Source organism: Dysidea avara, chromosome 15, assembly GCF_963678975.1.
Source record: "Dysidea avara chromosome 15, odDysAvar1.4, whole genome shotgun sequence".
Taxonomy (NCBI): Eukaryota; Metazoa; Porifera; class Demospongiae; order Dictyoceratida; family Dysideidae; genus Dysidea; species Dysidea avara.
In genome coordinates, this window is record NC_089286.1 from 10,380,927 (window position 1) to 10,601,201 (window position 220,275).

Sequence of the window (220,275 nt, forward strand, 5' to 3'; positions counted from 1 at the left end):
TGACAAAAGAATCAAACCATTGGCTACAGAGGAAGCAGGAGTAGAAGGTGAAGCAGTTGTGGACGACTCACCAACAGTACGTTAAAAAGTATTAACTGATTACTTACTGACAGGAGAAGGCATGTTTTGGCTACTGAGTTGAGCGAAATGTCAAATTGTAGAAATTTCCCCAGTTCAATATACAATTTAATGGATAGCAGCAATGGTTTAACAATCACAATAACACAACAAGAATTCAACAGCAATAACCAGACCAGACAGCCAGTACAAAAATAAGTCAAGCAGTAAAGTCACTAGTATTTTTTAAAATTGTTAATTTAAAAATGAAGTAGGGATCTATGCAATAAAAAGTAGTGAAACAAGAGATGAATGATGGTATTACAGTATAGCTTGATGGGAAAGTCCCTACTTTGGCACATTAGCTATATGCTCAATGCCTTTGGGTTATCACAATTTTTTTAAAAACTAGTTTGTGTAGTTTTTTGTTGCAGCACAGCAAGTTACAGTGTAACTTGTGAGCTAGCTATTAAATTCCTGTACAGCTTATTATAGTACATACTGTGCCAAAATTGGAAGCACATACCATAGACTCTGGTCATTAGGCACATGTGCTTATAATTTTCAGAGGAATTATTTGTGAAATTTACTATGCTTGTTAAGCATATGCGCTTATAAATTACGGTAAGGAATTTCTGCTAGGAGGGAAATAGTTGTACCCACTACAGTTTTCAAGTGAACCCAGTTAATAGTTTGCTTCAGTCGTGGAAACAGAAATCCTTAGAAGCCAGGTAGCAGCTACAGCTATCGTTATTACAGACGGCAGTATCTGCTAGACACGGGCCTATCGAGTGTGCTGTGACATGTCTGGTTCGTTCTGACAACAATTCTACTTAGTACGAGGTGGCAGAGGCGATTTCAACCATATGTGCTTAACAAACAGGTGTCTAGCACAAGTCTACCATATGCGCTTAACAGGCAATATGCACTTAATAACCATGTGCACCTAATAACCGGAGTCTACAGTAGGCCCGTAGTAGCGTGCATAGCTTACAGGCCCGTAGTAGCATACATAGTTTACCTTTGATCATAGTAGTAGTGGCACTCAGATCTATGACCTGTCTCAGTATGATGGTCCGTGTTCTATTAACCCAGGCCGGAAGTTGTTCGAATGAACAAGCCCTTTCAGTTGTCTGGAGTTTAGTCTCGACTAACAGGATGAAAGTCTCTACTAACAGGATGAATAATACAATTTCCACTCAAGTACTATCCAATCACTCGCTGATCTCACCATTTGGCACTGAGTGGCTGAGTCAGTGTGTCCAGAGGAACAAGCCGTTGAGTATCAGTCCCTCTATTAAATAACAAATCTCTTTGTCGATTGCAGTCCAGGCATTGGCAAAAGTTGAAGTGACAACTCTGCAGCCTTATTGTATCACATGCAACTCACTTGAAATTATAAGCACCCCATTCTTTCAGCAACATGAGCGCTTTCTGAAATAATTTCGTGGTGTCTACAGAAAAGTGTTGATACAGAAAAGTAATGCCTCAGTATGGTTTCGATGCTTGAAGAAGACAACCAACCTGATTGAAGAGAAAAAGAAAGACAAGGCGCACAGGGCATACTCACTCGGAACCCCAAAAGGCATATTCCACCAGTGAATTTGTTGTTGTGGTGCAAAATGGTGACCGTGCGCTGCTTCGTTTGGGCTCTAGGCTTACAACTGTAGTCAGTGAGTGAGTGAGACGAAATTAAGTTTTGGTGACTTTTTTAAAATTCTATATCCGGTCATCGGTAAGTGTTTTCTTGTTTTTAATGCTGTATTTCACATTATATGGACTAATATTATTCCATAAAGGTGATTTTTGTGGTGTAAGATGTCTCTAGGATAATTTTTAAAGGCGGCGTTTTAGGCGGCACACATCATTTTTGGGGAGATCCCTACTTAAATAGTACTACCCTACTGTTTGATACATATGACTTCTATAATATTCTGGCTTTGTCTACACCTATAATCACATAAAGTGTCTATAAAACCATATACATGACCAGCTGAGTAAAAACCAACCATTTTCAGAAAGTTCTATTTTGCCATAAACCATAATTGAATTACACAGGGTAAAAATAATGTGCGTGTTACATAAAAAAATTATGCATGCTTTAATCGCGTTCGTACGCAGTGAATTAAGTTCAAATCAATAAAACCTATGCACCAATGCATTCGCCTGTTTGTGGAGAGTAAGAAAATCTTTGTTTCGTGTTCGCACAGCAAAGGATACGTGAGTTATGGGTGCTTGTTTACGATCCTGTAAAAACAGCATTCATCGTTGTCATTTCTTAGTTGGAATGACCTTCTTCTTTGTCAACATGGAGAATAGGGAAAGCACTACACCTTGATTGAGATTTACCAGTTCATGGTGCACAGATTGAGCAAAGTGCCATCTTCATAGTCTGGTGACGCCCGCCCCTTCACAAAAGGGGCAGGCGCCGCCAGACTAGCCACCATTTTCAAATTTAACACTGTTCAAAACTGTCAAATGCAAGGGGGTGTCACTCAGGCTCTTGCTGTAGGTCGATCTGCGATCACGGTCAAACTCTAAGTCAACGGTCAAGGCCACAAAATAGCTCTTACAGTGGGTCAAGGGTCAAGACGATACGGAAGGTTCGAAACCCACAATCGAAAACTATACGTAACTATTATCAAGTTTACGGAATTATACGTAACTCGCAAGAGGTAAAGATCTCCGAGAAGATGTTTTAAAGCTCCTACAGGCGTTTCGCCATAATTATAATGATTTTCTCTCCCAGCCGCTGGTAGCACGCACTAAGAAAATATTATACTAGGTTACAAGCGCAGGTGCGTATAGGAAAATAGAGAAATAAGTGGAAGTCAAAACTTCGACAAGAAACGTCCAAGTCACAGGTAAAAGACGATAAACGCTGCAAGTCAAGGGTCAAGGTGAAATTTTCCCTGGTCAAGACTTTGACCGCGGTCACAGATCTATCTACAGCGTGAGCTGACGTGACACCCCCTTGAAATGCTATGACTCCAAGACCATTCATCACAAAAGGCTGAAACTTTGGATGTACACTCTTTCGTTACTATAGATTTTATAGAGATGCAATAAAATGGAATGTGCGAAAATGGCTGGTTTTTTTTCTATGCTGTTACAAAATGTGACCGGATCTGCGAAAACCCGACACAATCGCGCATTTTTCAAATTCCTGTTTATTAAATATTTATAATCTATTTAGCCAAGTGTACCCTCTGGCAAAATTTCAGCCTCATATGCCAATAGCTTTAGGAGTTACAGCCCTACAAAGTAACAACAGAAAAATCGATTTTTACAGTAAGTATAGGGAAAATAAATTACAGGCGCCTACAAAAACGGTTGTAACTTACAAACAAATCGAGGTACGGAGCTACAATTTTCACCATCGTGTTCGCCATGAACAGGGGAATTAATTTCTGGGTAGGTTTTTCCTTTACTCACCCTTCTTCACTGCACACAAAGGCGGAATTCGTGAAGAAAACTCGATCGCTTCGACGTTACGTAAACAAACGCTCATAACTTCCGTATCTTTGAGTCTGCTACAAAGAAACAAAGATTTTCCAACTCCTCTTGAGCAGACGAATAAGATGATATCCAGGGATTTATTGTTAGTCTCTTCCTTCACTAAGAAAGAGGCGTTCAAAAAAATTACGGATTTTTTCAATAATACGCAAGTAACTTATCGATAATAATAATAATAATCATCAATGCTTTGTACAGTAAATTTAGGCTTGCGCGATTGTGTCGGGTTCTCGCAGATCCGGTCACAAATGATCCGCTCATATTCGTACAGTCGTAACCCGCACGTCGGCTCAATACTACAGTATGTATCAGCTATACAACCATGCGTAGATATACTAAAGTTTACAACTATGATACCTACTTCCTTGCCGAGACAATACAAATAGTTTGAACTGTCCCCAGCGTTGGCAACACACCGACACCCTCCTATCACTCCTTGGTAGCTATTTGATGTGGTGACTGATAGGTCCTCGAGACTTAAGAAAAATGCACTTGTAGAATTTTCCAGCAAGGTCGCCTAAAACAACTACACGAGCTAATCACGTGGGGGTGTGGCTAAAACCTCACGAGACTGAATGCTCTACCAGCTATTTAAAAAATTCTTAATAACAGAGGATATACTCAGTGAAAAACACTGATTTTCATCTTGTATATAAACAATATGTACATCATTCATATTAAAATACAAAGTCACACTCAAAAGTATCATCATTCTCAGTGAAGGTTAGTATCTATGGTCACTGTTCAAGCAGGCCACTCATACTCCTGTTCATGCAGAAATTTTTAATTCCACAGCTTAGGATCTATTCAATCTCTTTTGAACTGAACTCTATAAGTGCAGGTCTGTAGCAACTTGTAAGTTCATTTTGAGAGCAAAACTGTTCAGAGAGCTATCACTTCATCACAACGTACATATCTTCTTAGCATGCGATTGTCCTGAATGGAACACTTGATTGTAATTTAGTTATGTCCTCGTTTAATGTACATGTTCATTTGTATGTTGTACTTTTCCTGTGTACATAGTCACATGTATCCAAGGATTTGTAATTGTGTGTTTTACATATCCTAAGGCCATGACAAATTAATATTATGTTTAACAGATGCAGCTGGTCACTACTTTGGCAAACTCAAAAATAAATGTAAATCACATGATCTCTCACCTGTCAAGATCGAGATATCCTAATAGAGCAGTCATGTAAACTCAACAGTCAGGTGCAGCTGAAATTTTTAATTTATTTTTTGACCTGCAGTCACTACTGGTGGGAAAACAATCCATGAAACATGATCAATTTGGTATGGTCTAAATGATTGTTTTTCACTCACCCCCTCCGATCCTATAGCTATATACATTAAATTTGTCTAAAATAACAAGTATAACTCAAATCAATGGACACAAGCTTTGATTATTTTTAACTGTTAGACTCAGCCTGCAGGTGCCTTGTGGCATACTACAATACATATACAATGAACATATTTATTATTGTCCATTTTTTTTTGCTGACAACCAGTGACAGGGAAAGGTGGTGATTTGCATGTAGCAGCTTGTAGTGACTTACCTTGGTGTACTGACTATCTTATTTCATAACAGGAATTATCCATACTTTCCATAGTGACTGACCTGATTGTAGAGGCACTTCTCAAACTGTGACATTTGTAACACCGTGTAACAGGCTTGGCTGATAACAAATGGCCACTTCATTTTCAGTAATGATAGTAGGTTGGGATGAACACATTGCAGATGTGTCTACATTGTTTCTTTAGATGTGAAACACTACAAGTTCACTAGTACTAGTACTACTTTAAAAAGTAACCAAACAAGTACAAAGAAAAATCAGTTTTTATGCATATTCAAATAAGGATCACAGAAATGAAACAAGCAGATATACCGAGATATCTGCAGATATACTAGCCGACATTTAATCCCTACTTCTCTACCACTATATATCCCTATGATCCCTAATTCTAATTTTTCCTTTTACTTGTGGATATACTGTGAAATACAATTAATGCCTTATTAGGTAGGTCTACACCACACAGTTACTGGTAATATCTGATTCCTGTAATGAGACAAGTGAATTATTACCAAACTATAAACTACTCCACTAACTGTTAGGTGTTTTCCTTAGTGATCTTCTCCTGTTAGAGGATGGTAGAATAGGAGGAGTACATCCTCCACTACTGGGAGTGGTGTCCACAAAGAACACTTGACCACCACTAGACAATTTACTACTTGTCTTCCTGCTACTGGTCTGACTGAGTCTCTTTTGTTTTGTTGTCTTCACTTTCTTGTGTCTCTTCTTTACACTTGTTACTCCATCAGTTAGATCTGAAGTGTCTTCTTTAGAGAAGCTACTTGAAAGAATCTGATCTTCACACTCCTGTAGTATGTACTAGTGTATATTTATTGATACAGTGTCCCCTACCACTGGTTCATCCTCACTAGACACTTCTTGTTGTGGGGAGGATGGTGGAGTGGACTGTACCTCCTACACAATAACATTAAACTAGTAACCTGATAGTAACCACATCAATAAATAGTCAATTTACAAATTCCATAGAACATGATATAAATAAAGTGCATCAGCTCTCACAAAGAACGCTTGGCAAGGACAGTAGCTGATAAGACAATAGTACAGTATGTTTTATGTACATCATAGTACAATCTGACATACTTCAAGTTGTGGCTGGTCCCACCCCTAGTCATTAGGATTAGAGAGCATTACAATAGAAAAATGCCACAATTTCAAATAATCACTGGGTCTCAAATTAACACACCTAATATGGTCATAGTCTCTGTGCAATACCATAAACAATGGAACAAAAGTTGTCTTCCTTCTAATTTTGAACACATCAAGGAGGATGCAACACGGAAGAATGAAATAGTACACATTGATAATGGTGTGGTTGATAATATTTGTATCTTGTATTGGGTAAAAGTTGCTTAAAAGAAATACAATTCTCAGTCCACAATTTGAGTACCAGTATGTAGTACCCATCAGTGTAGGCAACCTCCCTTATTGTTTCACTACTTTTATTTCTGTGATCCCTAATTGAACAAAATTTTTGTTTGTTTACCTGTTTTGTAACATTAAAAGAATGGTGCACCCACAAATGCCACATTAGAAGAAAGAATGGTGCCAGGCTAATTGTTCTTAACTGAATATGTGAACCCCATACTGAAATAGTGAAGTGGTCATTACACTTCATTTTCAGCTATGTTCAGCCATTACACAGTGTTACAAATGAAGAAGAGTATGAGAAAGACCTCTGCAATCAGTCCAGTCACAGTGGAAAATTCGGACAATTCCTGTTATGAACATAGGGAAGCCATCATGTCACGCTATTGTGAATTGACTGTCAGCAATGATAAATGGGACACAAAGTACACAGGTAAATCCACAAAGCATGTATTGTACGTGTTGTGGTATGCCAAAGAGTACCTGTCAGGTTGAAGCAATGTCAAACAATGAAAAAAAATCAAACCCTTAGCCTAAGCTGTTATCAAGTCACGCTTCTCTGAAGGAATCAGTCACTCAAGCAGTTAGGCAATCAGTCAGTGAGTATAGAAAATGTCACCAAATAAATCTTTTCTTAAATTGTAATAACAGATCCTACTAAAGGCACTTTTGCACTAGGTTGTACCTAACCATGCACAATAAAGCTATTGTGAGGTAGCTGGTTTCTGCTCGATTTATTTTTGCGAGAAAGTGCAAACCTCCATGATCCCTAATATACAGTACTGCCATACTATATGATACACTATAAGGTCCCATCCTTCACTATCCCACTACAGCCACACCTGATCGACACTATCAGTGGATGATGGAACAATCACAGGATAATCAGTTGTGTCTGTTGTGTCCACTACATCATGATCACCAATAACTTGTAGTGACTGTAGAGTAGAAACAATTAGTGATTACATCACTTGTTAAAGGTCAATTGTGGTCACATGATAAAATTGTATTTGTGGTACATGTTCCTCATGTTTGTGGGTACAGTAATAATAACCACAACACTAACCAACTGCCACACAAATAGATAACTCTTTTGTGTTGTGGAGCTTCCTTTGTTGTGTAACAATAAATCTAATGATCCAATAGAAGTGTTTACAACACAGAGTACTGCAACATGAAACATTCATGAAGCTACAAACTCAAAGTCTGATCACTAGTTATGTTATCTTGTGTTGTGTGTACTTGTGTGATGTGTAGTAACAAAATGGCGGGAAGGAAATTCACAGTACAGATCTTTACACAACACCACTGAGCTGTACAACCAAATACAATCATTCCCTGGTTGGCCAGAGTTCCATCAAGGCATCAGATTGTTTGTACAGTTTACCACTGGGCTCAGATAAAGCAGCCAGCAAAGCAGACCACTGAACCATGACTGTAAAATTTAATAGTGTATACTCACATCCAATAGTTCCTCAATAATGTTCTCTGTAGTATTATATAACATCACCATGGTAACATCACCATCTGAAGATGACTGCTTTAAGTTTAATTTCTTCATCAACCTGTATGTGTGTAATCATAAATACAAAAAATAAATAAATAGAAATACATACAATTTTGTATAAATACATCAAGTTATACAAATACATACAGCAAGAGAACACACGTCACCTTGGGTGAGTGTTGTGTAGCCAGTGTACAAATCCATTAGGAGCAGGTAATAGTTTATCAACCTGTTAACTGACATGTATCACTATACAATGATAACACCAGTCACACCTTAAAGTCACCAATTCCGGTTTGTGTGTGAAGTCTGTTACACATAATACAACAACACAAGTACCTGTAGCAATAAAATACTCTAATAGAACATACACTAAAATGTTCTTACTTGACATAACAATGATAATCCATCTGGAGAACTGATGTCCTGCCTATTACATACCTGTGAACATGGAGGAAGATGATTACAACATGATTACAACATGATTACATTGGTCAATAGTACAATTATATGTACATGTTGTAACAAGTGATCTATTAATAGTAACATGTGATCTATTAACAGTTACATGATTGTTGTGAGCACATAGTACATTGTACACAAAAAGGTACACATAGATACAACAAAACTTTAATACTTGTTGCAAACACACATGCGAGCATGAGCATGCACACACGTACACACACACACACACTCACACACACACATTCACACACACACACTCACACACACACACACTCACACACACCAACATACACACACAAACACGTGGTACTCTCACTTATAAAGTGATAACAATACTGGTAGAGAACACTGAGGTAGTTTATCAGGTGAAATTTGTAGTACCACATTCAAATAATGTACACGAGAGTGTCCTACAATATCAGAAGATCAACATCACATTTGAAACATCAACTACACTATCATACAGTACTACTTGTACACATACTAAATAATTAGAATACACAAAATATCATGTTCTTAACTTTCAATGTCCTGTTGATCTGTTCTACTATACTGACATGTTTTGTATAGTGTTACACTGATATACATATTATCTAATCCAAAACAGCCAAGCTGTAAAAAAAGAGTGCGGCCCTCAAAAAGGCTATGGTGAAAAAAGATGTGAAATCCAAGGTGGCGGCCAAGAAATGGCTGTGATGGTAGGTTAATGGTAAAAATTTTAATAACGACAATTCAGATGAATTTGGTGCCGCTTGGTCTTGGCACAAAATTCACCTGAATTGTTGTTATTAAAATTTTTACCATTAACCTACCATCACAGCCATTTCTTGGCCGCCACCTTGGATTTCACATCTTTTTTCACCATAGCCTTTTTGAGGGCCGCACTCTTTTTTTACAGCTTGGCTGTTTTGGATTAGATTTCACTTCTTTTTGTATTTGTATCTTTGGGGCTTTTTTAACCTATCTTTTTTTCTTTACCACAGGAAGAAGAAAAGATGAAGCAGATGTACTTTAAATATTTCTGATTTTATCAGTAAATGTACAAATTATGTATATAATACCATACCTGTTTCACTGCCCATACAAAAGTCTCAATAGTAGCAGTGAAATTTATCCCGTATTTCACTGGTAGCAGTGAAAAAGTTGTAATTGCAATTTCATTGGCTAGAATTTATGTTAACAATGTAGTGCCAATTAGTGTCGACGCGTGTTTAGTACATAGTGACAAATTGCGTACATAGCAACGCTAATGCACAGCATACGTATATGCAGCGAGTATGGTATTAACTGGGAATAGCATGGGTAGCAGTGAAATTTGGGATAAATACCACTCTTGTTGTATTGGAAATGGTAAATTTCACTCGGCTTCGCCTCGTGAAATTTATCCCCATTTCCAATACAACACTCGTGATATTTATCCCAAATTTCACTGCTACCCATGCTATTACTAGTACTAATACATAATATATTTATTACAGAACTCTCCATGGTGGTTTCTTTGTAACTGAACACTCTACAAGGTGACATCTTCTAGCTGCTCTCTCTACAGGGTGAATTGTTTGTAGCTGAACTCTCTACAAGGCAATTGCTTCTAGCTGATCTCTCTACAGGGTGATTTGTTTGTAGCTAAATTCTGTACAGGTGATTCGTTTGCAGCTGAGCTCTTTACAGAATGGTTTCTTTGTAGCTGAACTCTCTACAAGGTAACTTCTTCTAGCTGAACTCTCTACATGGTGGTTTGTTTGTAGCTGAACTCTCTACAAGGTGACTTCTTCTAGCTGATCTTTCTACAGGGTGATTTGTTTGTAGCTGAACTATCTACAAGGTAACTTCTTCTAGCTGATCTCTCTACAGGGAGATTTGTTTGTAGCTGAATTCTGTACAGGTGATTTGTTTGCAGCTGAACTCTTTACAGAATAGTTTCTTTGTAGCTGAACTCTCTACAAGGTAACTTCTTCTAACTGATCTTTCTACAGGGCAATCTGTTTGTGGCTGAATTTTCTACAGGGTGATTTCTTTGCAGCTGAACTCTCTACATGGTGGTTTCTTTGTAGCTGAACTCTCTACAAGGCAATTTCCTCTAGCTCATTTCTCTACAGGGTGATTTGTTTGTAGCTAAATTCTCTACATGGTGTTTTCTTTGTAACTGAACTCTCTACAAGGTAACTTCTTCTAGCTGATCTTTCTACAGGGTTATTTGTTTGTACCTGAATTTTGTACAGGTGATTTGTTTGCAGCTGAGTTCTTTACAGAATGGTTTCTTTGTAGCTGAACTCTCTACAAGGTAACTTCTTCTAGCTGATGTCTCTACAAGGTATAGTTTATAGCTGAACTCTCTACATGGTGGTTTAGTTGTAACTAAACTCTCTACAAGGTGATTTCTTCTAGCTGATCTTTCTACAGGGTGATTTGTTTGTAGCTGAACTCTCTACAAGGAAACTTCTTCTAGCTGATCTCTCTACAGGGAGATTTGTTTGTAGCTGAACTATCTACAAGATAACTTCTTCTAGCTGATCTCTCTACAGGGTGATTTGTTTGTAGCTGAATTCTGTACAGGTGATTTGTTTGCAGCTGAGCTCTTTACAGAATGGTTTCTTTGTAGCTGAACTCTCTACAAGGCAACTTCTTCTAGCTGAACTCTCTACATGGTGGTTTGTTTGTAGCTGAACTCTCTACAAGGTGACTTCTTCTAGCTGATCTTTCTACAGGGTGATTTGTTTGTAGATGAACTATCTACAAGGTAACATCTTCTAGCTAATCTCTCTACAGGGAGATTTATTTGTAGCTGAACTATCTACAAGATAACTTCTTCTAGCTGATCTCTCTACAGGGTGATTTGTTTGTAGCTGAATTCTGTATATAGGTGATTTGTTTGCAGCTGAGCTCTTTAAAGGATGGTTTCTTGGTAGCTGAACTCTCTACAAGGTAACTTCGTCTGGCTGAACTCTGTACGTGGTGGTTTGTTTGTACCTGAATTCTCTACATGGTGGTTTCTTTGTAACGGAACTCTCTACAAGGTAACTCCTTCTAGCTACAGGGTGATTTGATTGTAGCTGAATTCTGTACAGGTTATTTGTTTGCAGCTGAGCTCTTTACAGAATGGTTTCTTTGTAGCTGAACTCTCTACAAGGTAACTTCTTCTAGCTAAACTCTCTACGTGGTGGTTTGTTTGTAACTTAACTCTCTACAAGGTGACTTCTTCTAGCTGATCTTTCTACAGGGTGGTTTGTTGTTTGTAGCTGAACTATCTACAAGGTAACATCTTCTAGGAGCTCTCTCTACAGGGTGAATTGTTTGTAGCTGAACTCTCTATAGGGTTATCTGTTTGTAATAGAACTCTCTACAGGATGGTGTCTTTGTAGCTGCTCTCTCTATGGGGTGACTTGTTTCTAGCTGATCTCTCTGCAGGATGATCTGTTCGTAGCTGAACTTTCTACAGCATGATTTGTTTGCAGCTGAACTCTTTATACGATGGTTTCTTTGTAGCTAAGCTCTGTACAAGGTAACTTCTTTTAGCTGATCTCTCTATATAGGGTGACTTGTTTGTAGCTGAACTATCTGCAGAGTGATTTGTTTGTAGTTGAACTCTCTACAAAGTGATCCTTCTAGCTGATCTCTCTACAGGATGACTTTTTCTAACTGAATTCTCTACAGGGTGATCTGTTCATAGCTGCACTCTCTACAGGGTGATATGTTTGCAGCTGAACTCTCTACATGGTGGTTCTTTTGTAACTAAACTCTCTATAAGGTGATGACTTGTAGCTGATCTCTCTACTGGATGACTAATTGTTTCTAGCTGATCTCTCTATAGAGTTATAACATGTTTGTATAGCTGAACTCTTTACAGAGTGGTTTTTTTGATTGGTTGCTGAACTCTCCAGCTACACGGTGACTTGTTTGTACTACACAGTGACTTGTTTGTAGCTGAAGTCTCTACAGAGTGACTTACTTGTAACTGAACATTGCATAAAGTAACTTGTTTGTAGCAGATCTAGATGAACTCTCTGCTGGGTAGCTATTTTGTAGCTGAACCCTTTACGCAGTGACTTGCTTGTAGCTGAATTCTCTACAGAGTGACTTGTTGTCTCTACAAGGTGACTTGTTTATAGCTGAATTCTCTTCAGTGTGACTTATAATGTTCTGAATCTCTACAGCAACATATTTGTAGCTGAACTCTCTACAGGGTGACTTGCTTGTAGCTGAATTGTCTATAAGATTAACTGTTTGTGGCTGAACTCCCTACAGAATAACTTGCAATGTCATATAATTCTGTAATGGAGTAAGTTATATACGTAGCTGAATGCTCTATTAGAGTGACTGTTCTATTAGAGTATCTCGATCTTGCATATGCTACACGTAGTTGGCTTTGGAATCATAACTCAGTGGTTTATAATCCGATTCTTCTGTACTACTGCAAGGAATTTCTATGATAATTATTCCAGCTACACACCGATTTTCAGCTCACTGCTCTAAGCGGTTTGCCTGGTAGGAGTGAAAACTAATAGTTTTTTTTCTCATAAAAATCGATCGCGTAATTGTGACACAGGTTGGGTTTTGTGTCATATCTCGATGGCCTTTAACTGAATTCCTTTCAAACCACAAAAAGGCACTCCTACGATAGTTACTCCATCTACATAGCAATTTTCAGCTCATTCCTTCAAGCGGTTTACCTTGTGGGCGTGACAGACCTTCGACCTTATTTTACGCAAATAATTGGTCATAACTCCGTGAATGTTCATCGGATTCCTACCAAACTTGGTACTGAGATTCGCTTTAATGAACCCTTTAAATGTACCAAATTGCGGCCCGATTGGAGCCCGAATTTGTGTTTTATGGCGGATTTTGCAAAGTGTGCGAAAAGAAGAAGTAGAAGAAGAAAAAAACCCAAACTTTGGCCGCTCGTATCTCGGAAATGGCTGGAGCAATTTTCTTCAAATTTGGAATGTGGACTCCCCGACCTAGCCGGCACTTCTGTAGCAACTTTGGTTTCAATCGGATAAGGAATGACGGAGCTACAAAGGTGTGAAAATCGCGTTTACTTTCTTCCTGTAAATATACTCACGGTGTGGCGCGCCGGCTACTTGGGCCGCACAACACACTACCGTGTGTCTTGATCACATTTACCAATACAGATTATTTCCTCATTCTTCTAAGCGATATGCCGATATTATAACCAATATTCTTCAGAACAAGGGAGGGGGTCACCTAAAGTTTGTGTGTACATTGCATTTGTAGTAATTAATTGCATGGGCGGCAGAGTCTACAAGGTCTGCTACAGTTTTTCCACTAGCCTCAAAAGCCAAATAGTTATAAAACAGCTACAAGAGTGTATTCCAGACCCTTTGCAGAAGGAATTGACTAATTGCATGCATGGCGAATAAATATACACAGCCTGCTATATAGCCTTGCAACAATACTTTTCACAGACAAGAAAGCCTAAACAGTTATAAACAGTTACAACAGAATACCACTATGTTCACTGTCACATGTTCATTGCCGTCTTTACTGATTGATTATGGGTTTCGGTTAATAGGGTAATTATTTCTGCTTAATTATCGATATTTGTAAAATTTAGCTAATATTGGCTGTTACCGATTATTCAACCGATTATCGGTGCAACACTAGTTTTGTATCATGTAACAGCAGTTTGCAACTTTTAATAATTTTCTTCTATAAAAATTTATATATTGAACAAGACAAGTCCATGTGTACATGTAATGATATTACACAAGTACTGAAGATATTTCACATGAGCTGAATAGTCTCTGTACAAAATGTAGAGTAAGGAGCATGACAGGCTCAATACATATTTTAGTTCTACTTAGTTTGCAATGGTGTGATTTACATAAATGTTAAAGCATTGCCGCGAGTGCTATGTAAAAAATAAAGTACAAGGCGTGGCCGAGATGCTAATAAAGCACGAGGCGAAGCCGAGTGCTTTATTGGCATCGAAGCCAAGCACCGAGTGCTTTATTTTTCATATAGCACAAACAAGGCAATGCTTTAAATGATTTATGGAACTTTCTAGTCGTGTAGCTTCACCATACACCAGGACTCACAATTAACATGTGTTGCACGAATTATTAGCAGCCTGAATGCACACAAACTAGTTTAACAAAGTAATTCACACGTAGTTCACCATAGGTTGGCATGGTAGACGTTCATTGCGTATTTTGGCAGGTTTTGCTCACATCCCACAATCAATTCTATTGTGACACATGATGAAGTATTTCCGTGATATCTCCAGGACTTGTCCGTTTACATTAACAAACGTAACAGCAACGTTACCTTCTCCCACCCATCATCAAAGCATTTAGGTATGTCTATAAAAGCAATCCAATGGTAAAACTCGTATTGGCTGGGGTGATTGACCACTCAGCGCGTGGGGCTATCAGCCTTCACCGGCTTGGGTGATTGGTCGTACTGGCGTGAGTGCTCACTAAGGCATGTGGGAAACTTGTCTTGTATTGCCTACAAAGAGTGCTTTATTGCACCGCAAAGAGTGTTTTATTGTACGAATAAAGCACTCTTTGTGGTCAATAAACCACTGTTTGCCCTAAAGTGTACTTCATGAAAATTAAAGTACACTTTTCCTTTTGATCTCACCCACGCAAAGTTCTACAATATAGGGAAAAAACACTGTCGTTATGGAGTAATTAATTCTTACAGTAATGATGATGTTTGGCAGTCATGATAGTCAACAGTAACAGTGATCAACAATTATTACATTATGATCATTTTGTACAATACATTACTTTCAACTGGTAGTATGACTACATTTAACAAGTATAAGAAAAAATTAGGAATTTTAAATTAGAGTAGGGACAGTGTATAGTGCTGCAATAAAAAGTACTGAAACAAGCTGGGTCGGAGTAGTACGTAATGTCCAAATGCTGTAAAACAATAACAAGTGAATATCCTTATTGTGCATTGAGTGTAGCACAGTAGGGATATTCACTTCTTATTGTTTTACAGTATTTGGACATTACGTACTACTCTGATCCAGCTTGTTTCAGTACTTTTTATTGCAGCACTATACACTGTCCCTACTCTAATTTAAAATTCCTAATTTTTTCTTATACTTGTTTGTGAAGTTTTTTTTGCAAGCTCATGACCACTAAATAGCCTGCTTTTCACAAAACCAGTCACAATATTTTAAAAGAGTTAATCACAGCATTATTATACTAGATTATGACTCATACAATAACAACTGATCAGTGGGCGTGGCTCTACATAAGCCTTCAGACAATAATGGACGTGGATTTGTGTATACCTACGGACTGATGAATGGGTGTGACTACCATATGTCTACAGACAGTAATTTACGTAAGTGGGCGTGGATTCGTGCATACCTACAGACTGATGAATGGGCGTGGCTACCATATGCCTACAGGCAGTAATTTATGCATGTGGGCGTGGCTACCATATGCCTACAGACAGTAATTTACATATGTGGGCATGGCTCACAAAAGAAGCAGGGCTATGCTATGACGTGTAGTAACACGTCTACTTAGCACGTGGGGTCAGACCCGGGATGACCCGACTCGGTTTAACATCGTTACTAAACAAACTATATTTATTGATGTATACATTGCTATATAGTTCGCCATGAGTTGCTCTCTCTGATCGATATCAACAGCGAGTCACATACGCGTGTGTTCAAATAGTTTGGTGCAACCGGCAACCACATGTATTCGAATAGTTTGATGCAATATACACTGGTAGATGGAAGCTGTACACTGTAGTCTATTAACACTCAGCAGTAGAACCTTGACTGATGGCCATGGAAAAGAAGGATAAAAGGTAAGACAATAGCACAAGCATTGTATATTTATCAATATACCAAAGGTTTTTTCTTAAGCACACTAGAAACGTTTCTGCAAAAGAATTAGGGCTGTAGCTATAACCAGTTTTCCGCTACGTTTGACTGAAGGCGTCAGGCAGGCAGGCAGTAGAAAATTCTGTTGAATAATTAAAAAAAAAAAACCTGTAGCAACTTGACAGAAACATTTCGGGTCGATCTGAAGACACTTTTGGGTTTGGTTTTACACAACCAATACTGTCATGTCGTGAGGAAAAATCGCAGCAGGTTTTTGGGTTATATATCATGGATCGCCCCCACACCTTCAATGTCCCTACTATACAGTACTATTGTACTGTATGATAAAATATTTTGAAAGCATTTCATAGTACACGTGGTCTGCTCCTACCTCCTATGTGTCTTCAATTCAGGTAGTGCTTATAAAGAGTACAAAACTAACTAGTGATGCACGATACCGATACTAGTGTCGGTATCGGCCCTATTGTGGCGGTATCGGACTTGTATCGGTAAAGCTATAAATGCCCGATACCAAAAGTGACGTCATTTAATTACTTATCAAGATGGCGGCATACATAGCACATTGAACGTAGTTGAGCAAAAGCTGATATAAGCCATGAATTCCTAAAAAGAAGCCAGCTACTAGCATTATTAGTACAGTGGAACCACGAAATAAGATTCATTGAAGCCATAAACTCATCTTCGCATGTAATTGATAGCCACAAAACGAGCAAACTGCAGTTGATGGGATTAGCAAATGAGTTTAGTAAGCTAAATCACTAGCTGTTTCTTGTGAGAAATGCCTGTGGGGCAAAGTATCGGTATCGGATCGGTATCGGCCATTTCTGGCCTCAAATGTATCGGTATCGGATCGGCAGTGAAAAAGTGGCATCAGTGCATCACTAAAACTAACCTAGTATAATATGTAATATTGAGATCACATGATCCGGTGTAGTAGTCTGGTGATCCCCACTAATCATCAGGTACTCAGTATACAATGACAAGATGGCTGACAATAACTGCTCCTGACTGGGGGTGGTCTATAGTGGAATAATTGTAAACAAACATACGAAGTATTGAGACAATGTCTTCCTGTATAGTGGAACCTGTCTTTATATAATTATCAACCACCTGCGGCTGCTTAGTCACATCAAGTCAGGTTCCACTGGGACAGAATACACTTCATTTACGTACATGCACCATGTAACTAACCACTCTATATAAACTAGATGAATAAAAAAATTGATTGTTTTTTCAGCAATCCCTATTTATTTATTTTTATTTATTTTCGACTTTACAGCATACAGAATTACAATGATACATGGTTACAACAGATTAGTGGCTACAGGTATGCTGAAGGTCCACTGGCAACCTGTGCCAGTGGCCTAAAATAATTACAATTGATTAGTTATAGTTATATAGTGATTAGTTAGGAAAAAAATTACGTATATTACAAAAGTGATTGTTATTACAAGAGCTACAATGCTTCAAAATTAGGTGGTTTGGGGACTTGTTACAATGGCTACAAAGACATAAAAACAAATATGTACATGCATTATTAGAATCAAAATTAGTTTCAAAATGATTCCATAGGTAGTTAGTAAGTTTTTTCTTTATTGTTATTATACTAAGATCACAATTGATGATGGGTAGTGTATTCCAGATTTGTGGTAGTTGATTGAAGTAAAAGTTGCTAGTTAATACACTAGTGGGGTTTCTATTATGTTGTAATTTGTTACTTGTACCTAGAGGTGTATTTCCTGATGTAAAATTAATAAAGTTAATAATATTAAAGGAATCGTTTGGCAATTTTTTAAACACTTTATCAGAAACATAATGTGTGAGATATCTAGAAAATACATAAGTGGCAAGATCTTAAGAGTCATTAATCGATGTTTATAATCACTAGTATAGTCATTAAGAATATATTTTGTTGCTCTACGTTGAAGTTGTTGGGTTACGGATCTGTTTTTAAGAAAGCTGAATTGAAACGATGTGATATATGAGTTGAGGTGACGTATTATTTTATCATGTAAGAGTTTTTCAAGTACCTTTGAAGTATTGCACAAAAGTGATATGGGCCAGTAGTTTGAGATCCTCTGTCTCCAGATTTAAATACTGGAACAATACAGTGTCCAAATTTCCTTGGCTACATGACACACTATAGCAAACCAGTTAGTGTATAATATGTACTATAAAGTTCCCACAAAGTTTTCACATTATCACAACACATTTCTAAATCCCACAAATTATCCATCACCTTCTTGTTGTCATTAGCATCATCATCAGTTGGTCGACAGTTACAGGTGAAGAGACAAGTCCACATCATCTGTTTCAATTTTCTGTAACTACATTACCAAATATGTAAATGAGTTACTAAATATAGTAACACGCACTAGTCACATGACCTCTTGGTTGGCTTAGCATCCACTGGATTGGTTGGCATGACATCCACAAGATGACTAAAGATCCTACAAACAAGAAATGTAGAAGTAGTTTGTGTTGAACAATTTAGCTCACTTCAAACACAACTTCAACCAATCCACCTTTACTTCCTGAACGAAACCAAAACAAAAATGCATATTAAACTTGTAAATACATGTATACACAGACACATAATAAACTAACCAAGTCATTCACAAGCTGGTCACATCCTAAAGTAACTACTGTTAGAGATGGGTGGTATTGTAGTTTTGAAGAATGATACAAATACCTTGAATACCTTTATACTTACTAAAATTACAAATTGCACTTATACCCACACTCATGTTATTAGTTTTTTAAAGGAACAAAATGAAATGACAATTGAACTAGAAAGTAAAATTGGAAGTACTCCAATAGTAAACAAATCATTGGTGAATACTGCTACATATACCAGCTTTGCTTGTATGCAGGAAATGTCGGGACTTGGCTTCATTATGGTCATGCACTACAAAAAAATTTATTGCTATGTATGTTTAATTCAGTATTTTAGAAAACCACTTTGGTACATGTATTTTGAGAAATATCTTCATTAACTACTAACACCTAAATACCTCCCAATCCTAAGCTTGGTATGTTTTTTTAGCTGTTACAAATCTGTACCATTACTGGCTTCGACTTGCACACGTATAAAGCATTTTAAGTTCGATTAGAGATCATAGAGAAAAAAGTTGTGAAACAAGGGAGGTCACCTACACCAGAAGATATACTAGTGGACATTTAATCCCTAATTCAGTCTATATCCACACTAGTGTATCTTCAAATGTCCCTTGTTTCACTACACGTATGATCCCTAATCGAGCTTAATTGTTTGTTTACTTCGTAACATTATTATCTAATCCAAAACAGCCAAGCTGTAAAAAAAGTGTGCGGCCCTCAGAAAGGCTATGGTGAAAAAAGATGTGAAATCCAAGGTGGTGGCCAAGAAATAGCTGTGATGGTAGGTTAATGGTAAAAATTTTAATAATGACAATTCAGGTGAATTTTGTGAAGCGGCACAAAAATTCACCTGAATTGTCGTTATTAAAATTTTTACCATTGACCTACCATCACAGCTATTTCTTGGCCGCCACCTTGGATTTCACATCTTTTTTCACCATAGCCTTTCTGAGGGCCGCACACTTTTTTTACAGCTTGGCTGTTTTGGATTAGATTTCATTTCTTTTTGTATTCGTATACCCCAAAGCCGGCCTATGGCCAGCTTTGGGACTTTTTTAACCTATGTTGTTTTTCTTTACTACAGGAAGAAGAAAAGATGAAGTAGATGTACTTTAAATATTTTATCAGTAAATGTACAAATTATATATATAATACATTATATTGATTACAGAAATCTCCATGGTGGTTTCTTTGTAACTGAACACTCTACAAGGTGACTTCTTCTAATTGCTCTCTCTACAGGGTGAATTGTTTGTAGCTGAACGATCTACAAGGTAACTTCTTCTAGCTGATCTCTCTACAGGGTGATGTGTTTGTAGCTGAATTCTGTACAGGTGATTTCTTTGCAACTGAGCTCTTTACAGAATGGTTTCTTTGTAGCTGAACTCTCTAAAAGGTAACTTCTTCTAATTGATCTTTCTACAGGGAAATTTGTTTCTGGCAGAATTTTCTACAGGGTGATTTCTTTGCAGCTGAACTCTCTACATGGTGGTTTCTTTGTAGCTGAACTCTCTACAAGGTAATTTTTTCTAGCTGATCTCTCTACAGGGAGATTTGTTTGTAGCTGAACTATCTACAAAGTAACTTCTTATAGCTGATCTCTCTACAGGGTGATTTGTTTGTAGCTGAATTCTGTACAGGTGACTTTTTTGCAGCTGAGCTCTTTACAGAATGGTTTCTTTGTAGCTGAACTCTCTACAGGGTGATTTGTTTGTAGCTGAAATCCCTAAAAGGTAACTTCTTCTAGCTGATCTTTCTACAGGGAGATTTGTTTGTAGCTTAACTCTCTACAGGTGATTTGTTTGCAGCTGAACTCTACATGATGGTTTCTTTGTAGCTGAACTCTCTACAAGGTAACTTCTTCTAGCTGATCTCTCTACAGGACAATTTGTTTGTAGCTGAACTCTCTACAAGTGATTTGTTTGCAGCTGAACTCTACATGATGGTTTCTTTGAAGCTGAACTCTCTACAAGGTGATTTCTTCAAGCTGATCTTTCTACAGGGTGATTTGTTTGTAGCAGAACTCTCTACAAGGAAACTTCTTCTAGCTGATCTCTCTACAGGGAGATTTGTTTGTAGCTGAACTCTCTACACGTGATTTGTTTGTAGCTGAACGATCTACAAGGTAACTTCTTCTAACTGATCTCTCTACAGGGTGATTTGTTTGTAGCTGAACTCTCTACAAGGAAACCTCTTTTAACTGAGCTCTGTACAGGGTGAATTGTTTGTAGCTGAACTATCTACAAGGTAACTTCTTCTAGCTGATCTCTCTACAGGGAGATTTGTTTGTAGCTGAATTCTGTATAGGTGATTTGTTTGCAGCTGAGTTCTTTACAGAATGGTTTCTTTGTAGCTGAACTCTCTACAAGGTAACTTCTTCTAGCTGATGTATCTACAGGGTCTCTAGTTTGTAGCTGAATTCTCTACATGGTGGTTTCTTTGTAACTGAACTATCTACAAGGTGACATCTTCTATCCGATCTTTCAACAGGGTGATTTGTTTGTAACTGAACTCTCTACAAGAAAACTTCTTCTAACTGATGTCTGAACAGGGTGAATTGTTTGTAGCTGAACTCTTTACAGGGTGATTTGTTTGTAGCTGATCTCTATACAGGTTACTTATTTCTAACTGATCTCTTGAATTCTGTTCAGGGTGACTGCTCTATTAGGATGACTGCTCTATTAGAGTATCTCGATCTCGCACTTGCTACACCAAGTTGGATTTCGTGTTATAACTCCGTGGCTTTATGTCTGATTCTTCTACACCATTGAAGAGCCTTTCTAAGATGATTACTCCATCTGTACAGTGAATTTCAAAGTATTACCCCAAGCGGTTTATCTGGTAGGCGTGGCAAGTATTCTTTTATTATTAGCTAATCTCGGTTGCATAATTGTTACACACTGTTGGTTTTGTTGTTATATCTTCCTGGTTTTTAGCTCGATTTCTTTCAAACCACAAAAGGTTTGAGGTTCAATAGTTAACCTATTCACCCACCGATTTTCAACTTCTTCCCATACGCGGTTTACCTTGTAGGCGTGACAACATATTGGTGTTATTTTTCGTGCATAATCGCTCATAACTCTTTGCCTGTTTATGGTATTCCAGCCAAAGTTGGTACCGAGATGCGCCTTTATAGCCCCCTTCTGTGTGCCAAATTTCAAGGCAATCGGATAACGCGTTCGCGTTTTATAGCAGTTTTTGTAAGTGTGCGAAAAGAGGAAGAAAAATAATAAGAAAAAAAAAACAAAGAAACTAAGCCAATTTTTGAAGTCGCATATCTCAGGAATTCCTGAAGCGATTTCGCTCAAATTTGGAATGTGGAGTACTGAAGTTGGAGGGAATGTACACAGCAAAATTCGTCTTGCTTCATCAAGGCAGCACAGAGCTACGGAGGTGCGAAAATTGCGTTTTCTTTCTTCCTGTCAATATACTCATGGGGTTGAGTGCCGGCTTCTTGGCCGCATGACACACTACCGTGTGTCTTGATGCTGAACCCACTACTTCACATTGTCAGCAAAGATAAATGGGGCACAAAGGAGGACACAGGTAAATCCATGAAGCATGTATTGTACATGTTGCGGTATGCCAAAAGGCATCTGTCAGGCTAAAGCAATGTCAAACAGTGAAAAAATCAAGCTTGTATCCTTAGCCGTTACCGAGTTACGTTCATCAGTTAGTCAGTCAGTCAGTCAGGCAGTAGAAAATTCCATAGCAACTTTTTGAAAGCAGTCGTACTGAAATCTGAAGGCACTTTTGAGCTTGACCAATTTGCAATACACCATGTAGATATTGTGAGGTTGGTTTAGGGTGAATTTTTTTTGGCCAGAAAATCCCAAACCTTTATGATTCCCAACATACAGCGCTAGAATACTGTATGAAATACTTACATACAGGGTGTACTCACATATACACTACACTACCACAACACATGATCAACTAAACACACCTGTGATATAATCATGGAACAGTTCATTATGTTGATGGCATCCTCTATAGAAAATTTATTATCCTAAATAATGCACAAAATCATGACATGTTGAGTCAGGAAAAAGACAAAAGAGGTTTCGACAAATACATACAATGTAAAAACAATCATCTTTACACTACAGATAACACATATACAAGGAAGAACTCCATCACATGAAATTGATAAGGAGAAAACATCCTGACCGCTTGGCAGACTCCTGTAAGCATTCAAACATTAATCAGATGGCTGCAGGTTCGAGGCTGCCCAAATCCAGTCATGGATTTTTTCTCCTTTTTCTACCTTTTCAAACACACTTTATGTAATAACTATAAACAGGCTGTAGGACCAGGTATCCTACAGACCTTCAGCACTTGTGCTGTAAAGCCTTATAAATAAAAATAATACAACAACCAAATGTATGGTTTTAAGTCTTAACACAGACACACAGAGACAGGGGACATTATAGTACTGTGAGCTTGTGGGAGGGGAACTAGTGCTGCCATGATATAGAAAACTCTACATCTACAAAAGCTAAACTACAAAAGGAAATGGGTGTGAGGGAGATGACAACTAAGTTAATGAAGATTGGAGGTTTTGAAACACTTTATACTTGGTTTAGACAGTAATGTGAGGATGTGGCTGTAAACAGTAGTTTGCGGCCAAGAGTCAAGCGATTGTATCCAGACACTTCTACTCTTTTTTGTACAAGCAGTGGTTTTAAATGGTGATTTTGCAAACACCATAATCTTCAAAGTATTACCATGTAAGACGAACAGGGAACAGCGGATATTGTCATTGCCTGCGAGTTTCAATGATTTTGAAAAGGTATTGGTTAAGTATTCTACAGAGCAGATATTTGATTGTAAGGCCCTCAGTATTGCTTGTTACCATGAAAGACATTGGTTAGCTTGTTAGAGAAAAGAGCTAAAGGGACGGAAAATGTAAAGATAAAGTGACAATTCGTACATACAAAAATGTAACTGGTACAATTAAGCTTCCACTGCTGTTTAATGGGAAGTCAGCCAGGCCACTTGTTTCACACGCTATGAGTTAAAATAATTTGCCTGTGGTGTATAACTGTATTGTTTTTCTTCCTGGCTCAATGATAAATTTAGTTTCATTTGACTAGGATAAGCTGCAGAATAGTGGCAAAGCACCTAAAGCATTGTTGATCATGGAAAATTGTTCAACCCACCCTGATGAAGAGCTACTGATCTCAACAGATGGGCCAGTAATGTTTATTCTACCAAACATCAGCATCATTAATTCAGCCCATGGACCAGCATGTTCTGGAAGCCTTGAAGTGGTGATAGTGGAAAACACATATAGAGGATATGATGGTGAAGTATCACTACAGTTAGGCATGTACAGTATAGACAAACACTATACACACGACCTACCATATTCCAGTGGCCCAGCCAGTGTTGTAAGATGTTCTGTTTCCAGTTAACATTTGTTGTGTGACTGGTCAATAATAACTGAATATCTGTAGAAGTAACAGTATAGACATTACTAGAGGTGTACCGATAATCGGATCGGCTAAAATATCGGCCATTGATATGGCATTTTTTTACCAATATCGGTATCGGTACAGAACAGTAGGAGGACCGATATCGCTACCGATTTTTAGACAGTAGCAATAGTTTGTACATAAACGGATTATGCATTGGTTTTCTACGTTATCCATGTGGCTGTTTAGTGCCAGTGGCTTATTGTTCTCTCTGAAACAAACGCTACACTACGAGAAGCCATATAAATACACGCGAATCTAGTGTTTGTTGCTGAAAAGCTTATCACAGTCTTTACAAATGAAGCAGCTATAAAGTGCCTTGCAATAAAAGAAGGGTCACAGGATAACCAAGGAAACTTGCTGTACCAGCTTTCTCACAAGCTATTAGAATATAGAGTAATGCAGAAATATCCGTTTAAGGCTTCATGGGAGTATACATAAAAATGTTTGTGAGTGCTTAATTGTCTGGATTGCACAATAGAAACCCAAGCTGTATACCACCACAGGCAGAGTATAGCATGCACATGTTGTTGTAGGGTAGGTAAATGTACACTTTTAACTATAATGCAAATATCGGATCGGCTATCGGTTATCGGCTTCTTCTGGTGGCATCAATATCGGATATCGGTACATGTCAAAAACTCATATCGGTATACCTCTAGACATTACATAATGCTACACGGAGTGGCTACCAGTACGACACAGCCATACAAATATTTATTCATTTAACTGTTGTACAGCAATCATCCATCATAATTCTAGAATCAAACACACTAGTTATGACATTAAGTTTGGTTTTGGTGAGTTTGAGGCGAGTCATAAACTTACCTTCATACAAACAAAGTCATCACTATGCTTAACAAGCAAACCTTAAGTTAGTAGTTGGGCTCAGCTTTGATTTCTTTTTCACCAGGTGATACAGTTAGCTAATATACATGTCTTTTGATGGCTCACATTTGTAAGAGGGAGTGGGTAGCTAATAGTGATGTAATGTAGAACTATAACCTGACGTAAAGCATCCTGGGTTCAATCCTCAAAACTGTTGCACTTTTTTATTAGGGACCCATTAGTATAAGTTATATTATAATTTAACGACTGCTAAATCAACACCAACAAACACAATACTAAAACTGGTACAGGTCATGTTTATGCAACACAAGTATATTCTATATAGTCCAGCAAAGTTGTCACATAGAAGAGATAACAATTGGCAATACCTGTCCTATATCTTTGGGTCATACAACTCATTGTCACCTTTGTTGAGGACATTCAAATATAACAGTGACCACAAACTTTGTTTGGGTATAAGTACACAAATCTGTTTTTGAAATTTCACCTAGAGTAGGGACCATAGCACATTGATAAAAAGTACTGAAACAAGTTGGAGTAGCGCATGATATTAAATCACAGTAAAACAATAAGAAGTGTTATATCCCTACTGTGCATTTCCATTATTATCTTGAGCACAGTAGGGATATAACACTTCTTATTGTTTTACTGTGATTATAAATATCGTGTATTACTCCAGCTTGTTTCAGTACTTTTATTGATGTGCTATGGTCCCTACTCCACTTAAAAATTCCAATTATTTGTGCACTTGTTTGTTAAATTTTTGTAAATTAAAATTATTATGACTGGTGAACCCATGCGTACTGCATCAAAAGTACTGGCGTCGCATGCCCCAGCTACCAATTATTGCCTGAAAGTGAAGTATCTATTACGCTTTGTTGTCAGCTAAGTTCGACTCATTTCACAGCATTACGAATCAAGAGCTGTTCGAAAAGTACCTCTGCAATCAAAGTAGCCACTATGAAAAATACAGATGATTTCCATTATGAAGAGAAGGGAAGTCATTATGCACTACTGCCAAATCAACACCTTTCGCTGTCAACAAAGATGAATGGGACACAAAGAAGAACACTGGTAAGTCCATGAAGAATGCATTGTACGTATTGTGGTATGCCAAGACACCTCTCAGGCCGAAGCAACATCAAACAGTGAAAAATCAAGCCCATAGCCTTAGCCGTCATCAAGTTGCGCTTGTCTTCAGGCATCAGACAGTTAGTCAGTAGAAAATTCCATTAAATAAACATTTTGAAAAATTCCGTAGTAACTTGTTGGAAACATTTCAGGTTGATCTGAAGACTTGTTTGGGCTTAGTTTCACCTAACCAGTACTACCTCATCGTCATCTGGGAATAGTAAGGTTGGCTTTTGGGTGATATTATTTTCATGGGCCACACCTACTCCTTTGTGGTCCCTACTATACAGTACTATCGTACTGTATGATACTTAGTTGCACAAGATATAGGACTGTATGATGTAGTGGACAATTAAAGAAGTGTTTTTTGCCAATCATTTGACACTAAAACACATTACAACACTCCCTCGAATACTGTAATTATTTGAACACTCAATCATCCAAAATAACTGCTCAATTAGAGTATTGTGAGCATTCTTTTAGAGTAACACAACAGGCTCTGTATATAAATGAATGGACTTTTGAATATCTGAGCACATCTTAGTACCAGATAAGGGGCACTCGCCACTGAAGAATAATATACAGAGCAGTATACAGACAGACTAGTATACAGGTCACTAACACTGATGGGTAGGATCCTGACAAGTTCTGATCTCTGCTAGTCGCTGGTCTAACTGTCCTATAATCAGTAGTGGTCTTCTGTCTACTAATGGTGGAATGACCTTCTCTCTCACTATCTTTTTAGATAAGACACTAAAGAAGAAACACACACACAATACTCCATGAATATGTACCCACATAAAGTAAATATCTGAATAGCAAAGAGTTATTGCCACCTGACTGCGGTGTGCAAAATAACAATGGACAATACATTGACCATTCACTTTAAAAATGGGGTCTCTGGATCCCAGATCAACAGATTACAGATCACACACACACGCACGCACACACACCCAGTTCAACTATGAGTATAGCAACTATGAGAGACATCAACAAGAGGGAAATCAAGCTAAAAATCGTCATTTGTGACTAAGACCTGAACTATACATATACAACAGGTACTGGTATAGCTAGTCTATAGCTTGAGCTTTACTGTTTACCTCGCAGCAATATGCAGCAACAACACGTACACATCATGTATTAAGCCACTTCTGTAAACCATTTTTCCTTAGCTGTATTTGCTGCAAGTAACAGAACCTAAGGTGAAAAATCACTACATACACTGTAACCAAGTCCACTTTCTCTGCTTGAAAATTATGATAACAAGCTTGACCAAATCTATTCGAGTCATGGGGATGTATAGTGATACTTGTGCTCTAAATTAGCTTTCATTAGCATTATTAAATCTCGTTGATGAGTGTGCTCTAACTAGGATTTTTTGAGGTGGAATTTTTGGTCCCGCGTGAAATTTTTGGGGCGATCCCTACTTAAACAGTGCTACCGTACTGTTTGATAATTCTAAGTGCTGTTTTCAAGGTAGGTATACATTTCTTATGATATCCACTTGCTGTAGATAGCATTTTTGTTGTGCAGCTATAATCGTGTGAAAAGGCTGCAAGGTGAACAGTATATATTACAGTAGTATAGTTTTCTTGTAAACCATGTACAGCTAGACTAGCTATAGTATACCAATACTGAGCTTCACATCCGTGGCTTTGGTCACTATAGTGACAGTCAGTTTTAGCTTAATTTCCCTCTTGCTGTTGATGTCCTTCCCACACTGGAGAATTCCAAATCTTTGCAATGCCTATAAGCAAATATGTGCTCACATGTTCATCTATCACAAGAAGTTCCTAGTAACACATCATGAGACAAGTATGATAGCTGAGTGAAACACTGACACACATGTGAAATCTGTAAAGAAGAGACTTCGTTGAATCTACCTGGTGTAAAAGTAAAAAATGCTGTCCAAATCAAATATGATCAAATCACCCATCACAGAGAAGGCACCAGCTATAGTAAAGTCAAGTGCCATACATCACTAACAGAAATTCCCACAAGATCTGACTCTTTTCAGGCACACTATCACACATCTCAAAGCTAATCCCACAGGCTGTCACACTTGTAAGACTTTCCTTGTTTACTGGATACCAACAAGGCAAGTATTTTAAAAACCTATTAGCAACATGACCCATATGTACCAAAAAGCAAAGTGGTGTAAACAAGCTCATTTCAACATCTTTTAATATGTTGTTTGCATTTTCATTGTTTATGTATACTATTCAAAGTGATGATACGAAGAGGAAACTTGGGCACCATGGGTGGGGCTCACATCAAAAAAGCCTTCTGATGGCAACTCCCACGGCAGATACCTCAACACATTATTGGTGCCAAATGCAAGCAAGATGCATGTTCACCATCTATTGGCCAAATTGAGTTAGTACAATTATATTAACACACAATTACACTGATTTCAATTACCGTTGAAGCTGCTTGAAATACACAGCAAAGTTAGTGGTTAGTTCGTTCTTTAGCTTCCCCTCCTGCAGTTCTTCCAGGCTAGCCCTAAACACTCGCTGTAGGTCGTCATCCTCAACTGGTGATGGTAATGAAGAATCTAGAGTAGCCCGGGACTATTTAATTTATACGCCTCTACCAAGCGTATGTCCTTACCTTGAACTAACTGCTTGCCGAAAACAACAATAAACCGTCTCGCTAACTTCTTTGCCATCCTGATCTCTCTGTTTCGTTTTACGCGTGAACAGCTCCAATCCTGATCGATGCGCGTTATTTAGAGTCCAACCCCACGTGATCTTGTACTTTATGCTTGTAAAAAATAAATAAGAATACAACTTATACAAGAAACAAAATATATAAATTTTCATGTTACAAAATGCATGCATAAAAACTAGCTAAAAGATTCTGAAAATGCATAGAAAAATTGTAATAGTTTTGCTATATTAAGACACTTCTTTTTCTATGTCATTGGCTAGGTTCTTATATCCAGCACTCCTCAAGCAGCACCGTCTCCCAGGATACATTACCAGATTTCAAGTATTCTCTAATCATTGCACCGTGACAGTCTTCCACATCATAATGATTACTCTTCTCAATTTGATGTGTTTTAGATCCATCGTCATCGTTGAGTAGAAAAGCTGCCAATGTCTGCCAATGTCTTCCAGTCAGCAACTCTCTCAAAATACTTTGTTAGAGTTCGGTTGTTGAGTTCTGTAAAGAGACACTTAATTATTTTGAGGGGGATTCCCAGGGGTTATTTTTTAAGTTGTGACCAGGCTGAAAGTTGATCCCACAATTACATGGACTACCTGAAGTATACTTGTTCAGGTTTTAGCCATACACTTCAGGGACTAGACCAACTAAAATTTTTTTAACAAATGCCAAATGTTTTCCTTTGTACACATAGCACAAGTCTTTATCCTGTATCATGCCCATATATGGCTAAAAAATTTGTGGGGATTCTTTAAGGATGACAGAAAGAATATCACACAATGCAAATTAAAATAACAAGGATAGACATTACTACATGTGGATTAAATCATATACTAGATACATGTTTTTCATTATTTACTCTTGGCATAGGTTATACTGTGTTCAAAAACTGACCTACAAATACAGCTTTCAACCATATAAGAGAGAAGTCCCTTGGGAAACTTTCTTGCTTTGTTTTAATTATTACTAGTTACTGTTGTATATAATGTCTTACTTGTTGAATATCTACTGCTGTCACCAGACATGTCTGTAATGTATCCAATATGTACATAACTACAGCTACACAGGTGAGAATAAATATAATTCTACCTATAACATATAGCCTGAACAGTCAGGAATCATATTATCACCCAGATCACAATTATCACAGTAAATTATGTAAAAGCATGTTTAGAATAAGTGTTCAAACTCGACATCTAAGTGATGCAAGGGGCTTGATATATAGGATAGATCTACAAAAACCCGACATAATGATGGATTTTTTGGTTCTTTATTGTATATTAGGGATCACGGAGATTTGGATTTTCCTAGCCAAAAAATTCACCCAAAAACCAGCTCCACAACTCCATCCTGCCACCTTGACAGTATTGGTTAGATATAACCAAGCCCCAAAAGTGCCTTCAGTATGATCCTAAAGGCTTCCAATATACGAAATTTTAAAATATGTATATATATTCAATGGAATTTTCTACTGACTAACTGCCTGCCTGCCTGCCTGATGCCAAGCGTAACTCCATAACGGCTAAGGCTATGGGCTAAATTTGTTCACTGTTTGACATCACTTCGTCCCGAGACATGCCTTTTGGTGTACCGCAGTACACCCCCTGTACGTACAATGCATGCATCATGGACTTACCTTTGTCCTCCTTTGTGTCCCATTTCTTTTTTGCTGACAGCCGAAGGTGTTGATTCGTGGTAGCACAATGCATGGCTTCCCTACAGTACGTTTGTAAACGGGAATCGTCCATATTTTCCATGGTGAATGGACTGATTGCAGAGATGATTCTAACACTGTCTTTGTTTGTAACACTGTGTAATGGGCTGAACATAGCTGAAAGTGAAGCGTAATGGCCACTGCACTTTCGAAGCAGTTTTTGATAGCTGGGGCACACGTTCAGACAAAAACATTAATTCAGGTGCCATCCTTTCTTTTGATGCTGCATATGTGGGTTCACCAGTCATTACAAAAAAAGTAAGCAAACAAGTTTAAGGAAAATTAGAAAATTTAAGTTTGATTAGGGATCATAGAAAAAAAAGTAAGGAAACAAGGGAGATACTAGAAAATATATTATATTATATATAATATATTATATTATATGTATATATATATTATATTATTTATTATCATTATACATATTGTAGATAGAATCAGGTGTCTCTTGACTCCGGTGATAATAGTTTGCTTTTTTTTTGGTTTTGCCACTATGGAAAAGCTAGGCTAATACACTATGGAAAAGCTAGGCTAATACACTATGGAAAAGCTAGGCTAATACACTATGAAAAAGCTAGGCTAATACACTCTTTCTCTAGCTAAAGTCCATGAAGTGCCAACAGTTTATCGGGTACAGTATTATTACACAACAGAATGCTCAAAATCAAAATCTCTAAAGCACGTGATGGCAGATGAGAAGCAACACCTACGTCTCAGCCATAACAAACACAACTACAATTTGTTACCCGTTTGTCTGCCAACATCAGGGGTTCAGTTTCAGGTCATAGGATTGCACCTTATGCACCTTTATTGAACTATAGGTGAAAAGATGAAAGTGAAAACTGCAGCTACTTATATTTCCATATTGTACATTTTTCAAAGGCCAAAGGTGTGCTGTATTTTCTAACAGTGCTGTATCTACCCAAGAGTGCTGTATTTCCCTTTGATCTATATAATACAGTACAGCCTACACCATAGCCCCAAACAGTAAATAATTGTACCCGCAATATGTAGTAAGCTATGATACCATTCGTTTTTCTAAACCAAGAGTACAAAAAGACCTTTTCTTTCCTAAATCAACAACAGGGTACAGTACAAAACCTGCAAAAATCGTGAAGGTACAATCACTAGCTGTCTATTTAAAACAAAGATTGATAGTACAGTTGCTAAATGTTCCAGAGGTTTGGCTGTGTAATACCACTACTAGGCTGGCAGCAGACGTACATCATATGTAACAACAGGCTTAATTCTCTTCAACAGGATTCTGACCACGAGAGCAATCAGACTGTACTACAGAGATCTTCGTATTATTAGAATTTTTGATTGAACAGTAGACGTAATTATTACACCAGATTACACTCAGACTATACAACAGGCATCTCTTACATATTGTGATCCATCAGTCCTCCGCGTCTCCATTACATATCAGCATAATCACTTGCACAGTAGCTCAGGATCTTGACTTTCTAGTAACTCAGGTGGTACAGAATCATTAGGTATAGTCGCTGATCGATTTGATGCCAATTCCTTAAAATTTTCATAGCCCAGTTTGAATTCGCCCGAGTATTTGCAGGAATTACTCCTTTGCAGTCTTTTCACATTCAGGAGAACTCACTGTCCAGAGCAATAAAACGACTATGATTAAGGCTATACAATCTATCACAGGTGCTGTAGCTGCTTTCTTCTCAGTTTCCTTCCTCTATGTCCGAAGTGGTAATTGTACTTTCTTGGTTACTGAACTATCATTGTTGTGCTCGGCATTGCTCTCACTGCTCAACAACATGTGTGTTCAGCAGTTAGAGATTACATTACAAATGAGGAGTTACATGTTTTGTTCTGTAGATGGTGTTCCTATTTACTGATGGTCATGTTGTTCAAGAAGGTACACAGTATAAACCTGGCTGGTTTGTGCAGTTCACTTCTATCACTTGTAGGATTCCTAGAACTTATCAACAACATGTTGACTAGTGGTATGGTACCTGCTCTGTTTGCTGATGATGAAAAGGATCAGATTATTGGACAAGTAATCAGTCTCATACATGTAACATTTTACGATTACATGTATATGTACAGTACCTTTTGTGTCTAGCAATGAAATAGTGACACACACCAAATACTGACTCAGGATCAAGACACACGATAGTGTGTCGTGCGGACCAAGCAGCCAGCGCGCCACACTGTGGATATATTGACAGGAAGAAAGAAAACATCATTTTCACACCTTTGTATCTCGGTCATATCTTATCCGACTGGAACAAAATTTGCTGCAGAGTTGCCCGCCAGCTAGGGGAGTCCACATTCCAAATTTGAAGGAAATCGCTCAAGCCATTTCCGACTTACGAGCAGCCAAAATTTCGGTTTTTTTCCTTCGTTTTTTTTTTTCCCTTTGTTTTGCACATTTGCAAAAATTGCTATTAAATGCAAACGTGTACTCCGATTGCCTTGAAATTTGGCACACAGAAAGGCAGTCCAAAGGCAAATTCTAGTATCAAATTTGGTGCAAATCCGATGAACGGTTAAGGATTTATACCTCCTCCTACACAATAACATTAAACTAGTGACCTGATAGTAACCACATCAATAAATAGCCAATTTACAAATTCAATAGAACATGATATAAATAAAGTACATCAGCTCTCACAAAGAACACTTGGCAAGGATAGTAGCTGATAAGTCAATGATACAGTACGTTTTATGTAACATCATAGTACAATCTGACATACTGTGTTATGGCTGCTCCCACCCTAATCATTTCAGATTAGAGAGCATTACAACAGAAAAATGCCACAATTTCAAATAATCACTGGGTCTCAAATTAACACACCTAATATGGTCATAGTCTCTGTGCAATACTATAAACAATGAAGCAAAAGATGTCTTCCTTTTAAATTTGAACACATCAAGGAGGATGCAACATGGAGGAATGAAATAGTACACATTGATACTGGTGTGGTATACCTTGTATTGGATAAAAGTTGCTTAAAGAAATACAATTCTCAGTCCACAATTTGAGTACCAGTATGTAGTACCCATCAGTGTAGGCAACCTCCCTTATTGTTTCACTACTTGTATTTGTGTGATCTCTAATTGAACAAAATTTTTGTTACCTGTTTTGTAACATTAAATGAATGGTGCACTCACAAATGCCAGATTAGAAGAAAGAATGGTGCCAGGCTAATTGTTCTTAACTGAATATGTGTACCCCATACTGAAATAGTGAAGTGGTCATTACACTTCATTTTCAGCTATGTTCAGCCATTATACAGTGTTACAAATGAAGAAGGATAGGAGAAAGACCTCTGCAATCAGTCCAGTCACAGTGGAAAACTCGGACAATTCCTGTTACAAACATAGGGAAGCCATCACATCACGCTATTGTGAATTGACTGTCAGCAATGATAAATGGGACACAAAGTACACAGGTAAATCCACAAAGCATGTATTGTATGTGTTGTGGTATGCTAAAGAACACCTGTCAGGTTGAAACAATGTCAAACAATGAAAAAAATTAAGCCCTTAGCCTTAGCTGTTATCAAGTTACGCTTCTCTGAAGGCATCGGTCACTCAGGCAGTTAGGTAATTAGTCAGTGAGTAGAAAATGCCACCAAATAAATCTTTTTCAAAATTGTAACAACAGGTCCTACTAAAGGCACTTTTGCACTAGGTTATACCTAACCATGCACAATGAAGGTATTGTGAGGTAGCTGGTTTCTGGTCAATTTTGTTTGGCGAGAAAGTGCAAGCCTCCATGATCCCTAATATACAGTACTACCATACTGTATGATACACTATAAGGCCATGTCCTTCACTATCCCACTACAGCCACACCTGATCAGCACTATCAGTGGATGATGGAACAATCACAGGATAATCAGTTGTGTCTGTTGTGTCCACTACATCATGATCACCAATAACTTGTAGTGACTGTAGAGTAGAAACAATTAGTGATGACATCACTTGTTAAAAGGTCAATTGTGGTCACATGATAAAATTGTATTTGTGGTGGTACATGTTCCTCATGTTTGTGGGTACAGTAATAATAACTACAACACTAACCAACTGCCACACAAATAGATAACTCTTTTGTTGTTGTGGAGCTTCCTTTGTTGTCTAACAATAAATCTAATGATTCAATAGAAGTGTTTACAACACAGAGTACTGCAATATGAAACATTCATTTAGCTACAAACTCAAAGTCTGATCACTAGTTATGTCAATATCTTGTGTTATGTGTACTTGTGTGATGTGTAGTAACAAAATGGTGGAAGGAAATTCACAGTACAGATCTTTACACAACACCACTGAGCTGTACAACCAAACACAATCATTCCCTGGTTGGCCAGAGTTCCATCAAGGCATCAGATTGTTTGTACAGTTTACCACTGGGCTCAGATAAAGCAGCCAGCAAAGCAGACCACTGAACCATGACTGTAAAATTTAATAGTGTATACTCACATCCAATAGTTCCTCAATAATGTTCCCTGTAGTGTTATATAACATCACTATGGTAACATCACCATCTGAAGATGACTGCTTTAAGTTTAATTTCTTATCAACCTGTATGTGTGTAATTATAAATAGAAATACATACAATTTTGTATAAATACATCAAGTTATACAAATACATGCAGCAAGAGAACACACGTCACCTCGGGTGTGTGTTGTGTAGCCAGTGTACAAATCCTTTAGGAGCAGGTAATAGTTTATCAACCTGTTAACTGACATGTATCACTATACAATGATAACACCAGTCACACCTTAAAGTCACCAACTCCAGTTTGTGTGTGAAGTCTGTTACACATAATACAACAACACAAGTACCTGTAGCAATAAAACACTCTAATAGAACATACACTGAAATGTTCTTACTTGACATAACAATGATAATCCATCTGGAGAACTGATGTCTTGTCTATTACATACCTGTGGACATGGAGGAAGATGATTGCAACATGATTACACTGGTCAATAATACAATTACATATCATGTGTTGTAACAAGTGATCTATTAACAGATACATGATTGTTGTGAGCACATTGTACATTGCACACAAAAAGGTACACATAGATACAACAAAACTTTAATACTTGTTGTTAATACACACATGAGCACAAACACGTACACACACACGCATGCACTCACGCACGCACGCACCCACACACGCACGCACGCACCCACACACTCACACGCACGCACGCACGCACGCACCCTCACACACACACATCCCCACACACACACACACACACACACACACACACACACACACACACACACACACACACACACACACACACACACACACACACACACACACACACACACACACACACACACACACACACACACACATCCACACACACACACATCCACACACACACACACATCCACACACACATACGCACGCACGCACGCACCCACACACACACACACACACACACACAAGCACACACACACACAAGCACGCACGCATGCACGTACACACATGGTACCCTCACCTGTAAAGTAATAACAATACTGGTAGAGAACACTGAGGTAGTTTATCAGGTGAAATTTGTAGTACCACATTCAAATAATGTACACGAGTGTCCTACAATATCAGAAGATCAACATCACATTTGAAACATCAACTACACTATCATACAGTACTACTTGTACACATACTAAATAATTGGAATACACAAAATATCATGTTCTTAACTTTCAATGTTCTGTTGATCTGTTCTACTATACTGACATGTTTTGTATAGTGTTACACTGATATACATATTATCACATTTACCGATACCGACTATTTCCTCATTCTTGTAAGCGATATGCCGATATTATAACCAATAGTCTTCAGGACGTCACCTAAAGTTTGTGTGTACATTGCATTGTAGTAATTAATTGTGCGGGCGGCAGAGTCTACAAGGTCTGCTACAGCTTTTCCACTAGCCTCAAAAGCCAAATAGTTATAAACAGCTAAGCCAAGAGTGTATTCCAGACCCTTTGCAAAGGGAATTGACTAATTACATGGGTGGCCAATAAATATACACAGCCTGCTATAGCCTTGCAACAATACTTTTCACAGACAAGCAAGCCTAAACAGTTATAACACAGTTACAACAGAATACCACTGTGTTCACTGTCACACGTTCATTGCCGTCTTTACTGATTGATTATGGGTTTCAGTTAATCGGGTAATTATTTCTGCTTCATTATCGATATTTGTAAAATTAGCTATTGGCTGTTACCGATTATTCAACCGATTATCGGTGCAACACTAGTTTTGTATCATGTAACAGCAGTTGGCAACTTCTAATAATTTTTTTCTATAAAAATTTGCATGTTGAACAAGACAAGCCCAAGCATACATGTAATGATATTACACAAGTACTGAAGATATTTTATATTTTTATTTACTTATTAAGGCTTTACAGCACAAATGCTAAAGGTCTGTAGGACACTTAACATGAGCCAAATAGTCTCTGTACAAAATGTAGAGTAAGGAGCATGTACAGGCTCAATACATATTTTAGTTCTACTTAGTTTGCAATGGTGTGATTTACATAAATGTTAAAGCATTGCCGCAAGTGCTATATGAAAAATAAAGTACAAGGCGTGGCCGAGTGCTTTATTTTTCATATAGTACAAGCAAGGCTATGCTTTAAATGATTTATGGAACTTTCTAGTCGTGTAGCTTCACCATACACTAGGACTCGTAATTAACAAGCGTTGCACGAACTATTAGCAGCCTGAATGCACACAAACTAGTTTAACAAAGTAACTCACGCGTATTTCACCATAGTTTGGCATAGTAGACGTTCATCGCGTCTTTTGGCAGGTTTTGCTCGCAACCCACAATCGATTCTATTGTGAGTCACATGGTGAAGTATTTCCGTGATATCTCAGGACTTGTCCGTTTACATTAACAAACGTAACAGCAACGTTACCTTCTCCCACCCATCATCAAAGCATTTAGGTATGTCTATAAAAGCAATCCAGTGGTGGAACTCGTATTGGCTGGGGTGATTGATCACTCAGCGCGGCGAGGCTATCAGCCTTCACCGGCTTGGGTGATTAGTCGTACTGGCGAGAGCCCCGTAGGCCATTAGCCTACACTAAGGCACGTGGGAAACTGTGCTTTATTGCCCACAAAGAGTGCTTTATTCGTTCAATAAAGCACTCTTTGCGGTCGATGAAGCAGTTGGCCGGCTGAAAGTGTACCTTATGAAATTTAAAGTACACTTTTTCCTTTGATCTCGCCCACGCAAAGTTCTATAATGTACGAATAAAGCACTCTTTGTGGTCAATAAAGCACTGTTTGCCCTAAAGTGTACTTTATGAAATTTAAAGTACACTTTTCCCTTTGATCTTACCCACACAAAATTGTAATAATATAGGGAAAAAACGCTGCCGTTATGGCAGGGGCGGATCTAGGATTTATAAAAGGGGGGGGGGGGGCTAACTCAAGGTACTAATCTCTTGGGTATAGAGATGTGTGAGGCACACTTCCCAGCATGCAAAGCATGCTGGAACTAGGGGGGTCTGGGAGCATGCCCCCCCAGGAAAATTTTGAAAAATAGATGCTAAAATACTGCAATTTTGAGACATTTCCACATAAAATTCATAATATTCTCTGCCTGTAGATATTTTATATACTGCCTTTAGATTGTAGGTATGGCTCTCTGAAGCATTTTGCTAATGGAAAAGTTTGGTAGGTACAGACAACCAAGTACATGATGCACCCCTCTCACAATTGCACAACACTGAATAGGTGCATGTTAGAATAATAATGTTGAAAGTGGAAAATTTTGAAATTTTAACAATACAAGATTGAATCTGAGAGCATTTTCAATGGAAATTGTGTACCTGAATTAAGTATTGCCATACATATAATCGCTTTAAACAGACCAATGCACTTCATTGTATGTATAGGTGCAGGCAGATTTGGAGAAATTCCATAACAGAATCAACTACATGTTTCCAGTGAATGTTCTATTAGAGTAATTAGCTGACTGCTCTATTAGAGTATCTCGATCTTGTACAACTCTAATGCTGATCCAGGTCCTTATTGCATAAACTTTAGCATAAATCCACTTAGAATACCTTGGAAAGATGTTTATAAGGTGGTTTTATGAGTATTTGTATTATTAGTGATCATATAATTATGCTAAGACAAAATTTCATTATATTGATCAGGTAAAGCCTAAATATGAAGGGGGGGCTTCAGCCCCCCCCCCCCTGGATCCGCCCTTGTATGGAGTAATTAATTCTTACAGTAATGATGATGTGTGGCAGTCACGATAGTCAACAGTAACAGTAATCAATTATGATCATTTTGTACAATACATTACTTTCAACTCGTAGTATGACTATATTTAATAAAATATTTTGTTAGTACTTCATAGTACACGTGGTCTGCTCCTACCTCCTATGTATCTTCAATTCCAGTAGTGCTTATAAAGAGTACAAAACTAACCTAGTATAATATGTAATATTGAGATCACATGATCCGGTGTAGTAGTCTGGTGATCCCCACTAATCATCAGGTACTCAGTATACAATGACAAGATGGCTGACAATAACTGCTCCTGACTGGGAGTGGTCTGTAATGGAATAATTGTAAACAAACATACGAAGTATTGAGACAATGTCTTCCTGTATATAGTGGAACCTATATCTTTATATAATTATCAACCACCTGCTTAGACACATCAAGTCAGGTTCCACTGGGACAGAATACACTTCATTTGTGTACATACACCATGTAACTAACCACTCTATATAAACTACAGTAGATGAATAAAAAAATTGATGGTTTTTTTCAGCAATCCCTATTCTACCTTTACAATTTTCAGTTTTTTTATTCCTCTAGTTTGTGTACTTATTAATCCAGTAAAGGATTTGTTTTATTTATAGTGATTGAATTATACATAGTAATGTAGTCAATGTTTCAGTACACACGTGAAACTGATCAAAGTGCAATGTACATACAGAGTCTCCTAAGATGAGCTAGAATTTACACTACTAATGCCTTTAATAGCTGTCAAATTCAATGCAAGGTTTGTTATCAGATACACTTGACTGCATTATTAGAGTATTTACATGACTGCTCTATTAGAGTATTTTGATATTCGGTAACCCGCCCACGTACAATAATCACGGAGCGAAAAACCACCTTGCAACAAAGTCTTCAGCAAAGATGAAGCTTCCTAGCCTATACTGAGTTTAATCAGAGAACAGATTTTATTAGCAACAAGCAGCGCACACCAGAAAACCTACTCTGAATGTGATCTTGTATGGCTTTGCATGTGTAATGCCATTTTTGGCAAGAAAAAATGGCCCAGTTAGAGGTGTTTCCATCTGAAAACAAAATCAAAAAAGTTCAAGGACTCATGGACACGCCTTGCCCAGTATTCTCCTTGTAAACTTCGCTATGTGTGTTTATGAACTAAACTAAATGTCAGTTTTGTCTGAAATACACTTAATGTTTCCTTTTCACTTGATACTTACTAGTGGACCTATACTCATTGCAAATATAACCACCAGAGTTGTTTTGAGTTAGAGGATGTTTTCCGAGGTGTGCATTTTATTAGAGTTTTTGAAAAAAACATGGGCAATCTCTATTGTGAACTAGGACTGAGGTTTTTTAGTATTCGAGTACTTTCTAGAGTTAATGATCGAGTACTCACAAATACTAACTACTTGTGGTCATATCCATTTGACATGTTTTATACTGACTAAGCATTTTTCAAGTAACAGCAATGATACACACACTGTATTAAAGTACTGATGTTAGTGTTCCTAACGAGAAATTATGTCAATCAAACTCTGTAGCCTTCATAGTGTCACTCCCTGATGGCAAATGCATCATGTGAGCTGGGTCATGTGTCATGTGATCTTAACAAGTACTCAAGTACCAATTTTACTATCCAAGTACCAAAATCCTTAATGAGTAGTTGAGTATTTGCAGTATTAGTTTCAGCCTATTATGAACCCACTATCGTCGGAATAGTTGATCTGATAAAGCCATTCATGTAAAAGTTGGTTGTTTCATGGGCCCAAACAACCCACATTATATTCACTGTTCTATTCTGTTTTGCCGGGCTTAATAATTTGTTTATTTTTGTAGCTACTTTGTTTACCTCTTTGTTAACTAGTGGAACAGAGGCGTAGCCACACCCGGGCTAACCTGGGCTACGCCCTGGTAATTGAGGAATTAGCCCGGGTAACTGAAGATAAAGCCCTAGCAAATTACAGGAAGTATAGTTGTAGCGAGTTGACTTAAATCTAGCTAAACAGCTAAATCATATTCATAGTATAATTGTACAATTAAGTTGATGAACTAAACTATCTATATAGTTACCACAGTCGGTCCCTTTACTAATCCTGTGGTACAACGCTATACACAAGCTTGAAATCACCCACAATCAAATCTATAAACAGTCCGTAATCATGTGAGTTACTAGTTCGATAATTATGTCAAAACAGGAATTCCAACCAGCGTACCCTTCTTGGTTGCCAGAAAGATAAACATCAGTGATGTACTGCAAGGGCTCAATGAATTAGTTTAAAGGGGCTGCCATCCAGTCGTGATAGCTTGGCAGCTGCAACAATTGCAACTAGCTACACCTGAACTTCTTCCATTTAAAGTGTGTATGTATATCAGTACTCCATGCTTCTAATTATATAGTCTACTCTAAGTACAGCTATAGATTATCTTACTCTGACGGGCTCAAAAGTAAAATATTCATACCTATAATAACTACATGCAGCATTAATTAAGCTTGTAAAAAAATTATGCATAGATCAAGGCTTAATGCTGTATAGCTACTTGTATACTCAGGAAATAATTTGAAATTAGCGTAAATGCACCGCACACAGTTGCTAAGTTGCAAATGAAAATTAATGGCTCCTTTTAGCTGCTATACATAGCCACTATGACATCTCAATTTTCCTCAATCATCTACTAACTCCTGCATCCAAAATACCACTTCAAATGAGCAATTTTTGATGCAAATTGTATCTGAGAGCATCTAAAATTTCAAAATTTCCCTGGGGGGCATGCCCCCAGACCCCCCTAGAAGGGCATAGTGTGCTTTGCACACTGTTAAGTGCCTATCAATATACAACAGGGTACCCTATGGTGATGAATTTTACCTGTAGCCCTGGTCAACATAAAAGTCTGGCTATGCCACTGTAGTGGAGTAAAAAAATTAATTAGGAATCGCTATAAAAAGTAACAAAATAGGAAGGGATCGATAGGGTGGAAATTTAAACCACAAATTCCTATTTTGACTCAACTCAAGTTTCCAAGTTTCCTTGGCTACATGACACACTATAGCAAACCAGTTAGTGTATAATATGTACTTCAAAATTCCCACTAAGTTTTCACATATCACAACACATTTCTAAATCCCACACCATTACTACCTGTTGTCATTAACAACATCATCAGTTGAACGACAGCTACAGGCGAAGAGACAAGTTCACATTATCTGTTTCAATTTTCTGTAACTACATTACCAAATATGGAAAATAGGTACTAAATATAGTAACAATCACTTACTAGTCATGTAACCTCTTGGTTGGCTTAGTATCCACTGGATTGGTTGGCATGACATCCACAAGATGACTGAAGATCCTATGAACAAGAAATATAGTGAAGTAGTTTGTGTTGAAGAATTTAGCTCACTTAAAACACAACTTCAACCAATCCACCTTTGCCTCCTGAACGAAAACAAACACAAATGCACAATAAATTTGTAAATACGTGTATACACAGACACACAATAAACTAACCAAGTCATTCACAAGCTGGTCGCATCCTAAAATAACTAGTGTTAGAGATGAGTGGTATTGTAGTTTTGAAAGATGGGATAAGAAAATATTTTGAATACCTTTATACTCACTAAAATTATGATTTGCACTTATACCCCCCACACCTGTGTTATTAGTTTTCTAAGGAACAAATGAAATGACAATTGAACTGGAAAGTAAGATTGGAAGTACTCCAATAGTAAACAAACCATTGGTGAATACTTCTACATACATCGGCTGCGCTTGTATGCAGGAGATGTCTGCACCACATTAAAAAATTTATTATCCTGAATAATGCACACACAGCATGTTGAGTTAGTATAAGGTCAAACAGGTTTTGACAAACACACAACACTGATAATCTTTATACTACAGATAACACATATACAATTAAGCCATCACAACCAAATGCATTAATAGCCTTTAGGTGTCTACTGCTTTCACAACTGGCCAACCAATTGTTGATATCCAATTGTTGATATCCCCTTGTACACCATCACTAAAATATGCTGTTCAAGTGACACAGTCAGACACACGTACATGTAGACATGGGACACAGTAGCATGAGCTTGAGGGAGGGGAGTACACACGTACACGTAAACACACACACACACACACGTACACACGTACACACACACACACACACACACACACACACACACACACACACACACACACACACACACACACACACACAAAGCAAAGCCTAAGTAGGCATGAGGTCAGCAAACATTACTGTTCAGGGAAAACCACACAGCTAAGCTATGTGTTTAGTAGACAAATTCACTTTTAGAAAGACTATAGTAGCCCACTACCAAGTCTCACAAATGAAAGTCAAGGAAAATGAGCACCCACCGTATTCCAGGGTACTGATGAAAGCTGGAATGGAACGGAACGGAATCAATCTGGGCACACGCCAAAACAGATTGTGCACTGTTTCCAACTTTTACACAATACCTAGAATTGTGCTAGAATTGGTTTGTTTCTGCTATAGACATGCTAGAAGTCATTTGCTCGAAAGGTTCTATTTAATGCCCACTGCAAGAATATGTTGTACAATCGTCTAAGCTGAACAACGATCATTTAGCTAAGCTGCTAAACTATTTTTTTGTAAGCACTGTTAATATAACATACTGCAGTTTGCTAACTCTCGTAAATCACTGCCAATAATGGTAGAATTATAGTTGCTTCAGAAACCAGCGACAATTGTACTTAAAAGGCTTGAATACCGCTACAACATGAAAATACTACAGTAGTTTACCTTTTAGAATGGTAAGGAAGTACTTCTACATCAAGATTAACCTAAACTGGATGGATTTTATTCACAAAACTTGCCACGTGGCGGGTATTTAATAGAACTTTCGAGCAAACGATTACTAGCATGCCTATAAACAGAAGCAACCAATTCTAACACAATTCTAGTTATTGTGTGACAGTTGGAGACAGTGCACAATCTGTTTAAAACTTGGCGGGCCCCCGATTGATTCCATTCCGTTCCGGATTTCATCAGTACCCCATATTGCAGTGGTCCAGCCAGTGTTGTAAGATGTTCTGTTGCCAGTTTGTTGTGTGACTAGTCAATAGTAACTGAATATCTGTAGAAGTAACAGTGTGCATAAATGTCTAGGATTACCCAGACAAATCCCTTTGTCCTATTTTGTTCTTTGATATTACAGAATGTCCCAAAACAAATCCTTTCTGTCCTATCAGAGAATGAAGGTCATCCCAACCTATATTCACCCATACTGTATAAACATTACATAATACTAAAACTGGGTAGTATACAGACTAGTATACTAGTACACAAGGTAGTATACAGACTAGTAAACTAATACACAGAGTAGTATACAGACTAGTATACAGGTCACTAACACTGATGGGTAGGATCCTGACAAGTTCTGATCTCTGCTAGTCGCTGGTCTAACTGTCCTAACATCAGTTCAGCTATTTTAGCAGTTCAATCCAATTGAATTCCTTCCATTGAGTACTACAAGTATATGACATATAAACAGTGATCACTTTTTCAGAGATCACTTTATCACAGTGATCACTTTTTTTTTTAAAATTATTGCCTAAACAAGGAAGTCATTAATTACGTATATGGTTTTGTGACTTCCAGTTCAACGTGAAATTTCAGCCAGTCAATACTTGACCATAGAAGCAGATCTATCTACAGTGTGACACTCCCTATAGAGGTTAGCCTCAAGTTGCCAGACTGTATGTTTCTCTTACAAAGAGAAAGTGGTCTAGCCATGTGAGGCTACAAGGGGGTGACATACAGGCACTCACTGTAGGTAGATCTGCAAGCGCAGTCAAAGTCTAATTCAAAGGTCAAGGCCACTAAATCCGTGCCAAGTCAACGGTCAAGGGTAAAACTTTCCAACACACAATCGAAAAGTTCTGAAATACCTTCATTAAGTTACCGGTCAAAGATTGCAAACAACTCTTAGTCATGGGTCAAAGCGAAATTTCAGCCAGTCAAGACTTTGACTGTGGTTGCAGATCTATCTAGAGGCTTCAGTGGCATGCAGCTTTTAGCTGTCAACATGACTCTACTTAGTCTCGCATGGCCAGACCACTTTTTTTCGTGTATTGGGTGGGAAAAAAAGGTCTGGTGCAACTCCAATAGCTGTTTACTTCTGAGCCATCTCCAGACACTGCATAGGACACTAATTGTTGAATACCACTGGCCGCAAAGGAGGCACCAATTATGTCAGTAAGTAAACTCGAGATGGCCTTGATCTGTTTATCCTTTAAATGAATCTTAATTTGCTCCGATGTCTCTTTTATAGTGTCTTGAAAGTTCATCCTCATCGTGTAACAAGACTCACAACCTGTACGAATATTTCCACACCAACATTGGTTTACTGACGTCATAGGCACTCCTTTGTGGCCAATGTTAAATGTTAGTGTTCCCAGTGTCTGCGGACAACTTAGAAGTAAACAGCTATTGGAGTTGCACCAGACCCTTTTCCCCCACCCAATACACGGAAAAAAGCGGTCTGGTCACACGAGACTATATTAACTATATTACATACCAGTGAAGCCCTTAAAATAAGCAAAGTTGGTGGTCAGTTCGTTCTATAGCTTCCCCTCCTGCAGTTCTTCCACGCTAGTCCCAAACACTCGCTGTAGGTTGTCTGCATCTTCAACTGGTGCCTCGACTGGTGCAGTGGTGATGGTATTAACGAACCTAGAAGAGCCTCTACCATGTGTATACTCTAACCTTGAACTAACTGCTTGCCGACTTCTTCACCATCTTAGATTAAATAGCTCGACAGTAAGGGTGCGTTATTTAGAGCTTGGATCCACGTGATCTTGCATTTTTACATTTTACCGTAAAAATTTGAAGCCATTACCAGTACCTGCAAGAAACAGAAGAAAGCTACAGTAAACCAAGTATTGTCTAATCTATGGTCTGATCGAAGCCAGGCATTCGTCAATACTTTCAACATTTGACAGTGAGTAAAATTCGTCTCCCCTGCCATCTAATTAGAATTTTTTTTTTATGTAGCCTATGTAAATTCTTGTAAATTAGAGTGACTTGCGTTTATACATTCCACATGTATTCTGTTGTATACAGGTGAATAAGGTGGTTCAGTTGTATGAGACAATGTTAACACACAAGCTCCTTACTCTAGCCAATGGTGAACGTATCAGACTGCAGAAGCACTGTGCCCTACTAGTGGAGGTACATGCAAGATGTGTATAATTACGAATGTATATGATATGCACATTCAGTACACACATATAGCTATTTGATGATATACACAAATGTACCTATACAGGTTTCAGACTTACAGTATGCTTCACCAGCTACTGTGTCACGTTGTGGTATGGTGTATGTGGACCCCAAGAACCTTGGATATGCTCCATTCTGGGAGAAATGGGTGAACAGTATTCCCAATGAGAATTGATGAAGTTATATGAGAAATATGTACCACAATGTATCTCAATGGTACTGGAGGGTATTGTGGAAGGTCGACAAGGAGATAAACTGAAAACCATTGTGCCACTAACTAATCTGAACATGGTAGGTTGAAGATGCATATACACATAATTGGGACAGTTGCCTCAGGTAATGTATGACAAAATTGTTTGATGATACTCTTCAACACTTGATACATATCCAACAAACTGGGAATAGAAAACAAAAAGGTAAACATGTACATGGTGTATGCATTTAGTTGCAGACATGTGTGTTCAGCAGTTAGAGATTACATTACAAATGAGGTGTTGCATGTTTTGTTCTGTAGATGGTGTTCCTATTTACTGATGGTCATGTGGCTCAAGAAGGTACACAGTATAAACCTGGCTGGTTTGTGTAGTTCACTTCTATCACTTGTAGGATTTCTAGAGCTTATCAACAACATGTTGACTAGTGGTATGGTACCTGCTCTGTTTGCTGATGATGAAAAGGATCAGGTTATTGGACAAGTAATCAGTCTCGTACATGTAACATTACGTACAATATGTTTTGTGTCTAGCAATGAAATAGTGACACACACCCTGGTAGTCTGGTGTAGCCAGACTGCTTTTTTTTTCTTTTGTGTGGGCATCGGGAAAAAAGGGGTCCGGTACACCTACATCAAGAATTCTGTGTAATGTTCCACTGCAGTCAGGGTGAATACAGACAAATACAATATTTTGCAGCAGACTGGTCATAATGACCTGTCATGTGCAGGCTTGATCGTCGTGGTAGAACAAAGTGGGACATTTCAACCAAGAGTTAGATTGTACATGGTTATTAATTCTTGTATCACATCATTCATCACTCCTACTGTAACATTGAATGGGAGTAGGCCTAGTATGTTCATGGCTACCCCCTTGGGTTGTAAGAATGTAGTGTCTCCTAGCAACCAAGTGGTAGTTATGATTAGCAGTACAATAAACCAAACAGATAAACTGTATTACTTAGGCTCCGTCCCTTTTCTTTTGATAGCTGACATTATCTCTGAGCAAACTGAGTTATGGTCAGACACAGGCTATTTGGATGGCAAGTGTCTGGTGATGGACTATTATATTTGTCTCTGGGTGAATGTTGATTGCTGCTGATTGGGGAAGCCCTAAACTTCTTAGACCTGTTAAAAAGTGCAACCTTGTATTGCAGCTGAAGGGCATGCATGACAGGTCTAAGAACTTTAGGGCTTTGCCAATCAGCAGCAATCAACATTCATCCTGGAAGTTACACAGAATTCTTAATATAGGTGTACCAGACTTTTTTTCCGACACCCACACATGTACACCCACACAAAAGAAAAAAATGGTCTGGCCACACGAGACTACACCCTGGTAGGTGAAATACTGACTCAAGATACAGCAGTCACCCTAGTAGAACAGTCACACTTGTATAGCTGTATGCTATAACAACAACAACAAAAAAAACTTGTGAAAATAAAGTAGGGATCCGAGCAATAAAAAGATAGATGAATGATGGTATTACAGCATATGAACAAAATGATTTTGTTATATCATGCCAATGTAAGGATTTTTCCACAAAGCTATGCTGTAATGCATCTCGTGTTTATTGCTTGGATCCTACCGTACACAAGGAAATTTTGACATAAGACGAATAAAATGTTGACGAAAATCAAGAAATTGTATATAGGCAAAACCTGTACTTTTAAGGACGCTTATAAACATTTGACGAATTTAAATTTGACGAATTAAACTGATTCGTCAAATTCGTCAAATTTTTTTGATGTCAAAATTTCCTTGCGTACGGTACTTCATTTTTAAATTAATAATTTTTAGTGTACTAGTATATATACTAGTATATATACTAGTGCAGTTAGTTTAAATGAAGTGTGTAGGTAGAAATTAAGTGAGCTAATCATCTAACAGCAGTGATTCAGTGGTGAAGAGTGGGGAATGGGTGTGGTGGACAATTTTGTTCAATGTTTTTTGTAATTCTCAATGATTGTTCTATTAGAGTATTTCTACCTCGTGATTTTACACCAGATTGGTAACTCTGCAGTTGTCAATGTGATTTGGTTTAACCACAAAAGGTTTGAGCTATGATTGTTAGCTTATGCACAGAACTATATTCCCATAAGTGGTCTACCCTGCAGGTATGACAAAATAGTGAGTTTTAATGCAAATAATCGTCCATAACTCTGAACATCCATCAGATTTGTACCAAACTTAGCGTGTGAATTAGCCTTAATGTGTCCTTGAAGTAAGTCAATTTCAAGGAGAATGAGCTACACATTTGCTTTTGTATGCAACAGTTTTTGCCGAGTGTGTGAATAATAGAAAAATCTATTACCCCCTAAACGGGAAATAAAGATTAAGTTGAACTTTAAGGGCTCATATTTCATGGATTCTTAAGGTGACCTTACTCATATTTTGTATGTGGGATGCCGAAGGTGACGTGGAGGGCATTTGCAGTGTTAAATTTATTCCATTTGGAGAAGGGAGCATGGAACTACGTATGTGTGAAAATCCTGTTCCTTCCTGTTAGCACATCAACTTTCTTGGCTGCACAACACACTAGTTTGTGTCTTGATTTAATAGAGCAGTCAGGTTGTGTACATAAAGTATGTGAGCGGTTCTGAGAAAACTGATCTTGTTGTCCATGATGGCAACTAGCTAGATATAAAGCTACATGAATACACATATTATCATCCATAGAGCAAGTTTTATCATTCAGCATGTAAGTTACATGAATGCACTATTAAATTCACTGAAAATGCTTTTAGCTACCAAGCCCAGTGCTGAACCATACAAAAAGGTTTGTGGTCTTATGCCAATTGGGTGAGGCTGAAACTAGCTTTATAGCTCTGTGGTGTTGGATAAAGATCTGTACTATAAATTACAATCATTTTAGGCAAATTCTTTTTCAATTCATTTTTGAATTGCTGTTGTCCACTTGCAAAATTTTTGCCCACTTGACTGTTGGCTGTTTCTCACTTACAAAGTGGTTCTGGAAGGAATTGTTGTAAAGTTTGTGAAAATTTTGTGCATGTAGCCTCTACCATTGTCATACTATAACACTCTGAATACTTATACCTGGCATTTCTCTTAGTGATAAGGGTAGTTTTCCCAGAGGCAGTCACATGTAGTTGCTAAATCACAACATTTATTGTTTAAAATGTAGTGAGCCCCACTGGATTTGAATATGCACTAAATTTCTCTGCTGACTTGACGGAAATAATATTGGAGACCAAGTACATGGAGCAGCTTGGCTTCCCTGTACCAGAGCTAGCTAGGAGTGTGGCCCTACAGGAAGAGAAGTTCACTAGTTACCAGGCTGGGATGAAGAAGCGTTTACAATGTTACCAAGCTTGTATTGCATCTCTTGAACCAGCAGAGGTCAGTCTGATTTTTGTCAGCCAAACACCTAGTATATATGCACACATTGTACACATATAATATACTGTACATATTGTTTCCATTTCACTATACAATATATAAGAGTACAAAACAAGGATTTTTACAGTATTGTAAACATTTATGAAGCTAAAATGACTTAATCTTTATGAATAGTCTGATTTGCTGGAAGATCACATCAAGTTTTTACGTAGAGTTCTCAAGCCAGGAGTGAAACAATTAAACTGAACTCTTTGGGTATTCATGACTTTATTGTCAAGTGTGAACAGGTATGCGCATCCCTTATGAAAATTTGCACACATGCACACACAAACACACACGTATATTTGCATGCAAATGCATGTAATCAAATGCATGTGTGTGCATGTTAGTATTTGGCCCGATTACACACATGCATTTCCATAGCTGTTGCATGTAAACACTTGCATGTGTGCTATTGCATGCGTGCAACTTGTGAGCAGTTTAGCAGTTGAGCGACTGCATGCATGCAGCTTGCAAACGTTGGCTATTTATTTCATATTTGGATTTCTTTTAAATTTGTAATTCACATCTACAAGAAATGCATGCAATACAATACAAAACTACAAGTCAGTTACAAGCCACAAACTGTCTGTTTGACCTCACTGCACACAATTTTTTCACAAATATGATCTTTAGTTGAGCTTTGTCCAAAAGCAATGTAGAAATTGATACAAGTTCAAATACTCTCGATTCCATTTCTTGTCTGCTTTCAATTGTACATTTCTGTAGTCTTTAAATCAAAGGTTAAAAGTTACACTCCCTCACTTTGTTACAGAAAGCAAAGAAGCCATAATGAACAGTAGCGGTAGTATTTTAGAAATGTTTCTCCACCTGTGACGCACAACTTTCAAGGAGACTCAAGACGCCAACCTCAGCTGTACTTGTAATGTCATGTACTGCTACAACAAGTTTTCTTGTAGAACATCACATCCCACTAACAAAGACTACTTGTTTTCTTTGTACAGGTTGTCAATAGTAGCAAACAGTTTGGGCGCAAATTTCAAACGTTTGTTTGTTTTCATCTGATTTGCTATTTCATACTGTATACTGCATGTAAGCAGAAAGAGAACAGACTGCATGTGTGTAATTTGTGAGCAAACTAACCCCCTAATACAGCTAAACTTATGAAAGCAAACTGCAAGCATGCAGTATGCAAGCAAAAAGAGCACAATGCATTGCTATTGTATGAGAACAAAATGCACACGTGCAATATACAAGTAAAAGGATAGCATGAATAATGCTATTGTAAGAAAGCAAATTACGTATGTGCAATATGATAGCAAAAGAACTCACTGGGTTATTGCTACTGAACTGTATGCATGCAGAGAATATGCAAAGTTGTGCTATTGTTTTGCAACCATCTTAAGAGCACTGCACGCGTGTACTGTAGTTGCAAACCGCATACAAGTTGCACACAAAATTTTCATAAGGGATGATTTTTGATTTGTGAAACCAGATTGACTAACAATATGTGTGTTCTATTAGAGTATTTGTCCATGTGATGACTTGTACATCTTATAGGCACTGAGCAAGTTTGAGTCCCTATCCAGTCAGATACAGAAGAATGCTAGTGATATTGATGAAAGACTGCACACTGTTTGTTCTGCTATGCTGTTTAAGCTGCCCCCACCAAAACCAGGATGTGAACTCCCTGAAGTAAAAGTGTGTGCGCGTGCATGTGTGTGCGTGCGTGTGTGTGCGTGCGTGTGTGCATGCATGAGTGTACGTAAGTATGGCTGTGCGTGTGTATGTGTGCATGTGTGTGTGTGTGTGCGTGCGCATATTCCTGGTACATTTATGTTTAAATAATAGTTGCTAGAAACTTTATTTGTTACAGGAGTTCTTTGAGTTTCAGAGTGCTCATCGTAGTACAATACTTAATGCACTGTCCCGTAAGTATCATGCTATCGGTCCACTACTGATCAAGATGGAGGGTCTTGTGGTGTACACTAACTCTGGCAAGTCTCCCAGACTGAAATCTTACTATGCTCACTGGGAAAAGAAGATATTTGATGCTGTTGTTAAGGTTATTAGTTAGTAGTGCTGGGCGATATACATTTTTCTTATGTCATATGTCATGGCAAAGTTTATTCACGATATAGTGTATTTGATAGCTTACAAGTTACTATATACTTAGTGTTAAGGTTGAATCTGGGATACCTGCATCCTTTGTCATCTATCTATTACAATTGTAATTGCAATGGCTCTTTGAACTACTGTTCTTACTTCCCACTGCATTGCATTGACCTTTGTAAGCATATCTGTGTATTTACCTAACACCTTTCAAAATGGTAGAAAGTATACTAGATTGGATGTACATGTTACCAGAATATCTATTGATATAACTACACTTTCAATGAGGGTGCAGTGCAAGGCTTGGAAAAACTAGAGGCACCATTTTATAAATTTAAATAGTACTGGGTAGGTCACATGAGTTCTATCACGATAATATCACGATAATAATTTCTAGCTATCATATCACGACATAAATAAATATATCACGATACAAAAATATATTCATTATATTGCCCAGCACTATTAGTTAGTATGAACATAACTTTGCAAATACATTTTGTTCATGTCCAAATATGGTAATGTGGGTCAGAATGGTGTAAATTTAAAAAAAAGTCATTTCTTTTCCTACTTTAGATGGTGCTCGGAAATTTGAACTATTTATCTTACCATGTGCTGGGCTCTGAAAAGCCATTGTTCACAGTTGAGACACTACTGTCAGCACCAGAAGTGGTGCTTCATCCACCTGCTAATGAGCTGTGCAAGTTGATGATGCAAGCCATGAGAGATGTAGTGGAAGGGTAAATGAAGTATTCAATATAGTTTATTGATAAATTATATTTGATATTCAGTACCAAGTTGTTCCCACGTTGGAAGAATGGTTCTTGTATAGAGGCACCTCCACAACAAGTACCTGGACAGGATGAGCCAGTGATGTTCACATTCTTCTCAGACATCAGTATGCACCCTGATGTGGTGGATATAGCTGCTATGGTACAACAGAACATTCAGAGAGCTGTTGGGGAAATATTGAAGTACCTGTCAGTGTGGAAGAAGAAGTATAGACCATTGTGGAAGCTGCAACGAGTATGTTGTATACTGTGTATGTTCCAATGATAGCTTCTTATTCTGTGAGTGTAAACAATTATTTTGTATGCTACACTGTTAGGAAGAAAGAGAAATGGGAACCTGCTGGTGTGCCACACCATGGGTATATTATTGACAGGAAGACAGAAAATATGTTTTTCATGTATGCGTAACTCCATGGTCCCTTCTCGGAAAGAACACAATTTTTTGCATTATAGCTTAGGCACCTTACATTCCAAATTCCAGCAAAATCTTCTTTTGCATTTGTGAAATACAAATCTTCAAAGTTAGGCTTATTTTCTTTGTTATTTTTTCTCCATTTTTTTTTTCTGGGGACCTAATTTTTCTGGTGCAAATCTGATCAATATTTATGCAGTTATGGATGATTATTTGTGTTTAAAAAAGACATTTTGTCACACCTGCAGGGTAAACCACCAAAGAAAATTGGTCTATGTATAGGCATAGATAATACACTGTAGGTTAACTATCATAGTTCAACCTTTTGTGGTTTAAAAGGAACTGCAGTGAGTGCTACAGAGTTACAAGAAAAAAACAAAAATCATGGGATTCAAAATATTCTCACCAAGTAGCAAAAAGTGCACAAAAATGTTGACAAAACGTTGTCTAAAGCTTGAACTAGGGATCTCCATACTTAACTCCCAACCGCAAATTTCACAGCAATCGAGGTATAATTTCATGTTTTATACTGGCTTTTGAGAGTGTGTGAAAACTGAAAAGATATAGAAAAATTAGGCCCCTGCAAAACACGAAATAAAATTTTTTTTAGGGCCTGTATTTCACAAACCCATATGTGATTTTTGCATAAATTTGGTATGTGGAATGCCGAAGGTGAAAGGCAGCTATAATGCAAAATCTGATAAAGGACCATGGTGTGATGCATGCATAAAATTACTTTTCTTTCTTCCTGTTGAAGTACCCATAGTGTGGCATACTGGCTTTCTTGGCCACACTGTTTGTCTTGGTCTATATCACTATTGTATTGAAATAAGTAATAGCACAGTGTTTGCTTATTTTTATCCAAGTTTACATGTTCCTACAGGATATAATGTTGGAGAAATTTGCACAGAAGGATCCCTCCTGTACCTCGTATGATGAAAAGCTTCAGTTTTATGATGCATTATCAGAAGAGGTATAGCATATTGTATATTTCAGCATAATTCATTAGTGTACTGTTACAACAGGTGATGACTCAGCCAATGAAGAAGGAGATAGATTGTATTATGTTACATCTGGAGCCACTGGCCCGTACTATCAAGGAGAATGCTAGGACCTGGGTGACATCACTTGGAAAGTTATTAAATGATTCTGCAAAGAGTAGATTAATGCAACTAAAAGATAATTTAGAGGTACGTATTGAAGAACACGGTACTGTATAATGGGTAAATTTTGAATGAGACAATTTCAAAAAACTGTCACCTGTTTACAAAATAAATACATTTTGATGTTGAGTAGCTTAGTCTTTAAGTTTCCTGTGAGTGATTATCCTTACACATAATAATACCTCCACATTGGATGATGTATATAGTCCCTTTTGACATGACCTTTTGCCCCTTCTGATTAAACTATAATTTCATCATGGACAACACGACCTAGTTCATAGTGACAGTGGAATCTCCTTTTCATAAATATTGTCTCACCTACACACATGGTGTGCCCAAATCCATTGAATAGAGAGCATCGTGATACAAGTTTTTGCAATTGAATTCGTCACCTTTGCAATTGACTTCGTCCCGTTTGCAGTAGAGTTCATCGCCTTTGCAGTAGAATTCGTCCAGTTTGCAATTGAATTGGTTGGTTTTGCAATTGATTTTGTCACTTTTGCATTAGAATTCATCGCGTTTACACAAGAATTCGTCTGTAACAAGATTGCTAGCTGCAGAACACGAAAACAAGATGTATCAGCTGCTCCATGAACTTGTTGAAGTACAACTGTTGTAAACAATTCTTCTGGTATGCTGGCGATGGGTGTGGTCACTCGCGGACAAGCTAATTAACTTGACAGACAGCTGTTGGCTTCATGTATAACCAGCTTCAATTACTCTCTAGTGTCTCAAGTGGTATTCTCCATGGCAAGAATGATTCACCTTGTGATGAGCGGCTGGTTTCTTGTAGTCATTGTAATCTAATCAAAAACAGCCAAGCTGTAAAAAAAAGGGTACAGCCTCCAAAAAAGCCAGGGTGAAAAAAGATGTGAAATCCAAGGTGGTGGCCAAAAAATGGCTGTGACGGTTGGTTACTGGAAAAAATTTTAATAACGACAATTCAGGTGAATTTGTGTTGCCTCCTCCACGTTTCACTCAGATTCGGCACCAAGAGAATTGTCAATATTAAAATTTTTGTCATTAACCTACCATCACAGCTGTTTCTTGGCCGCCACCTTGGATTTCACATCTTTTTCACCCTGGCTTTTTTGGAGGCCGCACCCTTTTTTACTGCTTGGCTGCTTTTGATTAGATATCACTTCTTTTTGTAATTTCATACCTAAAGCCAGCCTATGGCCAGTGTTGGGACAGTTACTTAACTCGTTACATATTACATATTATTTACAACTGAACTATTTAGTTACAGTTACGAATTACCCATATAATAAAGTTACTATAGATTATAATATTACATATTATATTACTTTGTGTCCACAGCCTAAAGCTGTCACGTGTGAAACTACCATTTTATCACATGACATAATTACGTTGTTGGACAATGTGCAAATCTTGGTTATAAGCAAGAAGCTGGTGAATGAGCTTCATTCAGTAGGCTTCGGTTACTCCATAGTGGCTAGGCGTTACTCAGTGGATTACTAACGAGATTAGTAACTTTGTTACTTAAAGTAATAATATTATGTAATATAGACTCGTTACAGTAACTTCATTACTTGGGTAACACGTTACATTTGCAAGTAAAGTAGCTTGTGTTATATTACCTGTTTTTACAGCATATTTCGTTATATTACTTCGTTACCACAAAAGTAATAATTATTACATAACGCGTTACTTATGTAATGCATTACCCGCAACACTGCCTATGGTCGGCTTTGTGTATTTCTTTTAACTTGCCTTTTTCTTTTCTATAGGAATGACAATTATTAAGGAGAAAATTACATTGTTTAATTGTTTAGCTATACATGCACATTTAACAATAATTTGTGTTCATTAATCATTAACTCAATGTGAATACTCTACAGGGAAATGTGTATGTAGCTGAAACAGGGAGAATCATAATGTAGCTGTACTCTTAGACTACATGGTGAACAGTGTGTACATAGTTGAACTCGCCACAGAGTGACTTGTAACGTAACTAAACTCTACAGAAAGGATTGCAAGATAGCTGAACTTTATACAGGGTAGTTTTTTTTGTAGGTGAACCCTCTACAGGATGACATGTATCTATCTGTATCATGTATCTGTATCTACATGTATCTATATAGCTGAACTCTTTACAGGGTAACTTAGTTCTATCTGATCCCTCTACAGGGTGATTTGTTTCTAACTTATCTTTCCACAGGGTGATATGATTCGAGCTGACCTTTCTGCAGGATGATTTGAAATGTAGCTGATTTTTCTACATGGTGACTTGTTTTTAGCTAAGCTCTCTACAGGGTAATTAGCTGATCTTTCTACAGGATGATTTGTTTCTAGTTCTTTAGCTGATATCTCTACAGGGTGACTTGTTTCTAACTGATCTCTCTACAGGGTGACTTGTTTCAAGCTGATCTTTCTACAGGGTGATTTGAAATGTAGCTGATCTTTCTACATGCAGGGTGACATGTTTCTAGTTGAATTCTCTTCAGTGTAGCTTGGTTCTATCTGATCTCTCTACAGGGTGAATTGTTTCTAACTGATCCTTCTACAGGGTGATATGTTTCAAGCTGACCTTTCTACAGGGTGATTTGAAATGTAGCTGATTTTTTTACATGGTGACTTGTTTTTAGCTGAGCTCTCTACAGGGTAACTTGTTTCTAGCTGATCTCTCTACAGAGTGATTTATTTCTAGCTCTTTCTACAGGGTAATTGTTTCAAGCCGATATCTCTACAGGGTAACTTGTTTCTAACTGACCTCTCTACGTGGTGATTTGTTTCAAGCTGATCTTTCTACAGGGTGATTTGAAATGTAGCTGATCTTTCTACAAGGTGACATGTTTCTAGCTGAATTTTCTACAGCGTGACTTGATCTCTCTACAGGGTGATTTGTTTCTAACTGATCCTTCCACAGGGTGATATGATTCGAGCTGACCTTTCTGCAGGATGATTTGCTGATTTTTCTACACAGTGACTTGTTTCTAGATGATCTTCTAGCTAGCTGATTTCTCTACAGGGTGACTGGCTCTACAGGGTGACTGGTAGCTGATTTCTCTACAGGGTGACTTCTTTTTTGCTGAACTCTCATTGTGTTTCAAGCTGGTCCCTCTACAGAGTGATTTGTGCCTAGCTAATCTCTCATAACAGAATGTGTTTCTAATGGAATGCTGTACAGGGTGATTTGCTGATCTGCCTACTGAGAGTTTGTCTGTAGCTGAACTCTCCACAGGGTGACCTGAAATGTAGTTGGAATCTCTACAGGGTGATTTAATCAAGCTGATCTCTCCACAAGGTGCCTTGTTTCCAGTTGATCTCATTGGTTTCAAGCTGATCTCTACAGGATAACTTGCTTCTAACTGATGCTTCTATAGGGTGATTTTCTTTCTACAGGATGATTTGAAATGTCTTGTTTCTAGCTAGCTGATCACTACAGGCTGACTTGTTTATGGCTGATTTCTCTATACAGGGTGACTTCTTTCTGGCTGTACTCTCTACAGAGTGACTTGCTTCTACCAGATTTCTCTACAGGGTGATTTGTTTTGATTTGATCTTTCTACTGGTTGATTTGAAATGTAGCTGATCTCTTTACAGGATTACTTGTTTCTAGCTGACCTCTCCACTGGGTGAATTCAAATGTAGCTGAAGCACAAAATGTAGCTGAACTTTCCATAGGGTGACTTTTCTAGCTGATCAATGACTTAATTGTTTCCAGCTGAGCTCTATACAGGGTAACTTGTTTCTTAGCTCATCTCTCTACAGAGTGATTTGTTTCTAGCTCTTTCTACGGGTGGCTTGTTTGTAGCTGAATATTGTACAGGGAGATTTGTTTCTAGCTGATCTTTCTTTATGGTGACTTATTTATATAGATGCATGAACTCTCTAAACATAGTGATTTGATTCTAGCTGATCTCTCTACAAGGTAACTAGTTTCCAGCTGAACTCTCAACAGGGTGACTTGAAATATAGTTGAAGTGACTGGTTTCTAGCTGATGCTTCTACAGGATGACTTGATTTCTCTACAGAGTGACTTGTTTCTAGCTGAATACTCTACAAGGTGATTTGAAATGTGGTTTAACACTTTGCAGGGTGACCTGTTGACTTGTTTCTAGCTGATTTCTCTACAGGATGACCTTTTTGTAGTTAAGCTCCATACAGAGTGGTTTATATTCTCTACAATATATAGATAAATGCTTTAATAGAGAATTTTACTTCTTATAGTTGACTGCTCTATTAGGGTGACGGCTCTATTAGAGTATCTCGATCTCACACTTGCTATACCTTCGTCTGTGGCTTCTAAACCATTGAAGAGCCTTTCTAAGACATATGTACAGCGATTTTCAAAGCATTACTCCAAGCAGTTTTTCTAGTAGGCGTGGCAAGTAATCATTTTTTTCATTAGCTAATCCCGATCGCGTAATTGCTACACACTGTTGGTCTTTTTTTCGTGGTCTTTAGCTTGATTTCTTTCAAACTACAAAAGGTTTGAGGTTCAACAGTTATCCTATCCGCGCACTGATTTTCAGCTTCTTCCCATAAGCAGTTCACCCTGTAGGCGTGACAACATATTGGTGTTATTTTTCGTGAATAATCGATAATAACTCCTTGACTGTTTATCGTATTCATGCCGAACTTGGTACCAAGATACACCTTTATACCTCCTTTCTGTGTTCCAAATTTCATGGCAATCAGCTATGGCGTTCGAGTTTTATGGCAGGTTTTGGAAGTGTGCGAAAAGAAGAAAAAAATAATAGTGAAGAAACTAAGCTAATTTTTATCTTGGAAACTCTTTAAGCGATTTCGCTCAAATTTGGAATGTGGAGTACTGAAGTTGGTGGGCATGTCCACAGCAAAAACGCTTTGTTTTTTAAAGGCAGCACAGAGCTATGGAAGTGCAAAAATCGTGTTTTCTTTCTTCCTGTCAATATACTCACGGTGTTGTGTGGCCTCTTGGCCACATGATACACTACCGTGTGTCTTAATTATGACGAATTCTTGTACAAACGCGACAAATTCTAATGCAAAAGCGACGAATTCAATTGCAAATGGGACGAATTGTACTGCAAAGGCGACGGACTCTATTGCCAACGGGACGAAATTAATTGCAAAGATGACGAATTCAATTGTAAAAACCTGTAAGAAAACTCCATATAGCTAGTGACATGTAACTTCACAGCTTTGGAAGTCTTAATTGTGTCGTCGGCACAGCAGATACTCTGAGATTTTATTTTGAAATGTTTGCAAGTTGACATTTTTAAAAGTTTCCTATTATAATACAATAACTCGTGACAGTAAATTTATTAAGAGTGTTTGTTTTGTGGTATACATTTGATGCATGTCCAAATAAATACTCTAATAAAACATACACTTGTACTGCTTTTGATTGGCCAATACAGTACTTACAATCAGCAAGATTCAATAGCATTTTAATATCTTGTTTTCTTAGGGGCTGTTTGCAGATCTGAAGAGACCACCTGATACTTTGGAAGATCTCAAATTTGTTCTCAGTGTTATTGCCAATATTAGAGCAATTTCTTTAACTGTGGAACTGAAATATCGTGACATTCGTGAGAGATATCGTACTCTAGTGATGTATGATGTACAGGTACTTACACATGTGTAAATATACAGTAATGTTCACCATTATATGTATACCATAGTATTTATGTGTGTACAAGTGTGCCATGTTAATTCATAGTACATTATGCTGTGTTATATATACAGGTTCCTGAAGAGGAGCTTAAGCTGTCTGATGGACTAGAGCAAATGTGGCTGGACTTGTTCAAGGAGGCTAAAATGGTTGACCGTAGTCTAGTGACTGTGAAGAAGAAGTTCACAATAGTCAGTAGTACCACACTACTATATGTAATGATCAAATCACTTCCTCTATTATGTAGATAACTTGTGAACAAGTGAAGGAGTTTACTGGATCAGTTTTTGTCTTCCATGATAAGTTTTCTGAGGAGGGTCCTGGAACTGTAGGTGAAGACTTGGACAATGGTATGTACCTCTGCATGTATTGTATGTGTGTTTATTTCTTTCCTTCTTCATTACAGGTGTTAAGAAGCTGAAGGACTTCCAGGCACAGTTTGCAGAGTTAGAGAAGGAGAGACAAGAGCTAGTGAATGCTGAGAAGCTGTTTGACCTACCAATCACCCTCTACTCTGACCTGATAGAAGTGGACAATCAACTACAGGGAATGGCCAAAGTGTTTGAACTTTATGAAGCACAACGAGTATGTGTGTAATAATATAGAATTGAGTTTCAGTGATGTCATACAGATTGCTCGTGAGGAGTGGTCTGGGACATTGTGGGCTAATCTGGATATTGAACAATTGACTAATGGTATTGATGACTTTATGAGGAGACTGAAGAAATTCCCCAAGAATATCAAATCTCTTCCCATCTGCCGTATACTGGAGGAGAAGATGAAAGAGTTCAAGGAGTCTATTCCTCTGTTTGCTGACCTGAAGAATGATGCTTTAAGAGACCGGTACGTATTTATATTAATAAGTGTTTTAATTTGTTATGTAAACTGCACACTTGGACTAAAACGCACTCATGTAATCAGTATGTGTGTGCGAGTATGTGTCTGTATTAATGTACTTTTGACATAATAGCATACTTGTGTACATGACTATGATTGAATTACAATGCAGACACTGGCAGAAACTTATGGAATCGACTAAACAGAATTTTGACATGAACCCGGAGACATTCACTCTGGAGAATTTGTTTGCAATGCAGCTGCACAACTATGCAGACACCATCTCAGAGATTGTCACATCAGCCAGTAAAGAATTGAGCATTGAAAGAGGCATCAATGAGGTGGTGGAAACATGGCAACAAACTAAGTTTACTATACACAAGTAAGTGTATGCAGAATATATATACACATACCGTATATGGCCGTATTGAAGCCGGGCTCAAATACACGCAGGGGCTCAAATATACGCCGGGTACGGCTAAGGGACTGTCATAATAAACGCCGGGGCTCATTTAAACGCCGGGGTGTTAATGATATGCACTGAAAGGGGTTCTAAACTCGTGTCAGCTGCTAACTATACAGTGATGTCTCGTCACCAGTCTTATGATGTCTTGTCTTGTTCGACTATGCCTTCTCTTCTGGTGATGGCCATAGCGTATTTATCGTGGTCATTGTCATCTTTCCGCTCGACTTCCAATGTTTCACCCAGCGGAGGAGTCCGAATGGGTTTATGTACGTGATGGACTATGGATTTCGTATTTCGTAGGTACTTTTACTGGCACCTGTCATTCTCAATGAGTGGCTAGTAAGAAATAAACGCCCGGGTCCAAATTAACGCCGGTCTTGTTTAAACGCCTGGTCAAAAATGATTTATAGGAAATAAACGCCTGGGCTTCTATACGGTCATATACGGTACATAAATTCTTTTTTTATTGTTCGTATTTCTAGTGTTCATCACACTGTCATAGTCAACATACATACATGGTGCCTATCAATGCAGATGACTAAACTGGAACAATAAAAACAAAGGATTTTTGTTCAAGGAAATAATAGCACTCACTGGGAATTGAACCTTAGACCTCTCATTTACCAAACCAGTACTCAAACCATTTGATTATTTTACACATATTCACAGAACATCCAAACAAATACACTATACAGTCAAGATTCTGACAACTGATATTTACAGGCTTAGCATTATGATATGTATTGGTGTAATGTCCATTTTAACTTTTTTCCCTCATCATATTTAGATACATGAAGGGTACACAAGAGAGAGGTGTCATCCTGGGTTCAGTGGATGAGATAGTGATCACACTTGATGATAATGCAATGAACCTTCAGAGCATGTCAGCATCACGTTTTGTAGGACCATTTGTTGATAAGGTTCAGAAGTGGGAGAAGTCATTATCCCACATCAGTGAAGTGGTGGATGTGAGTATATGAGACAGCCAATACATACAGTGTGTGTGATACAAGTTATTGTAGGTGTGGATGGTAGTACAGAGAAAGTGGATGTACCTTGAGAGTATCTTCATTGGTGGTGACATCAGAGCACAACTACCTGAGGAGGCTAAGAAGTTTGACAATATTGATAAGACCTTCAAAAAGGTACATACCCATATTCAGTTATGTAACATTTTACACCGTGTGCCAATAGATCATGTCTGATACTGCTAAGAACCCAAGAGTATTAGAGGCATGTCACAGTGCTAACAGGCTGCAGGACATACAGATGTTATGTACTGGTTTGGAGAAATGTCAGAAAAGCTTGAATGATTATCTAGACTCCAAGAGAAATGCTTTTCCACGTTTCTTCTTCATCTCTGATGATGAACTGTTATCTATCCTTGGTAGCCATGAGTGTACTTGTGTACAGGAGCACATGATAAAGGTAACCTTGAGAAATTGTGTATGTAGATCTGTACACAGAAAGTACTATTTTTTAGATGTTTGACAACATCTCAAAGTTGAAGTCTGGTCAGGGTCACACAGGAGAGCCCCTAGCACAAGCCATGATATCCAGTGAAGGAGAAGAGATGCAGTTTCGTAGTGCTGTTGCTGCAGAGGGTAGAGTAGAGGACTGGATGACTGCAGTACTGAATGAAATGAGAAGGACAAATCGTCTGATCACTAAAGAATCTATTTTCCGCTACTGTGAAAAGGGTGCACCCCGGTGAGTACCATCAATTCTAAATGTAGTCTTTTTCTTGCATCTATTAAACTAGTATATTTAAAAATTTAAAAATGAAGTAGGGATCCAAGCGATAAAAAGTAGTGAAACAAGAGATCGAATGATGGTATTACAGCATAGCTCTGTGAGAAAATCCAATCTTATAACAATATTTTGTTCATTGCCAAAGTAGGGATTTTCCCACTGAGCTATCCTGTAATACCATATTCATATCCTGTTTCACTACTTTTTATTGCTTAGATCCTTCTTTCATTTTAAAAATATACTAATTTGTTTAGTTTTTTGTTGCAGCATGTGTGACTGTTCTATTAGGGTGACTGCTGCATAAGAGTATCTCAAGTCAGCATCCCGCCTACGAAGTGGAGGTGTGGTCTCCCATTCCATTGTTCTAAATTGTTAAATGGGTGTGGTTTCGAAAGTTACAGGTATTTACCGGGTGTCCAGTACCTTTTACAGTAGCGTAAGTGCCTTAAATAATTTGTGGCATCTAAGTATGCTGCACAAGGGAAGTGTTGGTATGGAAAATTAACACCTTGATACATGAAGAAGACGACAACCAGGTTGATTGAAGATAAAAGGAAAGACAAGGCACAGAGGGCACACACTTGTCAGAACCCCAAAAGGCACATGCCACTGGTGAGTTTGTTATTGTAGCATAAAATGTTGGCCGTACGCTGCTTCATTTGGCATCCAGACAGGCAGGGTACAGTAGTACTGTATAAGTAGGGATCGCCCCTAAAATGATGCGCGCCACCTAAAACATTTCCTTTAAAAAATCATTCTAGAGACATCTTATGTAATGAAAATCACCTTTACGGAATAATATTAGTTCATCAAGCACCAAACGCAGCATTAAAAACAAGAAAGCACTTACAGAGATGACCTAATATAGAATTTCAAATTGCCTGAACTCGAATTTTCGTCTGTGTTTGATTAACAATTATTTTTGTGTATCATTAAATATATGTTCCTTTACTCCTAAAGCACACACAGTTCTATTGTACAGTGTTATTTGTATGGTATAGGGTGGAGTGGATGTACTGGTTCCAAGGTATGGTGATATTAGCTGCTAACCAGGTCTGGTGGACGTGGGAAGTTGAAGACACCTTCATGAAAGTAAAGAAGGGAGATAAGATGGGACTAAAGAACTATTCTAAGAAGCTTCACACTCAAATTGGAGAAGTTGTTGTCAAGGTAGATATAAATGCAATACAGTGGAACTTCTCTATTACGGACATTTTGGGACCCAGAATTTTTGGCCACTTTTTGCTGTAATATAGAGGTTTTCCTCTTTATCAAAGGTAAAAAATGTATTAACCAGACCTGTTGGGACCAAAATTTTTGTCCTTACTATGGAGGTTTTTTCTACTGTGTTCTTAATTCAGGGAGTTTGTTAAGAGAGGTTCCACTGTATATGCATAAATGATATAAAATTTGTCTGAGCATTCCATTGTTTTGTCACATGTGTGTGTGTATTACAGGTTCGGTCTCAGCTAAGCAAGAATGACCGAAAGAAGTTCAACAGTTTACTGATCATTGATGTACATAACAGAGACATTGTGGACAGATTTGTGAGGGACAGGTAACTTTGTATGTTTTGTGTTTGGCAAGGTCAATGTTTTGAAGCAAAGGTTGTTGTACTCTAATAATGTATCTAACAATCTTTTGTACATATTTTGATTGTTTTATACAGCATTATGGATGCAAGAGAGTTTGAGTGGGAGAGTCAGTTGAGGTTCTACTGGCAGATGGAGCCAGATGAGCTGACAATCCAACAATGTACTGGATCATTTGGTTATGGATATGAGTATATGGGACTGAACGGAAGACTAGTTATTACACCATTGACTGACCGTATTTATCTCACCTTAACGCAGGTATAATTTGTTATAACTGTCCATGTTATGTATGTGAATACTGTAACTGTGATGTGTATGGTAGGCACTTTCCATGCATCTTGGAGGAGCTCCAGCAGGACCTGCTGGTACTGGCAAGACAGAAACTACCAAAGATTTGGCTAAAGCTCTTGGTCTACTGTGTGTTGTGACTAACTGTGGAGAGGGTATGGACTACAAGGTGCGATGTTTGAATTTACTGTGCACACAAGTCACCACACACATATACTTGTCTAAATTCTTTTTTATAATGTTGATTTGAATTTAGAAGACTGATTTGAATGTTAGGAAACTGATTTAACATATGTACATGTGTCTGTGTTTATGTAGGCTGTAGGGAAGATATTCTCTGGTTTGGCTCAATGTGGTGCATGGGGATGTTTTGATGAGTTCAACCGAATTGATATTTCAGTATTGTCAGTTATATCCACTCAAATCAAAATCATCCAAAATGCACTCATCAACAACCTCAAGAAGTTTCAAGTAAGTCTTGAACAATTAGTCCTCATTTATCTGAATACCATTGTTCCTAGAGTTACACAAATTATTCAGATAAGTGAATTTGCTAGAGAGTTTCATTCAAGTTCTCTAATAGAACATATGTTACTGTAATAGAGTGTACGCTAGTGACAAATACTCAACAGTTACTTATGACATTCGAATAATTAAGGTGTGAGGTTGGATAATCAGGGATGCACTGTACTGCATTATCTATACCAAAACAGCCGAATTGTGAAAAAAAGTGTACAGCCCCAAAGAGGCCAGGGTAAAAGGTTGTGGAATCAAACATGGTGGCCAAGAAATGACTGAAATGATGATGATCATTGAAATGACTGACATTAGCATCATTGCAACCATTTCTTGGCCACCACCTTCATAGCTGAATGCTCTAATAGAGTGGCTGCAGTATTAGAGTATCTCGATAGCACACTTGCTATATGTGACTGTCTCTGGGAAAACCGGTCTTATTGCCCATTTAAAAGTATCGAGAAACGTCGGTATTAAATATTCAGTGTGCTGTAGCTGGCCAATGGTGGTAGCTCTATGCATACCAAATTTTCACACGTTTTGCAACAATTTCTTATCTTCCTGATCACCAGAGTTTTTGATAAGTATTTTGACTCTGAACCAATCTGGCCCAAACCAGACATTTACTGCTCCACCAGTAGTATACCACTGGGCCAATGTAGCAGTCACAAAGCTGAACTAGTGCTGAAAAAATTTGAGCAGAATTCATGATTTGTGTGGGCCATTTTGTGTTCACACTGGGCCAATGGAGCACCATATTGCCTTATCAAATACCCTGCTGATCACCCAGTGAAAAAGTAGTCAACAGCTAAGTTTCCTGCCATTTTAGATAGTTTTTAAACCGAGGTTGTCTGTATCAGGCGAGCTCCAGAAGGGTGGGAGGCGGGGGCCCTGGAAGGCAGGCAAGATGGTGTTCAAAAATTGAAAAGAAACGTGATGGGATGAATTAGGCCAAGTTATGGGCCATTCAGGGCTCAGAACTGGCTAAAATGAAAGGAAATTTACAGCACAGGTCATTGTCCAACACCACGGAGCTGTACAGCCACACACAGCCATCTCCTGGTTGGCCAGGGCTCCATCAAGACCCCAGACCACTCGTATGGCTCACCACTGTGCTCTAAAAAAGCAGCCAGCAAAAGCAGACCACTTTACTCTGGTCGACTGTGGCAGTGAAACTTGATAGTGCATTCATTAAGCTTTGTGTTTGTGTGAAAAAATCAAACTTCCTGTCTTGGGCGATAAGAACGCTTTTCGTAGATCCAGTCACATATGTAGTTGGTTTCACTATTGTTTTTAAATCAGATTCTTCTACACCACTAAAAAACTGACTACTCTTCCTATATACCAGTTTTGGTTCATTCTGCTAAGCAGTTTGCCTGCGAGGCATAGGCATGGTAAGTTGTAATTTTGTTAGTAGCAGAACTCAATCATGTGATTGTTACACACTGTTGCTTTTCATACTGTATCTTCATGGTGTTTTGCTCAATTTCTTCCAAATCACAAAAGGTTTAAAACAAATTACAGAACCTGCTCTAAACCAAGCAAGGGATAAATAATTTCACCAACTGTGTTGTGGAAGTAATACTATTTGTACTTGTATGTTTTTACTGCTGAATAACAACTGTTCTTGGGTGTGTGGTCCAGGATAGAGCGATGTTTTACAAAAACGCGCTGCCAAAAAACCAGACTAACATGCAGATTACTGAACCCCTATAATTTTGACACAAGTAACTATATCTAGGTCCTGTGGAAGCAATATTTTAAATTACTGTTTGTGAAGACATTTTATTGAACTTTTAGTAGTTTTTTTCTAGTGAAACAAGCTCTTTGATAGCTTGTATCTCTGTCACTGGGAAGAAATATGCCAAAAACGCTTCCACAGGACCTAATAAATTTAATGTACAGTATCACCATGCCCCAGAATTGCCCATAGAGCCTACAGCTTTTGTTGCATTTGGCTGCAGAAAAAAACAAGCTGGGGCTGAGCTACATATGGGCTGGTTTACCTGTCTTGCTACAACAACTTGTAGTGTTCCACCTGCCTCAAACTACACTGTAGCGACATAAAAACATTAAATATGAAGGGCTTTGTGTTCGCTTTAAACCTTTCACGCTGCTAGACTCAGTATACTGGTTTTATGGCCTTCTCAAAAAGTATTGGTAGGCATTCAAAAATTTGAATGATTCCCCGTGACTATACCGTAGCCTTAACCTATCTACGTATGTATTGATTTTCAGCTTCTTCCCATAAGCAGTTTACCTTGTAGGCATGACAACATTTTCAAGTTATTTTTTGTGAAATAGTTGTTAATAACTCTGTGACTGTGTATCATATTTAAACCAAACTTGGTACCAAGTTTCGACTTTAAGCCCCACCCCTATATATGTGTGCCAAATTTCAAGACAATTGGATAACATCTTGGCGGCTTTGTAAGTGTGCAAAAGAAGGAAAAATTTAACTAATATTTGAAAGTTGGAATCTCGGGAACACCTGTGGTGATTACGCTCAAACTTGGTATGTGAAATATTGAAGATGGAGGGCATTTTTATAGCAAAATTTGTCTCGTTTCATAAAGGCAGCACGGAGCCATGTATGTGTGAAAATTTCATTTTTGTTCTTCCTGTCAATGACCCACTGGTGTGGCGCACCAGTCTCTTGAGCGGCATGACCCACTACCGTGTGTCTTGATATTCAAAATTCACAGAAGGGCCTTTGTATGTTTCTATCGTATTCTATTAGTTTGAAGGTGTTGAGATAGCCATGGACAACAGGATGGGTATCTTCATCACGATGAACCCCGGTTATGCTGGTCGTACTGAACTACCAGAGAGTGTGAAGGCATTGTTTAGACCAGTAGTTGTGATTGTACCTGACCTGATGCAGATCTGTGAGATCATGTTGTTTTCTGAAGGATTCCTCATGGCCAAGGTACATAAGGACATGTTTTTATTTATAGTGTATGGTGGTAATTGCATGCATATACATAATTACTACATACACAGACACACATGTTAATGCATATACATGAAGTGTCTATAATCTCAACAGGTTCTAGCTAAGAAGATGACAGTGCTATACAGTTTAGCTAAAGGACAACTCAGCAGACAATACCATTATGACTTTGGATTACGTGCACTAAAGGCTGTACTCGTGATGGCTGGAGAGCTTAAGAGAGGATCACCTGATCTACAAGAGGTGAATAATAATGAATCCTATTCCTTGTTTGCTCACACATATATGTTTGTCCATACATATATGTGTGAGTACATATCAAATGTTTGGTGTGCAAATTTAGCTACGTACATTTAATTATAGGATGTGGTGCTAATGAGAGCCCTACGTGATATGAATTTGCCCAAGTTTGTGTTTGAAGATGTTCCACTGTTCTTGGGGCTGATCTCTGATTTGTTTCCTGGACTGGACTGTCCCAGAGTGAGATATCCTAACTTCAATGATGCTGTAGAACAAGCACTGGTGGACAATAAATACATCCTACTACCACAGCAGGTAGAAATTGATGCACATTCATATTTGTGTAGTTTATTCTCAGTTATGTATCTTAATCTGAAATGTGTTCTATACTTAATTTGAATGTTCCACTCTCTGTACCGGTCAGTGTAGTGAGTGTACTATACGTCATATAGTCCTATTCAGTTTTCGATTTTATTTATGCAATCAAACAAAAAAAAATAGTACAATAGCTGACTTGGTTACATTCCACATTTATTCTGTTGTATACAGGTGGATAAGGTGGTTCAGTTGTATGAGACAATGTTAACACGTCACACTGTGATGGTCGTGGGTCCTACCGGTGGTGGAAAATCAGTTGTCATACACACCTTGTGCAGGGCACAAACCAAGTAAGTTTTAGTGAATACATGTATTTACAACTACTTTGCTTATCACTTTAGGTTGGGATTGGTCACAAAGTTGAATATTCTCAATCCCAAGGCTTGTTCTGTGATAGAACTGTATGGTATTCTGGATCCAATTACTAGGGACTGGACTGATGGACTATTATCAAACATCTTCAGAGAAGTGAACAAACCAACAGAGAAGAATGAGAGAAGGTATATTTTGTTTGATGGTGATGTGGATGCCTTGTGGGTGGAGAACATGAATTCTGTCATGGACGACAACAAACTCCTTACTCTAGCCAATGGTGAACGTATCAGACTGCAGAAGCACTGTGCCCTACTAGTGGAGGTACATGCAAGATCTGTATAATTAGGAATGCATGATATGCTCATGTAGGTAGTTAGTAATACATATATATTGATACAATTAATTGAGTATCACAATACGATACTTCACCTAAACAATATCAATATATACTCTAATAGAACAGTCAGTGAGTGCTCTAGTAGAGCATAAATACTATAATAGGTAATACAGTGATCTCTTTCTACTAATGTACTCTTAGCTGTTTATTCTTTAAAAATTTAAGCATCAAAAAGGATATTGCACAACTCACAGAACATTGAGTGAATTCATCATAGTGGTTAGCTGAAATGGTAGTACCAGTCATAACTAGCCATGACCACTTCATTATAGTATTGCAATACAGTATCGTATCAGTTTATTGATGGTAATACGTGATACACAAAATGCACTGTATTGCAGAACCCTAGTTAACATCCTATGTCAGCTTGGCCCCGATGCACTTCCATCCAAAACATATGCAAGAATATTATTGTGGAATATAGCAAACTTCTGTATGAGCAAACATTGGCAAATACATATAGGAGAGTGTGAATGGAGTACTTGGCAAGCCTGCAAATAACCATAGATAGCGATCCTTATACACACTCCTTAAGTTTGTCAATATAGCACAATGTTATTGTACCCACGGATATTAGTAAAGCACAAAGGAGTATCAACCGTAGCATGGTACGCAATATATGTAATATATTAACCATGGCTACAAGGCGTATTGCACTTATATACACCCCGACTCCGAAGTCAGAGGAAGTTTACTGTTGATAAATACCGAGGCAAAGCTGAGGTGTTTATCAACAGTAAACTTCCAATGACTGAGGAGGAGGGGTGTATATAAGTGCAATACACTGAAGTGAGCCGTGGTTCATATGTGTTTCTAAATTAATCCGCACTACATTACTTACTAACAACCCATATGCACACAACCCCACTTCAAGTATGTACATACACTTAATTCGCCATAGTTTGGCATGGTAGACACACTGGTAGAGTTCCTCTCGCAATTCAGCTTGCTCACAATGAAGAATCGAATTGATTGTGGGACTTAGTAAACATATTTCCGTATATCCCCAGGACTTGTCTGTTCATATCAACAAACGTAGGAGCAACATTACTTGCTGCCACCCATCATCAAAGTCGCGAGGTATGGTTATAAAATGAATTCAGTGGTTGGACTCTTACTGGCTGAGGTGATTGATCGCCTAGCGCGACAAAGGCTATTAGCCTGAGTCATCTGGGTGATCGGTCATGCTAGCGTGGGCGTCGCTCGCCCACCCACGTCGGGATATCAGCCCGTAATCGTGACACAGTAATGTGTCACTTAATGTGTCACTTACTGTGTCACGTGACTTCCCAGGTGAGTATATACGTATATACTCACCTCAGGTAGGTATATACTCACCTGTGGGTTTGGGGTGTATATGCCCTATATGCAACCAGCTACGCCTTTGAAGTTTCACGTGATCATAGTATATATATATTGTCCGTACTTTTGGTAAAAGCATACAGGCTTGCTTCATGCCATTTATATGCACATGTATATTGGCTGCAGCGTGCAAGTATGCATGCAATTCCTACAACCATTTGCAGGCTTGAATATCTGTAACTCAATGTTTATAACCATTGCAGGCTTGCTACATCGCTGCCTTTTGGCTCCAGTTGCAAGTTCACTCAAAAAGCAGCTGCCGTTGAGTTGCAGGCATGTACTATGCAGCGCAACTACATGTGCAGCAGGAATTACTATATCCGAAATACATGCACTATTATCCGTACAGATGTTGATGAGTGAACTTGCAACTGGAGCCAAAAGACAGTGATGTAGCAGGCCTGCAATGGCTATAGACATTGAGTTGCAGGTATGCAGCCGCTAACTGGATGCGCATGGAAATGTAGTGTTTTTATATATTTGAAGGTTGTATGTAATAGTTATACCATGGCTGTGAGGGATTTTGCTGATATATACACCCAAAGCGCGAGGGCCGCAGGCCCAAGGGCTGCGGGTGTATATGTCAGCAAAATCCCAAGCAGCCATGGTACAAGTGATATATATCACTTGGGGCGCACTCACCTAATAGGTGAAAGAACTAATGAGAACTCATCCCATTTATTTTATACAGTAGCATCTGAAGATCGATTGTGGTTTTAATAGCGTGGGCTAATAGCCGTTAAAACGTCATTAATACGTTACTATGCTTCAACATGCAATGTTAGAAAACTTGCGATTGTGGGATGGAGTTTATATTGTTATCATTTTTGTACTAAGTTAAGCCAACTAACTTCGCTATTGGGACAGTAAGTTATTATATTAAGTTAAGTACTTAGAACTGTAAGTTACTAACCTATTTCAACGTAGCAGTAGTAGCTTTGCTGTTCCATGGTCTGTTCCATGGTCTGTTCGAAGGCTGATACGCGGTGGGTAGAAATACGCATCCACAATCGCCCAAACAATTATCTTGTGCCTTCATTATCCTTTAGTAACAACCAACTACTCTATCTTAGCCTATGTACTAAGCTTAGCAACCTCTACAAAACCGAGTCCCACAATACAAAGCTCTATGTCGCTCAATATAACGAGTCAAAGCGCATCGATCCTTTGAACTGGCTGGGTATCAAAGTCATTGGCAAACCGCTTTCCCATGATATTGCCCGGGCAATATCTTGATATTGCCCGGGAAATATGCGAGTTAAACACCGAGCGGCGCCTTTGAACGCCCACGCTAAAGTGGTATATATATATATATACCACACCTGTGGTTGAGATCAAAAGCGCCGCGCTGTGGTATATAACTGATATACCACAGCAAACTGTGGTATATAACTGATATACCACGCTTTGTGGCTATGCTTACCATATATGGTGTAACTTCACACATTCCATGAAATCCTTATCTAAACGGTAAACAAGTCTCTAATAACAAGCACCTAAATCAACCAACAATTATTCACCTAAGGAACTGGAACAAGTTTTGATGAACTCTTGTCTCCTTCATGGATAACTCACTAATTGCGACTATGTGGGCGTGGCACCGTTAAAAGTGTAAACGTCTGATCCATCAAGAATTTCTATTGATTTCCATCTCCAGGAGGTGCTGTTTCACTATAACTTACTATCTATAATCGTTTTCATCTACTAGGCTGTAGAATATAACAGTTATAACACGATTACTCGGGATATGATTAAATATACGCACTCTCACTTGAGCACGCGTTCTCGTGAATCGTGCATATATTTTAGTCATATCCCTCGTAAGCGTGTTATAACTATAATATATATATGGCAATATATATTTATATAGCAATAGCCTATATATATAGCAATAGCCCTGTGCATAAAAACATCACTAGAGGCATAAAGGAAAGTACAACTGGAGCCCAGAGAAACATGTGTAGTAAGCTTGAAAACAGTCACAGATCGCAGTATGCACCTATATGTAATAGCTGATGTGTAGCCGCATGAATAAGCATGCAACTGGAGGCTAACAGCAAGTCTACAAAAATCTATAGCCTTTGAGCAACGACGTATGTGCACCAATACACATGTGGATCACACATATGTAGCGGTTTTTGTATATTGGCTTGTTAACAATACAGACACTACACGACACAACACCCGAATTCCAGCTCTCAGCGAGGCTCAACGCCCGCCCAAATCTTATTATTATATCACGTGTACAACATCAAATAGACGCACACAGTTAATATTAGATATACAGTTTAATGTATTATCACACATATATTCAAAGTTTTTTGAATATAGCAAACCACCGTGCATGTAAAAAAAATTGGCAAATGCATAGAGAGTGCAGCATGGCAAGCTGTGCAAACAACCATAGACAACGACACTTATATACAGCAAGTAACAATACAAACTGGAGGCAGACAGCAAGTTTGCGAATAACTTCAGGTATAATTCCAAATGCATATAATTCAGCTACACCTAATGTGAAATGCACAAGCACACATGCAGTGGCAAATGGTACATCAAATATGTTTGTGGATACAGCAAAGACTTAGTTTGGCAACAACATTAAGTTGCAGGCTACTATGCATGACTACACGCGAGACAGTGAAATTGTTTGTGAATAACTGTAAGGCGGATATCGGTAAGGATACCAAGGAGTGTACAACTGGAATCTGAGAGTGTACAGAGTATGTAAATAACCATAGACTTTGGTTACCCATGATTCGTGCAGCAACTAATAATGAATCAATCATTGCAGGCAATTATCTGCCAATATAACAAGCAAGTATGGTTGCAGATGATGCACAGAGTCATATATACAAGCACATAGAGGTAACACATACAAAAAGCAGAAAAATCTCTGGTACATATGCATCAACAAAAATCATGCATATATCTGCATGCATGGTAGCCAATCTCACAGACACTCTTAAAAAAATAAAGGCAATTATTGACATGCATGCATGTATGGGCCAACACCACATCTTCTGTTTCAATAGTAAAGTGTATAATGAATCATGCAGCAGCACTCGATCTCTCTGTCTATACAAAATTAGTAATAGTATTGCTTATTAAAACAGTTGCTCTCTCTTATCGACTTAATCATACAGTATGATAGTACTGTATATTAGGGATCATGTAGGTTTGGACTTTTTTGGCCAAAAATATCATCCTAAAACCAGCCTCACAATACCTTCATAGCACCTTGGCAGTATTGGTTACAAGCCCAAAAGTGCCTTCAGTATGACCTGAAGCACTTCCAAAAAGTTGCTAAGAAGTTAAAAAAAAAAAATTTTAGTGAATTTCTTTACTGACTGACTGACCGACTGACTCACTGCCTGATGCCTTCATACAAGCATAACTCGATAATTGTTAAGGCTACGGGCATGATTTTTTCACTGTGAAGACATTGCCTCAGCCTGACAGGTGCCTTTTGGCATACCGCAGTACATACAGTGCATGCTTCATGTACTTACCTGTGTCCTCCTTTGTGTCCCACTTACTTTGCTAATAGTGCAAGGTGTTAATTCGCGGTAGCACCACATGATGGCTACCTTGTTTGATGGTGGTCGTCTAAGTTTTCTGTTGTGACTGCAGAGGTCCTTCTCCTAGTGCTCTTTGTTTGTGTAACAGGCTGAAAATAAAGTGTAATAGCCACTTCACTATTTCAGTAATTGATAGCTGGGGCGCACATTCAGATGGAAACAATAAGCCTGGTGCAATCAGTTCTTTTCATTCTAATCCGGTATGTGTGGGTTCACCAGTCAAAAATTTTACAAAAAGTAAACAAACAAGTATAAGGAAGAATTAAGAATTTTAAGTCCGATTAGGGTTCATAGAAATAAAAAGTAGTGAAACAAGGGAGGTCGCCCTCACCTGAAGATATACTAGTGGAAATTAATCCCTATACCCACATTAGGGATTAAATATCCACTAATATATCTTCAGGTGTAGGGGACCTCCCTTGTTTCACTACTTTTATTTCTATGATCTTTAAAACTCTTAATTATTATTTTTCCCTTTATTTGTATTTAAACACCAGCATCAAGAAGTGCCTAACAAATGCAATTAAATATTGGGGGTGGCTGACAAACTTGCCTGGACAAGCGACACACTGTAATCATGTTAAACTTATTAGAAAACATACGTATAAGCGCTGAGCTATAATGAAGTAAGCCAGGACGGCCTTTGGTCCTATCGTGACTGCACAATCAGTTGCCAACAGATTTTAAAAATCTAAATAATGTCCTTCGTCCAACATGGCATACAAGGAACAAGCTAACCGGTTATAATAAGTCATCAGTAATGAATAGTCCATCCCTTTCCTGACCAATTCTGATGCTACTGAAACTATGGCCACAAAAGGATTTCTTATCCATGGTATCTACTGGAGGGGTCTTTGCAGATGTTTTGGCATGTTTGCGGTGGATTCAATTTCTGTGACAGGATTTAGTTCAAGTAATTCTAACTATTACCACGAGCAACGATCATCTGATCAATGTGTACATGTGCAATGGTATTGAATATTATTGGTTGTGGGTTCTATTTTGTTTAATCCTAACCATACACAGGCTTTTTTGTCTGTACCTTACTTACAGTAGTAAATTGTGTTTAGTAATGTTACTACACATGTGATGATATACACAAATGTACCTATACAGGTTTCAGACTTACAGTATGCTTCACCAGCTACTGTGTCACGTTGTGGTATGGTGTATGTGGACCCCAAGAACCTTGGCTATGCTCCGTTTGGGAGAAATGGGTGAACAGTATTCCTAATGAGAATGACAGTAAAGAATTGATGAAGTTATATGAGAAATATGTACCACAATGTATCTCAATGGTACTGGAGGGTATTGTGGAAGGTCGACAAGGAGATAAACTGAAAACCATTGTGCCACTAACTAATCTGAACATGGTAGGTTGAATATACACATAATTGGGACAGGTAATGTATGACAAAATTACTTTCTCTTCCAGGTGACCCAATTAACAGTTATGTTAGGTGCATTGCTCCCTCTTCCCACTGTGGAGCTAGGAGGAAAGGAAGGAGATGGACCAAGCATGGGAATTGGCTCAGAAGTTTTAGAGACTATTTTCATTCAGTGTATAATCTGGTCAATAGGAGCGGGCTTGTTAGAAGAAGGACGAGTCAAGTTTGATGCATACGTAAAAAAACTAGCAGGTCTTACACAGAACAATGGAGAAGGAGCTTGTGCCAAGCAGGGTGAAATCCCAATCAATTTACCAACACTCTATGAGTACATGTTTGATCAACAACAAATGCTGTGGGTACCTTGGGCTGATAAGGTGCCCAACTATGTACACAAGCCAGGAATGAAGTTTAATGAGATCCTTGTACCCACTGTGGATACTGTGAGAAATACTTGGTTGTTACAGCTGATGGTACGAGTGCGGAGACCTGTGGTGTTGGTAGGAGAGACTGGTACCTCCAAAACTGCCACCACACAAAACTTCCTACGAGAACTAGATCCAGAATTCTATGTATATTCATTTTATGTTTTAGTGTGTTTTAATATCTAATCCAAAACAGCCAAGCTGTAAAAAAAGTGTGCGGCCCTCAGAAAGGCTATGGTGAAAAAAGATGTGAAATCCAAGGTGGCGGCCAAGAAATGGCTGTGATGGTAGGTTAATGGTAAAAATTTTAATAATGACAATTCAGGTAAATTTTGTGAAGCGGCACAAAAATTCACCTGAATTGTCGTTATTAAAATTTTTACCATTAACCTACCATCACAGCCATTTCTTGGCCGCCACCTTGGATTTCACATCTTTTTTCACCATAGCCTTTCTGAGGGCCGCACACTTTTTTTACAGCTTGGCTGTTTTGGATTAGATTTCATTTCTTTTTGTATTTGTAGCTATACCCCAAAGCCGGCCTATGGCCAGCTTTGGGACTTTTTTAACCTATGTTTTTTTTCTTTACTACAGGAAGACGAAAAGATGAAGTAGATGTACTTTAAATATTTTATCAGTAAATGTACAAATTATATATATAATACATATGTGATCGGATTTGCGAAAAGGGGTCTTCCACACACATCCAATTTGCCAACTTTGACAATTGATAACTTCAGATTGGAAAGAGCTATTGCCTTGAAATTTGGACAGTGGTGATTTCTTTGCAGCTGAACTCTCTACATGATAGTTTCTTTGTAGCTGAACTCTCTACAAGGTAATTTCTTCTATCTGATCTCTCTACAGGGAGATTTTTTGTAGCTGAACTATCTACAAGGTAACTTCTTCTAGCTGATCTCTCTACAGGGTGATTTGTTTGTAGCTGAATTCTTTACAGGTGATTTGTTTGCAGCTGAGCTCTTTACAGAATGGTTTCTTTGTAGCTGAACTCTCTACAAAGTAACTTCTTCTAACTGATCTTTCTACAGGGTGATTTGTTTGTAGCTGAACTATCTACAAAGTAACTTCTTCTAGCTGATCTCTCTACAGGGAGATTTGTTTGTAGCTGAACTCTCTACAGGTTATTTGTATGTAGCTGAATTCTGTACAGGTGATTTGTTTGTAGCTGAATTCTGTACAGGTGGTTTCTTTGTAGCTGAACTCTCTAAAAGGTAACTTCTTCTAACTGATCTTTCTACAGGGCAATTTGTTTCTGGCAGAATTTTCTACAGGGTGATTTCTTTGCAGCTGAACTCTCTACATGATGGTTTCTTTGTAGCTGAACACTCTACAAGGTAATTTCTTCTAACTGATCTCTCTACAGGGTGATTTGTTTGTAGCTGAACTATCTACAAGGTAACTTCTTCTAGCTGATCTCTCTACAGGATGATTTGTTTGTAGCTGAATTCTTTACAGGTGATTTGTTTGCAGCTGAGCTCTTTACAGAATGGTTTCTTTGTAGCTGAACTCTCTACAAGGTAACTTTTCTAGCTGATGTCTCTACAAGGTAGCTAGTTTGTAGCTGAACTCTCTACATGGTGGTTTCTTTGTAACAGAACTTTCTACAAGGTGACTTCTTCTAGCTGATCTTTCAATAGGGTGATTTGTTTGTAGCTTCACTCTCTACAAGGTAACTTTTTCTAGCTGATCTCTCTACAGGGAGATTTGTTTGTAACTGGAATGATGGTTTCTTTGTAGCTGAACTCTCTACAAGTTAACTTCTTCTAGCTGATCTCTCTGCAGGGTGATTTGTTTGTAGCTGAATTCTGTACAGGTGATTTGTTTGCAGCTGAGCTCTTTACAGAATGGTTTCTTTGTAGCTGAACTCTCTACAAGGTAACTTTTTCTAGCTCATCTTTCTACAGGGTGATTTATTTGTAGCTGAATTCTGTACAGGTGGTTTGTTTGCAGCTGAGCTCTTTAAAGAATGGTTTCTTTGTAGCTGAACTTTCTACAAGGTAACTTCTTCTAGCTGATGTCTCGACAAGGTCACTAGTTTGTAGCTGAGCTCTCTACATGGTGGTTTTTTTGTAACTGAACTCTCTACAAGGTGACCTCTTCTAGCTGATCTTTCTACAGGGTGATTTCTTTGAAGCTGAACTCTCTACAAGGTAACTTCTTCTAGCTGATCTCTCTACAGGGAGATTTGTTTGTAGCTGAACTCTCTATAAGGTGATTTGTTTGTAGTTGATCTCTCTGCAGGTTGATTTGTTTTAGCTGAACTCTCTACAGGCTGATTTGTTTGTAGCCGATCTCTCTACAGGGTAATTTGTTTGTAGCTGATCTCTCTACAGGGTGATTTTTTGTAGCTGACCTCTCTTCAGGGTGATTTGTTTCTAGCTGATTGCTCTACAGGTTGATTTGTTTGTAGATGAACTCTCTACAGGGTAATTTGCTTGTAGCTGAACTCCTTACTTTGTGTCTAGTTTGTAGCTGATCTCTCTACAGGGTGATTTGTTTGTAGCTGAACTCCTTACATTGTGTGTAGTTTCTAGCTGATCTTTCTACAGGGTGATTTGTTTGTAGCTGATCTGTCTACAAGTTGATTTGTGTGTATATAGATGATCTCTCTGCAGGTTGATTTGTTTGTAGCTGATCTCTCTACAGGTAATCTGTTTGTAGCTGAACTCTCTATAAGGTGATTTGTTTGTAGCTGATCTCTCTGCAGGTTGATTTATTTTAGCTGAACTCTCTACAGGGTGATTGCTTGTAGCTGAACTCCTTACATTGTGTCTAGTTTCTAGCTGATGTCTCTACAGGGTGATTTTTTGTAGCTGAACTCTCTTCAGGGTGATTTGTTTCTAGCTGATCTCTCTACAGGTAGATTTGTGTTGATTTGTTCATTGCTGATCGCTCTAAAGGTAATTGATTTGTTGCAGTTGAACACCCTGCAAAGTGTTTTGTTTGTAGCTGATCACTCTAAAGGGTAATTTTTTTGTAGCTGAACTCTCTCCACAGTGACTTGTGTGTAGTAGAATTCTGTGTAACTGAATTCTCTAGAGAGTGACTTAATTGTAGCTGAATTCTCTACACAGTGCATGACTTGTTTATAGCTGAACTTTCTTCAGTGTGACTTGTAATGTTCTGAATCTCTATAGTGGTATATTTGCTTAACTCTCCACATGGTGACTGTCTTCTTGCTGAACTGTCTATAAGATTAACTGTTTGCAGCTGAACTCCCTACAGAATAACTTGTGATGTAATAAAATTCTATAATGGAGTAAATAAATTAGCCGAATGCTCTATTAGGGTGACTGTTCTATTAGAGTATCTCGATCTCGCATTTGCTACACGGAGTTGGCTTTCGAATCATAACTCAGTGGTTTGTAATCCGATTCTTCTGTACTACTGCAAGGACTTTCTACGAAGATTATTCCAGCTATACACCGATTTTCAGCTCATTGCTCTAAGCGGTTTGCCTAGTAGGCGTGAAAACTAATACTTTTTTATTCATAAAAATCAATCGCGTAATTGTGACACAGGTTGGGTTTTGTGTCATATCTCCGTGGTCTTTATCTCGATTCCTTTCAAACCACCAAAAGGCACTCCTACGATGGTTACTCCATCTACATAGCAATTTTCAACTCATTCCATGAAGCGGTTTACCCTGTAGGCGTGACAACAAATCGATCTTGTTTTATGCGAATAATCGGTCATAACTCCTGAACCATTCATCGGATTTGTACCAAAGTTGATGCTAGGATTCGCCTTTGGACTCCCTTTCTGTGTGCCAAATTTCAAGGCGATCGGAGTACGCGTTTGCTTGTTATAGCAATTTTTGCAAGTGTCCGAAAAGACGAAGAAGAAAAAAAAAACGAAGAAAAAAAAACGAAACTTTGGCAGCTCGTATCTCGGAAATGGCTGGAGCGATTTCCTTCAAATTTGGAATGTAGACTCCCTTGGCTGGCGGGCAACTGTGTAGCAAATTTGGTTCCAATCAGATAAGTGATCACCGAGATACAAAGGTGTGAAAATGACGTTTTCGTTCTTCCTGTCAATATACTCACGGTGTGGCGCTCCGGCTTCTTGGGCCGCACGACACACTACCGTGTGTCTTGATATGCTGCAAGAAAACTGTTCATATGAACATGTTCTCACTTTTATACTAGATTGTACCCCACCGTTTTTGAGCATATAATTGTAGATACGTGATTAAGATATTTGAACTATAGAAAACAATATTATTTATTACAACATCACTAACAAATATACTTACTTTTATTTGTCAAACTGTAGTTGTTACTGAACATCAACTTCTCCTCAAGAACTACTTCAATGGATGTACAACGTAACATTGAGGCTAATGTTGAGAAGAGAACAAAGGACACTTATGGACCACCTCCAGGAAAGAGGCTACTCATATTCATTGATGACATGAACATGCCACAAGTGGGAACTACTAATGTATATAAGTCGTATTATTGTATTGCTTGCTTTAGGTTGATGTGTATGGCACACAACAGCCAATAGCATTGCTGAAATTATTGTTAGAGAGAGGAGGAATGTATGATAGAGGTAAAGACCTCAACTGGAAAGCATACAAAGATATTGGCTTCTTAGCAGCTATGGGGAAAGTATGTTACACCATGTACTTCATAAATGTTGGAATGAACTGTTACACTTCCATTGTTTAATTTGAGCTTTCAATTTTATTAGTTGCAGCGAAATGTACATGTTCTGCTCTAATTTCAGGCTGGTGGAGGTCGTAATGAAGTAGATCCACGTTTCATATCATTGTTTAGTGTCTACAACATCACATTTCCATCATCAGAATCACTATTCCTCATATACTCTTCCATTCTACAGGGACATCTGCAACCATTTAAGAAATGTATGTCCTCTGTTAACATTGTGTGTATGTGCATTTGTTTTAACAGTGGTGGATCTAAGTATAGGTTTCTGTAGTTTCAAGAGAAACCCCCTTTTAAATTTAGTTCAGTGGCAGTTTAACTAGTATACTAAGTAGCAAACATGTGATTGCTTTTAACTAGCAAACATGTGATTGCATTTAACTAACATCCTTTATAGCTACTAAACCCTCAGCAACACTTTGCTTTCCACTTCCCACTGCTTTAAAAGCGATCAAGATATTCTATTAGAGCAGTCAAGTGATAGACTCTTTCCAAAAAATATATCACTGCTTAGCAACACCTTTCCGACATTTTGATTGGGGCCACTGTCAATAATCACGATCGCACTGCATAGAAATACGGTGGTGAATACAGCTCGAGCAGAGAAATATTGTTGAAGGACAGGCCATAGAAGTCTTTGAGGTTGCAAATTAGTGTTCTGGTTAGAGGCAGGTGGTTATTAGGGCTGCAAAACATCCACAACACTAATTTCCTTGCCTGCCCATACAAGAAGCTATTATATAGCATTTTTGTATGGGTAATCATTAGTACTGTATTGGTGATAGTAACTGTAACAGGCTGACCTCCCACCTCCCACATGCTATATAATAGCTTCTTGTACTGGCAGACAAGAAAATTAGTGTTGTGGATGTTTCACACCTTGTTCAGCCCTGATAACCACCTGCCTCTAACCAGAACACTAATTTGCAACCTCGAAGATTTCTATGGCCTGTCCTTTAACAATACTACTGATACTACTCTGCTCGAGCTGTTTTCACCACCGTATTTCTATGTAGCGCAATCGTAATTATTGACAGTGGCCCCAATCAAAATGTCGGAAAGGTGTTGCTAAGCAGTGACGTATTTTTGGAAAGAGTCTATTACTCTAATAGAACAATCAAAGCTACACCTTAGCCACAACCTTTGCCCTGCAGTTAGTTTGTTTATTTCATATTTGATTGTTAACTTTAAAAAGGTATTCTAAAATCCTATTTCAGTGCTTCTAAAATCCTGGAAGTGTGTCCTCAGATGCCTTATTGTTTTATTCCTTATCTACGTATAATACACTTTTCATTAAGTTTCAGAAACCCCATTAAAAAATTATATCCACCACTGGTAAATGTTGCCAGACATAATAGTAAAGTATGTAGTTTTGTTTTTGTTTTTGGTCTGTAAGTATGTTACTACTCTATATACCTGTTTTACAGCTATGCATGATTTAAGTAAAAAGATCACCACAGCTACCATGGAGCTCTATCACAGTATTGTAAAAGATCTCCCTCCCACACCATCCAAATTCCACTACATCTTCAACCTCAGAGACTTGTCACGTATATACCATGGTCTGTGTTTGACCACCCCAGACAGGTTTGATAGTGTAGCTAGCTTCATCAGAGTGTGGAGAAATGAGTGCCTGCGTGTGTTCTATGACCGACTGACAAATGACAAGGACAAAGATCTAGTTTCGGTAAGTAATATAGTACTAGTATGAGCATTCACAAGTATGTATGGACATATCTATCTCTTATGTATACAACAGACATTGGTGTACTTATTTTTGATTGATTGTGTAGGAACGTTTAAAGAGTTTGCTTCAAGAGCACTTTTCAGAACATACAGAAACAGCACTGAGGGATCCACTACTGTATGGTGATTATCGTACAGCATTAAACCCTGAAGTGCCAAGGATCTATGAAGACATCCAAGACTATGATGCTGCCAAGGGATTATTTGAAGAAGTGTGTGACTTTGCTATGATTGTTATCATGAGTAGCATTGATGTTCACTTCAGATCCTGGAAGAATACAATGATAGTCACAAGCCGATGAATCTGGTGTTGTTTGATGATGCTCTACAACACTTGACACGTATCCACCGGGTGATCCGTATGGACCAGGGTCACGCCCTATTAGTTGGGGTTGGTGGTAGTGGTAGACAGAGTCTGGCTCGTCTGGCAGCATATGCTGCTGGTTGTGGAGTATTTGAGATCACTCTGAGTAGAGGATATGGTGAGGAAGAGTTCAGAGAGGATCTGAGGTCACTTTACAACAAGCTAGGAATAGAAAACAAAAAGGTAAACATAGCATATATGTACCTTTAGTTACTGACATATGCTTTCACTAGTCAAGATTACATTTGCTTACATGTGAAGGTGTTACATGTTATGTTCTGTAGATGGTGTTCTTATTTACTGATGGTCATGTGGCTCAAGAAGGTACACATTTATGAACCTGTTTAGTTTATGGTTCACTTTAGTGTATTATCACTTGTAGGATTTCTAGAGCTTATCAACAACATGTTGACTAGTGGTATGGTACCTGCTCTGTTTGCTGACGATGAAAAGGATCAGATTATTGGACAAGTAATCTAATTTAGCACTCTCATACGTACATATAACATTTTACAATACACAATATGTACATCATGTTTAGTTTCTACATCTTCCATATACATAAACACATTGTATGTATATGCACACATGTGCACATGAGCTTGCACAATCAAAATATACGGGGCTGAAATGAAGGTCGAATTTTACCCTCTGAAGCTTCTTGAAAGAAAGCCACCCAAGCTTCGAAGCTTTGCTGATTATGCCATGTTAGTAATTAATGATCATATCTGATGGGTGTACACTCATTTGATCTCATGCACACTTTGTTGCAGCTGTTGTACAGGCTCTAGTACAACTGCTCAGATACCATGATTTTGTCTATGATATTTGTAGCTTCCAAGAAGCATATGGCATTTTGACTGATTAGACATGGCAGTATCCATGGCTATGAAGCTTTGGAGGGGGTAAAACCACCTTCAAAGTTTACAAAAGTTTCGAAGCTTCCGAACCTTTGTTCCAGCCATAGTTTGTATATATTAATTATATCTATGAATGTATAATTATTTCATAAATGTACAGATACCTTGCAATGCATTGTTCGTATTTATACACACATATAGGTTCGTGCTGAGGCTCAGAAGGCTGGGTTACCACCCACCAGGGAGAGCACTTGGGGATACTTTGTCAGTAAATGTGCTAACAATCTCCACATTGTGATGGCAATGTCACCAGTTGGTGATACACTAAAGAATAGATGTAGAAACTTTCCTGGTTTAGTCAATAACTCATCCATTGACTGGTTCACTGCTTGGCCTAAACAAGCATTACAAGCAGTAGCCTCTCGATTTCTATCTGAGGTTAGCAACACTGTATGTTGATACAGAATTGCTTCAAAATCTTGTAACAGTATGTACACTCTTGAATAGAAGGTATTGTAGAGTCTGGTTGTTAGGTACATCTGCTTAATAAAGTTTACAAAGAATATTACAATTAACATTTACGTAGTTGTTAAGCACATTTGTTAATAAAAAAACCTCATTGCAAGCAATATGGATTCACTGTCTTGAGGTGTTGTCATTTGCAGTCACCACATGGAGTCTGGTTTTTGTACAAATTCTTTTTGTGGAGTATGTATTTCATACTATAGAAGACCGTTTTGCTTGGTAAGTGTATAGTGAAAGGCAATTAATTGTTGGCCATGTACCACGTGAAATTTTACACCTTGCACAATTGAAAAACCTCTAGCATTTCTTCTCTTGTATAGTGCACTTCAAGTTGGAGCTTCATGTTTGTCCACATGTGCTGATACAAAGATTAAGTACAAGAAATGAATATGTGACCTAATTTTAGAAAACCATTGATATACGCACATTTATCAAAGTTCATTTTATTGGTTCTTTGTTGTCTACAGGGACAGAGAAATGGATTGGCTAAGTTTCAGCTTCATAAGATAAGCAGTGTGGAAAATACAGCAGTAGACACCCTGACGAGTGAATAAATCAATATGTACAGAAGACATCGAGAAAATAATCTACAGGCACTTATATAAACCATCATAACATACCCTTGTGGTCTGGGGGCGAGACTACATAACATACTGATACAACGGTGTACGGAGTTGAATCTTTGCTCATTGCATTCGCCATGAATTTATGAAACCACCAAGGTATATAGTTTTTGCCAAAGGTATTCTTCTGTGATCCGGAAGGAAGGCGAATTCATTGAAGAAAAATCGTCGTAAATTCTTTTGTCACTGCAACATAAATAGACGTCCGTAACTCAGAAACCCACCTGTGTATGAAGATGAAACAAGGATTTTAAAACTCCCTATGAATAGGGGAACACGATGATGCCCAGGATTTATCCACTGGAGTGTCAATTCACTGACCAGAAAGGCGATAAAACTTGCATAAATGTTTTCTGAAGCTTGCATTTTTTACCCATTGTATTTGAATGCGTTTTATTACAAAAGTATTCTTGTGCATAGATCGACGGTTTTCTAAAATTAGGTCACAATTATGTGCTTAACAAATAATATGCACTTAATATATATATATGTGTGTGTGTGTGTGTGTGTGTGTGTGTGTATGCACTTAACAACCAGACTCTACAGTATGTAATGTACGTGTACAGGTTCAGACCAAGTAAAAAATTCAGGGTGCAGCATATGAAAAAAAAATTAAAGAAAAAAAAAGGCAGTAAAATGCAGCTGCAACTACATTTTCTTGTTTTCATCTTTTTGGGGATGGGTGATAAGCACAAGGATTGTGTGGTATAAAATTTCTTCATCACACATTTAGTGCACAGTACATTGTACTACACATTCAGTTGCACATTCAGTGTACAGTACATACATTGTCAAGGACTTGTAAACATTTTTAGAATTGTGAAATACAGTCATATACATATATACATGTAGTCATGTATAGGACCACAAAACATGACCTATAGTGCTTGCTCTGTGTATTCATAGTCTCAAACCAAAAGAATTTCATCTTGAGAACATTTGTGTATTACAGAATGATCAAATCCCAGATGACAAGACCAGTGCAGTAGTGGAACACATTGTATATGTACACTTATCAGTTGCTGACTACAGTAAAAAATTCCTACAGAAATGGCGTAGAGTTAATCATGTCACTCCCAAGAACTACCTTGACTTCATCAACAGTTATACTGACCTACTGAAACAGAAGGATAAATTCTTCCTTGATCAGGTTAGAATGGATATGATGTATTTTCACATGTATAGCAGCTGCTGCACTAAACCTGTATTATTGTATATGTACACTTGTACAGTGTCACAGGCTCAGTGGAGGTCTTACAAAACTTATTGAGGCCTCAGAACAGTTGAGTGTGCTGAATGAAAAACTAGAGGTGCAGAAAGAAGCTGTGACAAAGAAGACAGCTGCTTGTGAGGAACTGTTGAATGATATATCTTCTAAAATAGAACAAGCCAAAGAAAAACAACAAATGGCTCAAGCTAAAAGTATTGAAATTGAGGAACAAAATAAAGTTATTGCTGTTGAAAAGGTAATGTGATTAAATGTGTATTACTATTATAAAACTTACATACACAAGTGTGCATGTGTATTTGTACAGTTGCTTTACAATGATTATTCAAACTTTCTATTTGTGCACTTTCTGTCATCAATTGCACTGTAGGCAGACGCTGAGGAAGCATTAGCTGCTGCTCTTCCAGCTCTGGAGGAGGCTAGAATTGCTCTTAGTGATCTTGACAAGTCTGATGTTACAGAAATCAGGTAGGGATCACAAATCATTGTGTAGTAGTTGTACCATGGCCACAAGGGATTTGCCTTATATACAAAGATTCCAAAACCTGAGGGCTGCAAGTCCTCAGATTGGCATATATCTAGGCAATTCCCAAGAGTATAAATAATATATACCATGTGGACATACTCACCAAATAGGTGGAATGTATTCATTCCGTTAGCTTTATACAAGGTATCTTTATACAAAGATATGTAAAGATTGATTGTGGGTTTGACAGTGTGGGCTATGGTACTTGCAGAACATTGTTCATAGCCTGTACAATGCTGTTGTACAGAAGCTGTAGGTGTTGCATGTTTAGTGATACCATTTCTAGTCTTATAACCCATTAAAGATAAGCTAGGGCATTAGGATAAGTGTAGAGAGTATAGATTTATTGACCTTGAATGTCTTGTCATGCTATTGGAATGCGTTGTGTGGAAAAACAATCCAGTCATTGTCAAAACAGTTATTTAGTGATGTCTAGTTGCTGAACTATACAATACAATGCTTTTTCCTTCAAGAAAACACTTAGTCTAATTAGCCTATTCTAGCTAAACTCAAACCCACAATCTAAAACTTTAAACAGTTCAATATACTATCTCAGCATCAATGGCATTTGTGATCAGGGTTGTACCGCAGAGTTAGCACACATATGTGACCGGATCTGCAAAAACCCGACACAATCACACATTTTTCAAATTCCTGTTTATTAATCTACTTAGCCAAGTGTACCCTCTGGCAAAGTTTCAGCCTCGTATGCCAATAACTTTCAGAGTTACAGCCCTACAAAGTTGCAACAACAGAAAAATCAATTACAGTATAAAGCATTGAATACAATGGGTGAAAATGTTTGCATATTATTGAAAATATTCCGTAAACTTTTTGAATGCCTCTTTCTTAGTGAAGGAAAGGACTAACAATAAAAACCTGGTATTATCTTATTCGCCTACTCAAGAGCAGTTGGAAAATCTTTGTTTCGTTGCAGTAGACCCAAGAGTACACAAGTTATGAGCATTTGTTTACGTCACGTCAAAGCGATCGTACGCAATCAAATTTTCTTCACAAATTTTGCCTTTGTATGCAGTGAAGAAAGTGATAAAAATGCAAGCTTACCCAGTAATAGATTTCCCTATTCATGGCAAACACGATAGTGAAAATTTAAGCTCCATACGTCAATCTGTTCGTAAGTTACAACTAAGAGCATGTAATTTATTTTCCCTATACTTGCTGTATAAAGCTTGCAGGATTGTGTCGGGGTTTCACAAATCCGGTCACACACATATATATTACAATTTCTTATACCAAGTCATGGTTTAGAAGTGCATACACACAAAAGCTCCAACACAAGGTGCAGCTGTGCTAGAAAAAATGTTAGAGGTTTATCAACTGTGCAAGGCTCAAGATTATGTGGTATGTGCCAATAATGTGGATTTCACTATGTTTACCAAGCAAAACAGTGTTCAACAGTACGGTATGGTACTCATGCTCCACATGAAGGATTTTGGACTCCAAATATTGGTATATACAAATCACACCACTCCAAGAGATTGATTCAATAACTCTCACGACAAAATTTCTTTATTAGGCACATATACTTAACAAATTTTGGGAAGAACAACCAGACTCTACAGTATCATGATAAACCACAGGACAATATCATTACATTGCCCTGTGGTCAGGGATATAACTCTGTGGTTTCCTTTGTTCTGAAGTGTCAATGTAGTATATAGCTCCAAGTACTTATCATGATGTGTACTGTGTAATGCAGATCATTTGCTAAGCCTCCCCCACCAGTTCAGACAGTGTGTGAGTGCATAGTCGTGTTGAGAGGCTTCAAAGAAGTCAGCTGGAAAACCGCTAAGGGGATGATGTCTGAAACAAACTTCCTGAACTCCTTAACAACCCTGGATGTGGATGGAATCTATTCAGGACAAGTAAGCTGCACATTTACATACAGTATGTACAGTGTAAATATGTAACACATTTATGCAGGTAAAACAAGTTGAGGCTTTCTTAAAGAAGATGGACATTGAATATGATCGTATGAAAGAAATCAGTAGAGCTGGTGCTGGCTTGTATAAGTTTGTCAAGGCAGTCATGGGCTACTGTACTGTTGCCAGAGAAATTAAACCTAAGAGAGAAAAGGTGTGTATAGGGTATTCATAACATTGTATACACTACAGTAGAACACACAAGTATATGTGCTTACCTCTTGTGCATCTTTCTGTTGGTAATACCATAGGTGGCTAGGTTGGAGAAAAATTATCAAATGAGCAAGCGTGAGCTGGATAAGATCAACAAAGAATTGAGTAGCATTGAGGAAGAGTTGAATGCTCTTAGTAAACAATACGAAGAAGCCATATCAGAAAAGCAAGCATTACAGGCTGAAGCTGAACTTATGGAGAAACGACTGATAGCTGCTGACAAGTTGATATCTGGTTTGGGTTCTGAGAAAGTCAGGTGTGTACATTTGTGTAGTATGAAGTAAAGGCGGGTGAAGTTTATTTGCAAATAGGGGATAATCAGCCCAGTAAATCCTGTGGGTGCACTTGTGTGTAGCTAAATACTCATACAAGCATGTTTGTGAAATTATTATACAGTATGGTAGTACTGTAATGAACTGAGTCAGACTCAGTAACCATAGTATATATATTATGTATGTATGCATTGTATAGTCTTCTTGCGCATTCGCGGGACGCAGGCGGCAGACAGTTAGTTACGAGAATTAAAGAGAAACGTAGCTAAGGAGAAGTGTCCTTGTAGCTGTTGGAACTACGCGTCGTCGTTACATTCGGGGGCTTGTCCGGGGAGAACCTGGGAGTCGTCATGGTGTTCCAGCTGAAAAAAATCTTGTCAGACAGGGAAAAGGAACTTTATCAGGGCTAATGAAAGAAGTTACACAACTGCTAGGAATTCACCAAACAAACACTACAGCGTACCACCCTCAAACAAATGGGTTAGTGGAGCGATTCAATCGCACATTAATCACTATGTTAGCAAAGCTACTCAAAAGGGTGGCCGTGACTGGGATTCTACTTGCTCTATGGTCATGATCCCAGGTTGCCCACTGAAGCTGCACTAACCCCTGCTAAGGCAAGGTCACAAGTTGATTTGCGTGAGTATGGCATCTATTTAACTGAGAAATTAACAGAAGCATGCAGGGGTTAATCTAGGGGGGGGGGGGGGGGGGGGGCACAGGCCCCCTCTGGGTTAGCCATTGCCCCCCCCTAGGTTTATACCTAAAGCCTTGAGAAATGGAAAGGTTTAATTGATCCCAAAGTTGTATAATCCAATGGTCAATATTCAATTGCGTCACAGTAAAATTTCACCAAAATTGAGTATATTTACACCTAAATTTTCAAAATTTTCCTGGGGGAGCATGCCCCCAGACCCCCCTAGAATCCGAAGCAACTTACTTCACCCCCTCTAGGTTTATATTCTGGGTTGAGCCCTGAGCATGGGACCTTGCCAGGACACATATCAAGAGAGCATGGAAGCAGCAGAAACTGGCATATGATCAAGATGCCAGAACACCTAACTTTTCAGTAGGAGATCAAGTGTTTCTATTGAAGCCTGCTGAAAAGACTGGGGAGGGCCGGAAACTAGCTCGAGCTTACCATGGACCCTACAGAGTTGTTAAACTGGCAGACAAAAATGCTCATATCTGAAGAGTGGATAGGCCAGAATCAGATCTACTGTTGGTAGCCATAGATCGTCTCAGAAGGTGCCCTGATGAAATTTTGGACAATCAGTTTGGCCACCAGATAAGTCAAAAAGACCACCTACTGAGACTAAGCCAAGAAGTCAAGCCCACTCATCCCCACCGCCAGTACAGGAGGGATCTTGGACTGGAAGGTTAAGGAAACGTCAGCTAGGGGCAGCAGGCTTAACCAGGGGGGGGGGAAATGTAATGAACTGACTCAGTAACCATAGTATATATATTATGTATGTATGCATTGTATAAGCATGCGTGGGATGCAGGCGGCAGACAGTTAGCTACGAGAATTAAAGAGAAGCGTAGCTAAGGAGAAGTGTCCTTGTAGCCATTGGAACTACGCGTCGTCGTTACATATCATACAGTACGATATAGTAGGGGTTGGTAAAAATCATATGGTTTCATGAATTTTTGCACCTTTAAAAACGGCCCTGCAATAAGTTTTACCGAAAAAAAACCACCTAGAATACATTAGTACTGCTGTAATGATGCTGTACCTTGGTTAAACGAAGCGAAAAATCGAATGTTTCAATGTACAGTGAGTTTTAAAAATTTTGAAATTCACCTGGATTTCATCTGCCTGCCTGCCTGCCTGCCTGCCTGCCTGCCTGCCTGCCTGCCTGCCTGCCTGCCTGCCTGCCTGCCTGCCTGCCTGCCTGCCTGCCTGCCTGCCTGCCTGCCTGCCTGCCTGCCTGCCTGCCTGCCTGCCTGCCTGCCTGCCTGCCTGCCTGCCTGCCTGCCTGCCTGCCTGCCTGCTGTAAGATCTGGTTGCGCTAGGTGTACGGCTCCATAAATTTCAGACAGCTAAGGTAATGACGGCGGATTCACAAATCTGTTGTTCCGATTATGTTCTGTTGACTGCATCATGCTGTTTGCTTTCATCATTCATTTGCTTCTTTTTTCTTCTTGAAGGATAATTAATAATTGCGGCGCTTAATAGTTGTGGCGTGCTCAAACACGTGATTTTAATGAAGTGTGAGTACGTGTGTGTAAGTAGTACCCAAGGAGTTGTCTCTAGTATTTATATATAGTCTTAAATACCAGTTTAGCTTTTTTGTGAGGTAGCTAGCTAATATGTCCTGGAGGGGCGGATCCACCTCAGGATCCAGACTTCTAAAAGCGAGGGTTCCACTCTTAATGGTGGACTATCCAGCGATGCTTTACTGTAAACTCATCAATATTTAGGCCATTAGAAATGCAGCTGAAGCCTTTAACAGTTGCTGTAATAGCTTTAAAAGACAATGCAATAATTATTTTAGAGGCGCTTATTGCATACAAGGGTAAAAGATTGCTGCTTCAACTGATATTTATACTATGTGGAAAACAAAAAGAGTATGTAGCTAGCTAGCTACCTAGACAAATAAGTAAACAAATTAGCTATTTAAAAAATCTAAAATTTTAAAAGGAAGTAGGGATTGGTATAATATACATGCTACAAAAAGTAAGGTAACAAGCTCAAAAATATTACAGCTAAAATGAGAAATGATCCAGCAGTAAAAAGTAAGGAAACAAGATTAGACGGCTGCTTGCTAAAATGAGACTCACTTTAATGCCTACTTTTGGCTAGCTATAACATTTTTGAGCTTGTTTCCTTACTTTTTGTAGCATGTATATTATACCAATCCCTACTTCCTTTGAAAATTTTAGATTTTTTAAATAGCTATATATATCTAATCAAAAACAGCCAAGCTGTAAAAAAAGGTGCGGCCCCCATAAAGGCCATGGTGAAAAAAGATGTGAAATCCAAGGTGGCGGCCAAGAAATGGCTGTGATGGTAGGTTAATGGTTACATTTTAATAACAACAATTCAGGTGAATTTGGTGCCAAGACCAAGCGGCACAAAATTCACCTTAATTGCCGTTATTAAAATGTAACCATTAACCTACCATCACAGCCATTTCTTGGCCGCCACCTTGGATTTCACATCTTTTTTCACCATGGCCTTTATGGGGGCCGCACCTTTTTTTACAGCTTGGCTGTTTTTGATTAGATATCACTTCTTTTTGTATTTGTATACTGCAAAGCCGGCCTATGGCTGGCTTTGGGGCTTTTTTAACCCATGTGTTTTTTTCTTTACCACAGGAAGAAGAAAAGAACTTAAAGAAGAATTTTAGTACTTCAGTTATTTTTGATTTTATTAGTAACTAGCATTGGTACCTGCCCTACATGCAGGACCATCTCCACATTAAACATTTTAATGCCAGGAAGAGGGACCAAGCATTAAACACCAGCACTGCTCATATAGCTATGTAGAGCACATGGTGATGTCACATTTTTTTTTAAAGAGCATGAGATTTCCTTATGTCATTAATGATGTAAAACACTAAAGTTTATTGTTTGTGGTTTTGACAGGAATGTAGTTTAATTATTCAATGCATCTTTCCTACCAGTGACTTCAACGTGCTGTATAGAACAAACGAAACCTTTGCTGCTTTACATGACAACTATTCAGTGCAACAATAATTAATATATTGGGAACCAAGCATAAATATTAGTGTCCTATATTTGCTGTGTAGCATGCATGTCGATAGTGCTTTAAAGTACATGATCCTTATGTAGTACATAATAATTTATAGTGAAATAATGAGCATGCAAGGCTAATTAGTTAAACTGCATGCGAACTAAGGCAATTGTATACAGTATACCCTACATTACATACAGGTTGTGTACACATGGTACAGTTTCAGTTTCTACATTATGATGTTTACCTTACCAACTGTCACAAAGAGAAATGAACTTAGGCATAATTTAAAGCCAACACAATTTGCAGTTATAGTTACTGCATGGCAAGCAAAGGTTCAGAACTTGTCTTATGCTATGCGCTTTCAGTTCTGATGTTGTCATATACCTCTTGCCATACAAAAACCCAGTTTTGAAACACCTGCAGTGTAATTGACCATTAAGGTAATGTATGAATCATTAGAGTGAAAGCATGTAAGCAGGATTATAATGAAACAGTTGTGCCAGGTCTGATGCAGTTCCTCGGTGTAAACTATAGATCTGCATGGTTCCAGTATTATCATTTTTCATATGCACAGTAGTATTTGTCCAATCATGCAAGCTGCCTATTACTACAGCAGTATTGAGGTAAATCTGAACAAACAGTTTTGCATGTCAGTGTACACCTATGTGCTTAAAACAAAGATGTAGATATTCTGGATACTGGTGAAAGAAGCTTTTACCTACTCTAATACAACACACTGGACCAACACACAGATGGACAAATATGTTGGCAATTTGCCTGCCCTATCCCAAAAATGCTATAAGACTCCCTATGATGTGAGGCAGTTAAGTGCCAGTGTTGAAAAACTGAGTATAAGAGTTTGTAGATGAAGACTTGCATGGAACAGATAGAACAAAAAGGTGCATCAAAAAGGTCCCTAAAGTGAAAAAAAAGTTATGTGAACCCTGGCTGGTTATAATAACTTGGGGTTAAGGGAGGTGCACAAATCGCCACAGTTGTTTATCAGTGGTTTTGACATGAATGTAGCTCAACTTTTCAGTGATCCTTCCCTACACCAGTGCCTTCATCGCCCTATAAAGAGCAAACAAAAGCACGTATTGATTTGCTACAACAACACTCGAGTTGCCAGATGATTGGCGTTTAATTTCGCTAAAGTCCCGCGTCGATACGTGCTTTGCATGCCAAGATATGATGAGCTAAAAGTCGTATTTTAAAAAGGTGTTCACAAAAAGGTACTGAGTAGAAACAAAAAAATCTGTCAACATGTGGATTCGAACCCACGACCTCTTACACGCTAGTCAGGCGTTCTACCACTTGAACAGTATGTGCTGTGGTTTTCAAAGGAATGTTGCTCAAGTTTTCTCTACACCTTGGCCTTCTACGCGCTGTAGAGACCGAACGGAAGCACGCGTGAACTCGTGATAACAATCTTAGAGTAGGCGGATGATGAGCGCTTCATTATCAGCACAGACTATGTCGATTCGCGCCAAGTTTGGTGAGTAAGCAGCGTGACCGTCAGACAGACAGACAGACAGACAGCTTTTCAGCTTTATATATATAGATTATACAAATTATATACATATATTTATTACATGCTCATTATTCCCCACAGGATTTTTTTTGCAGCTGATCTCTCTACTGGGTGACTTGAAATGTAGCTGAACTATATACAGGATGGTTTCTTTGTAGCTGAACTCTCTGTAACAGGTGATTTGTTTGCAGCTAAACTCTCTACATGGTGGTGTCTTTATAGCCGAACTCTCTACATGATGGTTTCTTTGTAGCTGAACTCTCTATAAGCTGACTTCGTCTAGCTGAACTCTCTACAGGGTGATTTTTTGTAGCTGAACTCTCTGCAGGGTGATTTGTTTGCAGCTGAACTCTCTACATGATGGTTTCTTTGTAGCTGAACTCTCTACAAGGTGACTTCGTCCAGTTGATCTCTCTACGGGGTGATTTGTTTCTAGCTGAACTCTCTACAGGTGATTTGTTTGCAGCTAAACTCTCTACATGGTGGTTTCTTTGTAGCTGAACTCTCTACAAGGTAACTTCTTCTCTACAGGGTGATTTGTTGTAGTTGAATTCTCTACTAGGTGGTTTGTATGAGGCTGAACTCTCTACATGGCGGTTTCTTTGTAGCTGAACTCTCTACAGAGTGATTTGTTTGCAGCTGAACTCTCTACATGATGGTTTCTTTGTAACTGAACACTCTACAAGGTGACTTCTTCTAGCATGATTTTTCTACAGGATGAATTGTTGTAGCTGAACTATCTACAAGGTAATTTCTTCTAGCTGATCTCTATACAGGGTGATTTGTTTGTAGCTGAACTCTCTGCAGGGTGATTTGTTTGCAGCTGAACTCTCTACATGATGGTTTCTTTGTAGCTGAACTCTCTACAAGGTGACTTCGTCCAGTTGATCTCTCTACGGGGTGATTTGTTTCCAGCTGAACTCTCTACATTTGAATTGTTTGCAGCTAAACTCTCTACATGGTGGTTTCTTTGTAGCTGAACTCTCTACAAGGTAACTTCTTCTCTACAGGGTGATTTGTTGTAGTTGAATTCTCTACTAGGTGGTTTGTATGAGGCTGAACTCTCTACATGGCAGTTTCTTTGTAGCTGAACTCTCTACAGAGTGATTTGTTTGCAGCTGAACTCTCTACATGATGGTTTCTTTGTAACTGAACACTCTACAAGGTGACTTCTTCTAGCATGATTTTTCTACAGGATGAATTGTTGTAGCTGAACTATCTACAAGGTAATTTCTTCTAGCTGATCTCTATACAGGGTGATTTGTTTGTAGTTGAATTCTGTACAGGTGGTTTCTTTGTAGCTGAACTCTGTACATGATGGTTTCTTTGTAGCTAAACTCTTTACAAGGTGACTTCTTCTAGCTGAACTCTCTACGGGGTAATTTCTTTGTAGCTGAACTCTCTATATGATGGTTTCTTTGTAAATGAACTCTCTACAAGGTGAATTCTTCTACCTGATCTCTCTACAGGGTGATTTGTTTGTAACTGAACTCTGTACAAGTGCGTTTTTGTGGGTGATCTCACTGCAGGTTGATTTGTTTGTAGCTGAACTCACTAAAGGGTGATTTTGCTTGTAGCTGAACTCCTTGCATTGTATCTAGTTTCTAGCTGATCTCTCTACAGGGTGATTTGTTTGTAGCTGATCTCTCTACAAGTTGATTTGTGTGTAGCTGATCTCTCTGCAGGTTGATTAATTTGCAGCCGACCTCTCTACAAGGTAATTTGTTTGTAGCTGAACTGTCTATAAAGTGATTTATTTGTAGCTGATCTCTCTGCAGGTTGATTTGTTTTAGCTGAACTCTCTACAGGGTGATTTACTTGTAGCTGAACTCCTTACATTGTGACTAGCTTCTAGCTGATCTCTCTACAGGGTGATTTGTTTGTAGCTGATCTCTCTACAAGTTGATTTGTGTGTAGCTGATCTTTCTACTGGTTGATTTGTTTGTAGCCGATCTCTCTACAGGGTAATTTGTTTGTAGCTGAATTCTGTACAAGGTACTTTTTTGTAGGTGATCTCACTGCAGGTTGATTTGTTTGTAGCTGAACTCTCTATAAGGTGATTTATTTGTAGCTGAACTCCTTACATTGTGTCGAGTTTCTAGCTGATCTCTCTACAGGGTGATTTGTTTGTAATTGATCTCTCTACAAGTTGATTTGTGTGTAGCTGATCTCTCTGTAGGTTGATTTGTTTGTAGTCGATCTCTCTATAGGGTAATTTGTTTGTAGCTGAACTCTCTATAAGGTGATTTGTTTGTAGTTGATCTCTCTGCAGGTTGATTTGTTTTAGCTGAACTCTCTACAGGCTGATTTGTTTGTAGCCGATCTCTCTACAGGGTAATTTGTTTGTAGCTGAACTCTCTACAAGTTGATTTGTGTGAAGCTGATCTCTCTGCAGGTTGATTTGTTTGTAGCCGATCTCTCTACATGGCAATTTGTTTGTAGCTGATCTCTCTACAGGGTGATTTTTTTTGTAGCTGACCTCTCTTCAGGGTGATTTGTTTCTAGCTGATCTCTCTACAGGGTGATTTTTTGTAGCTGACCTCTCTTCAGGGTGATTTGTTTCTAGCTGATTGCTCTACAGGTTGATTTGTTTGTAGATGAACTCTCTACAGGGTAATTTGCTTGTAGCTGAACTCCTTACTTTGTGTCTAGTTTGTAGCTGATCTCTCTACAGGGTGATTTGTTTGTAGCTGAACTCCTTACATTGTGTGTAGTTTCTAGCTGATCTTTCTACAGGGTGATTTGTTTGTAGCTGATCTGTCTACAAGTTGATTTGTGTGTATATAGATGATCTCTCTGCAGGTTGATTTGTTTGTAGCCGATCTCTCTACAGGTAATCTGTTTGTAGCTGAACTCTCTATAAGGTGATTTGTTTGTAGCTGATCTCTCTGCAGGTTGATTTGTTTTAGCTGAACTCTCTACAGGGTGATTGCTTGTAGCTGAACTCCTTACATTGTGTCTAGTTTCTAGCTGATGTCTCTACAGGGTGATTTTTTGTAGCTGAACTCTCTTCAGGGTGATTTGTTTCTAGCTGATCTCTCTACAGGTAGATTTGTGTTGATTTGTTCATTGCTGATCGCTCTAAAGGTAATTGATTTGTTGCAGTTGAACACCCTGCAAAGTGTTTTGTTTGTAGCTGATCACTCTAAAGGGTAATTTGTTTGTAGCTGAACTCTCTCCACAGTGACTTGTGTGTAGCAGAATTCTGTGTAACTGAATTCTCTAGAGAGTGACTTAATTGTAGCTGAATTCTCTACACAGTGCATGACTTGTTTATAGCTGAACTTTCTTCAGTGTGACTTGTAATGTTCTGAATCTCTATAGTGGTATATTTGCTTAACTCTCCACATGGTGACTGTCTTCTTGCTGAACTGTCTATAAGATTAACTGTTTGCAGCTGAACTCCCTACAGAATAACTTGTGATGTAATAAAATTCTATAATGGAGTAAATAAATTAGCCGAATGCTCTATTAGGGTGACTGTTCTATTAGAGTATCTCGATCTCGCATTTGCTACACGGAGTTGGCTTTCGAATCATAACTCAGTGGTTTGTAATCCGATTCTTCTGTACTACTGCAAGGACTTTCTACGAAGATTATTCCAGCTATACACCGATTTTCAGCTCATTGCTCTAAGCGGTTTGCCTAGTAGGCGTGAAAACTAATACTTTTTTATTCATAAAAATCAATCGCGTAATTGTGACACAGGTTGGGTTTTGTGTCATATCTCCGTGGTCTTTATCTCGATTCCTTTCAAACCACCAAAAGGCACTCCTACGATGGTTACTCCATCTACATAGCAATTTTCAACTCATTCCATGAAGCGGTTTACCCTGTAGGCGTGACAACAAATCGATCTTGTTTTACGCGAATAATCGGTCATAACTCCTGAACCATTCATCAGATTTGTACCAAATTTGATGCTAGGATTCGCCTTTGGACTCCCTTTCTGTGTGCCAAATTTCAAGGCGATCGGAGTACGCGTTTGCTTGTTATAGCAATTTTTGCAAGTGTGCGAAAAGACGAAGAAGAAAAAAAAAAACGAAGAAAAAAAAACGAAACTTTGGCAGCTCGTATCTCGGAAATGGCTGGAGCGATTTCCTTCAAATTTGGAATGTAGACTCCCTTGGCTGGCGGGCAAATGTGTAGCAAATTTGGTTCCAATCAGATAAGTGATCACCGAGATACAAAGGTGTGAAAATGACGTTTTCGTTCTTCCTGTCAATATACTCACGGTGTGGCGCTCCGGCTTCTTGGGCCGCACGACACACTACCGTGTGTCTTGATGTAATCATGGATTTTTAAAATAGCTATATATATGTAATCATGGAGATTTGGGTTTTTCTGGCCAAAAAATCACCCAAAAACCAACTTCACAATAAAACCTTCCTGACCCCTTGGTGGTATTGGTTAGTTATAACCAAGCCCAAAAGTGCCTTCAGTACGACCCTAAATACTTCCAATAGATTTTGTTTTTAAAATTTATTTAATGGAAATGTCTACTGACTGACTAACTGCCAGCCTACCTGCCTGATGCCTTCAGACAGCGTAACTCGATAACGGCTAAGACTGCGGGGTTGATTTTTTTACTGTTCGAGATCACTGCCCTTTGTCCTCCTTTGTGTTCCATTCCTTTTTGCTGACAGCCCAAGGTATCGATTTGTGGTAGCCCGATGGCTTCCCTGCATTTGTAAATGGGAATCATCCATATTCTCCTTAGTGACTGGATTGATTGCAAATGTCCTTGATTTGTAACACTGCAAACCAGAGCGGTCTAGGTTTGCCAAATTGCAAACCTAGACCGCTCTTTCTCCTAGTACCTAACATTTTACCACTCACAATTTATATCGCCAATAGCCTAGTTCATTGGCTACAATTTGCACCAAGCATGTTAAAATCCGTTATTCTCTCAAGGAGAAATGAGCTAATTTCTAATGCATGTGCAAACGTTGTACAGAAATGCCCACCCTTACCTTAGCTATAATAGAGATTGAAAGCTAGCAACTGCAGTGAGGACTCATGATGATGCAATCGATTTGCTGTGGAACCAAAGTTTTGATTGTATCATTGCTTCATTGGAGTGTCAGCTTTGAAGTGGTTTATACTTCTGAGTTGGTAATGCAACCATCAGCAAATTATTATTATGTAGCCACAAATGCTATAACCTAAGCAAAGAAAAACATAGATATTAACTTGTAGTATATAGGCAGAAGAATTTGGAGCTAAAAACATTATTGTCATACCTAATTATAAGGTGTTCACTAATAATACTTACACTTAAAGCATAAAGGGCACGTTAGTGCTCCTTCAATATCTAGCTAAACACATTATTGTCAGTCTGAGACCTGTATGCCTGCTAAATTCATCATGGGTCTATCCATGCTTTCATGAGCCCATAAACAGCACGTTGACTTGAAGTGTACATATTGTGTGGTAATATATACATACCTGCAAGGAGGAGTACTTATGTATTTTATTTGATTGGATAGAAACATGCAAGGGTTTCCATAAAGTAGCCATTCTGCTATATCCCAGTTACTGTTCAGGAAGGGGCAGTAAATTCCTGATAAGCCCTTTTCTCGATTATACTGCTGTATTTATGTACTATGTATGCGTTACGATCATAAGAAGGAAAGGTTAAGTATTTAGATATCTGTTGTATTGTATGTACTCTGCATCTTTGCGTGTCTTTACAATTTCACAGATGGAAAGAAGAATTAGAAGAGCTGAAACAAAAACGTGTACGACTATTAGGAGACTGTTTGTTATCGTCCTCATTTCTGAGCTACCTCGGTGCCTTCTCATGGGACTTCCGTTATCAAATGCAAGTGGAGGACTGGCAAGCTGATGTTGTACAACGTGAGATTCCACTCAGTCAACCATTCAAGTTAGAAACATTGTTAACAAATGATGTTGAGATCAGTAAGTGGACATCTGAGTCATTACCACCTGATGAATTATCAATACAAAATGGAATACTCACCACAAATGCTAGCAGATACCCTCTCTGTATTGATCCTCAGCAGCAGGCTTTAAATTGGATCAGAAAGAAAGAAGAAAAGAATAATTTAAAGGTAGTTAGTTACTGTATGATCATTCCATACTTCATATGTACTTCTGTTCATTATTTAGATTTGTACTTTTAATGATCCTGACTTCATCAAGCAACTAGAACTTGCCATCAAGTTTGGTTTTCCATGTCTGTTTAAAGATGTTGATGAGTACATTGATCCAGTCATTGATTCTGTACTGGACAAAAACATTAAAGGTTGTGAATTCGATAAGGTTCTCCTAGTATATTTATACATGCAAACTTAGGTTCTGGTAATCGTCAGACCATCACACTAGGAGACAAGGAGGTGGATTATGATCCAAACTTTAAACTCTACTTGAATACTAAACTAGCCAACCCCAAATACACACCAGCCATATTTGGAAGAACAATGATCATCAACTATACAGTAACACTGAAGGGGTTGGAAGATCAGCTACTCAGTGTGATTGTTGGGTTTGAGAAGAAAGAGTTAGAAGAGCAACGTGAAAGATTGATCCAAGAAACAAGGTAGACTTTTATGTTTTTGTAATGTTATAATGTCAAGGAGCTGTTTAAGTTTATAATTGCATAATAATCATTTGTTTATTTCATATTAGTGATAACAAGCGACTGTTGAAAGATTTAGAGGATACTTTGTTAAGAGAGTTAGCTACCTCTACTGGAAACATGTTGGACAATGAGGAACTGGTACAAACCTTGGAAGAAACTAAAGTTAAAGCTTCAGAGGTACAGAAAACATTATGTATATACATAAAACCTATATGTCTATTCTATGTACATTGCTATATATGTAGGTGTTTGCTAAACTGAAAGAAGCTCAAGTGACATCAGCAGACATCGACAAACTCAGAGATGGTTACAGACCAGCAGCAAGGAGAGGTGCTGTACTCTTCTTCTTACTAGCTGACATGGCAGCCATCAACACAATGTACCAATACTCCCTCAGTTCTTACCTTGAAGTGTTCAACTATTCCCTTAAGAAGAGCCTCCCAGACTCTCACCTACCCAAGAGACTGAAGAATATCATGGACACACTTACACATAATGTATACAATTATGCTTGTACTGGTGAGTGTTAAAGTATTTGCATGAAGTTAGTTGTACTTTGCGTGGGAGGATCAAAGTGCCACCACTTACTGTATTTTCCATACTGTACCAATTAGCTGCATAACTGTACTGTATGAGTCATACAGTTATGCAAGGAATGTTACGAAAACAAACAGCATGTACATGACATTTTAAATAGCTAAAACTAATCCTACAAGTTGGTTCTATGACTAGAAATAGATTACATGAACACTGATCACGGAAAGTCAAAGCAACAACCCCACACAGACAGCACGATGGATCACGTGTGTGACACTGTCAAACGCTAAAACTAGCCAAACTAATGTTACCAGTTCATTCCACGACTACAATAGATTATATAATAACTTACTGATAGTCTGATCACCAAAAATTAAAGCAATTCAGAAAATCGCTTCAAGCAAGATGACCAGGAAGTATGACAAAACACTTAAAGCACCACCTATGTTTGTGTGTATGAAAAATACAGCACGAGGGGGTGTGTTGAGAGGCTAATACAGCACATGAGGTGAAGCTCTTGACACACAACCTTGTGCTATATTTTCCGTACACACGTGCAGTGGTGCTTTAACCTATAACATAATTGTAGCAATGAATTCTTTGCACAACATGTTGTTCAAAGTCACTCTAATTTTTTATCATACCTATTGTTTATCTTACAGGTTTGTTTGAGGTGCACAAGTTATTATTCTCATTTCAAATGACAATTAAAATTCAAGAAGTAGAGGAGAGTATACAACATGAAGAATTAGATTTCTTTATAAAGGGAAATATCTCATTGGAGAAGAGCTCTCGGCTCAAGCCATATAACTGGATTCCAGACCAGGGCTGGGAAGACATTATAAGGCTGAGTGAAATTAGCCCTGATGTGTTTGGTAGCTTACCTGGTGATGTGGAAAAGAGTGAAAAGGCATGGAAAGAAGTGAGCACTTATTGTAGTGTGAAATTTGATTTGCTGCTGTGATAATTATTGCACTTCATCTGCAGAATACTATAATTTATTGCATTGGTTCTTGTTTCTAGTGGTATGATCTGGACACTCCAGAATCTGCTACATTTCCTGAGAAATACTCAAGGAATCTCACTGACTTGCAGCAACTGATGTTGTTGAGATGTTTTAGAGTTGATCGTGTCTACCGAACCATCACCAACTTTGTGACCCAGAGGATGGGAGAGAAATATGTCACACCACCTGTGATCAGTTTTGAGTCTGTGTTTGAACAGTCCAGTCCTCTGTCTCCCATTGTGTTCATATTGAGCCCTGGAGCTGACCCTGCTGGAGACCTAGGGAAACTGGCTGAGAGAATGGGATTTGGAGGGAACAGACTGAAATTCCTAGCCATGGGACAGGGTCAAGAGAAGGTAAATGAATACTTTTTCACACATAGCCAAGAATCCAAGATCACTTTCCCATTAACTTGTCCTAGCTTAAAGAGTTGTGTTAGCCATTATCTTTTAATTTTCCATGTTATTAACAACATAGACACAAATAGAAAGAAACTTCATTTTTTGCCACTTATAGGTAGCCTTGCAACTACTGGAAACTGCTGCTTCAAGGGGTCACTGGCTGATGTTGCAGAATTGTCATTTGTTAGTTCGTTGGCTGAAGGACTTAGAAAAAGCTCTAGAGCTACTGCCCAAACCTCACCCTGATTTTAGACTCTGGCTAACCACTGCTCCTACGCCAGATTTTCCAATTGGTATTTTACAACGATCACTTAAGGTATCATCATGTTTGACTGAGTATTGTGTTACTGTATGTGTGAATGATCATGTCAGGTTGTGACAGAACCTCCCAATGGACTAAAGTTGAACTTACGTAGTACCTATCACAAGATTCCTGCATCAACACTTCGAGATTGTCCACATACAGCTTTCAGACCTCTTGTGTTTACTCTAGCATTCTTCCATGCTGTTGTTCAAGAGAGGAGAAAGTATGGAAAGGTAACATTCACATGTAGAACACATAATAATTTTATACACGTGTAAGTGTTTATTGTCACTGAGTTTTGTATAGCTACATGTGTTGTTGCTACATATTCTGATTTACACAGATTGGATGGAATGTATCATATGACTTCAATGAATCAGATTTCCGGGTGTGTATGGATATACTAAATACTTACCTCACTAAAGCTCATGAAAATGGAGACACCAAAATTCCTTGGGAGTCCCTGAAATATCTCATAGGAGAGGTATACACATAATGTAGTACAGACAATTTGTTAACAACATTAATGTACAGGTTATGTATGGTGGAAGAGCAATTGATGACTTTGATAGAAGAGTACTGAAGACTTATATGGATGAATACATGGGAGACTTCATATTTGACACATTCCAACCTTTTCACTTCTTCAAGAATGTTGATGTGGATTACTGTATCCCTGAAGATGGCAACAAGGACACTTATGTGGAAGCTATTGAGGCACTACCACTGGCAAACACTCCTGAAGTATTTGGGTTACACTCTAATGCAGAAATTGGCTACTTTACTAGAGCAGCTAAAGACATGTGGTCACAACTGATAGAACTGCAGCCTCAAACTGGAGAATCTGGCTCTGGTATTAGTAGGGAAGAGTTTATTGCCAACATTGCTTCTGATATACAGGTGAGAAGACACCATAGCAAATCAGTGACGTTTATCACATTGATCTTGTTACAGTCCAAGTTACCAGAGTTCTACAAACTTGATGTGATCAGAAAGCAGCTTGGTGACGTGCTATCACCCACCACCATTGTATTGCTACAAGAGTTGGAACGTTTTAACAAGTTAATCAAAAGAATGTCAGTGTCTCTGAGCAACCTTCAGAAGGTTAACTCTTCATAAAGACAGTGATGTTTTATGACAACCAAATTGTGTTATATTTGTACACAGACACTGGCAGGAGAGGTTGGAATGAGTGTAGAACTTGATGAGTTATCCAAATCATTATATAATGGTCATCTTCCCTCAATATGGCGTGCATTAGCTCCTGCCACATTGAAATCACTAGGAAATTGGATGCTGCACTTCTTAAGAAGAAATGCCCAATACCAACAATGGGTTTGTATAGTTGTACAATCTACACACATCAACACATAACATATATACATTTAGGTAAAAGAGGGAGAGCCATATGTGATGTGGCTATCAGGTCTACACATTCCAGAGTCTTATCTTACAGCACTAGTACAGGCAACATGTAGGAAGAATGGTTGGCCACTAGATCGGTCCACTTTGTACACTGCAGTCACTGAGGTATGTAGCCATATTGTAGATGAATGTATTAGCTGTGATACAATATGTGTACATTTACTAATCATATTGCTAGTAATATACTGTTATCCTTCTAGTATACTAATGCTGATCAGGTGTCTGAGAGAGCACCGTCAGGTTGTTATATTAGTGGACTGTATTTAGAAGGTGCCATGTGGGACCAGGAGAATCAATGTCTTCAGAAGTCTCTTCCTAAAGTTCTCATTGAAGAACTACCAACATTACAGATAATTCCTATTGAAGCACACCGTCTAAAACTTCAAGTAAGCACACTTTTACGTATAAAAGCCTGTCCATAAATTAGTATACATAGTTTATGTGATAATGTCATATAGACACTGACAGTAGCACCTGATCTCCAGCTGCTAGTGCTACAGCTCTGTCCATTTTACAAACATTGATTACTTAAAATAGCTAGTTATACCATTTACTACTGATACTTTAGACAAGTACCGTATTGCCTTGAATTATGGCCGATCTCGTATAAACGCCTGGTCCCGTTTAGTTGCCAGGGGTATACAATACAGCATCATAACAAAAAATAAACGTCGGGTCTCGAATAAATGCCAGGTCTCAAATAAATGTCTAGTGCAGTCATTATTTTTAACAATTCTGGGCGGTGTTATAAACGATGAAGTGAAGAACGTTTTAGAGTTCCTTTTAAGCTTGAATCTGTGAAATATGCTGAGGGAAACATCAAGGAGAGTCCAGGAGAGTACAACACCAAGGTATGAAGTTGACTCGTGAATGCTGATCAGGTATACAGTGGAGCCTCTTTATTACAGAAATTTTGGGACCCAGAATTTTTGGCCTTTTTGCTGTAATATAGAGGTTTTCTTCTTTCAGGGATAAAAAATGTATTAACCAGACCTGTGGGAGCCAAAATGTTTCTCCTTATTATGGAGTTTTTTTCTATCGTGTCCTTAATTCGGGGAGTTTGTTAAGAGAGGTTCTACTGTATAAGCGCCGACCTTGTATAGTCGCTGGTCTCATTTAGTAGCTGGGGTAAAAAGTTGCTTGAAAGAAATAAACGACCAGGCCGTAATTCGAGACTATACGGTACTATAGTGGCAAATTCTGGTTTCCAAAGGGAAACTGATTTGTGTGTGTGTGTGTGTGTGTGCGTGCGTGCGTGCGTGCGTGCGTGCGTGCGTGCGTGCGTGTGTGTGTGGTGTGTGCATGCTATAGTGGCATAGCAACTATTGAGGTAATCAAGTTAGTAAAAGTTATTTATTTTTATTTATAACTTATGTTTCAGATCAGAAAGTTAGTGTGGGTGAGTTGCTCATTATTCATTACAATTTATATGCACCTGACTGTTTTATTAGTTAGCCGAATGCTCTATTTGACTATCTTGATCTTTTATTAACCGATAAGTGAAAGGGTTAATCCCTTTTCCTGACATTGGGATTGGTCTTCATCCCATCTAACCTTCCTTTCTCTGTGCCTAGGGATGTAAGCAAGTTAGTTTATATCTTCTATATAATCATTAAACATTGAAATGATGAAATAATAGTGAAAACTTCATGATAATGGCCAAATTTAGGTGGTGATACATACAGTAGCAATGCGGGCAGGAAATCTGAACATAAAATTATCAATAAGCCCAAGTGAGGTTCATTGAAGAGAATTCACATCGTAGCACTACCAACCTTCATAGAGTAGTCAAGTGTGCCTTGCTTACAATATTCTTTCTAGCTTGCCCTTGTTCTAATGCAGTTGTGTTTGCGTGTGGATGTTGTGTGTAGATTTTTACAGGAGTGAGGAGCAAGCACACAACTGTCTTGGGGGTGTGCCCAGTTTTAACATTATTTTCCATAATTAATTTATAATAGTAATGTGTGAGTTTTTGCATTTCCTCACTTTAGAACACATTCTGGACACCAGTTTACACCACATCAGATCGTCGTAATGCCATGGGAGTTGGTCTTGTGTTTGAAGCAGATCTTGCTACTAAGGAACATATTTCCCACTGGGTGTTACAAGGTGTGTGTCTACTACTGAACACGGACTGAACGATGACAATCACATGTTTAGCTAGTTATTGTTCCCCATTGTATATAGTAATGGATTGTACCACATGTCACATGAATTATATTTTTATGATGATATTAAATGCAATATTCAACTTGATGTCACTAACCATTCAGTGTAGTCTCACGTGGCCAGACCGCTTTTTCTCGGCATGGCGCTTTTCGATTTTAATTATAAGCACCTTCGAGCAGGCGCTTATAATTAAAGTCGATAAGCACCATGCGGAGAAAGAGACATTCAGTTCTCTTTTGGCTGCTGGTCACACTCACAGCTTAATGGAAGTCGACAAAGTAGTTCCAAGCGTTGAGGTTTGATAGGCGAACAGTGCAGCTTCAAAGCATTTACCATACCCGGGGAGATGATATCCAATGTACCAGACAAGCATGTGCATTCACACGTGCACTGCAGTTACACGTCATTGATTTCATTGCAAGACACTCCGACTGCAAAAGAGATTAAAATGGTACGTAGAGTAGCTGCTCATGGTCATAAACTGTACAAGCAGCCAAAATATCTTCCGAGTGTCTCGTGAAGTTATTATATTTATTACTGTGTAAACTCAAGTACAAACACACAGATATATTAGGTATAATTACATCATTAAATAATCAGCCAATTGCTCTTTTAAAATGTCTAAGGATGATATATGATTGGGTAGATTGTTCCAAAGTTTGATTGTTGGTGGTAGAAAGGAGTGTAGGAATAGGTTAGTTCTGGCTTGTGGAATTCTGTATCATTTGTGGTGTCCCCCTGGTGATTGATGTGAGTGGTAGGGTTGGGATCTCTATAATGCCTTCAACAAGTTTAAAAAACATCACTAGTTTGTTGTAGGTACGACGCTGATCTAGAGTAGGCCATTTGAGATTAGAAAGCATAGTAATAACACTACTATTCCAAGAATAATCATTAAATACATAGAGTGCTGCACTACGTTGGATCTTATCTAATTGTTGAATATCGCATTGTAGGTGTGGTGGCCATACAGGGGATGCGTACTCTAGGATTGGTCTTAAAGGACTTATATATAAGTTACAGAAATACTTGTCCAGAGTGCAGGAAAACGGTCGTGCAGAGAAGTGAAGGATTTGTCAAATAGTTTTGATGAAATGGCAAATAGTTTTATGTGGTGTGTTCTTGTGTAACGACTGCCATGAGTCCCATAGACCCTTTGTAGGTGAGCTGCTGCCATAGCAACATCCGCCATTTTAGAATACAACCCGTTTTTGCAATCCTGATGGTGTTGCTTTCTGTAAGGATAAAACAATACCCGGGAAGTAGAGCTGCTTCTTCTGCATTCTACGGCTAAGGTTAAACCTACGGTCTCTCCTATGCTATCAGGGTTGCACAATGGGTTGTACTCCAAGATGGTGGATGTTGCTATGGCAGCAGTTCATCTACAATGGGTCTATAGCGAGAATATCAAGACCGCCACATGCTGAAGTAGATATGATCTGAGAAGAAAGATGTCAATACGTCCCAATGCTATATGATGAACATGACGTGGAACTGAATTTCTACTGTGAAAAATGTGAACAATTGATGTGTCAATACTGTAGAATAAGATATCGTCTTAAGCTGTGAAGAAAATGGCTAACAAGCAGACAGTAGAATGATGATGGAACCAGTAGAGAAGATAATTGATGGACTAGCTAAAGCACACAAGAAAGTCTCCTCCACCAGGGATAAGATTGGATCTCAGGCAGAGTTGGGGGGTAACTAGGTACTTTTGTAACTAAGTTATGTAACATAATTATTACTTTTAAAGTGACTAAGTAATGTAACTAGTTACGTACACCCTTTGTAACTAGTAACTTGATATCTGTCCAAAAAGTAACTAAGTTACAATAGGTAAAGAAACAATAGTCAAACAAGCCAACATGTTAAACACACAGAGATCTCTATTTGGATTCAATGGATATGGTAGAAACTAAGGAAAAAATAGTACAGTAGTTTCTCCATAAATCAGAGCCATATAAGTACTGAGAATGCTTCTATATAAATGTTTATTTGAGTCCAAATAGAGATCTGTGTGTTTAACATGTTTGCTTGTTTGACTCTTGTTTCTTTGCTTTTTTTCAGCAATCTCTATTCCCATGTTTTAATTTTTTACACTAGTTTGTTTACTTTTTATAAATCCATTTACGGATAACCAACATGATAATAAGAGGTGCTGGTGGTGTTTGATATTACACAGTACTAAACAGTCAGTCATCATGTACAGTAGCTGTATAGTCAGCTAATACTATCAGAGTTAACAAACACCAGTGTATCATTGAATGTACTTTGTACTATACAGCTTTGACATATCCAACAATAGGCAGTGTACACAACGCTCTGGTATGAACTTAATATATGACTTCATATGTTCCAGTGGACCTATACTTCTTCCAAATTAACTTCTAAGGCTTCTTTTGTGAGCTTCCTAAGGTAGTATTTAGGTGTGTGTTCTACTAGGATTTTGGCAAAAAACAGGTGATCTTTATTATGAACCACTACTGTGGTTCATGATATACACTATAATAACTATAGTGATCATGCTTTAAAAGCCAGAACACTTTTAAATTTTTGCACGATACATGCCCCTACCACCACTGTCACAGCTTGTGTACGGTGGGTGCTCTGTTATATCCAAACACCTGTGTATCACAATTGTGTTCAGATGTCCAGATAAGTGAATCCCACTCATTTATCCACTTTGTTCAACCACTCTAATAGAGCATACAATACTCTAATAGAACAAGCAGTATAGTGTAAAACTAATAGAAGAGGCAGTCATTTGTACTGCTCAGATAATCAGGAATTCAGATATTCAAAGTCTAGATAATCAAGGACTGTATTGTCCTTCGTGATTCAGCTTGAGTATAACAGACAAAACAATAGCTGGAACTGCCACGGAATCAGGAAGTACACACATGTTTGATACCAATGGTAGCTATTTAGTACAGTACAGTTCAACAAACTGGTGATGGTGAACTATCTGGTCCAGTAAGTATCACAGTATAGTATTTGTTGCTTAATCACATTCAGTGTTCCAGTATGATGATCAGTTTATCCATGCTATTGTAGAGATGTACCGATAATTGGATCGGTGATCGGATCGGCTGCTGATATGGTTATTTCTGCCATATCAGTATTCGGCACAAATGCTCTGAGAACTGATGGCAAATATGAGTACCAGCAAAGCAGTGGTGTATCTATGGCAGGGCTTTGTAGGGCCTAGGCCCTGCTAAATTTGGCTAGTGCCCTATCAAACTGAAGACTACTAAACCCACAATCACCAACTTTTCATGGGTCATTGCATTATCTAACAAGTGAAACTAGTTATTCTCTACTAACTTACTGACCAATTTATTAGTATTGAGCTGTCACGAAGCCAATAATTACGTAGTCTTGTTGAGTAGGGTCTGGTGACAAACACAAGGGTTTTGGGACCTCAGCTGTAATGCGATTTAATAGGCTAGAACGACAAAGATGGCCAACTGGAATCATGGATACAAATGCATAAGCAATATGGTGGCGGGCCCAAAAACGTAGTGTAAGTCATCAGACCCTACTCACCTACTCAACCACGCAGTGAGTGGGGTCTGGGCACAAGACTAATAATTACGATGATTCTAATTAACACCCATCAATTGAGCACATGACTAAATCATGATAAGGACATGTCTTCCTAGTGTTTTTGTAGTTCATATCTATAGATCCTTGTAAGATGTCATCAGGTATAGGTGTAGTGTTGTCTTGTTCTAATGTTTTTAGTGTTACTGTACAATCTGAACAGGTTATGCACCTATCAATGTATTGCCCCACCACCCCACCCCTTGGGCATAAGTGGGGCTTTACAGGGGGAATTGACACGAAACTGCTGCCCTACTATGGGGCATTTGATGATCGTTATTATGCGCCCAAGTTTTTTTGATGCCGAAGGGGGGTAGTGGGGCAACACATTGATAGGTGCATTAAATTAGGCCACTCCAAGAAATTTCATTGTTTCCAATTTCCCACCCACATTCAGATTTTCCTCCTGCATGGTAATTCATTATTGCTGTCAACTGGACATTTTTTTCATTATTTATCCTGTGATTACATAGCAGTACTAGTTTAGCATTCAAAAGGCCCATTTAGCTGGCTTTTCACTGTTCAGGTTCTTAGTTTAAATATTTCTACTGTATTCTTACTTGTAGCTCTAAGATGTTAGTATTATGGGTCAGGGGGTATTGTGGGTCACATAGCTTAAAATAAATTTAAAAGGTTAAATCATGCAAATTTAAGATGAAAGGAATGTGCTACCACTGAGAAGTGATCATAAGCTAACCACAAATCCAATTAAGATGTTACACAGGACTTTAAACTATGTCACTATAGAAATACCATTCCAGATTAGCTACCTGTACCCCTTACCATGTAGTAAACAGGACAAAGATATGAAGTATACGTACTAAGTTAACTAAGGTGTTTTGACGGTCTTTAGAGTTCCTGCTAATGTTTCCACAACATTTACCATAATTTGACATGAAATGATGACTTTGTGAACATAGTGACTCATAATCCCCCCATAAGACTTGTAATACCAACACTTACATGGCTTCAGTGAAAAGTCAAATGCCCAATACTTGGTATGTAAATTTTAGAAATTTTTGGATAATGTAGCATATGGTTACACCTTTCCCTGCAAGTTTTGTAACTAATGTCTTTGATCAGGCTGTAGGACCTAGAGCTGTACCGATAATCGGATTGGCCAAAATATCGGCTACCGATATGGCAATTTTTACCAATATCGGCATCGGTACAAAACAGTATGAGGACCGATATCGCTACCGATATTTATACAGCAATAGTTTGTACATAAACGGATTATAATATTGGTTTTCTACGTTATCCATGTGGCTGTTCAGTAGCAGTGGCTTACTGTTCACTGTACAGCAAGCGCTACGCTACGAGAAGCCATACAAATGCACGCGATTCTAGTGTTTGTTGCTGGAAAGCTTATCAGTCTTAAATAAATGAAGCTGTTAGCTATACATATATAGTACCTTTGTAATATAAAAGAACAGTCACAGGATAACCAAGAAAACCTACTGTACCAGCTTTCACACAAGCCAATAAAATGCGGAGTAATGCAGAAATATCCGTTTAAGGCTCAATGGGAGTATACATAAAAATGTTTGTGTGTGCCTAATTGTCTGGATTGCACAATAGAAACCCAAGCCACTATTACCACAGGCATAGAGTGAGCAATGAATATATCCATATGTTGTTGTAGAGTAGGTAACTGTACACTTTTGCATAGATTAACTATGACTTTTGTTTGTAATGCAAATATCGGATCGATTATCGGTTATCGGCTTCTTTTGGTGGTATCCATATCGGATATCGGTACATGCTAAAATCCCATATCGGTACAGCTCTAGTAGGACCAGGTGTCCTACAGACCTTCAACACTTGTGCTGTAGAGCTTTAATAAATTTTAAAAAAAAAGGTGTGAAATATTGGGGTCATTGTATTAGGTGATAGTGGTGCTTTTAACTTAAGTGACTCTTAATTACCACAGCCACGTCTATAAACTACTTCATGAAAATCTAAAAGCATGTTTTTGTAGCTGAAATGGCCTCAGATACCATTTTGCAGCTGTTGAAATTCAAATTTTTTCTGGGGGAATTCCCCTGCCTTCAGCAGCATATACAGTGCCCTAACTGTGCCCTACCAATAGCGAAAGTCTAGATACGCCACTGCAGCAAAGCAATGAAAAGCCTTTTTTGCTCACTACAAACAAATAGAAAGTCTCTCTATACTATTTCATTAAAATGCTAAGTTACAAGAAGCCTTATGACTGCACGTGTAAGTACTGCTATTTGTGTTAGAATATTCTTACACAGATCTTCTGAAAACGGTAGCTGTTACACTTTAAGAATAAAGAACTGCATCACAGGAAGCTGAACTGAAAATCTGTGTATAGTAGCCATCTTGAAAACTAATCAAAACACGGAGTAATCCGGACAAGCCGGGGAGCATGTATTATTAAAATATTTGTGGTACCTAATTGTCTGGGTTATGTATTAGAGGCAACACCACCATAGGTGACCTATGCCTTAACAGCCTTATAGTTACATCACTTCTGTTTTCTCTAAAAATCGATGCATCATTCAGTAGCTATACCTGCATGTAGTTCTATTTGGTTTACATTTTACAGAATATACAATAATCAGATTGGTATAATCGGTATCGGCTCTTTTAGGTACAGATTAATAGGATATCGGTTCAACTGAAAAATCCTTATTGGTACACCTCTACACTATTGGATCAATTCAATTGAGTAGTCCCTATGATGTAGCAGTCACCAATAACAATCAGGTACTTGTTACTAACTATGTGATCACTGCATGTCCATCTTTACTCTTGATGGTAACTATGTGGGCAAGATTGGTACACCAGGTAGTAATAGGGGTCAGTTATGTAGTTCATCCAGTGTGATTGTTGACTTGTATGGCCACATAGAAAGTTGTAACAATTGTGTATCAATCTTTTTGACAAAGATGGTGTCAGTAGGTTCGTGGATCATACACTGCTTTGGGTCCAGTGGCTCTATAGTGATAGTCAATTTTCATCTCCTTGTGGAACAAGTCCTAATGGTAGTATTTCTGTCTGTAACCACGATAACAAACGTTTATGAAGCCAAATGACTTAATGATTCTATTTTTTGAATAGTCTGATTTACTAGAAGATCACATCAAATTAATACAGGAGTGAAACAATTAAACTGGAACTCTTTGAGCATTCACAACTTTATTGTCAAGTGTGTATGAATGTGTGAATTTTAATTTGCCAATATAAACCAATGGCGTGTGTGTTCTATTAGAGTATTTGTCCATGCAATGACTTGTACATCTTATAGGCACTGAGCAAGTTTGAGTCCCTATCCAGTCAGATACAGAAGAATGGTAGTGATATTGATGAAAGACTGCACACTGTTTGTTCTGCTCTGTTGTTTAAGCTTCCCCCACCAAAACCAGGATGTGAACTCCCTGAAGCAAAGGTGTTGAGTAACAAGTATTTGTGTGTACATGTGTGTGTTCTTGGCATAAATGTTGCTAGAAACTTGTATGCTTCATTTATTACAGAGTGTCAGAGTGCTCGTTGTACTTGTTGTGGTATACATTAACTCTGGCAAGTCTCCCAGACTGAAATCGTACTATGCTCACTGGGAAAAAAAGATCTTTGATGCTATTTCTAAAGAGTGTTATAGGTCAGATTGGTGTAAATTTTAAGGAATTTGTAGTCCTATTTTTCTATAGATGGTGCTTGGAAGTTTGAACTCTTCATCTTACCATGTGCTGGGCTCTAAAAAGCCATTGTTCATAGATGAGACATTACTGTCAGCACCAGAAGTGGTGCTTCATCTGCCTGCTAATGAGCTGTGCAAGTTGATGATGCAAGCCATGAGGGATGTAGTGGAAGGGTAAATGTAGCATTCAATATAGTCTATTGATAAACTATATTTGATATCTAATGAGCTGTGCAAGTTGATGATGCAAGCCATGAGGGATGTAGTGGAAGGGTAAATGTAGCATTCAATATAGTCTATTGATAAACTATATTTGATATTCAGTACCAAGTTGTTCCCACATTGGAAGAATGGTTCTTGTATAGAGGAAACTCCACAACAAGTACCTGGACAAGATGAGCCAGTGACGTTCACATTCTTCTCAGACATCAGTATGCGCCCTGATGTGGCAGACAAAGCTGCTATGGTACAACAGAACATTCAGGGGAAATATTGAAGTATCTGTCAGTGTGGAAGAAGTATAGACCATTGTGGAAGCTGCAACGAGTATGTTGTATACTGTGTAAAAGTGTGTATGTTCCAATGATGGTTTCTTATTCTGTGAGCATAAACAATTCTTTTGTATGCTACACTGTTAGAAAGAAAGGGAAATAGGAACATGCTGATACGCCACACCATGGGTATCAAGACACATGGTAGTGTATCATGCGGCCCAAGAAGCCGGCGCGCAACACCCGTGAGTATATTGACACGAAGAACGAAAACGCAATTTTCGCACCTCCATAGCTCTGTACTGCCTTGATGAAACAAGACGAGTTTTGCTGTGGACACGCCCTCCAACGTCAGTACTCCACATTCCAAGTTTGAGCAAAATCGCTTCAAACGTTCCCAAGATATGCGACTTCAAAAGTTGGCTTAGATTCTTTGTTTTTTTCTTCTTATTTTTCTTCTTTTTGCACACTTACAAAAACTGCTATAAAACGCAAACGCCATATCCAATTGCCTTGAAATTTGGCACAGAGAAGGGGGGTATAAAGGCGCATCTCGGTACCAACTTTGACTGGAATACAATAAACAGGCAAAGAGTTATTAGCAATTAGTCACGAAAAATAACACCTATATGTTGTCATGCCTACAGGGTAAACCGCTTATGGGAAGAAGCTGAAAATTGGTGGGTGAATAGGTTAACTATTGAACCTCAAACCTTTTGTGGTTTGAAAGAAATCGAGCTAAAAACCAGGAAGATACAACGAAAAAACCAACAGTGTGTAACAATTATGCAATCGAGACTAGCTAATAAAAAACGACAACTTGCCAGGCCTACCAGAAAAACCACTTGGGGTAATGCTTTGTACAGATGGAGTAATCATCTTAGAAAGGCTCTTCAATGGTGTATAAGAATCAGACTTAAAGCCACAGGGTTATAACATGAAATCCAACTTGGTGTAGCAAGTGAGAGATCAAGATACTCTAATAGAGCAGTCATCCTAATAGAACAGTCACCCTGAAGAGAATTCAAGAGATCAGCTACAAATAAATCACCCTGTAGAGAGTTCAGCTACAAACACTTCACCCTGTAGAGAGATCAGCTAGAAGAAGTTACCTTGTAGAGAGTTCAGCTACAAACAAATCACCCTGTAGAAAGATAAGTTAGAAGAAGTCACCTTGTAGAGAGTTCAGTTACAAAGAAGCCACCATGTAGGGAGTTCAGCTACAAACTAGTGACCCTGTAGAGACATCAGCAAGAAGAAGTTACCTTGTAGAGAGTTCAGCTACAAAGAAACCATCATGTAGAGAGTTCAACTACAAACAAGTGACCCTGTAGAGACATCAGCTAGAAGAAGTTACCTTGTAAAGTTAAATAAAAATAAATAAATAAAACCTTGTAGAGAGTTCAGCTGCAAACAAATCACCCTGTAAAGAGATCAGCTGGAAGAAGTCACCTTGTAAAGAGTTCAGTTACAAAGAAACCATTCTGTAAAGAGCTCAGCTGCAAACAAATCACCTGTACAGAATTCAGCTACAAACAAATCACCCTGTAGAGAGATCAGATAGAAGAAGTCACTTTGTAGAGAGTTCAGTTACAAAGAAACCATCTTGTAGAGAGTTCAGCTGCAACCAAATCACCTGTAGAGAGTTCAGCTACAAAAAATCGTCCTGTAGAGAGTTCAGCTACAAGAAGTCACCTTGTAGAGAGTTCAGCTACAAAGAAACCACCATGTAGATAGTTCAGCTGCAAACAAAGCACCCTGTAGAGAATTCAGCTACAAACACATCACCCTGTAGAAAGATCAGCTAGAAGAAGTTACCTTGTAGAGAGTTCAGCTACAAAGAAACCATTTTGTAAAGAGCTCAGCTGCAAACAAATCACCTGTACAGAATTCAGCTACAAGCAAATCACCCTGTAGAGAGATCAGCTGGAAGAAGTTACCTTGTAGATAGTTCAGCTACAAACAAACCATCCTGTAGAGAGACCAGCTAGAAGAAGTTACCTTGTAGATAGTTCAGCTACAAACAAATCACCCTGCAGAGAGATCAGCTAGAAGAAGTTACCTTGTAGATAGTTCAGCTACAAACAATTCACTCTGTAGAGAGATCAACTAGAAGAAGTCATCTTGTAGAGTGTTCAGTTACAAAGAAACCACCATGTAGAGAGTTCTGTAATAAATATATGTATTATATATATAATTTGTACATTTAATGATAAAATTAGAAATATTTAAAGTATTTAACATTTGCTTCATCTTTTTGTCTTCCTGTGGTAAAGAAAAAAGGATAGGTTTAAAAAGCCCCAAAGCCAGCATACAAATACAAAAAGAAGTGAAATCCAATCCAAAACAGCCAAGCTGTAAAAAAAGAGTGCGGCCCTGAGAAAGGCTATGGTGAAAAAAGATGTGAAATCCAAGGTGGCGGCCAAGAAATGGCTGTGATGGTAGGTTAATGGTAAAAATTTAATAACACCAATTCAGGTGAATTTTGTGCCAAGACCAAGCAGCACCAAAATTCACCTGAATTATTGTTAGGCCACTCCAAGTCATACCTTAGTTTCTGGTCACTCCCTAACCAACAAAAGGATGCGGGCGGGCGGATGATCAGGACTTCAGGACTATAGACTCTTACATATACACCAGTAATGTATACTGTGATGACACACTGTATAGTATTATTATTTGCACAATTTAGCAGATTCATGTTGATTTTATATTTAGTCAAGCTTAACAAACAGCATAAGTAGTTATACTTCTGCAAAAATGCACTAGGAAAGTTGTTGATGGATCATGGCTAGCTACACTGCTTTAAAACAACTGAGCACAACAATATATAGCTAAGCACTATAGGAAATGTATTGCCCATGTAGCTTTGCAACTGAAATGCCTCAATAGGTATGTCAGGAAAGTAGCTATATCACTATGATTTATCAGCTAATTTGTTCAAATGATCTAAAATGAAATTACACATCAGAAACTCCTTCATTCAAATGTGAACTCTTGTTGTAAACCTTGAGAAAAGTAACTGTCAAAGTTTTGAGTCATTGGGTGCTCCAGGTTAGTGTTTTTCAGTGATCATGTGGGAAAGTTGATGTTTTAACTAAGGGCTTCTACTTGCCAATCATGGACCATACAATTTTAGTCGTCCAGGGGCAGACCCAGACTTTTAAAAAGGGGGGTTCCACTTTGAAATTGCAACTTTAGCCTAGCTGTGTAAGTTGTCACCTGTTGACAATAGCTGCCACCTCACCAACTATATTTCCTTCCTTATTTATAACTAGATATATAGCTTGCTACACTGCTCCTGAAAAGACTACTGTGACTGCTCTATTAGAGTATCTCGATTTGACTGCTCTATTAGAGTATCTCGAGTGAGAGAGGCTTTTCAAAAGGGGGGTTCCTTGGAACCCCCCTGGATCCGCCCCTGTCGTCCAGTGGAAAAGTTGAAGTTTGAGCGCGCAGAATGTTACCAGCTTTCCGTACCAGTGTTCATTGGTAAGTAAGTCGAAGTTTGGAAGAATCACTAGGCTAATCAACATATGAATTATATTCTTATGTAACTTTTAAAGCTATGGCCTATCTGATGCTATTAAGTTAGTGGTTAATGCTACTCAAGCTACTGGTAACAGAAGCAGCATTAATTACAGCTATATAATCAAGGACAAAACTAGTCAGAAACATTATTTATTAGTGCGGCATATATACCTAACTGTAGTTAAGGGTAGTATGACTACTCTATTAGAATCCCTGACTGCTTTATTAGAATATCTCGATCTTTTGCAGCAAAAAAATCGGTCTCTTGCTGGGTCACGTGCACTTAAGCGTCGTATATTATAATAGTCCTCATAAACTGGGGTTCCAGGTTTTCCATGCGGGCGGGTGACCAGAAACTAAGGTTTGACTTGGTGTGGCCTTATTAAAATTTTTACCATTAACCTACCATCACAGCCCTTTCTTTGCCGCCACCTTGGATTTCACATCTTTTTTCACCATAGCCTTTTTGAGGGCTGCACTCTTTTTTTACAGCTTGGCTGTTTTGGATTAGATCAAGACACACGGTAGTGTGTCGTGCGGCCCCAGAAGCCGGCGCGCCACACCGTGATCAAGACACACGGTAGTGTGTCGTGCGGCCCAAGAAGCCGGCGCGCCACACCGTGAGTATATTGACAGGAAGAACGAAAACGTCATTTTCACGCCTTTGTATCTCGGTGATCACTTATCTGATTGGAACCAAATTTGCTACACAGTTGCCCGCCAGCCAAGGGAGTCTACATTCCAAATTGGAAGGAAATCGCTCCAGCCATTTCCGAGATACGAGCTGCCAAAGTTTCGTTTTTTTTTCTTCGTTTTTTTCTTCTTCTTCGTCTTTTCGCACACTTGCAAAAATTGCTATAACAAGCAAACGCGTACTCCGATCGCCTTGAAATTTGGCACACAGAAGGGAGTCCAAAGGCGAATCCTAGCATCAAATTTGGTACAAATCTGATGAATGGTTCAGGAGTTATGACCGATTATTCGCGTAAAACAAGATCGATTTGTTGTCACGCCTACAGGGTAAACCGCTTCATGGAATGAGTTGAAAATTGCTATGTAGATGGAGTAATCATCGTAGGAGTGCCTTTTGGTGGTTTGAAAGGAATCGAGATAAAGACCACGGAGATATGACACAAAACCCAACCTGTGTCACAATTACGCGATCGATTTTTATGAATAAAAAAGTATTAGTTTTCACGCCTACTAGGCAAACCGCTTAGAGCAATGAGCTGAAAATCGGTGTATAGCTGGAATAATCTTCATAGAAAGTCCTTGCAGTAGTACAGAAGAATCGGATTACAAACCACTGAGTTATGATTCGAAAGCCAACTCCGTGTAGCAAATGCGAGATCGAGATACTCTAATAGAACAGTCACCCTAATAGAGCATTCGGCTAATTTATTTACTCCATTATAGAATTTTATTACATCACAAGTTATTCTGTAGGGAGTTCAGCTACAAACAAATTACTCTTTAGAGTGATCAACTACAAACAAAACACTTTGCAGGGTGTTCAGCTGTAACAAATCAACCTTTAGAGCAATCAGCAATGAACAAATCAACACAAATCTACCTGTAGAAAGATCAGCTAGAAACAAATCACCCTGAAGAGAGTTCAGCTACAAAAAATCACCCTGTAGAGACATCAGCTAGAAACTAGACACAATGTAAGGAGTTCAGCTACAAGCAATCACCCTGTAGAGAGTTCAGCTAAAACAAATCAACCTACAGAAAGATCAGCTACAAACAAATCACCTTATAGAGAGTTCAGCTACAAACAGATTACCTGTAGAGAGATCGGCTTCAAACAAATCAACCTGCAGAGAGATCAGCTACACACAAATCAACTTGTAGAGAGATCAGCTACAAACAAATCACCCTGTAGAGAGATCAGCTAGAAACTACACACAATGTAAGGAGTTCAGCTACAAACAAATCACCCTGTAGAGAGATCAGCTACAAACTAGACACAAAGTAAGGAGTTCAGCTACAAGTAAATTACCCTGTAGAGAGTTCATCTACAAACAAATCAACCTGTAGAGCAATCAGCTAGAAACAAATCACCCTGAAGAGAGGTCAGCTAGAAACTAGACACAATGTAAGGAGTTCAGCTACAAGCAAATCACCCTTTAGTGAGTTCAGCTACAAACAAATCAACCTGCAGTGAGATCACCTACAAAAAAGCACCTTGTACAGAGTTCAGCTACAAACAAATTACCCTGTAGAGAGATCGGCTACAAACAAATCAACCAGTAGAAAGATCAGCTACACACAAATCAACTTGTAGAGAGATCAGCTACAAACAAATCACCCTGTAGAGAGATCAGCTAGAAACTAGACACAATGTAAGGAGTTCAGCTACAAGTAAATCACCCTGTAGAGAGTTCAGCTAAAACAAATCAACCTGCAGAGAGATCAGCTACAAATAAATCACTTTACAGACAGTTCAGCTACAAGCAAATTACCTTGTAGAGAGATCGGCTGCAAATTAATCAACCTGCAGAGAGATCAGCTACACACAAATCAACTTGTAGAGAGATCAGCTACAAACAAATCACCCTGTAGAGAGATCAGCTAGAAACTAGACACAATGTAAGGAGTTCAGCTACAAGTAAATCACCCTGTAGAGAGTTCAGCTAAAACAAATCAACCTGCAGAGAGATCAGCTACAAATAAATCACTTTACAGACAGTTCAGCTACAAGCAAATTACCTTGTAGAGAGATCGGCTGCAAATTAATCAACCTGCAGAGAGATCAGCTACACACAAATCAACTTGTAGAGAGATCAGCTACAAACAAATCACCCTGTAGAGAGATCAGCTAGAAACTAGATACAAAGCAAGGAGTTCAGCTACAAGCAAAATCACCCTTTAGTGAGTTCAGCTACAAACAAATCAACATGCAGTGAGATCACCCACTAAAACGCACTTGTACAGAGTTCAGTTACAAACAAATCACCCTGTAGAGAGATCAGGTAGAAGAATTCACCTTGTAGAGAGTTCAGCAACAAAGAAACCACCATGTAGAGAGTTCAGCTGCAAACAAATCACCCAGTAGAAAGATCAGCTAGAAGAAGTTACCTTGTAGAGAGTTCAGTTACAAAGAAACTATCATATAGAGAGTTCAGCTACAAAGAAATTACCCCGTAGAGAGTTCAGCTAGAAGAAGTCACCTTGTAAAGAGTTCAGCTACAAAGAAACCATCATGTACAGAGTTCAGCTACAAAGAAACCACCTGTATAGAATTCAACTACAAACAAATTACCCTGTATAGAGATCAGCTAGAAGAAGTTACCTTGTAGATAGTTCAGCTACAACAATTCACCCTGTAGAAAGATCAGCTAGAAGAAGTCACCTTGTAGAGTGTTCAGTTACAAAGAAACCATCATGTAGAGAGTTCAGCTGCAAACAAATCACTCTGTAGAGAGTTCAGCTACAAAGAAACTGCCATGTAGAGAGTTCAGCCTCATACAAACCACCTTGTAGAGAATTCAACTACAACAAATCACCCTGTAAAGAAGAAGTTACCTTGTAGAGAGTTCAGCTACAAAGAAACCATCATGTAGGGAGTTCAGCTACAAGAAACCACCATGTAGAGAGTTTAGCTGCAAACAAATCACCTGTAGAGAGTTCAGCTAGAAACAAATCACACCGTAGAGAGATCAGCTGGACGAAGTCACCTTGTAGAAAGTTCAGCTACAAAGAAACCATCATGTAGAGAGTTCAGCTGCAAACTAATCACCCTGCAGAGAGTTCAGCTACAAAAATATCACCCAGTAGAGAGATCAGCTGCAAAAAAATATCCTGTGGGGAATAATGGGCATGTAATAAATATATGTATATAATTTGTATAGTTACTAATAAATTCAAAAATAATTGAAGTACTAAAATTCTTCTTTAAGTTCATTTATTCTTCCTGTAGTAAAGAAAAAAACACATGGGTTAAAAAAGCCCCAAAGCCAGCCATAGGCTGGCTTTGCAGTATACAAATACAAAAAGAAGTGATATCTAATCAAAAACAGCCAAGCTGTAAAAAAAGGTGCGGCCCCCAAAAAGGCCATGGTGAAAAAAGATGTGAAATCCAAGGTGGCGGCCAAGAAATGGCTGTGATGGTAGGTTAATGGTTACATTTTAATAACGACAATTCAGGTGAATTTTGTGCCGCTTGGCCTTGGCACCAAATTCACTTGAATTGTTGTTATTAAAATGTAACCATTAACCTACCATCACAGCCATTTCTTGGCCGCCACCTTGGATTTCACATCTTTTTTCACCATGGCCTTTTTGGGGGCCGCACCTTTTTTTACAGCTTGGCTGTTTTTGATTAGATATTATTAACAGGAAGATAGAAAACATGTTTTTCATGCATGCATCACTCCATGGTCCCTTCTTGGAAAGTACACAATTTTTGTATTATAGCTTAGGCACCTTACATTCAAATTCCAGCAAAATCACTTTATGCATTCATGAACTACAAACCTTCAAAGTTAGGCTTATTTTCTTTGTTATTTTTTCTCCATTTTTTTCTGCATGGGGACCTAATTTTTCTGGTGCAAATCTGATCAGTATTTACGCAGTTATGGATGATTATTTGTATTCAAAAGATTTATTTTGTCACACCTGCAGGGTGAACCACCAAAGAAAATTTGTTTATGTATAGGTTAACTATCATAGTTCAACCTTTTGTAGTTTAAAAGGAACTGCAGTGAGTGCTACAGAGTTACAAAGAAAAAACCAAAAATCATGGGATTCACAATATTCTCACCAAGTAGCAAAAAGTGCACAAAAACGTTGTCAAAAAAGTTGTCTAAAGTTTGAACTAGGGATGTCCATACTTAACTCCACACCGCAAATTTCACAGCAATCGAGGTACAATTTCATGTTTTATACTAGCTTTTGAGAGTGTGTGAAGGCATAGAAAAATTAAGCCCCTGCAAAATGCGAAGAAAAAAAATTTTGAGGGCCTGTATTTCACAAACCCATATGGGATATTGCGTAAATTTGGTATGTGGAGTGCCGAAGGTGGAAGGCAGCTATAATGCAAAACTTAATCAAGGACCATGGAGTGATGCATGTATAAAAGTACTTTTCTTTCTTCCTGTTGAAGTACCCATAGTGTGGCATACTGGCTTTCTTGGCCACACTGTTTGTCTTGATCTATAGCTAATCACTATTGTATTGAAATAGGTAATAGCACAGTGTTTGCTTATTTTTATCCAAATTTACGTGTTCCTACAGGATATAATGTTGGAGAAATTTGCACAGAAGGATCCCTCCTGTACCTCGTATGATGAAAAGCTTCAGTTTTATGATGCATTATCAGAAGAGGTATAACATATTGTATATCTCAGTATAATTCATTAGTGTACTGTTACAACAGGTGATGACTCAGCCAATGAAGAAGGAGATAGATTGTATTATGTTACATCTGGAGCCACTGGCCTGTACTATCAAAGAGAATGCTAGGACCTGGGTGACATCACTTGGTGACATCACTTGGTGACATCACTTGGCAAGTTATTAAATGATTCTGCAAAGAGTAGATTAATGCAACTGGAAGACAATTTAGAGGTACATATTAATATAGTGTGAAGAACATGGTACTGTATATTTGGATAGTGATTACAAAAATTTCAAGAATTGTCATCTGTTGTCAAATAAATACAAATTGAAGCTGAATGGATATATATGTACTAGATAAAGCACCGTCGCGAGTGCTATATGGGAAATGTAGCACGAAAAGAGTGGGTGAGAGACAAATATAGCATGAGACGAAGCCGAGTGCTGTATTTCCCGTATAGCAGAAGTGAAGGCAGTGCTTTATCTGGTATAGAAAACTGTCAACTTGAGGTACACACAAGACACACGAAACAATTAGAAACTCACGGAGTAGTGTTATCATCGGTAGAATAGACATTGCGCCTGTGTTTTGCCTGTGTTGCACTGTGTTGCGCCTTCATTAGTTGTTTTGTGAGTCTAGTCCATCTTCTCAACAACTAAAAGTTTTTGATTGTGGTGCTTTAATAAGCATATTTCTGTGATATTCCTAGGACTCATCCATTTATGTGAATAAAACGTAGTAAGAACGTTCACTGCTGCTGACCACAAGCAACCATCATCAAAATCTTCAAGTGTGTCTATAAATTAAATCCAGTGGTTTTGCTCTTACTGGTTGGGTTGGCTGGTCAACCAGCACAGTCAAGCTATCAGCCTACACTGGCTTGGTTGATTGGTTGTACTGGCCAGAATGAGTGATTATACTCACTCAAAGTAGGCTATCAGCCTGCAAAATAGGCCTGGCAGTTCTATAACTACCTGATATAGAACTGTGGTCTATTAAAGTGTTCTATAACTGCCCATAATACCATACCTGTTTCACTGTCCATTCAAAAGTCTCAATAGTAGCAGTGAAATTTATCCCGTATTTCACTGACAGCAGTGAAAAAGTTGTAATTGTAATTTCATTGGCTAGAATTTATGTTAACAGTGTAGCGCCAATTAGTGTTGACGCATGTTTAGTACATAGTGACAAATTGCATACATAGCAACGCTAATGCACAGCATGCGTATATGTAGGAGTATGGTATTAACTGGGAATAGCATGGGTAGCAGTGAAATTTGGGATAAATACCACGAGAACACTTGTGCTTGTATGGTGAATATAGAACACTTTTTTACTTTGATCCTCCCATGCAAAATTCTTTATACAGCTAAGTTTCCTGCCGACGATTATCCTTGCATACCACTTTGGATGAAAACAGTATGTTGCAATCAGTAGTCCTTTTTGATGTGACCAATTATAGTTTTTAGTTCAATCACAGACAGTGAGCATGCAGATTATGGCTGGCAGATGAGATTCAATACCAAGTTCATGTCATATGGTGACATGTGACTTCATAATAAAAAGAATAGCCTTGTGCTGTCTGCTTTAATTTAGTAGGGAGGCATGCTAGACATTCTTAGATTTTACAACATGTTTGCAAGTTGGCATTTTTCAAAAAGTTAACCATTTGAAAAAATATATAACTCATTATACGATAACAGGAGTTAATTAACTAATGTAAACATTTGTTTGTTTTGTGGTGTACATTAATGGACTGGTATGTCCAAACTCTCTAATAGAACATACACTTGCACTACTTTGATTAGCTAATACAGTTAACAATTATTTTAATATCACATTTTCTTAGGGGTTGTTTGCAGATCTGAAGAGACCACCTGATACTTTAGAAGATCTCAAATTTGTTCTCAGTGTTATTGCCAATATTAGAGCAACTTCTTTAACTGTGGAATTGAAATATCGTGACATTCGTGAGAGATATCGTACTCTAGTGATGTATGATGTACAGGTACTTACACGTGTGTAAATATACAGCAGTGTTCACCATTATATGTATACCATAGTATTTATGCATGTACAAGTGTGCCATGTTAATTCATAGTACATTATTCTGTGTTATATATACAGGTTCCCGAAGAGGAGCTTAAGTTGTCTGATGGACTAGAGCAAATGTGGCTGGACTTGTTCAAGGAGGCTAAAATGGTTGACCATAGTCTAGTGGCTGAAGAAGAAGTTCACAATAGTCAGTAGTACCACACTACTATATGTAATGATCACATCACTTCCTCTATTATGTAGATAACTTGTGAACAAGTGAAGGAGTGGTCTGGGACATTGTGGGCTAATCTGGATATTGAACAACTGACTAATGGTATTGATGAGTTTACAAGAGTATGCCTTTCGAACTTCCTATCTGCCGCATACTGGAGGAGAAGACTAAAGAGTTGATGTTGTTTCTCTATTGAAGAATGATGCTTTAAGGGTGTATGTGTGTACATGCCATTGGTTTGTAAACTGTATAATGATGCAGCTTATAGCAGTGTAATTAAAAAGTAGTAATTAAAAGACAAAGTATATAGGGTTCCAGTGGTAAAAAGTAGTGTTCAAGTTGACAAATGTAAAGACAAACATGTAGAGTTTTTAGTATTGAAACTTAACAGGTGAATAGTGTACTTTAACTTCTAGGGTTGAACTTAAAATTTAGCGGTGCATCACAACATATTAAAGACAGGTCTATATAGACAGTAGACACACCTTGCAATTGGTATATATCAGCAAGCAGGAGTAATCAATGCAGTATGATTGTGCCAGGGAATGATGTTACACCTGTAACAGGTTTGGGCAGTTATATGGAAATCAGCCTTATCAATGTCACATTTTACAACTCAAATATTTATTATTAAAATGAGGCATTCCAAACTACCAATCAGCTTTACAATGATTAGAATCATTAGTCATGATCAGTACCTTGAATTATTACAACAACTTCTATGAAATATTTTAACAGGTACACAAGTGCTATAATGGTGACAGCAAAGTACACATTTCTATACTACTATGACACCTTAGATCAAAGGAAAACCAGTGTGTATATATATCACATATTGCACCATCTCAAAATGTTAATGAGATATATGCACTGTAAACAGTGCATATATCTCATACATTGCACACCTGCAGTATCTCACCCAGAAATCATAAGATTTCTGTTATGTTTCTTCTCTTATATAGGAAACCAAGTAAGCTGTGATTGTGGGATTGAATTTTGCAAAACATTGTGATTGTGGGATGGATAGGCCTGAGTTTATTATGCTTTTAAAATTGCCTATCATCCTTTTGAGCATTGCTCCAATATTTTCCCTATTATGTCCAGTTATGCCCCAAGTATGTTCCTAGAAAATCATATCTTGACTGTTCTATTAGGGTATCTAATGTATCTGTGAACTTTCTATTAGGATACTTCAGCAAGCGGTGACTGTTCTATTAAAGTATATCGATCTTTTGCCACTTTTTCCTTCACAAGGAGCTGCAAATCAGATTTTTTTTACTGTTTTATTTCATGATTCCTTGTGTATCATGCATATTCTGACAAGTGAATGTGTTACATTATAATACTCTCAATAGTACCTTGACATATTATGTCGAATGATTAGCTAACCAACACTGTGAAAAAAGAGGAATATAATATGGTATATCTAATGGCTTAAACTATACAAATAATCTCAGTATAGCCTTGCATTATACTAACTATCTTATACTTTAGTATAAACCCCATCTTATATTATGGGAAACAGATTATACTTTAGTTTAATACACATTCTTTGTATGGCTTTGTTTACTTAACTAAATGTGATAACTTTTTAGCTTCACCATCAGATCTCATTATTGTCTCATTTTTAGCTTCACCATCTCATTAGCTATCACCATCTCATGTGACTTAAGGTTTTTTTTACTGTACCAAACAACGTCATGATGATTTTACAATAAGTAGCTACACTTCTGTTAATCACTATAGCTAGCTAACTATAGCCATAGATAATATATACCTTACCAGGTATATATTATCTATGCTATAGCTATAGCTTCAGTTTGTTGTGATAATTTCATACGCACACATTTTCATACAGCAAAGCATCTAATACCAGTAAAATTAATTATTCAATCTAAGAGCCATACAAATCTAGAGTTTCTTGCACAGTTAGCACAGCTGCAAAAGTTCGTAGTAATGCTTGTTTAAAATTGAAGGGGAGCGCATGCGTATTACTGATGCAATTAAGTCGCCATCTTTGTCGCTATTGTTGTATCAGAGGTTGTAAATGTGAGTGATACGACGGTGTATCTCGCGGAGAGAGTGTACGCGATCGGCGCCATCGTCCAATGAGCCACGATGATAGTTATGGACCACAACTGTACATCCCTCAGCCTGCTGGCTGTAGTGGTGAAGTGGCACGGCCAAGTGGACAATTCCTTCGATGGCAGCAATCAAAAACAGCTCTAGATGAGTAAGTATTAGACTAAAATGATAGCTTGTACGATAGGTTTAGCCGTATTAAATTGTTTATTGTGTATTGTATGACAATGGCCTGCAAATGATTCAACTTTGGTGTTGCTGTGTACGTATTACATGTTTTATATCCTGTTATATCTCAGCTTCTGGCGGATGACGAGTGGACACAGTTCATCAGCCATCAACGGTAAGAGTATGCATGGTCTGCTCTTACGATTTTGTATATTATCTCTTCAGAGGTACAGTTTCTTGTCGAACCTCTTAGTTCTACAGGCTGTCAGTGTATAATATCTGCAGTGTTAGTTTCCTTCAATGGCAGCTGCTTCCTTTAAAGAATCTGGTAGTGACCATATGTGGACAGTTTTGTTCTTTTTTCACGGAGTTGTTCAACGTCATCTTCTAATTAATTACAGCTGTAAGTGCATTAAGCCTGATTGTGTTTTTATTCATTTTCTTTTCAATGGGGTAGGAATTACAGACTTGGTGATTCTTATTGCTAACATCTGTAAGTAAGTACACTGAGAGTGTCCAGTATACAATTTATATTTACCTTCGTTTAGGTTTGTGGAAACTGGTCTCATTTCTTCATGTTTTTCACTACTTTTTATCAACAGCTGACGGCTGCTACCTTGTCTGTCACTGTAAATGAGTTGAGTGCTTTCAAGAACCTGTTCCGTCTTGTTTGTCCTTATTTCACTGACCATGCTCGTATTGCTAACAAAAGTAAGTTCACTGAGAGTATGCAAATTATATTATATTTAGTCTTGTTTCAGTTGTACTTAGTGATTACAAGATTCTTGGACTTGGTTATCAGTGTATCAGATGCTTCTTGTGAGCTTACGTAACACGTTAGCCCAACAAAGTCACATACTAAGTGGCTGTTTTATGTCTGGTTAGACTCACTGATAACACCGGTAAGTACACCAAATAATCCAGAATATGAATTATGTTTGCCTCCATTTAGGGTTGTGAGACCTGGTCTTATCAGACTTGTCTTAGATGTACATGGATTGTCGGTCTCAGTTTTAAAAGATTGTTACAAACTGTAAGTATAATGGTTGTTCAGTATACGCATTATATTTACCATCTTTAATAGAGTTGTGGGATCTAGCCACCATTCTACATGGTAATACTAGGTTCCAGACAAGGTCGTGGTTTTATGAGATTCTTATTGTTACAAACTGTAAGTCCAACGATTATCCAGAATACACATTATATTTACCATCTTTGTATTAGAGCTGTGGGACAGTTCTACCAGACGACTAACAGATTGTCACAGAGTTCTACATAGTGATGATAATACAGGTAATTTGTAATGGAACTTGTGAATTGTATTTACTGCCTTACCTGCTGCAGTTGGATAAAGACTGATAAACGACGAAATTGATTTGATACTGCCATGGCCAAGGAGACATTGATTTACTAGCTGTACCTATTGTGGTTTTAACATATTTACAGAATTAAATTCATTACAAATATAATTATAGAAATTATTTTATTAAGGTAGCCACAGATTATAGGAAAGTAAAAAAGTACAGTAGTATAGTAGCCAATATATGGTTGAAATAGGCTTAGTATAGTCTGATAATACACCGCAGTGTACTAGTGATTTAATCTCTAATATATGACTGTCTTAAATGTATTCAATAAGCTTGTTATAGTAAAGTCCTAATCTAATAATATATGCTGTACTATTTCATTCCAATACTAACATAATAAGACTGTTATAGACCTTATTATTCTGAGCTTTTTTCACAGTGCAATAGAACACTTGTTTGTCAAGGTCCAATCCCTTGACAAAAATTAATCTGGCTGAAATAGTGTTTTATTGGAAGAAAATCTCTTGACAACTAGTGTTACCATAGTGATACATGCCCATAGCAACAACACGGTTGCTAGGTAACTGTTGCTAAGGCAAACATCACTTTGGGACCATAGCAACAGTTGTTAAGTGTGATTGGTCTTTGCAGTGGTAATTTTTTAAATTTCTGTTGCTTAGTAACAGTTGCTATGGTTGTCAGATTATTTTTTAATTTGTAATACCATAAATTTGCTTTATTTTCATGTAAAAATTTTTTGCAATAAAAAATTTTATGTAAATAGTTTTGAATGATTTACATGAATGACTGCTCTATTAGAGTAGTTCAATCTTATGTAAAATTTTTGTGTAAGAAATTTTCATGAAATTAAAGTTTTTAGACATCAGCCTATTATGCTTTTAATTTTGCCTATTATGTTATGCTGCAGTGTAGTGTTGCTCCAGTATTAAGAAATCTGTTAGTATAGTATTGGTATTAGTATTTAACCTTGACTTTCAATGATAGTAAAGTACTCAGTATTACTTTTGGTATGTAAATTTTAAAAGTAAGTATTTTAAAGTATTTACTACCAAAACTTGATTTGTTAAAGCATAGGTTACCAAAAGTTATAGTAAGTAGTCAGTACATCACATAATTATATCTAACCAGTTATATAGTAACAATTAGTCTGAATCTGCCAGTGCAATCTACAGATTTCTTTGAATAAATATTTCTGTTTAAATTTTTGTTTCTCTTTCCACTAGTAGCATCCCACCAGTTGAAATAATGTGCTCTATAGGGGCAGTTGAGGCTGGTACTGCTAAAATATCAGGCCATTAAGGAGCTAATACTGGAAAATGCCTGTTTCTCAACCCAGTAATCTAATGGATCTATTCTATGCTCTTCAATGGTTATACTGGCATGTGATTATTTAATAACTCCCAAATTCCAAACAGTTACAATGACCTCCAACAATTCCAGATACCAAAGCGAACTAAGCAATTAATATACTCTATACTAATGACAGACCAAACAACATGAGCAAAGTAATTATTTGAGCCTAAGCACAAAGAACACTTTTAAGGCTTGCCTACTTGTGGTGGCTTTGAAAAGAAATCTTCAAAAGTTTATATGCTGTAAATAATGTAAGAACTCAGCTGAAATACTGAATAAACGAATCAATCACTTATGAAATACTAACTAAATCTTGATGAAGCAATTATAAGCAAAGAGTAAGTACTTAGTATCTAACCATCCCTTTACTAAAGTATTGAGTATCTCTTTAGTAAATCATCCAACATGTGGTATAGTATTAGTAAGTAATACTAACAGAAAAAGGACTATACTTTTCCCAAAGTAAGTATTAGTAAAAGTATATTGGAACAACACTACTGCAGTGCTAAAATTTTTGCCTATTATGCTCACAATTATTGCCACAGTTCACATGTTTTGTTACTTTCTAATGAATAATGATAAACTTTGGCTTATGAACAACTGGTTAAATGTAAAAAGTACTCATTGTGCAATAAGAATTTTGCTGCATTGGAAACTATAATAACAGTCATGTTAAATAACTACTTAATGCCATATCAGTGGCATCGACTGTTGTAAGACAACCTTTTTCAGTGGCGTGCATTTTTGCATGCAGTATGACAATTATTCTGCCTATTATGCTAGCATTATGCTTGATGTTTTCAGGCACCTATTATGCTCAAAATTAAGCCAGCATAATAGGCTGGTGCCTACAAGCTTTGCATACAAAAATTATTTTACAACAAAAAGTAAATTACGGTAGGATGGCTGGCTGTGGTATTCAGGATTAATAGTTCTTGCATTGTAAATAGGAAGGAAATAGTGCTTGGCTTTGACTCGCATTATCACTGCTTGAAGGTTCTTAGTTTTTAAGCTGTAGTTGTACCAAGTTAGCTATACTGATAGTAAAATATCAGTAACTTTAAGTATATAATATGGAACATATTGTTTTACTAAGTTTTAAACTCTCAGTAAAACATCAGTGAATGCGGGTTTACTGAAAAACTACTAAAATAACAAACAATTAACTGTTCCATATACTAGACACTCTAGTAAACTAAGAAACTTCAAGCAGTGTATTTTACTCCTTCCTGTTTACAATGCTTGCACTATTAATCCCAAACACCACAGCCACCGTCCTATTACATATACAGAGTTTTCAGCTTCTCTGGCAACCAATGCATACAACACTACAAAAATGGATCGGATTTACGTATATTTCCTTGTTTCAGGAAACTCACGGAAAGACGATCTTTCAAAGCCCTCTAACTTTCCATATATTTACATTGTACGGTAAACATATGTAAAAAATTGTTAAGTTTTTAAAATGTATGCAATGGAAGTTATTTAGCTAAGAATTTCATTACTGATGGATACTACTGAATGAGACTACAACGCGCGAGCTAGTTAGACTGCTAGACGATCGCGACAAGCAAGCTTAAGCAGCCATGCAAGGGATTACTGGTACAGGGCGCTCTGAATGGTCACTCTGAGTTAGATCTAGTCTACCTATTCGGCTATTATCACCAGGTAATCTAGTTGAAGTCGTTATCGCCATCGCAGAGTAACCTAGCCTCACCGCAAAAACTTGCAGCAGCGCATCATTGCGCTAATGTTTCTTGGAAATGTTAGTTTATTATAGTTTACGGAAGTTGTAACGAAGCTGCTGACGGTGATGTGTGATAGTTTGGCGTAGTGATGTGCGATATATCGAAAAAATATCGATTTCGCGATAATTTTGTCGATATCGTTATCGTATCGATTTTCGATACTGCTTTAGCAGATTTCGATATTTATCGAAAAGGTAATATTTTGCGAAATATCGAAGAATATTTCGATAAATCTACAGCATTTAGTGTGTGATTGCGCAATCACGCTAGAAATGAAGGTTGGTTCTGTACTATCTAGCCACTTTAAAAACTTGTCTACCAGTTTCCTAGGCTTATTATTAGTTTTATGCAATAGTTTGTGTGTAAAGTGCATTTCAAGCATATTTATAAGTATCGTCCGCCCACGCAATTACACCACCCACACAATTAAAAATTATCGAAAATCGTATCGAAATTTCGATATTTACCCCAATATCGTATCGATAACATATCGAAATAAAAATCCTGATATCGCACACTACTAGTCTGGCGTAGACCCGCGCGCGCACTACGCCAGACTAGATGTGTGATATAGCTAGAGCAGTTAACGCTCAGGCTGAACGATGAAGTGGTGTGATAGTGGCGCGCACGGATGGAGGAGAAAGATTTATTCTTGCCGACCCGAAATTCTGCCACTGCCTTCAAACTATTGTGGCGCCATTACCTTGTACCGACTCTGTTTCCCGACTTTCAGTATCGCTGTGCCGCCTTTTGACACCCAAGTACAATAGAAGCAAGTATTAATTTGCCTGTGTTTGTTATAGTTGACTTTAGTGTAGCTCACGGATCGCGAGATGAGAGTTAGCTAACCGCAGTTTAGTACTGAGCAAATCACTTTGAGGGTAATGCTTGAGGTAAGTTGTATGTATGAGATATTGCACGTACTCACTTTGCATTGATTTTGTAGGGATGGAGATATATACAAGACAAAGAATGGGCTAACCACTGGCATGCCACATGAGAACTTTTAAAGTTTCAGGTTAGTGGTTTTTTATTAATGTGATTATTGGTTGTTAGTGTTGAATGTGAGTGTCTCCTCTAAGTATTGTGTATCTATCTGATAATCCAATTCTTGATCCAAAAAATCTGTAATGACACATACCCATGGCTCAAGTGTAAACACAGGAGGTACAGGTTGTATGAGGTGCTTACCACCAACCAGAGTGTTTATAGAAATATAGTTTAGAAGTTTAGGACGCAGCATAATTGTTTGACATTTCTGATGCTAATGGTTTTGTGTAGCATTCACCATACTGTGACATTCGGCTTGATTGCTTGTAGATACAGTGATGTGAAAATAGCGGCTATCTATATTATCAGGAGCTTATGAGCCGCCGAAGGCAGCGAAGGAGCATGGAACTCGGTGCCATCACAATCCAAATTATGTCACATCATTTGAAATAAATTGGATACGACACACACGAATATTATGTAATTGGCATGCGTCAGAACGCCCCAGCTGCCGTAGCTGAGGTGGAAGTGAAGACCAGTTCGAAATGCTAGAGGGCGCCTAACCAGTGTTGGAGAGGAGTACGCTTCACCGTCGCCATGCGTCACTGCCAGTCGCCTCCCTGTGCTTCTTCTGTGACGCCTTGGTGTTCCCTCATTGTTGAAGCGTGGCACGCTTTGGCGACGTCGACAGTTCAATCATGTACTTAGGCCTCCTCGACAATGAACACCGCCCGCTATGGCTGAGCTTGGGATACTACCGCCCCTTGATATTTTCGTCACTCGCAATTCCGTATACGGCTTCCAATAACAAGATTTTAGTTTCCTTATAAGGAAACTAATTGGCAAACAATTTGGATTGTGATGGCACCCGGCAGGCAGCGTAAGTTTCATGCTCCTTCGCCGCCTTCGGTGGCTCATAAGCTCCTGATATTATAATCTAACAAAATTTTGTAAGGTGGTTTCAGAATCTGAGCTAGTTGCATACACATCATTGTTTACTAAACATCAGATAAAATTATCCTTATTGCCATTAGCCTACACAAAAATGTAGCACTACTGTGGTCCAATGTTAAAAAGGCATATAATTTAGGCTGCATTTGTGTAGTGCTACTGTATGCAGGTCTATGCTTATTTATTCATACTCACTTTATATGTTTTATTGAAATTTTCAATGCAGAGAAAATCAAAAAACTTCAGGAATTGTACGAATTAGGTAGGTTTTCATGAGACAGTTGCATTTACTAGGTCAACTATGGTAGCTAGGTAAACTCTTATTGCTACAACAATATAATATCAAAATACAAGGAGGATTCCTAGTTCATCACTTCATATAGCTATAAAATATTGTGTACTGTTGTATTGTGATGTGTTTTTTTCTATTACCAGCAGTAGTTCACATGCGTATCTTCTTTTCGATAGCATTCTCTGCATTGGACCATTCAGCATGTAATAAATTATTGTTCAGGTATTGATCGCTGCCCAGGACAAGCTGTTGTGGCATCTAGATCGACTATTTACTGGTAAGTTTCTTGAAGGATAATTTTATAGTACAGTAATATAATATTTTTGTTAGGTATGTCTATTAGAAAGATACGACTTTAAGAGGTGGAATGTTGTTTGGAGAAAGATACAATACTAACAGGTATTTAATTATACTGTACGATGTTTTGGCATTACATCTATTCTTTCCATTTACAGTGCACAGAAAACGTTTGGGCAAGGAATCTGCGATTTGTCAAGATCAACGACTTTATTGATGAAGACCAATGACAGACATTTTTATACTTTGACTGGTGTACTTTGTGTATGGATGGATGACTTTTGTTGATTTTGCATTTAAACCAACTTATACAGAATATAGGGGTGTGATGGGGGTAAAAAAATGTGACATTAATTGTGACATTTCCTTACATTTACTGTTGGGAAAAATGACCTTTCCTAGCCTTTAAGTGGTAAGGAAAGATACAAAAGACGGCTGAATCTTTTCAGGAAAGTTGTGGAAATATGATCATTCCTGACAAAAGGAAAGGTAAGGTAATATTGTGGAGATCTGACATTTCTATAGTCTCTTAAAGGTAAGGAAATCAATTCTGTTTTTGTAGTGCAAATTGTGCCTATTATGCTCAATGCTTTTGCCTACCTATTATGCTCCAAATTATGCTGGTATAATTGGTGCAGGCCTAGGGATGGAATTTAGTAACATGCATTAAGTTAGTTGTTATGTATATCCGTAATGTAGGTGTTGATTAATCAATTAAATCATGTTTTTTTATTACTGTATTAATTTTGCAATAAACTAGCTACTGTTGGTGCAGTAAAATTCCATCCCACAATCAGTCAATCACATCTTGTTTAGCAAAATTCAATCTCACAATCCAAGCTTACTTGGTTTCCTATATAAGAGAAGATACTGCAAACCCATTAGGTGTGCAATGGCTGAGTGTGTCAAAGTAGAACATACTGCAGCCTGAGGGCAAGTGCATAATATCAGACAAACAGGGCCGCCCACAGGGGGGGGGGGGGGGGCAACTGGGGCATTTTAGGGGCCCATGAAGGGCCCCCTGAATACCTGTTTAAAAGATCGATATACTCTAATAGAGCAGTCAGATCTAAATACTCTAATAGAGCAGTCACAGTATTCTTCAGAGTAGCAGTGTAGCAAGCTTATAGATAAGGAGATATGGTTGGTGATGGGTAGTTATTGTCATTGCCAGCAGGTTGTGACCTTTTTTTTTTTTTTTTTGGTCTTCACCTTACAACTTGGGTCAAGGGCCCCACTTTAACTCTTTGCCCTGGGCCCCTTAATTTCTCTGGGCGGCCCTGCAGACAAAGCATGAGTGACAGTGGAATAACTATTACATGTATTTCTCATTTGTGACCGGATCTTGGAAAACCTACCTTTTGGGCACAAGCAAACTTTTTGGGAAAACTCAATTGAAAATTTCAACATTTTTTTCAATATTAATTTTTTTTGCACATTTGGATAAAGCAACTATTAAACCTTCTTGCTGTGAAGTTTCACACCCATAGCTTCTTTTTCTTAGGAGATATGGATGATTATATCAGACCATGTAGTAATTTCACATGCGTGGGACAACAATTAACTTACAAATTAGGTGATTTGTTCAGGTGCTGGAATGGCTAAAACTTAGTCTTAGACAATAATACATGGCATTTAATTGCATAAATGTACCAAGAATACTTCATTAAACTATCAGAAATGTCTTTTAAAGTATTCTAGATAGTAATAACGGAATTATTGGTAAAAAAAGTGGTTTGTCACCATTTGTCACCCTTAATCACTCACAGAACTCAATACATTACCATAAAAGTTAGTTTGTAATGTACAGGAGAGAAAATTGGCCATATCTCAGGAATGCTTAAAGATATTAAGTTGAAATTTTGACACAAGATAGATAAGCACCCAGTACCTTATTTAAGCTATAAAACAGAAAATTTACCAATGTGCCAAAAAGGTAGGTTTTCCAAGATCAGGTCACATTTGACATTAAAACTGATTTTCCAAAATCCGGTTACATAATTATACATGTAGCTAATACTACCCATATTATTTAAACTAGGCTAGCTGTGTAAGGGCACCTGGGACCATCCTGATTATCAAGGGATCTCTAATTCTCTATATACATGCCAGCTAAGGAATACTTTGGCAAGTGTCCAGATTATATCATCTCCCAGCATCTATTTTCCCATACATTTTTACATCTAATTGAAATAGTTTTTGTAGCTGGTTGGAAAGTGTTTTGTCTAATTGATCAGTTCAGTAACTTCTTAGCATAAGCTATAAAAATATGAATTTCCATATAAGGTTCATACAAAACAACACATTGCCATTTGTAGTCCTATTGTCATGCACCAATGAATAATTTTATTCCCGTCATAAAATTGTCTGCTTGTAGCTATATCATGGTTACCCAAAGAAGCACCAAAGATTGCCAATAACTCTACCTACTATACTTTCAGAATTTCTTTACATTTAAATCTATCGATATCACAATCTTTAGTAGTGGATTATTCACACCAATGTTCTATGGACAGTAGAGAGCTAGTCCTGAAACTTTCATCATGATTGCTTAATGCATGTAGGAGATATAAAGCAATATGTGGAGTAGTACAAGCACAATAATAGGGAGATTAAAGGTTAAACAGGGATCTTCACTTTCGGTGTCCTGATTAACAGGTTCCACTGTAGTGATACAACTGTTATGCTCTGACTACCAGATAAGTACAAGTGTAGACTGAATTTTGACTGTCTTAAATTATAAAGGGTTGTGTTTAGTTTTAGCATAGGTTATATATTTTTCACCATTTACAAAGTTCAAGTGTGACATGTTTTGATATGAAAATTGTTGGTTCATCCAATAGGAGTACAACAATAAAAACTACCAATGGTTACAGGTAATCCACTACTATTATACAATATTTTATTTATGCAGTAAGAACATCAGATATTGGGATATTTCATATCGGTACAGCCCTAACCAGCAACATGTAATACTTTTTAAAGTGCCTTATGGTTAGTCCAAATAATGCAGTCCACATTTTAATTCCAAAAGGTTTTTATTTACCCTGTGTTTCACCTTGAACATAGTCATAATAGCTTTTACCATCAATATACTAACTCCTCCAATTTTTATCACAATTGATGGGTTTTAAATGTGAACACTGTAGTTGTAAAAATGGCAGATGATGTTTCCAAGACAAGCTCAAGCTACTCTGCTACATATAATTGTTCAATAGTGTTATTTCTACAAGCAAGATATGAATGTCTCTGAATAGTACTTCAGCAATACCCATGCATTGAAACATGTTGCTCTACATTATAAAACACCAATAATAACAGTTTAATTTTAATAGTATGGCTACCAAAACTAATAAAAGAAAATGTAAAAGTGCCTTACAATAATTCACGAGTACAGCAATAGCATAACAGCAAAAGGGCCGGGTCAAATATAGTGGGTAAATATTTGTGTGCACAGTTGTAGGTTAAAATAAATGTGTTCAAAGTTGCAGCTATGCAGAAGGTTAATCATCATTTCCTTGTAATATTCCTTCTTTTGTCAGTTCATCTATAATTTTTTCTGTTGTTGCAGTGAGGGACCTTATTTCTTTGAGAGCACCTATTAATCCTGACCAGGTTTTTGTAGAAATCCCTCTGTCACTGGTCAACCAATCTTCTAAGAGTGCTACACAACATTCCATAGGATCATCATGACCTTGCTTCTTTATCACTTGTTTGTACTCCAGCTCATAGTCTAAAGCATCAGCTACTCGGCTCCAGACAGCTGCTATTCTAGGAATCACTACCTTATGCAGTACCTTCATTGTAGGTCCTTATAAGATATAACAAATATACAGCTATCATAATTATGTATACCACATAGAAGATGGGCAAATGTTTCAAGATGATTAATGAAAATAAAGCTTTATAATGCAACCTTTTTTGGAAATTGGATGGTTTTATACAGATTACTCAAATAAGCATGATTGACCTCTAACTATAAATACACACAATTCGTAAGCCAGAGTAGGGATTTCTCATGTATAATCGTGTCTCTTCACTACTGCATGAGTAAATGGATTAGTACTGTTAATACATGCCACAAGTAAGTTTCTTAAAATGGTGGCTACATGACACATTATATTAATTTGAGGTGTAAAAGTAGTACTTATATTTACTGGACATAATAATAATGGCTATTAGCATTTAAGTATTGCACATGTAGTTTTTTCTTCTTACCACTATCACCTAAAGATTTTTTTGCTTAACTGTCTCATACCACATTCCAGCATATATTGCCAACTAACTTGATTTGGCTCTTGTATCTTGCTTCGGGTAGCTCTTGGGTAGTGAAGATGCGTTTAAATCAACCTGTATACAAATAAACAATTGCAGTATTACAAATAATGCACAATGTTTATTATTAGTTAACAAAAAGGGCAATTGGAACTGAACAAGGATTTTACTCTAGGGTACATTTATATGACAATTTGACCATTTCAGTTTTCTATTTCAACTGTTTCAAATTGCCTGCATACAAAATCATGTAACATGAAAGTCATGTACAGTGGAACCTCAAGTATTCAAACACCTGATAACTGATTAGTTTGTGAAACTTCATAGTTACAATTGATGAAGTCCTGACCAACATGAATAAAATTAATGAAGTTGGTACAAGTTAATTTACATCAGTCAAAAGAAAGAAGAAAGTATAATTCATCATTGTAAAGATGAGTGAAGTAAACTAATAAGTTGAAAGGATATTCATTGCTCTAATGGAACATCCAACAAACTTGCAGTCTTTAATAATAACAATACCTGCTCATGTTTGGACAGCTGAGGTCCATGAATATACAATGAGTGCAAAGCAGTATAACATATGGGAATAGGGTCAGCTCAAATGATTTGCTATGGAGACCAACACATCACATATAAACAATTACCTGTGATTGTGTTAACCAGACAGTTTGTTCTACTGTCAATTGAGATATTTCATAGTCACACTTTATCAACTTAGTTGTACTATCAAACTGTTTCGGTAACATAGCCAAGTGCTTCTCATCAGTTTCCCCACACTGACAATAAAATCCCAACAAAAGCTGTTCATTTTGTAGTTGAAGATGATCACATGCTTTGTTTAGTGCTTCAATAAGTATTGTTTGTACTTCATAATGAATAGCTGGTGAGGTGACTTTATGTCTTATTTGAACTTCAATGTATCCCACTTTGTCAAGTAGACAAACAGCATGGACCGTGTCTGTAGTGTGAAAAGTTATCAGGTTACTGTATGTGTGACGTCTTTTCTTTGTAGAGTGTAGCGGCAGTTCCCAATTCATTGGTAAGTTTTGAAATATCTCCACAATAAAGCAGCAGAAGAATCCTTGTGGTAGAGGACACTGTGAAAATTGAACCAACAGTTCACTGTACTGAAGACTGCCATAAACCTCAAGAATGTTGTGACTAGAAGTGTAAGTTGGTAACACACATGGCATAAAGTAACTATCTTCAGTGAGTGGAGCAACTATTTTTAAACAGGTTAGCAACTGAAAAAAATGTTCAGGTGGGATATCTGTATTTAGTTTTATTTGATGAATTAATGACTTTTGTAGTATACCTTCATGTTTAAATTCTTCAATGGCTTTTTTATCAAAACCAGCTCTTTTGAATGTAATCTTAGCAATACTAGTCAGTTTATCAAACAACCACTGGTGGTCAGTGATCACATACTGGGACATTCCAGGAACGTCATGATAGTAGAGTAGGATTCCCATCATGTGGAAGAACAACAAAGCACTTTGTATTTCTCTTTCATTTTTACTAAGACCTCCTTGTTGGGAGATTTCAATTACACTTTCATATAAAAAAAACTTGAGATTTTGTTCAAGGGTATTTTTTTGTATTTGTAGCAACAATATAAACCATGTAATAGGCACATCATAAATATCTCGTTTTTCTACTAGTTCATGCACACGACTACGAATCAGTTCAGCAATGGGATCTTCTTTGTCACTACCTGCTGTTGTGTTATCAACTGGAAACAATATGGAATTGTTCTCATGTTCCCATAAGAATTTCTCACACTTAAATTCATGTGCAACAATTTCTAATTTCTTTTCTATGCTTTCTTTATCTTTTTTACTAGCTTTGTCTGCATGTGTACCTACATAACACTGATATGAGTTGTTTCCTTCAATACCTTCAGTTTTGTTAGGTAGTATTGGGGGATTGATTTTAACACTGGAATCTTTCGAGGATACCATAAGAAGTTTAACAAGATCTAAGTTTGTCATACTCAAATGATAAGGATCATATGACTGCTCCCCATCCTCACTATGAACAACCAATACTGGCTCATCCAGACTCTTTGCTCCTCCTTTCATATTGAGGATAATGAAAGTAAGAGCAACTGAACTCTTGATAGCTGGAAAAAGACTGATAAACTCCGGCTGACCACCAGTGTCCAACAGGTTGATCATGTTCCACACTTCTCCTAGTAATGGTGTGCCACGAGAAGTAAGAGATGCTGCAATATCATTTTCCACTGCAACCTTTGGCTTTGACTTTAACTTAAATAATCGCAATCCCATTTGGGTTTCAGATGAAGAAGACATCTTTTCAATGGATGACAAATAACTGTTAAGTTGCGCCAGCATTGTGTCATGGTTCATCTCAATCCACTGAGATTCCTTTCCTGATCCAAGTACACCAGCTTGTTTTACACTAATAATGTTTTCTGATGTTGCCACTCCTGTGCTATTGTGATATGGCACAAATTTCTTTTTATAAAGCAAGTTAAGAAAGTTTGTTTTTCCAGCTCCAGCTGATCCAGTGAAACTAATAGTTGTGTATGATAATCTTAAAGTTAAACCACTAGATTTTGCTTCTTGAATTCTATCCATTATTTCTTGTTCCACTGTTAAAATAAATATGTATTAGCTACCATACACAAACAGGAAAAGATATAGCAAATAGAATCATCAAATATCAAGACTGGGTTTGAACATGACACAAAACACATTCAATAATTGGCTGGCTACAATGAAAACTAAACCAGAGTCCAGCATATTTTTTGAAAGCTTTGCGCTTACTTAGTTAGAGCACAAATTATTTTGTCAAAATCTTCATTGGATCAGAGACGTGTCTTTTCTGTAGAATGTCTGTGTCATAGACAATTCTGGGGAGAGTGGGAAGGGTACTGGCCTTTCCAAACTGTCATGAAGTTTATGTGATATTTCAGGTCAAGAAACCCCAACCCTACTAATAGTACTATACTGTACTAGATGATTTATGAATTTCAGATACTATAGTGAGTACTTAGCACATTACTAAGAACTCCATCTTTCAATTTCCTCAGCTTCTTTGCTCTCAGCATAAACCCACCATTGAGTTTTCCATATTAAAGCTGTTTGTCATAATTCTTACATCATTATCCACTTAATAGCCCAATTAAATACACTTTGCAGTTTTCCACATGTACGGGTGATTTTACCAAATGGCACATATTAGCTATAGCATGCTTTGCCTTATGTATACTAGGGGGGCAAAAAATTGTAAATTTAAACAAGTAGAATAGGGATCGAAGTTGTGATTCTGTAAAAAAAAACTGCGTAAAAAAGAAGCAATAGGGATGGTGATTCACAATACTGCTTAATACATCAATACAAGCCAAGCAGCTTGATTTGTGTGCATTGAATTTAAGATTCCTATCTCAACTGTTAAAATAAAAAGCCAAAATAGGAATCTTAAATTCAATGTACACAAATCAAGCTGCTTGGCTTGTATTGATGTATTAAGCAGTATTGTGAATCACCATCCCTATTACTTCTTGTTTACACATTTTTTTCAGAATCACAACTTCAATCCTTATTCTACTTGTTTAAATTTACAATTTTTTGCCCCCTAGTTTCTGAAATTTTTTCATGTTCATGCACATGGACAACACAATTTTATGGCTGGTGTGCACTGATGCAGTAATATAGTATTGAAGTAATATAGTATATGAAGGCTTGCTCCATGATGCTCAAGCATCTGTCTACTAGCTACAAGTAGAGTGTGTACTCATGATCAGTCTTATGGAATAGCTATAGACTCTGAAATGGCATGATCATGCAACAGGCTGTATGTTAAATACTTTGATCCATAACAATAAAGGCATTGATGGCATTGAAAGTATATACCGTATAGTAAAAAAACTTTGACGATAAAAAAGTGTGATGAAACCCCTCTGTTGAAAAAATTGGCGGAAAAAACTTTGATGATTGAAATAATATTCGCCAAAGTTTTTACTGTACGGTATGTAAGGATATTACGACAAGGTGTCAGCTCATCAGTAAAGTAGTGTAGTAAGTGTATAGGTAGCTAGCATTGTTGTAGTAGCAGTACTTTTGTAGCTACTGATCTAACAACGTGCTAGCTAAGGTGTGCTTTGCTATCTCCTGCGATGCTGAGAGTGACCGTATTTACTTTCTCAGTGAACTCTAGTAGCAGAGATTATCACATATATTTACGTATTTGGCCAAATCCATTGTGAGATGATGAACTAGCTGACGTGCGAACGGGAAGCCAGTTGGAAATGCTATCCCAAGGAGTGCTTACAACTGTGGGACAAGATCTCCAAAGTCAGCTCGATCTTTATTGCTTGGTGGTACGAGCTGACCTTCATCTCAAGTTCTAGTTACTCAATGTGCTCGTGTGATCATCTAAAATAATTGGTGAAATTTTTTTTGCCGAATTGAATGCTATTCGCCAAAATTTTTTACTATACGGTAGCTGGAAAACCCTACCAATCTGTAAAAAGTAATAAATATCTGTAGCTACTATTTAGTCTTCTCTCATGCAGATCCTTAAGGCAAGTGCTCTCAATATTTCGATCATGTACGAAGGAGACACGCCCTTTTTTTAATTCTGTTTTTTATGATGGGAGTTTTTTTTTGTTTAATATAAAAGATGATCAAGACACACGGTAGTGTGTCGTGTGGCCCAGGAAGCCGGCGCACTACACCGTGAGTATATTGACACGAAGAACGAAAAAACAATTTTCGCACCTCTGTAGCTCTGTGCTGCCTTGATTAAACAAAAGGATTTTTGCTGTGGACACACCCTTCAACTTCAGTACTCCACATACCAAATTTGAGCGAAATCGCTTCAGGCGTTCCCGAGATATGCGACTTCACAAATCGGCTTAGTTTCTTCATTTTTTTTCTTATTTTTTTCTCGTACACTTACAAAAACTGCTATAAAACGCGAACACCCTATCCGATTGCTTTAACATTTGGCACAGAGAAGGGGAGTATAAAGGCGCATCTTGGTACGGAATACAATAAACAGGCAAAGAGTTATGAGCGATTATTCACGAAAAATAACACCAATATGTTGTCACTCCTACAGGGTAAACCGCGTATGGGAAGAACCTGAAAATCGGTAGGTAAATAGGTTAACTATTGAACCTCAAACCTTTTGTGATTTGAAAGAAATCAAGCTAAGATACAACGAAAAAACCAACAGTGTGTAACAATCATGAAATCGAGATTAGCTAATAAAAAATGACTACTTGCCACGCCTACCAGATAAGCCGCTTGGAGTAATGCTTTGAAAATCGCTGTACAGACGGAGTAATCATCTTAGAAAGGCTCTTCAATGGTGTAGAAGAATCAGATTTAAAGCCACGGAGTTATAACACGAAATCCAAAAAAAAAAATAAATAAATAAATAAATAAAAAATTTGCGGTTCGCGTGTGGATGATTCCTTTTCGCTCCGTACGTCCTCTTCATTTGGGGCTTGTTTTAGACTTCAAGTGTCTGCTATTGCTCCCACTGGATATTGACAAGGTCTCCCGCGTAGTGAGTACGCATTTCCTGAAGTGGAGTATCCTGAAGCAACCCCTGAAGCGACCCAGTTGTGGTACCGTGGCTGTGCTTCTTCCTTAACGGTACACTTAACAGGCCAGTCGGTTTTATCCATTTAATTGCAGTCAACTTTGACGCATTTTTTATTTTTCATTGGCAGGTGGGCTTTAATTAGAGTTTTCTAGTCTTAATACACTGAAATGGCTGATAATGCTGGAAGCAAGAAGAGAAAAGCTGGACTTGATGATTCACCAGATAAGTGCCACTATGTGTTAAATAAGCAATTAGATGTATGTGGGAAATGTAATAAGAAATGTGAGGAAGATGACGATGCCATACAATGTGATTTATGTCGCATGTGGGTACATGCTAATTGTGATAATGTTTCTCAAGAACAGTACAAAGCAATTAACACTATCTGAAATCAACAACTGTGTGTACTACTGCAATATTAATGATTGTCTAACTCGTCTCAAAAGTATCATTAATGATTGGATGATCCACCAGGCTGGGCTACCCCAACCAGATCTAACTGTCTCAACCTTATCAGCAGATCTTGAGCAACTGGCTTCAGCACACTGCAAAATCGAAAAGGCTGTGTCCGATTTGTCTAATAAAATAGAAACCTTGCAGTTGCAGGAGACAAAGCTGGTTGACCAAATCCAAACAACTTCAAATGCCCTTGATAGACATACAGCCAATCCTACTCAACAAGTGCCTGATCGCAAATCCAATGTTGTTTTGTATGGTATCGATGAATGCTCTTCAAGAACATCTAGACACGAAAGACAACAGAATGATGTTAAAGCCGTTTTAGAGACCCTTAGTAGTATAAAGGTTCAGATAAACCCTGATCACATAATCGACTGCTTTCGTCTTGGGAAATTCAAACAGAATCAATCTAGGCCACGGCCCATCTTAACTAAACTCCAACGTACCATGGACGTAAATACAATTTTAGCAAACAAAAGTTCCTTACCTTCCCCATTGATTATCAAACCTGATATGTCACCACAAGAAAGAGCAATAGAGTCAGTTTTACTAAAGGAAAGGTGGTCCCTAATCAAGGCTGGTCATAACCGTAAACAAATCAAACTTAGCAACAATCGTATTTTTGTCAACAACCAACTTCATGGAGAGGTTATTAATGCAGTTTTTAAATACTCTTCATCTACAGCTTCGAATTCGTCAGCTCAACCAATGGACATAACACACACGAAACAACCGCGCTCACAGGAGCAGTCTTCCTGATGACTGCTCAGCTACAAGTAGTTACAATGCTTTAAATTTCCAAAATCCCAATCATACTAAACTAAAAATCTTGAGTCTAAATTGTTGTAGTTTACGCAGTTCCGGAAAAAGAGCTCATTTCCAAGCCTTAATTGATGAACACAACCCTCACATTATTTGTGGCTGTGAATCACATCTTGATAGTTCTTATTACAATGCTGAAATTTTTCCTCCTACATATACTGTATTAAGAAAGGATCGAGTAGAGGGTGCTGGAGGTGTATTCTTATGCATTAAGGAAGGCCTAGATGTATCTGAAGAACCTGATTTGGATGTAAATGCTGAAATCATTTGGGCAAAAGTGACTCCTTCTAAAAGGGCCCCCATTTATGTTTGCTCATTTTATCGTCCACCAGACCTATCCATTGACCCCATACTGCAATTGGGATTATTTTTGAACACTCTTACACGTAGGTTTACTGAACTACCTAATATAATAGTAATGGGTGATTTCAACCTTCCAGGTATTAATTGGTTAGATGGAAGTGGTCAGGTTATCTCTAATCCTAGCTATGGAGTAGAACTAAATAATGTATTTCTTGATCAACTTAATGATATTGGCCTTAATCAATTTGTCAATACTCCGACTAGAAACAACAACATACTTGATCTTGTACTTTCTACATCATCTACCATATTGGACTTAACTACTGCACCAGGAATGTCGGATCATGAGGCCGTTGTCTTCCATCATAATATAGATAACACAAATATTAATACTAAATCTGAACACAAAGTTGCTTTATACCACCGAGCCAATCTTGAGAATATTAAAAGAGACCTACTTGAATTTCAAACTTATTTTCTTGGGAATGATCCTTACTGTAAAACTGTCGAACAAAACTGGACTGATCTAAAAGGTGTAATCAATGACAGTGTTGCAAAGCACGTGCCATACAAAACTATACGTTCCAACTCCAAATTACCATGGATAAACAGAGAAATAAAGAGGGATATGAAGAGACGCAAACAATTATACAACATAGCTAAGAGAACCAAATCTAGTAATGACTGGAATGCCTATCGCAAGATTAAAAACTCTATAAATAGCAAGATTAAAGTAGCACACAATAATTATTTTAATAGAATGTTTGACAACTCATTTAATGGAAATCGTAGACAATTTTGGAAGTATATTAGAGCAAAACGTAAGGACTACCATAATATCTCCACCCTAATTGTAGATGGTGAATCTATCTCAGATACAAAGAGTAAAGCCAATGCATTAAACAACTATTTTGAGTCAGTCTTCACTAAAGAAAACTTATCTAATATCCCTTCCATGAATGGTTGCAACAACCCTGTGAATGCTCTGCCTACTATGCCAAGTATTACATTTTCAGTGGCTGGTATCCAACATCAATTATCCCTATTAGATACCAACAAAGCCAGTGGGCCAGACAACATTCATCCATATATCTTGAAGAATTGTGCAAACGAAATATCTCCTATACTGCAAGTTATATTCACTCAATCACTAGACACAGGTATACTACCTTCCGATTGGCTCATGGCCAATGTATGTCCAGTTTTTAAGAAAGGAAACCGTACTAGTACCGCAAACTACTGACCAATATCATTGACTTCTGTATGCTCCAAAACTATGGAACATATTATATATCATTCCGTAATGAATCATTTAAACTCTAATAGCATTCTCATTGATACCCAGCATGGCTTTAGATCCCAGCACTCTTGTGTTACCCAACTTATTTCACTGATAGAAGACTTGTCACATGCTCTAGACCAACAGAAACAAACCGATGTCATTCTCCTTGACTTTGCTAAAGCGTTTGATAGTGTCCCACATCAAAGACTATTAGTTAAATTAAGACACTATGGTATCAACGATCACATCTGTCAGTGGGTCAATACTTGGCTGACCAGAAGGTCACAGCAAGTAGCTTTGGACGGTACTTTTTCTGACTCGATAGCTGTTCACTCAGGAGTCCCTCAAGGGACGGTCCTCGGCCCTTTGATGTTTCTTCTATACATTAATGACATAACAGAACATGTAAATTCGCCACTACGGTTATTTGCTGATGACTGTTTACTTTACAGAATTATCACCACCAAGGAGGATGCCATTCAACTTCAGCATGATCTTGATCAACTACACGAATGGGCAACTAAGTGGCAATTAAGATTCAATGTAACCAAATGTACTATTATGCGGTTTACCAGATCATTATCACCAATCATTTTCAACTACAAGCTAAACAATCACAACTTGGGTATGTCAAACCAACACTCCTACCTTGGTGTTATATTGGACAACAAACTATCATGGTCTCCACATATTAGTAATATAGCTGCTAAGGCCAATAGAACATTAAACTTTTTGAAACGCAATCTGAGTTGCTGCTCATCTAACATCAAAGCAACAGCCTACCTTACGATAGTACGACCGTCAATGGAATACGCTGCAGTCATCTGGGACCCATACCACCATAACAATATTCAACAGCTAGAGAAAGTACAGCGTAGGGCAGCTAGATGGGTCCTAAATGATTTCAATCGATTCAGCTCAGTCACAGCTATGTTACAGCATCTTTCTTGGCCAAGCCTTCAGCTGAGACGTAAAATATCCAGATTACAAGCACTTTTTAAAATTATACATCAAGATTATTCACTGTCAATTCCTCTTCATTTTATTTCAATGACAAGATCCACCAGACTATATCACCCACATCGTTTTATTCTACCAAATTCATCTACCCATTCGTACCAACAGAGCTTTTTCTCCAGATCAATTAAGGATTGGAACAACTTACCATCTTCCATCATTGAGAGCAACAATATTGACTCTTTTTCAGCGGAACTGCAAACATTGTATGGAACTCTATAACTGTAATCTTTGTAACTACGTAGCTAAATTCATTTTATGATTGCTTTTTTTTCCTGAGCATATCAGCTGTGCTGTCTGCTCAGTAACAATAATAATAATAATAATAATAATCCAACTTGGTGTAGCAAGTGTGAGATCGAGATACTCTAATAGAGCAGTCACCCTGAAAAGAATTCAAGAGATCAGCTAGAAACAAGTAACCTGTATAGAGATCAGCTACAAACAAATCACTCTGTAGAGAGTTCAACTACAAACAATTCACCCTGTAGAGAGATCAGCTAGAAGAAATCACCTTGTAGAGTGTTCAGTTACAAAGAAACCACCATGGAGAGTTCTGTAATAAATATATGTATTACATATATAATTTGTACATTTACTGATAAAATCAGAAATATTTAAAGTATTTAACATTTGAATCATCTTTTCTTCTTCCTGTGGTAAAGAAAAAAAGATAGGTTAAAAAAGCCTCAAAGCTGGCCTATTTGGGGTATACAAATACAAAAAGTGAAATCTAATCCAAAATAGCCAAGCTGTAAAAAAAGTAGTCTTGGCACAAAATTCACCTGAATTGTCGTTATTAAAATTTTTACCATTAACCTACCATCACAGCCATTTCTTGGCCACCACCTTGGATTTCACACCTTTTTTCACCATAGCCTTATACTGTTTTCTTACGCAAATTCTTTCCCCCATAGCCTTAGAGCTGCCCTTAATTTTCAATTGTGTACAAAGGGGACACACCCCTTTTAGATTCGAAGGGTTACACTATTTCTGATAGCTTGTTACATCGATTCTTGACTGATAAATGGCTATAGCAGCCCTTAGGAAGGTGCCCGGAATGCGGTTTCAGTGATGGGCTATGGGCCACACCCCCTTCACTGACGCAAGTTGAAGAACTCTAAAACATTCAGAAACAAATTTCAGTGAGTAGCATTTATGTGTAATGTTTAGTTTAATACATCTTGATGTGTTTTAGTCCCATGCGTTGCTTCAAATGACATTTCTTAAACTGCTGTACTTTTGCTTTTATGGCTTCGTGAGTGAATAGCATCTCAAAGTCATGACTCTTGCTCTATATCTCGCAATCACCTTAGAAAGCAAAGATTTTAATATCACACAGACCTGGGTAGGAATGATTTTAAAATACACCATACATTTTTAGTGCTGATATCTACTTCCTGTGGGCTGTAGACGCGTGAAATAAGAATAAGAAGATAGAGATTTGGGACGATTTTGTAAATTTTTAAAAACTCCCAAAACCACTTCCCTTGTGTTTTATACTTCCAGGTCAGTCTTCACAACACTAGAGGAAGGTCTGGAAGGTTTTTGAAATATATCCAAAGCCTGGATGGCTGCTTTTGGCGTGTGTTCTATTAGAGAGTTTTTGAAAAATTTTGCCCCGATCCCTATTATGAACCACTATCATGGTTCATGATACACTGCTTTGCCTCAATCACTTTCTCACACAACAAATATTGACCAGAAATCAGACTTACAATACCTTCATGGGCACATGGCAGTATTGGTTAGGTACAATCAAGCCCAAAAGTTTCAATACAACCCAAAATGCTTCCAATAAGTTGCTATATATGAAATTTCAATGGGTAATGCATCAAAGGCTTCTTGTGCTATGATGGAAAAATCATCCATTGATTACAGAGGCACTTCTATTACTGTTCTGTGTTTGTCACACTGCATAGCGGGCATAACATAGCTGAAAACAAAGTATAGTGTTGCACCGATATGGGAATTTGCCGATATCCTGATAACCGCACACTAAATCAAACCAATAATTTAAACTGATCCGATATAATCCCACATTGTTATCTAGAAAAATAATCTTGTATACACACAGATACACATACTAAGTTACAAGGAATAGTATTATTGATTATTGTCAGTCATTGGTAAATTTTTATGCATTATTTAAATTCATATGTTTACCTAACCAAGCAGAAGTTGCTCTGTATAAATAATAACTCCTCAGAAAGGTGAGGTAGTAACCTATTTCTCTTCTCATCATATAGGTCACCAGCAGCTGAAAATAATTGTTCAGATGGGACTGAAGTGGCTGGAGCACTCAAGAAATGCCTGGCCAGAATTGATAGTGTAGGAAATTCCTTATTGTGCTGTCCCCATCAATTGTATGGGTCCCCAGTCTTGTAATTAATTAGTGAATCATTAAGGTATTTGTCAAGTTCACTGGCTGTACTGGAATTTGGGTTTTGATCACTGGAGTCAGCTATAATTTCTGTGAAAACATCTAACAGTACAGGGTTATTCAAAGGGCACATCCTTTTGGGGGCAGCAGACTCTTGTGGCTCTGCTTTAGTGGCAACCTTCATCAATTCATCTAACAACAATTCCTTTACAGTAGCCTTTATAATATTCCCGTCCAAAAAATCTATCCTTAAACCTAGGATCAAGTGTTGTCAGTGCAAGCTCCTTCCTACCTTCAACTCCAGTAAAACGTGTCCTAAGAGAATGAAGAATTTGTGACTTCATGGTGCATATCCCACTGTCATCCTCATTCTTTTCTAAAGTTCTAATTAATACATGAATGTAAGGTATCACAATTGAGTCTTGTAGAAATAGAGTGGGTTATTTCTTCAGTGGGACTTAGTATGTCAACACATTTTATCACTAATCCTAACTGGTAAGTAGACAGCTGCTGAATATTGTCATTTTTAGCACAGCAAGCAGCTATAGCCATTTTTTGTTCTAGGACTGATTGGAACATATACAGCGTGGAATTCCACCTGGTACTTATTTATGTCTTGTTTCAACTTGTGCTGTGGCAAGTTGTACTGTAGTCTGGTTCCTTATGGATTTGATTCTGACATGGCAGATTAAAGCAACAAATTTGGTTCAGTGATTCCTTACAATCCTTAGGGTCTATAAAGTGATTTCAGAAGGGGTGCAACCATGAACTCCCCTGCACCCTTTTGTACGACAGCTAATTTTGACAACCCATGAAATTAAAACCCACTACATTTTCTATACTGTAAAGCCTTTTTCTCAAACACATTCCCAAGGTTAATAGTTACTATTAGTGAGAGAGTAGTCCATAAAACATACCATAATAAAATATTATGACTGTGTATCAAAGATACACAGCTTAAACAAAACTAAGTTTAGCAAAAAATTTAAATCACTAAAATTTAAACACGGCTATGAAGGATTGGATATTTTACAATTGTTACTTATTTTCTATCAAAACCATGTCCATGTTTGCACATACTGACTAAGTACTGTGCACAGAACACCTGGTTACCAGATACTTCACACTTGCTGGTGTTGCAAATAGGCTCAACCTTATAGCCAGAATTAACAAGGCTTCAAGTTGACTTTGATCACCTCTTGGAGAGTGGTGGAAAGAAAAAATCTTCAGCTTTAATCATTGCCAGATTATATTACCTATCTGTTTAATGCTGTCTTTTTTCTATATGCATATCTCTATGTACAGTAGCTGATCATAGTCAGTGCTAAACTCAAGGAAAGTTTTCTATTGGCACTATAACTATACATTCAGGAAATACCAATTCCGTATACGTAGGTTTAATGGTTGCTTATTATATTTTCAGATCATAGTGCGCTCCTTAATGAAGAGTGTTCCATGCCAATATTTGATAATAGCAATACTTTTTAGCCCAGCATACAGAAACTGCTAGAGAACGAGCAATTATCATTGTCACCAATATAATTATACCAGCTGCAGGTTATACTGCTCTGGAGGGATTATTGAAATCTGAGAATCTGAGTGGACTTAAAACCATTGGTTTAAAGTTACAATTGAACATGACAATGGTCTCTTACCTTTATCTGATTTTGCCATCTCTTTGGAATTTGAATAACAGAACAGCAATTAGGAAATAGAATTGTACAAATTTAACTATGTAGTGTAATTCTGGCTATATGTACGGTTGAACCTGTTTACAACCTATATCCAGTAATGCACAGTACAGTACAATACTGACTATGTTCTGAGCACAGTACATAGTCAGTGTACTACAAACACGGGCATAGTTTTTGATAGAAAATGTATAACAATCTGATACTATGAATACCTTAATAAAAAGCTGTGCTTAAATTGTAGCGATTTAAATTTTTGCTAAATGTACAATTTTGTTTTAAGCTGTGTATCTTTGATACAGAGTCATAATATTTTATTATATAATAGTTAGACGTCAAGAACCAGGGTTCTACGGGATTTAGAAAACTCGAAGGCCCTGGGCTGTAGCGCCCTCGCTGCGCTCGGGCACTACTAAGGGCCTGAGGGGTTTCTAAATCCCGTAGAACCCAGTGGTTCTTGACGTCTAACTTATTTAGACTACAACTCGTTATTGTACCTTGAGTTGGCAGCTGCTTGTAAATGGGAAATGTATGGCTAATTACTAGAAACAAGCCCTCTACACCTCCCTACATGGCAGGACCTCAGCGTGGCTGTTGCTACCCGTTTAAACGCCCATGCGTTGCCAATGTTACAGGCGCGTGCTATGTATCGAAGTACTGGACTCAGCGACCGGACTACAACTCATTGTTGCTGTTGTTGTGCCCCGACAGCTGCTTGTAAGCAAGTAATGTAGTGTTGATTAGTACAAACAAGCCCATTACACCTCCCTCTAATTCAGTACGGCTGTTACTAGCCATTTAAACGCCCTTGCGTTGCCAATGTTACAGGCGCGTAATTATCGTGTTTCGTATCGCCTCAGAGCGTGGTCTCTATTGGACATGACCGTGGCTCTACAAGATTTAGAGACCACGTTTTCAGCCAATCAAATTTCAGTACCAAACTTGTTGTAGTCTAAGGCATGTTACGGACCACTCTCTCACTAATAGTAACTATTAACCTTGGGAATGTGTTTGAGAAGAGGGCTATTCAGCATTGAAAATGTAGTGGGTTCTAATTTTGTGGGTTGTCAAAATTAACTGTCATACAAAGGGGTCCAGGGGGAGTTCATAGTGACATCCCTTCTGAAATCATTTATACATCCTAAGGAATCACTGAACCAAATTTGGTGCTTTAATCTGATTTTGACTAAATTTTGCCATAACAGACCCTACTATTGAGGTTCTCTTGGATTCTTGTGAGGTTATGTGATGCAGTAGACAAGTGTATTTTCTGTCGGTTGAATGTAATACAGAAAATAAGCTCCCGCATGAATACTATATGGTTGTCACGTGAGTCTCTCTCACGTGACAGTAGGTATAAAAGGTAAGGTAAAGTGTTACAATTCATTCTACGCCACGTGTTTGTATGAGTAGGCTATGAGTGCATTAATGCGTCTTCTACAGCAAGTTAGACTACGAGTAACGGCGATGGAGAACGTGGCTGCCAGGATGGTGAGCTTTAACGACAGCGAAAACCAAGACACTGACCAGCAGAGAGGTGGACGTTTGATCCCAAAGATGCCGTAAAGAAGGTGCTTACTGCTTAGACACATTGAGGGGATATAAAGGAAGTGCTTGGCTGAGGCAGCTCGGTGAACAGCAATAAAAATGTTAAGGGGAAAGTATGCTGGCAGCATGAAGTTCTAGCAACCGTATCCTTCATGCTGATACCGGTAATATTATAAATAATGCCACATGTTGATGGAACAAACAAGGTGCTCAATAGATGTGTTGATTGAGCAAGCAAATTAATCTCATGTGTTGATATGTAGTACTGAGCAGAGCTTGTGTTGGCAGTACTACCTGATAGTATTGTACTAGGAGTAAAGGGCTCAATTACAATGTTCAGTTAATGTCACAGTGATGATATCACTAAGGAAATGTTGCTAATGTGTTGATAGTAGTGAGTAAAGGGCTCAATCATAAGTCCACGTGTTGGCAGCTAGTACTGAGTTAAAGGCTCAATCATGACATTCTGATGCCTTGAAATGAATTACAGTTCTACTGATTTCAATTGTACCACTATTATGAACTCCAAAGTAGAAGAGCAGCTGCTTTGTGTTATATAGCCATGGTGAACCCTTCTTATTGAATAGTTATCCAGACAATTAAAACCAGGGGTTCCACTCCGAAGCACATTGTTTATAATAGAGTTCTTTCCCTAGTTATAAGAAATTATATTATGTTTAGAAGTTATAGGAAGTTCCACGACCAATTTCATTTGTTCTTTAAAAGTAACTTAACATTGTCCAATGCTGTCTAATCAAAAGTTTGCGTTCAGATTGCTATTGCTATTCCGTCTATTAGAACATGTGGTTGTGGATTTTAAAATAAATTTAAAAAATAATTAAAAATGTAAAAAGAAAAATATGGTATTTGGAAATTCTTGGAACTGCCCCTGTAAATGTCCATGTACCAGAAAGTGTCTAGAGCATCCTTATATATGTGGTTTGATACAGAATTCTATAGCAAACAAAGGAAAATGAATTTTTGGTAGTTAAGTTGATCTGTTGCTGTTCTCAAGTAGGGGAAGACATTTTTTCCCTAACACTAAATGTATGCCTACAAAATTCAATGAATGGTTAATTCAACACAGATTCGAATAGTAAATAGAATAATCTGTGTACCATCAGCTTTTGTTCATACAGAGCAATCCCAGAGTAACCTCAATTTATAGCGCTGTTAGCTGTTATCAAATATAAAAGTGCATGTGCAATGTATGCACTATATTGGAGAAGAAGACAAGAAGGTCCATCTGGCTTGAGAAGCACCATAGGAACAAATTTGGTCAAACTTGAGAGAATGCTGTTAGAGAGTTTAATATAGTAAGTTTGTGGCCACATAGCATTTCTAAGAATTCAATTCACCATTATAAACCACAACTCAAGGATCCTCTATAGTTACACTGGAGATGCAATTCTCCAATGGAGTATTCACCACATTTTGGCTAATGGTCCAAAGGAACCGGCGTATAGGAACACCACAATCTACGGACCAAGTTAAGACGGTTATACACAGAGTCAAATTTACAACCAGTTATCATGTTATGAGTGTGCTTTTTACTATACTGTATGTGATATTCACTGGTATTACTTGTTCTTGGTGGCAAAGGTTAAGTTCACATGTTGATAGTAGACTGAGCAGAGTTCAACCATCTATTGTGCAAATGGATCAATCATCTATGTTAATGTGTTAATAAATAGTACTGAGCAAAGGGCTCAACCAGCTATATTGTTAATGTGTTGATAGCAGTACTAATCAAAGGGCTTAAGCAGCAATGGTTCATGACTGAATGAAGGACTCAACCAGCTATGTTGTTCATGTGTTGATAGCAATACTGAGCGGAGGGCTCAACCATATATTGATAGTATATAGTATTGAGCAAAGGCTCAACCATCTGTTGTTCATGACCGAGCAAAGGGCTATATTGTTCATGTGTTGATAGCAGTACGGAGCAAAGGGCTCAACCATCTATTATACTCATGTGTTGATAGTAGTATTGAGCGAAGGTCTCAACCATCTATTGTTCATGATTGAGCAAAGGGTGCATCCAGCTATATGTTGAATAGCAGTATGGCTCAATCACCTATTGTTCATGTTCTGATAGTAGGCATATGCATGCATGGATAAAAGGCTCAAATTATTATTGGTATAGCTATAAAAATAAAATAAAAAGTTCTAAAATAAATAGATTTAAAATAAAGTGGAAGTATGTATGCATAAAAATAACCCCCTCCCCAACTTGGTCATTGTGTTTGATAAAATGGTAGCAACAAAATATAGCTACAGTCGAATGTTTAATTAGGAAGTCCAACTAGTCTGGCAATGCAGTTGACAAGTCAGGGCTGTCAACAGGTAAGAGGATGGAATTGATAACATCAGCATTTGCGAAAATAAACAAATTAAATTAGAAAGAAGTTCCAATCACAGGTGGTACTGACTTGATTACCAGTAAATTTGACCTCAAGTTTGGGACACTATCATTGGGGTAGAAGCGGGCTCCAAGGGATCTGTATGGACATAAATAATGAGAAATGTTAGATGTGCTACTTTAATTTGTAGCCTTATACATATTGCATAGTTTTCTTAAACTCATGGCTTCTGACAAATAGATACTTTAAAAATTGACCAAAGACCGAATGGGCACAGTCCAGAGGGCTATTGTATGCATTACCATTGGTGGAATGGTCTTAGAGGACCAGTACTTATTGCCAAGGCAACCTATAGAGCTGATACATGTATGTGTGACCCAAGACAGAATGGCCACAGCCTAAGAGGGTTGCCTGTATGTACAACCAATGTTGGAATAGTCATGATCTGTAGGTATGTCCACAGATGGATTGGTCATAGTCTGCGTGCAGTGCTGGTATAATAATATGACCAAAGATGGAATGGTCACAGTCTGGAGTGCTGGTATGTATATGACCAAAGATGGAATGGTCACAGCCTGGAGCACTGGTATATATGACCAAAGATGGAATGGTCTTAGCCTGGAGTGCTGGTATGTAAGACCAAAGATGGAATGGTCTCGGACTGAAGTGCTGGTATTATATGACCAAAGATGGAATGGTCACAGCCTGGAGTGCTGGTATTATATGACCAAAGATGGAATGGTCACAGCCTGGAGTGCTGGTATATACGACCAAAGATGGAATGGTCACAGCCTGGAGTGTTGGTATTATATGACCAAAGATGGAATGGTCACAGCCTGGAGTGCTGATATTATATGACCAAAGATGGAATGGTCACAGCCTGGAGTGCTGGTATATATGATCATGGCCTGGAGTGCTGGTATGTATGACCAAAGATGGAATCGTCTCAGCCTGGAGTGCTGGTATGTTTGACCAAATATAGAATGGTCACAGCCTGGGGTGCTGGTATATATGACCAAGGATGGAATGGTCTCAGCCTGGACTGCTGGTATGTTTGACCAAACATAGAATGGTCACAGCCTGGAGTGCTGGTATATATAACCAAAGCAGGCCCGTAGCCAGGGGGGGTTCGGAAGAACCGCCCTCTTGGGAAAAAGGTCCACAATTTCAGTTAAAAGGTCCACAATTTTAGCAAAAAGGTCCACAATTTTAGTATACAAGTCCAAATTTTCAGTAGCAAAAGTCCACTAGCTACAGTTTACTAGATACCACTAATAAGAAGCTAAATTAAGTGCTCAGAGTAGCTGGCTCATTCAGTGCTTGTAATCCAATGCAAGATCGAGATACTCTAATAGAGCAGTCAACCACCCTAATAGAACAATCACTCTAATAAAACAATCACTCTAATAGAACAGTCACAATTACATTTTCTTTTAAAATCTGTATGTAACTACTTAATTTATTTACAAAGCCATATTTGTTGTCTAAACTAGAACTTTCATAATATAAAATTTTTGGTGGGCAAGCCCCTCCCATGCAGAGCCCATAAATAGCATCCATGCTTCAATGCATGACCCAACAGAACGTTCAATCTTTCCCATTCTTATTCACTGTGACATTCCAATATATTATAGACACAGATGGTATAATCACAGATGGTATAATTACAGTAGCAGTAGAGAGATATTTCCCAGATGTCATCCAAATAGCTGGTCTTCAGCTTACCTAAAAATTGTTGACTGAAATGCCACTAAATTCAACCTTTTAGTGTCTATTTTCCAAAAATTCCTGGGGGGGCATGCCCCCAGACCCCCCTAGTTTCAAAGATGGATGGTCACAGCCTGGAGCTGAGGAAGTGGTTATGGTGTCATTACCTATGACAAAGGATCTCACTTTGAGGCTTACAACCTGAATGCCAAGAGGGCTTTGGAAAGGAGGTGTAAGTAAGCCAACATATTGATTACTCCATATTTTTGTTATAATTGTTATGTAGTGATAAAGGCACATGCAGCCACCATAGTTATTTATGGTCCTGTAATGCAGTAAAGAAATATCCGGTTATTTACAACCACATAGAAGCCAGGTGGCAGTTACAGTACAAGACAATGGGAGATGTGGTTCTTTTTTTGGATTTATACATAAGTTAAGTTGCTTGAATTGCTTGCTTGTTTAGTATTCTGCAGGTTTCTTAAGCTCTGATGAGATTATACACAGCAACTCACGCTATGTTCTATGCCCTGCTGGCCAGGCAGCAAAACGTAATCTTCAGCAAAATGGGAGATAAACCATCTAACACAGGTGTAACAAATCATAGGTGGCTGATAGAAGCCAGTGGCTCAGTGATATACTAATTCTGAGGAGAGTAGATTGTCTGTCACCAAGCAATTGGGCTTATAATTTCAAGTATTACTGCAACGCTTTCTTTGTTACCCTAGTGTGTGTTAAAGTCATTAACAGTAGCCCACGCTTGGTAGCGCACAACCCAATGTGGTGCTGTGTTGTGGTTGGTTGTAAGGGTAATAGTATGATGAGATGTATTTTCTGTCGGTTGAATGTAATGAATTAGACAGAAAATAAGCTCCCGCATGAATACTATATGGTTGTCACGTGAGCCTCTCTCACGTGACAATAGGTATAAAAGGTGTTACAATTCATTCTACGTCACATGTTTGTACGAGTGGGCTACCCTACCCTCCCCCCCTACTTATTCTGAGGAGAGTAGATTGTCTGTCACCAAGCAATTGGGCTTATAATTTCAAGTATTACTGTAACGCTTTCTTTGTTACCCTAGTGTGTGTTAAAGTCATTAACAGTAGCCCACGCTTGGTGGCGCACAACCCAATGTGGTGCTGTGTTGTGGTTGGTTGTAAGGGTAATAGTATGATGAGGTGTATTTTCTGTCGGTTGAATGTAATGAATTAGACAGAAAATAAGCTCCCGCATGAATACTATATGGTTGTCACGTGAGCCTCTCTCACGTGACAATAGGTATAAAAGGTGTTACAATTCATTCTACGTCACATGTTTGTACGAGTGGGCTACCCTACCCTCCTCCCCCCCCCCCCCATACTGTTAGGGTTTTTTTTCTTGATTCTCTGTAGGTAATTTTGATGGAACTTGAAGGCCTTGGCAGAATGAAATCATGGATTTCCTGTTTACTTGAACATTAGTTAATGCACAACATGAGTGGAGCCAACTTTTGGTTTTTCCTAGTAGGTTAAAAAAAAAAAAAAAAAACCTACCCCAGGAGCTGCCTTGGGCTGGGCAGCCTCAAATTTATGTTTAGCTTATTATGATTTTGGCTAGCCCCCACTCCTCTGTTTTGTATCAAGACACACGGTAGTGTGTCGTGCGGCCCAAGAAGCTGGCATGTAACACCCGTGAGTATATTGACAGGAAGAAAGAAAACGCAATTTTCGCACCTCCGTAGCTCTGTGCTGCCTTGATGAAACAAAACCATTTTTACTGTGGACACTCCCTCCAACTTCAGCACTCCACATTCCAAATTTGAGCGAAATCGCTTCAAGCGTTCCCGAGGTATGCGACTTCAAAAATTGGCTTAGTTTCTTCGTTTTATTTTTCTTCTTATTTTTCTTCCTCTTTTCGCACACTTACAAGAACTGCTATAAAATGCGAACGCCATATCTGATCGCCTTGAAATTTGGCACACAGAAGGGGGGTATAAAGGCACATCTCTGTACCAACTTTGGCTGGAATACGATAAACAGGCAAAGAGGTATGAGCGATTATTCACGAAAAATAACACCAATATGTTGTCACGCCTACAGGGTAAACCGCGTATGGGAAGAAGCTGAAAATCGGTGGGTGAATAGGTTAACTATTGAACCTCAAACCTTTTGTGGTTTGAAAGAAATCGAGCTAAAAACCAGGAAGATACAACGAAAAAACCAACAGTGTGTAACAATTACGCAATCGAGATTAGCTAATAAAAAACGACTGCTTGCCACGCCTACCAGATAAACCGCTTGGGGTAATGCCTTGAAAATCGCTGTACAGATGGAGTTATCATCTTAGAAAGGCTCTTCAATGGTGTAGAAGAATCAGACTTAAAGCCACGGAGTTATAACACGAAATCCAACTTGGTGTAGCAAGTGCGAGATCGAGACACTCTAATAGAGCAGTCATCCTAATAGAGCAGTCATCCTAATAGAGCAGTCACCCGAAGAGAATTCAAGAGATCAGCTAGAAACAAGTAGCCTGTATAGAGATCAGCTACAAACAAGTCACCCTGTAGAGAGATCAACCACAAACAATTCACTCTATAGAGAGATCAGCTAGAAGAAGTTACCTTGTAGGGAATTCATGCAACTATAGAAAGAGATAATTCAGCTAGAAGAAATCACCTTGTAGAGTTCAGCTACAAAGAAACCATCATGTAGAGAGTTCAGCTGCAAACAAATCACACTGTAAAAAAAATCAGCTACAAACAAATCTCCCTGTAGAGAGATCAGCTAGGAGAAGTTTCCTTGTAGAGAGTTCAGTTACAAAGAAACCACCATGTAGAGAATTTGTTTACAAACTAGTGACCCTGTAGAGACATCAGCTAGAAGAAGTTACCTTGTAAACAGTTCAGCTACATAGAAACCATTCTATAAAGAGCTCAGCTGCAAACAAATCACCTGTACAGAATTCAGCTACAAACAAATCACCCTGTAGAGAGATCAGCTAGAAGAAGTTACCTTGTTGATAGTTCAGCTACAAACAAATCACCATGTAGAGAGATCAGCTAGAAGAAGTTACCTTGTAGAGAGTTCAGCTACAAAGAAACCATCATGTGGAGAGTTCAACTACAAACCAATCTCCCTGTAGAGAGATCAGCTAGAAGAAGTTTCCTTGTAGAGAGTTCAGCTACAAAAAAAACCATCATGTGGAGAGTTCAGCCACAAATAAATCACCCTGTAGAAAGATCAGCTAGAAGAAGTCACCTTGTAGAGAGTTCAGCTACAAAAAAACCACCATGTAGGGAGTTCAGCTAGAAGAATTTACTTTGTAGAGAGTTCAGCTACAAAGAAACCATCATGAAGAGAGTTCAGCTGCAAACAAATCTCCCTGTAGATAGTTCAGTTAGAAGAAGTTATCGTGTAGAGAGTTCAGCTACAAAGAAACCATCATGAAGAGAGTTCAGCTGCAAACAAATCTCCCTGTAGATAGTTCAGTTAGAAGAAGTTACCTTGTAGAGAGTTCAGCTACAAAGAAACCATTCTGTAAAGAGCTCAGCAGCAAAAAAATCACCTGTACAGAATTCAGCTACAAATAAATCACCCTGTAGAGAGAACAGCTAGAAGAAGTTACCTTGTTGATAGTTCAGCTACAAACAAATCACCCTGTAGAGAGATCAGTTAGAAGAAGTTACCTTGAAGAGTGTTCAGTTACAAAGAAACCACCATGGACAGTTCTGTAATAAATATATGTATTATATATATAATTCCTGTGGTAAAGAAAAAAAGATAGGTTAAAATAGTCCCAAAGCAGGCCATAGGCCGGCTTTGGGGTATACAAATACAAAAAGAAGTGAAGTCTAATCCAAAACAGCCAAGCTGTAAAAAAGTGTGCGGCCCTCAAAAAGGGTATGGTGAAAAAAGATGTGAAATCCAAGGTGGCGGCCAAGAAATGGCTGTGATGGTAGGTTAATGGTAAAAATTTTAATAACAACAATTCAGGTGAATTTTGGTGCCGCTTGGTCAATTGGCACAAAATTCACCTGATTTGTCGTTATTAAAATTTTTACCATTAACCTACCATCACAGCCATTTCTTTGCCGCCACCTTGGATTTCACATCTTTTTTCACCATAACCTTTTTGAGGGCCGCACACTTTTTTTACAGCTAGGCTGTTTTGGATTAGATATCAGCAACATGTACAAAACTGATGGGCTGTAATAGTAGCTTTGTGCAGTGTAAATCCGTTAGTATGATTTTGTGTGTTAAAGTCATTAACAGTAGCCCACGCTTGGTGGCGCACAACCCAATGTGGTGCTGTGTTGTGGTTGGTTGTAAGGGTAATAGCATGATGAGGGAGTCGGTGAAAGTGACCCACTATACTCCTACAAATAATTGTTATGTCAGCTATAGCTCTTTGAGACAATAACCCAACCAGCTCTAGTGAGTGAGCAAAACAACCGAAGTGTGCCAAGGAAGCATCTTGCATAGCCTTCACCATGTTGCTCCTGACATTTTTTTACATTTTCTGGACTTTTTGGTTAACACATTTTGTTGAAATATTACAAAGTCATTTTGTTGGATACCGCCAAAGAGATGACTTGAAAATCAGTCTGTGTATAGGTAACCATCAGAGCTCAAACCTTTTGTGGTTTAAATAAAATCTAAGTAAGAATTACAGAGTTACAGGAAAAAGCAACATAATGTAACACTGCTTGGGTCAAAATACTCTAATAGAACAGTCACAAAGTTGCAAAAAGTGCACAAAAACTGTCGACAGTTCGAACCAGGGACCTAACTCCTAACTCCCAAGGTTAAACCTTTAACAGTATTGAACCATTCTTTTCATCTGTTCAGCTAACTTAATTTCTACCTTACAAGTAGAAGAAAAAATAAGAATTTTAAGTTGATAAGGAATCAAAGCATAAAGTAGTTAAACAAGGGAATACTAAAAGTGGTGAAACAAGGATGATTGCCTATACCTGCAGATACACTAGTGGACATTAAATCCCTCTTTCAATCAATAACTATTGGGAAATAAACGTCCACTAGTCTTAGTATATCTGCAGGAGGTATAGGCAACCTTCTTTGTTTCACCACTTTTTAGCAATTCTTTGTGTCACTACTTTCCATTTTTGATTCCCAATCCAACTTAAAATTCCAGTGTGTGGAATAACTTTTCAGACATACATATACTAACATACTGTCAGAACATTGTGAAAGTTGAATGGAATCAAACAATTTTACCAAATGCTACCAGATCTGCGAAAACAGGACACAATCGCATTTTTTCGAATTCCTGTTTATTAAATATTTATAATCTACCTAGCCAAGCGTACCCTCTGGCAAAGTTTCAGCTTCATTTGCTAATACCTTTGGGAGTTACAGCCCTACAAAGTAGCAACAACAGAAAAATCAATTTGTACAGCAAGTATAGGGAAAATAAATTACAGGCGCTTACAAAAACTGCTGTAACTTACCAACGGGTTGAGGTACGGGCTAACGTTTTCACCATCGTGTTTGCCACGAATCAATTACTGGGTAAGTTTTTCCTTTACTCACTCTTCTTCATTGCAGACAAAGGCAAAATTCATGAAGAAAAATCAGTCGCGTACGATCGCTTTGAAATGATGTAAACAAACGCTCATAACTTACGTATCCTTGGATCTACTGCAATGAAACAAAGATTTTCCAACTCCTCTTGAGCAGGTGAATAAGATGATATCCAGATTTTTATTGTTAGTCCTTTGCTTCACTAAGAAAGGTTAAAAAATTTTACGGAATTTTTTCAATGATACGCAAGCATTTCACCCTATGTATTAAATGCTTTATACTGTAAATTTAGGCTAGTTCGATTATGTCCCTTTTTTGCAGATCCAGTCACAAATCTTTAAACTTTTGTTGTTTCTCCTTTCCTGTGTTTTACCAACTTGGATGTCTGCCAATCATTGGAGCCACCTATGTACTGTAGAGCTGATTACTAATCAATCATTCACAGACATTGATACTACAGTATTTTAAACAGTCACATAAAAGAGCTTCTATTTTGGTCTTCACCATCCTTCTTGTGCTGAAATGTCAAGGTTGTGATTCAGTAGTCATGATCAGTCATTTTTTGCATCAGTAAGACAGTACTCTAGCTCGATCATTAGCTAGTATCAGTAGCTAGTATCAGTAGGCTGGCTACTGTACACATCTCCCGGGTCGATATCAGAATTGAAACCAGGTTATAGAATATCTGGCATGATTGGATTATAAGTGAAATGGATAAATTAGTGGAAGTGTATTGGCCTAGTCCAGCTCAGTGGCGTAGCTACCATTTATTTATAAGGCAACCGAGGCAGCTGCCTTGTAAAAAAATGCTCAATAATTCAGGCTGAGCAGGTCTGAGTTTTGGCACACTGAATTTTCTACTCAAATATTACTACTAGACAGCATTACTGTACCACACATAATAGAGTCTATGGCTGTAGTAAGCAGGGCCAGAGCCCATGGTAACACAGTCCGGCATTGGTTGGACCACTTTTCAGTTTGCATGAAAAGATTAAGATACTCTAATACAGCAGTCATCGTAATATACTCTAATAGAGCATTCAATACAGATTATAGCCACTGCTCCCATTACAGTGCTTGGTCTAAATCATTTACACTATGTATGTTAATTGTCTTTAAATTACTTTTCAAACTGAGTTCTAGTGAGACAACTGCATGGCATTACATTGAGTTAATTGATCATGCATATCAGGCATTAGCAGTTACAATTAAAAAAAATAGCCCCACATGCCATTTCAAAGCATATATTTTCAAGCCCCCCTACTCCCTAGCTTGACATGCTTAGCATATGTAGTTGAGTATCACATGAAAGAGATAGCTACATAATTTCTAACTTAAATATCACATCAGATCAATAAAAGTATAGTGTGCATGACGATGACCTCCATTGCAGTCCATCAATGGCCTAACCACCCAAAATATCTTTGGCAGGGTAAGTCAGTTTTTTATGTTGAGTATATTGAAGCACACCATTAATTAACTAAACTGGAGCATTACTTATGACACGTAGAAAAACAACTTATTTATTGGAATTTTCTACTGACTGACTGACCGATGCCTTGATACAAGTGTAACTTGATAATGGCTAAGGCTATGGACTTGATTTTTTCACTGTTTGACATCGCTTTGGCCCGACAGGTGCCTTTTGGCATACTGCATTACGTACAGTGCATTCTTCATGGTGTCCTCCTTTGTATCCCATTCATCTTTGCTGACAGCGAAAAGTGCCAATTTGGCGGTAGCACGTGATGGCTTCCCTTCGTAACGGAAATCATTCGTATTCTTCATAGTGGCTATTTTGATAGCAGAGGTACTGTTCAAACAGTTCTTGATTCGTACTGCTGTGTAACGGGTTGAACATAACCGACAAAGAAGTGTAATGGATACTTTACTTTTCAGACAATAATTGTATAACTGCGGTGTGCGGCACCATTTCTTTCTTTCGGTATGCGTGGATTGCAGAGATGCTTTTCGAACAGTTCTTAATTCGAAATGCTGCGTAACGCATTGAACCTAGCTGACAACGAAGCATAATGGATACTTCACTTTTCAGACGATAATTGGGATGCACGGTGCCATTTCAGATGCGGTATGTGTGGGCTCACCAGTCATAATAATTATTTACAAAAAAGTTAACAAACAAGTACATGGAAAAATTTAGAATATTCAACTAGAGTAGGGACCATAGCACATCAATAAAAGTACTGAAACAAGCTGCAATAGTGCATGATAGTAAAACAATAAGAACCCTACTGTGCTCAAGATACCATAATGGAAATGCACAGTAGGGATATAACACTTCTTATTGTTTTACTGTGATTTAATATCGTGCACTACTCCAGCTTGTTTCAGTACATTTTATATATGTGCTATGGTCCCTACTCTAGTTGAAAATTCCTGTGTACTTGTAGATATAAAGAATAGTAAAGCTAAACTACAAAAGGAAATGGGTGTGAGGGAGATGACAACTAATACCCTTTTCATATGGTCACTTTAAAAATCATAACCGAGCTACAAAGCAGTAGGGTTGAACTTAGTTTATGGCTTCAAAAGCAAGTTGCGGTTTTTAATGAATACATAACATGCATAGGAGACAATTATCATTCAATGAATACCATCATGTGATGATTGCTTGTGAACAGAAACTGGGTTGAACCTGGGTTGAATGTGGGTTATTCTGCCAGGTTGAACCCATCTTGGGTGGCCACATGAAAAGGGTGATAATTAATGAAGATTGGAGATTTTCAAACACTTTACAAGGCATTGATATTTGGTTTAGACAGAAATGTGAGGATGTGTCTGTAAACAGTAGTTTGTTCCAAGAAAAGGCCAAGAGTCGAGCGATTGTGTCCAGACACTTCTACTCCTTTTTGTACAAGCAGTGGTTTTAAATGGTGATTTTGTAAACACCATAATCCTCTAAGCATAACCATGTAAGGCGAACAGGGAACAGCGGATATTGTCGTTGCGTGCGAGTTTAAATATGATTTTGAACGGTGTTGGCTGAGTATTCTACAGAGCAGTTATTTGATTGTGAGGCCTACAGTATTGCTTATCATCATTGTTAGCTTGTCAGAGAAAATAGCTAAAAGGGAGTGAAAATGTAACGATAAAGTGACAATCTGTGCATGCAAAAATGTAACTGGTACAGTTAAGTTACCACTGCTGTTTATGGGGAAGTCAGCCAGGCCACTTGCTTCACACGCTACGCACTCAGACTTTGGGCATACAATTCTGGCAAATCACTCGTGCCCATATTACAACTATAAATTGTACACTACTTGGTTGAATTTTACAACAGACAATTTATTTCAAGACAGTTACATTCTAGCATCTAGCATTATAACATGACTCACTCCCTGAATATCCACATCACAATGATCAGCATGTAGTCAACAGATGTCACATAAAAGAAAATACAACAAATAATTGTACACTACTTGGTTGAATTTTACAACAGACAATTTATTTCAAGACAGTTACATTCTAGCATCTAGCATTATAACATGACTCACGGTCTGAATATCCACATCACAATGATCGGCATGTAGTCAACAGATGTCACATAAAAGAAAATACAACAAATAATTGTACACTACTTGGTTGAATTTTACAACAGACAATTTATTTCAAGACAGTTACATTCTAGCATCTAGCATTTTAACATGACTCACGGTCTGAATATCCACATCACAATGATCAGCATGTAGTCAACAGATGTCACATAAAAGAAAATACAACAAATAATTGTACACTACTTGGTTGAAGTTTACAACAGACAATTTATTTCAAGACAGTTACATTCTAGCATCTAGCATTATAACATGACTCACGGTCTGAATATCCACATCACAATGATCAGCATGTAGTCAACAGATGTCACATAAAAGAAAATACAACAAATAATTGTACACTACTTGGTTGAATTTTACAACAGACAATTTATTTCAAGACAGTTACATTCTAGCATCTAGCATTATAACATGACTCACTCCCTGAATATCCACATCACAATGATCAGCATGTAGTCAACAGATGTCACATAAAAGAAAATATAACAAATAATTGTACACTACTTGGTTGAATTTTACAACAGACAATTTATTTCAAGACAGTTACGTTCTAGCATCTAGCATTATAACATGACTCACATTCTGAATATCAACATCACAATGATCAGCATGTAGTCAACAGATGTCACATAAAAGAAAATACAACAAATAATTGTACACTACTTCGTTGAATTTTACAACAGACAATTTATTTCAAGACAGTTACATTCTAGCATCTAGCATTATAACATGACTCACGGTCTGAATATCCACATCACAATGATCAGCATGTAGTCAACAGATGTCACATAAAAGAAAATACAACAAATAATTGTCAACTACTTGTTACAACAGACAATTTATTTCAAGACAGTTACATTCTAGCATCTAGCATTATAACAATGATCAGCATGTAGTCAACAGATGTCACATAAAAGAAAATACAACAAATAATTGTACACTACTTGGTTGAATTTTACAACAGACAATTTATTTCAAGACAGTTACATTCTAGCATCTAGCATTATAACATGACTCACAAACTGAATATCCACATCACAATGATCAGAATGTAGTCAACAGATGTCACATAAAAGAAAATACAACAAATAATTGTACACTACTTCGTTGAATTTTACAACAGACAATTTATTTCAAGACATTTACATTCTAGCATCTAGCATTATAACATGACTCACCAACTGAATATCCACATCACAGTGATCAGCATGTAGTCAACAGATGTCACATAAAAGAAAATACAGCAAATAATTGTACACTACTTGGTTGAATTTTACAACAGACAATTTATTTCAAGACAGTTACATTCTAACATCTAGCATTATAACTAGAGTTGCACCGATAATCGGATCGGTTATCGGAAAACCCGATTATCGGCACTAAATTAGCGCATCGGTATCGGATTAAATTGTACTGTATGAGCCGATACAGTATATGCACACGTGATTTACGCACGCCCGGATACATTGTAATTTGCTATTGTTCTCGATTGTTCTGTGAAAATGGCGACCAGCGAGAGAAAAACGTCTGTTATATGGAAATTCTTTTCCGTCGCTGAGGATAGCAAGTTTGCCGTGTGTGGCAAATGCCAGGTGTGTGTTGCAAGGGGTGGCACCACAACGAAGTCGTTCACTACCAGTAATCTCGTGCAACATTTGCAAACTAATCATCCAGAAGTCTACAAAGAGTATTCAGAAAAAAAGGTAAACCAAGAGCCTAAACAGCCGAAAGAAACAAGAAAAAGATCACTACACCGACAACTTTCCTTAACGGAAACTCAAGAGCTAACGAAAGTTTGGGATATCAATAATCACAAAGCTCAACGTGTTCACCGTAAAATTGGCGAAATGATCACCGTCGATTGTCAACCACTCTCAGTAGTAGAAGATGTTGGATTTAAGCAAGTCTTAAGAACACTTGAACCCCGCTATCAGTGTCCTAGCAGGAATTACTATACAGAAACCGTCATTCCAAAGATCTACAAAGGTATGAAAGCTGAGGTTCTGAAGCTCATTAACAATGGTGACAGTGCTGATGCTACTCAATGTCGTGCTAATGAACTCATGGATAGAAACTATGTAAGTTTCACTACAGATGCCTGGAGTTCCAGCGTTAATGACACCGCATTGCTCAGTTTGACAGCACATTGGATTAATAGTGATTTTAAGAGAAATTTTGTCATTTTGAATGCACACTGCCTAACAGAGTCCCACACAGGTGAATACATTGCTGCACAAATTCACAGCATGTTGAAGGAATGGGACATACTTCCAGAAAGAGTTCATGTGGTTGTCACTGATAACGCAAGTAACATGACAAAAGCCATGCGTGATGCATCACTCCCACAGTTTGGATGCTTTGCCCATTCTTTGCAGCTTGTGATTAATAATAGCTTACTATCTCAGAGAGCAGTCAGTGACATGATTGCTGTATGCAAGAGCATTGTAGGACATTTTCATAGGTCCTCGAATGCTGCACATAATCTTAAAAGGATACAAGAAAGCCTGGACATTCCACAACACAAGCTATAGCAAGACATAGCAACACGGTGGAATTCAACATTTTATATGTTACAGTCAATACAGGAGCAAAAGATGGCTCTAGCAGCTTATGCTGCTGAAAATAGTGGTGTCCACCAACTTTCATCGAACCAGCTAGATGTTTTGAGAAAGTGCATTGAAATTTTGAGTCCTATTGAAGAGATTACCAGATCTATTTCTGCAGACCTTGCGTCAATCTCTGTTATCATTCCATACATAAGAATTTTGACGAAGACACTAGAAAAAAACACTGATGATGTTGGAATCCGTGGAATGAAGACTGAACTACTACACTCATTAAAATCACGTTTCACTGGTATTGAGGAAAACAAACTTCTATGTTTGGCCACTATTCTAGACCCCCGTTTTAAACAGAATTTTTTTCGGGTAACATCATTAAGGCAACAATCAAGGAAATACTTTTGGATGAAATGTCTTTGCTTAGTGATGGTTCAAACAACACTACTGATTCTGAAGTTGAAGGACCAAGTGGATCACAAAGACTTTGTCCTCTGAAAAGTACTATTCTTTTGGATGTCTTTACTGAAATTGTAGATGACAGTAGTGAGGACCATTCTGCAACTACCAATGAAGTGGACAGATATTTAAGTGTGCCCATAATTGACTTCAAAACAGGCGACCCTTATTTGTAGTGGTCGCAGCACACTCAAGAGTTCCCAATTCTTTCTAAATTAGCTCGTCGTTATTTGGCTGCACCTGCTACTTCAGTGCCATCAGAGCGCCTCTTTTCAGCTGCTGGAGAGCTACATGATGAGAAAAGGAATAGAATTTCACCAGAATTATCACAGGAACTTTTGTTTATTCAAAACAATTTTGTTTTAGTGGGGACAAACTATGCATTCTAAACGTTTTGTTAGTAAACTAAATATTGTATGCCTTTTCAGTTTTGTTGGTGACATATTATTTTATTACTACAGTAAATATAGTTATGATATATCGGATCGGCTAGTGACATCAGCACTAAAAGATTCTCATTTATCGGCTATCGGAACATCGGCTAATATCTTACATCGGTGCAACTCTAATTATAACATGACTCACCGTCTGAATATCCACATCACAATGATCAGCATGTAGTCAACAGATGTCACATAAAAGAAAATACAACAAATAATTGTACACTACTTGGTTGAATTTTACAACAGACAATTTATTTCAAGACAGTTACATTCTAGCATCTAGCATTATAACATGACTCAAAAACTGAATATCCACATCACAATGATCAGCATGTAGTTAACAGTTGTCACACAAAAGAAAATACAACAAATAATTGTACACTACTTGGTTGAATTTTACAACAGACAATTTATTCAAGACAGTTACATTCTAGCATCTAGCATTATAACATGACTCACATTCTGAATATCCACATCACAATGATCAGCACGTAGTCAACAGATGTCACATAAAAGAAAATACAACAAATAATTGTACACTACTTGGTTGAATTTTACAACAGACAATTTATTTCAAGACAGTTACATTCTAGCATCTAGCATTATACATTATAACATGACTCACGGTCTGAATATCCACATCACAATGATCAGCATGTAGTCAACAGATGTCACATAAAAGAAAATACAACAAATAATTGTACACTACTTCGTTGAATTTTACAACAGACAATTTATTTCAAGACAGTTACATTCTAGCATCTAGCATTATAACATGACTAACGTTCTGAATATCCACATCACAACGATCAGCATGTAGTCAACAGATGTCACATAAAAGAAAATACAACAAATAATTGTACACTACTTGGTTGAATTTTACAACAGACAATTTATTACAAGACAGTTACATTCTAGCATCTAGCATTATAACATGACTCACGTTCTGAATATCCACATCACAATGATCAGCATGTAGTCAACAGATGTCACATAAAAAAGAAAATACAACAAATAAATGTAACACTTTCATACCTCAGATCAAAGGAATTCCAGTGGATACATTTGCTATGTACACCTCAACACAGGGAGACATCTAAATGTACACAGGTGTACATCGAAATGTATCCTGGTGTACATTGAAATGTATCCTGGTGTATGTTGAAATGTATCCCGGGAAAGTGGTTGCACTTCTAAAAGAGCAAGCCACTTTCATCAAAGCAAGTATGGCCTTGATGTGGATGAGGTAGTGGTACAACCGTCTGTTATATACAAGCTACGATCGAAATCGGTCGTGGGAATAAATCAATGCTCACATGATGATTACCACAAATTGAAGTGTTGCCAGAAGCAGCAGTCAAATGAAGGCGTTTTGGTATCCTTTCCGTTCTACAAGTTGGAAAATGGTGAGAACTAGTCTTCAAGTAAGAAGAAAAGAAAATGAAAAATAGAAATCAAGATGCGATGAAAGGAATGATCAAGCAGGTTGTTGAGGCACAAAAGGAACCAGATAAGAAGTTTTGAAAATCAGCAGAAAAGAGGATGAAAATGGAAGAAGCACAACAGAAAAGGGAGGCACAAATGCACCGCGATGATCAAAAATTCCAGATGCATGTGTTTAATGATGCTGTCAGGATCTTATTCCCATTATTCTCATCCGCCACCAGGATATCAACAGTAACCAATGATTACATGGTGAGCACTGAACAGTTGTAATGTATTCATGATTTTATACAATGATTTATAATTCTGTTGTGATGATGTATATTCATGTACCATATCAAGACACATGGTAGTGTGTCGTGCGGCCCAAGAAGCCGGCGCGTAACACCCGTGAGTATATTGACAGGAAGAAAGAAAACGCAATTTTTGCACCTCCGTAGCTCTGTGCTGCCTTGATGAAACAAGACCATTTTTGCCATGGACACTCCCTCCACCTTCAGCACTCCACATTCCAAATTGGAGCGAAATCGCTTAAAGTGTTCCCGAGATATGCGACTTCAAAAATTGGCTTAGTTTCTTTTTTTTTTTTCTTCTTATTTTCTTCCTCTTTTTGCACACTTACAAAAACTGCTATAAAACGCGAACGCCATATCCGATCGCCTTGAAACTTGGCACACAGAAGGGGAGTATAAAGGCGCATCTCTGTACCAACTTTGGCTGGAATACGATAAACAGGCAAAGAGTTATGAGCGATTATTCACAAAAAATAACACCAATATGTTGTCACGCCTACAGGGTAAACCGCGTATGGGAAGAAGCTGAAAATCGGTGGGTGAATAGGTTAACTATTGAACCTCAAACCTTTTGTGGTTTGAAAGAAATTGAGCTAAAAACCAGGAAGATACACGATAAAACCAACAGTGTGTAACAATTATGCAATCGAGATTAGCTAATAAAAAACGACTGCTTACCACGCCTACCAGGTAAACCGCTTGGGGTAATGCTTTGAAAATCGCTGTACAGATGGAGTTATCATCTTAGAAAGGCTCTTCAATGGTGTAGAAGAATCAGACTTAAAGCCACGTAGTTATAACACGAAATCCAACTTGGTGTAGCAAGTGCGAGATCGAATCTCCCTGTAGATAGTTCAGTTAGAAGAAGTTACCTTGTAGAGAGTTCAGCTACAAAGAAACCATTCTGTAAAGAGCTCAGCAGCAAAAAAATCACCTGTACAGAATTCAGCTACAAATAAATCACCCTGTAGAGAGAACAGCTAGAAGAAGTTACCTTGTTGATAGTTCAGCTACAAACAAATCACCCTGTAGAGAGATCAGTTAGAAGAAGTTACCTTGAAGAGTGTTCAGTTACAAAGAAACCACCATGGACAGTTCTGTAATAAATATATGTATTATATATATAATTCCTGTGGTAAAGAAAAAAGATAGGTTAAAATAGTTCCAAAGCAGGCCATAGGCTGGCTTTTGGGTATACAAATACAAAAAGAAGTGAAATCTAATCCAAAACAGCCAAGCTGTAAAAAAGTGTGCGGCCCTCAAAAAGGGTATGGTGAAAAAAGATGTGAAATCCAAGGTGGCGGCCAAGAAATGGCTGTGATGGTAGGTTAATGGTAAAAATTTTAATAACAACAATTCAGGTGAATTTTGGTGCCGCTTGGTCAATTGGCACAAAATTCACCTGAATTGTCGTTATTAAAATTTTTACCATTAACCTACCATCACAGCCATTTCTTTGCCGCCACCTTGGATTTCACATCTTTTTTCACCATAACCTTTTTGAGGGCCGCACACTTTTTTTACAGCTAGGCTGTTTTGGATTAGATATCAGCAACATGTACAAAACTGATGGGCTGTAATAGTAGCTTTGTGCAGTGTAAATCCGTTAGTATGATTTTGTGTGTTAAAGTCATTAACAGTAGCCCACGCTTGGTGGCGCACAACCCAATGTGGTGCTGTGTTGTGGTTGGTTGTAAGGGTAATAGCATGATGAGGGAGTCGGTGAAAGTGACCCACTATACTCCTACAAATAATTGTTATGTCAGCTATAGCTCTTTGAGACAATAACCCAACCAGCTCTAGTGAGTGAGCAAAACAACCGAAGTGTGCCAAGGAAGCATCTTGCATAGCCTTCACCATGTTGCTCCTGACATTTTTTTACATTTTCTGGACTTTTTGGTTAACACATTTTGTTGAAATATTACAAAGTCATTTTGTTGGATACCGCCAAAGAGATGACTTGAAAATCAGTCTGTGTATAGGTAACCATCAGAGCTCAAACCTTTTGTGGTTTAAATAAAATCTAAGTAAGAATTACAGAGTTACAGGAAAAAGCAACATAATGTAACATTGCTTGGGTCAAAATACTCTAATAGAACAGTCACAAAGTAGCAAAAAGTGCACAAAAACTGTCGACAGTTCGAACCAGGGACCTAACTCCTAACTCCCAAGGTTAAACCTTTAACAGTATTGAACCATTCTTTTCATCTGTTCAGCTAACTTAATTTCTACCTTACAAGTAGAAGAAAAAATAAGAATTTTAAGTTGATAAGGAATCAAAGCATAAAGTAGTTAAACAAGGGAATACTAAAAAGTGGTGAAACAAGGATGATTGCCTATACCTGCAGATACACTAGTGGACATTAAATCCCTCTTTCAATCAATAACTATTGGGAAATAAACGTCCACTAGTCTTAGTATATCTGCAGGAGGTATAGGCAACCTTCTTTGTTTCACCACTTTTTAGCAATTCTTTGTGTCACTACTTTCCATTTTTGATTCCCAATCCAACTTAAAATTCCAGTGTGTGGAATAACTTTTCAGACATACATATACTAACATACTGTCAGAACATTGTGAAAGTTGAATGGAATCAAACAATTTTACCAAATGTGACCAGATCTGCGAAAACAGGACACAATCGCATTTTTTCGAATTCCTGTTTATTAAATATTTATAATCTACCTAGCCAAGCGTACCCTCCGGCAAAGTTTCAGCTTCATTTGCTAATAACTTTGGGAGTTACAGCCCTACAAAGTAGCAACAACAGAAAAATCGATTTGTACAGCAAGTATAGGGAAAATAAATTACAGGCACTTACAAAAACTGCTGTAACTTACCAACGGGTTGAGGTACGGGCTAACGTTTTCACCATCGTGTTTGCCACGAATCAATTACTGGGTAAGTTTTCCTTTACTCACTCTTCTTCACTGCATAAAAAGGTAAAATTCATGAAGAAAAATCAATTGCATACGATCGCTTTGAAATGATGTAAACAAACGCTCATAACTTACATATCCTTGGATCTACTGCAATGAAACAAAGATTTTCCAACTCCTCTTGAGCAGGCGAATAAGATGATATCCAGGTTTTTATTGTTAGTCCTTTGCTTCACTAAGAAAGGTTAAAAAAATTTACGGAATTTTTTCAATGATACGCAAGCATTTCACCCTATGTATTCAATGCTTTATACTGTAAATTTAGGCTAGTTCGATTATGTCCCTTTTTTGCAGATCCAGTCACAAATCTTTAAACTTTTGTTGTTTCTCCTTTCCTGTGTTTTTACCAACTTGGATGTCTGCCAATCATTGGAGCCACCTATGTACTGTAGAGCTGATTACTAATCAATCATTCACAGACATTGATACTACAGTATTTTAAACTGTCACATAAAAGAGCTTCTATTTTGGTCTTCACCATCCTTCTTGTGCTGAAATGTCAAGGTTGTGATTCAGTAGTCATGATCAGTCATTTTTTGCATCAGTAAGATAGTACTCTAGCTCGATCATTAGCTAGTATCAGTAGCTAGTATCAGTAGGCTGGCTACTGTACACATCTCCTGGGTCGATATCAGAATTGAAACCAGGTTATAGAATAACTGGCATGATTGGATCATAAGTGAAATGGATAAATTAGTGGAAGTGTATTGGCCTAGTCCAGCTCAGTGGCGTAGCTACCATTAAGGCAACCGAGGCAGCTGCCTTGTAAAAAAATGCTTAATAATTCAGGCTGAGCAAGTCTGAGTTTTGGCACACTGAATTTTCTACTCAAACATTACTACTAGACAGCATTACTGTACCACACATAATAGAGTCTATGGCTGTAGTAAGCAGGGCCAGAGCCCATGGTAACACAGTCCGGCATTGGTTGGACCACTTTTCAGTTTGCATGAAAAGATTAAGATACTCTAATAGAGCAGTCATCGTAATAATTATACTCTAATAGAGCATTCAATACAGATTATAGCCACTGCTCCCATTACAGTGCTTGGTCTAAATCATTTACATTATATATGTTAATTGTCTTTAACCCTTTATTACCGAAGTTTTCTTTACAAAACCGCAAGTGTGAAAACTTTTATGGCTTGTGTGAACTGTGGGCGATACGAGTGGACCCCACCCATTAATTAACCCATCAAGTTATATACCATTTGATAGCCACCTCTCTCTTCTACCAACACAGCTAGAATACTTACATATCACACACACAACTCACGCGCTATGAAGCGAAGAAAGCGTATCTTCTCCGTATCGCCATGGCATTGAAAGATGGGCGCCGCCATCTTACTAATCAATGCGATGACATCACACTATTTATTTTTAGAATCCTTATCACGTGGGAATGGAGTAATTCCAACTAAAGCCTCCTAGTAGCAGGGAGAAGGCTAACATGGAGTTTTAAACAGGTATTAGTGTTTTGTATACGCTATTTTATATTGCCAAGTGCCATAACTTGCCCATGCTTCTTCCTATCGCCGAATGGTAAACTTCATTAAAAACGCCCGATCCTTCTGAGCAGTTTGGTAGCAATTTCAGCTTCATAGCCCCTAGGAAAAAGGAGTTATGGCTCCGTTTATAAAGGGCACTCGTTATGGCAATATATTAGCCATTCGATAATAAAGGGTTAAATTACTTTTCAAACTGAGTTCTAGTGAGACAACTGCATGGCATTACATTGAGTTAATTGATCATGCATATCAGGCATTAGCAGTTACAATTAAAAAAAATAGCCCCACATGCCATTTCAAAGCATATATTTTCAAGCCCCCCTACTCCCTAGCTTGACATGCTTAGCATATGTAGTTGAGTATCACATGAAAGAGATAGCTACATAATTTCTAACTTAAATATCACATCAGATCAATAAAAGTATAGTGTGCATGACGATGACCTCCATTGCAGTCCATCAATGGCCTAACCACCCAAAATATCTTTGGCAGGGTAAGTCAGTTTTTTATGTTGAGTATATTGAAGCACACCATTAATTAACTAAACTGGAGCATTACTTATGACACGTAGAAAAACAACTTATTTATTGGAATTTTCTACTGACTGACTGACCGATGCCTTGATACAAGTGTAACTTGATAATGGCTAAGGCTATGGACTTGATTTTTTCACTGTTTGACATCGCTTTGGCCCGACAGGTGCCTTTTGGCATACTGCATTACGTACAGTGCATTCTTCATGGTGTCCTCCTTTGTATCCCATTCATCTTTGCTGACAGCGAAAAGTGCCAATTTGGCGGTAGCACGTGATGGCTTCCCTTCGTAACGGAAATCATTCGTATTCTTCATAGTGGCTATTTTGATAGCAGAGGTACTGTTCAAACAGTTCTTGATTCGTACTGCTGTGTAACGGGTTGAACATAACCGACAAAGAAGTGTAATGGATACTTTACTTTTCAGACAATAATTGTATAACTGCGGTGTGCGGCACCATTTCTTTCTTTCGGTATGCGTGGATTGCAGAGATGCTTTTCGAACAGTTCTTGATTCGAAATGCTGCGTAACGCATTGAACCTAGCTGACAACGAAGCATAATGGATACTTCACTTTTCAGACGATAATTGGGATGCACGGTGCCATTTCAGATGCGGTATGTGTGGGCTCACCAGTCATAATAATTATTTACAAAAAAAGTTAACAAACAAGTACACAGAAAAATTTAGAATATTCAACTAGAGTAGGGACCATAGCACATCAATAAAAGTACTGAAACAAGCTGCAATAGTGCATGATAGTAAAACAATAAGAATCCTACTGTGCTCAAGATACCATAATGGAAATGCACAGTAGGGATATAACACTTCTTATTGTTTTACTGTGATTTAATATCGTGCACTACTCCAGCTTGTTACAGTACATTTTATATATGTGCTATGGTCCCTACTCTAGTTGAAAATTCCTGTGTACTTGTAGATATAAAGAATAGTAAAGCTAAACTACAAAAGGAAATGGGTGTGAGGGAGATGACAACTAATACCCTTTTCATATGGTCACTTTAAAAATCATAACCGAGCTACAAAGCAGTAGGGTTGAACTTAGTTTATGGCTTCAAAAGCAAGTTGCGGTTTTTAATGAATACATAACATGCATAGGAGACAATTATCATTCAATGAATACCATCATGTGATGATTGCTTGTGAACAGAAACTGGGTTGAACCTGGGTTGAATGTGGGTTATTCTGCCAGGTTGAACCCATCTTGGTTGGCCACATGAAAAGGGTGATAATTAATGAAGATTGGAGATTTTCAAACACTTTACAAGGCATTGATATTTGGTTTAGACAGAAATGTGAGGATGTGTGTGTAAACAGTAGTTTGTTCCAAGAAAAGGCCAAGAGTCGAGCGATTGTGTCCAGACACTTCTACTCCTTTTTGTACAAGCAGTGGTTTTAAATGGTGATTTTGTAAACACCATAATCCTCTAAGCATAACCATGTAAGGCGAACAGGGAACAGCGGATATTGTCGTTGCGTGCGAGTTTAAATATGATTTTGAACGGTGTTGGCTGAGTATTCTACAGAGCAGTTATTTGATTGTGAGGCCTACAGTATTGCTTATCATCATTGTTAGCTTGTCAGAGAAAATAGCTAAAAGGGAGTGAAAATGTAACGATAAAGTGGCAATCTGTGCATGCAAAAATGTAACTGGTACAGTTAAGTTACCACTGCTGTTTATGGGGAAGTCAGCCAGGCCACTTGTTTCACACGCTACGCACTCAGACTTTGGGCATACAATTCTGGCAAATCACGCATGCCCATATTACAACTATAAATTGTACACTACTTGGTTGAATTTTACAATAGACAATTTATTTCAAGACAGTTACATTCTAGCATCTAGCATTTTAACATGACTCACTCTCTGAATATCCACATCACAATGATCAGCATGTAGTCAACAGATGTCACATAAAAGAAAATACAACAAATAATCGTACACTACTTGGTTGAATTTTACAACAGACAATTTATTTCAAGACAGTTACATTCTAGCATCTAGCATTATAATATGACTCACCAACTGAATATCCATATCACAATGATCAGCATGTAGTCAACAGATGTCACATAAAAGAAAATACAACAAATAATTGTACACTACTTGGTTGAATTTTACAACAGACAATTTATTACAAGACAGTTACATTCTAGCATCTAGCATTATAACATGACTCACGTTCTGAATATCCACATCACAATGATCAGCATGTAGTCAACAGATGTCACATAAAAGAAAATACAACAAATAATCGTACACTATTTGGTTGAATTTTACAACAGACAATTTATTTCAAGACAGTTACATTCTAGCATCTAGCATTATAATATGACTCACCAACTGAATATCCATATCACAATGATCAGCATGTAGTCAACAGATGTCACATAAAAGAAAATACAACAAATAATTGTACACTACTTGGTTGAATTTTACAACAGACAATTTATTACAAGACAGTTACATTCTAGCATCTAGCATTATAACATGACTCACGTTCTGAATATCCACATCACAATGATCAGCATGTAGTCAACAGATGTCACATAAAAAAGAAAATACAACAAATAAATGTAACACTTTCATACCTCAGATCAAAGGAATTCCAGTGGATACATTTGCTATGTACACCTCAACACAGGGAGACATCTAAATGTACACAGGTGTACATCGAAATGTATCCTGGTGTACATTGAAATGTATCCTGGTGTATGTTGAAATGTATCCCGGGAAAGTGGTTGCACTTCTAAAAGAGCAAGCCACTTTCATCAAAGCAAGTATGGCCTTGATGTGGATGAGGTAGTGGTACAACCGTCTGTTTTATACAAGCTACGATCGAAATCGGTCGTGGGAATAAATCAATGCTCACATGATGATTACCACAAATTGAAGTGTTGCCAGAAGCAGCAGTCAAATGAAGGCGTTTTGGTATCCTTTCCGTTCTACAAGTTGGAAAATGGTGAGAACTAGTCTTCAAGTAAGAAGAAAAGAAAATGAAAAATAGAAATCAAGATGCGATGAAAGGAATGATCAAGCAGGTTGTTGAGGCACAAAAGGAACCAGATAAGAAGTTTTGAAAATCAGCAGAAAAGAGGATGAAAATGGAAGAAGCACAACAGAAAAGGGAGGCACAAATGCACCGCGATGATCAAAAATTCCAGATGCATGTGTTTAATGATGCTGTCAGGATCTTATTCCCATTATTCTCATCCGCCACCAGGATATCAACAGTAACCAATGATTACATGGTGAGCACTGAACAGTTGTAATGTATTCATGATTTTATACAATGATTTATAATTCTGTTGTGATGATGTATATTCATGTACCATATCAAGACACATGGTAGTGTGTCGTGCGGCCCAAGAAGCCGGCGCGTAACACCCGTGAGTATATTGACAGGAAGAAAGAAAACGCAATTTTTGCACCTCCGTAGCTCTGTGCTGCCTTGATGAAACAAGACCATTTTTGCCATGGACACTCCCTCCACCTTCAGCACTCCACATTCCAAATTGGAGCGAAATCGCTTAAAGTGTTCCCGAGATATGCGACTTCAAAAATTGGCTTAGTTTCTTTTTTTTTTTTCTTCTTATTTTCTTCCTCTTTTTGCACACTTACAAAAACTGCTATAAAACGCGAACGCCATATCCGATCGCCTTGAAACTTGGCACACAGAAGGGGAGTATAAAGGCGCATCTCTGTACCAACTTTGGCTGGAATACGATAAACAGGCAAAGAGTTATGAGCGATTATTCACAAAAAATAACACCAATATGTTGTCACGCCTACAGGGTAAACCGCGTATGGGAAGAAGCTGAAAATCGGTGGGTGAATAGGTTAACTATTGAACCTCAAACCTTTTGTGGTTTGAAAGAAATTGAGCTAAAAACCAGGAAGATACACGATAAAACCAACAGTGTGTAACAATTATGCAATCGAGATTAGCTAATAAAAAACGACTGCTTACCACGCCTACCAGGTAAACCGCTTGGGGTAATCCTTTGAAAATCGCTGTACAGATGGAGTTATCATCTTAGAAAGGCTCTTCAATGGTGTAGAAGAATCAGACTTAAAGCCACGTAGTTATAACACGAAATCCAACTTGGTGTAGCAAGTGCGAGATCGAATCTCCCTGTAGATAGTTCAGTTAGAAGAAGTTACCTTGTAGAGAGTTCAGCTACAAAGAAACCATTCTGTAAAGAGCTCAGCAGCAAAAAAATCACCTGTACAGAATTCAGCTACAAATAAATCACCCTGTAGAGAGAACAGCTAGAAGAAGTTACCTTGTTGATAGTTCAGCTACAAACAAATCACCCTGTAGAGAGATCAGTTAGAAGAAGTTACCTTGAAGAGTGTTCAGTTACAAAGAAACCACCATGGACAGTTCTGTAATAAATATATGTATTATATATATAATTCCTGTGGTAAAGAAAAAAGATAGGTTAAAATAGTTCCAAAGCAGGCCATAGGCTGGCTTTTGGGTATACAAATACAAAAAGAAGTGAAATCTAATCCAATACAGCCAAGCTGTAAAAAAGTGTGCGGCCCTCAAAAAGGGTATGGTGAAAAAAGATGTGAAATCCAAGGTGGCGGCCAAGAAATGGCTGTGATGGTAGGTTAATGGTAAAAATTTTAATAACAACAATTCAGGTGAATTTTGGTGCCGCTTGGTCAATTGGCACAAAATTCACCTGAATTGTCGTTATTAAAATTTTTACCATTAACCTACCATCACAGCCATTTCTTTGCCGCCACCTTGGATTTCACATCTTTTTTCACCATAACCTTTTTGAGGGCCGCACACTTTTTTTACAGCTAGGCTGTTTTGGATTAGATATCAGCAACATGTACAAAACTGATGGGCTGTAATAGTAGCTTTGTGCAGTGTAAATCCGTTAGTATGATTTTGTGTGTTAAAGTCATTAACAGTAGCCCACGCTTGGTGGCGCACAACCCAATGTGGTGCTGTGTTGTGGTTGGTTGTAAGGGTAATAGCATGATGAGGGAGTCGGTGAAAGTGACCCACTATACTCCTACAAATAATTGTTATGTCAGCTATAGCTCTTTGAGACAATAACCCAACCAGCTCTAGTGAGTGAGCAAAACAACCGAAGTGTGCCAAGGAAGCATCTTGCATAGCCTTCACCATGTTGCTCCTGACATTTTTTTACATTTTCTGGACTTTTTGGTTAACACATTTTGTTGAAATATTACAAAGTCATTTTGTTGGATACCGCCAAAGAGATGACTTGAAAATCAGTCTGTGTATAGGTAACCATCAGAGCTCAAACCTTTTGTGGTTTAAATAAAATCTAAGTAAGAATTACAGAGTTACAGGAAAAAGCAACATAATGTAACATTGCTTGGGTCAAAATACTCTAATAGAACAGTCACAAAGTAGCAAAAAGTGCACAAAAACTGTCGACAGTTCGAACCAGGGACCTAACTCCTAACTCCCAAGGTTAAACCTTTAACAGTATTGAACCATTCTTTTCATCTGTTCAGCTAACTTAATTTCTACCTTACAAGTAGAAGAAAAAATAAGAATTTTAAGTTGATAAGGAATCAAAGCATAAAGTAGTTAAACAAGGGAATACTAAAAAGTGGTGAAACAAGGATGATTGCCTATACCTGCAGATACACTAGTGGACATTAAATCCCTCTTTCAATCAATAACTATTGGGAAATAAACGTCCACTAGTCTTAGTATATCTGCAGGAGGTATAGGCAACCTTCTTTGTTTCACCACTTTTTAGCAATTCTTTGTGTCACTACTTTCCATTTTTGATTCCCAATCCAACTTAAAATTCCAGTGTGTGGAATAACTTTTCAGACATACATATACTAACATACTGTCAGAACATTGTGAAAGTTGAATGGAATCAAACAATTTTACCAAATGTGACCAGATCTGCGAAAACAGGACACAATCGCATTTTTTCGAATTCCTGTTTATTAAATATTTATAATCTACCTAGCCAAGCGTACCCTCCGGCAAAGTTTCAGCTTCATTTGCTAATAACTTTGGGAGTTACAGCCCTACAAAGTAGCAACAACAGAAAAATCGATTTGTACAGCAAGTATAGGGAAAATAAATTACAGGCGCTTACAAAAACTGCTGTAACTTACCAACGGGTTGAGGTACGGGCTAACGTTTTCACCATCGTGTTTGCCACGAATCAATTACTGGGTAAGTTTTTCCTTTACTCACTCTTCTTCACTGCATAAAAAGGTAAAATTCATGAAGAAAAATCAATTGCATACGATCGCTTTGAAATGATGTAAACAAACGCTCATAACTTACGTATCCTTGGATCTACTGCAATGAAACAAAGATTTTCCAACTCCTCTTGAGCAGGCGAATAAGATGATATCCAGGTTTTTATTGTTAGTCCTTCGCTTCACTAAGAAAGGTTAAAAAATTTTACGGAATTTTTTCAATGATACGCAAGCATTTCACCCTATGTATTCAATGCTTTATACTGTAAATTTAGGCTAGTTCGATTATGTCCCTTTTTTGCAGATCCAGTCACAAATCTTTAAACTTTTGTTGTTTCTCCTTTCCTGTGTTTTTACCAACTTGGATGTCTGCCAATCATTGGAGCCACCTATGTACTGTAGAGCTGATTACTAATCAATCATTCACAGACATTGATACTACAGTATTTTAAACTGTCACATAAAAGAGCTTCTATTTTGGTCTTCACCATCCTTCTTGTGCTGAAATGTCAAGGTTGTGATTCAGTAGTCATGATCAGTCATTTTTTGCATCAGTAAGATAGTACTCTAGCTCGATCATTAGCTAGTATCAGTAGCTAGTATCAGTAGGCTGGCTACTGTACACATCTCCCGGGTCGATATCAGAATTGAAACCAGGTTATAGAATAACTGGCATGATTGGATCATAAGTGAAATGGATAAATTAGTGGAAGTGTATTGGCCTAGTCCAGCTCAGTGGCGTAGCTACCATTAAGGCAACCGAGGCAGCTGCCTTGTAAAAAAATGCTTAATAATTCAGGCTGAGCAAGTCTGAGTTTTGGCACACTGAATTTTCTACTCAAACATTACTACTAGACAGCATTACTGTACCACACATAATAGAGTCTATGGCTGTAGTAAGCAGGGCCAGAGCCCATGGTAACACAGTCCGGCATTGGTTGGACCACTTTTCAGTTTGCATGAAAAGATTAAGATACTCTAATAGAGCAGTCATCGTAATAATTATACTCTAATAGAGCATTCAATACAGATTATAGCCACTGCTCCCATTACAGTGCTTGGTCTAAATCATTTACATTATATATGTTAATTGTCTTTAACCCTTTATTACCGAAGTTTTCTTTACAAAACCGCAAGTGTGAAAACTTTTATGGCTTGTGTGAACTGTGGGCGATACGAGTGGACCCCACCCATTAATTAACCCATCAAGTTATATACCATTTGATAGCCACCTCTCTCTTCTACCAACACAGCTAGAATACTTACATATCACACACACAACTCACGCGCTATGAAGCGAAGAAAGCGTATCTTCTCCGTATCGCCATGGCATTGAAAGATGGGCGCCGCCATCTTACTAATCAATGCGATGACATCACACTATTTATTTTTAGAATCCTTATCACGTGGGAATGGAGTAATTCCAACTAAAGCCTCCTAGTAGCAGGGAGAAGGCTAACATGGAGTTTTAAACAGGTATTAGTGTTTTGTATACGCTATTTTATATTGCCAAGTGCCATAACTTGCCCATGCTTCTTCCTATCGCCGAATGGTAAACTTCATTAAAAACGCCCGATCCTTCTGAGCAGTTTGGTAGCAATTTCAGCTTCATAGCCCCTAGGAAAAAGGAGTTATGGCTCCGTTTATAAAGGGCACTCGTTATGGCAATATATTAGCCATTCGATAATAAAGGGTTAAATTACTTTTCAAACTGAGTTCTAGTGAGACAACTGCATGGCATTACATTGAGTTAATTGATCATGCATATCAGGCATTAGCAGTTACAATTAAAAAAAATAGCCCCACATGCCATTTCAAAGCATATATTTTCAAGCCCCCCTACTCCCTAGCTTGACATGCTTAGCATATGTAGTTGAGTATCACATGAAAGAGATAGCTACATAATTTCTAACTTAAATATCACATCAGATCAATAAAAGTATAGTGTGCATGACGATGACCTCCATTGCAGTCCATCAATGGCCTAACCACCCAAAATATCTTTGGCAGGGTAAGTCAGTTTTTTATGTTGAGTATATTGAAGCACACCATTAATTAACTAAACTGGAGCATTACTTATGACACGTAGAAAAACAACTTATTTATTGGAATTTTCTACTGACTGACTGACCGATGCCTTGATACAAGTGTAACTTGATAATGGCTAAGGCTATGGACTTGATTTTTTCACTGTTTGACATCGCTTTGGCCCGACAGGTGCCTTTTGGCATACTGCATTACGTACAGTGCATTCTTCATGGTGTCCTCCTTTGTATCCCATTCATCTTTGCTGACAGCGAAAAGTGCCAATTTGGCGGTAGCACGTGATGGCTTCCCTTCGTAACGGAAATCATTCGTATTCTTCATAGTGGCTATTTTGATAGCAGAGGTACTGTTCAAACAGTTCTTGATTCGTACTGCTGTGTAACGGGTTGAACATAACCGACAAAGAAGTGTAATGGATACTTTACTTTTCAGACAATAATTGTATAACTGCGGTGTGCGGCACCATTTCTTTCTTTCGGTATGCGTGGATTGCAGAGATGCTTTTCGAACAGTTCTTGATTCGAAATGCTGCGTAACGCATTGAACCTAGCTGACAACGAAGCATAATGGATACTTCACTTTTCAGACGATAATTGGGATGCACGGTGCCATTTCAGATGCGGTATGTGTGGGCTCACCAGTCATAATAATTATTTACAAAAAAAGTTAACAAACAAGTACACAGAAAAATTTAGAATATTCAACTAGAGTAGGGACCATAGCACATCAATAAAAGTACTGAAACAAGCTGCAATAGTGCATGATAGTAAAACAATAAGAATCCTACTGTGCTCAAGATACCATAATGGAAATGCACAGTAGGGATATAACACTTCTTATTGTTTTACTGTGATTTAATATCGTGCACTACTCCAGCTTGTTACAGTACATTTTATATATGTGCTATGGTCCCTACTCTAGTTGAAAATTCCTGTGTACTTGTAGATATAAAGAATAGTAAAGCTAAACTACAAAAGGAAATGGGTGTGAGGGAGATGACAACTAATACCCTTTTCATATGGTCACTTTAAAAATCATAACCGAGCTACAAAGAAGTAGGGTTGAACTTAGTTTATGGCTTCAAAAGCAAGTTGCGGTTTTTAATGAATACATAACATGCATAGGAGACAATTATCATTCAATGAATACCATCATGTGATGATTGCTTGTGAACAGAAACTGGGTTGAACCTGGGTTGAATGTGGGTTATTCTGCCAGGTTGAACCCATCTTGGTTGGCCACATGAAAAGGGTGATAATTAATGAAGATTGGAGATTTTCAAACACTTTACAAGGCATTGATATTTGGTTTAGACAGAAATGTGAGGATGTGTCTGTAAACAGTAGTTTGTTCCAAGAAAAGGCCAAGAGTCGAGCGATTGTGTCCAGACACTTCTACTCCTTTTTGTACAAGCAGTGGTTTTAAATGGTGATTTTGTAAATACCATAATCCTCTAAGCATAACCATGTAAGGCGAACAGGGAACAGCGGATATTGTCGTTGCGTGCGAGTTTAAATATGATTTTGAACGGTGTTGGTTGAGTATTCTACAGAGCAGTTATTTGATTGTGAGGCCTACAGTATTGCTTATCATCATTGTTAGCTTGTCAGAGAAAATAGCTAAAAGGGAGTGAAAATGTAACGATAAAGTGGCAATCTGTGCATGCAAAAATGTAACTGGTACAGTTAAGTTACCACTGCTGTTTATGGGGAAGTCAGCCAGGCCACTTGTTTCACACGCTACGCACTCAGACTTTGGGCATACAATTCTGGCAAATCACTCATGCCCATATTACAACTATAAATTGTACACTACTTGGTTGAATTTTACAATAGACAATTTATTTCAAGACAGTTACATTCTAGCATCTAGCATTTTAACATGACTCACTCTCTGAATATCCACATCACAATGATCAGCATGTAGTCAACAGATGTCACATAAAAGAAAATACAACAAATAATCGTACACTATTTGGTTGAATTTTACAACAGACAATTTATTTCAAGACAGTTACATTCTAGCATCTATCATTATAATATGACTCACCAACTGAATATCCATATCACAATGATCAGCATGTAGTCAACAGATGTCACATAAAAGAAAATACAACAAATAATTGTACACTACTTGGTTGAATTTTACAACAGACAATTTATTACAAGACAGTTACATTCTAGCATCTAGCATTATAACATGACTCACGTTCTGAATATCCACATCACAATGATCAGCATGTAGTCAACAGATGTCACATAAAAGAAAATACAACAAATAATTGTACACTACTTGGTTGAATTTTACAACAGACAATTTATTTCAAGACAGTTACATTCTAGCATCTAGCATTATAACATGACTCACGTTCTGAATATCCACATCACAATGATCAGCATGTAGTCAACAGATGTCACATAAAAGAAAATACAACAAATAATTGTACACTACTTGGTTGAATTTTACAACAGACAATTTATTTCAAGACAGTTACATTCTAGCATCTAGCATTATAACATGACTCACCAACTGAATATCCACATCACAATGATCAGCATGTAGTCAACAGTTGTCAAATAAAAGAAAATACAACAAATAATTGTAAACTACTTGGTTGAATTTTACAACAGACAATTTATTTCAAGCTAGCATCTAGCATTATAACATGACTCACCAACTGAATATCCACATCACAATGATCAGCATGTAGTCAACAGTTGTCAAATAAAAGAAAATACAACAAATAATTGTACACTACTTGGTTGAATTTTACAACAGACAATTTATTCAAGACAGTTACATTCTAGCATCTAGCATTATAACATGACTCACGGTCTGAATATCCACATCACAATGATTAGCATGTAGTCAACAGATGTCACATAAAAGAAAATACAACAAATAATTGTACACTACTTGGTTGAATTTTACAACAGACAATTTATTTCAAGACAGTTACATTCTAGCATCTAGCATTATACATTATAACATGACTCACGGTCTGAATATCCACATCACAATGATCAGCATGGAGTCAACAGATGTCACATAAAAGAAAATACAACAAATAATTGTACACTAATTGGTTAAATTTTACAACAGACAATTTATTTCAAGACAGTTACATTCTAGCATCTAGCATTATAACATGACTCACTCCCTGAATATCCACATCACAATGATCAGCATGTAGTCAACAGATGTCACATAAAAGAAAATACAACAAATAATTGTACACTAATTGGTTAAATTTTACAATAGACAATTTATTTCAAGACAGTTACATTCTAGCATCTAGCATTATAACATGACTCACTCCCTGAATATCCACATCACAATGATCAGCATGTAGTCAACAGTTGTCAAATAAAAGAAAATACAACAAATAATTGTACACTACTTGGTTGAATTTTACAACAGACAATTTATTTCAAGACAGTTACATTCTAGCATCTAGCATTATAACATGACTTACTCCCTGAATATCCACATCACAATGATCAGCATGTAGTCAACAGATGTCACATAAAAGAAAATACAACAAATAATTGTACACTACTTGGTTGAATTTTACAACAGACAATTTATTTCAAGCTAGCATCTAGCATTATAACATGACTCACCAACTGAATATCCACATCACAATGATCAGCATGTAGTCAACAGATGTCACATAAAAGAAAATACAACAAATAATTGTACACTACTTGGTTGAATTTTACAACAGACAATTTATTTCAAGACAGTTACATTCTAGCATCTAGCATTATAACATGACTCACAAACTGAATATCCACATCACAATGATCAGCATGTAGTCAACAGTTGTCAAATAAAAGAAAATACAACAAATAATTGTAAACTACTTGGTTGAATTTTACAACAGACAATTTATTTCAAGCTAGCATCTAGCATTATAACATGACTCACCAACTGAATATCCACATCACAATGATCAGCATGTAGTCAACAGTTGTCAAATAAAAGAAAATACAACAAATAATTGTACACTACTTGGTTGAATTTTACAACAGACAATTTATTCAAGACAGTTACATTCTAGCATCTAGCATTATAACATGACTCACCGTCTGAATATCCACATCACAATGATCAGCATGTAGTCAACAGATGTCACATAAAAGAAAATACAACAAATAATTGTACACTACTTGGTTGAATTTTACAACAGACAATTTATTTCAAGACAGTTACATTCTAGCATCTAGCATTATACATTATAACATGACTCACGGTCTGAATATCCACATCACAATGATCAGCATGGAGTCAACAGATGTCACATAAAAGAAAATACAACAAATAATTGTACACTAATTGGTTAAATTTTACAACAGACAATTTATTTCAAGACAGTTACATTCTAGCATCTAGCATTATAACATGACTCACTCCCTGAATATCCACATCACAATGATCAGCATGTAGTCAACAGATGTCACATAAAAGAAAATACAACAAATAATTGTACACTACTTGGTTGAATTTTACAACAGACAATTTATTTCAAGCTAGCATCTAGCATTATAACATGACTCACCAACTGAATATCCACATCACAATGATCAGCATGTAGTCAACAAATGTCATATAAAAGAAAATACAACAATAATCGTATACTACTTGGTTGAATTTTACAACAGACAATTTATTTCAAGACAGTTATATTCTAGCATCTAGCATTATAACATGATGATGACTCACCAACTGAATATCCACATCACAATGATCAGCATGTAGTCAACAGATGTCACATAAAAGAAAATACAATAAATAATTGTACACTACTTGGTTGAATTTTACAATAGACAATTTATTTCAAGACAGTTACATTCTAGCATCTAGCATTATAACATGACTCACCAACTGAATATCCACATCACAATGATCAGCATGTAGTCAACAGTTGTCACATAAAAGAAAATACAACAAATAATTGTACACTACTTGGTTGAATTTTACAACAGACAATTTATTCAAGACAGTTACATTCTAGCATCTAGCATTATAACATACTCACGTTCTGAATATCCACATCACAATGATCAGCACGTAGTCAACAGATGTCACATAAAAGAAAATACAACAAATAATTGTACACTACTTGGTTGAATTTTACAACAGACAATTTATTTCAAGACAGTTACATTCTAGCATCTAGCATTATACATTATAACATGACTCATGGTCTGAATATCCACATCACAATGATCAGCATGTAGTCAACAGATGTCACATAAAAAAGAAAATACAACAAATAAATGTAACACTTTCATACCTCAGATCAAAGGAATTCCAGTGGATACATTTGCTATGTACACCTCAACACAAGGAGACATCTAAATGTACACAGGTGTACATCGAAATGTATCCTGGTGTACATTGAAATGTATCCTGGTGTATGTTGAAACGTATCCCGGGAAAGTGGTTGCACTTCTAAAAGAGCAAGCCACTTTCATCAAAGCAAGTATGGCCTTGATGTGGATGAGGTAGTGGTACCACCCTCTGTCTTATACAAGCTCTGATCGAAATCGATCGTGGGAATAAATCAATGCTCACATGATGATTACCACAAATTGAAGTGTTGCCAGAAGCAGCAGTCAAATGAAGGCATTTTGGTATCCTTTCCGTTCTACAAGTTGGAAAATGGTGAGAACTAGTCTTCAAGTAAGAAGAAAAGAAAATGAAAAATAGAAATCAAGATGCGATGAAAGGAATGATCAAGCAGGTTGTTGAGGTACAAAAGGAACCAGATAAGAAGTTTTGAAAATCAGCAGAAAAGAGGATGAAAATGGAATAAGCACAACAGGAAAGGGAGGCACAAATGCACCGCGATGATCAAAAATTCCAGATGCATGTGTTTAAGATGATGCTGTCAGGATCTTATTCCCATTATTCTCATCCGCCACCAGGATATCAACAGTAACCAATGATTACATGGTGAGCACTGAACAGTTGTAACGTATCAGGGGCGGATCCAGTGGGGGGGGGGCTTTGGGGGCTGAAGCCCCCCTTCATATTTAGGCTTTACTTGATCAATATGCTGAGTATTATAATGAAATTTTGTCTTAGCATAATTATATGATCACTAATAATACAAATACTCATAAAACCACCTTATAAACATCTTTCCAAGGTATTATCAGTGGATTTATGCTAAAGTTTATGCATCAAGGACCTGGATCAGCATTGGAGGTGTACAAGATCAAGATACTCTAATAGAGCAGTCAGCTAACTACTCTAATAGAACATTCACTGGAAACATGTAATTGGTTCTGTTATGGAATTTTTCCAAATCTGCCTGTGCCTATACATACAATGAAGTGCATTGGTCTGTTTAAAGGGCTTCATTCATCTATTTGTGTAGTTAATATGTATGACAATACTTAATTCAGGTACACAATTACCATTGAAAATGCTCTCAAATTCAATCTTGCATTCTTCAAATTTCAAAATTTTTCACTTTCAACATTTTTATTCTAACATGCACATATTCAGTGTTGTGCAATTGTGAGAGGGGTGCATCATGTACTTGGTTGTCTGTACCTACCCAAACTTTTCCATTAGCAAAATGCTTCAGAGAGCCATACCTAGCTATAATCTAAAGGCAATATATAAAATATCTACAGGCAGAAAATAATTATTATGAATTTTATGTGGAAATGTCTCCAAATTCCAGTATTTTAACATCTATTTTTCAAAATTTTCCTGGGGGGGGCATGCCCCCAGACCCCCCTAGTTCCAGCATGCTGGGAAGTGTGCTTTGCACACCTCTACCCAAGAGATTAGTACCTTGAGTTAGCCCCCCCCTTTTATAAATCCTAGATCCGCCCCTGCGTATTCATGATTTAATACAATGATTTATAATTCTGTTGTGATGATGTATATTCATGTACCATATCAAGACACATGGTAGTGTGTCGTGCGGCCCAAAAAGCCGGTGCGTAACACCCGTGAGTATATTGACAGGAAGAAAGAAAACGCAATTTTCGCACCTCCGTAGCTCTGTGCTGTCTTGATGAAACAAGACCATTTTTGCCATGGACACTCCCTCCACCTTCAGTACTCCACATTCCAAATTTCAGCGAAATCGCTTAAAGCGTTCCCGAGATATGCGACTTCAAACATTGGCTTAGTTTCTTTGTATTTTTTTCTTCTTATTTTTCTTCCTCTTTTCGCACACTTACAAAAACTGCTATAAAACGCGAACGCCATATCCCATCGCCTTGAAATTTGGCACACAGAAGGAGAGTATAAAGGCGCATCTCTGTACCAACTTTGGCTGGAATACGATAAACAGGCAAAGAGTTATGAGCGATTATTCACAAAACATAACACCAATATGTTGTCACGCCTACAGGGTAAACCGCGTATGGGAAGAAGCTGAAAATCGGTGGGTGAATAGGTTAACTATTGAACCTCAAACCTTTTGTGGTTTGAAAGAAATTGAGCTAAAAACCAGGAAGATACACGAAAAAACCAACAGTGTGTAACAATTATACAATCGAGATTAGCTAATAAAAAACGACTGCTTGCCACGCCTACCAGGTAAACCGCTTGGGGTAATGCTTTGAAAATCGCTGTACAGATGGAGTTATCATCTTAGAAAGGCTCTTCAATGGTATAGAAGAATCAGACTTAAAGCCACGGAGTTATAACACGAAATCCAACTTGGTGTAGCAAGTGCGAGATCGAGATACTCTAATAGAGCAGTCATCCTAATAGAGCAGTCACCTGAAGAGAATTCATGAGATCAGTTAGAAACAAGTAACCTATATAGAGATCAGCTACAAACAAGTCACCCTGTAGAGAGATCAGCCACAAATAATTCACCCTGTAGAGAGATCAGCTAGAAGAAGTTACCTTGTAGGGAATTCATGCAACTATAGAAAGAGATAATTCAGCTAGAAGAAATCACCTTGTAGAGTTCAGCTACAAAGAAACCACAATGTAGAGAGTTCAGCTACAAACAAATCGCCCTGTAGAGAGATCAGCTAGAAGAAGTTACCTTGTAGAGAGTTCAGCTACAAAGAAACCATCATGTAGAGAGTTCAGCTGCAAACAAATCACCTGTAGAGAGTTCAGCTACAAACAAATCTCCCTGTAGAGAAATCAGCTAGGAGAAGTTTCCTTGTAGAGAGTTCAGTTACAAAGAAACCACCATGTAGAGAATTCATTTACAAACTAGTGACCCTGTAGAGACATCAGCTAGAAGAAGTTACCTTGTAAAGAGTTCAGCTACATAGAAACCATTCTGCAAAGAGCTCAGCTGCAAACAAATCACCTGTACAGAATTCAGCTACAAACAAATCACCCTGTAAAGAGATCAGCTAGAAGAAGTTACCTTGTAGAGAGTTCAGCTACAAAGAAACCATCATGTGGAGAGTTCAGCTGCAAACAAATCACTTGTAGGGAGTTCAACTATAAACAAATCTCCCTGTAGAGAGATCAGCTAGGAGAAGTTTCCTTGTAGAGAGTTCAGTTACAAAGAAACTAACCGTGTAGAGAACTCGTTTACAAACTAGTGACCTTGTAGAGACATCAGTTAGAAGAAGTTACCTTGTAAAGAGTTCAGCTACAAAGAAACCATTCTGTAAAGAGCTCAGCTGCAAAAAAATCACCTTTACAGAATTCCACTACAAACAAATCATCGTATAGAAAGATCAGCTAGAAGAAGTTACCTCGTAGAGAGTTCAGTTACAAAGAAACCACCATGTAGAGAATTCATTTACAAACTAGTGACCCTGTAGAGACATCAGCTAGAAGAAGTTACCTTGTAAAGAGTTCAGCTACATAGAAACCATTCTGTAAAGAGCACAGCTGCAAACAAATTTCCTGTACAGAATTCAGCTTCAAACAAATCACCTTGTAGAGAAATCAGCTAGAAGAAGTTACCTTGTTGATAGTTCAGCTACAAACAAATCATCCTGTAGAGAGATCAGCTAGAAGAAGTTACCTTGTAGAGAGTTCAGCTACAAAGAAACCATCATGTGGAGAGTTCAGCTGCAAACAAATCACCTGTAGAGAGTTCAGCTACAAACCAATCTCCCTGTAGAGAGATCAGCTAGAAGAAGTTACCTAGTAGAGAGTTCAGTTACAAAGAAACTACCATGTAGAAAGTTCAGTTACAAACTAATGACCTTGTGGAGACATCAGCTAGAAGAAGCTACCTTGTAGATAGTTCAGCTACAAAGAAACCATTCTGTAAAGAGCTCAGCTGCAAACAAATCATCTGTATAGAATTCAGCTACAAACAAATCACCCTGTAGAAAGATCAGCTAGAAGAAGTCACCTTGTAGAGAGTTCAGCTACAAAGAAACCATCATGAAGAGAGTTCAACTGCAAACAAATCTCCCTGTAGAGAGTTCAGTTAGAAGAAGTTGCCTTGTAGAGAGTTCAGCTACAAAGAAACCATTCTGTAAAGAGCTCAGCTGCAAACAAATCACCTGTATAGAATTCAGCTACAAACAAATCACCCTGTAGAGAGATCAGCTAGAAGAAATTACCTTGTAGAGAGTTCAGCTACAGTAAAAAGAAACCACCATGTAGAGAGTTCAGCTGCAAAGAAATCACCCTGTAGAAAATTCTGCCACAAACAAATTGCCCTGTAGAAAGATCAGTTAGAAGAAGTTATCTTGTAGAGAGTTCAGCTACAAAGAAACTACCATGTAGAGAGTTCAGCTAGAAGAAATTACCTTGTAGAGAGTTCAGCTACAAAGAAACCATCATCTAGATAATTCAGCTGCAAACAAATCACCTGTAGAGAGTTCAGCTACAAACAAATCTCCCTGTAGAGAGATCAGTTAGAAGAAGTTACCTTGTAGAGAGTTCAGCTACAAAGAAACCATTCTGTAAGGAGCTCAGCAACAAAAAGATCACCTGTACACAATCCAGCTACAAATAAATCACCCTGTAGAGAAAACAGCTAGAAGAAGTTACCTTGTTGATAGTTCAGCTACAAACAAATCACCCTGTAGAGAGATCAGCTAGAAGAAGTTGCCTTGAAGAGTGTTCAGTTACACAGAAACCACCATGGACAGTTCTGTAATAAATATATGTATTATATATATAATTTGTACATTTACTGATAAAATCAGAAATATTTAAGGTACATCTGCTTCATCTTTTCTTCTTCCTGTGGTAAAGAAAAAAAGATAGGTTAAAAAAGTCCCAAAGCAGGCCATAGGCCGGCTTTGGGGTATACAAATACAAAAAGAAGTGAAATCTAATCCAAAACAGCCAAGCTGTAAAAAGTGTGCGGCCCTCAAAAAGGCTATGGTGAAAAAAGATGTGAAATCCAAGGTGGCGGCCAAGAAATGGCTGTGATGGTATATAGTTTAATGGTAAAAATTTTAATAACAACAATTCAGGTGAATTTTGGTGCCGCTTCATTGGATTTCACATCTTTTTTCACCATAGCCTTTTTGAGGGCCGCACACTTTTTTTAACAGCTTGGCTGTTTTGGATTAGATATATATATGTGCAATCAACATTGAATACATGTCATGAAAAAATTAATTAATATGACACATATGTTGTTGTGAACTGATCATGTGAGTATATTATACATAGTACATACAGTATGTTGTACACTGATTATCATCCTGATAGGTGCTGTACTAGTGCATTTCCAACTGATCTTGCATCAGATGTGGACATAGTTCTAGCAGTTGAATCATACAGTGAAAATGTGGTTGATCATTTCTCTTAACTTCATCCAACCAGTTGTCAACAAATAACTCTCCATATACTTCACACATATTATGAAGTATGCAGCATGCTGTAATTATTGTAGGAATGTTATCAATATCAGCATCCAGACGTTTGGATACACGACGCCATCTAGCCTTCAGTCGGCCAAAAACATTCTCCACTACAATGCGAGCTCTGCAGATATGGTAGTTGAATGTTCTTTGTTCTGCAGACAAACTACTATTATGAGGAAATGGTTTCATTAGCCATGTAAGTATAGGATAGGCAGAGTCTCCGATGAGATACAGTGGCACTTCCGTGCCTCCAATTGACTGTTCAGTATCTAAAAGTAGCCTGCTGTTTACACCCAGTTTGTACAAGGAGGAATGTGCAACAAGCGTGTATCATGCACACTACCAGCTGCAGGCCACCCTATGTACACTTCTAGAAACCTGTACTGGAAATCCACCACAGCCTGAGTTACCACTGAATAAAATCCTTTCCAATTATAATAATTGGTATGGTTCATTGCAGGAGCTGATATTGGTATGTGACAGCCATCTATTGCTCCACAGCATTGTGGCACCCCCCATGTTCTCTGAAATCCATCAACGACTTGCTTTACTTTGTCACTCTTTGGAAAGCTAATATATGCCTTGCGTAATACATCTACAATTGCTGTACACATTTCATGTACAAAAACAAATGCTGTACGTGCTACTCCAAATAAATGTCCAATACTTCGGTATTCCATTGGTGTTGCCAAATACCACAATGTAATAGCAACTTGTTTTTCCACTGATATGGGTTGGCGCAGACATGTACTTCTCTTCTCAATGGATGGTCGTACTCTATTACAGAGGTAAGGGAACGTCTGCTTACTCATTCTAAAATTCTCGAGCCAGTGTGTGTTCATAGATGTTATAGAAAGCCATACATATTAACAAGTTTACATTAGATATTACCTTGGTAAAGTCCAGATGTCTCTTTCAGCATGTAGCAATGTTGAAAGTGTAACTCTGGCTGTGCTGGCTATGATATAGGTGATGGGTGTGTTGAGTGCTGGTTTCTTTTCCTCTTTAATGATGCAGAAAACTGCAGTACTGCTATATCCCTTCGTTGTTGGCACGCGTGGTTGGTCACGCTCAAATAAAATTAATGTAAACATGCACCCATAAAAGTTCTGTCATGGTTTATACAAGTGTGGTTTCTAATTGCGCCTAGTGTAAACACCTAGTGTAAATGCAGTATTATTAAAGCTATAACTAAAATATGTGACCGGATCTGCGAAAACAGGACATAATCGCATTTTTTTTCGAATTCCTGTTTATTAAATATTTATAATCTACTTAGCCAAGTGTACCCTCTGGAAAAGTTTCGGTTTTATTTGCCAATAACTTTGGGAGTTACAGCCCTACAAAGTAGCACCAACAGAAAAATCGATTTGTACAGCAAGTATAGGGAAAATAAATTACAGGCTTACAAAAACCATTGTAACTTACCAACGGGTTGAGGTATAGGGCTAAACGTTTCCCCATCGTGTTCACCATGAACAGGGGAATCAATTACTGGGTAAGTTTGTCCTTTACTCACTCTTCTTCACTGCATACAATGGCAAAAGTTGTGAAGAAAAATCGACCACGTACGATCGCTTTGACATGACGTAAACAAACGCTCATAACTTATGTATCCTTGGGTCTACTGCAACGAAACAAAGATTTTCCAACTCCTCTTGAGCAGGCAAATAAGATGATATCCAGGTTTTTATTGTTAGCCCTTTCCTTCACTAAGAAAGGTTAAAAAAATGTACGGAATTGTTTCAATGATACACAAGTATTTCACTCAATGTATTCAATGCTTTATACTGTAAATTTAGGCTTGTGCGATTATGTCCCTTTTTCGCAGATCCGGTCACATATATTAATGATGGTAACTAAAACTTTAAAGAGAGGATTGCATGAAATTTTGGTGTGCATATTTTTTATATCAGTATATAGTGTATGTTATGTGTTTAATGTTTGTATAATTTGTTTTTGAAAATAATAATGTTTTACTGGTGAAAAGGTGGACAAAACAATGGGACTACTAGACCATTTCATGGCTTCTTCCCTTTTGCGTTCATGATGTCAAGAGTGGAAGCATATAAGCTTTAATCGTTGGAATGGTATACATGTTAGTTGTACATTGGCATTTGTAAAGACAATAGAGAAGCGATGTGTGGCTTTTGGATGTTCTAATGTACCCGGCAAAGGAATAAGCCTATTCCAGTTCCCTGCAGATCTTGCATTGCAAGCAGAATAGACAAAACAAGTTTAAAGTACCAGGACAAACTGGAAGGGTCCAACTCACAATTCTGTTTTATGCAGCGAGCACTTCACAAAAGACTGCTTCAAAAGGACACTGCTATATAGCAGCTAGTTTTGGAATTAAGAAACAACTGAGACTAGTACATGGAGTGATTCCTATGATTTTTAAAAGACCAGACACTTCCTCCTCTACCCCATCCCATTCATTAGAAGATTGCTCCTCATCACTGAAACGAGCTGTTGCTTTGCACAATGAAGGGAACAAGCCACCAAAGAAAAGACAGGCTTTAGAGAGATCTCGTGTAAGTGCTGTATATCGTGTCAATAGCTATGTAGCTACCTATAGCTATAGTATAAGCTTAGCTATATACGGCATAGATGGTATAGCTGATCACATAAACACAGACTGTCAAGGAAGTACTGCAGACAGCTGCAGCATCAGGCACCCAGCCAGAATTTAGGGATTCACAGGGGAAAGCTCTGATGTCATAATGCACCCAGGCAGAATCTACTGATCTACAAACAGCTGTATTACCAGGCACACAGCCTGAGACTAGTGATTCACAGTTGGGTAGCAGCAGCGGTAATGCCATTGAGGCTGACATTGAGGCAGTGCCAAAATCTACCAATTATTCAGGAATACAAGTGTTGCCAGAGATGATATCTAGAGGTAAAGCACCCGTGCCTATAGCTATCTTTCATATGGTTTATATACATCTAGAAACTGAAGCTAAACCTACAGTTCAAGACTTTAGTGTACAGTGTGACTTATTGTTTCCGATGCCAACCTCATCTTTTCTACCAGTACTCAACTCCACAGCCAATCATGAGTTCTATGAGACAGACACTACCACTACTGAAGATGAAATTAATGATAAATATCAGTCAATGGTTTGCAGGTGGATACATTAATCGCAGATTGCCACAAGCAAATAAACAAATGGCTTCTTGAAACATATCCACCTGTAAAACGGCGTTACAATGTGTGGCTTGTAGCCAAAGGTAATCATGTTCTATATATAACTAGCAAGCAAAGTTGACAGATACCTGTACAATCACACAGGTTTGCATAAGAAGTTGGAAAAGCTAGCTAAGCAGAAGGGCTGTGAGCTAGTAGGAGAGTGGCTGAAGAACATGATTAGTCATTTATACTGGCATGTCTCTTCAACAGTAGATGGGAACAAAGAAGTCATAAGGGCAAAGTGGAAACAATGGAACCGTAAATGTAACCATGGTAAGTTAAGGTGGCGTGATAGAAAAAAATGGTTTAAGAGACATGAGTAAACAGCTTTTTTCGCTTACAATACATTTGTTGTAGATACCAAAGCAAGCGAGAAGTTGGATGCACTATTGACAAAGACCAACCTTTGCAATGACATGGTTAAACTGTCCCCAAAATACCACATCATCCGTGGAATCCCTCCATAATGTCATTATACATTTTCTACCCAAGTCTGTGGCATTTTCATATCTAGGAATGTACTGCAGGTAGGCATAAACATGTTTTATGAAAGGACTATGTTACCAACGTGGTCATGGTCTGTGATGTGAGATATTTAAGGCATGTTGTGAGAGACATGCAGGTAATGACAACATAGTTGTCAGGTAACAGAACCCCCTTGGTGAACCTATTAGACACATGACTGTTGACTGTTAATGACTGTTAATAATGATGACTGTTCTATTAGTGTATCTCTATGTCTTTTGTAAAATGAGCAAAGATTGTGTTCCTCATTGTCCACTTCCTCTTCTGCCAGTATTTACAGTATTCTCATTACTTTTACCATCCTAATATATGCCCCGCAATACAATAGTGTATCCCTAGATATTAGTTAGGTTAGCAACCACTGAAACCATGAATAGGAGCATCCATTAATAGTTGATTGAATGAAAAAAGCAAACTGGACTCACAAACTGGGCTCATGAAGTAGACTTGAAACAGAAACATAACACTTATCCAGGTATTGTCTAGTTTTGTGTGAACTACAATTGCCGATACAGCTCTTCCTTATAGATCACAAACTCGGCATATGTATGCAGTAATTTGTTAGAAAAACAATGGCAAGGAATATACATTCAGAAGTTTAGCTTGTAGATTGCTCTATGGACCTTTAGGATCCAATGATGGAAAAGTAATCCAACATGTTTAACCAAGCTCTCTCACACTACCCACCTGCTCAATAATAAATAGCTGTATTCACTATTAATGGTAGGGCATAGCCATGTACCATCCCACAATGTTATACATATTACAGGATATTTGAGTATTTTGTGGAATAACTATTGGCACACATTTTATTAAATATTCTGATAACTACTGCCACACAACCTTCTTGATCTATAAGGAAGCAGAAGTTGTATACAAGAGCTAAATAACAAGTTTTAGGAAAATCAGGAATTTTAAGATCATAGAAAAAAAGTAAGAAACAAGAGAGGTCGCCTACACCTGCAGTTATACTAGTGAACATTTAATCTCTATTTCAGTCTACACCCCAAGACCAAGACTGAATTAGGGAGGATTAAATGTTCACTAGTATATCTGCAGGTGTAGGCGACCTCTCTCGCTTCTTAAAATCCCTAATTTTTCCTTAGACTTGTTTGTTTACTTTTTTTGTAACATTATTATGACTAGTGAACCCATGCATACCGCATCAACAGAAAGGCTGGTGTCAGAATTAACGTTTTCGTATGAACGAGTGTCCCAGCTATCAAATACTGCTTCGAAAGTGCAGTGGCCATTACGCTTGGCTTTCAGCTATGCTCAGCTCGTTACACAGCGCTACAGACGAAAAACAGTAGAAGAAGCGCCTCTGCAACAATCCAGTCACCACGAAAATACAACAATTTGTGTGCCCCCAACTATCAATTTCCGCCTCGAAAGTGCAGCGGCCATTACGCTTCACTTTCAGCTATGTGTTCAACCCGTTACACGGCATTACAAATGAAGAACAGTGTTAAACTCATCTCTGCAATCAATCCAGTCACAACGGAAAATATGGGCAATTCCCATTTACAAACTTATAGTGTAGGGAATCCATGCATCGTGCTTCCACGAATCGACACCTTGGGCTGTCAGCAAAAAGAAATGGGACACAAAGGAGGACAAAGGTAAGTCCATGATGCATGCATTGTATGTACTGCAGTATGCCAAAGGCACGTCTTGGGACAAAGCGACATCAAACAGTGAAAAAATCAAGCCCATAGCCTTAGCTGTTATCAAGCTATGCTTGCCTGCAGGCAGGCAGGCAGGCAGGCAGGCAGGCAGGCAGGCAGGCAGGCAGGCAGGCAGGCAGGCAGGCAGGCAGGCAGGCAGGCAGGCAGGCAGGCAGGCAGGCAGGCAGGCAGGCAGGCAGGCAGGCAGGCAGGCAGGCAGGCAGGCAGGCAGGCAGGCAGGCAGGCAGGCAGGCAGGCAGGCAGGCAGGCAGGCAGGCAGGCAGGCAGGCAGGCAGGCAGGCAGGCAGGCAGGCAGGCAGGCAGGCAGGCAGGCAGGCAGGCAGGCAGGCAGTAGAAAATTCCATTTAATAATCTTTTATTAAATTTTGTAACAATTATTGGAAGCCTTTAGGATTGTACTGCAGGCACTTTTGGGCTTGGTTATACCTAACCAATACTGCCAAGGTGCCAGGATGGAGTTGTGAAGCTGGTTTTAGGGTGATTTCTTTGGCCAAATCACCATGATCTCTAATATACAGTACTACCGTACTGTATGATACCTAGTTCATTGCCCCTCAAGCGGATTTAAATGCGCACCCATTGAAATCCATGTGAGGCCAAGAAAAGCAGCCAGGGAAACTGATATCACTTGGAATACACACAAGAAGTATAAAACACGTGTACTGCTTACATACCTGTCAAAAATCGGTCATAACTTTTGTCTTGGTGATAGTACGCCACTGGAATAAAGTTGCGATGGCAAGTCAATTGGTATACAGTATGACAACATCACACACAACAACATATTGGTTCGGTTCTTATTTTCACGTTACAGAGAAGGAACAGTCCAAGCAGATCAAGTTCCTTTGCTTCACAGTGCGTGAGTTCTGTGTGTTACTGTGAAACGTTTTAGACGACCGAGTAGGGTAAAGAGAGGTCTTTGAATGGCACATACTGTTTAGTATTAACCGAAAGATGGCTTTCACACATTTCACGCACAGCTCACACAAGCTGTTATTGTTTTGTCTCTTGCGATTTTTGTGATTTTATAAAAAATAATTCCCGTAACAAAGGGATAATTATATAAATTATTAAGAATCTGTTTAAAGCTCATGACTAGTCCACGAGTCCAGCCCACAACTCCAATCTGTGTTGAAAAATACACTTTACCAAGAAAATTGGCCATTTGGTGTAATCAATTTAACAACAGGAACAGAAATTAGGAGTAGAAAAGCAACAATACTCATGCAACATTCATATTTTCTAAGGACTACCATATAGCTACTATCATAAGCACAAGAGGTCTGATTTTGAACATACCCAACCACTTATCAACGTCATCATCTTGATTGTCTGATCCAGATGCCATGGTAATACAACTCTACTACCTATATATACAATATATAAAGTTATTAATTTAAAAATGAAGTAGGGATCAAAGCAATAAAAGTAGTGAAACAAGAGATGAATGATGGTATTATAGCGTAGCTCTGTGCATGTCATAGTGATTATTTTGTTCAATGCCAAAGTAGAACCTTCCCACAAAGCTATGCTGTAATATCATCATTCATCTCTTGTTTCATTACTTTTTATTGCTTGAATTCCTTTAAATTAGTAATTTTAGTTTATTTGTTGCAGCATACAGCTTTACACACATCACTGATCCATTAGGGTGACTGCTGTACTAGAGTATCTCAAGTCAGCATCCCGCCACAAAGGGAGTAAAGGTGTGGACTACACTTAGTAGCCAACCTAAATTATTAATGGGTGTGGATTCAAAAGTTACAGGTATCTACTGGGTGTCCAGTATCTTTCACAGTAACGTAAGTGCTTTAAATAATTTTGTGCCATCTAAACAACCTGCTCAAGGAAAGGGTTGATAAGGAAAATTAATACCTTGATATAGCATCATTGCATGAAGAAGATGACGATTAAAGATAAAGGAAAGAGAAGGCACACACTTGTTGGAACCCCAAAAGGCACATGCCAATGGTATTGTGGTAGCCGTATGCTGCTTTGTTTGACCTCTCCAGCCTTGAGAATGTGGTCAGACAGACAGACAGGCAGGCAGGCAGGCAACCAAACAAAAATTTAATTGATTTAAAAAAAATTCTATATCCAGTTGCTTGTAAGTGTTTTCTTGTTGTTTTTTTTATGCTGCATTTGATATTAAATGGACTAATAAATTATTATTCCATAAAGGTGATTATCGTGGTATAAGATATCTTTAGGAAGATTTTAAAGGCAGCACTTTAGTCAGCGCTCATCATTTTAGGATATTGTTCACTCAAACCATAATATAATATAAATTTTAGCAACACTGAATCTGACTATATACATCATACAGACAAGTTTTCTTTACAATAATTGTGTCATTGGCATATTTATAATATTTGAAGTTTGAAATTCTATGAAATTGTCTATACGCCATTACTGAAGCAGAATTTAATGCCCACTGGTGTGTATCATGAACCACGATAGTGGGTTCATAATAGGGATCGCAGAAGAATTTTTGAAAATCCTAATAGAGCAGTCACCTAAAACCAGCCTTAGAAAGCAGACTCGAGCATAAAACAACACTCAGTAGGCTTATTATCAAATACTGAACTCAGACAAATGGTAATATAGCAGTAAAAATGGTCTAGATGAAATTTGGAAACATTCAAAAATTGCAAATTTTATGCGAATTGTTCATATTATTATTCATAATATTATTATTATTTTGTTTCACTTGTGTACAGCCAAAGGCTTCCATTTTTCGCGATAAAAACTACACAGCCTTACTCACTGAGTCCTTTCGCATGTCAATGACCCATTAATTAACCCGTACTCCACAGATTGCTAACCGGCCTCCACCTCGATAAATTTCTAAGTTCTTATTTGCCATTGCCTGCTGTTCCGTATACAGAAGAAGCCATAGAAGAACAAAATTACGGGATCTTGTGTGCTCAGGGATACGTATTGTTCGGCTATAGTATTTATAACGTTAATAGATGGCAGATTGAAGTTGTGCAGCAGTCTTTTACCTTACAAGATCACCATAATAGGGTCTCTAGTGAGCTATCCGTGTTTGCTATGAGAAGCCGTTCAAGTGTGCATGCAAGGCATCCAATTTATTCTTCCTAGCTATCCAGTGAGTGCTTTGTTTGTCCATTATAGGGGGAAGATAAATGGTAGCGCTGATACCATGGCTGCTTTTCACACACAAAAAAGGTTGGGTGGGATGTTTATTACAACCCTACTATTTAAAAATATTTTGCGGTCTAACCACATATCATCAACAACCCTCCCATATGGTATCCATATCATAAACAACTTACAGGGTGTGAGCCTGACAGTCTTATATGGGAGGATTGTGTGCTACTGAGCTTATGTCACTGTAACTAGCTACTGTGTACTTACTCTAGCACATTCTCCGATCAGCTAGTGACATTGACAGTTGCAAGCATTTATGACCACATGCTAACCAGACTTTGCTGACTATACCTATGGTGTTCCACTTTATGACACACTGTTGCTAGCAGGCTACACCTAGGGCTAGAGCCCAGTCTACGTCCTGGCAATTGGAACTCAATATGCCAGTTTAAAGTACTCCTGCATGGGTAATGACTGCCAAATCCCTGATAATCATGTATAACTGGCTACGCCAGCTACGCCACTGGCCGCTAGTAGTGATGTTGTGAATTGTACATGCAGACACCGGCATAGGAAGACTTTTTGGCCAAGCCTAGCCATCTCCTCCTATTTAGCTTGATTAACACCAACTCACACGGTTGCAGCTGCATGCAGCCTTGTTCATACGTGCATTTATACAAAGGTGTTGTAAAGTGTCATCACTACAATAATAGCACTACAACTACAATGTATAGCTATCTCTTCACTACCTATTCTGCTAGACAACTCTACACCTATAATGCACACGCTTGATGTATGCATCGTTATATCACGTGAAAATTTATCTTCTCTTTTGAAAAAAAAATTGGGCTATACAGAAATTATAATACTAACAGTTACCATTCTTATAACTTGTATCATAGAGTTTCATTCTTGTCCTTCTGTTAGAATAAACACAAGTCTCCTGTGCCGTCATCAACACTCTCTCCTGTGTGATAGGTGCACAATCAGTGATTCTTCTGACAGGTTATAGCAGTGTGTTTTCAGCAATGGCACCAAGTGTGACGATGATGGCTGAAACATGCACTGAGTAGACTAGGAATTAATGTATCCTGCCTTATATTTTGTGCGTGTACAAATCAGGATGAAAATACAGTCTTTATCATAGATTACAAAATTAATATTGCATTAAGACACCTAGTTAATGAATTAACCTTTTAAACTAGGAATCTCTGTTAGCTTACTACACTAATGTGTCAATTAACTTATAATCATAAATGGATTTGGAAAAAGTACACAAACTAGACATATTAAACATTTAAAATAAGAAATAGGGATCGCTGAAAAAAGCCACGAAACAAGAAGGCATCGCTGGGATGGTAATGTAAACCACAAATACCTATTTTGACTCTTTATAAATACAAAATTAATAATGCGTTACAGGTTTTTGCAATTGAATTCGGCAACTTTGCAATTGAATTCAGCAACTTTGCAATTGAATTCGTCCCGTTTGCAATTGAGTTCGTCACTTTTGTAATTAAATTCGTCCCATTTGCAATTGAATTTGTCGCTTTTGCAATAGAATTCATCGCTTTTGCAGTTAAATTCATCCGTAACAAGAATGGCAGCTGGAGAAAGCACAAAAACATGGTGTAGCAGCTGCTACAAGAACTTGTTCAAGTACAACAGTGGTAAACAACTCTTTATAAGGCAATAATTCTTCCTCTACAGCCTATCCAGCAACATTCCAAATTCTACTATCCCTTTTGCGATGGGTGTGGTCACTCGCGAGCAAGCTAATTAACTTGTCAGACAGCTATCAGCTTCGCGTATTACCAGCTCCAATTACCTTCTAGTGTCTCAAGTGTAACTCTCCATGGTGTAAATAAGTCATCTCTTAATGAACGGTTGGTTTCTTGGAGCTGTTTTGTTTACGACGAATTGTAATGCAAGCGCAACAAATTCAATTGCAAACGGGACGAATTCAATTGCAAAACCAATGAATTCAATTGCAAACGGGACGAATTCAATCGCAAAGGCAACAAATTCAATTGCAAAAACCTGTAAGATGTCTAGTTAATTAGTTAATCTTTTAAACTGAGGAATCTCTGTTAGCTTGCCACACTAATGTGCCAATTAACTTATAATCCATAAATGAATTTGGAAAAAAGTACACAAACTAGACATATTAAAAATTAAAAATAAGAAATAGGGATTGCTGAAAAAAGCCACAAAACAAGAAGGGATCGCTGGGGTGGTAATGTAAAGCACAAATCACTATTTTGCCTCTCTATAAATGCTCCATTTGAGTATAAAGAGTCAAAATCAGGATTTGTGGTTTACATTAACACCCCAGCAATCCCTTCTTGTTTTGTGGCTTTTTTCAGCGATCCCTATTTAAATTTGTCTATATATATATATATATATATATATTATGTGACCATCTCAGTAAAAACTCACCTTGTTTGCACAAGCATGCATATTGAGAAAAACAAAAATTCATTAACTACTCAAAGAAGCAAGACTCAAATCTTTGTTGCCCCATCGGTATGAGTTTATTTAGACCTAAACAAGATTGTCGTCATTTCTTCAACTATACTGCCTTCATATGAGACTACAGGGCTAAAACTATACCTTGGGGTTGAACAGCCACCACAAAAACGGATCGGATTTACATATATTTCCTATTGTCTGTCAAATCACCAGGTAGTCTAGTTGAAGTCGTTATCGCCATCGCAGAGTATCCTCACCGTCATTGTGCTAATGCTTTTTTGAAATGATAGTTCACAGAAGTTGTAACTTAGAACAAAGAAGCGGCTGACGGTGATGTGTGATACAGCTACAGCAGTTAGATGTTGAGGTACAGAGTTGAGAACTGGCGTGATGGTGGTGCACACAGATGGGGGAGAAAGATGCAGTTTACCGACCTGAAATCCTACTGTGGCCTCCCAACTATTGTGGTGCCATCGCTTTGTACTCTGTTTCCTGATGTTCTTAGTATCGCTGTACCACCTTTTGACACCCAAGTACAAGGGCAAGCATTAATTTACCTGTATTAGTGTAGCAACACGGATTGTGAGATCTATGAACTATATAGGAGTTAACCCAGCGCAGTTAAAGGCGAATGACTTCGAGGATTATGCTTGAGGTAAGTTGTATATTGCACGTACTCCTTTGCATAGATTTTTTTAGGAATGAGATACAAGACAAAGAATGGGTTAACCACATGAAAACTTTTAAAGTTTCAGATTAGTGGTTTTTACTAATGTGATTATTGCCATTGGTTGTTAGTGTGGAATGTATGTCAATAAGTGTGTCTCCTCTAAGTGTAAGTGATTAGTTCACATGTGTATCTTCTTTTCAATAGCATTCTCTGCATAACACATTCAGCATTCAACAGAAATATTGTTCAGGTATTGATTGTTTCCCAGGACAAGCTGTTATGGCATCTAGACCAATTATTTCCTGATGAGCTTAATCAAGACACATGGCCCAAGGAGCCGGCACGATATTGACAAGAAGAAAGAAAACACAATTTTCATGCATTCGTAGCTCCGTGCTACCTTTACAAAATGAAACAATTTTGCTGTGGACATGCCCTCCACCATCAGTAGTCCACAAACCAAATTTGAGCAAAATTGCTTCAAACATTCCCAAGATATGTGACTTCAAAAATTGGCTTAGTTTCTTAGTTTTTTTCTTCTTATTTTCTTTTTTTAAAAACTATAACGTGCTATTAATCCATTATTTTAAAATAATAAACAAGAATACTAGTGAGAACAATAATCAACAACAGTCAATGTGATGGAAGCACCTGACTTTCAGATACTGCAAAGTCAAGTGCTCCGATAGTCACAATGAGACCTGGCTCTACGCAGGCAGGTTACAGCTGACCTCAATAAAGAAAAACTGTTGGAGCATCTAATCCAGGACACCACACTACCATAGCTCTGGTCTCTCTTAGCAGCAAGCAGAGATGCCACCCTATTTTAAGCAGTAGTGGCCGCACCACCTACGTATTCTCCCAAAAGTAGAGGACACCAATGGGGTGAAAGAGCATATTTCAACATCTTACACGCTGCTCATACTTATGCTGTTTGTCACGCTCAAATCTGAGCAGTGGGATTAAAAACTCTTATGTCAAAGAAAGCCCTTTGAAGACGGTTTCCCCAAAATCCTTGTACACTGACATCCAGGTGCGCCTCATCCTCCACATTAGCCATGGCATAGTGAAAAGATTCACCAGATAGGGGTTGCAACACTGGCTCAATTGCCACATCATGACAATTAATAATGTTCGGGGGTGCTAGAAAAGTGCAGAGACTATCTGGACACGTATTTGTTTTTGTGTATGTTATGTCAATTACTGTATACCTATACGGTAAAGGAAATTTGAATTACATTGTACAAGGAAATTACAAAAGTTCTCAATAGTAAACCTGAAATTTTGCTATGCATGAAAGTCCATGTTTACTCCTGCAGTTCATATCTTGTGGTGGGCTTACTGGAAATGTTTCCAAAATGTTGTACCTGTTTAGTGAACAACATGTAAAGAAAACGCTATAGTAAATTCAGCTCTTTCCTGCACCAAGAAATTCAAAGGAAATTTCCATCCATATCAAGAAGTTTGTGGTTATTTGCTATACTAGACATGTCCAATACATTTCAATTAAAAATTAAATTAATTATTGTGTACTGCCTACTCCAAGTCTGTTTAGTAACTCTCCGGGAGAGACACATATAGAGCAACTCTCTGTGAGAGTACAATGATGCTCCAATTCATGGAAACATTTGTACGTCAAAATGACCTAAAATAGTATAGCAAATTTCCCCATACATTATATTGTATTGGGTGTTTTGTGAGCATGTAATAAATGGCATAATAACCCATGAGACACCTTAGATTCCGGACCAGATTTGGAAAGAGCAGTGAATAGTCATTAAAATGAGCTATAGTAGTAGGAAATCAGAGGAAGTGTCATTTTAAGGTTGAAAATCACTTACTTTTTCTATGGCGAATTAAAGGATCTTTCGAAGGGAACACTCTGAAACTATTTTGACGTCTTGACATCCACTACATTAGTGTTACAATGAAACAAAAGCATTGTGAATTAGTTCCACAGGTTAGTTTGTGAAAATTACAGTGTTTCTGTGAATATGTCCTTGCCATGTAGCAAACTTCTTCATATTATGTGTCCTTGAAAAGGAAATCCCACCACCATATAAAGTACATTTGGTATGTTGTTCGTATTTCAGTCATATGTCCTGGTACAAGAAATCTTATTATTTTCCTAGTGTAATTAATAATCCCCTAAACTTAGAGCACGATCTGGCCGCACAAAAATACTTATTGGAGATCCACCAGACTCGACCAGATCCTTGTTTTCTCCTCCCCCACACAAAATTTAAAAGTGATCAGCATAGACTAGGGTTGGCCCACTCCTTCAGCAGACCATTTTTCCCCTTTTGTGCTATGTCCCCGCACAAAAAGCGGTCAAAATAATTATATTGTTGCACCCCCAAACCATCAGAGTCGTTCTGTTGTTTTGGCTACACGACATGAGCATACGAAAAGTTACCACCAAAAACATAAATTAGCTACAAAATAACAATTAACTACTAAACTAAGCTACAAACTAACTTATAACTACACTAAAAATAATAACTACAAAACTAGACATCAACGGAAGGGAAGTCAGTGTCTCCACACTGTAAAGCCCAGCATTTTAAGATCATTCTTGCATTATTCAACCAAGGTGAGCACTGAAAGCTGCTGAAGAGTGTTCTTATGAGCCAGTTGAGTAGAAGCACCACTTCTAGCTGTGGTGCGATCAGCAGTGGAGTACAGAGCCCGAAGAGCGAATGGAGACCACACGCCAAACATTCCAACAACAAGGGGAAAAAGTCACACCCTGCTTCCTCTACAACATCTTGATGTCTTTCATCCTTTGCTAACTCCTCAGCTGCAGCAGCTACTCTGGCACAAGAAGAGGAGGATGAAATAGGTGAAGCCTGAGTAGTGCTACAAACTGAGATGTCAAAATATGTAGGATGGCCATGATGGAAATCTGGATGGTAAACATCACCAGGGCAGGAGTGAAACTCTCTGCTCCCAGGATGACTTGAGACAAAGCATGGTAAACAATGTCAACTAGTGTGGTGTTATATTGACAGATGCACATAGTCCCATGCGCACATTCCAGAAAAGATGATCACCACAGTAGTCAATGCCAGGCACACACAAAGTGGTGAGAGTGGAAATAAGGAAATTACCAGCCATAAGCACAGACTGACTACAAATTCAGAATCAGGAATAGAAAGGCCAAGTGATACTTGAGGAATAGCCTTAAGCCACCTACTACTAGTGCCAGATGAGTGAGACAAAGCTGTGAGATGGGCTTGTTCTTGAATGTTTAATGAAGCAAAATGCTTGTCATATTGATGTTGATCTAAAACAACCTGCAAGTCATGTTGAGAAGCAACAGAGATGGAAAGATTGGAATAAAACTTCTCAAAGACAGTTGCAGCAACATCTTTATCAGGAAAGGTTAACTCATGAAATTCTAGTGACAAAAGTTGGGAAGCCAGTAGGTGAATATTATTGCATGAATCTAAGAAAGCTGCTGTAGCAGAATGGTAAGAATGCAAACCTAGACCACTTAAACAAAATGGTAAAGTAGCTTGGGACCATGAACCACATGAAAGGCTACACTGTAGAATACAGGTTTTAAGATTATAAGATCAAACTGTTCAAGAAAAGAGTGCAAAATAGTAAATGGAACTGTTTGCAGAAGATGGACAATTTTACATCTACCTAAACAACTTCATAGAAGATGGAGGTCAACCTGGGGGTCTTCCAAGAGGGAAACACTATCTTGGGCAGCCACAACTTTTGTTAGGCAAGAAGACAAAAACTCATCAAAAAACTCAGTTGTTCACCAAATTGGAGATCCTAAGATCTCTAAACCCTTGATCACACATTTTATGTTGGTTGGGATATCAGGAAAAGAGTCACCTGATGGCTAAAATAACTCACACTTGGATAGATTTAAGTGAAGGCCAAACTGAGGACCATTAGTAGTGAAAGTATCCAAAAGCTACCGCAAGGAAGATCTTGAACCTATGAAAGTCCCATCTAACAAAGATGAAACTTGACAAGGTTATGAAGCTTGACAAAATCAATGAACTGCATTAACACTAAAGAGACAGCAAAGGAACTAAAGGGTCACCTTGTTGCATCCCAGAAGAGGCAAGGATGCGCCGTGAGCCATAACGTAGTTCAGTGGGTTGTGAATAGCACCATTTAACCCAACAAGAAATCTCCAGGAAATCATCAGCAATACAAGTGAAAAAAGCTGCACAACTAAGGCATTTTTCATGTCAATATTTAACAATTCTAAAGTGGAATCAGAAGCATTTTGGGAGATGTGATGATGTGTAACATGAATAGCAGCCGCTAAGCCCCCAAGGATACCTACCCTGACCTGACCATAGGGAAGGAATACTCCTGGAAGAGATAGGCAAACAGCGAATAAGCACAAACAACTAGCCAAGTGCCTTAGTATGTACTTTACCCACAACATTTGTGCAGACGCCCTGGCCTTTCCCTTTTTAAGCAATGCTGTCAATGGGAACCCCAAGGAGCAAGGCATGAAGGGGCTTTGCCAGAAAGCAAGTGGTTCATCAGGTGGGTAAGAGACAAGAGACAAAATCACGAGCAGAAGGAACGGTGGACCCAGCAATTGCATCCAATAAATGTTGAGTACGAAGTTTTCAGGCTCCAGGACTAGTGCCTTTTGGAAAAGCTCATAAACAGCTCAAAACAATTAGTTCATCTACAATAAAAGAATTAGAAGACACTTTGTTAGTATCTGGGAATGGCGAAGGATGACGATTGAGCAAATTCTGGTAAGCAGAGTCATCATCATGGCCAGCAACACCCTGAGATGATAGAGCCTGAAGGGCATTGCTATGCCTACCCTCCCTAGCCCGAAACAAAGTTTTGCAAGAAGAATCAAGAGAAGTCCCTTTAGACACTTTAAAGGTCAACTGAAATGGAAAACTCATGTATGATTTTATTGTATGAATGTATTGTTTGTAACAAGCAATGCACAAAAACACCATTTTAATAATTCAATTATGCTGATATTACGAGATATTAACCCACAAATTCTTATTACGTCACGTATAATTATTTTCGTGATGTCACTGAAAGAACGGAAGCGCGTTGTTGTATGTGTTAGAATGGTGGAAAATGATAGCTGCAGCGACTCTTTGGTTGATGATAGTGATTCTGACGATTCCCAATCAACAACATCTTTGTCTTCTGTGGCTGGTGAAGAACTGTTGTTGACTGGACCATCAGAAGTGATGCTGTATCGCTTTGAACTAGTGTACGAGAGCAGGCTCGAAGAAAGAGAGGAATCTTTCGGTCTATTGGCGGTCGAAAGAGAGGAAACAGAGGCTGATCGCGTAGGAAATATTGATTGGTAAGCTACATACACTAAGTTGCGTAAATGATACAAACTGTATATGGTGCAGGGTTGCATTATAGCTATATAGCGAAATGACATAAGCTAGCTACCCATGGCTATGTAGCTATAGCCTATGGCATAACTTTGTTGGCTAAGCCTCATTGCCCATTACTGTTCTATGATTTATTTGATCCACATTGTTATCTAGGTGCAGATGTGGCCATTGCATAGTAATGGCTACACAAAGAATCAATATGCTGTAAGGAGATTGAACAAATTAATAGTCTTTTGGAAGGTGATGGCTTAGCTGTTCGTCCAGTGTGTATTTCAGAGCATGCAGATTTTTCTAATGTGTGTCTGTGCAGAACAGTCCTAGTGGTAACACTGCATGACCATCGATACCATTATGGGAGTGCTGATGAATCAGTTGATGAAAACAGGTGCTTCACTGTATGGTATTTCAATCTGCCAGTGTTGTATGATGTGTGCATATTTTCAGAAAATTTTGATACTTGGCGTACCGACAGATGACTTGGTGGGGATGGCACTACTTGGGCAGGCACAGGCGTGTAGTACTGCCCTCCTGTGTAGTATCAAGGATAAGACAGGAATTTCCATCAGATGAATATACAGGTCATCAGCATCCACCAACTACACCTTAAGTAATTTTCATGTATCAACACATACAATTATTATTAATTATTATAATGTGAAAATTGTGGTATTGTGTCTTTATCTGGATGTTTATATTGACTAGCTAATTTTGGTGGTCCCTTTGGTACTGTAGGTCTTTCCTCTGGGTGTGTAATGTAGTGTGTAGCCTTACTGATTAGTTCCTCAGCGTAGTCTAGTAAATGCACATGATTAATAATATTGTTACTGTCCTTGTTACTTATGATATGTTGGTGGTACTGGAACAATTTTAGGAGTACATTCTCCTTGCTTGGCCTTTGAAAAGCATAGTCTCACCCTCTCCATTCTGGACTTCGTTACTGCCTGTTTCCTCCCATAATTTTCATTAAAATGCATTAGGGCAATTAATAACCTTAATCATTTGTATATTATTGTAATTATCACCTTACCTGCAGTACATTCCTTCATAAGAAAAGGATAGTAACTTAGGAGCAAAATGGTTTACTACACTATGGTAGCTCTCCAAGCTGCTTGTCTGATGGTGTGGTGACAGCTTCTTGACATCTGCTATGAGTCTCTCATTGCAAATGACATCACAGACCTCTCCATAGGCTTTGCCACCTTATTAAATTATAACTACTAGGTCCCACTCATACTATTTGTACTATACCTGGTTGGAGCCACTTTTTACGTCAATCCCCTAGGCCTTGAGTGTGGTAGCAATTCTCGTGCTGATCACATAGATGTTCCATCAGTGATTTCCACCGAATAGCCACCTCCTTCCCATCACCACCCGGTGTTTTCGCCGCACACCAGTACATGTGGTTGGTAATGCTTTTAATCCACTCACCCACCATTTCACAATCTTTGTATTTAGCTATCTTTAGTAGCTTCTTTTTAATACCTAGGAGCAAAAATTATAGAGAGTCAAACATGTACCCGAAATGACAAACCTTTTGCAACATGCCAAACATCAAAACGATGGTCAATATCTGGATAGCTTTGGCTCACAACTTTTGTAACCTGCTTGTGACGGTCAGTAATCAGTGCACCTATATTTATTGACTTCTCCATTAAAAATTGCAGAACATTTTTCAATCCTTCCTTTACCATGTGATTGCTAGATGTTACCAAATTGCTCTGCATAGTTAATAACATTATGAATAAAGAAATATTAGTTGTGGCAAACCTGAACAAGCTCTAGGTGGATAACTTTGTTGGAAATTATTCCGTATGACCCATATTTGGCAGAATTCCCAGAACTAGCAGCACGTCCATCACCACCGATAGTGAGTGGATTGCCACTAGCTCTACACTGTGCTAGCAATTCTGCCTGTTTTGTATCCCAAACTGATATGACTGCTGGCTCTAAGTACTCCTTCTGATGAATGTAGTATGCTCTATCTGTAATGCATGCAATGTTCATGTGAGATAGCACCCTGAGGACTTTTGTAGCTGTTTCTCCACTATATAAAATAGCTGCAGATAGTAGAATATTTCCTGCAGGGGTATCTTTGATACGTGGTTGACTTGCCCACACTCTTTGATATCCACAATGATGGCATACCTGCTTTACAGTAATATAGGTGCCCTTTGGCTTGGCTATGACTCTAGGACATGAGCTGTGACACAGTGCACAGTGTGTAAATAGTTGTATGAGTGCTGATCTAAATATTATGCATTTGATTTCATCCCTTGTTGATCCTGGATCAGCTTCAGTGGATGGCTGCAGATTGGCATCACTGTATTAATACAAATTAGTGATGATTAATTGTTTATAGGTGTGGATGAATCAGTACTCACTCTGTTGTGGCTTCGTCTTGAGAAATTTGAAAAGAGTCATCAATATCATCATCTTCAGGCTCACTTGATTCAGTGGTAGTATATGCATGAGACATGAGTGTAAGAGGGGATGCTGCCAATAGATCACACTGGGTTCCAACTGATTTTATGCCAGGAGTAGTCATTGGGTCTATCCATTGGATACAGAGTATAGTAGCTATTTCCATACTGTAGTTTGTTTTGGTGCTAACCTTGTCATCTGCTCCTGACTGTATTTCCGTAGGTGTTCCTGACTGTATTTCCATAGGAATCATACCTGTTGAAGTAGATGCCAACAACAGAGGGCTGCCTATGTCTTCAACTGGGGAACTACTCCTTTGATCATCTGCACTTGATTGCATGGTTGAGCTGGTGTCTTGTAGCTCTTCAACAATCTGTATTAATAACGTTTTAATACATATAATTATTAGCTATGTTGTTTTTTCCAACATACTGCTTTTTGCTTTCTTCGTTCTGAAGCTGGTCTATGAGATTGAGTTGACATTTGGCAGCAGTTGCTGCTGCTACCACTGCGAATAGGCTTGGGGAAAATAGTTGGAATGGTGTCTGGCTTGAGGCACGGCTTCTTGGCTGGAATGCCCATTTCTTCATGATAAAGCCGCCCTTCTGTGTTAAAGCATTCAGGTTCGAAATGCTTCGAGCAAATTAAGGAAGCAGTTGTTGGTCCTTTCCAATCCTTACACTGTTGATGCACAGCCCTTACCCACTTCAAGCGAACAGCTGCATCGCTAGGAAATCCGTGTAAGCTGTAGCCCATACCTCCTTCAGTGTGACAACCAGCAACTACACAACGTCTTGGCATAGCGTCTTCCCTTCTAATATCGTCAGGCGTTAAAGTGAACTTGAATTTTAAACTAGATTTTGATAGTTATAGCTATGCCGTTTTATGCAATACGCGTACCGGAACTCTTCTTGTGACGATTTATGATGTCACAAAATTACCACACTTTATGGGTTAATATCTCGCAATATCAGCATAATTGAATTATTAAAATGATGTTTTTGTGTATTGCTTGATACAAACAATACATCCATACAATAAAATCATACATGAATTTTCCATTTCAGTTGACCTTTAAGGTCATCCTGTAGAAAAGACCAAATACTATGAATACATGCACTGGATTGATTCCAAAGATGTAATAAATCAGGTAGAATGGAGCTCATGACAAAATGGTGACGTAGGCTATGACTAGTGGAAGGAGTACACAAAACTGCCTCTGGTTAAGTGAACAAAACCCACAACAGATGAGCAAGCCTTATGGAGTTCAATCCTCAATACTAGAGCACGAACACTATGGGGAACATGGGCAACAGTATTCACAGGACAAACCATAATATGGTCCATCATAAAGGCAAGTACCTCAGATTCCATAGCAGCTGGACCTTGAAAAGGTCATTCTACAGAGTTTAAGCCAATTTGTAAAGGACCAGTTGGCATGGAAGAAGGCTTATCTATAGGGGAAGCAGAGCCACACGGGATACACAATTGAGAAACAGGAATGTTCAACACAGTATTAGCATGTACAAGAGCACAACACTTTCCTGTACTCAAAAGACACAATTGTGATAACCAAAATGAAAAGCCCAGGCTGTGAGCAAACCAAACGATTACAAGAGTTAAAGAAGGAAACAGGTGGAAAAATGAACCTTGATATACGAATGGAATTAATATGTTGCCAAAGTTGTGAATAAGAAGAAAAAGGTTTACTGCACACAGGACAGTCATCCAGATTTGAAACAGAATGATTGCAGTTAGCTGCAGTGGGCAATGACAAAGGAATCAAACCATTGGCTGCAGAGGAAGCAGGAGTAGAAGGTGAAGCAGTTGTGGATGACTCACCAACAGTATACCTTAAAAAGTATTCTTACTGACTGAAGATGACATGTTTTTGGCTACTGAGTTGAGCAAAATGTCAAATTGTAGAAACTCCTCCAGTTCAATATACAATTTAATGGATAGCAGCAATGGTTTAACAATGACAATAACACAACAACAGTTCAACAGCAATGACCAGACCAGACAGGCAGTACAAAAATAATTCAAGCTATTTATATCAGTGAAGTCATACAAATAAGGTCTAAAACATTCTGCAATCTATTTACACCAACACTCACAGAAAGTGTTATAAAACCACATACCACTTTCACGCCTCACTTCAATCAGCATTGAAACCGGGTCACTACTGCTGACCCGGATGACCCACTGACCCGGATAGCAATCCGGGTCAGACCCGGATTTGACCCGGATGTGAACCGGATTAAATTAAACCGAGGCGCGCGATAAGAGCTATGTTTCGGGTATTCTCGAGCGACTCAGGCGGTGAGACTACGTTTTGAGCGTTCGATTCGTGTTGAGTAAACGAGTAGTTATGTGATAACTAAGCCGGTAAGTTTATAATTTAAAATCAGTCAGTGGGTTTGGTTCAACGTAGCTACTGTGAGTTTACAGACAGCAATTGAGTGTGGCTTCGTACATACTTAGTATTGCAATTTCCCAATATATTAAAATGGGTGTGGCTCACAAAAGTACTTATCCTGCTGCAAGACTAGACCTAGACTATATACAACTCATACATTAATCAATTAGTGGGCGTGGCCCCACGTAAGCTTGCAGACAGAAACGGACACAGTTTCATGCTACAGACTGTACTTACTAATGAATGGGCGTGGCTGAGCGTATGTTTGTAACGCGATAAGTGGGCGTGGCTCACGAAAGAGCTACGCGACTAGCGTTTATAGGTTCCACGTCGTCAAACGATCAATTTCATTTTCTCACGTGATCCAATCCGGGTCAGACCCGGATAATTTGTAAACCGGGTCAGACCCGGATGACCCGGAGAAAATGTGACCCGGTTGACCCGACCCGGTTTCAACGCTGCCTTCAATGGGAAGAGAAGGTGTATAAGTGGTATAATAGCACTGCTATAAGTACTCAGGAATGTATTAACGAGAAATGGAGGTAGTATATATAAATTATATACCTCCTAGGAGGGATATAACTTGTATCAGAGTGTCGAGAGCTAGTAATTATGACATAATTATTATTGTTGGTTATTATGTAATGTTGTACATCACGTGTATGTATGTTCTTGTTAGTGCACTTCATGATAAGTGAGAACACGTGTAACGGCTCATTGTAGTTCGCGAGTGGAGTAGTTCATACCAAATCGTCCATAACGGAACCTAGTACTTCGAACTGTCTATCACATTTTGGTGCTGCATTGGACCAGGTATTTGGATGGATGCCCTTCAACGTGCTCGAGTTTCCAGACGCGGCAGCCGTTCATTTGTTACAAAGCTACTAAGCAAGGCCCAAGCAATCACTGACGCTGATGAAGCCACTCCTCAGACAATCTCCGAACCAGATAGAGAGACTATCGATCTTATATTGAACCAGTTGTCAACTAAGAAGCGCCAATTGGAGGAACTAGACGAAACTATCCTTGCGGCGACTACAACAGAAAAAGATCTTGAGGATGAAGTTACAGAAGTAGAGATGTATCACTTTCATCTAACTGAGCAAATCACCTCTCTACAGAAGTTCTCCACTGCCTTTGTAGCCAAGAAGACTACACCTAGCCTCTCAGCCCACCATAAACAGGAACTACACCAAGAGGAGCAAATTGCTGGAAACACCAATACCAGTGAACAGCAAGTAGCACTGCAGAACAATCCAGAGACTGAAGGGCACACAGAACCTGATGATGGTGTCACCACTCCAACCCTAGTGAGTCATGATGTACCTGTAGTAC

At 38.1% G+C, this 220,275-nt stretch overlaps 4 protein-coding genes, 3 long non-coding RNA genes and 1 pseudogene across 14 annotated transcripts; 6 read left to right on the forward strand and 2 right to left on the reverse strand.

Moving 5' to 3' along the window:
• Nucleotides 1–5,533: 5,533 nt before the first annotated feature.
• On the reverse strand, nucleotides 5,534–45,770 carry LOC136245993 (uncharacterized). Of its 4 annotated transcripts, none has more exons than XM_066037445.1 (18): nucleotides 29,032–29,170; nucleotides 28,840–28,975; nucleotides 27,041–27,171; nucleotides 24,329–24,414; nucleotides 22,908–22,970; nucleotides 18,842–18,876; nucleotides 18,730–18,792; nucleotides 18,582–18,669; nucleotides 17,235–17,361; nucleotides 8,819–8,912; nucleotides 8,425–8,478; nucleotides 8,313–8,376; nucleotides 8,205–8,266; nucleotides 7,993–8,095; nucleotides 7,373–7,468; nucleotides 5,997–6,059; nucleotides 5,681–5,951; nucleotides 5,534–5,630 (listed from the first exon to the last, which is right to left on the reverse strand). In XM_066037445.1, the coding sequence occupies exons 1-18, from the start codon at nucleotides 29,087–29,089 to the stop codon at nucleotides 5,611–5,613; spliced, it is 1,614 nt and encodes a 537-aa protein (XP_065893517.1). In that variant the 5' UTR covers nucleotides 29,090–29,170; the 3' UTR covers nucleotides 5,534–5,610. The 4 variants fall into 4 exon arrangements, with proteins under 4 accessions (XP_065893517.1, XP_065893516.1, XP_065893519.1 ...); XM_066037444.1 differs by having other exon boundaries at nucleotides 18,718–18,792; XM_066037447.1 differs by lacking the exons at nucleotides 27,041–27,171; nucleotides 28,840–28,975; nucleotides 29,032–29,170 and adding exons at nucleotides 44,475–44,589; nucleotides 45,641–45,770 and having other exon boundaries at nucleotides 18,718–18,792.
• A 147-nt stretch (nucleotides 45,771–45,917) lies between these two features.
• Nucleotides 45,918–46,523, forward strand: LOC136246007 (uncharacterized). Its single transcript, XR_010696203.1, has 3 exons — nucleotides 45,918–46,063; nucleotides 46,186–46,293; nucleotides 46,391–46,523. It is a non-coding gene; the product is annotated as an uncharacterized lncRNA (long non-coding RNA).
• A 5,353-nt stretch (nucleotides 46,524–51,876) lies between these two features.
• LOC136245132 (dynein axonemal heavy chain 10-like) lies at nucleotides 51,877–107,268 on the forward strand (annotated as a pseudogene).
• Nucleotides 107,269–107,373: 105 nt separating this feature from the next.
• Nucleotides 107,374–126,368, forward strand: LOC136245735 (dynein axonemal heavy chain 10-like). Of its 2 annotated transcripts, XM_066037218.1 has the most exons (9): nucleotides 107,374–107,632; nucleotides 114,059–114,409; nucleotides 114,459–114,622; nucleotides 114,773–114,994; nucleotides 123,709–123,798; nucleotides 123,851–124,041; nucleotides 125,661–125,819; nucleotides 125,939–126,053; nucleotides 126,110–126,368. In XM_066037218.1, exons 6-9 carry the CDS (start codon nucleotides 124,018–124,020, stop codon nucleotides 126,118–126,120), a joined length of 309 nt encoding a protein of 102 aa, XP_065893290.1. In that variant the 5' UTR covers nucleotides 107,374–107,632; nucleotides 114,059–114,409; nucleotides 114,459–114,622; nucleotides 114,773–114,994; nucleotides 123,709–123,798; nucleotides 123,851–124,017; the 3' UTR covers nucleotides 126,121–126,368. The 2 variants fall into 2 exon arrangements, with proteins under 2 accessions (XP_065893290.1, XP_065893291.1); XM_066037219.1 differs by lacking the exons at nucleotides 107,374–107,632; nucleotides 114,059–114,409; nucleotides 114,459–114,622; ... (1 more) ...; nucleotides 123,709–123,798; nucleotides 123,851–124,041 and adding an exon at nucleotides 125,182–125,230.
• Nucleotides 126,369–128,003: 1,635 nt separating this feature from the next.
• LOC136245854 (uncharacterized) lies at nucleotides 128,004–129,799 on the forward strand. 4 transcript variants are annotated; one of them, XR_010696163.1, is made up of 10 exons: nucleotides 128,004–128,313; nucleotides 128,462–128,505; nucleotides 128,556–128,733; nucleotides 128,788–128,823; nucleotides 128,879–129,041; nucleotides 129,081–129,232; nucleotides 129,283–129,363; nucleotides 129,415–129,501; nucleotides 129,555–129,623; nucleotides 129,675–129,799. It is a non-coding gene; the product is annotated as an uncharacterized lncRNA (long non-coding RNA). The 4 variants fall into 4 exon arrangements; XR_010696161.1 differs by having other exon boundaries at nucleotides 128,020–128,313; nucleotides 128,788–128,827; nucleotides 129,092–129,232; XR_010696160.1 differs by having other exon boundaries at nucleotides 128,022–128,313; nucleotides 129,092–129,232.
• A 3,617-nt stretch (nucleotides 129,800–133,416) lies between these two features.
• On the forward strand, nucleotides 133,417–135,586 carry LOC136246046 (uncharacterized). Its single transcript, XR_010696224.1, has 5 exons — nucleotides 133,417–133,652; nucleotides 133,706–133,777; nucleotides 135,169–135,269; nucleotides 135,323–135,391; nucleotides 135,448–135,586. It is a non-coding gene; the product is annotated as an uncharacterized lncRNA (long non-coding RNA).
• A 2,942-nt stretch (nucleotides 135,587–138,528) lies between these two features.
• LOC136245269 (uncharacterized) lies at nucleotides 138,529–142,167 on the reverse strand. Its single transcript, XM_066036758.1, has 3 exons — nucleotides 140,212–142,167; nucleotides 139,576–139,639; nucleotides 138,529–139,100 (listed from the first exon to the last, which is right to left on the reverse strand). Exons 1-3 carry the CDS (start codon nucleotides 142,165–142,167, stop codon nucleotides 138,793–138,795), a joined length of 2,328 nt encoding a protein of 775 aa, XP_065892830.1. The 3' UTR covers nucleotides 138,529–138,792.
• A 27,154-nt stretch (nucleotides 142,168–169,321) lies between these two features.
• Nucleotides 169,322–170,350, forward strand: LOC136245270 (zinc finger BED domain-containing protein 4-like). Its single transcript, XM_066036759.1, has one exon. It carries the CDS (start codon nucleotides 169,322–169,324, stop codon nucleotides 170,348–170,350), a length of 1,029 nt encoding a protein of 342 aa, XP_065892831.1.
• Nucleotides 170,351–220,275: the final 49,925 nt, after the last annotated feature.

Bases quoted from the DNA above. Each gene is read 5' to 3' on its own strand.
- LOC136245993 (XM_066037444.1), bottom strand. From the start codon at position 29,089: ATGGCAAAGAAGTTAGCGAGACGGTTTATTGTTGTTTTCGGCAAGCAG. The intron at 22,971-24,328 runs GTAGGTCGTGTG...TGCATTATTTAG, and splicing joins GGCTGGGCCACTGGAATATG to GATAATAAATTTTCTATAGA. The intron at 17,362-18,581 runs GTGATGGATAAT...ATTCCACTATAG, and splicing joins ATGCTAATGACAACAAGAAG to ACCACCCCCAGTCAGGAGCA.
- LOC136245735 (XM_066037218.1), top strand. From the start codon at position 124,018: ATGCAACTGGAAGACAATTTAGAG. The intron at 124,042-125,660 runs GTACATATTAAT...ACATTTTCTTAG, and splicing joins AACTGGAAGACAATTTAGAG to GGGTTGTTTGCAGATCTGAA. The intron at 125,820-125,938 runs GTACTTACACGT...TTATATATACAG, and splicing joins TAGTGATGTATGATGTACAG to GTTCCCGAAGAGGAGCTTAA.
- LOC136245269 (XM_066036758.1), bottom strand. From the start codon at position 142,167: ATGGATAGAATTCAAGAAGCAAAATCTAGTGGTTTAACTTTAAGATTA. The intron at 139,640-140,211 runs GTAATTGTTTAT...ATTTGTATACAG, and splicing joins TCTGGTTAACACAATCACAG to GTTGATTTAAACGCATCTTC. The intron at 139,101-139,575 runs GTTAGTTGGCAA...ATATCTTATAAG, and splicing joins AGATACAAGAGCCAAATCAA to GACCTACAATGAAGGTACTG.
- LOC136245270 (XM_066036759.1), top strand. From the start codon at position 169,322: ATGGCGACCAGCGAGAGAAAAACGTCTGTTATATGGAAATTCTTTTCC.